General features: G+C 41.5%; 22 protein-coding genes across 39 annotated transcripts; 8 read left to right on the plus strand and 14 right to left on the minus strand.

Moving 5' to 3' along the window:
- The first annotated feature begins 909 nt into the window (after positions 1 to 909).
- LOC128260963 (putative uncharacterized protein DDB_G0287113) lies at positions 910 to 86421 on the plus strand. Of its 2 annotated transcripts, XM_052994343.1 has the most exons (5): positions 910 to 1233; positions 63143 to 63337; positions 73155 to 73275; positions 83800 to 83876; positions 84268 to 86421. In XM_052994343.1, exons 1-5 carry the CDS (start codon positions 1026 to 1028, stop codon positions 84846 to 84848), a joined length of 1182 nt encoding a protein of 393 aa, XP_052850303.1. In that variant the 5' UTR covers positions 910 to 1025; the 3' UTR covers positions 84849 to 86421. The 2 variants fall into 2 exon arrangements, with proteins under 2 accessions (XP_052850303.1, XP_052850304.1); XM_052994344.1 differs by lacking the exons at positions 910 to 1233; positions 63143 to 63337; positions 73155 to 73275 and adding an exon at positions 83082 to 83548.
- Positions 69595 to 71613, minus strand: LOC128260972 (ubiquitin-conjugating enzyme E2 2-like). The gene is made up of 2 exons (XM_052994355.1): positions 71114 to 71613; positions 69595 to 70172 (listed from the first exon to the last, which is right to left on the minus strand). Exons 1-2 carry the CDS (start codon positions 71372 to 71374, stop codon positions 69738 to 69740), a joined length of 696 nt encoding a protein of 231 aa, XP_052850315.1. The 5' UTR covers positions 71375 to 71613; the 3' UTR covers positions 69595 to 69737.
- Positions 86422 to 87314: 893 nt separating the features above from the next.
- Positions 87315 to 93606, plus strand: LOC128260958 (fibrillin-1). The gene is made up of 8 exons (XM_052994335.1): positions 87315 to 87442; positions 88355 to 88501; positions 88564 to 88702; positions 88766 to 88924; positions 91037 to 91228; positions 91293 to 91353; positions 92259 to 92389; positions 92443 to 93606. Exons 2-8 carry the CDS (start codon positions 88364 to 88366, stop codon positions 93354 to 93356), a joined length of 1734 nt encoding a protein of 577 aa, XP_052850295.1. The 5' UTR covers positions 87315 to 87442; positions 88355 to 88363; the 3' UTR covers positions 93357 to 93606.
- Positions 93607 to 93933: 327 nt separating this feature from the next.
- Positions 93934 to 130764, minus strand: LOC128260938 (unconventional myosin-XV). The gene is given in 8 exon segments (XM_052994299.1): positions 93934 to 94372; positions 94438 to 95580; positions 96791 to 97022; positions 97990 to 98567; positions 109817 to 116731; positions 116733 to 116879; positions 121665 to 121991; positions 130241 to 130764. Coding segments are annotated over 7 exon segments (9309 nt in total). The 5' UTR covers positions 121791 to 121991; positions 130241 to 130764; the 3' UTR covers positions 93934 to 94204.
- Positions 130765 to 131907: 1143 nt separating this feature from the next.
- Positions 131908 to 135077, minus strand: LOC128260956 (endoribonuclease CG2145). The gene is made up of 4 exons (XM_052994333.1): positions 134859 to 135077; positions 133651 to 134743; positions 132618 to 133047; positions 131908 to 132234 (listed from the first exon to the last, which is right to left on the minus strand). The coding sequence occupies exons 1-4, from the start codon at positions 134923 to 134925 to the stop codon at positions 132001 to 132003; spliced, it is 1824 nt and encodes a 607-aa protein (XP_052850293.1). The 5' UTR covers positions 134926 to 135077; the 3' UTR covers positions 131908 to 132000.
- Positions 135078 to 137229: 2152 nt separating this feature from the next.
- On the minus strand, positions 137230 to 140070 carry LOC128260964 (tryptophan 2,3-dioxygenase). Its single transcript, XM_052994345.1, has 6 exons — positions 139911 to 140070; positions 139683 to 139843; positions 139483 to 139616; positions 138226 to 138832; positions 137529 to 137622; positions 137230 to 137453 (listed from the first exon to the last, which is right to left on the minus strand). Exons 1-6 carry the CDS (start codon positions 139934 to 139936, stop codon positions 137336 to 137338), a joined length of 1140 nt encoding a protein of 379 aa, XP_052850305.1. The 5' UTR covers positions 139937 to 140070; the 3' UTR covers positions 137230 to 137335.
- Positions 140071 to 143818: 3748 nt separating this feature from the next.
- On the minus strand, positions 143819 to 162842 carry LOC128260939 (uncharacterized). The gene is given in 10 exon segments (XM_052994300.1): positions 143819 to 144414; positions 145047 to 146468; positions 146987 to 147356; positions 147926 to 148329; positions 148392 to 148586; positions 148588 to 148943; positions 149895 to 150071; positions 153670 to 154126; positions 159464 to 161475; positions 161478 to 162842. Coding segments are annotated over 10 exon segments (7035 nt in total). The 5' UTR covers positions 162676 to 162842; the 3' UTR covers positions 143819 to 143970.
- Positions 162843 to 168597: 5755 nt separating this feature from the next.
- On the minus strand, positions 168598 to 169993 carry LOC128260965 (RNA-binding protein 25). Its single transcript, XM_052994346.1, has 2 exons — positions 169823 to 169993; positions 168598 to 169754 (listed from the first exon to the last, which is right to left on the minus strand). The coding sequence occupies exon 2, from the start codon at positions 169743 to 169745 to the stop codon at positions 168783 to 168785; it is 963 nt and encodes a 320-aa protein (XP_052850306.1). The 5' UTR covers positions 169746 to 169754; positions 169823 to 169993; the 3' UTR covers positions 168598 to 168782.
- A 1022-nt stretch (positions 169994 to 171015) lies between these two features.
- On the plus strand, positions 171016 to 176456 carry LOC128260943 (putative ATP-dependent RNA helicase DHX57). The gene is made up of 6 exons (XM_052994303.1): positions 171016 to 171156; positions 171232 to 172031; positions 172471 to 173757; positions 173828 to 174789; positions 174856 to 175057; positions 175486 to 176456. The coding sequence occupies exons 1-6, from the start codon at positions 171089 to 171091 to the stop codon at positions 176049 to 176051; spliced, it is 3885 nt and encodes a 1294-aa protein (XP_052850263.1). The 5' UTR covers positions 171016 to 171088; the 3' UTR covers positions 176052 to 176456.
- Positions 176457 to 181241: 4785 nt separating this feature from the next.
- LOC128260946 (open rectifier potassium channel protein 1) lies at positions 181242 to 196956 on the plus strand. Of its 9 annotated transcripts, none has more exons than XM_052994308.1 (8): positions 181242 to 181542; positions 181615 to 182156; positions 187481 to 187640; positions 191728 to 192026; positions 192439 to 192690; positions 192757 to 192860; positions 194021 to 194093; positions 194401 to 196956. In XM_052994308.1, exons 2-8 carry the CDS (start codon positions 181851 to 181853, stop codon positions 196561 to 196563), a joined length of 3357 nt encoding a protein of 1118 aa, XP_052850268.1. In that variant the 5' UTR covers positions 181242 to 181542; positions 181615 to 181850; the 3' UTR covers positions 196564 to 196956. The 9 variants fall into 9 exon arrangements, with proteins under 9 accessions (XP_052850268.1, XP_052850269.1, XP_052850276.1 ...); XM_052994309.1 differs by lacking the exon at positions 194021 to 194093 and adding an exon at positions 193014 to 193161 and having other exon boundaries at positions 181243 to 181542; positions 187477 to 187640; XM_052994316.1 differs by lacking the exon at positions 194021 to 194093 and adding an exon at positions 193014 to 193161 and having other exon boundaries at positions 181243 to 181542; positions 187481 to 187644.
- A 253-nt stretch (positions 196957 to 197209) lies between these two features.
- Positions 197210 to 208283, plus strand: LOC128260960 (acid phosphatase type 7). 3 transcript variants are annotated; one of them, XM_052994336.1, is made up of 4 exons: positions 197210 to 197652; positions 199591 to 199784; positions 200562 to 200908; positions 200966 to 201756. In XM_052994336.1, the coding sequence occupies exons 1-4, from the start codon at positions 197529 to 197531 to the stop codon at positions 201660 to 201662; spliced, it is 1362 nt and encodes a 453-aa protein (XP_052850296.1). In that variant the 5' UTR covers positions 197210 to 197528; the 3' UTR covers positions 201663 to 201756. The 3 variants fall into 3 exon arrangements, with proteins under 3 accessions (XP_052850296.1, XP_052850297.1, XP_052850298.1); XM_052994337.1 differs by lacking the exons at positions 199591 to 199784; positions 200562 to 200908; positions 200966 to 201756 and adding exons at positions 202832 to 202995; positions 203428 to 203771; positions 204289 to 205210 and having other exon boundaries at positions 197275 to 197652; XM_052994338.1 differs by lacking the exons at positions 199591 to 199784; positions 200562 to 200908; positions 200966 to 201756 and adding exons at positions 205793 to 206303; positions 206882 to 207443; positions 208030 to 208283 and having other exon boundaries at positions 197282 to 197652.
- A 69-nt stretch (positions 208284 to 208352) lies between these two features.
- On the minus strand, positions 208353 to 209808 carry LOC128260971 (keratin-associated protein 6-2). 2 transcript variants are annotated; one of them, XM_052994354.1, is made up of 3 exons: positions 209680 to 209808; positions 208772 to 209138; positions 208353 to 208693 (listed from the first exon to the last, which is right to left on the minus strand). In XM_052994354.1, exons 1-3 carry the CDS (start codon positions 209689 to 209691, stop codon positions 208353 to 208355), a joined length of 720 nt encoding a protein of 239 aa, XP_052850314.1. In that variant the 5' UTR covers positions 209692 to 209808. The 2 variants fall into 2 exon arrangements, with proteins under 2 accessions (XP_052850314.1, XP_052850313.1); XM_052994353.1 differs by having other exon boundaries at positions 208766 to 209138.
- Positions 209809 to 216093: 6285 nt separating this feature from the next.
- Positions 216094 to 222566, minus strand: LOC128260945 (RNA-binding protein 33). 2 transcript variants are annotated; one of them, XR_008268193.1, is made up of 8 exons: positions 222299 to 222566; positions 221875 to 221966; positions 221002 to 221805; positions 220728 to 220928; positions 219124 to 220463; positions 218922 to 219050; positions 216883 to 218137; positions 216094 to 216796 (listed from the first exon to the last, which is right to left on the minus strand). XR_008268193.1 is itself a non-coding variant. In XM_052994306.1 (7 exons), the coding sequence occupies exons 1-7, from the start codon at positions 222310 to 222312 to the stop codon at positions 217085 to 217087; spliced, it is 3633 nt and encodes a 1210-aa protein (XP_052850266.1). In that variant the 5' UTR covers positions 222313 to 222566; the 3' UTR covers positions 216094 to 217084. The 2 variants fall into 2 exon arrangements, 1 of the variants encoding a protein (XP_052850266.1); XM_052994306.1 differs by having other exon boundaries at positions 216094 to 218137.
- Positions 222567 to 222848: 282 nt separating this feature from the next.
- LOC128260953 (uncharacterized) lies at positions 222849 to 225070 on the minus strand. The gene is given in 3 exon segments (XM_052994330.1): positions 222849 to 223249; positions 223305 to 223560; positions 223563 to 225070. Coding segments are annotated over 3 exon segments (2028 nt in total). The 5' UTR covers positions 225055 to 225070; the 3' UTR covers positions 222849 to 222969.
- Positions 225071 to 225909: 839 nt separating this feature from the next.
- Positions 225910 to 227868, minus strand: LOC128260957 (protein regulator of cytokinesis 1-like). Its single transcript, XM_052994334.1, has one exon. It carries the CDS (start codon positions 227818 to 227820, stop codon positions 226012 to 226014), a length of 1809 nt encoding a protein of 602 aa, XP_052850294.1. The 5' UTR covers positions 227821 to 227868; the 3' UTR covers positions 225910 to 226011.
- Positions 227869 to 228572: 704 nt separating this feature from the next.
- On the plus strand, positions 228573 to 230888 carry LOC128260951 (protein regulator of cytokinesis 1-like). The gene has a single exon (XM_052994324.1). It carries the CDS (start codon positions 228653 to 228655, stop codon positions 230744 to 230746), a length of 2094 nt encoding a protein of 697 aa, XP_052850284.1. The 5' UTR covers positions 228573 to 228652; the 3' UTR covers positions 230747 to 230888.
- A 273-nt stretch (positions 230889 to 231161) lies between these two features.
- On the minus strand, positions 231162 to 235531 carry LOC128260948 (zinc finger protein 420). The gene is given in 5 exon segments (XM_052994322.1): positions 231162 to 231635; positions 232264 to 232375; positions 232377 to 232872; positions 233331 to 234249; positions 234304 to 235531. Coding segments are annotated over 5 exon segments (2685 nt in total). The 5' UTR covers positions 235394 to 235531; the 3' UTR covers positions 231162 to 231567.
- Positions 235532 to 235897: 366 nt separating this feature from the next.
- On the minus strand, positions 235898 to 237037 carry LOC128260968 (probable 6-phosphogluconolactonase). The gene is made up of 3 exons (XM_052994348.1): positions 236834 to 237037; positions 236221 to 236711; positions 235898 to 236153 (listed from the first exon to the last, which is right to left on the minus strand). Exons 1-3 carry the CDS (start codon positions 237009 to 237011, stop codon positions 236040 to 236042), a joined length of 783 nt encoding a protein of 260 aa, XP_052850308.1. The 5' UTR covers positions 237012 to 237037; the 3' UTR covers positions 235898 to 236039.
- Positions 237038 to 237568: 531 nt separating this feature from the next.
- On the plus strand, positions 237569 to 255261 carry LOC128260952 (nuclear RNA export factor 1). Of its 4 annotated transcripts, none has more exons than XM_052994325.1 (10): positions 237569 to 238143; positions 238203 to 238363; positions 238436 to 238531; positions 249662 to 250183; positions 250438 to 250547; positions 252234 to 252270; positions 252834 to 253063; positions 253130 to 253304; positions 253793 to 254316; positions 254383 to 255261. In XM_052994325.1, the coding sequence occupies exons 1-10, from the start codon at positions 238017 to 238019 to the stop codon at positions 254480 to 254482; spliced, it is 2082 nt and encodes a 693-aa protein (XP_052850285.1). In that variant the 5' UTR covers positions 237569 to 238016; the 3' UTR covers positions 254483 to 255261. The 4 variants fall into 4 exon arrangements, with proteins under 4 accessions (XP_052850285.1, XP_052850286.1, XP_052850287.1 ...); XM_052994326.1 differs by having other exon boundaries at positions 253133 to 253304; XM_052994327.1 differs by having other exon boundaries at positions 238439 to 238531.
- LOC128260955 (putative sodium-dependent multivitamin transporter) lies at positions 239559 to 241584 on the plus strand. Its single transcript, XM_052994332.1, has one exon. It carries the CDS (start codon positions 239747 to 239749, stop codon positions 241577 to 241579), a length of 1833 nt encoding a protein of 610 aa, XP_052850292.1. The 5' UTR covers positions 239559 to 239746; the 3' UTR covers positions 241580 to 241584.
- LOC128260973 (uncharacterized) lies at positions 241897 to 242387 on the minus strand. The gene has a single exon (XM_052994356.1). The coding sequence runs from the start codon at positions 242345 to 242347 to the stop codon at positions 241928 to 241930; it is 420 nt and encodes a 139-aa protein (XP_052850316.1). The 5' UTR covers positions 242348 to 242387; the 3' UTR covers positions 241897 to 241927.
- On the minus strand, positions 245810 to 246775 carry LOC128260975 (uncharacterized). Of its 2 annotated transcripts, XM_052994360.1 has the most exons (3): positions 246680 to 246775; positions 246460 to 246543; positions 245810 to 246384 (listed from the first exon to the last, which is right to left on the minus strand). In XM_052994360.1, exons 2-3 carry the CDS (start codon positions 246526 to 246528, stop codon positions 246247 to 246249), a joined length of 207 nt encoding a protein of 68 aa, XP_052850320.1. In that variant the 5' UTR covers positions 246529 to 246543; positions 246680 to 246775; the 3' UTR covers positions 245810 to 246246. The 2 variants fall into 2 exon arrangements, with proteins under 2 accessions (XP_052850320.1, XP_052850318.1); XM_052994358.1 differs by lacking the exon at positions 246680 to 246775 and having other exon boundaries at positions 246460 to 246619.
- Positions 255262 to 268477: the final 13216 nt, after the last annotated feature.

Raw genomic sequence — 268477 nt, forward strand, 5'->3', positions numbered from 1 at the left:
GCGTGATACCCACTTCCCACTCCCCACTCCCCACTTCCCAATTAAAACGTCTCAAGACCAAGGACCATCTGGCATCGGAAGCTGCCATAAACACGGCCGTAGACAAAGCCGGATCCGGATCCGTCGGCAATGGAGACGCGATGCCCGGCAGACAATGACACCCAACACAACACTACACAGCACAACACAGCACAACACAACACAACACAACACAACACAACACAAAACAAAACACCGCCCGGCAATCATTTGATTTGCCTGTTGACTGACTGCTAAAGCGTTGGGAATGGGGATAACAGGAGGAGGTTTCGCAGGAGGATTCAAAGGAGGTCTTGGAGGCGGTCTGGCAGAAAGGATAGCTCAGCCACCACTCATGGAAAGGTGTGGCCAAGACCCCCCCCCCCAACAAAATTCAAGCTGTCTGACAAGTGAGTGGTAGTAAATGCCAGCCCATAGTAGGAGCAGACATGCTACACTGAGCAAAAATAAGATCAACAGTCCTGCTCTCTATAAGCCTTGCATAATATATCAACAAATTAAATGCATTTTTAGGACATATGTATTTACTGAATTTCAATTGCTGTTACGTTTCATTTAGATATCTTCAAACCCTACAAATTTTTAAAATTTTCCATTAAAAAAATTTTTTTATTACATTTCAAATAAATAATAAAATTATACTTCTTTTGCCCACTGTATTACAATTCCATGGAAGAACTGCAATATTATCTAATTCCAAACAACAGCCGTTATTTTCCGAATTGTCTCTATTTCGATTTCTACTTTTTTTTCATTTAGCATTTTTTGCATTAGTCTGCTCGCAATCCCTCGCTCTCTCTCTCCCTGTTTGCTTTGCATGATAAGCCTTTTTAATTTGCTCTCCTGGAATGGACACCACTGACGCGCTCTTTTCTATGTCTTCTTCTTTTTCGCTCGATCTGTTCACATCGCAGTTTCATTAAAAACGAGATTGAGGAAATTGATTGTTTTTTCTACAAAGAAATTGTTCAAAATGGAGATATTAAATGTGTTGGATTATCGCAGTGTTTGCATATGGGTTTGGTAAACGATACGGCGTTTTAATTGCCAAAATTCAATGTGCAGCCAAAATACTGGAAAGGGTGCTTCGCTGGAATGGGTGCTCCTTTGGGAAATTGTATAAAAAGTGGCCCACCCATACATACATCGTTTCTGTAAAGGAACCGAAGAAAAATAAAATAGAAAGATGGTGGGGTGAGTGAGAAAATAAAGTAAGCTTTACAAAAATATTTAAAGAATTTTATTTGTTTTTAGTAAGTCTCATATTATGGCTTTATGCATATCTACATTTGCTTGTTTTTAAAAACTTCTTTGATCAAATATTGTTTATTATATATGTGTTATTTATTGTAAATTAAGGAAAATTCAACAGTTTTTTAATACCAACTTTTGTGAAAGCTTTTAATACGCTTCGGCTTGCCGATGATTGCTTTCATTCTTGTTTTCTTTTAATTTTTATATAGTGTTTTTTAACGCATAATCGCTACTGAGGAATGTTTTGCAGCAAAGTAATATCAATTAACTGAAAATAATTTTGATAAAATACCTTAAAGCCCTTGCGAATGAACCCTAGAGGATATAATCGGCATATAAATAAATTGTCTTTAAACAGTCCTGGCCTTTTTAAGCGCTCCTTTAGACTTGCTCTTCATATTGGCCTTTGTTTTTGTGTTGGCCCCAGCCCACTACCCACTTCCCACAACCCACTTGCCTTTAGGTCTGCTTGGCTGGTTCGAGGATTAAAGTTGAACGTCTATAACTACCAATTAAGTTGGAAAATATATAGCCTTATAAACATGCGAAACACAGACAGCAGAGACTGAAACGAAGTGGGTTGGCAGATGGGCATGTGCAAAGTATAAGAATTGCGCATGAAGCGATAAATGTCAAGTTAAAAAAGGAAAACAGACAGACAGGACCAAAGGTTCCCGGGATACATGATGGGCCATGGTGCTCGGGTCATCCGTGAATAACCGTGCCCAGCTACATATGCTCCTCTTCGCTGGCGGCTCAATCAATCAAAGTCGTCTTTGTGTGGGAACAAATGAATGTAGCTTCGGCAGATAGCATTCCGGATCCGGATGCGTATATTGATTCGAATTCGGCAAGGACTAGTCCCATGTTATGGTAGCATGCAACAAATGGTCAACAAAACTGTCGACCAGCCATTCATTAGGGCGACGGCAGGCATAGGCAACTCATCAAACTCCCATAATTCACGCTAATTAGTTCGACGAGAGAAGGCAACAGGCGATGTGGTGGTGTCCTCGCTTCGTGTCCTGGTTGTCCTGGCTGTCCTGGTTGTCCTGGCTGTCCTGCATTCCAATAGAGTTTCTCTCCACGAGCCGCCCCTTTTTTATTTTCGTATTTCACGCGTAATTGATGACAGCCATTTGAATGTGTCTGACTGTCTCGGTTTGTGTGACCTTTTGCCCTGAGAAGCGGCTGAGGTCAGCGGCGGGGGTCCTCGTAAAAAAGTTGTAAAAACTGAAACAGGCAGTTCGGTTCGAATCAACAGTTTTGGCTCGCTGAGGCGGGTATGCTCTGTCCCTTTAAGAACGTTTAAGAAAACAAATGTACTATTCGTTATTGATTTGGGGATCAAACGATCTAGGATAAATGGAAAATTCATGATTAGCGATGACTGCCATTAATCTTATTTAAATCATATAATGTTAAATATATTAACGAAATAATTATCTGACAACCGTAAAAAATATCAACCTTTTGTTTAGCATAGCCATTAAACATTATATGAGTTAGTTACCTTACATTTCAATGCATTTTCTAAAAGACTATTGCATGGAGAAGGCAAACCTTAAACAATTCTTTATCAGTATTATGAAAACAGAAGAGCTTGACTTAATAATTTAATTGTAATTTGTCATTCATCAATGTTTGATTTCTAATAAAATCCTCAAATAGCTAGTATTTTGCTGGACACGTTTGGGATATGTGAATTAAGAAGTACTTCATCTTTATATTGAACTGAGCTCTTTCAATTCCAATTGATATTTATAGATATGCCAGACCTTTCGGGGACAGGTTGAATTGGCCAAGTCTCAGATTTCTTAAATGGTTCAGGGTTTGATTGGTCTCAACTTGTTCTTGACCGTTTTCTCGTCTTTTTCCTTTATGTTCACTGAGGCCAAGGCCAAAGGAAAACAGTTGAACAGCGTGAAACTAAGGTAAATGAAACACAATTGCGTGAGGACTTATCAAATCAAATAAATCAGCAGGAGAATAAAGGAACTGAGAGCACACAAAGGCCGAAAAGGAAAGGATAACTCTTCTCGTCGTTGAATTCAGGCAGGAATCCGGGCTTTTCATTTTCGGGTTGGGTTGGCAAAGCACTCAGCACTCAGCACTCAGCCCTCAGAGCTCAACAGCTCCTGTGGCGGTTTAGGGAGATCATCGTCTGAGCGATCAAAACTTTCGACAAGCCCATCGGCCGCTAAAAACCAAATTGACAGCCAGCGGTCCGTAATGAATGAAATGGCTTTCAAAAACGGATTTAAGTATTAATTATAGTATAATCAAACTGCCGACACACTCATGCGGCGGAGCTGACGACGTGCAAACAATGGGGTCTATTTGGGTTTTGGGCTGCTGGTCGGCTGGTCTGCTGGCTTGGGTCGACGCTTGTGTGCCGGCTTAGTGATAATATTGTAATTATGTATAATTGAAATGTTCCCAACTGCCAGGACGACATACACGCGGCAAGCGATAAGCGATGGCCTCGGCTTAGGCCCAACTAAATACTTACCCAACAAGTCCTTCGGCCCGGCAAACTTTGAGCAGCATATTAATTTCATTTAGCGTGGATTAATCGCGCTTGATGCCCTGGCCCATCAATTTATGGGCCATGTCAGTCATGCCGAAGTGCGTCGTTTGGGCTAATTGTAACTGCTTTTGGAGGCTCGTTTTCGCATGTTAATGTCGTAGTTAACAATCGCTTTGACATGCAGTTAACATAAATTTCAACTCCCGCGGGACATGTTTTTCGAGGCTATTGGAAAAGTTTCCCGATGTTATAGCTAAAGTTTAAACATTCTACTTAAATTAATTTTCTTTAGTCCTTGGCTATTCACAAAATTTGAATAGTTATTAAGGACATTGCCAGACTTATGTCTTGTGTTCTATTTATTAAGTGTTTGAAATTCTGTGTTCTAAGCACAACATAAAATGCAAGAGATTCTTATATTAACAACCAATTTTTGTTTTCTTAATAAGGGGTACATCATTATGTATTTCAAAATTTGCAATTATTTAAAATTTGTATCTGTGATTGTCAATCAATTGAAAAATTTATGACGAATTTAACGAGATCTGGCATTTCAACATTTGATTTTTATTTTCTTGGGTTTTGATGGTATACCCAAAGCTTTTATTTAATTTGTAAGATTTTTGCCAATAAAAAAACAAATTCTTACAAGCTTTCGATAAAATCTGTAAGTTTTGATGAATAATAGTTATACAATAAATATGAAAACATGGGATAAAAATATTAGATGAGCGAAAACAAAGAGCGCATTTATTTTAATGGTGTCCGGATCAAAGTTGTTCCCCACTTTCTTCTCAAGCTCGGGGGACTGTGGCACAGCATTCAATTTGGGGATATCTGATCCTTTGCCACCTCCCATAACTAATAACCTGAAACTATTGCGACAGTAATAGAGCGGTGACTGAGCACTTGTGATGGGGGGGTCGATGGATGGAGTACTGGCCCCGGGGGCTTATCCCCATTCGCAAGCCAGCGATGACTGGCGACTCTCCCACCTTTCCTACATTTTCCACCTTTCCTACCTTTCACCCCGCATGAACCCCCTTCATCTGTACCGGTTCGCTTACTCACCTTTTGCGTCTGTGTCAATGTTGATTTTTTGCTACTTGTGCTGCCGTCGTTTCCAACGACAGGCCAAAGTCAAACCCAATTTAACAAAAAATCAACGTGAATGTAAATTGAAACTCGGGCTGACTGCTCCACATTCAGTGCACGCAGGGATGTGGGGACAGAGGGACAAGGGAACACAAGGACAAACGGACAAATGGACAAACGGACATACGGACACGACACTTAAGCCGGCGAACTGCATCACTTCTTGTCCGATCCTTGGCCGCCCTTTTGACCCCTTCCCGCACTCCTCCGCCCCTGGGTGAGTGTGCGTTAAAAAGCAATTTCTTGGCTCGTGTGAGAGGATGATGGTGGTGCATTATTGCCACCCCCCATCCACATCCACATCCACCTCCACATCCAGTGGCACTTGCACAACCACTTCTCCTCCTTTTCCTTCGCAGCTCCTTTTTTGGCATAATAAATGATGTCAAATTAATTAAATCGGCGACAGTCGCTGACTGCAAAGGAAGTTGCATGTTTGTTTGATGGGGAACGATGGCATCCGAATGGATTGCCGGGCGGAGCTGGGGCATCCTGTTCCGACCTCATCCTGTTTGCCATGGGATTCAACAACAGGGACTGCGACTGCGACAGCGACAGTATCTCAATTGCACTTGAAATCGGATATGAGCGTGGCTCTGATGAAAAGCAAATTTTATATGGATTTAATTAAAGCGAAAAGGTTATCCAGCACACACAATCTAAGCGGTTGGTGGAAGGGGGAATGGGGGCTGTTGGGTGTTTGGTGCAGCGGGAGGACCTCGATAAGAGTTCTGCCCGACCACTTGGCCCCAAAAGGTATGCAACGCAATTTAGCTAGTTTCGGTGCTTCGACTGCATTGGCATATCGGCACTTTTCAAGATATTTCTTTGTTCCGTACTAGATTTCTTAGTTTAGAAAAACACATTCGCTTTGGAATTCGAGCTGTAAGCATTTCTTTTTCAATTATATTACTGCACCAATAGAAGTTCGCTAGATTCTTTTAGCTTCTGTACATAGGAAATTTTTAGTATTCATTTGATTTATATTGGTAAATTTAACAAATATTGATATTAAAAAGGCATTACTTCTTATTTTAAATAAGCCGGTTTCTCTCAATTTAATTTCGTTCTTAAGGAGATCTTAAATTACCATTCAAAAAGAAATGCCAAACTCCTGATAGTTAAAAACGTATTCCAAGTACAAGCAGCTCTTAGCCTATCAAATAAACAAAAGGCATATTAACGGAAATACAAATAAATTATTAAATATACTGATAATAATATTGGTTTATAGTGTGAATAGCCACCAAGTTAATTATTTTAAATACGAGACTTAGGACATTTTCGAGAAACGGTAATTTAAATTAAACCTTTATGAAATTTTAGGAAACTAAAGTAGTTTTTATATAGCAGAAAATAATGTATTCAATGATCTATTGTTTCTTAGAGAAAAATAAATCACGAATCTGATAAATTCAATTCAAAATGCCCAGAAAACTGGGTATCGATGGTTGGGGCCACCAGCCAATCCTTTTTCAAATTGTTTGGCTCGGCAGACGCTTAATTGGGAATTTTCCTTACCAAATGCTTTGACTAATGAGTTTTTGAGCAAGTGGGTAAGACAAAGGATATGGGAGGGCCGCAAGAGAAAGGGAGTGAGAGTGAGAGTGAAATAGAGATGGAGAGAAAATAAAAGCAATGACAATGGAAAGCACGGATTGAGCTGGCCCAAAGGAAAAGCGGAGCAGGGTTTTCCGACCTGGCGAAATAAAAGTCGGCCGGCAAATGCACAGCTACAAAAGAGCAGAGTAAACACATACACCTACGGCACTCACACACCCACAAACGACCTTGACTAAGCACTCACACAGACACACAAACACACAGTCACTCACGAATGTTGTTTATTGTTGTCCTTCTTTTTTTTTTTTGAGCCAACTTGCTTTACTCTGATTCCGGCATTGTTGCTGTAGCTGTAGTTGTAGTTGTACTTGTAATTAGTGCATGTTACATTTGAAAGGATATTAATTATTTTGATGGCGTGCAAGTCGCAGGTTTCCCTGTCCCTCCCTTTTTGACATTTGGCCCCACATGAAGCATCCCCACATCCTTACATCCCACCTCCATTTCTGCAGGACCTGTTTTGAGCATTATTTTCATTAGTTTCGTTTTCCCGACTTCCCCTTCTTACTTATTCTGTTATTCGGCCATTTCGGCTTTATTTCGTTTCCGTTTTGGCCCAGTCCCGTTGGCACTGGGCCAAGTTCCAAGGATCCGAGTACTCGAGAGCACGTTTTTCCGACACGGAACTGGGCCAAAGTTAATTAGGCAAAGCACCAGAGCCACATGTGCCCCCCAAAGCACTGACCAATATTGTATGTATGGGCTCCGAAGTAAAAGGAAATCGATTCAAAAATAAAGAAACTATTTCAGTTCTTTAGGGTTAAAGATTTCATTAGATATTTTCTACGGTACATGATCATGGGGAGAAAGTAATCATGATTTTGTACTTATTTTACTTAGATTATTATTCATAAAAACCGAAAGTTAAACTCTTTGTGCTCATGACCACAGAGTGTATAAAAATCTGCCAAATTAGCAGCTATAGCTCAAACCATTTTTGTTAGCTCTTAGTTTTAACTATAAGTTAAGCAAAAAAATATAAAAAAAAAGAATAAATAAAGCTCTATTTATTGTTCTTATTAAAACAAAAGTATAGTAATCCCAGTATCCATTTACGACTAAAATCTCACTAGCAAACTGCTTAGTTTAAGGATTAAATAGCATTTAGAATACCACTAATAATGAAAGATTTTGCAAGTTTTGTAAAACATCTATTGCCAATTTAGTTATCTTTCTTTTAATACTTATCGGGGAACACAAAAACTTCTTTGGTAAATATTTTATTAGCTACAATGACTCCTTTTTAAAAGGAAACTCTGCTTAAATAATTAAAACATTGAAATGAAGTATGTATAATCAAGTATTATTTATTAAACGTATCACACAGTGATATTGCACTTACGAAATTGAATTCAGATCTCTTTTTGTTAGCAATAGGCATACCTTCCGAAGCGGTACTCATTCAATTTTGTAATATTTCTTGAATCTTTAAAGCAAAGTTGACTTGCGTGCATACAATATTTTCAATCAGCGAACAAAATATTTATTGTGTGTTGTTTCGGGAAACTCGTTGCGCCAAGCAATCAGGCAGCCAGCCACTCTAGCTAATGGCCTTTTTCTGTTTCTGTTTCTGTTCTGTTCTGATCTACATATGAATGTGAATGTGAATGCGAGCGTGAGTGTAAGCGGCACTATATGGTACAGCTGGGTGGCGTTACTTATTTGCATCGCACTTGTCATAACATGCACAACCTACAAAATTAAAAATCCACACCGCAATGGCGAAAGCAAACAGAGCGGGATGAGTGCGGTTGAGTGGAGGAGTGGTGGAATGGGATGGCGGTATCGAATGCCAGTGAAAACACACGAATAATTGTTACTCAATCGCGAGTGGGCAAACAATAGGGCCCCCGGCAGCGGAAGCGCCACGATTCATTTGCACTCCCTGAAACAATTGGGCAAACACTCGATACTCGATTCGAGGCGAATGGAGCCACCATTTGTAGCATCATACCCCCTTTCCCCAGAGACGGAAGAAGGTAAACGCACTCAGAAAAGATATTAATTATAGTCATGTGCTCTGGTCAATACCATGCTGTCATAAAAACTTTGCAATTTTTGCATATCCAATGATATAATTTAGTTATTAAATTGTAAACGAGATTTATTTAAATAATAACAAATAAGGAGCTAGGAATAACAATTAATGGAGCTTGATCTACATAGTAACTATTTTTAAATTAGTTAACTTTTCTTAATACATTTTTTTTTAGTTTTTAGTAATATTTTAAGACATTTCTCCCTAAATAAAAATATCCTGCAAACACACAAATTTCTATACAAAAATTCGTAAAAACTTCAACATTTTTTTATATATATAAGACTTTTTATTACGAATCACTTCAGTATAATTTACATGGATTGCGATCTCGTTTTTCTTTACCGCCCAATGGTTTTCCTGACAGTTTTACGTTGGATTTCGAGGCCATTGTCGACCTAAAACCGCATTCCTTCTGGTGTCAGAAAATAACTATTCAGAGTTCTTTTCCCTGCACTTTTCCCTGCACTTTTCCCTGCACTTTTCACTTACTGCCCCATTCTAATGAGATGCAAGTGGCGTTATTCGCACTTTTTAGCCTGGCCTGCCATCAGCTTTGTCATCGGCACGTTTGAGTGCACAGGGAGCGGTCGAAATGCAGTGCTCCCTGTCTCTCTGTCTCTCTGTCTCTTTCTCCCCCGCTGTCTTCGTCTCTTTTTTCTTGCTGGGCAACCTAGTTCCGTCTCTTTCGGCTGCCGTGTCTTTGCCCTTTGGCACTGATTCCTGTTGTTCGAGACCAACGATGCGTGGCTGCTGTGATAAAAATAACCGAAAAGTGTCGCTCCAGACGCCGGAGAATGAAGGGATGCATCCTGGGCTTTCAGTGCTCGGTCTCGGTGTGGAATCCTGATTAGGAGGAGTGTTACAAGATGCAGCTCCAGCAACTGTGCTGATCTCATTAGGCGAAACGTTCGTATTTGGAGACGCAATCGTCTGGATAAATAATTGAAGTGCCTATTCCACGCTAGTTCCGAACACCAGTTACCTACCTCACTCTTCCTCCGGCCAACCGCTTTTCGATGGATAGCAATAAAGTTGCCGACTCGACGAAGTCGCATTAATCATTCGCATGTGTGGCACACTTTCTGCGGCAAGCGGGCAAACAAACTCGCACACGAGCCGGCAAATTGGGATGCGGCATTAAATTAATTGAAAACATGCTCGGATTATGTTTGCCCAACCTGCGAACAGCGGGCTCGACTCGGCTCGGCTCAGCCGATGATGGATGGGGATGGATCGGCGGGAGTGGAGGCCAAATAAATGACGGCAGCCTGTGGGAAACTGGCAAGGTGGCAAGTTGTCAAGGAGCAAAGGAGGCCAACAGGAGGCAAACAGGAGGCGCCAAAGACAAGCACAAGTACCAGGACGAGATCAAACGAGTCATCGTTGCCAACTGTCAACCGAAAGTTTGGAAGGTTATCCATCTTTGACTTGGCCTTTGCTCAAAAGTCGGGCTGCGTATTATAAATTCGTGTTAGTAAGGCCCTGCTCTTTCTAAATATCTTTTAATTTTTAATTTAAGAAGAGACAAAAAACCTTTCAAAAGATCAAATAATTGAGAAGCTCGCGAGTTAAATAAAAAGCAAGCCTCAGCATTTTATTAAAAACAACATTTCAGATTTCTAAATAACAGATAAATCTGGATTGATTTTTTTGTTTTATTCAGAAAGTGTGATTTTTTTTTGTCAATGTATGATTTTAAAAATATATATACCCTGATTTAAGTTATTAATAATAAAAAAGTTAGGAAATACTGATTTAAAAACAATGATTTTGAAAATGTATAGCTTTATAACAAAATATATATAAAAACTATATTTACTATGTCGTTGAATTAAGTTCAGTAGTTCGATAAATAATCCATACATTGCTTGCCAATTTCGTTAGCCCTAAGCCCACCAAAAGGATAAGCTTATGTGACACTTCCTAGAAATTTACAATTTCTGAAAGTGGTAAGTTTGCCATTTTATCAACAGAAATCAGCGAGCATGAGTCGTTAATGGAAAGGAGCTATAAATAAATAAGCAATTTCCCAGGATGCCGAATGAAAGGGTCTTTTGCTGATTAATCGGGAGGAGCATCTAAAGCGATATAAAGCTAATTCAGCAAAGTGACTGCCCAAAGTGAAAGGTTCGCAATTAGAGGCAGTACCTTGGAGTGTCCCCAAAGCCCTTTTGGCAATGAATCGGAATAAATTGTGCCCACCATGTGAGCCGATCTGCCGTCTGCCATCTACCATCTGCCATCTGCGTTGATTCTCGCACTTTTAATGGCCAATTCCACCGATGAGTTGTGGAAAATCACAGGAATATTGAAATGAGCCGTAGCCGGCAGGAAAAAATATGCCCAGTCAGCCATCTGATTCTCTGGCCCAACTGGCCAGCAATTTCTCGCCAGCTGCGTGACGTGGCTGGCCAAGATGACCCTCAGCCCCGGAGACACAGACATAGGGCATGTCCTTCTGCCAGCATTTTCCATATATTAATAACATCAAAATGCAAAATAACGTTAAGCGAGGAAACCCACGAGCGAGGCGATACAAAAAGTTGAACCGATAAACAAGAGGGCAACAAGAAAGACGCAGGCTACCCTGCAAATGTGTAAGGAAAGATATACCTGTTTGGATTTTCCTATCAAAACATTTTAATTTGCACTTGTTTTGTGAAGTTGAAGTAGTCAATATTACTATTTCTTATTTAAATTTATTTTATATATAATATAAATATTATTTTAAATCATACTTCCAACATTTTTTTATTTGCGGTAGCACAGAGCGAAGATAAACGCTTTTTTCTTATTAAATGTTGTTTATCAAATGTACGCTTTTAAAATGTAATTTAAAAGTACAAAATACCAAAATTGTTAACTGGCACATTTCAATTTATTTTACTTTAAACAAGAAGGAAAGCAAACTTCGGCAAGCCGAAGTTCATATACCCTTGCAGCTATTGCATTAATTAAATACTTTTGAAAACATTTAAATTATGATTTACTTGAGTATGTGCTAAAAAAAAACATTGAAACTATGATTATTTGCAGCTCAATTATTAGATAGTTATTTTATATATTTTTATTATTTCTATGGGAGCTATATGCTATAGACGTCCGATTTTGATAAAATTTATACCATAATTCTGAAATAATTAAACATTGCTATATGTCGAAGAACTAAACAAAAAATTAAAAAACAGAAAAGTTATAATTTTTTCATTTATTTTTCCGATTGTTCCTATGGGAGCTATATGCTATAGTCGTCCGATTTTGATGAAATTGAAACCGTAATTCTGAAATATTAAACCATTACTATATCTCGAAGAACTAAACAAAAAATTAAAAAACAGCAAAGTTATAATTTTTTTTCATTTATTTTTTCCGATTGTTCCTATGGGAGCTATATGCTATAGTCGTCCGATTTTGATGAAATTTAAACCGTAAATCGGAAATATTTTACCATTACTATATGTCGAAGAACTAAACAAAAAATTAAAAAACAGCAAAGTTATAATTTTTTTTCATTTATTTTTCCGATTGTTCCTATGGGAGCTATATGCTATAGTCGTCCGATCCGGCTCGTTCCGACTTATATACTACCTGCAATAGAAAGACAACTTTTGGGAAAGTTTCATGCAGATAGCTTTAAAACTGAGAGACTAGTTTGCATATAAACGGACGGACAGACGGACAGACGGACAGACGGACATGGCTAGATCGACTCTCCTAGTGATGCTGATCAAGAATATATATACTTTATAGGGTCGGAAACGTCTCCTTCACTGCGTTGCAAACTTCTGACTGAAATTATAATACCCTCTGCAAGGGTATAAAAAGCGAATACGTTTATATTAGCTATATTATACTTTGACATTTTAAAAAATTCCTTAAAGTATTTTCAGAAGATGTTGTTGCTAAAAATATTATGAAAGGACTTTTATATTATTTTCAAGATAATCTGAGAGCAAAGTCTTTGTTCCTGAAAATTCAATCTCTTCTGGCCTTTTGAAGAATATGCAATGCCTTAATCCTCTTGTGGAATACGATTTGACCACAACAAGAATTTTGGAGCCACAAAAAATCTAACCAAAAGCAAAGAAATGGCGACATCAAAAAAGCGTGACCTTTAGGTGGACGTTTATTTCATATATATATCCAATTAGCATACACATAATTCCAACTTTGGGGTTTCGAAGGCCAGCCACATGGCACAACCAACGGACACCGAGGGGAAGGGGTATGTGTGTGCGAATGGGTTCCTACATATTTATTGTGTGTTTACATAGCAACAAAAGGGAATAAACACCCGATATCCTCATATACACATTTACAACGTACATACATATATATACACACACGCTCCCAATACTGTACACCCATCCTTTTCCGCAGTTCCATTCTTGCATCTGCAACGGCATTTTTATGCAAAACAACTGTTTGCTGTCAGCAGCACAGCGGGCGTCGTCAGCAGTTGAAAGGGGGGTGTAAAAGGGGCTGCAAAGGGGCTCCAAAAAGGGGTGCAAAGGGTGGCCAAACAACTGAATTGGCCAACGTCGACAGCAATGCCAACTCTTGCCTTTAAAGTGACCAACTTAAAGCCCAGCATTTTGTTCGAAAAAGGGACTGAGAAATTCAATAAGAATTTTTCTGTCAGTTGCACTTCAGTTTCCATAGCAACTTAGTATCTTTTACCCACCCTCCAGCCAATTGATCTTAAATAATAATCGGAAATGGACAAATAGTCCAAAGATACAAATTAGCTTTAAATTGTTTATCTCTGGCATGTTCAATATTTGATTTCCACAAAGTAGTTTTATATTTCGTCGAAATAAATAGCAATAAATTTCGCTTTGCCAGCTTGGAAAATCTCTATCCTTGCGCGTAATTGCCAGAATCAGCCATCAATGTTTCCTTTTCATAATTTGCCCATTCGAAAGCGAGTTCATTGGGGCAAAAGCTGTCTTTCAACTGTAGTTTTGCAAATATTTAATTTCATTTTGGGGGGATTTGCAAAAAGCCTTTATCAGCCGAAATACGAGACCTGGCAGTCGCACATGCAACATCATTGTAATTAATTTGCCAATGTTGCCCTTTAACTTTAATTTGGCTTATTTGTTTGTCCCGCTTTTCCACGCCCCTGATTATCTGTTTGTCCGTTTTCCGTTTGTACGTTTGTCAGTTTGTCCATTCGCATGTCCGCATCCGTGTGTGTCCGTCTGTGCTGTTGGCCGTTCGTCAAATGCAAATATTATCGCATGTCGCATGAATGGACATTTGCATAATGTGCAATGCTTAGTTTAGTCAACATTCGAATTAAGTTATTCGGATTAACATTACTGTGTAGTATTGTTTGCACTTCGTCTCTCCCTGCATGTTCCCCGCCACTTTGTGTATTCTTCATTTGCAGTTCATCCGGGGCCTGCAAATATGTCATTAATTACTGCAGTTGTTCGGTTGTATCAGGACTTATCAGGTACATGGCCATCTACCAAATACCTACAAAAGAAACCACACAGACTGTAAAGTCATTCAAATGAAATGTCTTTTGGGACCAATTTATGCCGTTGTTTGAATTTCGGGTAGAAAGTGTAAACTCTCTTTTGGGTTAACCGCAAAAGCCCTACCCAGTAATCGTTTCGTATTGTCGAATGATATCTGGTGCCTTTGGCTTTCTTAATGCGTTAAAGCTCCCATAATTGGCTCAAATGTAAGCCAACTCACGCAGAGCCTCTCCTGCGAGTCGCTCAAGCCATTAATGGCGGAAGTAGAGAAGTTTGGGTACAGTACATTAAAGAGCTTATGCTAACAATTAAATTATTTTAAGCGCTGCAAAGCAAAGCACACAAAGCGCATAGAAACATAAAAACACGCGCAAACACACGCACATTTTTCCACACTGCTTGTTTGAAATAATGCGCATACGCAGCGTTGTACGGCGCTGGTAAAAACGCGGCCAACGTCAAAGGCAAATGGCTCAAGTGGCGGGCGTTTGACGAGAGTGGGTGGTGGTGGGTGGTGGCACCACCCGGTGCTTAGCCATTGGGTTCATGGCCAGAGAAAATGTTGTTCTTACCTACCCCCTGTAGCACGCCCCCCCCCCCCCCCCCCCCCCCCCCCCCTCCCCCTCACATGTGTAAGTCTAATCAATTTGCTTGGCTCGGAGTTTTTCTCGACATTTCCTTTTTTTTTTCGCTTTGTGTTCGGCTGGGGTGCTCGAAAAAGTATGCTACATCTTGTGACACAAGCAAACGAAGAACACCTTCTGACTTTTATCGTGGCCCTCCGCCCCACACATCCTACCCGGTGAGAACCACACGGTCTTAAGCTGATTTCCAGCGTTAATGATAAAAGTTTTCGGCGCTTTAAACTCGGGGTCGGGGAAGGAAATGCTGCAAAATCCGAGAGCAATTTTCATCTTCATTGTCACTAGCACACTGATACGCACAGAGAGCTCGCAGCTTTTGTTCCCAATTAATTGTTTACCCTTGTCAGTCGGTCGTCACTTGTCCTTCTCGTCACACCACCGCCGCCCCCTTGACTTTTCCGGCCACGCAACCCACGTCATGGGTTATGTGGGTGGGAGAATCGTATTTGTTTCAATGGTTTTCGCATTTTGTTTTCATTCGGTTTTGTAATGGTCATAAATGATTCTTGCCCTGCTCTTCGTATCGCAAAATCCGGCCACAAGGCCATCCATCACCAGATCGAAATTGAGACATCAGCTTATGCTGAGAGATTTTCTAAAAGTCCCTGGCCGGGGATGTGGTTGCAGATGGATGGCTTGGTAAGTTGCCACGAGATTGGGCAACTTTAAAGAGTGCCAGCGAAACGGAATGACCTGAGTATGAAATTACATTTATCTAAAGGGCAACTTAGCGAGCGAGTAGTAAAAATATTAGCTATTTTGTTAAAAGACAATATCTAGAATGGTGTAGAAAGAACGGAAAGACCGGTAACCGTTCACATTTAGCCCAATAGGTTTAAAATATATGTCAAGGCAGCCTCCTAATTGATGTACATTTCTAATTAATTAAATTTGTGTGCTGAACGAATTAATGTACGCCATTTCGCGTATTAGTTTAAACTAAAATAAAAAGTATATTGTAGTACATACAAAGAGTATTCGGACCATTTGTGATTAACTAAATAACAAGAACATTGTTCGCCGCAATAAATTGTTCCCGAGAATATTGTCAACTGTCTAAACTTGGTAGAATGAGAAATGTACCATCGGATGTGATTAATGCTAAAGTCAATTCAAATTGATCCAAGCTTAGATATCTAAACATAGCAAGTTAATCGAAGCTAAGGCCTTTGGCCATCTATGTTGGTAATACTGAAAAATTGGACCGAACTTGGGACAGAACTGTAATTGAATCCAGTTTAAAAACTAGACTTCTTGGTCACACTCAGCCATGCTTTTCACCCCATTAGTTTAGTTGGGCGTTAAAATAAGTTCAAGGGTTGCCTGCTTATGAGCTGCACTTCTCAATTTCTCCAGCATCCGGTTTCAATTTCAATTAGTGCCCGCATGGCCAGACTGAAATTCGAAAGCCGAAAGACCAAAATCTGCTGAATGGCAACGAGACGGCCACAAAGCTGCCAGCAATTGCGATAAACATCTGCACACATCCTGGGGCATCCTGCACCATCTTAGTATCTCTATCCCTATTTGTATTTGTATGTGTGAGTGTATCTGTGCTAGCAACTGAATCAGTGTATCTGTTTCTATGTACATCTGTATCTGAACGTGTATCTGTACAAGTATCTGTATCTGTGGTTGTGCAGCACTCTTCATTTGATTCCGTTTTGGTTTCGCTTTTGCGGTCTGTGGCCAAAACTTCCTTTTGCTTTTTAATTTCTCGTTTTTTTTTTCCGGGTTTATTTTTTTAGCAGAATTTACGGCGATGGGCGCCAGTAAACATGTGTAAATTTGACAGTTAAATAAACGGCAAAGTCCTTCGCCTCCATCCTGTGTGTCTGTTATAAATTTGCGGTGGAAAGATTAAGCTGTTTGATCGCAAAATCAACAGCCACATAAAACGGATTAAAAATAAAATGCACTTTTTATTGCGCAACCGACAAACATCTCTATAATTTGTGCACACCAACACACACACACACACACAGTCGTACATTGTGTGTACAGAGCTGACGGCGTATTGGTCATGTGCCAGGATATCGGAATCGCACTCTGATTGCTTTCTGTGGTGTCCATTTAATGTTCCGCCCGGAAAAGGCACGTGGATGTGGATGTGATGTGCGAAAATGGGTCGGGGAAAAGCAGCTGCTGATTGCCGGACAATGTGTCAAGCCGATAAGATATCGAAAGGAACCGGGTCTGTTCTGGTCTGGTCTGTCATTATCATCGAGGCGACTGAACTGCCAGCCACAACTCATTGACTTCTCCAGTCCTCGAGTGCCATTGAAATTCAGTTCGGAATGCAGACAATTTGTGGTTTAAAGTACCCAAATGACGAACGACGACTTTCTGGCTGCCAGAGATACGAGGAGAATCAACACGGCCTATTAACACCATATATTTTTGGGATGTTGCTGGGATGCGTTAAATAATAATAATACAATAATTAAACATGCTCTCTTTGGGTCAAGTAATTAAAGTCATTCTTTGTAACAGAATTTTACTTGAAATAAGAATATATGAATAACTACATCAATAATCTTATTTTTAAGGGATACTTTTCAATCACTACCATCACTACATAATAATTATGTTTTTTAACGTTCAATAATTGTGTCTTTGTTGCTTCACTTAACAATTTGCAAAAACAAGAAATCATATTTCTATTATTGGTATTTATTCGTTGACAGTATTCAGTGACATCCACTAAGGCTTAAGCTTACATCAACAACCTTGAGTTTTTAAGACTGGACTTTTTGCTGCCATCTCCAGTGACTCGGGGAAAATATGCATTTCAACCCGATCTACCCCAGCGAAGATTCACCTCCCGCCGGTTAATCCCTAATCCTTAATCCTCCCCGAGCAACTGGGATGAGAGATGGCTTAGCCAAACAGTCGGACGGAAAGTTGAATGCATAAATCATGATAAACTCTCAACCGATTCCTCTCCCCGGATGTTATCATCTGCGTTTCTGTTATCATTATATACAAATTTACATAATTTGTGTTTATATTTTTGCCATCTGCACTGGCAGTTTTTCCGGAGAAACCGAAACTCAAGTCAACGGGGCACGGGGCACGGGGCACAAGGCAGTTGATAAACATAATCAAAGCGCTCGAGAAAATAACAAGCTGGAATTTGATGCGAAAGTAAGGAACCGCTCCTGCAAAACTTTGGCCCGAATTAAAAACCAAAACAAAACGAACAGAGACGAGACACAAAAAGTTGGTGTAGTCAAAGTTGGGAGACATAAAACAAAGCCGGAGCAGGAAAAATATGTTTACTATTGCCGCCCCTCGGGCTGTTCAAAACTGCAACCAGGGGAGCCAAAAAAAAAAATAAAATAAAAAAAATAAAAAGAAAAACTAAACAAAAAATGCCGAGAAAATGGGGGGAATTATGGAAAACTTTGGACGTTTCGTTGTCAATTTGATTGCATTTCAGCGGGTTGTTTGCTAGTGGTTTTTGGCTTGCGGGATGCATATTAAAGATGCACAAAATTTTCTGAGGCTAATGAAAAGTGCTTTTATACGTGGCCGGGAATAACAAGGTGGAAAATCTTGTTTCAAAGACTGATTAGACTGAAACCCATGGTCTGAAATTGCTTGGTTAATTGAATTGACAGACTTTGTTGCCAGGCAACACTTATTGTAATTTTGTTTAGCATCCTCAGCTTAGTGCACTGAGAATTATGTAACTTAATCCTGAAGAAAATAACATGTATATTTAAACAAATTAATTTAGTGTAGAAATATACAAGCTACCCATCACTGATTAAGTTTAAACACAAACATTTGAATAACAATACAAATATTTAATTGACTTAAAATAATTTTAATATTCGCTTCCATCTTGATTCAATGAATTTTCGTTAAAAATGAAACCACATAGTATAACTCAAAATACATTCTTGTATTTTACTGTTCTTTCTGTATATTTGAATACACTTTTTAAGCACTTAATACATAGCTTAGCATGGCTAAATCTACTGTTTTTAAAGCACAGACATGATTGCACTCCCGGCTAACGGCTTGTCTTTTTCCCAGGCAAAACCAAATTCAACCCGTAAGTGAAAATTATGAATTTATCAAAAGCTGAACACGGCTGCCAGCTAAAAAAGTGGAAAAGGGAGGATAGAGTCGAATGCGCAGTAATGCTATACAACTATATACATAGTAAAGTACGTATTTATGCTCGCATGCTGAAAGGGACACAGAAAATCGTAATCCAAAGGCAACGAAAAATCCGCATAATAAAGGAGATCCGCATGTAGCCGCCAGTGGAATCGGTTGCCAGGATATCCACCTCCTCCTAAGCCTTGGTTTGTCACTGCCGGAATGTGTGTGGCATGGGGCATGGGGCATGGGGCATGGGACCTGAGTGGAAGCAAGCGAAAGACGAGGCAACCTCATGAATATTATTACGCATACGCCATGTGCGCCGATTCGTATGCGAGGGATTTGCAGCGAATTGAATGCGGATTCCACTTTAATGCATAGCTACAAAGCGCCCCATAAATGGCAACTATTTAACTAACTTGAACTTGCAAATCGAGGCGAAGAAGTCTGGGCCAAGAAACGGAAAAAAAGCGGAAACTTTTCACTGCCCATTGCCAAAACAAGTGTCAAGTGGTCAGACAAGGCGAAAAGGCTGTGGTGGCCGTGAGATGGGAGGGAAAATGAAACTATAAACTGTTTTTGAAAGAGCTTCATCAAAATTTATGTGTTTGCCGTCGGAGAGGAGACAAAGTTGAAATGAAATTTGTGCGCAGGGACAGCCATCCACAGATATGGAAACGGAGGCAGACTGCGAAGGGAAAGGGAACAAAACGGAAAGGATGTCGAACTGAAACTAGACAGAGGGACAGACGAGCGAACTGCATTGAAGGACAAGGTGTTGACGGCTCCTTTCCGCTCAGTCCCGGCTCATCGTCCATCGTGCGGTATAATTCATAGAGATATATTTACAATAAAGTGGCCGGAAGTCGGCATCGGGCGGCAATCCGATGGAATGGATGGTCCTGAATGGAATGGAATGGAATGGAATGGAATGGAATGGAATGGATGACGGGGACGTGCAACGCACAAACTGGCTTATTTATTGCACTCATCTCAATTGGCCACTCGTGGGGGAATGCATCCTGCAGATCCTGTCACAGAAGCTGCCAAAGTTTCTCCTGTAAACTGGAGAAATATTTGAGCTGCACTTTCGCACTACTTATCCCCATGGGAGAACAGATTGGTGATTTTTTATGCTTGCCAAGCACTTTCTAGCCTTAAATATTATTACGACCCTTGAGCATGAATTCGTTCAAATTTGTTTGCCGTGGGGATTAATTCCCTTAACGGTAAAACATGTAATTTACCATGTAAATTCTTAATATTATAAATATTTTATTAAAAGAATAAAAGTAAAAAAAAACCTTAATGGGAGTTGCGCCCGGAACCTCTCGCACCCGAAGCGAGAACCATACACGTAGACCAACGAGCTGTATGATTAAAGGATTTCCAGATTTGCCGAAAAAAAGGAAGAATGAACTCTCTTTTCTTTTTCAATTGAAGCAAGACTTGAGATAACCGAATGCCAAAATCAAAAACACGTTTTTATTGTTTTTATTATGACAAAAAAGGAAGCTAACTTTGGCAAGCCGAAATACCAGCTATTGCAAAATTGAATTTAGTTTTCAAAAACTATAATGCAGTGAAGCTAAGAAGATTTTCCGATGAATTATTCGATCGTTCTAATGGCAGCTATATGATATCGTTAATAAAATTAAAACCGTAGCCCTGAAACAATAAAACAAATCTATATATCGGAGTATTTTCAAATCAATTGAAAAACAGCGAAGCTATACTTTTTTTTTTAATATATTTTTCGATTGTTTCTAAGGAAGTTTTTAATAAAACTTCAGACCAATTTTTTCATATCGATATGTTTAACTTTTGCAAATTAATAAAATTACATTTGGGATGAAATTTCTCATTTTTCTTTAATGGCTTGATACATCATGATTTTAAGCGGCAATTTATCTAACATAAATTGTTCATCTGTGAATGCCAATCGATTGGAAATTTAATAGTTAATTCCTTTGATTATTGATTCCCACTGAAAAAGAAAACAATTGAAACAGAGTTTATAATTAAGGAAAAATATTTGGTTAGCTATATATATAGGTATTTCGAAAAGGTCAGTTTTAAGGGTTCCAAGCTGATTTAAGTTTGTTGATAGAAGACTCAATAGAGTTAAAGTTCCAAAAATTAACCGAAATGGGTTAATTAGGCAACATTCTGAGTAACTAATGAACTTTGTGGCATTTCCATGTGCTTGGAATGACATAATGTTTATTTTCGCTTAAACTCGTGGCTTACTGCTGCAATTCAAGTGCCAGTCGTATTCCGAGGAGGGATTTTCGAGGGAGAGCTGACAAATGCGCCCAAGGTAGTTGACAGTGCTCTTTCTTCACCCTTTATTTTGGCGTTCCCGACCAGCTGGCCCACTTCCACTTCCGTTCTGCATCCGTTTCCGCTGCTTTAGAAACAACGCTGTTCGTCGTCGCTGGTTTAAGTGTTTGAGTGGGTGGTGGTGTAGGGGTGCGGGGGTGCAGGGGTGCAGGGTGTGCCACCCGAAAACCCCTCCTTTACCCAGAGAGTGCCATAATCATCGCTCTGCCTGCGGCAGTTTATTGTGTCGCCTCACACTGACTTTTTATGATTATTGCGCCAATGTCTCATTCGGGGAGCTCCATCTTCCCATCTTCCCATCTGCCCATCTGCCCATCCAAATCCCCATCCAAGTGAAAACCCCGCTTTCATTTCCTTTGCAGGCGCACCTCAGTGCCGAGTTCTCCTCTGTAGTTTTATGTGCTTATGTTTTTGGACGTGTCTGCTTTGCGTTTGTGTCTTGTTTTCCTTGTAATGCTTCAGTGAAAAAGGGGGAAAAACTTTTCCTCTTTTATTTCAGTCTAGCAGTGTGCTGTGCGTATTTTGAATCACACTCTCTCAATTGTTCTTAATTGTCGAGGAAACCTGAAACATTTTGAGCTGCCAGCTTGCTGAAATATTTAAGAGCTCTTTCAAGACCAAAATCCTGCGTTCACAATCGTACAAAATCATGAAACTCTCACGCACAGTCAAATCGAATGGGAAAAATAACGAAAAGGCTTAACAACAACGTATTCACAAGCGTACAGAAAAAAGTGCCGAACATTTAAATTGAAATTCTGCTTAAGCCAAAAAGTCAATATCGAAATAAAAAAATACCAAAAACATACGCCAAAGAGAAATTCATAAAAAAGCATGTTCCGAATGCGGCGAACATTTTGCAAATATTCTTTGTCGGTACCACTGTCGAATGTGGCTCGAAAATAAATAAACAATGCAAAAAAGCAAACATAACATTTGAGTTCACGTCGGACAATGCGGGAAAACATTTAATTAAATTAAGTTTTGCATGCGCTTAAATAAAATATGTCAAAATTACGAGAAGCGCGAGTGCAGATACCCCAAACACGTTTATCCATATGAAGATTAGCAAGTTTGAGGTAAAAAAAAAGGACCATCTGCCCCCTCGTCTGTCAATCTAACTTAAATAATCCTCAATGATTAAGCCTTTACTTTTTCCATGTGGCATATATCGAGGGCTTCTTGTCTGCACATAAAAACGCTAGCTGTCTAAATTCCGTGCAATTTCATTTAAGTCTTGGCAAAAAAGCTTACAACGCTTTAAAATATTAAGTGTGACGGGAAGCTGTTGTAGATTCTACTATTAGGTAAAATTTTCTTCATATAAATATCAAACAAATTCGAGGCACAACAAAATTTAAATACTGGTGAAGTAATGAAATGAATCTTCCGAAGTCTAGGTAAATTTGAACATCAAAATTAAATTTGTAGAAACAGTGTGCTATCCATATATATAATATAAATAATATTATCTATTTGTATAACTAAATTAATTTAAAATCTCTAGTTGTACTTTCAAACTGTTTAAGTGAAATAGCAGTTTGGGAAGTTTGACTTTTACTGCATGCAATTTCTGCAAAGATTCTGTTTGCGGGACAGGAGCGCAAATAGCTTGAAGTTTTCTGCATTCATCTCCCTCTTCCTCACGAATTCCCTTCAATTTCCTTTGGCATTAGCCGCCTTTGTTGTGCGAGGTCTGAGTGTCCTTCTCGCATTGGCAAAGTTGAGTTTAAAATTTACAGCGCGTCAACGGGTAATTGTTACTTATTTACACTCGGAGGCATATCCACATATACAACCGAGGATATGGGATATATAGGACATGCATGCGGGCAGACAAATGTACATTAAGGCAGTCGTCCTTCAATGCCACTCAGCCAGGCCAGGACTTGCCAGTGCCAGTGCCAGGATTTGCAGTTGCCTTCGACGTGGCTGCTACTGCTCCTGCTACTGCTACTGCCACCTTTTGTATTTTATTTTATTTTTTATCGATTACACAATGCATGCAGTTCACCATTTATCAGGTACGTACGTAAGTATGTATGTATGTGTGCGGCCAACACGTTAGCTACCACAATTTATGCTGTAATCGAAAAAAAGGACATAAATGGCAGCGATAAATTGAGGTTAACGCGCCAAAGTCACGTTAGCGCCAGGAGAGCAAAGAAAAGGCCACACGAAAGTCGAAATGGCCAGGCCAACAGCACCTGCCATCGCTCTCCCCGTCTCTTTCCACTGCCCTAGCCCCGTCTCTTTCTGCCTTCTGCTGGGACCCTCTGCCCGTCTCTTTTTACCACCCCATAGCCCCCTCTGCCTCTCCCTCAGCGTTTTCGCCACGGTGTGAGTGTTTTTAAGTGAAATTATATTAAGTGTGCGGACGCTGAAATTTGCATGCGATATTCGTGTTGCCAGCCGCCCTATCTCCTACTCAGTCAGCCCTGATTTTCCCTTACCCTCGCACTCACACTCGCTGGCTATTTTTATTCCATTCCGTTGGCCGTTGGAATCCATGAAATTTACTTTCACCAATTGGTTTGAATTCGCCCCGCGCACATAGTTTTCAGTACAGTATTTTTATGCATGCATACATTTGTGGGCAACTGTAACTGTCCATCAACGAATTGACTTTTGACTGATCAATTTTGTGTATGTTTTTTCCGTTGTACTTTTGCATATGTTTCTGCCTTAAAGTCTGCTATTCGAATATATGTGGCATTTAAATTTGCCTCAATATTTATCTCACCGCTGTTTTGCGATCCAAGCAGATTAAAGCTGTGCAGATAAAGCCAACGTCTTGCAAACAAAAATGTTAAGTTTAATTTTACCCCTACAACGATAACAAATATATATATAATATTCGCATTTGTCTGTCTGACTTAAACTTAAAAACGCCTACAAGCAAATTAAAAATAATTAAATAAATATTAAAATTGAATTAAAACTTGTACTCTGAACATTCCAATAATTGAATGCAAGAAATTGAAATTGTTATTACTGTAATTGAAGCCACATTTTCTCATCAAATTTTTGCAAATAAATATAATATGTACAAATGGCGTTCTTTTTTCTTGCCAGAAATTAAATTAGTAAATAAAATTCTACCAATGGTATTTGGCAGCTGATGTTGAGGTATGTGTTAAATAAATAGCAATGAATAAATGCTGCCAACGACTGTGGTAAATATCGCATCAGGACTCATTGATATGAATAAATATAATTAATTAATCAGTTTATGGAGCCAATTAATTAATTCGAGTTTTTGGCATTGCAAAGTTTCACGGTTTAATCTTTGGCCCACTCACACTCAGTTAATTCGTCAACCACTCGAAACGTTCGATTAATAATCGAGGTGAGCGCGAGGAGTTCAAACGGATGCCTATTTGGCTTGCCATAGGGGGTGTGCACTGTACACGCTATAGGGGGGCGCTATTTGGGGGCTGCTCTTTGTTTGTTCGCCTGTCAGTCGCTGTTCGCCGACTTTTCATGCTGCTTCTATTTGTGTTTGCATTGGTTTTGTGCAGTGCAGCCCCCCCTTCTTTCCATTTTCCCATTTTCCATACCCCATTTTTCACTTCCCATTTTCCGCTCACATGTGTGCTGGCGCATTATTGAGTCGATTTTGCGGTTTTTGGGCAAAAGAAGCACTGCGAAATAAAATAAATAAGGCAAATGTGCAAAAAACAGACTTAAATATTTTATAGAGCTCGCGCCGGCGGTTGAAAATGGCAGGCGAACCGATTGAAAAATTATAAACTTTAGTACATGGCGCCAAAACTTTGTGGTTCGCCACTCAGAACAATGTGTGATTAATGGGCGTTACGGCTGAATGGAACCGAGTCGAGAGGTACTAATAACCGAGGTTTAAAGATATTTTAAGGGAATTCCGGAATATTCATTTAAATGAGCTATTAATTAAATTAAGATCTCTGCTACTTTTATTTTCAAATATGTTGCCAACATAAATTTCAAGTTGTTAAAAGATAGTGTTCTTTAAGAAACAAACGCCCACAAAATGTTCAAAATATTTAGACAAATGTATAAAAATCTAATAAAGAAAAATTTAAATTTGTTTTAATAAATGTAATTTGCTATTTTTAATTAATCATTTAATAAGGACATATTAAGTGCATACCTTAAATACCTAGCCATCTAACCAATCCAAGTATAACTTGTAGCCAGATAAGGATTTAATCCATTGGTTGAATGACTAAATAAATAAATGAACTTACAGTTTCCGTTATTATCCTTTCAAAGTTACTCAAAATATTTCCCCCATATGCTAACAACAAATAAGCTAAATCAATATTTCCCATCCCAGATATATTCAGTTAATATGAGTGCAGCTTGGTGAAAAATTGATTTATATATATTTTGATTTGCGTCTATGATTTTTCGCATCTTAGTTGCCAGATTATTGGCATTTGGCACCCCCTCTTTTGGAATTGAGTGTCCGTGCTTTTGTTTGGCCAACTGCAAATTTCATTACTCGACAACGATGGTGGGTGTGGGTTAAATGTGGGTGGGTGTGGGTTAAATGTGCGTTGTGATAGTACACAAACACACACGCAATCACGACGATGCTCTGACACTGCAAATGTCATAAGTGTAATTGGGTTTTCCGAGAAGCAAACTCTGGGGCGGAGGCAATTGTATACAAATGACGTATTATATTTAGGTTCGATGCTCGTTAATTTTCACATATTACGAGACCCCATACCCCCCGCAAACATATTTCATTCTGGCACTGTTGTTTGCTGCGGAAGTTTAAGCAGGAAGTCTTGGTTTGTGGTTAAGCTTGCATATTTGCAGCCATTACATTACATTAATGGCTCTTAATTGCTTCACCTTGAACACATCGATTACTTGCACGCACCACAATCTATGCGGAATCCACCCAAATCCGCCAATTCCAGCAACCACACACCTCATTCACTTTGACTTGACTTGGATAATTGCGTTTCGGAGGCTAATTGATTTATGACTGGCTATCGAACATTTAATTGGCCCTAAATTCCTGGGGTCATACACCGAAAAATTCCCCAGTCTCAAAAGTGGATGTCGAGTGCGCTGAGCGCCAAAAGATGAATACAAAATCAAAGTCGGGCAAATATGCCAGCTATATGAGGACGACAAAAGGCGAAGGCAAATGTAAGGACACTCAATTAAAGGCGCCATTCATGAAAACTGGCACACGGCTCGGCGTTTGAGCGTGTGTCTCTGTGTGTATCTGTGTGTATGTGTGTGTATGTGTGTGTATCTGTGTGTATGTGTGTGTGTGTGTGTGGGCAAAGGATTATGAATTACTAATAGGCAAACTGCTGGAATTTTCGCACGCCCAACACCTTATCCTTTTTGCCGCTCTTTCCTCGGCGGTGGGACGCTTGTTGACGCTTCTGTAATTATGTCTTGTGCTCTAGGGGAAATGAAAATCTCCCCAGCAACTTAAAGTTTAAGGCAGCTGACAAGTTGGGCGGAAAAATAGCTGGGAAAGTTGGTTAAAGTAATCACAGTTAAGTAGAGTTAAACTCATCGATATTAAATATCTGGCGGGGAAAGTTAGACGCTTCGCCTAGTGTTTCAATCAATGAAATTTTCGTTGAGATTAAGCCACGGAGTTAAATATATGATTAAAAGAGTTTTCAATCTGCATCGATGGTTATTCCTAGAACGAGTTTCCTTTTTAAGATATATATTATAAATATATATATATATATATATATATATATATATATATATATATATATATATATATATATATATATATGCTGTTAAATTTATAGATTAACTTTCAGTTAAATTCACTCAGAAAACTAAATTCCTTGAATTAAGGAAGAATTGTCTTAATTTTATGAATAATTGTCTTAAGTTTGTGTTTTCCATACTAAATTTAGGAAAGCATAACGTTAAACGAAGTTTAAGGTAATAATTGCCTTGGGTTTTGAGTAATTTTTGCCAATAATGAGTCTTAAAAATTTAAAATAACATGTGTACAAAATATCAAATAATTAAGTTATAAAAGTTTTCTCAGAAAAAATGTTGGAAATTTCGCTTTTTTCGGCTTTTTAACTGTATATATCCCCTTAAATGGTTTAGTTAGATTCATGGCAAATAATTAGGTTATTATTGTCTTGGTAAATAATGAATGCGCTTTACCGAATGACTATTTAATGTTTTCAATTCGATTAAATGATTTGTTAGCTCCTTTCAAATTTTACCTTTCGATCTTGTCATCAATATAACTTTCTATCATCCCCCCAAAACTGAAGCTTTTACAAAATTGTTACAAAGAAAGTATCTCTTTTGGGTGAGTGTGTAATCAGCCAATCAATCAAACCGGCAGCGGAGTCATTGCCATCCTGGGCCAAAGCCAATTGACTACTCATTGTCGAGCGACTCCCAGTTCGCCCACAGCCACGCCCACCAAATATCGAACACATATTGAATGGCCAATCGATCTCTGCGCCTTCGTTGGCCCTCAATATTTGGCCTCAACTTACCATCGTTGCTGTCGTCTGCTGAAATAGGCCTTCATTTATAAGCCAATTGTATTTCAATTGAATTTATTCCACTGTCTCTGTTTTCCTGGCTCTGCCCCCCAGCCACGCCCCCATTCACTTGGATTTTTGGGGCGGATGTGGGGAGGGGGGCGGGGGGCGGCATAAATCAAACAAGGCGCTGCCCGGAAGCGATGAATATACAAATTGTGCATTATTCCCGTCCGATTTCCGATCGCCAGCCGATGGATAGCCGAAAACGCTTGCCAATGGCCATTTCGCATTGGATTTGGCTCTAATCGTCGCTCCACTGTGCATTTTCCCTGCTTCTCGCAATCTTTTCGAAAGCAATTTTCAATGTGAACAGCTGAAAACATTCGACGTGCATTGTCCATTTTGTTTACCTTCCTTTTCCGCACTGAGAAAACGAATAGACTCCATTTTAATGTGCAAACATAAAACTTTTAAAATAATTTAATTCATTCGAAACTTTTTTTTATCGAATAAAATGAATCAATAGAATGAATAAAACTGGTTTAATTGAACTGCCTTTTTGTATGCACATAATTTAACATATTTCATTGAATTAAATTAAAAAGAGTGTGCGAAATAAATGTCTCCAAATGCCGAAGGCATACTTTCTATATGTGAATAACATTTTGTGAATGATCAGTGAAGCATCGCCAGAGGCTGGGAATACATCACTCTGCGCAAGTTAAATATTTGTCGAAACTGTCTCTCAATAGTTTTCCTCTTTTTATGTCCATTTTTGACAGAGGGCTCACTTTAAGCCCAATTCAGACGCCCTCACGTGAGACGGGAAAATCAATCTTTGACAGCTTCAAACTGTTTTTCCACCCTGTCTGGCCCTCCTGGGGATTTTGTCTCCGACGTTCTTTACTTTTGGTTTTTTATTTGGTGAGAGTGCGAGACTGACCGGCGAAGGCGAAGGCGAAGGAGTTGCCGTATTACGTATACGCACGTTACGTATACGTAAGGGCAAAGCCTTGTTTTGGGGTGGCAATTTGTCAGCAGCAATGCAGTTGTGATGGTTCCTAAAGGGTTTTGTTTAAAAGGCAGAAGGGAGACTGGCGAAAGGCTTGTCCTTGTCCTGGTTCCGGTTTTTGTTCTCGCTCCTCAGCTCTTCAGCTGCTCAGTTTACATTTTTAAAATGCAATAAATCATTCACAGCTCTTTCACTTACTTAACGAACTTTCGCCAAACTTTACGCTCGGCTGTGGGTTGTGCCCTGTTTTGCTTACGCTTCTTTGAGGGTTTTGATAAAACGCTTTTGCTTTTTTGGGGCGAGTGAGAGTAAGAAAGCGGATGCGGCTGAAAAAAAGTTTGCTATTAACCTTTTCCACGCAGCCTCGATTCGCTCCTTCGAGCGGCCATAAAACATGCCAAAAATAGCAATTGCCGTTCGGGCGTTTTAAATTTATTTTACGCACGTGAAATGCCAGCCAAACGAGGTTCGGTTTTCGGTTTTCGGCTTTCCGTTCATCCCGCCTCAATTTGGTTTCGCATCACCGAAGAGCTAAGCTCAAGGAAACCGGGAATTAGCATAAATAAAACGGCTTTCAATGTGAATTATGGCAGCAATTGGGTAATTGATAGTCGGGACATCTCGCATCTGGCATTGTGTGGGACCGACCATCACCTGTCGATAATTAATGATTTCGCCGGCGGCCGTCATAAGTCATTAGTCAGCGATAGCGACCGACGGGTCAGCCATGGGTCATCGTCATCGCCGTCGACACCGCCGTCGACATCGCCGACGTCATCGGGAAGCAGCTGAATCTGAGAGCCAGCGATAGCACACACAATTGGCAGCAGCTTAGCAAATAGTCCAAGCAAATAGAAAGCAAATAGAATAGGCGGAAAGAGGAGTCCTCCGAACAATAGCTCGTATGTATGGACAGCACGTTGCCCGGGTTCGAGCCAGAAATAGAATCAACAAAGACGCCAGAGATAGCGATTCGGGGTGGGATGGGCAGGATAAGCAGGATGGGCAGGATGGCCGCTGGGAACAGGAAGCTGGTGCTCATTAAAGCGTTTCAAGATCTCCAGGCCGGAGCAAGGAGCCAGAAGCCAGGAGCAGGGAGCCAGGAGCAGGGAGCCAGGAGCAAGGAGCCTTCAGACAGGAGCTGTGGCTGCACCACCTGCTGTGTGTGCCCAGTGGCACTGAAGCGTTTAAGTAGCTTCGTTTATTTCTTATTTCTTTCGCCCTCGCCCCATCTTATGTACTATACATATGTGTGATGGCCAATGTATCGATGGAATGCAAGCTTTAGCACCATGGATTTTTCACTTTTTCAAACTGTCAATCGTTCAATTTCCCTCGATGACTATTCATCAATGCTTATGTATTGCTAAATAATATTTTCTTGTTCACTTTATCATTTTTGTTGGGAAATGTGTTCCCTAAGCAAGTGGTTTTAATTGAATTGGCTTACATTTTGAACACATTTTGATGGCTCCGATTGATTCCACTGCTTGACATACCAAAGACGCCCAATAAATATGCGTTTGAAGAATACAATTTATAGCACTCTTAAATGCTTCCAAATTACGAGTTTCAAGAAGCAAACATTTGCTTGCATTTATACTTTAAAATTTTTCACATCTCTATTATAGTGTCCATACTGATAAAAATAATGGTATAGTAAAAATAAATACCTAGCTATTGATTTCAACATTTTTATTTCATATTTGAATTAATTATAAAATCATAATATTATATACAATGGAAATTAAGTGAAAATCAAAACATATTTAAGCTCAATAGAAAATATGTAATGGATAATTTATAAAATATCATAATAGCTTTATATCACTCGTAATAAAAGGTGTAAAATTGAATCTTCTTTTAACAACCTATAAGACGAGCGATGGCGCTTGTTTTAATCCCATACAGGCCAATCAGTTCATCTGTGCATTGGACAACATTTCAGTGCGCATTCTGCTCGGCTGTCAGCATTCATGCATTGACAGCTTATCCGTTCGTCGCTTTTTTCCCTCACTTTCCCTGTGTCATCTTTATTTTCGTCCTGAATCCGCTGTCCATTACGTATACGTACGAGTGCCACTGTCACAGGCGCCCTCGGCTGCGCTTTGTTTTGCTTCCAGTTGAAGGAACTCGCGTGGCAAGGCGGTTGGGAAACGTTGCAGGATTTTGGTGTCCTGTTGACTCGTTACTTCTCTGCTCCTTAATGAGTCGCATGCATGAGGAGCAAAACAAAAAGACGTACAAAAAAAGCAAAAAAAAAGACATGAGCAAAAAATCCAAAAACCAGAGAGTCAGACGCTGGGGTAAAAACAGCGGAAGCGAATTCCAGACATTTGTCACACATGCTACGCATTCCCAGCTGCAGTCGATGCTACACTGAGAGAAACGGTCATGGATACTGGGGTCAAGTGTTTGTCAAAAGGGGCTAACCCCGAGTTTAAATATTTAAGTAATTGTATAAATATTTTGGCAGAAAAAATATACCATTACGAATTTGTTTCGACTCTTGAAAGTGTATACATTTTTAACCATCTCCAGTTGTGTTAAGAAACTGGATCTCTGCAGTTGTGACATTTTGTTTGCCTTTTTCTCTCTGTGCAATGTCGCTCTGAAACATGGCGAATATTTGTGTCCAGCCAGAGTCGAGAAAAATTGCCTTGGTCCAATCCCATTTGTAGCCCCTCCCCATGTCATTTTTCGACTCCAGCCAGTTCGTCATTCAGTGGAGTTCAGTTCATTTGTTGAGGAGGAGGAGGAGCAGGAGTTGGAGCATGAGGTCTGGGGACATTGTCTAATAGATGACGGCACTTTGCTTAACAAGCAGCCGCATTAGTTTATTTACTGCCATCGCCCGCCAGTCGGTGCGGAATGTGCCCGGCATTTATATAAAGATATTTTGCCACTGCTCGCTCGTTGCGATGACACAAAATGCGTGTAAATTGTGTGATTATTGTAAGTGGACATTGTCCTGCTTTGGGGAGAGATCATCAGGCATTCATGGGGCGATGTTGTTCGCTTAAAGCAGTCAAGGCTTTAATTTGTAAGGACCATTAAAAAAGCCCCCAATCTCCCTACACCCTACACCCTACACACACGCACCACCCACTAAATAATAACGTAAATAAATTTTGGAGCGAATCTGCTTTTCAAATCTCAGAGGCGCAATTGTTGGCAAACATTAAATTCTCGTGTCGAGAACAATGGAGGAGTCACGCACACCAAACACAGCAAACACACACTCCCACACACACACATACACACACACACACAGGCCCAAGGACTCATTTTAAATGGCCCAGGCCAATCAAAGGACAGCCAACTGTAACAAATAACCGCCAACAGCACACCAAAGTGTGCTTTAAAAACCATATTTGGCCAGGCGAAAAACATTTGTAATAAAATCGAACAGAGACGGAAAATGTGAAATGCCCTTTTGAGAAGAAGCCGATGGCTCCAAATGGTTTATTAAGGCGATATGAAATTATATTAAATTATATATTTTATACACTTTGCTTGTGATATTTTTTACATCCTCTTTTATACTACAATATTTTTATTAAATTAAACTGAATTGCATAAACTTTTAGTTTTAATGGATCTTTATTGTTTCCTTTATTACTTAAGAATGTTTCTTTCAAATCAAATTTGTTTAAAAACAATGATTGGTAATACGAAACATAGTTGAATATATTAAGCACTTGATATAAGGTTGTGATGAACTCCAAAAGTTATATTTTATATGCTTCATTATGACGATCTGAAGCCAACTCTAGTTATTTTTTCTGGAGAACATTCTGGAGATCCAAAATAAAAAGAAAGGGCATCCAAGCATCTCAAACATTTATTGCTCTTCCGCCGGAATTAGTTTGATTCCAGTGCGTATATGACATTTTTTGTATAATAATTGTCCCAAAGCAGCAAAGTGATGAAGGACAGGGGGGACTTTGGAAATACGGATAAAAACCAGCCCCGGGTCCATCGGTAAGTGGCGTAAAAATGCTGAACCTTTCAAACGTTTGGCCAAAGGGACAGCGGTCGCATTTGCGATGCTTCACTGATTTTTAATGATTTTTAATGTCGCCCTTTCAGCTGCGTGAGTTCTCCGATGAACCAACCACCGCCAAAGCCCTCACCAAATTCGACTGAGGCCTAAACCTTGGGCAAGTCCTGCAAGGCCTGGTCCAAAAACTGTGATTATCCTTCAAAAGCCAAAACGGTCAATGCCTTTAAGAAGTTTAAAGGGTGAAAAATATGGAAGACTTTAATTCTTGATAGATATTGTGGTCAAGAAAATAAAGAACTTAGTCCAGAAAACCGTATCTAAATTGCAACCCAAAAAAAAGTGTAGGTCAACGGATTATTTTCTTAATTCGTAACCAAAAGGGCTGTCACAAATACGCTAAAAACACCTATATAAAGAAGGGCAAATACCCAAAGTAATTAGAGCTGCTGCGCGAATATCAAATTAATTAATACATAATGAATGAATATCCCCTAAGGACAAGGGTAACTGCTTTGTGTTTTAAAAGGGGCTAAAACAGTTCTGAAAATCGATAACTAAGTCGCCAACTTAAGTGTCAAATTAGTTATTAAAGTTTTACTTAAAATAGTGCGACAAAAATAGATACGTTATTTAAGAAATTTATTATTTTTCTTAAAAAATAAATAATTAAAATTATAATTTAGAGAATACATAACATCTTTAAGCTGTTAATGCAATTCGATAATAGATTTTATGAGGAAAATAATGATATTAAATTTTAAATCCCAATTAATAAGGTTTTTTCCCGTTTTCAAAGATTAAATGCAAATAAAATAGTTTTTTAAAAGTTTCTTTGTTGTTACTATGCCAAAATAAGACGCACAGCAAGAAATAGAAACTATCCACCCCTAGACCATCTTAGAACACTTATTTTATAACTATAATGCGCATTTTTGTTGACGGGTCAGCATAATTTTTTTGCAAAAACTTCAGCTGTGAATGCAACTTAATTGGAAATTTTATGACGAATTGAACGACGTATGTCATTCCAACTTTTGACAATTATATCCCTGGTTTTTTATAAAAAAACATATTTTGTTAAAAGTCTTAAGCGTTTTTTGATCATGATTTTCCAATTTAGCTGGCATTTAAAAGCAATCTCCGCTCATGTCTCGCCAATTTGTTTATGTAAGAAAATTTTCCACCACCACGCTCTTCCGCTCTTTGCTTGCAAAATATGAAAGTTATTATCTTTATATTGAGGAAGGAAAATGGTAGAGCAAATTGTAATAAGCCAATGCATGAAAGAAAACCATAGCCGAACTATTCAAATATATAGCAAAGTGTATGCACAACAACACGCACACTTTGTGTACGTTCGCTGCCAGACTGAAAGTGACACAACAAAGTTTTTGGGGCCAGAAGTTGGTAAATGGTAAATGGTAAGTGGCAAACGGTTCGGGAAACATGGAAATTTCTTCATACGGCATACAAAACAAAGCCGTTAGCTGAATGTCAGGCACTTTATTAGTGGTTACTACATAGAATCATCTCGGCACAAAAAAAGAGTATCTTCGTATCTTGAACAATTTACGGGTATGGAAAAACTTGTTGTGAATTAATTAGCTTAAAAGCATAACAAGTAGTAAAGATTTAATAATAGGTATTTCCACTACGTATACTAAGTAGTAGGTTATTCCCTTTTTTGTACTCCACATGCCACTGTAATGAACATAAAAAGCCCCTCTTTAGCTTTAACAACACCAAAATTGCTGCAGAAAATTAAATCACCAAACTCTGGCTGGCAAAGTGTATTTAAATCTGCGCTCAAAGAATATTGTGGGTGCTCGAAAGAGATTTCCCCTCTTTGTTTTGCTGGCTGTCGCAAAACAAGCAAAACAAGACAATAAACTGGCAAAAGCATAAGTTTTTAGCTTCGCCATGGCACACAGGGGTATTGGAGCAGAAAGAAGTGTTGGCAGGGCAAACTGCAAATAGTCAGACAAGCACTGAGATTATCCCGAAATCTGTTACCTCATGTGTTTTTAAGTTTCAGTATGACTTAGAGACGATAAAAAAAAATGCAAATTGATTTTTTCCAAGACCACAATATACATTGATTTTTTAAGTTAAGTGGAACTTAAAGAAAATATTAAAATGTTGTCCCCAGCACAATTAACATGCTGTTACATATTTAGGATGAAAAATTGATTTAGTATAATCAAAAATGGCGTAATCCGTTGTGTTTGTGCAGTTTGTTTAAATTAGTAGTTGAAAAAACTCTGTGGTTTTTGCAAGTGCAGCCCGACATTAGTCCCATTTTCGTGATTCTCATGCTGTGCATTTCACTCGTCTCAATTTTCCATTTTTTTTTCGACTTTAAAGGGAGCGGAGATTGAAGAATTCTGGTTGTCGAACGTGGAAGTGCCTAATTGAATTTGCCAGTGGAGCGGCTTACCGGCGCCCAAATGCCACTTTGTGGAAGGCCGATAATGCTAATGGACAAGTCAATCAGCGATCGCAATTATGGCAAATCAAACAAACTGTTGGTCCTCAAACGATGAGCGATATTTGCGTTTGCCAGCGAGTGGTAAAACTTTTGCGCTGCGCTGGCAAAACAAAAAAAAATAAACTCTCTCTCTGTGGCCCCAAACAAATAATCTGCAACTGATGTGGGAGGTGGGAAATATTGGCAATAACATTAGTAAATTTTACACTTGTTTGCCCTGGCCATTGTTTCCGTTCAGTTTGGCGCCCCAGGGGAAATGAAGTCGCCGCATTTTATATGGTAAAATGGAACGTTTTCGTTCTGACAGCCTGACTGGCAGTTGACTTTTCTTATTTGATGGGGAATTGCACTTTATTTGTATTTATTTGGCCCGGCGACATTTTTATTTTTGCCACATAGATTTTTGCATCCATCTCTGTCAAAGGTCCTCTATATAAAACCCCGCCAGCCATCTAGCCATCCAGCCATCAAGCTATCCAGCCATCAAGATATCCAACCATCTAGCATTGACAAATGAAGCCGCATTCTGGCATGGAATTTGAAGAGTCACATTCAGATTCAGAGTCGCAACGTCACAATGTCGCTGCGTCGAAGCTGCCACCGTGCAACAAACAAACCGCAAAAACCCATCAACCCAAGGAAACCGCATTTCGTAGACGGCAAAAGTGGGCGTGCCAAGTGGGTGGTGGTGCAAATTGGCAGGAGCCGGTGCCTGCACCGTGCGAAAATCTAGACAAGTTACAAGGATAAAAGCTAGAACTCCTTTTCAGTCAGAGCTGTACAAAAACAGGATACAACATTAGAGTGCTTTCGTAAATTATTTTCAGTATCACAATTTAATAATTAATTTTTCGGTCAAAACAAAATAATAGTTACCTTGTAAGGTATTAAATAATACTCAAAAAATAGTCATTGCATTGTGATATATTTTCTTCAATCATCTTAATTAATTTAGCTTTTATTCAAGCAAAGCAAATATTTAAAAATTCTACAAGAACTATAAATGTTATGCTGGCTTTTCAAAAAATAAATATTTCACTTATGATTTGTTGTTAGTTAAAAAAGAAAACCAAGTCAGAACACACTTTTAGCTTTACTGAAGTATTTTATATGTTTAAAGTGTTCCTTGAAAATGTTAGACAAATAATTTAGTCATTTCAAAAATAGTTGTTTGTAAAATCAAGTCTCAAAGTAGTTAGAAACGTACACAACTCCTTTTAGAATTTCCTGCAATATACATTTTCATCACCCTAAAAACCACTTACAATTCTTAAAAGTCAAATCGTATAACACAGTGTAGTATTTAGCATTTCTTTGGACATCTAAGGCACTGTTGTAAATTGGTTGGTTTTTCTCAGCATGTTGCGGTGCCGCTTACCTGTTTCAAAAGTAACTTCACTTTAGCTGTGCAGTCTTTTTGGCAAAATGAAAGCGAGTTGGTAGGGAGAAAGTGTGTGGGTGCGTGCGTGGGTGAAAGTGGGTGGGCGAGTGGGCGTTTTTGTGCGGAGCGTGGGTTTTGGCTCGCCACGAAACTGGCTGCGATTCATTTGGCAAATTGCGCGAGACTCGCGATGTCTTCATTAGATGAGCGCCCAGAGTGGTTAAGTTTCAGATTGCGAGTTGCGCCATTGATTGGTTATCGATTGCACAACTCATAACTACAGCTGCCAGCTAAGAACAAATTTAGACAGCTTAAGAAAATTTAAAAATGCAAAGACTAGCAAGAATTATGGCCCTTTGGCAATAGCAAGCTCTTTGGCAAATTGATTGCAAATCAAATTTTTATAAGTTCAGAGTAGTTGTTGAGTAGTTTGTGAGTACTTAAAGCTCATATATAATTTCTTTTGCAAATCTTTAGCTCAATTTAATTTGACTGATGGCAAATATAACATCATAAATTGAGTTTTGAATTGGTAAATTATTTGTAGTATGTATGTATGTTCAAAAAATAAGTAATTTAAATTAAACAGTTGTTAATATATTAGTAAAAATTTTATAAATGTTAAACTTAATATTCAAATAACTGTGCTGCTTTTGGTCCGACAAATATTTTGAGGGTCTGAAAACATAAAACGAATGTAAACTTTTATACATTTGAAAGCACCACCTTTTAAACAATCCCGAAATAAGAAGACTTCAACCAATTCTGACACCTGATTTGCCATCTTTACTTTCAGGTAAGCAAAACAAAGTGGATCAAGTGGAAAATGTGTTAAGCTTGTACCTAAAAATGCCTCGGAAACTACGGCCACTTCTGGGACAGGTTCTCTATTAATTTAATCAAAAGTATTGCATAGTTGAAGCTGCGGCAAAGTTAAACCAAAACCGTCTCAAGTTCATAATGCAAAAACTTTTTCGTGGCATGTTTGAGGGGCTGGGCTGGGGTCTTCTCCGGATAATCATCCATCCAGCCATCCTAATCATCGTTTTCATCGCGTGGCGATTATCATCCATCGCGCGGGCGCCTGCATATTTAATCTGCACTCAGAGGAGGCGCTAAAACTTTTTTGCACTTTATTAAAACGGAGCGGCACAATGGAATGGAGCTCAAGGGGCAGCAGTTGAAACTGAGAATAATTCTTGAAATTGCCAGCCAAGCAGATGGTCCGCCCCAAGCTGGGCGTGGCACTTTGGCGGCAAACAAACATTTCCCTTTCATTGGTGGTGAAATGGCTGCACTGAAATCTAAATTTGAATACTAGTCAATATTGTCGTTTACTTGAATTGATGTTTTTTTTTTTTTATTTAAACAAAAGTTATAGGGTCTTGCTATAATTTTTATAATTGTGTTGCAAGTATTCTTTAATGATTTAAATTCAGAATATTTGATTCACAGCTAGAACATTTTTTAAACAAATATTTATCCAAGTTAACATGAGTTACTTGTTTGTGCTAATTTTTAGCTTATAAATATGTTTGTTAGTAAATTCCTAATTATTCAAAGTACCTCCTTTAACATAACACATGTTCATTTCAAGCCAAATTAAATCGATGGCCAATTTGTTCAGTACTTTTTCCCGTGTAGAACTGTGGCTGTGAAGTTGAGTGGCCTAAACAGGCATTAAGCATGCCCTCAAGTGTTCTACACTTGGAGCCAAGTTTGTGGCCACCTGTCTGTCCACTCCACTGTCACTCCATCACTCCATTACCTGTGCCTCGACGACTGTGCCAAATGGCGTCAATTTCATTCTGTAATCAAGGGGCCCGCTTAATTAATTACCAACGCAGGTTTTCCCATGTGTGCATGAGTGCTTGTGAGCGAGTTTACGGCACATTGGCATGCCTTAATTATTGCATTTCATTTCAAACGTTTCCAGCCCTTGAACTCTGGGTATTTACATTTCAAAGTGGTAAGTAAAATTTATATGTGAATATAACTTTAAACTTATCACAGCTTAAAATGAAAAGCAAGTGCCTATTAAAGAAGAGTATTGTATTTAGGCATTAAGTTGAAAATGGATTAGGCAAGCAAATTTATGAAAGTAAAGCAGCACAAGATATAAAACTAGTTAACAAAATTATTATAAAATATTAAATTCCTAGGCTGATTTAAAATCTTTTAGACTATCAAATGCATTGAGTGAAATGTAGGTACCTATACAACTGATAACTACCATCAAGAATTTTGAATTGTCCTTTCTGGGCCCTTGTCTGTTATTTATTGCACCGCTCTTAATTTGCATAGTGGTATAAGGAGATGGCCCTAAGTACGGCTAAACTATGCGGCTTACTTGGGCATTAGCTGCTCGTTCGGTCATTTGTCGGGTGCCCAAGAAGTTCAAGAGGATTGGCATTAAGAGGCCGACTTGCTCTTGTGAGTCCTTGGGTCCTGGAATGCCGCAATTCTCGAGCTGGAGTCGCAGACAAGGGGAAATTGTGCAAATGCAGGGGTCAGTGGTTTGTTAACCAGAATAACAAATGGACGAGAAAATATAACAAACGGCAGCTTTTGATTAAAATCTATATTATAATTTTTGTTGGTCTAAAAGAGCTAATGTCCTTGGTCTCCTGTATTTTTTTTTTTAACTTTTAAATAGATAAATAAGTTGACCTGTAAATGCCTTTAAATCTCCATAAACTGTGGCTCTTTTATAGTTTTATATTATTTCCCAGATGCTTAATGAGCTAACCTCATGATCATTTGGCATTGATTAGATCCCAACTCGACTCCCCGATTTATTTCATCCGCCTCGGCTGTGTACTTATCCATTTATCCGTAGTTTCTGGCAAACGGCGGCTAATGTCCGACATTCGTCAGAAGCCAAAATTCGGGGAAAAACTTGCCCAAAACACGAGCGAGCTTATTCATCTATTTCCGTTTTTTCGCAGTACTTTGTTGGCCATTTAATGGCGCATCTCGTTGCTTTTGTTATTGTTGTTGGCTTGCTTTATCAGATTACAAAACATTAATTTAATTTACTTTACTTTTCGCTGAGCCGACGCTTTTGGTGGCGATTTTGGGGCCCAGACACGAAGCGCCGCAAAACGACGCGAAATTTAATTAAGATATAAAGTGAAATAATTTTTTAATGGCATAGAAAACGCACACAAAGTCGGTGCTGGGGCGAGCGGGCATTTTGAATTGATTTCCCAGTTGAATTGTAGCCTCACGTCCTGCCGCCCCCTTTTTATCCTCTTTCACAGGACTTTTGCAGCTTAATATCATAATAAGCGCGAGCGGAAACGGAAATGGGCAGCGCAAGTGAATCGCGATTACATTGCTCTTTCGCTCTCTTTTTCCCCGGGTCAGAGTCCCAATTGAAGCGCTCAGGGGCGGCGGAAAAAGGGGGTCCATCCGACTTCATTCGCAACTACAATTACAACTTGTTCCGTGCTCTGGTAAACCTCGAGCTTCTGCATTTGCGGTCTAACCCAGACACGATGGCTACATCACACACACACACACACCCACACATACCCACAAGGGGGAAAAAAGAAAGGCGGGCAGGTGACGATGGCCGCGGGAGAAAGGGGGCGTGGCCCACACATACTGGCGTTTAATTAAAATTAAGCAACGCCAGCGGCAACAGCCAAAAACATGAGAGTCTAATGCATTTGTTTATCAGGAATGATACGATTACACTGGCAGAAAACTCATTTAAATCAAAATTCCTCTGAAGCTTTCTATCATAATTAATTGAAATACTCAATAGAGTTGGAGGTAAACAAGTTGATTTAATTACACTTACAATGCTGATCAAGAACATATATTTTATTATACCATTATATATATCTTAAATGATCATACTATTTAAATGATATACATATGCATCGTGATTTATTGCAATTAACATTAATTAAAACTTCAAAACTTAACTATAAAAACCTAACGTATAAATTTTTAAATACGTTTTTAAAAGAGTATATAAAAAGTTTAATAAACGTGTTAGTTTATAATTTTCGCTTATTTTTATATAAATAAATTTTACAATTAAAATATATTTTCAAATTTATTTTAAATTTTATAATTTTGTATTTATTTTGACTGTAACTTGTTGCAACTAACAGTTGATTGTTAGTCACTTAAATATAGTATTTCACTGACTTTGTGAGGTAGACTTTTCAACATTCCTAAACAATACAGTTTGACAGTTCCCCTAATGAATTAGTGAATTCATTGAATGTTTACCAAAATCATCATTGAGTACCATTTGGAAGCGGAACAAAAACAGTTCCTGGAAATCTTTTTGATGTATCACTTGCGTTCGCCCCCGGCGCAAATTGACGCAAATCGATTTCAGGATATAGCGTTTTTTTTCATTCCGGTGGTGTGGAGTGGTCCTCCGCCACAAAAGTTACAGAAAGCGTTGGCTATTTGGTCGATGTCAATGCCCCAACGCTCATCTTGTGGTGCGGAAAAGTTTTCATCGTAATATACTGCCTATTAAAACATAATTTTGACAAGGGAACGGTAACCAGAGGTGACAGCATCGATAGCAACTATAGCGACAACAAAGTGCTTTTCTCATTTTGCGGATGCGATCCCCCATTTGATTAGTATTAAATATCGCATTATAAAGTGATAGAAATTCAGGACACAAATTAAAAGCGGATATATGTGTGTGTGTGTGTGTGTGTGCAATGAGAAGTCCCTTTTGGATGGCGCAGACAATGGGGCGTATGCGCAATGTCATTTAAGCAAAGTTTTTCGTTTAGTTTATGGCTGGTGCAAATTTTATTTGATATTCAGATACATGGAAAAAGGAGGGCGTTGAGTCACGCCTAGCTCCCAAAGCGCCGGAAAGTTCGTCCTGCCGTGCACAGTTCCTATTCTATACATATACTAGTGTATGTATGTGTATATGCATATATGTATATCCATCCATCGTATTCGTATTCGTACCCGTGTGAGCTTGTCGCACATATCCGTAACTAATTAGCAACATGACTCACCTGGGAGCCCAAACGCCAGTGTCTGTGTGTGCCGAGTTGATAACCCACGAACCGCTTTTGTCTCCGCTGCAAAAATGCTTGCTTTACTCAGGGCTGCAGCAAATGAATATGACAGCAGCACAAGCAGCAGCAGCAGCAGCAGCAGAAGCAGCAGCAAAAGCAGCAAAAGCAACAAAAGTCGGAAAAAAAAAAACCGCTAATTAGCTGAAAATAAATAATGAGCCAAATGCGGGCGCCAGAAGTGCGAGTGCGAGTGGGATGGCCGATGATGAAGGGGAAGAGGGACAGCAGGAGCGGAAACGGAAACGGAAGCGGAGGTGGCATGGAAGCGGAAATGGGAACGTCGCGTTTTTTTTTTTTGGTTTTTCTGTCACCCAAAACATGTTCGGCTTCAGTATCCAGTTCAAAATTTATCCTTCCCCGTTCCAACTAAAGTACAGTAGGTCAAACATATTGCAATGGCCTAAAAAATGAAATCAAACTAGAGGTTTTGTGATCTTCCATTTATTTCTTTAGACATATGAACACATTAAACCAAATTTCACAATTTGCTACATCCAAACAAAAAAATAGGTACATGAATTTAAAACTTTTGGATATCAAAAAATTCTCAATAATATGATTATTCAGTTCATACCATGAAAGTATCAAAATAAAACTTTAGTGGCGTAAATATAACCCTAAGACTAAATTTTAAGACTTTTCGGTATGGAAATGAAACTAAAAAGTATGGGAGTTATATTATTTAGTATTGAATTATTTATTTAATACTGTTCTTAGCTTTTTTTCAAGACACACTTAATAAATTATTCTTATTATTTGGGTGTTCCTATGCAGACTTTGTTTTATCTGTTACGTTAAGGCTTCCACATTGCAATCACTTCTCAAACTCGTTAATTTATTTATTTAATTTTAAAAGCAGACAAAGTGTATTAAGCTATATTAAATACAATTCCATGTAACGGCCATCGAAAGTTTATAACATGCATTTAAATCCCAGTTCACCGTGTTAGGTCATTTTTATGTGGCGCCGAAATTTGCGTTTCTCCAATTGAATTTGCATGAGCTGGTTCTGAATTAGGCCGGCTTATCTGCACGCGCTGAAATGACATATGCAGAACACAGAATAGAATACGGACGGAGATACAGATACAGCTACAGATACAGATACAAATACAGATACTTATTCTAACTCAGATTCAGATACAGCTGCCAAGTTGGTCGCTCGACTGCGATGCTGATGTCGGGTGGACAAAACTTTTATCGGGCGAAAAGTTTGTCTGTTGCTGCTGATTCGGATTAGAATTCGAATTCAGAAGCCGCCTCTGTTTTAGCTTATCCTACGATTTTTTGCGCCCTTTGTCTCTGGCCTTTACTCCACTTTTCTTTCTTTTTTCCCCCTTTTTTTTGTGCCCAGTTCACTACGTCTAAATGCATGCAGAGATGGCCATTTTATGCAAATCAAATCCGCTTTTAATCTCTTTAAGCAGCGCGATACGTGCCTGGGGCCAGAAATATGACACGAAAACGGAATGGACACGTAATTAAAACCGCACGTTAATGGACTTAGTGGCCCCGGGGCCAACAGCCGATAACCGAAACGTACCCCCTTTTCCCAAGCCCACGCCTATGCCCATGACCATCCCATGCCCATCCCATCCCATTCTAATCGAAGAAAACTATTCGCATTCGCCGTAGCGAGAAGGGAATCCTTTCGCGGACTTAATGTGCTAAATGGAGTCGTGCCACGCCCATTGGCTAAAAAAAAAAAAACAAAAAAAAAAAAGAAAAGGAAGCGGCCAATAGCCGTCTAAAACTATTTCAATATAAAATTCATTTCGTTTGCAGCGTCAGAGGCCAGCAAACAAACAGACCACACAGATCGAGTGGAAAAGCTAGGGAAAAAGGACTGGGAAAGTGCGAAATGAATGAAAACGAATGAAGCCGAAAAACCGCTCTAAAAGTTTTCTTGTTAAGACCCAAAACTGACGCTTTTAGACTGTCTGCACTGGGGGAAAAAACGCCTACCCCCAAAAATAAATATGCAAATGACTTAGAAAGAGATTAATTATTTAAAGGATATACGGAAGTTCCAAGTGCTTTCATTTTTTAATTCTCATTCCTTTAATAGCATGAATCAATAATGTGTATTTTGACAAATATCTTATCTTAAAAAATATCAAACTTATATTTATCTAGATAATTTTTAAAAACTAAATATATTTATTAATTATTATTAATTTGATAAGATCAGTAATTGCCATTACTGTTATTTGATAGGTTTTAAAATAGTCAGCATTTAAAATATTTGGGCGAGAATTAAATATTATGGTGAATAATCGTTAGTTGTACTTCACTCTTCTAGAATTTTATTATAAACTGATATATTGGTTACAAAAACAGAAACTCTCAGTAAAGTGTCAGTTGCTAAACTTTCTTATATACATATATTTAGATATATTAGATACTCTTTATTTTCCTAGTGAACTTTTGGGTGTCTTCTTCCCAGTTTTTGGGCAATTTTCATGCGGGCATGAGTTAAAAGAAGCCGCCGAAAACGGACACTTTCGCCGACACAACTTCCCCGGGCTGAAGGTGCAATTAGAGCTAAACATAAGACGGCTCTTCTGTGCGCCCGTGGCCATCATGTTCTATGCATATCTCATATTTCCTGTTTGCCGATTTAGAGTTGAGTGGAGAGTGAAGAGTGGAAAGTGGAAAGTTGGGGGAGTTGAGCCGAGTATTTTGCATTTGAATGCAGCTTGTTAGTGAAGGTATCATCGAGTTGTCTGAGTTTCTCCGATGCTGTTCAGTGGAGCGTAAGCAATGCCTTTGACTGATATGTGCTAAGAATTGCTCGATAAGTGGGCTTAGTTTGGAATGCAAATTTGCTATAGACAACTTTAGTACCAACTATAATCAACAAAAAAAGGCATGTAACATGGTGACCTTAGGTCGTGAAAAAATGTTGTTAAAATATAAAGAGTTCTGAAATTGGATATGTTTAAGACTGAAAGTAAACGCCTTTTCAGTCTCCACAAGTTCTGTTTCTTGCCATACGGCTTGTCCATAATTTAAAATTCGTTATATGCACTACTGCCAGTCCACTTTTCCTCAGCTCAATGTCTCGGGTCAGGGCATCCGTTCGGTCAGATTCCCTTGTTCTGTTCCCCGAAGGACCCTTTCCCGGCACCGCAGCTGGAAAATTTGTTTCTTATGCTCAGCAGCTACATAAAAATGAAAATTTTATTCGCTCCGTAGGCCGTTCCACCGATCGATGGCAGATATGCCTGTCACACTAAGTATATCAAGTGTAATCAAGTGCATATATGCTTATATGTACACGCATATGTGTATACATTTGCTTGTGGGGACATGACTTGGATGTTGGCTACATTTATTTAAATCCCAGTTACAGGCCATTTGTCGTATTAAATAAAACTTACACGGAGACATACGGGGTCGAACTGGAAGTGCGGCCGGAAAAAAGGGACACGAACGGACGGGATGGACAGCGGAAAATGGGGGGAAAAGGGCGGAAAAGCGGAGGGGAAAGGCGAGGAAGAAGGAGGTGAAAGGCAATGCAAAGACAAAGTGCCAGCAAAATGAAACGTGCAAAGCAAATAAACACATAAAAGTCTAAATTTAATGCTAAAAGCTATTGAGGCATGTTTTAGCCCATGGCCCAAAAAAAGAAGAGCATGACGGACGGGGAATGTCGGGCAGCACGGAAGCGGTAACGACGTGTGCTGAAATGTTCGGATCGAAGGACCTTCCAGACTTGACAACAACAAATCGGTCGCTTGTTGATGCTTCTTTTTAGCGTTTCAGGTCCTTTCTCCCCTGCTTTCTTTACACTCTCCGCTTTCCGTATTCCATAGGCGACACTTTTTATGGTCCCCATGGTGGGCCAGCATGCGTCCCCGTCCGATAAGCGAAATCAAATGTCAAAGCGAGAATGTAAACACTCTTAAATGTTTATGTGTGAGTATGCGTGTGTGTGTGTGTGTTAGCCGCATTGTGTGACTGATACCAGAAATGTAAGCGCCATAAACAACGTGTCCCTCGCACAATTGATAACGAAACACAGGGGCAAACGGGCATCTGTAGGTGATTTAAACACACTCAAAATATGTATAAAAAATCAGGATATTTTATCTTTCGAATAACAAGAAGGTTATAAGTAAACACTGATAGCCAATAAGAATATTTGATTTAAAAAGCAAGCAAGTTAAACACTTGAAGATTTCACCAGATTCTTTGAACTCACGTATAATAACATTTATTTAACTTTTAAATAATTGTCAGCATATTTTAGGCAATTGCACATATATATTTGTTGGAACATTTAAAATATTGCAATAGCTAATTGAATTTATTGTAATTTATTGTTTGTGTTTACCAATTTAGTAATTACTGAAACAAAATTATTATATTTATGTATTTTAAAATCAGTATTTGAATGTAGAATAGGTGAAAAAATCAAGCAAATAAACAATATTAATAATATTTGGTAAGTCTTAGCTATTGGCTGAATAGGAAAGGCCATCTAGAAAAGGTATTTTCCGAAATTGAAATGATTTACTGCCCATTTAACATCAAACTGGCATATAAAGTAGATCTAAGGGCCACAATAGAGCTCGACCATCTTTGATCAGAACCATTTGATTCACGCCCCCTGATTGCTTATCAACACTAGACCTATCTGGCGAGCCCCAGCCCCCTTGTTTTGGCCAACAACTGGCTGGCGGTGGAAAAGCAATTCCAACTAATTTTGAACAAATTTGCTTGCATAATGTAAAGCGACCATTTGAATGCCACCAACAAACACGCTACACAAACACATTGAGCTAGATAAACACACACACACACACGGGCACAAGAACACATGCACATGGACATTCCGGAAATTGGTTTCATTTGGGCTAAAGGTTTGTATTTGTTCGTTGGCCAGCCAGCAGCGAAAACAGACCAAAACAAACTAAAGCTCAAAAAATGGGGAAAAAGACAATTTGCCCAGCGACAACAACAGCAACAACCAAAAAAAAATACCTATAAGCAATAGCTAAAGGGCAAAAAAACAAAAACAAAAAAAAAAAAAAAAACATTAAAAACGCAATTTTACAAGCAATTAAAACTTGAATTGAAATTGAAATGTTTGCAGTCATTACAAGCGGTGGCAAACAAGCCAAAAAGAAAATCCCCCTTGGCTTTGTTCAATACTTAAGCTTGTTTAAGTCCACAAAAAATTGCAATTTTTTTGCAATACCTCAATTAGCAATATTAAAATTCGAATAGGCATGCAATAATGAAAATTGTAATTTAAAAAGGGGATAACTAAAGGTAAATTCAATCAATCTGTGACTAACCATCCCACATCGGCTCTAGGGAATTGAATATTATTTTCTGAAATTGATTCTTGGATTAAAGAGTTATTAAAAACATTTTAAAAAATTTTTTTCAAAAGCTTTTTACATGCTAGCTTTAACTTTAAACCCTTGTTAAGGACAACAGTAAGAACTTTTCAGTGCGCCCATTAAGCAATGCATTAGCAAACTGAACATAATTATTTAAGAAAATCAAAAATGATGTTTATGTAGCCCTGGCTCATAATTCCTTTTTAAGACAACGAATGATTACAACAAACTGCATATACAAGTAACAAGAAAAATTGTTACATCTATTTCCCTTGCGCTTCTGGCGATTTTATATCGATCAGCACTTGGTTCTGTGTATAGAAATTTCACAAATTGTGTGACTTTTTTCCCAGTAAACGTCCAATCGCGCGCATTTGCGGACATGTGGTTAGCTCAACGATCCAGTTTCAGCTGTCCGGCTCAAATGCTTTCAATTGGATTCCTCGTTATTGGTCTATGGCAACTGCTGACAATTATCCCCCCACGAACCCCGGGGTTTTCGGATTTCGGTGCGGTGGTGTGGATGTTTTGGTGGTTCGACATGGCCGCTAATCCCCTGGAAATGGCCAGCGCCAACTATTAGCGGATGGCACCGCTCGTTTGGGCCCGGTTAGTTAGCAGCGCTTTGGCTTTTGGCCACTGCCAGTTGCCCATTGCCCATTGCCCGTTGGTGTTTCATATAGCAAATAAAAGGAAGGGGGTCTTCTCTTTTTCGGATTAATTGCTTTATGAGCTGCAATAAAAGTCGCAGCGGCTGTGGGGCGGCATCCACCCCGTTGCCGTTGGTCAGTTGCCATTTTGTGAACTGCAATTAGCAGCAAATAAAATAATTTACGATTGTAATGACCAAAAGTGCCAGCACACACGGGTGTGCAAATGGGAAGCCAACTGGATTGCCAAAGGAAGGCAGTCGAAACAGCCGTTACCAAGTGGTAATAACAACAAATTGCCACCCGAAAAAAAGGCAGGGAACAACATTTCGTTGTGGACTTCTCTCAATCTCAACCTTTGGGCTTATTAGACTTATTAAACCACTGGATATTAATGTCTTGCACTAAAAGAGAAAGGCGGATTAATAATAGAGCAAGTCAGTAAAAACACAAAGTTTCTCATTTCGATTTATGTCGCAAGCAACATTTTTATTTATATATGAAGTGAAGAAACAATAAAGTTCACTAAAATATATTTTTTTATTAATTGAAATTAATTTGACGTCTGAAAAAGATTTAAAAATAAATTCCTTTGTAAATACATATATATTAAGTTTGTACATTTTTCACCCTGATTAGTATAAAAATATTAATATAATTTATCTAATGTAATTTATATAAATGCGAATTAGCTTTTAAACTTTTGTATAAAACATCACCCCCGAAATCCAACTAAATGGTTAAGCAAGACTTTGATCAAAAACTTCAAGAAAAAACTTTTTTATTTTGCCACAAAGTGAGGGCAAGAAGGATTGTGGCAGTTCAAAGTCCTCGCAGTTTTGTCAACTGGCCCCAAAGTGACTGCGAGAAGCGAGAAAAATGTTTACAGCAAATGAATATGAATGAGTTGCAAGCAAGCAAGTCGCAGCTAAGCCACACAACTTCTTGCCCCATTCAACCAACTGCACTTTCTATGCCGGCCAGTTGCTTGCTTGGTTTACCCACATAAAGTGTTGAAAAGTTTAATAAATCACAGCAGCCAAAGCAGCGTCCAAGGGATTTGACCTTTGGAAGCCTTTAATGGGGGGTCGACCAGCGGAATACCCACAACCAAAAAAAAAAAACTCAATGTTAAGTCTTATTAAGAGAGTCTTATTAATATAATTATTTATTTAATACTTAATAATATAACCCCTAAACTTTTTATATTCATTTCTATACCGAAGACGGCCCTTTTTCTTGTTGAGAAATGTTTCGACCCCAAAAGTTTAAAAATTTTTTTTCGGGTGCAGCAAGTACTGGAGTTTCCTGATTAATTGTTCGATTATTGCGATACATTAACCTCGAGTGTTCCGCTCGATCACTGTCGATATTTATCACCACCAATTGCGATTCGATTGGTTATCGACAATGGGTACAGTTGTGGCCACACAAATGGCATCGTTTTTGCGGAGAAAGGCAATCGGTTGTGGGCGCCGGAGCATGCATAAATAAAAATGTGGCATGTTGGGTCAGAAATAGCATGACATTTTGCCAGCCGGCCGACACAAAATGGCGGCAGTCACAGCAACGGCCAGCAGCAGCATAAAACGAAATGTTTAGCAAAGGGTTGATCCCACCAAGCCCTCGGGGAAATGTCCCCCAGGGGTGGGCTTGGGTGTTGGTACAAAGGGGGCGTGTGGTCGGTTGGCCGTAAGCCAAGTGAGCCATAAAAATCAATAAAGTCAACGCCGCCGTCCCTTTTACCCCGTCCCCCGCGCATTTGTGTTGGCTTTGTTGGTCACCTGGTTAAATCATCAATGGCCAGGTAAGTAGGCAAACCAGCTAAAAGCACTACCACCCACCACCCACTCAATCCCAAACTCCCACACCCACTGCGCATCCTTGGGCTTAGCAAATTTAAATTGCTCAACAATTTCCCAACTAACAAGCAACCAAAATTCATAATCAGCACTGCCGGAAAAAGGATAGTGAAGTGGCGAAAAGCTCCATAGAAAAGCATCCCCTATACACTGACAAAAACAAAACGAGTCTATGCTGCAAAAAAAATTAACAGGGGGATTTATTAAAATCCATAGCATCATATAATCTCATTAAAACTTTTAATTTTAATTTAATTTTTTTCAAATTTAATAATTGTTAAAAGAAGGGACTCTGCAAACTATTGATTATAATGACAGGACAACAAAATGGGACTTTGTAAAAGGTGCTGGCTTTTTTTGTACAGAAAGATGTTAGTATAGACTTATCTTAGCATATCTTAATTTTCGTTTCAAACGTCTGATATTTGTTATATCGTGGTATGAACAAATAACAACATTTAAAGTTTTAATATCGGACTTTGTGCTCGATTACTTATGTTTGCATTTAATTTTCCATTAATTTATTTAGAATGTCGGTTCATTTTACCTAAGTTTCTAATAACAGTATTATAATAGTCTGCATTTCAAACATAGTTTAGTTTGTAAAATGGTAAACATTTTTGTAAATTTAAATTGTAAATAATGAAAGAAAGCATCACTTTGCCTTTCCCACAGTGTCCTTCGATGTGAGGCCATCCTTTTGGCAAATATGTCAACGTTCCGTTCCACCAGCCCCTCATTCCGCACACTCCGCTCTCAATTGGCAATTGTACAAACATTTTTGTTCTTTCATAATGCGATGGTTGGTAGGGAGGTGGGGGGTGGGGTGATGCTTAGGCACATGTTGGGCTCTTCATTAGCAGAAAAATGATTCAACTGACATGCAAAGCCCTGCCTTTTCAGCCACCATAGCCCTTCTGCGGCTTGTTAGTGTCCATCGCACACAAAGAGCAACAATTTCCACCGACTGAGAGTGGATCCTTTTCTCCTTCGCCCCTTCACAGCCTTTTCTTTTTTGTTTTTTTTTTTTTTTTTTGCTGATTTTCCCTCTTTTTGTTTTTTGTTTTTGGTTTTTTGTCTTTTGTTTATGCCCCTTGACCGTCGACAATTTGTTGTGCTTTTTATTAGGACAATGTTGGGGTACCAATGGGTAAAATGGGTGGACGGAGGAGACTGCCCATCGAGTCCTGGCATAAATGTTTCATAACTGCGGGCTTAGGGGCGCAACGGCTGCTGGCCTGCGAAAAATTATTGGGGAACACTTGGCCTGCAGCCCAAAAAACAACACACACACACACACACACCCATTCGAAACTCTTATGCCCTACACAGCAAAATGTTTAGTTTTATACAAATTAGAACATAAAATTATACGTAATCATAATCAAGAGTAAGAATAATTCTGATTAATAGTTAAGGGGTGCGTTCCGTTTGGTCCAAGTTACAACCAAAAAAACAACCAAAAGTCAGTCCTAACCAAAATGCTTTAGGGATTTTTTTTGTTTTTCAAATTAAATAATAGCCCTTGGAAACAATAGTCTTGATTTCATTTCCCAATTTGCAATCGATTGGCGTTCAAAGCTGAACAATTTGTCAATTTTTCGGCAAAAAATACCATGTAACCCCTTTTATAATTAAAAATGCTTAAAAAAAACAAAAAACATAAATTTAAATTTCAAAATTTATTGTCTGCTTTTATAGGTTAATGATAAGCAGTCGACAGTTTTTCTGTTTTGTTTTCTTTATTCACTTATATTATTGTTTAAATGACCACCAATTTTGTTGAGTGCATGGTTCCTTCTGTGCAAATCGTTTGTCTTGCACCGCCTGTCAGCGTACGAAAAGGCAAACTCGGTGGCACAGTGGTTATTGACTTGGGCTGACCTGACCCTCCATTAACAATTCAGTGTCCGACCAAAAATGCAGTATGTTTATAACCGCTTTGAGGGCGGGATTTGAGTTTGCCGAAATATATACACAATCTCACGAAATATATACATATTTTCAACTATATGGTATTGATATGGGTTTCTCCCCAAAATCCAAAGCTTTTTATAGTATTTGGGACTAAAATTTTAAATCTTATAGATGATATGTTCCTCATTTGTTAATTAACAATAAACTGTACAAATTTAAACTTTATGGCCATAATGTTGATATTTAATAGCTTCTAAACTGTACAATCAAGTTGGTCATTAGTTAAACTTACCCAACTGAATCGGTGAGGGAAATAATTATAAAGTAACTTGCGCCCCAGCAAAAGAGATCCCCTGCCATCCACTAATTTTAAAACATTTTACAGTCAATTGATTGGCCGAGCAGCATGGTCCCTGTAGTTCTGCCAGTCCATTTGGCCAGTCGATTACTTTTGACTGCCACTGCCGCTGTCACAGTGGCGGCGCACAGTGGCCCGCAAAAGTGTGCTGCTGCGGACAGTTTTGAATATGGAGCGTGCTCGTTGAGAAATATGCTGGGGAAATACATAAATTGAGCGCATAAAAATCAATTTGCCGTAACCGCACCGAGGCGAATAAACTGGGCCCAGCTCAGCACGGCACATCACAGTGAAGGGCAGCGGAAAAGTGTCTCCCTTTTGGAGGAGGGTATACTCTACGTATACTGTATACTATACACATTTATCTGAGTATTCCAGATCACCCAACCCGCATGTTTCAGCATAAAGCATTAAGCATAAAGCGGACGATGGCAATCAGAACTCCGCTTATTTGCACACATTCGGCCTGCTTTGCATACTGGCTGCGAAAGTGTTTGTATTAATAACCCATTTATGACCGCAGCAGCAGCGTGGCTCAGTGCACCATGGCTTCAAATCCAAACTCAAATCCAAATCTGAAGTCCCTGCCAAAAAGGGCCCATTTGAACACCCAAAAGTCCGACGAAATTTATGCGAGCGCAGAGAGTGTAATCTGCCCCAAAATGATTTACACCCCAAGTACTATACTGGCTGCCCCTTTCGGCACTGGCAAAAAAAAAAAAATTACATAAATTAGGTAAATTAAGTTTGATTTTTATTGAAAACCTTTATTCCTATTGATAGGGGTCTTCAGAGATTCCAAAGCCATTTCGTTTCTGTACTTTAGTATACATATTAGAATACAGCTTTTGCTGGCATATGAATATTATTTCTGGTGATTTTTCCTCCGTGCATGCATAGCTCCAAAATAATTGGAAGCAGGAGCTGAGCCAACTTGTAATAGTCGTAATAATAGCAATAATAATTTGCACAACCCTTTCGGCTTTTGTCGATTTTACTGCTCAATTTGATGACCAGCCAGGGGGAAGAGCCATCGCACAGGAGTGAGTGCCACTCACATCCGGACATCCGCACATCCGCACATCCGCATTCGCATCCAGGGTCCAGAAGCAAGAATCCGGAACCCAGAACCCAGAACTCAGAGCAGGGCACATAAAGTCAATTGTCTGCAACAAATTGAACATTTTTGTAGCACAACTCCCACTCGGGTTCAATACATTAAGCTGCACTCGTCGGATGGAGTCTTTTGGAAGGAGGCGGATGGAAACTGGAGCTGACAGGGTGGGAAGGTGGGACAATTTTACATGCGAGTTTCACAAGAAGAACAGAACGGACAGAGGGTTCCGCTGACATTATTATGTCATGGCCAAGGGGGTCACTCTGTTGTTTCGATCAACTAAGGGTGATGAATCGAAAAAAAACTCTCAGGGATTCCAATTCATAATTGGTAGCAAGCTTGGACATGATTTTGATATTAATATGTTTTAATATTTACAATCCAATGGGTTTCTTTCAATGTTTTCAGTAAATTTGAAGTAGGCAAACAAGAAAAGATTTATAGACAGAGCAAAGATATGTTTTGTCAATCAACTAAGGGTGCTGAATCAAAATAACACTTGGAAATTTTACACTTATAACAAAAAATGGACGAGTAAATATAAATATGTGACTATTGATTTCAACATTTTATATCGAATATTTCAATTAAATGTTAAATCATAATATGTAATACAATGTATAACAAGTTGCATGATCTTATATAAAAGTATTTTATTTCCTATTTAATTTCAATTTATTGTATGTAGTTAAGTTAAATATGGTTTCAATTTAAATTAAATTTGTAGATAATAAAAGCAATTCTTAAAACAGCCTAATAGAAGTATTTAAAATGTTGATATATTTTCATATAAATTGAGTGTAAAATATTTGGATTAACTACGTTTAATTACCAGCAAAATCATAATAAATTATATGATTATATTTTAACATTTACAGCGAAAGAGAAAAGAATGCTACAAATTTTTTTTAGCAAATGTAAAGTATATAAAGGCAGTTTGGTTTTTTTATGGATAAACTAGTGCGCGGCTGTGTGATTCGATGCCGCTTCACAGAAGCCATGGCATATCGGAATTCTCTCAAGTTGATTTTCCCCCGATGTTGATCAAATTTTGCCTGTTAATGGATTGCAAACGGGTCGTGTCGTCAGGGGCAGGAATAAAACTCTTGCCGCAATGTGGCAGATTCGCATTTATTGGGGCGCGTTGGTCCGTTGCCGGCACCGTCGGGGGGTTAAGGGTGTGTGATTCGGACACCTTTGGGTTAACACATTCGGGGAGGGATTTTGAATTTTTCATGTTTGGTATCGAATTTGGTTCGTTTCGTTTCGTTTTGTTTCGGTTTGGTTTGGTCCGGCTCTGCTGGACCGAACTTGATTTAGTCTTTGATGCCGAAACTCATTGCAATGCACTCAACTGCGAACTGCGAATTTCGATTCCAATTTGAAATCGAGTCGGAGTCGTCCCAGCAATTTGTGCGAATACTGAGCTGGCCTGATCCCAGCTGAGCTCATCGAGGAGCAAAGTGCTCCAAGTACGCGGTTGTGTTGCGGCAATAGTTGGTCAAATTAGTTGCACACTCGGCCCAGTCATCGCCCTCGCCCTTGCACCGCAATGTGAAAGTTGTTCGGCTTTCGGACGGAGATGTGCCTTTGTGCGTGGCCAACAAGTCCATTGGCCAAATTGTAATTGCTGACCTAATCCAGAGATTTTCGTCCTGCCCGCAGAGACCAGATCCGCCCAGAGCAGCCCAGAGCCGCCCAGAGCCTTTAAATCGCCCCGAATATTGATGTTTGGCACATGTTTGTTTGCTCAGGTTTCAATATTGTGCAAATGCATTTGCCTGCTTTCCTGGCCTTGGATCTGGGTTGGTCAGAAGTTGTCCAAGCTGCATCTGCATCCCCATGAATTTGCCCTTGTTCTTGCACGGGTTTGCGATACAGTGAGGGCCAAAACTAGCGATCCAAGAACCAAAAGCCAACTTTAATTAAAATCATATTTTGAAGGCAATAAATTGGAGCTATTGAAATGCGTACTTTAGAGCTTAACCTTTAATATTTACGGGCATCAGTTGTGATCCGTGAATTCCTGTAGCTTAAATTGATTGTGCATGTTCAATTATAACAAAAAATGAGCCAAGTGATTTTATTTCACACGTGGTTGTGGTCAAACTAAGAACTTCCGGTTTTCATAACGTGACATATTTTATTTGTATAATTATGGTCAATGGGTTTTTATATAAGTTTCATTAAATCAAGTATTTTAGTTGCCATCCATCCCTGGTAGCTTTCCAATTGGAATTTAATGTTGACAGCATTAGCAACTTGCTTTGCTCTTTATTAGTTTAATATTATAATTATTAGCCTTACATCATTTAGGTCTGAAAGTGTGAATGATTTCACAATTGGTTACTCCCATTTTGGAAATCAAATCACTCTCTTTGCAGACTTTAGCTGAAAAGCTTCCGTCTGATTGGATATTTACCAAAATATATTATTTTCATTTGGAATTTCCTACATTTGCTCTCAATTACTTGAGTTCCATTAAGACTTAATTAGATTAATAGTTAGTTCCTGCATAAACGGCAAGTAGCGCCATTACCCAATAGGTGGCGTTATAGCTCATTAGCTCCAACATAATTTGTAATAATATTAAGATGCTCTTACTTATTCAGTATTTAAAGTCTAAAACATAACCCTTAGGCAATATGTTAATATACGAAAACAACCTTTCTTGGATCTACATTATGCGACGCATTGCACTGCAACCCATTTGCACAGCATAGCAAAATAATTTAAATTTAGCTTCCCCCCCCTCCCCCCCCCCTGGAAATTTCATTGCGAGAAGGTTGTGTCGAGGTCGTCTAGGTAATTGGACTGCCAGGACCGATCCCGCGAACCCCGCAACTGTGGCTAGCAAATTATAATTTGCATTTAGTGTTGGCAGGCACACTTCCCAGCCAAGGCTTAAAACAAACCCAAAAACAAGCCCAAACCCAAACCCAAACCATAATACGAATTCGGCGGAACAAACGCATACGCATTTGGTCCAGCCGTTACGTATCCGCCGTGTTGTCGTCGACGTCGTCGGCGGCGGCTTGCAACAGTGTTTTCAACCGACTTACACTCGCTTTTAGCACACCGCAGCCCCTGTTGCCACGCCCCCTTGGCCGCCGCCCCTGCAACTCTTTCTGCTGCAAAGGGCTATTATAACTTTGTCGTGCCAGAAGCCATGCCAAAGTAATATACTTTAGCACATGGAGTGTCCAGAAAACAAAGTTCACAGTTTTAAAAGGGGCCGAGGGGCGGGGGTCGGGGGCGGGGGGTGTGGCTGGTAGCATATCAAAGAGTTTTATTTTAGTTGCTTGTCAGGGATTTAATTAAGTGCAGCTATGCCATAAATATTAAGTGCAAGAAGAATGCAGCTGCAATTTCCACAAATTTCATTTCATATTTCTCCCCGCTACAATGCAGCATTTCAGGCATTGTTGGTTACTCACATGCGCACATACACATATCGCTCAGGTGGTCAGCCCTTCACTGAGCGAAAACAGGTGGGCCTTCAAAGGCGACACACTTAATTACATTTGTCAATTTGGAAAGACTTGGCCGGCAATGCATTTATTTGCAAATTATTATTTTGTATAAAGTTATTGAGTTATTTTTGTTATACTTTACTGATTGTAATAAATTTTTAAGCACAATCAGAAAGCTTAAATCGTTTTTGAGTATGCCGGGTTATTAAACTGTTTTGAAAATGTTATATGAGCATATCTATTTGAATTTAAAGGGGATATTTTGGACCTTATTCTAAAAATGGCTGAAAAACAAAGAAACTATTATCCGAAAGGTCATAAGTTATCATTATATATTTTATATGTTTCCATTTGGTTTTGCATATTTAGCTTATTGTGGATATGTTTATTTTTTGATTTGGAAAATGCCTTGTAACCTCTTTACAGGATGTGGCTTAAATATTGCAATTTCACTAATTACCTATCTTTAATTTCGTTTTATTTTGTAAGCCAGTGAAATAAAAAGGCAGTCGACTTTGCCTTTCCATGTCCCACATTTTTCCTTTTTTGGGGCCACGCCAATTGCTTAGCTGGCAAAGTGGCAATTCTTTGAGGTGGCACGCCAATATTTGCCACATTGTTAAAAACTGAACGGCACATAGGCAAATGAAATACGAGGGAAGCCATAAATGTGTACATATATTCCCATTTGTTGCGTGAATGGCTGGCACACGAGGCCAATTTTCGGCATATTGGCAAATGCCCAGCTCCGTCGCATATATTAATTGCAATATTTTTCGGACGCCACATCGTCCCCATATAATATAGTATACAAATACGTACTACATATATTGTATATAATGTGGATACTGTGTGTAACGGCCTGGCCAAATGTGTTCATGGGTGCGTATAATTGTAATCTTGAATGCCAAATCGCTGTGTGTGCCAGGACAGCAATTGTAATTCGTAATTGAATTTAGCTGCGTGAATTTATTGCATTGCAATTAAAAAACAATTTGACGGCCGATGAAGAATAGCCCATGGGCGGTAGCAAATATTTGGCTAAATATTTTTGGTCCTTCAGAAGTTTGGCAACGTGGCAACGTGACATTCTGAATTCTGAATTCTGAATGGGATGGAGAATGGAGAATGGGGTGGCAATGACAATCACTGGGAGCGTTCAAAGTGCTGCCGACGAACTTCACAAAGCCAAAGTGTTTGGAGCAACTTTCAGTTGTTGTTATGACAACACTCGGATGTTCCAGCGGCTGAAAACTTCCATTCAAGTGATGGGAAAGATACAAAATAGGTTTCTCCATGAAAACTTTGCTAATGTTTTCCAATAAATATTAACTTTCAAGTTCTCAGCACATTTTTATGACGTCTTGAATTGTATTTTAAATTTTACACAAATTTTTATATATATATTACAAAAAAAAATGTATTCTTAATTAAAAGAAAATTTCTTAAATCGGTTTCCAAAATATAATTTCTCACTAAAAACTTTGGATTTCTTATGTTTCTGACTTGAACAATTTGAAAATGTTGTAATGACTTATAAATACACAAGTATTGAGATGTGCAAAAACAATCTACTTTATTAAAAAATAAGCCTTTAATTGTATTTTTTATCTTTTGTGCTTCTTCTACTTCTAACTTCTACTTTTAAAAATATGCCTTCTTACCAAAGATCTTAAGTCTGTTCATAATTGATTATTTGAAAAAAGGTCGTTCCTTTTGGAAAACGTTGCATATGGGGGCTAGTTTTGGTATTGGAAACAAGCCTATGCAAATATTTATTCTATTAATATAATATCATGGCCGTTGTGCACCTCTGAGACAGTCAATTTTATGTTTTTGTTTTGGATTATACCTAGTACCCCATCTGGCTAAGCGAAAAGTTGGACTTTTCCCATCACTGGCAGCCCGTTTCGTTCGCTGGGAAGCTCCCATCTGAGTGCGGCATTGAAGGTAATATCGGTTATTGAAATATGCTAGCGGCAAACTTTTGCCTGCCACTGCAAACTGCCTGTCTTTTGGCCAGAAAACTTTGCCCAGCAACTGCTGCTGCTGCTGCTGCTGGCTGCTTTGTTCTCCGGGATTAGCTGTCAGGCGATGTACTGCGAATTGGCTCGACTTATGCAGAATTCCGGGCAATAACGATAATGCAGCGGATGCCGACTATCGGGGCACAAGGGCCAGAAGTGCGAAATGGTTGAGATCCTGCTGCTGCTGCCGCTTTGTTACGTAATTAGAGCCTGGCTGAATGCGATGTTCCAGCTGTTGCCGCATTTCAGTGTCCATTCTTTGCCTTATCTGCGCCCCTTGAGTTTGTCAAAAGCATTTGTTTGCCTTGACTCGACCGGGGCCACACTCCGGCACACTCCGGCACACTCCGGCACACTCGCACACACTCAGGCACACCCAAGCACACACGCAGCCGAGCACAATGGCCGACAGGGCCAAAAACTGGAACAATGAGTGCCAGCGCGACACCACACTTAAAAACTTATTTGGCTCTGAGTTAGATTCAAATTACCTTAAATTATGAAAGGAATTAAGCAGCAAAGTATTACGATTTGGTCACTCAATGCAGTTTAGATGCAAGCCAATATAAAATTGTGAGATTCTATTCTGAGGATAAAATATACGTTTAATAAAAATATAAGCTTTTAATTTCAAAATGCATTTCAAATGCTTTCAAATATTTATTTATTTGTGGACAGGTTTGAAAACTTCACACCGAAATTTAGTACATAAATCAGATTTTGTATGAAAGCCCTAATAAATATTTTTCCTTTGTAAAATTTTTGAATTTTTTCTGTTTTTGGCCAAAATTTTTGACGAAAAATCCATTAAAATTGTGTGTAATTAGCCAATATGTTTGTATACCTGTTAACCAACAATCTCAAAAAAAAAAGTATCGAAACGAATGTATTTATTGATTCTTGTCCTGATCTAACAAGCATGCCAATTTCGATTTAATTGAATTGTAAGATGTATGTTTTGCCCAATCTTGGCATCCCGTTGCAGGCATGTGATGGATAATTCTTCAAGTGCATTGGGTACCATGGTACCCGCATTTGACGCCATTTGTTTTACTTCGCTGACCACAAATAACCATGGCCCCTTGTTGTGCTGTTTTGGCCAGCTTGTTGGTCCATTTCGTGGGCCAAACATTTTCCAGTTGCCGCCATCGGGCCATCGGGGATCGGGAGTCGGGAATCGGGAGTGGTGTTGGCCCCTCCTGAGTTGCTGGTCAGTTAGAGTCCCCCCACATTGACTCCCACTTTTGCTCCCACAACTGCGACAGTGAGTTATGTTGTACATGTGAGCCCCAAGGAAGTGCGGACCCAGCAGCAATGCCTGCAGCACGGCAGCAACATCAGCTGCACAGCGGCAACATCAGCAGTCAGCAGTCAAGTAGTCAGCAGTAATGGCATCAGCGACAACACGGTGACAAGTGCTCAAGTCGAGTGCAGCTGCTGCGATTCTGGAATATTTGTGACTTTGCCGCAGAGTTTTCCCTGAGTCCCCACCGCTTAAATTCGACAATTCGCTTTAGCGAAAGCTTGGTCATAAAATGTTCAAATAGTTCCTAAATGAAGCTATAAAATCGGTTTCACTCAGCAATTTGGCCACTCCTTATGGTATATTTATACTCGAAAAATAAATCTTTAACGCTTGCGTTCGGTTTTGAGGGACACTAAAACATAAAGAATACCAACGAAAGCTAAATTACTTGTCATCTGAAATTGATTTCTGTAATGTTCGACTAAAACAAGGTTTTATGACCCAACAGTATTTATAACTTAGGTAAGAAACTTTTGTTTTTCAAAATATAAATACAACAAATTCAAGTTTCGTTTTAATAAAATAGCAAAAGGAAAAATTCCAATTTAATGTTAACTTACTACAATTATACATGTTTTTCCAAACCAATTGTACACTGTTGAGCTACAGATGTTAAGTTACCAAATATTAATTTGTATATTTCCCAGGGAAGGCAAATAGCTTTCGTAAACCTCCTTTAGTTTAAATCTCGCTGATCTTCCGCCAGAAAGTGTTGGCTATAATGACCGGTGGCAGTGAATCAAAGGCAATCAAAGTGTATGTCTATTAAGAGCAGCGGCTGCCTTCATCATTCGCACTCCCACTGTCATGGCCATATTCATTATAATTTTCAGCCCGGTCAGCGTAGCAGGCAAATTGCCGGGCGGCCAACAGCCAACTGCCAAGTGGCAAGTGGCAAATGGCAGGACAAAGGATGCAGTACCAAGGACCAAGGACGAGGGAGGCAGGTATTAAGCGCTAAGCAGCAGCTAACCGACGGCTGAAAGCAATGGACCTGCTGCAACGGCTGCTCCTGTTCCTGCTCCTGCTGGCCATCTAATTTTGAACTCCTTGTCGCTGCGCCACAACAATCAAGTGGCTTGATTGCTAAGCAGCATAATGCCATTTATTGGCACAACAAGCCCCAGAGTCGTTGCGGGTCAGTGCTGCCATCGATGTCCTGATTTTGGCAGGAGTGGCAGTAGTCCTTTTAATTTATACTTGCTGTTAAGCTTTTAATGGGCTTGGGTTAAAATATTGACAGGTCTTTTAGTTACATATATAATATCGATCACAATATATCCACTAACCATGTCCAATTGTCCGTTTGAGCTCTTGCATATTATCAGCTATATTTTAGCTCAGTATTTGAAATATAATAAATCAATATACATATATACATATATAAATTTGTTGCGTAAATATTACATACAAATTCATTTGATTAATCCAATGGACAACCTTAAAGATATATATCTCTTTTTGTATTTCTATTTTGAATAACGGACCTTTTAAAAATTAAATAGACATTAAAGCACATGGGTAATCCAAACAAAAATACTTAAATACATAAATATAACCCTATATAAAATGATACCACTTGGGACTTCAATAATTCAGTATTTCACATTTATTGGAGGAAAATATTACATATACATTAAGCATATATTATCTAGCCAAATAACATTATGGAAATCTATAAGTTTTCACAAAAAAAAAACATATTATAGGTAAAATCTTTTAAGAACTGGGTAGGTATTAAAGGCAGAATAAAAGCTGACCTGACTGCACTGGCTGAGCGTTCCAAACTCCATTTTCCTGGGTGAAACTTCGCCCGCATTCGCATTCATGGGCCCCGCACAATATGCTAAACGCCCGGTCATTGGGGAAAAGCGGGAAAAAGGCGGGAAAAAAGAGGACAATGTGAAGGAGCCGTTGCTGGAGCCAATGCAATCATAATTTTAACTACTTTAGTTTTATTCCACCCCCAGCTAGAAGCGGCAGCTCCTGCACTTAGTTCTATTATCCCGTCGCTATGTTCGCGCGAATGGCGCCTTCGTCCTTTTCTCGTCCTTCTTTTTCGTCCTTCTAATTTCGCGCGGCCACAATAAAAAGCCGGGAGTCGATGGTGAAAATGAAAATATAAATTGCCTTGGTGCACTGCGCGAAATCACCCCCTGGAAATGCCGCTGGGCCGGCGATCGCGTAAAGTAGTTGGCACCAAGGATAGCTTGGCATCGAAGGACGTTGTACGAGAAAGTATGAATAAATATTAAAGGTTGGGACAGAAAGCTTTGATAGTAACTAAAATAAGTCATAGCTGATTACTGAATAAGGTCTGTTATACATAAATAGCTATTAAGCTAGCCAGACATAACCATTTACCTAAACTCACGTTGATGCATTTTCTTTGCTTTGTCGATGCAATTGAACATTAAATATTCAAATGTTTGAACTATTAAAAGTAGCATAATTACATTTACGATCACTCATAAGATAATGTCAAATTCAAATGCCAATTGATTTTATTTTTTAATTTACAAGTGAAATTATAAATTAGTGTGTTTTCTGTGTGTTTTTTGGAATGCAAATGTTTCGACGCAGCTCTGCAAATGTATTTTGAGTTTTGTGCGGGTATAATTCGCCTGTTAAAATTCCCTCATAAATGCAATGTGAACAAAAGGGTATTCGAAATAGAACCTAAACTGTTCTAAATTATTAGCCATAACCAATTTTTCGCCCAATGCAACAGCTGAGCAAGCAGCCGAGGCGAATTTCAATTCGTTTGTGGAAAGCTTTTTGTGGCTTCATTAGCGCTTGCCGGCAACTCAGTGGGTCAGGGGTCGGGGGTCGGGGGCCGGGGGCCGGGGGTCAGAGGTCAGGGGTAGGGGATTGGGGTGCTTGATTAACACCAACAACTAGCTAGCCCCGAAGGCAAATGCAGGAGGCACAAAGCCAATGCTTTGGGCAGCCAGTAGCGCAATCAAGGCTTATGGATTTTAATTAATTTTCCCTGCTGCATCGTTTTTAATTAAAAAACTTGAGCTTGGCCGGCAAGTGCGTTTAGTGGCATGTCAATTGCAATTTGCCAGATTCTTTGTCTAAATTAGGCTTAGTTCCAGTTAAGATAAATGCCCCTTCGCCGTGTCCTTGAGTCTTGGCTGGAAATTCAGGACTTGCCCCCCTTCAATATATTACAAAAAAAAAAAAAACATTCATTACTTTCTAGTCAACTGTAACTTTGTTATTTTATTATTGATCTTTATGGGAAACTAAGGCTGTTATTTTTTCCTTGATTTGTAAATTTTCAGCTTAAGCCAGCACCAGTTGTTTTCACACTTTCTTAATAGTTTCTTTTCTTCTTCTTAAGCATCATCAAACTAAGCAAAACATCCTACTTTTTCGTCGATTTCAGTGCTGGACTGCCAGGTGGGCGACTTCGGGGCCTGGAGCGAGTGTGACAAGAGCTGCGGCACTGGGATGATGACCCGCAACCGCCAGATCTTGCAGGCGGCCCAAAACGGGGGCAAACACTGCCCCACTTTGCAGCAAAAACGCAGCTGCCAAGGATACCGCTGCCACGGACATCACGACAAAAAGATATTGCGCGGTAAGTGGCAAAGATTGATCCACAATCTCTTTTAGCCGCAAATATTTTAAAATAAAAACAACAATATTTATATGGAACAAATTTAAGGATAACTTTAGACTTATTCGCGTACCATCTAAGACCATACCTGATAAATATATTATATTAATATATAGTTTTTTTCTTTCTCAACTATCAATCAAACAAAAACATCTCTGAGCGAGGCAGAAAAGTCGTGACAATCGGACCTTCAACATACATAATAAGTGATATCAAATTTTGTGACGAAAAATGAATAAGCATTCGACTAAATAAATACACTATTTTAAATGTTTCCAATCGGACCGCTTCATCCAGGTATTTTGCCTAAACAGGCATTATTTATCTCAGCGTGCCGAAATATTTTTTATAATGTTTAGGAAAAAATTCTTGCCAGGGCAGCGTTATAACTCGCCATTTATAAATATTTAAAAGGCTTTTGTTAAAGCTGGCTAAAACCGCTAAGTTAGACATAAAATCCTTTTATTCTCGACCTAAATATTTTGTAAAAAAGTCTTTTAATAATTTATTAGGAGAAACCACAAAATTTGCTGAGCAACAATTGGGTTAAAATGGAACTAAGCTAGCTAGCTCCCTTCGCTTTTGAAAGCTTTAGACGTCATAAACACGCTGATTTGATCATCCCACAACCCTTGACCCGCTTCCTCGCTGTAGTTGCAGGATATCTTTTGTCCCTAGCAACGACGCGGCACGCAAAAAAGCTTTTGCATCTAAACCAGGCTACAGACGGCTGTCTAAGTTGACTGACAGCGGCATCAAAGACCTCTGATGCACTCCCGCCATCCATTGTTTTTGCGATGTTATGTGGGTGTTTTTGGTGCTGTCTTTCCGGAAAGTTAAAACCTTTTCGAATTGCCCTTTGCACACGCAGCATTAAAGTTTACCAATTACAATATTTCTGTACTCCATTTTTTTAAGCCTAGGAGTTGAGCAATTAATTACATTTGCCAATCAAACTTATTTGTTTCACGGCAACCGTGAGTTTGCGCTTAAGCAGTACCATTGGTGTTTTTTAATTAATTAATAATTGAATATTTAAATTTAAAAGAAGAAGCCAATGCCAAAATATTGAAACCAATTTCAACTTTACTTACTGTTATCAAAATACATTTTAATGCTTGAAATCATTAAATTTATGTTCTATGTTATCAATATATGTGATCCATATACAAACAGCCAAAAATTCAAGCCCAAAACATGAGTTAATAATAATTTCAAATATAATCTTAACATAAAAAGCGTAAAAATAAGTTTTGTTAAGGCGATTTGAAAATAGGTAAGAATGCTTGGTGATTAGTTTGTATGTACCATGTACCATTGATAAAATTTTCATGCTTAATAAATCATTACAAGTCATAGTAATTATAAACTAAATCCTAGCATTAAAGTACAATTTTAAGCATGTACTTTAAAAATTAGTTTTAACTTGCATTTGAAAGAGTTGCTTTGTGAAAGAGTCTTTTGAATTTAAAAATATATAAATAATTAAGAAAACTTGGTGATTATTTTTCGCCGTGCATTCCGCATCCGCACAGCCAAAAGCCAAAAGCCAAAGCAAAAACGGATCTGCCAAACTCCGAACAAGAAGGCCAGAGTACGTGAAAGAAAGCAGCAGAAGCATCTGCAGGAGCAAGGGCCTGAAAATCGGGAAACGGGTAGAAAAACTGGAGGCAGCAAAAAATGTCACAGAGCGAAAAACCCCACACCCTTCCCCCTTTCCCCGCCCCCCTCCAACATCACCCGATCCAAAGCAATTTTCTGCAAGTGGCTGACATAAAAGCCATATTATATTTGGCTAAGTGTCACCGCCGGCTTAAAAACACAGACAAAAGGCGAGAGCGGGGGAAAACTATTAAAATATCGCTGCGAAAGTTTTTGTTTATGTTTTGGGTCGCCTGCGCTCCATTAGCCTTGGACGTGCCCACCCACTCGCCCACTTTGCCACCCAGTTTTCCAGCCCACTCTGCCACCCACTCTTGTTTGGATTTAGTTTCAACCCTCTGGTTGCCTTTTTTTTGTTCTGCTCCTATGGCACATGTGTGCACCGCACAACTCTTTAAGCGTTTAATTAAAACTTTGATTGCCGCCATTAAAATATTATTTAACCGCATGCAGAAGCACAAGAATGGAGTTGCCAACTGCATAGATGAATGCGTCCGATTGGAGGACGGAACATGGGTAAAAAGCCATTATTAATTGGGGGGAAAGGCAACATTGTTAGTAGACACTGGGCAGAACATTTTCCCAGAGCCCAGCCACATCCTCTTAGGCACTTTAAAGTTGGCCGTCGGACACCTGGAAGGTGTTTCCTGTTTAATGGCAGGAAAGTATGGAGGGAAAAACAATTAAGTCCCTTCATTGCACTTAAAACTTAAACCGGCGAATTGCAGTAATTTTAAATTGCTTGGCAATTTAATAATATTTTGAATTATTAGCCCAAAACTAGATGATTTAGAATAAAATATATGTACCCAAAATTTATAGAATAAAACAACATTGAAAGTGTATTTATGTACATACTAATGTGACTCACTCCCTTGATAAATAATGTTGCAAAACAATTATTATGCATTCCGCCTATTGAATGCTGATTTCGGCCGACCCAACCGAAGCCCATATTTGCACATATACATTATTAAAATTATAATTAATTGTTAATATTTACATAACATGCAATCTGAAGGGATTTGATTAGCGCTCCCACAGTTTATTCCCCCAAATGATGTGTGTATTTGAAATATTTTGCTGAAAATATGACTAATGACTAGCCCAAAAAATATTATCAGCACTTTGGATTGGCACACTGAAGGGGAAGGGGCGAATTTACAGGAAAAAGCTGTTCGTTAAATTCGAAGTTGTTTTAAGGCTAAAATCGTTTTAATACAATTTGATATATAATTAAAATTAGGCATTTGATCCAAATTTGTGTGCAATAATAAGTAATATTTGCTGGCGAAAATATTCCAAACTAAATATAACGAAAATGATTAAAATAAATGAAAAATCATATCGTAGGTAAAATGAGGGGTTATCGTTTTTCTGATGATTTGAATTGAACGAGTTCCCGATTTAGGTCTCCATTTGGGATTTTAAACAAATATTTAAACATCTGAACATGCAATTCGAACTAAACACCACTCCGGATTGCTGATTTGTGTTGCTGGTGTTTCAATGTTTGCAATGTATAATTAAAATTGTATGAAATAGAGATTAATACGCCACAAATGAATGAGAAGTTGTAATTGCTGGTCTGTATTTAGTGCGAAACGCAAATCGGAACCGACAAGTTCACCCATCCCCATTACATTTCAACCTGTTTCATAATTGGACCGCAATTATGTATATCCTGGCACACAGATACATTTGTGCTGTCCGGGGTTTCTGGGCATCCTGCGAGGAAATCTTAATTAAGGCGTTTCCCCGCCTTCGTCTGAGTGTGTGTGTGTGTGTTTGTGTGTGTGTCTGTCCGGCTGTGGGCTTGTCCGTGGGTTTATGTGTCTGTGTGTGTGTTTAACGTTCATAATGCGCTTAAGCTGTTTATTGTTTTTAGCACTTGCCACTCCCCCACCCCCGCTCTCGTGTGTGTGTGGGTGTGTGTGGGTGCAAGGACGGTTGTGTTTATGCTGCAAATAGCCCACAGACAATCGCCGCAGGACTAGCGAAAGAGAAACAGATACGGATACGGATACGGATACAGATACATTTGTAGCTATACACATTAAAACCGTCGTTTAAAACACATGTTGAGGCAAAAATCAAGTGTTTGAATACCTTTACAAGCTCCTCCATTTGTGTCATATTTTTTTAGTTAAACTTTAAGCTTAAGAGATGCAACGACCACGATCAATAATTTGGAAATTTAAAAATACTTAAAGCTTCAAAACAAAACAGGCACAACAAAAATGTCGCAAAAACTACCAAAAAGGTCCATGGGTTTGCTATTAAAATGGTCTTAAATACATTTGGCTTAAATAATCAAAAAAAAAATCGTTACATTACCGAGGTTTTAGCTTTTTAATATCACTAAGAATGGCAAATGGTTTTGCATTTTTGGTTAAATCTTTTTAAATAATGCAAAACTAAACTTAAGAATAAAATACCATTTTCGAATAGCTTAAAAAACATTGCACATATGTTGAAGTTAATTGGTGTTTGGAATTGTCAAAACTGAATTACTTTCTGTGATAACCGACAAAAACTTGCGAAAGCGAGAGTTAATAACGTTCAGTTTACTATCAGTTTTTACTCAACTTCCTTGCGAGCACCTGCACATCCTTTTCACACATGCACATTGCTTTGTGTGTAACTCTAGCCAACCCAAATTCAATTTGTTGCCGGCTCACACAGGAAACGGAAACGGAATATGTCAGTGCGGTGCGCCCCTAAGTATGCTATTAAAATTTTCTAATTCCAACTTAATTGCTAACAAACAAGCTGCTCCGTGTGTGTGTGTGTGAGTGTGTGTGTGAGTGTGTGTGTGTCGTAGCTTCAGTAGAAGGAGGAAGGATACACGCACATGGGCAATAATTAAGGTAAACAAAGGCGCGGGGGAGTGGCCGGAAAGACAAACAGGTGAAAGGTAAAGACAGGTAAATGGCGGCAGAGCAACGACAAAAGTTATGGAGCCACTGCGCCAGAAATGGTGATGGAAAGTGGTGGATAGGAGTCCTCTCCCCTGAAACCATAATAAATGCAAGATCAGTCCCCCCTTTGGTGAAAAAAAAACTCTGCAGTAATTGCCATCTACATAATTCACAAACTCATGCTCAAGTTGCACACAATTTTCGGGAATTTTCGGCTGGCTGCTTGGATTTTTTTTTTTTTCGTTTTTTGGTTTTTCTTTGCATTTTTTCCGGTTTTGTCGTGCGACATTTGCCACACGTGCACGTACTTTTGGCCTTCGCGTTGGCCTTCTGAGCCCCCAAAACCAGAAAAGCCCAGACCGAAATTCGAGGACCCATCCGAACCCATTCCCATTCCCATTCCCACTCCCATCATCCACAATAATGCGCTGTGCTCATTAACGTTATAAAAATAATTGCTTTACACTCTCCCACACACACACACAACGCACACACTCATGTTGCCATGTACTGAATTCCAATTAACTGGCGGCTGTGAGTGTGTATGTCACCTCGACTACTTGGCCGCCAAGTTGGTAATCGTCCGCGATGAACGATGAAGTGCCACCGCCACGGTTTTGGCCAGGAGCTAATCAGGTGCAGACCCCAAAATACCCTGCCTATTTCAAGGAATACAATTTGAGCAAGGCAACATATATTTTATTAACAATCTCTACGTTTTGGTACTTCAATCATGCATCATATCATAGTACTATCACTAATGATAAAGTCAGACTGTTGAATAAAATATATTTATTTGGTAAAAATCATTTACCTTTGGCTATTTTCATTATATACATTGAATTGAATTGTTTAAAATAATATTTATTTAATATTTAATATTATTCAAATATATATTTTTGTTTATCTACTTCGTATGAAATATTTTGCTTTGGCTATTGATAAAGTCAGTCTCCAATTTTTTAAATATATTTACAATATGTAAGGCAATTTATCTAAGCAAATGAAATAAACATATTCATTTAATTATCATTTACCATTGAATCTGTATTAAATATAAAGCGATTTATCCAATGGTAATTTTGACAATTTAATCAAGTATATCTTTAATCTTTATTTATATATACAGTTTCCAATTTGCTCAAGATTACAGGCTAACCATACATATTTTAAAGAAATGGAATATGAAACAGATTTTCTGTTGACACCACTCGACTTGCCTAGATTTATGCATCGGTAATCGACTGGAACAGATTTTGGCTTAACTTAAAAAAACTATTGATCTGATCAAATGCAGCAGCACCTGGTGTTGAGCTTAGAAACTCAAAACTCGAAACTCTCGGTTACGTCGAAGCGCCCCAACTTTCAAGTCAGTTGGCAAAGTTTCACTTCGAGTGAATATGCCCAAGGCGAAATTTAAGCGGAAGGACCTTGGTGTGGAGGGGGTTGCCGTTCAACAATATGGCATTTGATTATGCAAATGGGTGTGGGTGAGGGGCCATAACCAGCACTGCCACACTCCCCCCTTAGCGCTTAGCACTTGGCTCGTTAAATTTGCATAAGTTCTGGCGGAGCCTAAAATTATGCAACGCATATGGACAGCCAGGCAGGCGTATTTTGAAGAGAGAGAGAGGACTCCGTCATTATGTTTATTTTAAAATTCTCATGTGCAACCTACAATCGAAGAAACCTTTTCCAAAACATTTCCGGCTTCATCTCCATCCATCTTCACGCCACTCGACCACATATCGACGATATGGAGAGCCACAAGCCACGCCTCAATCCCACGGCACGTGCATGGCATGCCGCTCGGTCCAGGAGCGGGCCAGCCGGTCGTACCGCTCGCGGTCCTTGAGGAACAGCCCGGCGGCCTCGGCATTGACGGCGGTCAGCGGATCGGGGTCATTCAGCAGCGCCGACAGCGACAGCAGCTGCTTGTCCACCGTGAGGCCGGGCGACCAGCACAACTTCTCATCGAGCATGTCCACGCAGATGTAGCCCTGGCCGTTCACGTTGCAGTGGTAGAGGGGCGTGGTGAAGCGCACCTTGGGCGCCTCGAACGGATAGGCCTCCGGGAAGCTCAGCGCCAACTCGAAAACGCCGCCCTCGTACGGACTGCCCTCCGGACCGCGGATCTTGGCCCGCCACTTGAGCAGGTTGCTCATCGACTTGGGCCGCGCCCACGTGTTCTCCGGCGGATCGGTCTCCATTACCTGGGGGGGATGGTGAAAAAAATAAAACATGTCTATATCACATAAACTTTAGCCAAGTTACATTGAAAAATCCTCTTTTTTTTTAAGTCAAATTCCAGTAAAATTTTGCTAGCAATTTGAACTAACTCTCTTGTACTCGTAATTTAATATCCAATCGAATGGCATTCACAAACAAATAGGTTTGTTATTTGTAAATTTTGGATAAAAAAGTCACGATTTATTTATTTATTTGTTCAAAATAGCTGCACATAGCTCCAAAGCTGCACAAAGGAATGTCCTACCGCGATGAGTTCGTTATACAATTTTCAATCAAGTGGCATTCACAACTAAACCATTTACTATAAGCCAGCCAAAAAAAATTTTGATTTTTTCAAAATGAAGCGGGGATTGATAGTTAAGGGCTCTTAATTGCTTAGTGCCTCTTGTTCCGGACAAAAATGTGATTTGTTGGACAAACCTCTTGAAAATTTTAAGTTCTCTGGATAAAAATGGTTTAAAAAAATAATAATCAATGACGATCGATGTTTACTCATAAGTTAACCAAATATTAAAAAAAAAATGACCAGCAACTCAATTTTGGTCCTACATTATACTTTAAATAGTGATTTGTGTATGTTAAATTGTTCCTATTAATATATTTTAAAAGCTATTTTAATATTTTAATTAAAAACGAAGCCTTTTTTAAATAAAAAAAACAACAAAATGTGTATAAATTAAAAACGAAACTTTTTAATAATTTAAAAACTAAGTTATTTACTAATTAAGTTTTTTAATAACTAACTAACTAAAAAACGAAGTGCTTTAATGGCTTAGTAAATGTATGATGATGGCCAATTAAAGTCGACCCATTTGAAAATCAAAGAGCTCGACTACACTGATATACTTTTCAGTGAAATTTCTATAAGCAATTTAATATAGCTATGATGGTATTTAATCCATACCTGGAGTTCCTTGACGAGTCGAAGGACCGCCGGAATGGGATTCTTGGACGCGGCTGCCTGTCGTCCGGACTTCTCGCCTCCGTCCGGAGGGCTGATCCTCTCGGAACTCCGCTGCCTGGTCCGCTCGCGGATCCGCTCCTGCTCGTGGATCCGTTGGCGCCTCTCCAGCCAACGCATGTGCCTTCTTGTGTTTCCGTCTCCGTTCACATGGTGGCCGTCGCCCCGTTCGCCGAACTCCACATACGGCAGATCGCCCAACATGACTCCCTCCGCTCCTCCGTGTAATTACTCTCGCGGATATCAATCAATACCTTGGCCGCTAATCGATCGCTAATCGATCACTAATCGTTGGTGGTTCGTCGGTGGTCGCTAAGGGCGTCAATCTGATGCAGGGGACACTTTCTCTACGCATTTGCCGAATACAACTACAATAATTTAGAATAGATGATTACCGATTTCTGAACTGAATGAGCACTCGTCCTATGACAGGCAAAGCAATGGATTTTCCGCCGCCGCCTCGATTCCTCGATTCGGTGGAAGACCTTTGAGTGTTCGAGGGCACCATGTCCCTGCACAAACAGCAAACAAATCGCACACGTAAATTATATCGGGTAAACACAGTGGCGAATCAAAGGAGAGCATAAAGAGCAGTGCACTGAGCGAAAATGGGTGCCCCAAAGGATTATGTTACCGAGGATTGATTCAAATCCTAAACATGCTCATTAATATATATTTTTTAAGAATTAATGATAATACGTTTAATTTTCAAATATTTTTGCTTACTTATGTAAAGTAATGGGCATTAATGGGCTACAAAAAACTCTTTTCTTATTTCGCTGAATAAGGTTCTTGTTGTTATTAATTTAAATAATTACAGAAACTTAGCAAGCATTCCTACAAATAATCGAATTCACTTATGTTAATAATCGATTAAATAATTTATTATTATAGGGTAAACCTAAGTTAATCATCTATTCAATAATTTATTTTAAAAATAGTATTTCACTCTTTAGCACTTTATTTTAATTTTAAATATAAATTAAACAACTTTTAAACTAAAGAAGTTGGAACTTGAAGCTTATTTGAATGTGGTTTTTGCCACAGGTGGAAAAATTCAACAGTTTGTCTGCATGTCCCTACGAAAAAAATGGAATTAACCTAAGTCGGTCATCGATCTACTAGTTTATTTCAAAAATAATATTTGAGCAATTAATTGTTAAATTAAATACATATAGACAGATTATTGCTGAAAGAAGTTGAAACTTGATTTTATATATTAAAACATGTTTTTTGCCTCAAGAGTAAAAACTGAAGAGTTAAGAAATTGTTTGTCAGTCTGCCCCCTTATGACTTGTCACTTTTTAGAGTGTATGGGGCATGTGGCATCGTTCTGCACCCGCGGCACGTCGGGTCATCCAAGGTGTTGTTGTTGTTGTTGGTGTTGGTGTTGGTGTTGGTGCTGGCGGTGCCTGACGTGTTGTCGCTGGCTTCGTGACAGCAGGAGGATGAGGATTGGGGGGCATGGCAGTGCGGTTCGCATTTCTATGCAATCTGCGGCTGGATGATGGGGGAACATAGGGGGACCTGTATCCAGCACATTCTGTTTGCTTGGCTTTTTTATTTGGTCGCCTGCTAATGGCATGTTTTGATTCCGAGCGGGAAGAAAAAAAAGAAGCGGGAAAATGGCAAAGGGAAAAGGGGAAAAGTGCCAGAAAAAAAAAGACAAAGGGAAAAGGGCTACCGACAGGGCAAACAACATGGTGAATGCGGAAAACGTAATCCTGCCCCTGGCGCTCCGGCACGCATGCACATAGTACATCCGCTTCCGCCGAGTGTATGTGTTTTGGGGGGTGCGAGTAGTGATTGAATTATGGCGGCTATGCGTGCTTTTTAAACGCACATACCAACGCAGAGACACACAAAAAGCAGCCACAAAGTATTGAGCTCTTGGAATTTCACACCACGAAATTGATTTCATGAGAATGAGTAAAGAATTCCCAAAAAATAACGCTGCATTTTCTTCTCTTCACTTTCTTTATAGAAATGGCCCTGCTCCTGCCAGCTGCACTTTCACACAATCGACATGTGAATGATAGTGGCGACAGCCGGCGAAATCTGCGCACGCGCTACCGCAACTCCTACAAGCACAGCCATGATCATGAGTAAGTATCCGCCCTGTTGCACTCAATTTAGTAGCTAGTAGTTAACCAAGCAATTTTGGAAAAATAAATTAAGTAAATAGTTTGCTGTTTTGAAAATATTTAATCTTTAAAAATCATTAAAAAAAACTAAAACAAATCAACAAATATAAATAAATAAAAAGTCACGATTTTTCTGCATTTAAAAGCGAAATGTCAAAAGTTGTTTGTCATATAATAATAAATAAATAAAACAAACAATGCATAAAAAATTTAAAATTCACTTTTTAGAGAAAATATCAAACACTATTATTCGATAATTTATAATGTTTCTGTTACAAGTTGAACAGCACTATACATATTCATTAAAAATAACATTGAAACTTTGTAAAATAAAAAACTGACCGTCAACAGCTAATATATGAATGTATGTATCTCCAACCAGAGCTCTATTTAATGGCTTTTTGAAAAGATCGCCGCTTTCCTTGAACCGAATATGGAAACTTAGCTCTGAAATCTCCTCATTTCGGTTACAGATGGCTCTGGCTTGGCTTTTCTTTTTATGGGAAAACTTATAGCCTTTCCCCCATGCCTTTGAGCCCGGACATTACGATGGGCGACTTGGAAGGTTTATCCCAAATTTGCTAGCCGTTGAGTTTTTATGGCGCGCGACATGCAAAATAATTTCACGTCCCGACGGAAAACATGGAAAAAAGGCGGAAAGGCGGGGGAAATGGATGGCAAACATAAACGAAGGCAATAAAAGTCCATCATAAAAGGGGGGCTGGCGTTGTGGCATTAAACTGTTCTAAGCTGGCCCTGATTTGACGCGTTGTTAATTCTTTCGACTTCGTCGTTATTTCTTGCCATTTTTTGTGCTGTTTGTTTGCCTTCCTTTGATTTTTATGATTTGCTTGGCCAGGTTGGCTGGCATTTCGGGGGAGGTGGGATTGTCTTTGGTCCAAGTGTCGGCGACATGTCCTTAAGTGTCCTTGATGTATCGTTCGTGGTGTGGCCAGGCGGTGCCAAACACGACGAGCCTAGAAGACAAACAAAGCGAGACAAAGGAGTGCTCTTCTCCTTCCGGCCTTTTAATGCCTTCTTTTTCTGGCTTTTTAATGCCGTCTTTTTCTGCCTTTTTGACGCCCTCTCTTTCTAGTTTTGTTTAGAACATTCCTCTTGTGGTTTCCTGCTCTCTTTTGTGTCTTTGTGGTCGTCAGTTTATGTCCGGGACATGACTTACGCACTTCCTAGTTAAGGAGACAAACAATTTGATATTGACAGCCCAATATACCCGAAGTTTTTTACGTTTGCAAGTGGTAGCAGAGAATCTGTCGAACATCATTCACTGGCCCATTATGTAGGCCACAATGGGCGGACATCAATCACGTGCGCCGAGTCTTGGCCCAAAAGCGTTTCCTTTAAGGACCTCCTGAGAGGTCAGGTTTTTTGATGTTCAAAAGCCGTTTATTATGATGCGATTCGCTTGCTTGTTTATGTTTTTTTCCCTCATCCCTCATCCCTCAGCCTGCCAGCAGACCCAAAAATAAAATTAAATTAAATCTACTTTTTATTATATTACGATTTTATTATTTTTTTTCTTTTTCTTTTTCCTGTTTTGGTTTCAGTTTTTATTTGGATTTTACCTATATCCCATCGAATTTTTTACATTTATAATCCCAGAAAGAAATACGTCAACATTTATATTGTTATTATTTACATTAAAAAAAATGTGTTAAAAAAAGCAATACGAAAATTAACAATCAAAAGACTAAAAAATTATTTTTCTAGAGATTTTAAATTTCTATCCATAAATATTAAAAACATAAGGCTTCTATAAATTTCTGCATCTTACGACCTAAACAGAATATTGAATATTGTGTTTTGTGAAATACACAAAAACTGGCTTTTCCAAGTTTCACCAATGTTTCTTAATGTTTTGGTGGAATATCCGACAGCTGAATTGACTTTTTCAGACTGTGGTAGTCTGTTAAGTTAAAGGATGAAATTTTAGGTTTCCTTCTTGTGGACAAGAACATCTGCATGTGTGCGCGTCCTGTCTTTAACCCAGGGCCTTAATTAACAGTCGAGCGGTTGACGTGCGGTCAGAGGCAAGGGCAAAACGAAGCCAGTTGGCAGCAGACACTAAGCCGCTGGCAGAAGAAGGGAAGTTTACTTAAACTGTTGCTGCTAATTGAAACGGATCGATGGCTGTTTCCATCAGTTCAGCAGAGTGGCAGCAAGGAGTACCCAGCTCTGGAGCTAAGCCAAATCTATCAGTATGTCGGTAAATATGGCAATATGACGATTGACTTGGCCAGCAGTAATGGTCCATTTAGGCACTGTTGACGTGTAACAGCGACTGCGAGGGCAAACTTTAGATTGGCTGGATGAATAGAGATTTTTTGTACCAAAAATTTCAATATTTTTATTGCCTACCTTTATTCCAACAATGTTTGTTTAACATATCTTACTGTTTATGGGTTCTGATTTAGCAAACTTAAATCAATGTTAAGTCAAAGGCTTTACCTTTACTTTACTTTGAAAATATATTTAATTATTAGTATTTTAAATTGGTTCTCAAAACACGAAGTCATGGAACATTTTAGAAACCAGACATTTTAAACTCGACAATAAATAAGAAATCTTTTTTAAAACTAAAAAATTTATAAGTTACATTTTTAATTTAATAAAGTAAGTTGCATTTCTACATATTTGAGTGCTCTGCTAAAATCTAAAATGCTCAGAAATCTCTTCAAATTGTTCTACACCGATGCAATAAGTTGTTGTTTTTCGGAAATTCAAAGGACGCTAGATATTAGCTAAATTTAATGGCTCCCACTCGCATTCAGAGGCCCTGATTAAGTCTCCGCCGAATGCCACCACCGCCCACCAGCAGGTGCCACGCCTCTGGGCCAGTTTCCCCGGTGATTTGTTAACTTGCTGGGAAAACTTTTATTGCTTTGTCAGCGATATGCGATATGAGAGAGGCGGCAACAGCAACTGAAACAGGAACAAAACCCCAAATTATGAATTATACACTCGAACGGCAAAAGCGGCGACAGCCAGCAGATGAAAGTGGGGGAGAAATAAATAAACATATACATAAATTACGGAAATGATGGGGGGGGGAAACAACAAAATAAAGAACGAAATTCAAGGCAAGGATGGGACAAAACCGAAAATAAGAATAAAACAATAATTCGCCACAATTTAATTTACATAATGACAGTGTCAAGCGGCGGCAGCAAGGTGAAGTGGGTGGTGGGTGGTGGGTGGTCGGTGGTGGGTTGTGGGTGGTGCTTGGATAAAGGACGATGAGTAGTGGAAAGCAGCTTAAGAGGGGACACAAAAGAAATTAAAAAGGCGATGTTGATGGGGAAATGACAAAGGAGAGGGACAGACAACGTTGTGTTGAAAATTCACACTTTTTTGTTTTAATACGATAAATTTACAAGGCAACTGGGAAATCTGCAGTCGACAGCCGTGTGTGCCACGCCCCCGCCGACAGTCACGCCCACTGTCTGCGCCTACGTCGTGGGGCAACAATAAAACGTTTTAAGCTCAAATCCCCACGAGGATTAGCCTGGACCGCATAAATTTGCCGGCAGACGCGAGCAAACAAAGCGTCCAAGAAAAGCGACAAACCAACCAGGGACGGACTTTTCCACCCGATTTTCCACTCTCCCTCCTAAAAAAAAAGAAAGGAAGAGTGTGCGGACACCAAGGATCGATATCTGCTCCTCCAATGCCAATGTCCAAAAACGCTATAATTCTAACAGATATTTTTATCTAAGCTTAGATATGGCCTAACAAAGAAAGAATAATTCGATTGTTGAACTTTTAAATGAAGTACATATCCGGTGGAATACAAATTAATTGATTTGTATTGTATTCTTGTAAATCTGAAAATTAAATGGGTTAATAATGAAACCCATAATTTGAGTTCAATTGATTTACTGAAAAACATAATTGAAAGCCTTGAAAATGCAGTTAATTGGCTGACAATCATTATTGAAAGCCATTGATATGCTGGCAATAAAATTGTATTTTTATGATAGCTTACCAAATCAATTGAAGACAAAAAATGTATTCAATATATTCATACATGATTTATCTAAAATTATACTAGTTTTGAGTCTTTATTAAAACCATTTTGTTAAATGACAAACATTAAAACTCATTAAGAAACTCAAATTGGCATTATTTATTTTTGCGACTGCCCAAATACCAAAAAAAAAAATAATAAAAATATATTGAAATTAATAAAGAGCGAAATTTAAATATTTTTTAGTTCAATCAGCAAGTATTGACCTATAATAAAGGTGTCAATAGATTTTGATAAAATAAATAAATACACGATTAAAGAGTCTATTAAATAATAGCATGATTTTTACCAAATAAGACCCATTAAATAGACCATTTGTTATGAGGTTTAATCAGGCTTCGTCCTTAAATGTAAGTACTTGCATGCACAAATATCTAATTTATTTTGAAATACCTGTGAGTGTGTTATAAAGCGGGCCCCCATCTGCCCGCAATACGCTCCCAAAGAGGTCGTCCGCTTGATTGCTAGCCCCCGAAAATTAAAGACAATGAGCCTGCGAATTGACGGATTTTACGATTTCAGGAGCCCCTTCTTCCCATTCTTCCACTTTGCAACCCCTCAACCTCATTTGCATAGAGCAGGTGCGTCGAGGTCGTCCTCATTCGCGAATCCTCCACCTAAATCCTTGCTTCACTGCTCGAAAACAGACCGTGCTGTTTTTGTTTTGCTTACCTTGGCTGCTGGCTGCTGCATGCGGTTGACAGTGGAATAAGAGCCATAAAAATGCGTTAAAGCTGCTACTTTATTTTCATTACAATACAGGCTCCTTTTGTGCAAGTATATGGTATATAGTGTATACACCCTCTTTATGCCCGTTGATCTATGCAGGCGGCTTTCCTTCAGAGCTTTCAGTGTTCCTGGATTTCTGCCTCTGTTTGTCCGTCTGCGACTGCTTTGCATACTTTTAGGGGCACTCAAAGTCGGCGGCTTTACAAATTGAATTATGCACTTAATGGCGGGCAGCTGCCGAGCGGCCAAATAAGCGGCCTGGGCTGAAGGTGGGTTAACCAAAGATCCCAGGACAAGGCTAAGCATCTCGAAAAGCGGCCAAATAAAATGGTTAAATGAAAAAATTCCCATTGAGAGAGCTATTTAAACGAGTTTCCTTGGCAAGGACAAGCCGTTCGCCCTTTTGAAGAGGCACCCAGCGATGGTGCTTGAACAAATTTAGACCAATAAAATGTTAATGTCGTTGAATGCTTTTTAAAAAGTAATCCTACAAAAATATACCTGCTAGCTTGGAAATGTCTTACAAAGGCAAACTTAAAAACAAGTCTTTAATAAATAAACAAATAATTTCCGATTGCAAGCTCAGAAATAGAAATTCATAAAACTAACTATTAAATAGACTTAAATCTACCTTGGATTTCATCATGGAATCAGGCACACCTTTTCCTTCGCAATTATGGCATATTTTCTATTTTTAGTCGGGAACACGAATGGCAAAGGAAATAATCACCTCGGCACCTCCGACACTTTCTTTCCATATCAATTATTTGGTCGAAAAGGGAAAAGCGAGGCGAAAAAGACGAGGAAACGAGAATGTTTCAGTCTAATCTGCATGCCGACAGCTTTATTTGCACAAAGCTTTTTGCCTCGCGCTGGCCAGCGATGCGAAACTGTCACAGTAATCCCCCCCACCCCCAGCCACGCATCCTAAGCCACAACCACCCACTAAACACCAACCACCGCCCAAATCAGCTTTTGCATTGACTAAGTATGCAACAAGGATTTCAGAGCTGCGGCCGCCACTGCCGCTCAATCATCATTAAAAAGCAAGAAAGACAGGGTGGCCAAGTGGGTGGTGTAGGTGGTGGGTGGTGGGGGTGTGTGGTGAGTGGTGGTGTGGATTATGGGGCGGCACGAAGATGGATAGGGCTGGAAGCAACGACAACAAACGTCCAGCGGAATCCCTTTAACATTTCCCTTTGGAGGCGACTCACTCAAGCGCCGCAAAGTGCTTCCTCTCTGGCCAAGACCAAGACCAAGCCCAAGCACAAGCCCAGGCCCAAAACCAAGTCCAGGACCAAGTCCAAGTCCAAGAAATCCCTCGCCTCCGGCTCCTGGTGCCTGTTGCTCGAGGAGTGCACGGCGATTAAAATCATAGCAAGATCTGATCCAAATATATGTTATTTTTCAAAATTAATTGAAAGAATTGCTCCAAGGACAGTCTATTTGTTTCTTATTTAAACAAAAGAAAATAAAATCTGTGTCGGTGTATATTTTTATAAAATCAAGGATTAAGGATTAAAACTTACAAAAATGCAAATAAAATGCTGAAAAGACTTAAGTGAGCCATTTAAGCTGTCTCAGAGATTAGAACATACTTAAATACAAAAGTATTTTGATAATAAGGTAAAAACAATTAAATTAAAATTAATAATTCACTGGTAAAATAGCCAAAAATGATAGAATTGCTTCTTTAAACTGTTACTCTGTTTACTCGCAAAAAGAAATATTTAAATTCCGATTAAGTATATTTATTTAAATTTATATTTTGCTTGGTAAAATAAAACTTGTAAATTTCAAGGCTGATATTTGGACTCAATTACATTGTTTTATATACATTATAAATTTTATAAATTAAAGAATATTATTCAAAACTTTGTGAATAACTGTACTAACTGTAAATTTTACAAATAAATATAAACAATAAATATAAATAACAAACTATAACACATATCAACTTATTTAATCAATAGCTATAGTGCCTTGCCAGCCATAGATTACTAATCAATAAAGAGGATCAAGGCGAAGTTGGTTTATTGTAAAAAATGTAGTTTTACATTATGTTTTGCATAGCTAAGATATTTTTAGAGGTAGCATTTTAGAGTAAACAATTTTTAAAATATGCTCCAATTTCTTAATTTTTTCTCAGTGTTGATCCAAGTCCAAATTGCAATGTCGTCGTCACCATCGTTTTCGTTTTCGTTTCCGGCATCGCCATCACCATCGTCATCGGCGGTAGGCAAATGGAAAAAGTTGGCACAATGGCAGGGGCGGTGGGCTGGGGGCGTGGCAGCGTCAAATCGTGTGGCCATCCAGCTGTGAGCCAACTTTGTCGAGCAATTATTTTTAGCGCAGCTGGAACGGCGCTCACTTCATCTCGTCTTTGCTTTTGTTTGCCTTTCATATAAGCGAGTGCAAATACTTTTTTAAGTGCCTGTATGCGCTGTTGTTGTTATTGCTGTTTTTGTGTTGTTCTTGTTGTTGTTGTTGTTGTTGTTGACAGTTGTCGGCTCGGCCTTTGAAGTGGCATAATATTTGACAAGAAAATGACTTTTCCGGGGGCAGAGGGTGACCAAAAATGGGGGGCCAATGGCCAATTGTCGTAGTGTGTATGTTAATGTTTTTGGCCACAATTTGCTGGCCGACAGAAGTTGATCCATTGTGGTCAGTGGCTGCCATTGCCGGTGACCTTAATTCGCTGGAAGTCGACTTTGAGTGCTGTCATTTCGAGAATGAAAAAAAAAAACAACTGGTGTCCTTTGTAGACTGAAAGGAAATTGAGCACTTCGTACCATGCCAATTTAAGTAATTCACATTTCTTCATCATTTCTATAATGCAATTAGCTAAACGCGTTTTGCCTTTTTATTTGCCGAAAAACAATTTTGAATTCTAGGAATTCATCAATATTTTGATATGTACTTAATTATTATTAATAACTGTAGCCACACGTTAAAGGAGAAAGACATTAGTAACACAAACTAGTGCAAACTTGCTTTCACAATATTTTTGTATAAAACGTAAACTATGATAAAACAATGCATTTTAACAGATTCGTGTTTGATATTTTTGCCATTCAATTTAATCACTTCATAAAAAGGAAAGACACAAGTTCACGCGATAATTTCCAAAAGTGATATTTTAATAATAATAAAATAATATTTCTTAGACAGAACTTGTTCTATTTTTTTGTTGTCTTTAAAGTTAAAAATAAATTTGTTGAACACAGTTTTTATGTTTTCTATATATTTTGATTCAGAGTAATTTCTGAAGCCCTTAGATTTACAATTTTTTCAAGGGGTTTAACTTCACAAAGAACATTCCTTGTTTTCGAGTTAGCTGTTTTTTCCTTAAACTTTAAGGAGAAGATTTCATTTAAATCATCACTGCAATTCGTGAAGTATTAAGTAACCGACAAACACATTTGCTTACAAAGGATAAGCTGAGCTTATCACTGCCTTTTAAAGCCCACTTTCCTCCCACTTTAGGTGCTTTCTAATTGGGTTCGGAAATTTGCTTGGTTTAACTTTAAAATAAATTCGTAGCTATATATGTTTATTCAAAGAGAAATGTGTTTATTGTGTTTTTGTTTGGCTTAGCTTGGAATTTGCGTGCAACCTTCTTCGGGGATTTTAATTTTCACACATACAAACTGAACATATTTATTTTGTTAATCCAGGGTGGATTTGCCTAGTCAAGCGAACATTCGTGTGCAAATATTAAGGCCCTAAGATTTTCTAAAAAAAAAAGGCATACACTTTGTGATTCTAATTAGCATGTAGTTCTACTTACGCCAGCAAACATTGGTAGTGGCCATGATTAACTAATAGTCATGAATTAGAAGCACTTGCGTTTAAGTGCGAAGTAACAAGTTTATGGTCCATAAAAAGAAAACTGCTTAATTGTGAATTTTGAACGAAATGCAACTGAGTGGAAAGTGAAAAACAGCGGTAAACTGTTGATGTGTCAGTAATAGTTGGCGTTCCAGTTAAAAGCCGACAGGACGAATGTAATTCATACTTCTCTGTATTCAGCTGATGGCCATTAATTCTCCATTATATATTCGCTTTGGTTCGGGACCTTAAATTGATTATACCATTTCAATTTATTTTAAATACACTTTTTTGTGGCTTAATAGATGTATATTTTTTTGATTTGTGTGAGATTTAAATCCGTAATCAGTTAATAAATTCGTTAAAAATTCCAGTCCCATTTCCCTTTCATTTTGCGATAAATCAGTGAGAGTTTTTTTCCCCCAGCAAGCTGCAGCTTGGACCTCCTTCTCGGAATTGGCCAAAAATGGAGGGGCTATTCCTCTGCTCACCGCAAGCCAAGCATAACAATTGCTTTTTATTTTATGATCGCTGGCCAAGGACTCGAGATGGTGCTTTGTGGGCGGGGAGAAATCCCCCCCGGAAAAGCCCGCACATTGCTTGTCTTTAATTATGTTTTGGTCCTCGAGTTTTGTGCATTGCCTTGTTTATTTTTATTACTCGGCGCGGCGTCTGCGCCTGTTTATTTACATTAATTTTTTCAATTTACCTTTATTGCCCGGGCGCAGAGGGTCCTTCGGTTCTTGGGCCGGGACTTAATTAAGCTGTCAGCTGTTCCCCGCAAATCTCAACTGGCGACTCCCCTTTAATAATAATTATTTTATTTATGTATTTGTATTTCGGTTTTTTGGTTTTTTTTCGTTTGTTTGTGTGGACTGAGTGCGACGCCAGTTTTCATTTCCGCTGCATCCTGGCATCCTGGCTAATTTGCCGTCATCATTGAATCCAGCATCTAATCCACGAATCTCCCCTCTTCCCTTTTTTTTATTTTTGCCTCGTCTCGTTTGGCTAAGTGGCTTGGCTTTCCGTCGGGGGTTAAAATCAAAAATGCCCCAAAATGTCAGGCACTTTTGAAATTTCCTACGCAATTTCCGTTGTCAACACCTTGACAGCTGTCAGACACACACACACACACACTCTCAAGTCGCACACACACCACACACACACACGTCAGTTCGGTTTGCTTTTGGTTTTGTTTTTTGTTTTTTCTTTTTTGCGCTTTTTTGCCTAACGGAAGCGGAAATTGTTAGGCTTAATAGACAATTCGCATTTCCTGCCCCTTTGAAGTGCTGAACTCAACCTCCTCCCTTCTCGTTCCTGCCCCTTTCCTTCAGTCCGCACAATTGCACAAATCAAGTTCTTCCCGTCGCCATCTCTTCAGTCGGTGGACCAAGCAGAATCACAATAATTATAATATTTAACATCTCAATGGCCAGGCGTCCTTTGCCACTCTAATGAGGCGTCGCCGAAGGACATGCATAATCAATGAACGACCAAACGGACGAATGAATCGCTGAATGAATGGGTGAACAACAACGAGCGAACGAGTCGCCAGCAGAGAATTGAATTTATGGGGATGGAAAATTAATTAAGGAAATATTTAGTTCTTCACAAATTCAGGCGAACAGGGTATTGCAAACTTAGCTTTAATGTCTGGCAGGTTTTTTGAAAATCTACTCAGGTCCTTTGATGACTGTACTAAGCTTTTATATATACAAAAAACTAGATAATTGCAATATTATTTTATAACCGAAAATAGACAACGCTTTTTGCAATTAATCAGACCAATTTAATATTTATTTTAATTTAATTTAGGTAGATTATATAGCAACTTTTAAACCCCTTTAACTAACACTATGCTTTTTCCATTTTACTTTCAGATACTGTGTGGAATTCGAAGTAATCAAAGCCTCCAAGGCCTGCCACAAGCTACCGCCATATAATTTGATGTTGGAAGGTAAGTGTTCCAAAAATCCACTTCCTAAAATATACAAAATATTTATGGAACTTTTGCAAATATGGAAAATGTATTTTGTTATTTTTATAATAACAATAATAACACCATAGAAATTTGTAGTTTTTTGACGCAAATTATTATGTTTTTGACATAAATTCCCCAAACCAATAATATACAATAAAGGGCGCCACTTAATTTAGCACTACAATTAAATAATTTTTAAATCCCTAGTATAATGTAATTAGAAACTAAAAAAAAACTAAAAACAATTTAGAAGGGAAATAATTAACAATATAAATCAAATTTAAGTATTTAAGAATCCAATTAAAGTGGACCATTAAATCAAGTTATTATGTTTAAATAAATTCATTTTGGTTCATCCTCCCCGCAGGCGATCGCATCACGGTGCGCTGTGACCTGGAGGCGTTGATCCAGGACTCCACCGGCGGCTCAACCACCGCCCGGACACCCCAAGGCCCCGCCGCGCCGCCCACAACCACCACATCCGTGTCCGGCCAGCGGGCAGCGAACGACCTTGAGGAGGAGCGACAGCAGCAACAGCAGCAGCATAAGGAGAACAGCAGTGGCAGCGAGGAGGAACTGGAGCCAGAGGCGGAGGCGGAAGAGGAGGAGGAGGAGCAGGAGCAGGAGCAAGAGGAGCAGGACGACCTGCAGAACGCCCTGGACACCATGGACAGCAATGAGAGTGCCGAGAGTTACCGCCACCAGCGGCAGTCGCAGTCGCAGTCGCAGATGCCCCATTATCGAAGAAGTGCGGGAAAGCGCAGCGTAGTGCCGGCCACGCCCCCACCCACGCTGGCGCCCACCTACCACTGCCGGGGGGAGGGGCTGGCCGGGCGTACGACACGCTGGAGCGCGCTGCCGGCGCCGTCGTGCCGCGGCAAGTGGCTCCGCCTGACCGTCGGACCGCCCAAGAAGTGCGGCGGCCACGCCCAGTTCACCTTTGTCTAAGGCGCTGCATCATCCGGAGATCGTTTTTTTTTTTCCGTGTAGGTTATGGTGTACGGCTACCCCGCCCCGCCCAGCCCCTCCCCCCTCCATCATATCATATCATATCACCCGCCACCACGCCCCCTCAACCGAACGCCCCCTTCACTTCCGGCCCAGACACAAGTACCCCATCGTATGTAAGCGTTTAAACATTAAGCCAGTGGATTAAGAAGATCATATAGCATATGTGTGTGAGGTCAGTGTTTTTTTTTTTTTTGTCTCTCTAGGGAAGCGATCCGGAAGATATAGTCGCACTGCCAGTGAGATATATACATGGAATATTGGGGATTGACATGCCAAAAGGCTAAGAACAGACCGCAATGAGATATGATATATGAGAATTACAAAAAATTTACAATTTATATAAGTTAAATCAAGTTTAATGTATTAATTGATTTTGATAAATTTGCACCAATGGTTTTTAAAAGCACAGCAAGGAAATATTAGAGGATAACCTCAATTCGCAGTAGAAAATATGGCGTGCATTTAAAAAAGAAAATTTAAGAGGTACCGGAAATTGGAAGGATAAACACAAGTTGCTGGAAGTCACAAACTATTTTCTTTAGATTTTAAAAACAATATTAAGGCAACAAAAACGGTACCGGAATACATAGGTGCATTTTAACCAACTTAAATGTTGTTTCAAAAACTCTTAACACTTCTGGATCACATTAAGCTTTTTAAACTTTTCCTTATATGTAACTTCCACTTTGTATTAAAATGGAGATTGTTTTATTTTTTTGGTGTTTTTTTGTTTAACGAAAATGGCTTTTTAAACTCATTTAAATATTTTTTGTAATTTTCAATAATTTATAACTTATTTGTCATTTTCAAAACTTAAGAATATATACGAATATCAAAGCAGTGAGTTGCAGCTTTGTAACGCATATATCCGCCAAATTTCCATATTATACACTTGAACCACGGCTGCTGTGGACTTTCTTCGGAGAGCTTTTCTCTAAGTAGTTTAGGAAACCCCCTCGTTTAAGCATTAGGGTCTCTGGCCCAACCAACAACTGGAAATACGCTGGGGGTCCATGAAGCGCTCATCTTGGATCGGATAATACTAGAAACTAGAGACTAAGTCATCAAATACCGCATAACATCGTCGTCAGCGAATACGGAGTCGGGCTGCGTAGTGACAGAACCTATATATATGGATGTGCATGAGTGTATCTAATCGTATCTAATCGTTGGTTTCCCGACTTGCCACTGCAAATTGCCACATAACTACACTCTGTGTGTAGTGCAAGTGGTTGAGGCCATGAAGTCAGATCCCCGACTGGCGGACAACCATCTGGAGTCGGAATTAACGTTTGGAACTTAGCATTAATCTGGACTTTAGGTACACACGAATGTCGAAAGTAATTAATAAAATTATATTTAAACAAATAATGAAATCATTCAATAAAGAACGAGTATAATTTTAAAGTAAACCATTCGACTTTTATGTTCCGGAGTTTTTACAATTTTCCAATCGTGGTTTTCCCACAACTAGTTTGGCGAGAGTTGCAGGCACATTGTGTTGAAAGAACTACAATAGTAGTGGAGCTCTCAATTTCTGAGATTCTTAGATATGGAAAAGCTGGCTACAAAATAGCAGCCCTAATATTGTGATGGGAAAACACAAAATTTGTTAATTAAACACAACCGAACTGTAGCAATAGTACACTGATAAAAAATTAAAAATAATTATCTGACTATTGAATTTTAAATTGAACATTAAATATTGAAATTATATATAAAATCATAAACAAATTACATTGATTTGAATGCATTTTAATTGAGTTAAATATAGTTTAAATTTAAATTATGTTTTCAGATATTTAAATCTGAAAACAGTTTAATTAAAATTTAACAATTTTTATATATTCATTTCTTATTTAAAATAATTAAAATCAGCAATGGATGAATATCAAAGGGAAAATATTAAAATACTACGTTTTTTTTACCAGTGTATGTATTAACAATCAAGTAAGTATTTTAATTATAATATTAAATAAATTTAGTAAATATGTAGTTAAATTATTTTTGAACATATATTTTTGTCTTGTTATTTTTAAAATTATATTTTTATCAAATAAATATTAATTTACAAGTACATATTTAATATTCGCTTTCTGCTTTAATTGTTTGTTTCTCAATTAAAGTTCGTTTATTTTTAAATCAATTTTTTTTAAGCATGAAAAGGTGAATGGCACCCACTGTGCTTGGCTCAAGTCTCAGCTGATTTGGCTCTACCGGTTGACCCAATTACCAGTTGTCAGGTGCCAAGCGCTCTTTCTCTCGAGTTGCCTCTCGGCGCCGAGTTCACGGTGAAGGCCAGGGGAAGAAGGCAGAGAAACCGAGAAGCCGGGGCTGGAGCACTGGAGAATTGGAGAAAGAGCCAGCTGGCCAGACGAGGCGGCTACTTGATTAGTCCCAAAGCGATCGCAGACCGATACGGACCGTTGTCGAGTAGAATTGAATTGAATTGAATTGATTGTTGAGTGTTGAGTGTGCACCTGTCCATCGGAGAAGCTGCAATCCAGGCGAACAGCTAACCGCCGCCAAGAGTAATTCTCTATTTGCATTCTTTCTTGGTTTCTTTTGGACCGATGATTCATCAGGTCCATCGAGTTCTTGGTTGTCGGTGTTGTTTCCCGTTCTTTTGGCCGCAAAGAAAGTTGTCTTCGAGCATGTTAATTGTGACGCGATTGTGCGAGGGGCCGTGGGCTTTTTTGTAGCAGTCGATTTCTTTTAACGGTCTAAGTTTGGCCAAACGAAAGCACTTTTTGTTTAAGTCGATAATCCAATACATCGACGCATTTGTCAAAACCCCACTAGTGTTTTCCGAACTCGGTCTTAAAGTTTAACTCTATTAAGTAGGCTTAAAGTCTATCCGTAAAATAACTCACTTTTTAAGACAGGTCGTCGGACTCAACATAAATTTTAAAAGTTGCTTTAAGAGTGTACTTAAAGTTCAGAGAATTAAACTCCATAATAAAGATTGTTATTAAATGCTACATTTGAACTAAACCATTTTGGTCTAACATACTTTTATTGTTAAATGTTTTAAGACATCAAACATTTAAAAATCGTTTCAAGATTATTGATCATTGAAATCAAGCTATGCCAGACTAGACTTTTGGAATGTATTTTAAAACTTAAGAACTGCCCGGCTGAAAGTGCATGTATCTCAAATAAATCTAGAAATAAATGTCAGCATTAAGCCATTAATTTCAAGACTTACTAATTTTTCCATTAAATCATTATTATCTAGATTTATTAGAGATAATAATGGACCTTCATGTTTCAATTATTTGTTTTAGCATAGGATTTACTCACTATGGTATTAAACCAAATCAAAGCGCAATATCTATTCAAATGCATATTAAAACTGTCGAAAGAAACATTAAGTTATTTCTGATTTAAAACAAATATAATTTGTTGTGTAATTATATACAATATATATTATTCTGAAAAAGCACGCAAATATGTGGCCAGATAAGCAGGCGGCACTACTGCTGGTAACCGCGATCACCGCTCTCAAATTGGAGGAAACCGACTCATTTAGGCGCAACTTTGATGCGCGCCAAAGCAGCAACTCAAATATTCCGCTGTGGAAGCAACGAGTAAATATAAATAAAACTATAAATATAAACTTAATCCCAAGGGTTTTCGTTGTCCACCGTAGGCCTGTGAGAAGTCGCAGAAACAGAAGCAAAATGCACATTACGTGTGCGATGAAAAGGGCGACTTCAAGTGTCTTCCGGGTTGGCAGGGTGATCTCTGCCAGGTGCCCATGTGCCGGCGGGGCTGCGACCCCATGAACGGTATGCTTAACTCCAACCCCGAAGGTGATACATTCGTGACCCCGCTCTGTGCCCATCCCACAGGTTACTGCCAGCGACCCGGCGAATGCAGGTGCCGCATCGGATACAGTGGCGAGATGTGCGACAAGTGCATTCCGCTGCCCGGCTGCCAACACGGCGGATGCACCAAGCCCTTCGAGTGCATCTGCCAGCACGGCTGGGCCGGACTCTTCTGCACGGAACGTAAGAAACGCAAGGCTTAACATATCTCCAGAAAACGTAAAAATATATTTAAAGAATCGGTTTGTGTATCAAAACCCTAGAAAATATGATCAATGGTAGGAATGTTGCACACCGTTGCGTTTGTCACAAAATACCCAATCGAATGGCATTCACAGCTTAAAATGTTTCATAACATAAATGTTAGAAAAACAGTTTTTAAAAATCGGTTTTAGAATCAAATCTTAATGGATCTTTCTAAATCGATCGATTTTAGTGTCAAAACCAAATTAATTGTTTTCAATCGATCGGGATGGATATTATAGGTTACCAGCTGTTCAAAGCAGCAGCTCTTATGACTATGGGTCATTTTTTAGCAAAGTTACAGCAAAAAGACTCTAAGGAAATATTTTTGTTTGAAATATCTGCAAAAACCCAAAATACACATTAAAAACTTGGGTTTTTGTCAAAACCTTCTGAAATAATGGTCAAAGGCTGGAATGCCATACACCGTTGAATTCGTCATAAAATTTCCTATCGAATGGCATTCACAGTTAAAATTTTTTCAGCTTTTCAAATTTTACAAAAAAGTGCAAAAATTAGACATATGCTAATTTTTCAAAATAACGCTTTTCAAAATTCGGTTTTTGTGTCAAAACAAAATTAATTGTTTTCAATCGATCGGGGATGGATAGTATAGGTTGCCAGCTGTTCAAAACAGCAACTCTTATGACTATGGGTCATTTGTGGGCAAAGTTACAACAAAAAGACTCTAAGGAAATAAGTTTGTTTGAAATATCAGCAAAAACCAAAAATACACATTAAAAACTTGGGTTTTTGTCAATTCCTTCTGAAATAATGGTCAAAGGCTGGAATGCCATACACCGTTGAATTCGTCATAAAATTTCCTATCGAATGGCATTCACAGTTAAAATTTTTTCAGCTTTTCAAATTTTCGCCAAAAATGATGATGTACCCCCTTACAAAAAAGTGCAAAAATTGGACATATGCTAATTTTTCAAAATAACGCTTTTCAAAATTCGGTTTTTGAGTCAAAACCAAATTAATTTTTTCAATCGATCGGGGATGGATAGTATAGGTTGCCAGCTGTTCAAAACAGCAACTCTTATGACTATGGGTCATTTGTGGGCAAAGTTACAACAAAAAGACTCTAAGGAAATAAGTTTGTTTGAAATATCTGCAAAAACCCAAAATACACATTAAAAACTTGGGTTTTTGTCAATTCCTTCTGAAATAATGTTCAAAGGCTGCAATGCCATACACCGTTGAATTCGTCATAAAATTTCCTATCGAATGGCATTCACAGTTAAAATTTTTTCAGCTTTTCAAATTTTCGCCAAAAATGATGATGTACCCCCTTACAAAAAAGTGCAAAAATTGGACATATGCTAATTTTTCAAAATAACGCTTTTCAAAATTCGGTTTTTGTGTCAAAACCAAATTAATTTTTTTCAATCGATCGGGGGTGGATAGTATAGGTTGCCAGCTGTTCAAAACAGCAACTCTTATGACTATGGGTCATTTGTGGGCAAAGTTACAACAAAAAGACTCTAAGGAAATAAGTTTGTTTGAAATATCAGCAAAAACCAAAAATACACATTAAAAACTTGGGTTTTTGTCAAAACCTTCTGAAATAATGGTTAAAGGCTGGAATGCCATACACCGTTGAATTCGTCATAAAATTTCCTATCGAATGGCATTCACAGTTAAAATTTTTTCAGCTTTTCAAATTTTCGCCAAAAATGATGATGTACCCCCTTACAAAAAAGTGCAAAAATTGGACATATGCTAATTTTTCAAAATAACGCTTTTCAAAATTCGGTTTTTGTGTCAAAACCAAATTAATTTTTTTCAATCGATCGGGGGTGGATAGTATAGGTTGCCAGCTGTTCAAAACAGCAACTCTTATGACTATGGGTCATTTTTGGGCAAAAATACAACAAAAAGACTGTTAAGAAATAATTTTGTCTGAAATATCTATCGATATTTAGAAAGGCATTCAGTCAAATAAACATGCATACGTTTTCAAACTTTCTTGAATGAAACTTCCAACCCATTTGAAGCAATCTGATTGCCAATGCGATTACTCACTTACCGGCTTCCTTTGACCCGCAGCCAGTTGCCGGAGCGGATGCCACAGCACCCGGGGATATTGCGAGGCGCCCGGCGAGTGCCGCTGCCGGATTGGCTACGCCGGACGCACCTGCTCCGAGTGCGCCACGATGCCGGGCTGCCAGCACGGCACCTGCAACAAGCCGCTCGAGTGCCTCTGCCTGCCCGGCTACACAGGATTGCTCTGCCAGACGCGTAAGTCCACCGATTGCTGCAGGGATTCCCCATCCAGTCTCCAACTAATTTCCTCCTCCGGCAGCTTTGTGCGACCCCGACTGCAGCAAACAGCATGGATATTGCCGCAAGCCTGGCGAATGCCGGTAAGTAGGGAGCCCCGTGTGCAGCGTTTCGTTCGCGAGGGAGGAAAAATAGGTCTAGGAAGTTGCCAAGAGTCTAAGGACTTTACTAACTAAAAGCATGCCAAGAAATACTTTCTAAATAACATATTTTTTTTTTGCTTTAAAGCCCATGCCACTTTTGCAGAAAACATTTAAATTTAATTTAAACATTAAACAACAATATTGATATAGATTTGGATTAAGATATTTAATTTAAAACTAGTTTTTAAATATTAAAGTCATCGTATTATAATTGCAGCAAACTCTACTAACTCAAGTTTTTTAAATAGCAAAGGTTGCAAATGGTTTTTTCCCGATTCATTAGAATTGATTATATTTTCTTTAACCCAAATTTTCATTTTTTGTCGACCAAACTCACATTTGCATATATGACAACTATAGTTGTGGTTGAAAATATGAAAAACAAAGGCCATAGCTTAAAGATAGAAATCAATACTAATTCGAGTATTTAAATACCGGATAAACAATTGTTCTTCTAAATTTAAAAAATATGTTGCAATACATTTCATTATATTTTCTTTAGTTACAAATTACAGGCATGTTTTTTTGCTTAACACATTTGTAAATACTGTATACTTTTTTGGGGACTCAATTTAATTCTAGGCTTTTACTAATTTAAAATTGTGTGCTAAATATAATATATTTGTGACAAATTTGTTTAAATGGTCATGGCAAAAAATCTCATATATATTCCGGCAAACATGTTCTCCTTAAAAAATGCTATAGCCATTTTAAGATAATTTTTTTACAAATACGAATCATGTTTATCTGAACTAAGCTTAAGTCACTTAAGACATATCAATTAAGTCACCCATATCGGAGTTCGGACTCTATTTTCCCCTGGCACCCCCAATTTTCTCCTCCAGCTGCAAGGTGGGCTGGACGGGCAGCCAGTGCGACAAGTGCTTTCCGTACCCGGGCTGTGCCAACGGCGACTGTGAGGCGCCGTGGGAGTGCAACTGCCATCCCGGCTGGGGCGGAATGCTCTGCGACGAGAGTGAGTATCGGTATCCCTCCGCCCTACATATATCTGACCACGCTGACCCACAGAACTCACCTACTGCGTGGAGCATCCGGACACGTGCGAGAACGAGGGCAAGTGCATGTCGCTGAGTCGCGAGGATGGGAGCTACCGCTGCCAATGCCGGCAGGGATTTCTGGGCAAGAACTGCGAGATACGGGATGACTTTCTGCTGACCTCGGTGGCGCCACCGCGCATCACGCCGCCCACGCCCTCTGAATTGGAACTGGACCAGGAACAGGACAATGAACAGGAGCAGGAGCAGGAGCAGGAAACAGGTGTAGCTATACCTTTACCCGATGACAGCACGCTGGGTAACGAGCCGAAGCGCCGGACAAATGACACCGCAGCTGTGCCAACCGCAGGAGCAGGAGCAGCAGGAGCAGCAGAAGGAGCAGGAGGCAACAAAAACACCATTGCCACAAGGACGAAAGTGGTGGCAACTGGAGCTGGCAGCCACAATGCGACTAATGAAGCGTTAAGCGCCATTACAACGAGGCGTGCCACCCCAGTGACACCAGCACCATCGCCATCGCCATCACCATCACCATCGCCATCACCATCGCTTATGCTAGTAGCAATATCCGGGGAAAAAAACGTTAAGGACGATGCAACAAGTGTGGCAGCAGTGACAGGACCTCTGCCACGCCCCACACAGCTCACTAGCCAGGAGCAAACAATAGCAACATTGGCGCCAGCTGCAACAGCAACACCACCAGCAACAGCAACAGCAGCAACAGCAACAGCAACGGCTACAGCAGCAACCACCTCCGCGAGCAGCCACAAGGACAAGCCGAATGTGGAGGTCGAGGAGGAGGAGGAGGATGATGACGAGGACGAGGACGACGAGGATGACGAGGATGGCGAGTACGACGAGGAGGAGGACGAGGACGAGGACGATGAGGAGGATGACAGCGATCAACTCATACCAAATATTATATAGCTAAGCAGCCGACAAATGGCTAGTAATTCTATTATTTATATCCGGTGCTCATGAAGGGATTTGTTAGCTGCCAATTGAAGCATTAGCTAATATTGAAGATATGATTCTACAAGAGGTTGAAATTAAATAATTAAAATAAAAAGTATAAAAATGATGCCACAATTATAATCCATTGAGTACCGAGTATCTCTCTGCTTACTTGTTTTTCCTTTTTTTTTTTTTAATCATATTTATTAATGGGCCACCCAATTGACAAGCCCAACTTTTGCGATAGATATACATACATATATAAATTGTATTTATTTATGATAATTGTAGGGATTAAGCTAAGCAATTTTCGATTTAACAAATGTCAAAAAAAAAAATGATAATAATAAAGTTTGCTAATCTTAAGTGCTACAAGAAATCGTTGAATCGAAATGAGTGGGTAGGGGGGGAGGGGTACCAGAAAGTGGAAGTTCAATTCCTGCACTCGGATTGCACTTGGTTTGCTTAAACTAAAGACAAGGGGGATCGATTGGGAGCGGGTTGAAGAAGGATCTATATATGGCCATCGTAGCGCCACCGATTTGGGGGATTTTGGTTATTTATTTTTTTTTTTTTGATGGGGCTGGGGGGTTGGGGTCACAGAAACCAGCACAACATAAACATCTAAACATACATATGGATCTTGCATATGGTCGTTAATAAATATATGTATCTGGTAAAAAGAGACTTATAAAACGTACAAAAAAATGTGTGTGTGTTTGTGTGTTTGTGAAATTATTGGGATAATAATTCAATACAATATCGATACGAATAATAATAATTATGGTTGTGGGTATGGTTGTGGGGGTTCAGATAGCTAACTAGTTGAGCTCCCTCTTGTCGCGCTGACTGATCTGGGCCATGGTGATGTACTGGCGCACCAGGCGCGAGATCTCGTGAGCCTGCTCCGTCTGGACGCGGATGACGCGCTGCTGCATCAAATTGCCCACCTTCATGTCCAGGAAGAGGGCCCCATCCTCCGAGCGAACCTGCATACAGACAACTCAATTGAGTACACAACTTTTGAGGAGATGACAATGGACAAAGTGCTTACCTTGCGCGTGGAGATCACCTCCATGAAGCTCCAGTGCTGCAGAGTTTCGTGGGTGTTGGGATCCAGGAAGAGGACGCCACGTCGGTTCAGCGCCAGTATGAGGTCCCGCCACATCGGACTGTGGTTGTCCTCCACATGCGGCCCCTCCTCCGCCCAGATGCGCTTCACGGCGAAGAAGCTGCTGCCGAAGAGCGGCCAGGTGGCCAGCACGTTGAGGAACTGGGCCTTCACCTGGCTGGGACTTAGGCTGGCCACCTGCGGCCAGGCCGACTGGACGAGGCCCACCCACTGGGCGGGTCGGATCTCGCGGATGCCCAGCGCCGGCTTGGGCAGCAAGAACTTGATCTCCTTCATGGCGGGCACATGACTCAAATCGGCGGCGCGATGCAGTAGCGCCGCAATTCGGGCCATGTCCCGGACCATTTCCGGCACCGGCACACCATTGCCGGGCAGCTCGAGCAGCAGACCCTCCAGATAGTCCGGTGCCACCTGGTTGAAGAGCACCTCCACGTAGAGGGGCATCGGAGCGGGCTCGCGCTTCAGTGCGAAATGCCAGACGGACCGGCAGAAGATCAGGTAGAAGGGCTGCCCGGACTTGAGCAGCTCCGTGGTCACATCCAGTATGTACTCGTCGGCGGCCAGCGGCATGGTGAAGGCATCGCCCTGCACGATGCAGTACAGCGAGAACTCCTGCTGCTCCGCCTCCGACTCCACGCCCAGCAGGGCGCACAGCTCGGCAATGACGTCGGCCACCACGGTGGAGCAGCGGGTGTTCACCACGCGCTCCGCACCGCCGGGCAGGCGGTAGATCTGGCGGCGGGCCGAACGGCCGGCGGACACGGCCGTCACCTCCTCCACACTGGGCACGTTCTTGCGGCCGCCACAGCGGGCCGTCTTGCGCAGATTGGTGAGGCAGACGGCGGCGGTGCCGTGGCAGGAGCGCCGCCGGTCGGAGGCCGCCGACGTGAGGTGCTCCATCAGGTAGGGACGCAGTGCGTCCGAGCAGCCAAAGTACGCCGCCAGGATGCTGAGCAGTCGCCAGGCGCGCTGCGAGCTATCCGGACACGGCGACCGGTTGGCCGTCGTCTGCTTCATCAGCTGGCAGTAGACCTCGTCGCGCAGCGCCAAGTATTTGTGACAGTGCTGCAAGATCGGAGGGGAATAGTTAGAGCTTTTGGGTAATTCAATTTCGGACATACTATTTCGGCAATGCATCACCCAAAAAGAAAGATTCACTTGGAAATTTATTGGCAGGGAATCAATGACTCATAATATCGTAACAATAAAAATAATGATCTTCTTTCTTTTAACAAAAAACCTAATTCAGAATTACCAATAAAAATTTCCCGTTTTCCCTAAAAATATCACTGCTTTGGTTAAAACAAAAAAAAATAATAGTCGAACTCGTTATACAATTCCAAATCGATCGAAATTTAAGCCTGCACATTCAATTTTACAAGCCACACGTTACTTAGCTTCTATAGCTCAACAAAAATATATGCCTGCACTTCGAGTTACACAATCAATGTTACTGGTTTTTTACGCTAACTTTTTTAAAAACTAATAAAACTTAAAGAGGATTCAAGTAATAAAAGTTTGTTTGCTAGTCAATTTGTTTTTATTTCAGGAAACTGATTTTTCTCTGTACACAAGTTGACTAGCAGCATTTGTTTATTAAAGACACAGCTTAAAATACTTCCGGTTGCCAAATCAAATCAAGTTTTGCTTAACTGGACTTGCTCATGTGGAAACTGAAATATTTTTCTTTCAATTTTACATTCGTTGTATAAAAAATACATAACATAAATATTTCTTTAGCCATTCATAAACATACACATATCTATATGTAGTCAATATGAAAGAAATACATAAACTTTGATTAAAAAAAATGAGTTTCTGGCACTATATACTGGTATAAGTTCTGCTCATGATTATCACTTGTATGTTTGAGAATTGCAAAACCGTCGTAGAACAACTTTTAAGCTGGCGTGTAATGAAAAGTTGTAAAACGCAGAAAGTTCTATAAGCCTTTCCCAACTACTGCTAACACACTACTCTCATGATCTCTAATCCACTTTCGGCACATAAAATTCCTACATACTTGCAAAACGATCTAGAATACGTTTCTCTTCCAGCTGGTTTACGATGTGTTTCGAGGTGTCCACAATCCATTTCCGGTTGAATTTCTAGGGCACCGAAACCTGTTGCAGAATGAGTACTTGCGGCACCCACCTTAATGTCACCGATTTGAACTGGTTATGGGTAACCCAGAATGGAGAGCCCAGTACCCAGAACCCAGAACCCAGAACCCAGAACCCATAGCCCAGTACCCAGAGCTCAGATGCACACTCACCATGAGCACGGTGTAGACGCACTTGACCTCGGTGAGGTCGGGATCCAGCGGGATGTCGCCGCAGTAGCGCAGGATGCAGTCGAAGCACTCGAGTGCCAGCGGCGCCAGGTCATTTGGGAGTCGGAGGAGCGGCAGGCGTATGGCGTGGCCCTGCCACTTGACCAGCTCCGCGTACGAGCGGTTCGCGGCGGACTGGTGCCGCTCGTGGTGCCGGTCAGCGTCCCTCAGTTGGCTGTGAAAATATATAATTTCCATTAAATTTAATTCAATCAATGAGAAAGCCATTGTATAAACGAAATTTGTTTGGACCACCTAATTTGCTTGTCAGCTTATTCATTTGTGGCCCTTCTAAATAAGTTGCAAATATTTTTAAATTTATTATAATACCTTTTACGAAATATAAATTAATTTTAAAGCTGCGATTTTCAATGTCCCAAAAGAAGACAATATTTTAATATTTTAAAAACTAAAGTGTAGAAAATCCCACCTTGATTGAAAGGAAAAACTACAATAAATTTAGGCTAATGGCAATTCTCTAAGTAAACTTTAATTTCTTCAAGTGCAAAAATATTCCTTTAACAAAATACATTTCAATAGCACAATAAAGTGAACAAGACTTTACTGATTACCCAATTTTATAAATTTTTAAACAAATCAAAAATCATAAAATAATTATTTTTTTCAAAAGGAAAATTGGATACGAAGCATCAAAAATGATTTTAGTGAGTCGATTGGTGAATAAACAAAGACAAAGTATTTTTTAAATTAATTTTAGAAAGGCTTGCAATTGTTAATACTGTTCTCTTTGTAAGCAGACCTATGTACTGTACACCGATATAAAAAAATGAATAAATATCTGACTTTTGAATTCAAAATGTTATATTAAATAGTTAAATTAAATATTAAATCATACTATCAAATACAATGCATATTAAATTGCATGATTTAATATTAAAATATTTTTAGTTATTTAAAATAGTTCCTATTTGATTTAAACGCATTTTACTTTAGATAAATATGGTTTAAATTTGAATTACATTTTCAGATTTAAAAATCCATTCCGAAAAATAGTCAAATGAAAAACTAACTAAAAACCGCAATTGAGGTTTTTTTTACCAGTGTATATTACACATAAGAAGTGGGTCGGTTTAGCCCAACTGCAACGAGTTAAAGTGTTCATTTTCCCCTGATCAACTTACTCGTTGCGGAAGTGCTGCATGGCAAACTGTAGCAGCGAGTACTTGGTGACCGAGGGCGGGGTGCCCCCGTTGGCCTCCTCCGCCAGATAGTTGGCGTCCAGGTCGTGGTGCGGCAGGGACTGCGACTGTTGCTGCTGCTGCTGCAGGATCTGCTCCTGCTGGTGCACCTGGCCGTTGGTCAGCGAGGACGGCTGCTGGCCAGCGTTCGACTTGCGGGCGGAGTGCAGGTAGCTCTGCTGCTTGAGGAAGCGCTGCTGCTGACCCTGACCCTGACCCTGACCCTGAATCTGACCCTGAATCTGACCCTGCTGCTGCTGCTGCTGGTGATCGGCGGCCATTTGCTGCTCCTCCAGGGCGTCCTCGAACTGCTGTTGCTGCTGCTGCTGGCTGTGGTGCTGCAGGTGGTGGTGCAGATCGGCCTGCTGCAGTGACTCGTTCTGGCGCGATCCGCCGCCATCCACGCCGTGCTCGTTGCGCTGGGCGTGCGCCTGGCGGGACTCCAGGCGCTCCAGCGGCACATTCAGCGTCTGGGCGGCGGCACGGGCTCCGGACGACAGGGTGGACGCCTTCGATTGTGACTGCAAGGGGGAGGAAGGAAAGATCTCAGTTATGGATACCATTATTAATGATTTTCATCTTAGGCCTACATAGTGACTACATATTTATTTCACTTGTGAATAAACATAAAATATGCTATCAAGTGCATTATTTAAAATAAGTTTGAATTATCTAACTATTATTATTTATATTATTAAATTTTATTGTCCTAGGCCTGCGAGGTAAAACTTATATCTATTGCTTTAATGACAACGTTTACTAAATATCAATGTATCACATTATTACTTAAATATTTTTTTTCTTGTTGTTTTATTTACATTTCTACGTTACGTTTCTAAATATTGTATTATTAGATCATCACTTTGTCGAAAGCCCGGATAACTAATTAGTTAACGTAATCGCCATGGCTTTGCAAAAAAGTTTTCCAAAAATATAGTATAGAGAAATTACTTTTAAGCCTAGTAGCAAGGCTGCATATGATACGACTTAATAGTACACTGATAAAAAAATATTTATGCAAAGTTTTTGCAGTTGTAAATTTTCGAAATGCCAAAAAAAATATATAAAAGAGTTTAAGGAAAAAAGTTTTAAATAAAAAGTTTTTTTTTTAATTTTTGAAGTTTTAAATTTTCTTAATTTACGTATTTTTATGCCCAGTGTATACCATATGTAAAGCGTATACCATATTCAAAAAATTTCCTGCAGTATTGATTGAAATTCTTTGAATTTATTTACCTAAAATTGTTTTTAAAATATATTTATAGGAAACCATTATTATTATTGTAATTTTTTTAATAAACTTTATTTAGAATGAGATTGCGTTATAATTTAAAAAAAAATATAATCGCTAGTAGTTAACGAGTTGAATGTGTAAGTCATAAATATTAAGACCATATCAACAACAATTTTAATGAAAGGATTGAATATCGGTTTCGAAAGTCGATTTCTGCATGGCGATAACAATTATTTTTACCGTGCACTGCAGCCGAGTGCAACCGAGAGGGGTCTGCAGTTTGTTAGTCGACTTGCAAGGCGCAACTCGCATATTTCGACGACCATGTCAATGGCATGTGAAAGTTGCTGGGCGCCTTTTTTGCCAGCTCGGAGCAACCAGTTGCCAGTTGCCATTGCCGCCCATTCGGCGGGACCGGTTGGAGGCGTGGCAGATGATTTATGCTCCCAAATTGACCGGTGACAGCTGGCGGGGATTGGAGGGGTGATTGGAGGGGGGGCGGAGGGACACTGCGTTTTTGGCAACGAAAGTGTTTGGCGTTGGCATTGGCGATTTTTCACTTTTATTGCTTGCATTCAATTATTTGGTGCAATTTGTTGCAATTGCTTTCTTTTCTTTTTCATTTTGTTTTTTTACTTTTTTTTTTTGGTTTTTGCACGCCCCCACAGACACGCAGCCATATATTTTGGATTTATAGATAGTCATACACTTCCTCCCGAACGCCGCCCCCCCTTCTTCCCAATGCATTCTGCACGCTCTTGCGAGAAGAGATTAGTAAAAGTTGTTGTTTATGAAAGCGGAAATCTTTCACCAATCAATCAACTTGCCATATGTGAAAAATTATGCGCATTGTTCAAATTTTGGCCAGCGACGTGAAAAACCACTGCAGGAAAATGGCAAATAGCAAATAGCAAACAAAGATAAACTCATTACACCCAACTGGTTGTTGTAAATAAAGATTGATTTTGGCATTGCTACAATTTGCTTTAATGACAACAGAAAATGCATCAAAGAGATAATTTCCAAAAGAGAGGAAAAGTGGATCGATATTTTTAATAGTGATTGATATTGCACTACATATCATTTTCCAAAACTAATTTAGCCTCGCGATTAGTAATTTGACATACATATATTTTTGTATCTCATTGATTGAATGCTTGGCTTAAGTTTTTTTTTTTTTTTATCAATATTTTACGCAAAACCAACAGAATGAAAATATAACAGAGGTTTTGGGTTTATAAATTATTCATGATTTTCGGTCGTTTTCCTGTTTTCATTTTCAGCTTGCTTTACTGCGGTTAAGAAAACCACTCAAAAAATAATGTATAAAATAACATGTTAAGTTATCAAAGTGATTTCGTAATTTTCATATTTCGAAATTTTCATGCTACTCTGCATTTTTTTTTAATGTGGTTAATTGCATCTGCAATTTTGCGAAAGAATTTTTTGTATTTTCATTATCTACAAAACCTCAAAAAATATTGCAAGTTCTTTTTTTTTATAAGTAAAAGGGTATTTGGTAACAAGTAAAGTTGGTTAAATAATACATAGTAAAGTAAAAAAAAAAGACAAGTAAATATAAATAAAATAAATATTATAAACAAACCGCAAAAAAAAAATTTATAAGCAAATTGAAAGATGGTTTGTGGGTAGGTCCTAAAATCAGACCTTCCCTTAAATCAACAGTATAAAATAACAAATAAATCAAATGAAAGGCAGGAGTTACACTTAAAACTTTATCTGCAGCAAGAAAAAATGTCTCAGTGTATAGCAAACAGTTCACCCCAACACTCCATAAATGGCGCGGGAGAAACAACAACAGGCTCAACAGCAATCAGTACAGTACAGTCGAAGACATCTGGATTGCCTTGCGACGAGGATCACCCAGATCCGAGTGCCTAATTCCAGCCAGAGGCTTTTGGGACTTGTCTTGTGGCTGCCTGGATGCGATTGAGAAGTCTGCGATAGGCGATATGCGATAGGCCTGTTTGCTGTCAGCCAAAATCGGGGCCAAATCTTGTGTTTAGCGGCTCATATGGGTATGGGTATATGAGACCTGGACTGGAACCTGGCTCCCAACTGGGTCAGATGGCCTGAATCGGACTCTAGATGCTCCAGTTTCTGGCACTCGTCGACTTGCAGCGATAATTCTCGCAAAGTCGCACACACACACACTCGCACTCGCACTCGCACTCACATGGAGCAAAAACAAGAGTTAAATTTGGAGTGTAATTTCTAAGTGACCGCTAAAACTTTCTTTTCGGCTGGCTTTGTGTTATTTCATATGTGCCTCTGCCGCTGCCGGTGCCTTTTGCCACTGCCTCACTTTTCTTTGTTTTGCCAGCTCGAGTTAATTAAAATTCGAAATTAATGCGCACCAGTCCGCTCGTTTGTCCATTCGGATGGATTTACGGCGAAGCAAACTGCAGCGGATGGTCGAAAGAAATAAAAGTAATTTACCATTGGGGGAAGCAAGCGGCGGCTGGCGCAATAAAGACGCACAATCCAAAACACACACGAAAAGTGTAATTAAATTATTGAAATCAAATTACAGTTAAATTACAATGTTTTTAATTTTTTTTTGGTTTTTATCGCTCGGTGAAAACGGCGCTTGCGTATAATAACCCATATTGTACTATCGCTGCCTGCATCTTTGTGGGTCAGCCATCCAAGCCAACCAAGCCATCCCATTCAGCAGTTCCTATTGTCTTTCATCTTCAGTTATTTATGGATCGCACACATCACACGAGTGGTCATCGAACCCGAACCAGGAACGTGATGGCATCTTCTTTGATCCAGCACGCCTCTTGTTTTCCGAGGCCAAGAAAGTTCGCCATGGAATTTAGAACGTGCAATACCCATCCTATTTCCCCGTGTCATCTTAATTCAACCTCTTGCAGTTGGACAAGATCGATTAAACACAATCTATGGATTCATTAAAACCAGTGGTCAGCAAAATGGAGAAGCATAAACATTTCCCATTGTTTACTTTAATAACTCAGTTCAAGACGTGACTTAATCTCGTATAATAATAATGGTCTTTTAGCATTTAAAGTTTGTAATTTTGTTCAATTACTCAGTGTATATTTGATATTCAAATTAATCTTTAATGTTTAAGTTTAACATTTAAAAGTTGTTGAATTTATCCTACAACTTTTCATGGACAATAACTAAATGCTTTTCTTTTCTTTGATTCGTAATGCTAAGCAAATTTCTATTAAAATTTCTTTTTGTTCAATTACTCAATGTTTACTATATTTTGAATTTAAGTTGATCTTTTAAGTTTAGATTTTAAAACCTTTAAAAAGCTATTTAAAAGTTGTTTATTTTTCTTTCATTTTTTAACATTTAACTTGATTCATAATGCTTGGCAAATCTCTTTTAATACAAATTTTAATTTAATTTTTTTCTGATTTTCAAAGCTTTTTTTAAAGGTTTCGATAAGGCAATACAAATAAAAAAGCAGGAGTTTTTTTTGTCTGAATGATAAATTCAATTAATATTTTTGAAATATATGTTATCAATTGCTCTGTATTGCTGATAACATATAACAAAAAAAAAACTTTATTGTATCTTATATATTATTTTAAAACCCTGTTATTTCATATCTAAATGGACCCCAAATTAAAAACAAAGATCATGCTTATATGTTGCGTTGGTATATTCAATAAATCCTTTCAAAGTAATCCAAAAACAAATGCGGTTCAGAGGTCGTTACTAACGATGATGACACAGAGGCTGGCTAACTGACTAACTGGCTGACTGGCGAAGATGCTGTCATGATGCGGGGACCATGGCTTATGGTATCACCCGCTGTTGTATAACCGTATAACCGAGACTGCCGACCGGAGATCGCCAGTTTACCCGCTAATTAGCCCACCAACCAGGCGGCCCAGCAATGAGGTTCGTGATGTAACACAAGAGGTGTACCACTGCGCTGACTGACTGCCCAGTGGCCTTTGTGGGCTCCGTCTGGCCACGCTAATAATGCGATTATGTGTCGACTTGATAGCACCGTTAGACCCCTGCCCCTGCCCCTGCCCCTGCCCCTGCCCCTGCACTACCAACATTCATCTCACTCCCCAAAATCCCCGCCAAACATACGCTATTATGATTTGTGGCCCAATCGTTGGACTGCTGAAAAGCACTCGTATTTGATTAACTTCTCGTTTGTTTTTACTTCCGAAATTTCGTGGCCAGATAGCATTAGCGGAAATTTAAAGGGAAAAGCGATTAAATATAGTCGATACAGTTTAAACGGCCCTTAACTGAAACGCATACAATTTATGGAAATGCAAAATAACAAACAAAAATTGATTAATCAAATTGTGACCACAGTTTCTAATCTAAAATTATTATTGTATATACAATTTTTGAAATCTGTACTAAGGTACCCGTTCAAATTAACAAAGAAAGTGCCTAAAGTTTTAAACCTTAACTTTTTATTTTTAGGCTTTTGTTTATGAATATGAAAACAATTGGTTTCAAAAACAATTCTAGAGTTGGTTTTTAATACTTCTTCTTCTTAATTTGATTGAAATAAAAAACCAAACCGAATTTCGTTGAAGTATTGTTAACACTAGTTATTAATTGAAGGAATAAGCAACATAAATTAGTGTAACAAAACTGCGCTTTCTGAAAAACAATGTTATTTTTGAACAAAATTTCGGCCTTAAATTGTTTATAAAAAAATATATACGTATCGGTGAGAAAAAAATCTTCGATTAATAACTACAAAATATATTTAAGAAGCTCGTGTTAAAATAAGAAAACTAATGTTTTTGAAATCACCATTCTGAGAAAAAAACGCGTTTAAAGTTTGTACACTAAGAAAATAAAATAAAAAAAGTAGTTAAAACGAGATTCTGGAAACATTATTTTTTCCTCACTCATCCAAAAATTGGTTTTTAACTATAATAAATTGCTATTTAAACTTTTGGTTGTAATTTAGATTCCTATTTTATCCTTACTGATCGAAAGATGGGTTTTTAGTATGATCAATTGTTTAGTTGATTTTAGATTGCAATTTTGATTGAAAGAGATCAAGACATCTTTAGATGCATCATTATAATGATGAGTGGGTTTACCTCATTGGAGTTCATGGTCTCGAACCGCGCCAGGATCTCCTTGACCGAGATCTTGGACTCCGTTGGCTCCTCGAGAATCGTCTCCATGCGACTGACCGACCCACTGCTGGCGTTGCTGACCCTCCGAGTCTTCGAGCTGCCCCCAATCAGCATGGCCGTGGATGCCAGTGGGTTACTCCCCGGAAACGGAGCACCCAGATTGGAGGCGGACACGGAAAAAGAAGTACTCGAAATGTTGGGATGTCCCTCCATCTGGGGGGTCAACTCCAGACCAGACCGCTCCATCTCCTCTTCCTCCTCCTGATCCTCCTCCTGCTCATGGTCCTCCTGCTCCTCCTCCTGCTCCTGCTCCTCGTTGTTGTTGTTGTCGTCTCTTTGGCTAAGCTGCATCTTGAAGCCGAGCTGTTGCTCCTCCAGGCAGCACTGTTCGCACAGACTGCCGGCGGAGGAGTTGGATCTCAGGGTGGCCGTGGTGCAGCACTTGTACACGATGTCCTCCTCGACGCTCCAGGCATTATCGTTGGCCAGTCCGAGATCCCCATCAGCCACGCCAGGATCTGTGCCCTCGTGCATCTGCATGGAGGCACAGCACTGCTCGTTGAGCTCCCGAATACTTTCGTTGGTCAGCTGGTCGAGATCACTGCGACGCATCTGCTGGTGGTGGATCGACTGGTGCCTCTGGGTGCCATGGTGCACCTGGGCCGCGGTGGTGCCCGTTATGTGGGCTATTTCCGCATCGTCCGAGTCCGTGTAGAGCATCTCGTGCTCCTCGTCCGTCAGATTGTTTAGCGAGTCCAGCGAGGCGCATTTGCACTCCTCATTCTCTTGATCCTTCTGCTGATGATCCTGATCCTGATTTTGTTTGTGATTGTGATTGTGACTCTGCTTATTCTGATGATTCTGATCATTGTGATGATTCGGATGATTCTGCTGATTCTGTTGAGCCTGCTGCTGCAGCAACTTAAAGTTGTTGACCTTGTCGTGGTGCATCTTGCTGATCAGCGATTCCACCTTGTTGACAATGCTGCTGAACTTGTGGGGCACACTCCCTCCGCCGGAGGTCAACTGCACCGCCTGGCAGGATTTGCTCGCCCGCACGCTCTGTGACATTTTGGCAGTCCCTGGACTTGGGTTCAGGATGGCACAGTCACGACCATTGCCATAAGACCTCCAAATCGCCGTCTCCGTTGCCGTCTCAGTGAAAGTTAGTGCATTGTGATGGATGGACGGCCGGCAGCAGGCTCAATTCCACCATGGTGATGGCTGCTCAATATATTGTTTGCACAGCGGTTCGAGGTTCGGCGAAAAACGTGCAGGCACACAAAAAAAAAATCAACAAAACAAGAAGAAAAACAAGGAAAATTCGTTTGGGAGGAAAAAATGAAAAACGAACCGCAGCGGACAGCGTTTCCCGCACAATGAGTGAGTGAAATGGATTCGGTGGTCGGACACACACATCAAGCCATACGTATACGCGATTTTTCTTGCCTCGCTTTGCTTGTAATTTGTTGTAATTTTTTTTTCCTTTTGATTTTGATGTGTGGAAATTGGCAATGCAGTTAAATGCGTGCCGTATTTGTTTCTTCTCTCGCTATGAGTTATTTATTTATTTGCTTTTTTTTTTCTTGGTATTTTTACGCTTTTCTGCCTTAATTTATTTTAATTTGCCACTTGCAGTTTGTCTTTCCACTTGATGGACTGGCGAAAATCCAGCGATCGTCGCCTGGGTTTTTATCTCTGCGAGAGCAGTTCGAAAATATGGCCATATGTTTGGAATTATTGCCGAGTTGCGAGTTAAAGCCAGCACGGATGGATGGTCAAATTGTTTGCCAATCTACGATACCGCACGATCGGAATGAAGTAACCAAAATAATAAAGCCTGGGATGGACAATGCCCGTGCATTTCAATCGAGTCATCCAATATGTTCGTATTACTCTACTTTTAAATTAATTTCAATTATTTAAATTAATTTCTTCATACGTTACGTTTTAAATCTTTAAAAGTAAATTGCATTTTTGAAAATAATATGTATCAGCAAAGGATATTTTATGGAATGAACAGAACGATTTAAAAAATTGTAAGTGAAATCTTAGTTTATTAAATACTGTAAGCCATATATTCCCAGAAATTTTACAGACAAAAAAATTTATTTAAATATGATGTATTAAAAATATATTCAAATGTTAGTTTTATTAAGAGAAGGCAGATAAATTAACACTTCAATTACTATTAATTTAAAGTAAACAGGGCTAGTTCACTGTCCAAATGAAGTCAATCATGAAATATAAACAATAAACTGCTTTTGTGAGATCTCCCGATTTCACTAATCTTTTAGCAATTGTTCGCTAACTATCCAAATCGTTTTGGAACGAACTGTTCGGGAATAACATTGCAATGGAAAGTATTTGTCCACAGTATTAACTTTTGACTAGTTTCGAACTGCTCCCACAAAGGTGCTGGTTGATATAGGGAATGCACTGGATTTATGTACGATTTACGATTTAGGATTTTTTTTTTTGGGTCAGTCCGGGCCGCTTTTGGGCTCAGCTTTGTTTTGTTTCGAGACACAAAAAAAACATTTTAGCACGACAGAGCACATTAAAAAACAAGAAGCTTAAGCTAAAGTTGGTCAAATCGAAGAGTCACGAAAAAAGAATTCGAGGCGAGAGCAGTGCGCTGCGTGATGCCGTTACCGCACATTCGTAACAACTAACGACTGGAAACTAAAGGCTAAAAACTGAAAACTGAAAACACAAAGCTGGCCGAAACGGACTGGCCAGCGTGGTCAAGACGAGAAAGAGCCATCCAACTGACTGGCCATTTCACTCGCAGCCGAGCAGAACAGAGAGGCCCACAGTTGCACAGTGGCAGAGTGGCAGAGTGGCAGAGCGGCTTTAAGCCAAGTTAAGACCAACTGAGCTGGAGCTGAGTGAAAACGCGGCTCTTGGCTCTTGGCTCTCAGCACTTGGCCAAGCCGAGCGGAAAGCCCCAGAGAAAGAGCGCGAAAGTCTTTCTCCCCATACTACCCTATACCCATACCAATTCCCATACCCATTCCAATACCCATTCCCATACCCATTCGCGATACCATTGCCCCGCTGTGATAACTGTTTCGACTGCTCTTTGGCTCCCGACTCCACATCCACATCCACATCTCAGACTGACCAGCTTTGGCGTTTAACGAGTTTTCACGCATAAAGTGAATTGAATTAAAAAACAACTTCAAAAAAAAACTGCCTGGGGACGGGGGGGAAAATGGAAAACATTTTGTTGATCAAACACAATCCGAAAGCCCGACGCGAAGCGGCATTACCCTAGAGAAGCATCATTAATGAAAGTTCTTAAACTTAAAGTTTTAAAACTTAACTAAACGGTTTTAACCAGATTTTATATGCATACTGAAACAAAAAATGGCAATGAGAAGTTTAATAAAGTCTAAATTTACTCACGCTTATAAAATTATTACATTAACTTATTTTTCTTCCATGCACAATTAAAAATGTTTTTTTTTTATAATTTTTAACAAGATTACCTCAATTAAATTTTATGGGTAATACGATATATACAAAAAAAAAAAAACAAAATATTGTCATTTGTTTTTAAAAGAGGATATTTTGCTTAAAACTAATAATATTTATTTTCAAACAATTTTTTAAAACAAATAATTTTCAATAAAATACTTCCATATTACAGTTGTACGTTATTCAATCAAAAATATTTAATCTCAAGGACATGCAAATTACCTATTTGAAATTGTAATTCTAAAATTTCTAAATTGGAAAGCAAATACAAATCAATTAACTCTTGTCTTTTTAAATTTAAAAACAAGTACAAATTCAAGTAGTCCTTGAAAATAGACAAATCACATTTATTTTCCGTTCCTACCTAATGTTGTTATAGTAAGTATTTGAGTACGTATTTTACAGTCGAAATAGCACTTTAAAGGAAAACTTTTTAGATTTGATTATAGCTTTCTTTGACTTGTGGAATTAATAGAAACTGTTTTGTCAAATATTTAAACAGTAAATGAGACAATCTTTACCAACATCTCCTGCAACTTTGATTGGCGAAAAGTGCATACCCGTTCGAAGTGTCAACTAAGAAGAGAAAATAAAAGTAAACACTGGACTCGAGCTCCACTCGAGTGATGGACGTGCGCCAACTATGAATATCAACCATGCGCGAATGGTGCTTATATGGCGCTGGAAACTGCTATGGCCGGAGCCACTGAGACCCACTGAGACCCACTGAGACCCACTGAGCTTCAAGGCGTGCACAAAGAAAACCAATCCAGTTGGCTAGACTAACGTCCATTCATTATTTTTAACAAAACTAATAGCCAAGAATAGGAAACACCTAAGCTTACGAATTTCTAGCAGATCCCGCAGGGTTATTTACATGATAAATTCACTCCCAACTTTAAGTGAAGAAAACTATATATACATATAGTGTCATGCGACACTGATCAGCAAAGTCAATCGCTTTATGCCAACACTTTTGCCTGCTCGATGTAAAAATAACACTTCGAAATTACCCAGCTGCCATGTTATTATCTTGAGGCCGTAAAAAACATTAGCAGTTTCATTAAGGCCACATTATTATAACCAATGTGTGCAATTATTCACGCAATTAATGCAATTATTTTTGTATTTACCTCAAGTAATTTGGCATAAGAAATAATTGGTACAAAAAATAATTGGTAAGCCAAAAATTTCAATTGGAACAAGATGATAATATTGTGACGAATAGCTCAATGTCAATTTTAATATATTTCTAAAAATTGATTCACCACTTTGGGGCCTGCTAACAAGTAACCAGGAGAAAAGCTACTTCAATTTATTAAACATTTAGCCACGTATTAATGTTATATTTGTTTGTTTAAATTTAAAGTAAATTTATATTTTTCAATATATATTTTTTAACCATCCAAATAAGTGGTTGTCACATCAAGTTCCAAATTCAACTTGAGAGCTTTGAATGTCTATGACTGCCAAATATTTCTTGCATACTTTTGGTCATGTTTAAAATCATTTTTTTTTAAATATTAAAGAAATTAGTATGTGCTCAACTTTAATAAATAAAATAATAAATTTACTAATTAATAAATTAAAAATAATATTTTTCTTACAAGAAAACTTTGACTGTCTCAAATCGTAGTTTGTAATTTTCATTATGACTTTTTGAAAATCTGATTCACGGTTTTTTGAGTTGTTAATACGTATTCACTTTTTGGTCCCTGGTAAATTTAAAACAATTAAATTTTTTTTTTTAATTTTAGAATGTTTTATAACATCATAACTTTTTGAGAAAATTATCCAAAAGTTGAGTACCTTGCTTTAAAGAGCACATACTTATAATTTACTTGTTTCCAGTTCAAATGCCATATGGCACTTGGTTAAAAATAGTAAATACTAGTAAATAGTAAATAGTAAAAAATGTGTAACTCACCTTGCGGAACTCGTGGACGAATCCGGTGACCATCGACTGGATGGCGGCGGCGCGAGCGGCATGGAGCGCCAGGTGCTTACCATTGCGCAGATTGAGCTGGAGGGCCGCCGGACGCGGCAGGGTGACGGCGCTCTGGATCTCGCCGAAGGAGATGGCCTGCACCACGATCAGGTAGTCGGCATCGCGGCGGGCCAAGTACAGGCCGCTGTGCGAGACGCCCATGATGCTGACGTCCGGATAGAGCGGTGCTCCCTGCACGGCGAAGAGTCGCGCGAAGTACAGCGGCCAGTCGCGGGCCATGTCCACCAGGTGGCGTTTCACCAGCGCCCTCACCTGCCCTCCAGTTCCTCCTCCTCCTGCTCCTCCTGCTCCTACTGCTCCTGCACCAGTGCCATTCCGATTGGAGAGCGTGTCCACACTCACGCCATGACCGTGCAGCATGTTGAGGGCGGAACTCTTCTCCTGCGGCGTGATCCGGAGGCAGGGCGTCACCCCGAAGACGTCGCCCAGCACCTGGGCGAAGAGCAGATCCAGGGCCACCGGCGGACCAATGGGTTCGTGCGGCTGGAAGACCTCCTTGCGCACGCGCAGCTTCCACGGCACCCGGTTGTAGGTCAGGCAGGCACTGCTGGCCCCAGCTCCACCCAGTCCCGGACTGGACTGGGACGTGATCGTGGGCGGCGGCACCGGTGCCGGCACTATCACGGGCGGCGGCGTGGTCATGTGCATCGAGTCCAGCTCCTCGCGCATCCCGGAGCTGGCCGAGCTCTTGCGCTTGCGCTCGTGCTCGTACTTCTGGGCCATGTGGGTGCGGAAGGTGGCCAGTCCGCCGCCGGCTCGATCCTCCCTGCGATGCCCGCCGGTGGTGTCCAAGCTCGCCTGGATCACCCTCGGCGGGGCCGGCTGGTAGACCTTGTGGCTCTCCCGCTCCCGCTCCACCTGACGGATCTCGTAGAGCCGCTCGCGTTCCCGCTCCCGCTTCTCGCGCTCCTTCTCGCTGCCACTGCCCGAGGCGGGGCCCTCCACCTCCGCCCGGTCCCACACCGACTCGGAGTAGTCCTCGCGATCGCGACTCCGGCTCCGGCTGCGCGATCGCTCCCGTTCCGCCTGATCCCAAGCAGCGGCCGCCGGCGACGAGGAGGAGGCCGAATGCTCCTCCAGGTGCAGGTGGTGATGGCTGCCGAGCAACTGATGCTGCTGGTGCTGCTGATGCTGGTGTTGCTGATGCTGACGCACTGCCCCGAAGGTGTCGCGCTCCTGCCGCTGAATGAAGGCGGGCACGTGCTCCTTGGCCGCCGCCGCCTGGCTGGCGGAGGTGCGGTAGTCGGGCTCCGGCTCGGGACTCCTGGCCGTCGGCGGACTCTGGGGCGCCGGCGGTGGGGCTGGCGGCGCCATGCTGGGCGGCCGGATGGGTGGCGGCGGTGCCGGGACACTGGGAGCCGGGGGCAACAGCACGCCCGGCCAGCCGCCCGAAGGTGGAGCCGGCGGCGGCGACAGCTTGCCCTCCATCCGCTCGATCTGTGTGCGCACTGTGGCATGGGAATCGATCCCGCCACCGCCTCCTCCGCCTCCTCCTGGGCCAGAGCCACCAGCACCACCGGTCACGCTGGCAAAGAGCCCACCCAGCTGCTGCTGCAGCATCAGCTTCCTGGTGTCCTCCAGTTTGGCCGGAGCACGCTGCTCCGACTTGGTGGACACAGTGGAGCGCACCGAATGGCCGGCTGTGACCTGCTCCAGGCGCTGTCGCATCTCGGAGCTGAGCTTCAGCTTGCCCACACTTCCTGGCGGCGGACGATCCGCCCCAATTTCGAAGCTCTTCTTGGCCAGCTTGGTGGTGAGCACACTCTGCATGGGCTGCTGTCCCGCATCCTGGCCATCCCTGCTGTCCCTGCTGTCCCTCACCGCCGAAGTGCTGGTCATGGTGGTGGTGGTCTCCAAACGGATGCTGCTCCGCATCAGCTGGCCACTCATGGGCGGCGGCGGGGTGGGACTCTCGATCTCGAACTCCTCCCACTCGATGGCCGTGGCCGAGGAGCCACGTGCTCCTGGAGCCGATGGCTCCAGGCCATTGCTGTTCCCACTCAGCTGATGATGCTGCGCCTGCGGCGTGGTCTTGCGCTGATGCTGACGCATCTTGAAGGCAAAGAAGTCCTCCTCGGTCTGAAACTGGGGCTCATCCTGCGGCGGTGGCCAGCGCCACTTGCCAATCCTCACGGTTTTAGCCCGGCCATAGGGATCGAGGAAGTGGCGCGTCTCCGACGGGTCCTTGCACTCCAGCGGCGGCGGCATTGGCGGCGGTGGCGGTGGTGGCGGCGGCTGCAGTGCCTCCATGACCACCAGACTGCTCCGCATGGTCTTCAGGCGCAGTGGCGATGCTGCCTGTTGCAGCGGCGGCGGCGGCGGCGATATGGACAGACTGCTCAGCACCGCTGGAGCGGCGGGTGGCGGCGAGGCGGCGGAACTATTGCTGGCCGCCGCCGCCGCCGCCGACGCCTGCTGACTGAGCAGCGTCTGAAGGGCCTGATTCTGGGCCAGCAGCTGCTGCTGGATCTGCAGATTCTGGGCCATGGCGGACTGGAGGAAGGCACGCTGCACCTGCTGCTGGTACAAGGCTGGTCCGGACTCCGGCTCCCCGGGAAGCTGCATCAGCTGGTGGAGCAGGGGATCACCTCCATTGCTGTCCGTGCTGCCGCCGCCACGAATGCTCAATGCTAGTTGCTCCTTGCTGACCAGTTTGTCCAGGCTTTGGGCCACTGGCATGGCCTCAAATAGCTCATCCATGTAGTCATCAAAGTCATTGCCACCTCCCTTGATGGCCACTGCCAGCTGATCCGTGCTGGCCAGCTGCTCCAGTTCGCCCACGAGGGCTATGGGTTGGAATACCTCGTTGATATAGTCATCCAAGTCCTCGATCTCCGATTCGGATTCGTTCTCCTGCTCCTGCTGCTGCTCCTGCTGCAATGGATAACAGCCACCTCCGCCACGAATGCTGGCCGCCAGGGATCGGGCATCGGACAGCTCGTCCAGGGAGCCATCCAGCACCGGACTGAAGAGGTCGTCCAGGAACTGGTCCACATCGGAGGCCTGCGAGGGCACCCGCACCCTGCGCACATGGGAGGCCAGCGAGGGAGCCTCACTGGTGTCCGACATGGCCGACGACCTGGTGGCATACTCCGCCTTGTCCGCATACTTGCTGGAGTGCGAGCCATGCGAGGCGGCATGGGAACGGCGGCCGGCATGCTGGGACTTCTGGTATCGGGGAGCCGACTCCTTGCCCATCGGAGCAAGTCGCTCCGCCGAGTGGTAGCGATCGTTGAGGCGACTCTCCGACAGGCCCAGTGTGTGCAGTGGCTCCTGGGAGTCGCAGTCCGGCGGCACCGGGACAATGTCCCCGGCCAGCAGGTCGTCCAGCGACTTGGAGCGCGACTTGGCCGCACTCGATCCCGGGCCCGAGCCCTGGCCCGATCCCTGACCCGCTCCCGCTCCCAAGCCCGATCCCGGACTGGGCTCGCGTTCGAAGTAGCGCTCGTTGAGCGCCGAGCTGCGCGAGAGCAGCTCCCGGCTGCTCCTCCGCTCCCGCGGCACCTCCTCCTTGGCCGGGCCACTGCCTGCCGCAGTGGGCGGGGCTGGGGGCGGCACCGCCGGACGCTTCACCGCCTCCGGCAGCGCGGTCCGGGCAAACTTGGCGCCCGAACGCAACAGATCGCTGCGCGGCGCTGGAAAGGCGGGACACAGTTCCTTCTCCGCAATCAGATCCATCACGTAGTCCAGGCCACAGCTGTCCGTGAGCTGCTGGCCATCGTCCAGGACCAGGGTCCAGCCACGGCTGGCCACGCCCAGCGAGGCGACGGCCAGGGCGGCGGCCTCCTCGCAACTGGTCCACGAGTCCACGGCCACCGTTTGGCTGGCCTCGTCCGGAAGGGTCAAAGGCAGAGCCATGTCGCAGCCCCGCGTCCAGGCACGCCACTCCAGCCAGGCGGGCACGAAGCTGCGACTGGCACCGCCACCGCCCACGGCAGCACCGCCCTGCTGGCGGAGCAACTGCCTCAGAAGCAGGGGTCGCAGCGAGGCCGGCGCCTCGTCGTCCACGAATCGCATCAGATACTTGCTGAAGGCGGCGCTGGGCTGGAAGCAGCACAGGCACTGGCCCAGGAGCTGCCACAATCGGGTGGCCTCCACCGAAGTGGGCGGCAGGCCGTGCACCTGGTTGCACAGCTGCACCAGGATCTCGTCACGCAATCCCCTCGAGCTGAGGGCCTTGTGCACAATGTAGTCGGCCAGCAGCTTCTCCTTGGCGCCCTCCAACGCCTTGTCATTGCTCCAGCGGAGTATCAGCTTGAACACGGCCAGGGCATCCTGGAAGTCCTGATCCCGCGAAGCGGCTCTCGTCAGAAGGGGCGCTGTGATGGGCTCCCGCCTGGGCTGCAGCCTAAGGCCGTTGCAGTAGACGCTGCTGAACTTGCCGAAGGAGAACTGGCCCAGATCCTCGGGCAGCTGGACGGCTGACGGCGGTGGACCGGGCACAGTGCCCAGTACCTTGACCAGGTGCCGATCGCCGTGCGGCGGCGACCAGCCCTGCAGCTTGGAGTAGATGAAGGCCAGCTCGGCGGGTATGTCCAGGTAGCTCAGTTGGCTCCTCTCCAGCACCGCCTGCTTGGCCTCGCGTGCCTCGCGAGCTCGCTGCGCCGCCTCTCGCGCCTCCTGCCTTCGCCGGTGATCGGAGCGCAGCTGGTGCACCCGCCTCCTGGCCTGACGTCCGCGCCACAAGCGCTGCGCGGTGAGGGCTCCGCGGCGCAGGCGGTCGAACCGTTGCTGTGCCCTCTGACCCCGCCAGCGGGCTTGCAGACGCGTGGCGGCTGCCTGCCGACGAGCCAACTGCCGGCGCACCAGCATGCCGCGCACATGCCGCTGCACACTGACCGCCGCCCGACGCAGTCGCTCCGTCCTGCCGCTTTCCAGCGCTCGATGCAGGGCCTCGCGGAGGAATACTCGCGTGGCGCCCAGCTGGTAGTCCGGTCCCTCCACTCCTGTGCGCGGCATGGCCTCCAGCAGAGCGCGGCAGAGCTCGCGATAGGGTGTGCCCCTGGCCAGCGGCGAGGCGAGCAGGTGCCTGTACCGCTCCACGAAGTGCTGGAAGCGCAGGCGCACCGGATAGCCGCGCTGCCGGATCTGAATGGTGTCCAGCATGCCCAGGTAGCGCAACTGCTGCAGCACACACGGCATGTCCATGCGCAGGGCGTGCTTCTCCTGGTTGGGTTTGATGCAGCGCACGAACCACGGATGGCATCTGCCCATCGACTGGAGCAGCTGCTGCAGTGAGTCCGCAAATCTGGCCGCCACCGTTGGTGTCCGTGGCTTCATGGTCACGAATCTGCCGTTGCTACCCTTGGGCAGGGTCTTGCCGGCATCCCGCTGGGCACGCAGCTGCTTGGTCAACTCACCCACCAGCGGCAGTCGACTGGAGGCCAGCAGCTCCAGCACATCCCCCCTCAGGGCATCCCGATTCTTGTCCAGAAACCCGTCCACACAGTACCACACCTGGCCGGCATAGTGGGTCACCCCGAACTCCTGGGCACCGATGCGCGGACGGGCGTAGAGCTCGCTCAGCGCATGATTGTAGTGGCACTTCTCCAAAAAACTCAGATCGGTGGCCCGCGGGAAATTGGACTCGTCGTCGAGGAGATGGCAAATGCCCACCGGCTTTTTGGCCAGCAGATGGATCACCGGCAGATTGTCGTCCCAGGCCAGCGGCGTCCACTCCAATCGCTCGCGGGCATACTCCGCCTGCTCCAGCTTGAAGACATGCTTGTTGAAGTACAGCTGCAGGTTCTCGTTGGCATAGTTGATGCACAGCTGCTCGAAGCTGTTCTCGGCCAGGTCCTCGAACCCGAAGATGTCCAGGATGCTGATGCGATGGGCGTCGTGGGTGCCGCCCTTCTGCACAATCGAGTTGATCCGCGACACCAGCCAATTGAAGAGGCCGGCATACAGGGCCTTGGCAAAGGCATCCCTCGCATCCAGGGCCTGATCAATGCCCAGCGGAGTGTGCAGTCGTTCCGCTCGAGCCTCCGTGGTGCGACTGGTCAACGCCCGGTGCAGTCCCTCGGCACTGATGTGGAGCAGGTGGGCGGCCCACTTGATCTCCGCATCGGAGCCCACCTCCACGCCCTCCTGGCCATGTCGCAGTTGCCGGCGATGGAAGTACACGTTGCCCAGATGCAACACGGCGGCCAGCACTCGCACGATGCCCTCGCGTTCGCCCTCGGAAACGCCCAGGACCTGCATGGCGCCCTGCAGCGACTCCCAGTCCACACGGCCGCTGGCACAGTCGGTGGCGCCCTGATTCAGATAGAAGTACTTGTCCGCCTCCAGCAGCCCGTACTTGGCGCGCTCCGTTTCGGACAGTCCGCCCAGGAGCTCGTAGAACACATGGTAGTTCCGCTCCCCCGGCGCCTGCGTCACAATGCGCGACTTCTCCAGCAGGTATTGCGTGATCTTGGCGCCCACGATGGCGCCACTCTTGAAGTACACCTCCAGATACTTGCCGAACCGGGAGCTGTTGTCGTTGCGGGCGGTGCGGGCATTGCCAAAGGCCTCCAGCAGCGGGGCCGCCTCCAGGATCTGTTCGGTGATGACGGCCGAGGCGGATCCGCCGCCGGGCACCACGGCCGCCAGATACTGCATCACCAGCTTGGTGGACTCCGTCTTGCCGGAGCCACTCTCCCCGGAGATGACAACCACCTGGGGCGAGGGCAGGGCCGCATGGGCCGCCGCCCCGATGGCGAACAGGTGGGGCGGCAGCGAGCCGAGCGGACGACCCGCGTACTGCTTGGCCACCTCCAGGCCGTAGGCGTCGGGGAACATCTTGTAGGGATTGACCGCGATCAGGATGCTGCCGGCGAACGTGTAGATCAGTACCCTTGTCGTAGCGCAGGCGCAGGTTCCACAGCAGCGAGGCCTCGTGCAGGTCGTCCAGCAGGGTCATGTCCTCCACTCCGCTGCTGCCCAGATCCTGGCGAGCGCGCAGGCTGCCCTCGCCCGGCTGCAGGGCGAACGTCTGTGGCTGCAATGGAAGGGAGATGGCATCAGCAGGGTTCCATATATCAGTAATAACCATTTGAGAGGTCAAATGAGAAGGGATTTATATACTCCAAATAGGAGGTAAAGTTAAAAGGGTTCCTTATTATGTTGTATCAGCTAATATATATATATATAATTGTACCATCAGTAACTAAAATGCGATAGATCAATTTAGAAGGGTTCAATATGTAATATGTACTATCTGGTAAAAACAATTCGATAGATCAAATTAAAAGGGTCTCATATAGTCATTAATATACTACCTTATAAATATAATTTGTAATAAAAGTCAACTCTGCGATTCAAGACTAACTTCAAGATTTACCTTAAATTGTAAGACTTATTTTCATCAAACTTTGAACGAGATTAATCTATAGAACAAGTAAAAGCTTTAAATAGGTTTTTCTGCTAGTGACCAAAACTATTTAAAAAATAATAAAACCCATTTTTTTAACTGGGACTTAAGTAATTTAGTATTTAGTTATCTGTTTTGCTTCAAATTATAATAAGTATTTTTTTATTTCAGACTAGCTCAATAAATAGTAGTAAAATCCCAAATTTCCAGATCGTATAGTTTTGAGGTGACTTATCGACTCGGCTGATGATGTTGATCATGAATATTTATAATTTATACTATCCATCTAACTTTAATATATATAAACACATGTGTATATTACTCAAAACTCTATTTGCAATAATATATCTTCTTATTTATACTGTAGATAGAAGAATATACACTAAAACTGTAGATTATATTGAATTTAGTTGTAATACCTATTAAAATGTATTTGTAAGTGGGGGTCTTAAGAAATGGGGCGCTATCTCATCGCTGCAGGGCATATTATACTCAAATTCACTCAGTTTAGACGATATATAGATGGTATAAATATTCTTAAGCAGTGCTGGATGGAGTTTATGGAGTTTTAAAGAAACTCTATGGAAAACATCGCTCACATGGCGCGCTATCACATCGCTGCAGAGGGTGGACAATCGCTTGACCACCTGCGGATATCGGCACTTGAGGCGTCGCAGGCGACTGGAGGGCAGGGCCGGATGTTTGGCCGAGAGATGGTGGGGCAGATCCTCCACAGACTCATCGAGACTGGCGGGGCGCTGGCGGCGCAGGACGTGCGGCGAGAGGAGGGCCAGCGACGGCGACTGGGCGGGACTGGGCGTAACCGATCCACCGCCGCCGCGTTGCCACGGCTCCAAATGGAACCGAACGATGCGCATCTATGGGATCCAGGTGATAGCGATTACGGAACCCGAAACCGAAACCGAACCCCAAACCGAACCCGAACCCACACCCAAAAGAAACCCGAAACCAAAACGAGATCAGTTCAAGAACTAGTATCTCAAAAGACGTTTTGTGGCCGAGGTCTCGAATGCAACTGAAAGGAATCGGAATCTGGTGGCGGCGGCACTGCCACAATTTCCCCAAACGTTTCTAAAACGGTTTTCGCTGCATCCAACATCCAAACACGTTCTATCAAAACGGCAAGAGATGGGATGGGGATAGTATAGTGGTCTGGTAGTAGTATGGTAGACCGGATCACTACGAACCCGGCCAGACCAGATGACACTCCTGTTAGCCACCACTTGGCCGCTACCAACTACTTAGTGTGGGCCACCAGAACGCACTCGCCACAGCCACAAAAAATTAAAAAGGAAAATAACATATAGAGAAAGAAAAAAAGAAAGAAATAAAGAAAGAAGGAAAGGAAAGGAAAGGAATAAAGAAAGAAAGAAGTCACCCGATCGCATTGATGCAGTCTTCGATCGCCATTCAATTAGGTGGCCAGTGTGTGGGACTTTCTCCGACAGGCCCAACCAGTTCAAGTTCGTCGGCTTGATGGCTTCATGGCTTCATGATGTGTTCTTTGACCCATCTTCAGTCTTCAGTCTCAAATCTTCAGTTTTCAGTACTCAGCTGCATCGTGTGGGGCTGGGGATTGTCACCTGATAGCTGGCCAAACAAAAGGCGTGAAATATCTTCTGTGGACCACTGAGAATGCATTCGCTTCGGCAACTTCCTCATTGGATATCAATGGTATTCGTATCAATGAAAGTACCAAATGAAGTGAGTCAATCGATCAAGGGATTCCCTCAAAATAGTATTCATTTGGAAGCTTTCAATAATTTGAAATCACATTAAGTATAACTTAAAGTATGTTTTGCAAAAAAAAACGTCTACTTTGCTTAAAACTTATGGACTCTAATAACATTGCAGCATACTTTCAGACTGCGATATAAATCTATTCAAGATGCAACCATAAGTGTCTTTATCAATCTTGTTGCAAATGTAAAACACATTGAATAACCAATTAATTCAACCATTATTCTTGGGGAAACCTGTTTTCCTAATTAAAATCATAAGTATGATGTCACCACATATTCAAAGTTTCAGAAAAGAGTTAATGAACCACAAGAAGATCTAGTTATAAAAGGTAACGGTGTCGCCATTACATAATACATAACTAAAAGCTTTGCAAAATATATGAAACACGTATACTCAAGAAATGAATAGGCCTTTAACTTATGTTACAACTCGATTAATAACAACCAATCAAACTGAAGAATGCCATGCAAGAATCTCAACTAATTTTGAGCTAGGCATAGCAAACCATTTGTCTACAACGCTGCATTAGCCAATAATTGATCTTGTTGAGCGATTACGCCTTGCAAAGCGACTTCCCATGGTCCGAATAGCAGATCCAATCCGAATCCGATCCCAAGGCAACACATGTGCTGCCAACAGGTTCTTGGGCACTGGCGTTGCAAACAGGATACGAATCACATGCGGCCGGTTTTCTGATTCTGATTCTGATTCTGACTCTGATTCTGGTACCGCTAGTTATAGCGTTACAGCTACTGCTGATTTAACGGAGCACAGCGCGAAAAAAATTTGGCATTTGGTTAAACAATAACAACCAAGACAAAAAGATTATTTGGCAAGTCGAGGTGCATGGTCCTTTAAAATATTGATAAGCCATAATACTCATTTTACCAATATTTTAACATACAGCAAAATTAAAAACTTATAGATCGACCAATTTGCTTTGTTTTAATGTCTATACCAATTATTTACACTGCACATTTCTTTATTAAATGCTTGGGGTAAAAAGGTTGATAATAAACCAGACTATGATTATGTATATTAATATCCCATTTTTTACATCAATTACTGCATTTTTAAAATTCTCTGCTATATGACAGAAAAATATGATAGCTTCCCTATTTTAAGAGCAATTTCTAAATGGCAATTTGCTTTCTTTTGCTCAATCTCAAAGGTACAAAATAAGTTTGTTTTTATGCAGTGAAATCTGCCATTTGCCAAATGTTTATTTACAAATAAAACGTGCTTGTAAATGTAGTTTATAAAGTTTTGGTTTTCACTTTTGATATAAGAGAACTTAAAAGTGAAGTTCGTCAACATGGGCACACGCACTGCTCAGTTTGCTACCTTTGCACTCGAATTTTGGCTTATATCAAATTAACTGAGTAATACACTAACACCTAACATAGCCTTTCAACGATTTAATATAAATATTGTTGTATGTGTATTTATCAAATTTGTAATGAAATTTTAGGCTCAATAAGAAATTATGCTGGCGGTATGTTGACATGACAAGCTTTCGGAACCAAGGCATAAGATTATGCGTCTGATTTACAAAACAAATTTGATCTTCAACCATGTTAAGCTACCATGTAATTCTGTAGTTTTTTCCTGTGCTAAAAGCCAATGTTGGCGCTGTCAGTCGACGACTTGCGACTGATTGCCGTGAGTTCTCAATCTTGATATCTGCAGCTCCACAGCTCCACAGCTCGGCACTCATAATTGCTGCCAGTCGCAGAAAGGAAAAAGGAAACGCTGGCCGCTGGCAGCTGCAATTAGGTTCACTGCACAGGTGGTACAGTCTGGTGGTACAGTAAACACGCGTGGCGATGACCAAAAAAAGAGATTCGCTGAAAATGCCTCACTTCATTGTTGGCCAACGCTTATGCTCCGTGGTTACGAGCAAATCGGTGCATAAGTCCAAACACAAGGCACATTCCATAAATTCCGAGATCCAGACCCATACCCCTCCAACCTGCTAAACACTCCAGGGCAGCACCACTCATGAAAACCGAAATAAATATAAACAGTCGAGCAAACAGTTTATGTCGGGTGAAAATAGTGAAAAGCATTCATGGGCCGCGGCGAAACCGAAAACAAATTGAAAATTCAAACAGTAAGCTACGAAACCAAACCAAACGGGGCGATGGTGCGAACTCGCACCTTCTGCAGAGGGTGCTAAATTGCACTTGAAGAAAAATTTCGGAACTAAGAGGGAAATTTGAAAATAAAAAATTTAAGTCAAAGTTTAAAAAAAAATTAGTCATTAAATTAGAGATCATTGGTATCTATAAATATGGCTATTGATTAAACTTTATACAAGCATCATCCTTGAAACAATTAATTATTAATTTAAACTATTTTGAATCAAATATTTATTAATATTTGATTGAAAAAAAAAACATAACCAAAGTTCTTGATTAGAAATGAGTGCTAAAGTTAACGGTTTATGGATGTACAAAATTTAAATTGACTTTTAATATTTAACATTTTTTAGTTTAGTTTAATTATTTTGATTAAAATAAATAGATATTTAGGATAAGACTTCTATGAATTTCTTGACTAAATAGCTTGCTAATTAAACATAAAAATTGATTGTAAATATTTAGAACTTTCCCAAAATTTATAAAAAAAAAAGTAAAGTGTACCCACCTTTCCTTTGATGAGCGCCTGGACGACGATCACCTGGGCAGCGCGATGCACCTCCTGGATCTCGCCGGGAATGGGATGTCCCATGCCTGGGTCGAACCAGACCAGATCACCTTCGGCCCAGTCCATGGCTCCGATGTGTTGGTTTATGCGGCTCTGGAATCACTATCCTCCGGTCAGGGTTAATGGGCCTAGAAACGATACTTTCCGAATCTCCTTCGCCTTGGCTTCCGCTATAGTGCTTGTGCTGACGATCTCTGGATCTCGGATTTGGTTGGTCTGTTGGGAGTGGTGAATTGTGGCGTGGTCTTCAAACCGGTTGATTCATTGCTGCAAGAAACATACAAAATGGGATTTGGTAAGTACATTTTTGGTTTTTCTCAAGGCAAATCCGAACAGAAAACACAACATTTTAAGGCATTCGGGAAAAAATTCGCGTAATTATGGCGCCTTTCTATAAAATACCTCGGTCTTTTGCATTATAAAATTGTTGCCCAGGCCAGGTGGCGGCTTATCAGACCGATCCCCACCCCTCGGCGTGATTTTGATGCGGATCGTGAGCGATTCAAGTCGACACGGTGACGGTGACGGTTCGAAGTCAATGACGCGAAGGCCGCTCTATGAATGAAAGTACAGATTTTTCGTTTCTTCGCATATCTACCTTACTTGTTTATTTTGTTTTGTCTCTGTGGAAATGTTTGCCAACCGAGACCGGGGTGCAATGAAATGCAACGCCAAAGAAAAAACAAAAAAAAAAAGCATCTAAATCGTGAAGCGGCAACAATGACAGTAGCAATCGTTCGCATCGTTGCAGAAGATCCGAGGGAATTAAAATGATTAAATTAGACACGTCAGAAATTCACGACTAACTTTGGAGAATCCAATATGCCAAAGGCTATGGTGAAGGGACACTTCGAATTGCAGTTTAAACTATTGCAAAGAAAAAATCACAGAGCTACCAAATACTGAATTTTAATTTGTTTTAGATTAATTGTAAGTATAATAAAAAAACGTAAGTTAAATATGAACCTAATAATTTGTTTTTTTAAATATATGTCAAGTTCTTTTTATTAATTATTTTGGCTTTATTCTTCATAAGATTCTAAAAAAAAGACGTGATATTTAGGTGAAGGCAAGGGCAGTCACTAAAATAAAATGCCCAGTGACTATTCACCTGCCAACTGTTAAAACATTTATTAATTGTATTATGTTGACAGTAAGAAGATAAATCATGCTTATTGTACAAATGGATTAAAATTGATTAATGTACTTTGTTTTTGACATTGCCAAAGCAATAAACTCGTTTGTATGTGGCTCAAACCTTAACAGAATCAGATCACTATTAATTAATTATTAAGCAAAATAAACAAAAATAATTGACAAGCAAAATGGGACAATCAAAGTAAAAGTCATCACCAATATTGTCGGCCTCAACAAGGCCCGATGAAAGCCAATTAATATGCCAAGAATGCGTTTAAAATTATGATCGGCCCACAAAAGGGAACGGCAAGGGAAAGAAGTCAAACATTCAAGTTCATTAAGAAATTTCCAAAAAGCAATATTATAAATATGAAATGCGAACGCCCAACAAACCCAGAATATATAGGTTGGCCAAAAGAATATTAAGCAGAAGCGGCAACATCGAAAAAAGATGTGGGGACCAAGACACGCTTCTGCTTATGCTGCTGTTGTTGTTTTGTCTTTGCCTTTTCTCAGGCAAAACTTTCACCTGTTTTGCGGCAAATGCCTTTTGCACACAGACATACATAAATATTTATGCCCAAAACAACAGAAACATCAAATGAAAATAAGACAACGGCGGGAAAGAGAGAGAGAGAAGTTGTCGCGATTTGAATTGATTCATGCAGTTTTGGCTTAAGTGAGTCAATCGGATTTGGATCTGTTGGCTGGAAGTGGATTTGAAGTTGGATTCGGATTCAGATTCGGATTGGAGTTCGAAGTTGGGCCCGGCCCAGTAACGAATCTGTAGTAATGATGCCAACTGGCCTGGCAAGTGCTCACGAATTAACAGAGACAATAGAGGAACTTGTTTTCGAGATGGCTGGGGGAAGGCTGACACTTCGTCAGACAATTTCATTCAGTTCGCCGCTTCATCAGGCCAACACGTACGCACTAGCCCTCTCTTTCCGTCGATCTTTTGGGGCTACATACCATGCACTGCGACAAAAGACTAAATAAACATTGAAAATTGTTAGTCAATTAAGAATGTGGTTTTAAAGGTGTTTAGGGTAATGATATCTTTTCTTTGATAAAATTATTCCATTTAAAAACTAAAGGTTTTATTTCAATATCGACTAACGCTCGACATTAATTTGTCATCGTTTCAAAACAATTTTCTACATGTTTTTCCATTTTTCTCTCTGTGTTATTAAAACAAAAACAATGGCTAAGGCGGCCAACAAAAATCTTGGCTAGCTACGGGTTCGACCGCATTCCAATGCTAAGACGTCGCTGCCTGCAGTCCATGTTTAATGCTAAGGTAGCAACAAAAACCAAAACGGCAGCAACGAAAATAGCAACAACAACAAAGTCGGCAATAACATCATGATTATGCGACAGTGTGTGTGTGTGTGTGTTCGTAATCAATGAGCAAATATCCAACGATGTGGAATAACAATCATAAGAATTTCATTTGCAGCTAACTGTTGGATCACTAACAGGCTAAGTAAAACCATGTTGGGTTGGGCAGCTCGACTAGTAACGGAAGTTACTCAATCGAAGATATTTGATTTAATATTCGTCTCTTCATTTTGAATGCTTAACACCATTTATTTTCAATTAGAACAAATTTTTGAATAGAAATTCTTTTTTGTTAAAATCTTACTTTTTAATCTAAGTCTTATTATATATTACATAAATAAATAAAGAAATATCATTTAAACTTTAATTTTTAAGCAGGTATTTAATTTTTAAAAACTATCAAAGTTTGTTGCCTAAGTCTTTAGTTTTGTGGTGTCAAATCCTAATATTTAAACAAGATAAAATCAAGTGTCCAAGTTCGTTGCCTAAGTCTTTTGTTGATTATTAACAACTACAAGTTCGTTTAACAACAAATAAAATGTATTTCCTATAGTCTGTATGGATTAGAACGATGCTGGACAACAAATTCCTCTCTCATTTCCATTTCGACATGGGAATGTTTTTATGACAACCCTGTTCCCATGACCGCATAAGACAAAATCGAATTCTACATATATGCGATGTGTTTCTTAGATTTCTAAAAATGATTTGTTATCAACTATGACACACACACACAAACAGGGGATGTAGACCGCACCTGTTTAAAAATGCTTAAATGTTAAGTTATGCATAAGCCGGAATCGGGTGTTGGTGTGTGAGTGTGTGAGTGTGGCTTGAAAAATGTGTTTCTTGTCGCTTGGCAGCTAGTTTCTCGTATCGAGTGTATTGATACATTCTTGGCATAGCTGAGAAGTCTGAATGGCCCTAGAAAACTGGATGGGAGAAGGGAGAGGTGTAGAAGGAGGTGCGGCTTTGCCTGCCACGAAGTGAAACTCGATAGCCCGTAGATTGTTTTTCTATCTGAACAACACCTCTCCACATCTCGCACACGCACAGGCCAAATACGATATTTAATTATGTTGCTTTGGTTGTTTAATTTAACGTTTTCGTTTACGATTTCGATTTTGTTTTAATTGAGTCAGTTTGACGAACTGCAATTTGCAATTCGAGCAGCAATTAATTTCGGTTTACTTTCAAGTTGCGTTTTTGTTACCCACTTAACACATTCGCTCTTTGCTCGCCGCAATTATGCATTATTTATTGTTTACTTTGTGTATTATTTTAAGTTTATTGCTATTCGATATGCAAGTTGGCTTTCGTTTTGGCTGCGTGTATGTTGCATAGATTGAACGATAATGATAAACAATCCTCACATTCAGAAATTAAATGGTTAATTTATTTTGTGTTGAGGCTTAGAAATGTTTATTGAATTACCTATTGTAAATAATAATCTTGTCATGTAGTTCTAAAATAAAATGTATCTTTAAAATGAAAGACCTGCCTTTAAGATTATAAGCGAACTTAACATAACTTATATCTTATCAGATGAACTAGCTAGCCTAATCTGAGAGCATTCATAAGCTTGAATGACCATATCCAATATAAAAACTGCCAAGACTTGTTTATTTTGAAATTAAACTGTATCCAACTAAAACTCAGTTACCGCCAAGATCCGCGATAATCTGCAACTCGTTGCCCTGTGGCTTCGAGAAATTCCAGGCTAATTCAATTTGGACTGCAGGCCAGGTCCAAAGAAATCTATTTTCCTCGAGCCGTGCCATTTCAATTAAACTCAACGGCGACGTCAACAACGTCTGGCTGCGACTGCCTGACTGACAGTTTGACTTATTGGCTAAAAGCTTTGGCCAAAAACAGTCAACAGCACGCACTCACCGCTCTTGGCTTGGCTTGGCTTGGCTTGGTTTGTCTAGGGAGTGACTAGTCATATATTATTCTGTGTTGTTGCAGTAAGCGGCTTAATTGCCCTGCTGCTGCTCTTGGCCTGGCATTTTTTCGTTTCTTCGTTTTTTTCGTTTTTTTTTTCGCTTTCGGGTTGGACAAATAGAAAATTTCATGTAGAAAGAAGAAATATTTAGCAAGAAGTTGAAGTCGGCGCACGATTTCACTAGCACCAGGGCCAAAACCAAAACCAAAACCAAAACCAGAGCCAAGCCAAATGGTATAAGCCAAGTTCGAGCAAAAATGGCGACAAACACACACACTTACGCGTGCAGAGAGTAAGCCAAAAGGCCAATAAACCTTTGGAAAAAAAAATAAAATAAAAAGCGCGCCATGTTGCCAGCTTGCTCATCGATCACAAACACAGAGACAGACAAGCCCACAATACAACTCGATTCGAAGCAGCGGATAACTTTATGCATGCAGAAACAAAAAAGGGAAATTTTCAAAAGTCTCTGCCGGAGACAATTGAAAGTGGCGGTGCATAAAGTATTCTAACAAACTGAAAAATCAACTGAAATCCGTTGGTGTTGGCCATAGGAGTGCCGCTTGATTTGCTTTTTGCAATCGTTTTGCGTCTATGCGTTGCTGCCGCACCCGCAACATTGGCTTCCATCCACAAGGGCCACCATTAATTTAACAACAACACCACAGAGGCGAATTGGAGGTGGAATCGGAGATGGAAATGGAAATGGGCGCCCACGAGCTGGGAAACAGCTGCGTCTTTGGGGGCGTTGTGGAATGTGGGGCAAGCCAGTTCGGGGCCAAAAAGGTATTGCAATATATTTTTAGCCGCAAATCTGTCGGAGGGGCCGCCGCCAAAGATGGTGCTATGTTTCCATGGACAGCATGTAGTTTTGTAGAGAAATCGATTTAGTACCCAATTAAAACTTCAGACTACATTTTAATGAACAAATAATAATAGCTCCATTAATTTCAAGCAGTGTTTATTTTATTAATGAAAGAGAGAAATTAAAGAAGTGAAGAAAGAAGTCTCGGTTGGTTATGCTTTATATGTTGCAGCCATATTTGGATTAGGTATGGAATTTTTTTATTTACACGCTAAAAATTTTTTTTAAGCACTAAATATCCTATTTTAAATGAGTTTCCTTAGTTGATCATAAAAAGGCAGGGTCATAAGAATCATAACTTTTTTACATTTTTATAATGTGTCTGTTAAACTCAAGCATAACCTTCTTTATTGATATATAACAAATAAAGCAAATTAAACATCCATTACGCGGCTTTCTTAAAACAATTTCAAAGTTTTGCCCAGAAATGTAATTCTCGTTTATCGATTAAATGAAATTATACCCCAGCTATCAAAAGTTCCCAAGCGAAATTGATTTTTGATGCCTCCAATTATCGCATTATCCAAATCGATTAAAACTTAATAACAGTGTTTAGGGTTTCGTTCAAAAAACGAAATCGATGACGACAACAACACAAGTCTTTGTCCGAGATGATGACGCCAAAGATGCCGAGATTCGCCACAAAAACCACACGAAAATAATTTAATAAAAAACGTAAATTAAAAATTTCACTCAATGGAGATCGGTTCGTTGTTGTTTGTGTGAGCTGTGACTATTTTGTTTAAATAAAGTAAAAGTCAATTAACATCTTTGTCGCATTAGCAGGAGTGTGAGTGATTGTGTGAGCTGGCATTGGTGGTGGTGTTTGCTTTGCCTTTTGTTATGCATTTTTAGCATTTGTGGCTCGGTTTTTTCTTTGCCAGCATGAAAATGAGCACGAAAGCGAAAAGCAAACAAAATTATCGATAGCACGATGGGAAACCTAACAGTGGGAATACTAGATACCCTCGTAAACTAATTGATTAATACAAGGATTAAATCGGTATTTCCTGAAGACATTTTAAAAACTATTTTTTTTTTGCCTACAAGTATGTATATAATCTAATAACTTCGATTGTTTTTAAATTAATCTTAAGCTTTCTTTTGCTCAAAACTGTCTAGTTGGAGGAAATTGATTTTGAAATCTTAGCTTATTTGACCAAAAACAAAAATATGTGTTCAAAAATTAAAATCTATTAATGGCATGAAAGAAAACAACATAAAAAATAAATTAAAAAATATTGGTTTACTTGGGAAGAAAATTACAGATTTTTAAAATGATAAAATTATTTTCTAACTTATTGAGCAGAGTGTCCACCGTATTTTTTAGGGCTCTATTTCTTGTTATACACCATCAACCTTTAAATTTTGGGAAAACGTTTTGGACTTGTAGACTTCGGAGAAATGTTATTTTTCAAAAATTTAAACCATTTTTAACTCTCAACAAAAGGGCATAAAACCGTTCTCCCATAAAATTCCCAAGGAATTGTTATTGGATTAAGAGCTTGTTATTATTCTTAACGCTGACCCCTGTGCGATGCAACGGTCTTGTCCCAATGAATTCACCCTCCGCCAGGGTATAAAATTATAGCAGCGATAAGAAAACACGGCAAAGAGCAGGGAAAACAAAAGACTCAGGCAACGAACGCGAACTCGGGAGAGAGGCCGACTAAGGATGGGGAGGGGGACAGGGCGTTGTTGTACGGAAGTGGCACGCATACATAGACACACACACACACATATACACACACATACAAACAAACTCAGACAGGCAGAGACATTCGGACCTGGCCAAGTGGCCGCTGCGGCATTCTTCGATGGCCGGAACCAGTTTTCTTTTGCGCCACCACCAATTTTTTGTTTTATAGCTTTTGCGTCAATTTTTTTTTTATTTTTCTGGCTTTTTGCACGCCTAACTGTTTGCCATCGTATACCGTTGGCAGCGCAGCGTTCTTGGCTTCTTTTGGCTTTGGCTTGGCATGATTTGCCAAAACGTCGCTGATCGAAAACGAAACGAAACAAAACGAAGCGAACCGAGGCGAGCCAAATCGAGGCATCCGATTGGTACGATCGTAGGGATGGGAAAATATATATAACCGAAATATAACATCTATAGAACCACTCGAGAACCGTTAGGACGAGCTTATGCAACTGCAACAGCGGATCGGGAACCGCGGAGGATAAGGATGAGGATGGGGGCCCAGGTGCCGTTACACAAATTGAAATCGATCGCATTGAGAGAACAGAACAGGTCTTGGCATCGCCATCTCTGCACGTTAGCATCTGGGCTTTTGACAAGCCCAAGCCCATAGAATCCAAAAGGTTCGATCCGAACACGTGCAAACGGTAAGAAATCGATTGCATCGCCGATGAGCTCACCGCAATACATAATCTTTACTACCTCTATAATTAGCTATGATGGGGGTGGCTCAGAGAGCTCATTGCTGGTATCGGCAATGGCATTGGGCAGCTTGATTAATTGATTGACTGATTGGTTGTGCATTTTTTTTGGGAATACATCTCGATGACCTCATTGGGGGGAGTGGTTTTTAACATTCTAAAACTCAAACATCCTTTCTTCAGGCTCTCTATTACCCAAACAGTTGTAAGACATTTTGATAACCATTAAGCTGTTTTCATCTGAATTATACAAAACGATTTATAAGGCAGCAATAATTGAATTATTCTCAGCATCATCATATGTCACTAAGACTGTAGTCTTTTATAAAAACTATTGGAAACACAATTAATAACTCTTTCGTATACTTAATTACGATATGTTACATATTATTATTTGCATATCACTCCTGCGCACAAGTGCGTCATACGGGCGAGATAAAAAAACATTAGGTTGCTTACCCGATTAAATTAAATGACTATAAATTTATAACTCTCCCTACGAATACAAAGAATTTTAGAGATAAGATGTCATAGTTTGCACCCACTGGAAAAATGCACACATCCTAAAAATGGCAGGCACCATATTTACACTAATTTCTTTCAATACAATTGGTTTGCCAGAACCAAGGCGATATTCTAAGCCCTCCAAATCGGAGCCACTTCCCCTGATAGACATTCAAACTTGTTCAATAAACACGCCTGGCAATCCTGGTTCTATTGGCACTCCACTCTTGTTATTGTTGTTTTAGATTCTGATTTGAATTCCAAGAGAGCAAGCGAAAGGTTACTGATATACTCTCTTTCGCTCCCTCGCTGGGCATAACTTACTTGTTTTGTTGTTGCCTTGCGTTTCAGTGAACAGTGAACCGTTCTGCCAGCGTGTGAGTTTGTGTTTTATGTTTTTTGAGCTCTTTCTTCTGACGTCTTTCTCCTTCTTCTCCGTCTTCTCTACTCTCTTCTCTCGGTTTCTTTTGGCGTCACTTCGTCACCGCACACAGAACATTAGAAGAGGAAGAATTCTGCTACATTTCATCCGCAGTGTCTTCTGCCGCTCTCTTCTCTTCGCCCCTCTTTCTCGCTGCTTCGTTGTTTGTGATTCTTTTCTTTTAAACGCTGATTTGGTTGGTTGTTGCACCGTTGTTTGTCAAAAAGTGTCGACGCTTTTCAATTTCGGCTAACCAAATTAGAACAAATAATTTCACGGCACTTGCGAGTTGGGTAACGAAAAAAAAACAAAACTTAATTTGGCCGCTGAGTATGTGTTTTTTTTAGTTGTGGTTGTAATCCGTGGCACGCCGCGCACCAAAAAAAAATTCACAACAAACTCCTCCGGCAGTCGAACAGCAACTGAAATGGCCGAAACCACTGAAAATCCACTGGAGCAACGGTCACGCAGATCACTTGTTGGGGAGAGAAAGAGCGAGAGCGCCCAAGTGACAGGGCTGTCGAGAGCGTGAAAATATCAGAGTTATATGAGTCGAAATTGTACACTTAACTATTGGATGTTTTACATTTGGTCAGACAAAACCAACAAACAAAAACTTATGGCAATTGCTAATTTTTTGTTTTTCAAATCCTTATACCAACTAGGTCAAAGCAATGGTAAAAGTTCAAGGTTTATGTTTCGTTGTTTGAGCTTTGAAGAAACTACGCTATACCCTAAAAGTATATAAAAAAATGTTGTGTACCAAAATATTTTCCTATTTATAATATCAAAATAACTTTAAGTTAAAAAGCCTAAACAATAAACTCAAAATTATAAATTCTCTAGTCTAAATATTGATTTACCTTACCCTAAACAATATATTTTCAAAACTGTTAATGCCGGCTAATCGATATTTCAAATATATTTGACAACCCTAAGCGAGAGAGAGAGCTCAAAGCCTGGCCCCAAGAGCCGCGTTTTGGGGCTGAAACTGGTTTCTCATCTCACGCGCGTTCATTTTGTAATTGCCGGGCAGTGTGACCAATTGGAAAGTTATTCCAAAAATATTTACAATTTTAATGCTTTTATTCATTTTTTTAGAGTTTCTGTTTGCTATTTTCTAATGTACTTAAGGTGTCAGTAACTGCAGGGCTGGGAAAAATTAAAAAATATATATATATAATTAAAATTTTGATGAAATGTACGCAAATGTACGTCAGATATTAAAACTAGTTAGCTATCAATTTGTGGAAACTTTTTCGTTATGACTTGTGAGGTAATGTCCTTATAAAACAGTTAGGCAAAAAAATACAAAGGATCTGAAGAAGTTCCTCAATTTCCGGTTTCAAGACGAACAATAACAAGCTAAATTATCTGAAACTCCAAAAAAGCGGTCGCGATAGCAATAACGATAACACATAAACGTGCTAAGCAGTGCGAAGAACTGCTTGACAAAGCCCGCGTATGTGAATTCGATTCAAAATCTTAAAATATGTTAAACAACCAAAGCGAGCATAAAAAATATAATTGGGCTTGAGTTAATCTTTAGTTAGTTTTTTGTTAAAGCCAGTTTAAATTTTCACACATTTACTTTATTTATTAAAGCGACTGAAAAAAAAAATGCTACGATGACTACGGCGAGGAGCTATTGCTGCCCACTGCCTCAAATCTCCGGATAGGCGCTGCCAATCAGGTTCTTTCCCCGGTACCGCCACGAGTAGGTGATGATGCCGAACTTGCTGTTTCCCAGGGACACCGGACAGGTGCGATCCGGCCGCAGCTGGAAACAGACCGTATACAGAGCGAGCTCCAATTCCGGAGAGGTGCCCACAAAGACCGTGTTCACTGGCTTGTTGAGTCCCTGGTGCGAGAAGCGGATCTTCAGGATCTTACCCTTCTGCAAAAAAAAGAAATAGTCACTTAATTAAAGGTTATGGAATATATATATGGCATCACAATTGATATCACAGCGGAAGGGATAACTTCTGAACAATGGACTTATATACTCAAATCTCTACTCTGATTTAAAAAAATGAATAGTTAAAACAAATAATTGGAGATTGAATTGAATTTCATATTTCGTTTTTTAACTAAATATTTCAGATTTGTTCCGAAAATAGTCAAATGAAACATTAAAACAATTTTATATATTTGTATTTACAATACGAAGGAAGATCAAAGCAAAATATATTTAAATTGAGCATGAAATACCTGGATTTACTGCCTGCTTTTTTTTTATACAACTTTTCATTACAGGATCCGTTCGAAGGACCAACTCACCGTGCCAATGTCCTGCTCCTTCATGTAGCCCTTGTAGTCGAAACGGCCGTCCTTCTCCTCGTCGCCAATGTAGACCCAGTTGTGGAACCCGATAATAGTGCCGTCCTTCACCTCGTGAACGAAGACGTGCTCGAACCCGGAGCTGCCGATCTTGCCCTGCCCGCGGGAGTACTGCGTGAACCAGAGCTCCTTGACCAGGTCGCGATGGGTCTTTGGGTCCGGACTGACCAGACCCTTCTGCTGCAGGAATTGCATGGCTTGGCGCATCACCGGTGTGGCCATCACCGCGTCCAGGAAGTCATTCTCCTCCTTGCGCTCGTTAGGAGTCACATGCTCATTGACCAGCGTATCCGTCTCGTAGTTGTTGAACAACAGCCGCAGTTTGGCGATTGTCGGGGATTCCAGGGCCTTGGCGTCGACATTTAAAAGTCTTTGGGGAAAGGAGTTTTTTTTTAATCTCTCTTAATTTATCAATTTAAAAAATATTAAAAGATATACCTAACCATCTGTGAAATTTTAAGATATTTGTCTATAATATTTTAGGATTGATGAATTTTTTAATGTTGCTTTAACTTTAAACTAAGAGGGATGTCCTCTAAAACAATAAATGTTGCTCATTTGTTAATTATTCCACAATATTCAAATTTTAATACACTGTTGTAAATAATTTTATAATAATTTAAGAAAAAAACGGTAATCTTATTTAACAAAATTATTCAAAAAAATGTATTAATGTTTTAATAAATTTAACTAATGTTTAATGCTGGTTTTTATATTTGCACAATTTAGTTTTCAGTATGAGCTTCACAAAAATATAAAAGAGTTTTAAAAGTGGCTTCCAAACTAGTTTCGATTGCTATTTTATAAGCTAAAAAACTACTATTATTTTGACCGCAGTTGCACAATTGGATATTACCATGAAATGGTATTCTAAGTAGAAGGATTACGAGCAGGATCGTTATAAGCTTTGAGATACAAATACATCATTTTCATGGTATGGTATGGTCTTCATTAGATTCTAGGGGTTACTTACGGATTGGGTGCCTCATCGGCGCTGTCTATGGATCGCGTGCGTCCCTGCAGGTTCACCTGGACGTTTCCGATCTGGCTGTTGGTCTCCTTGGTGTACAGCTGTTCCGTCAGCTGGCGGATCTCGTCGTCGGTGGCCACCGAGTTGCCCGACGTCTGGAATCCGGGACGCACTGTGGTTGTGGTGGCACCACCAATGCCACCGCCGCCGACCTTATGTGGTCCAAAGGACGAGTGTCCATGGGCCGGTGTGGGCGTGGGAGTGGGCGTGTTCCAGGAAGAGGGCGTGGGCGAGGGCGTGGGTGCTGGTGTGACCTTGGTGGGCGGATGCACCGGATGCTGGGGCGTTGGCAGCGGCGATTGCCAGGCCGACGGAGATCCTGGCGTGGGCGTGGGCGTGGGCGTGGGCGATCCAGGTGGAGTCTTGGCCGCTGGCAATGCCGGGAAATCCTCCTTTTGCGATGGTCTGCGAGGTCCTGGCAGTGCCGGGAAATCATCCTTCTGCTGCGGGGACTTACCTGCGGTGCTCGAAATGGGTTTCTGGGTAGTCGTCGTGGTGGTGGAGGTGCTGCTACTGGCCAATCCGAAACCAGGTCGTCCGGTTCCCGGTGCTGGACCACCGCCGTAGCTCAGATCGTAGCTATTCGGCTGGGGTTTCTGTGGGCGGTAGGGTGCAAAACCAGGTGGCAGAATGGGTGCTGCAGTGCCTCCCTGCTGCGGACGTCCCTGAATGGGCTGCTGAGCTGGCTGAGATGCGAATGGCGGCCTGGCACTGGTCGTTGGCCACTGGGGACCACTTGCCGGCGGCGAAGAGGCTCCAAAGGGCGAGGATGACGGGGTATCCGGCCGTGGACCCAACGGCACCAGCGGAGCATGCGAGATGGACAGTGGCGGTGGCTTCTTGGCCGCCGGGGGCGTCACTGCCGCCGATCGCGGACTGGTGGGGGGAGCAGTTGTTGTGGTTGTTGTGGTGCTGGTGGTACTTCCATCGCTGCCAAAGAACTTCTTGAAGCCGCCGAACCAACTCGATTTCTTGGTTGTCGTCTCCACAGCGTCAAGAGGATCTGGGGTTATCTGTACCTCGTTCTTGTAGGCAGCTGATGAGTCGGCATCGGCATAGGCATCGGGATTGGGATTGAGATTGCGATAGGGATTATAGAGTGTATAGATGCGACTACCTGTGACCCAAATGGGCTGTGTCTGTTGACCTACCTGCCAAATGAAAGTGCCCGGCAATGGCCAGGCACATGAAGAGCGCGCTCAATGCCAGGCAGCGCATTTTGCTCGATTTATTAGCACTTCTCGCCTTGGCTTATTACGATTTTCTTTGGATTTTGGTATAGTACAATTCGGAGGCAGCTCGACCAACTGAACGGAGACTCAGCAAGCGACTGACGAGAGACTCCAGCTCGACGACGTCCGTCAGATCTTAGCGATCGCAGCTGATGTTGCTGCTGTAGCTGTTGCTGCTGTTGCTGTTGCTGCTGTAGAATAAGCTGTTGTAGCTTTTGCTGCTGTTGCTGCTGTCGTCCGCGAACCGCGGTTGTTGTTGGTTTTATTAATGAGCTTACGCCGCCGCGATCGTCGTCGGCGTGGGTTTTGCCTCCGTTTAGGTACTCTACACCTTTTGCAGCCGGCTAGTTTAGTTTGGCAAATGTTGTATTTTAAAATTTTAAACAAAATCTCTCCCAAAACAAAAGGTTTCCAAATATAATGTTTTTAAATATCAAAATGAAATATCATTTTTATTTAAGGCGCCGTTTTGGTAACTGGAATTCTGTTCAATATTTAATACAAAATATCTATATATAAGAAAAAATAGTTTTAACAAAATATTGTTTCAAATAGAGTTTTAAGATTTTACAAAAAAAACCTTTATCTCAAAAATGGATGCCACAGATGTTTAATTCAGCTCGTTTTTGTATCCGTTTTTGTTGTTTCGCAAATATAATTATACAGAAAGTAAAAAACCATCCCTTTTATCAGTAATTTTGTAGCTTTTGAAAATGCAGGAACATTATTTTTGAATCTGTTAACAGCCGCAATAGCCGGACTATCCAAAATAGCGCTGAACTTGCCACTGGATTCTGGAGGGACCTGCTTCAAGGGTTGGTCGAGGGTTACGGTCCATAATTAACTGGGCAGAGCCTTAATTGCCAGACAAAAAACCCGACCCGAGCGGACAAAAATAGCCCCAAACCATCGGGTCAATGGGGGGTAGACCGAAATTGTATTTGCCCTCGGAAGTGGCTCACGTAAGCGATTCAAGCGAATTAAGCTTACATAATGCCTTCGAGCTCATCTCGCTGATTTCAGTATTGTTCTGATCCAATCCGATCCGATCCGTTTCCTCCCTTCGCAAGACGACTGGATCCCAATTCCGCTCCCCTACCATTTCAACACTAATTAATTGCACTCGGCAAGAGAAGAGCGGAGCGAACTAAGTCGGCATCTAAATCTAATAAATAATAATGAAACTGAAAACTCAGTGCTTTAATCTGGCGCTTATCGGCCGAGGAAAGGCCAATGGCAAAGGTTATGTTTTTGTGTGCTCTATTTGAGCAAACAGCGATGCGATAACCAGCATATACACGATCTGTTCAAATATCAAGTCATTATTATAATTTCGAAGTTATATTAATTGGGGATTTAAGGTAGGCGAGAAATAAACTGCTCCACCTTATAAGTATTAAAAAAATATACAAACGCCTTCTGCGTATAATTGCAAAGCAATACAATTTTTAACAATTACAAATTACAAAATAACAAATTAATTTCATCGATACACTTTTTCGCCCACAAGTTTTCTTTAATTGTTTTTTTTTTTTAGAATTTAGAATTGCTGTCAGTTGCTTGTATGAATTGTGAAGAGCTTTTCCCCTGACTATTCTTAATTAATTTATTGTTGCTTTGCCATTCTAAATTCAGCAATTAGGTAAACGTAGCTAACATTCATTCTAAAGCAGAGAACTACAGTTTTTGTTGTGAGTTTACATATTCTTTATGGGGACAATCAGACGAGTCGATAAGAAATTGCTTTCTCTATATATATGCCATTTAATTACTAACTTCATAGACTAGTTTGAAAATTTTAGCAGACATGGGAATAATTTCCCCAAATTGGTTCAATTTTGTTTCAAATAAAATAAAACGATTGCCTGGAACTATAGGCAGAAAATCGTACAAGTACTTAAGAATTTTGTTAGGTTTTTATATATTTTTGTTTGTAAAAGCTAATTTCCTATCTTGTTTTTCGTTTTGCGTGGATCTAATTTTATTGGGTTTCCATTAAGTAAAAAAGAGGAGAAGAAAAATGCAGGGTAACCATAATATTTATGGCATACTTTCAGGCATAAACCTTGACAAAAAAAAAGATTCCAAGAAACTTAAGTACAAATTTATAACAAGATATTTTATTATATCTTAAAGGGTTATACAGTATACTAGAGAAAATGCATGTAACATTGAGAAAAAACCATTCTCACCCCATATTGTTAACCAGAATCAACAGCTGTCTTGTTCAGCTTTCAGTAATGATAATTAAATAAATTAAATAGTCATCGAAGAGAAAACACAACATATATAATAACAAAGACTAAACAAGTTATTTTATTGCACAAACAATGAAACAGTAGGTGAGAATGGTATGTCATAGCCAAACACTGCTTGATAAGGACCCATGTTGGTTTTCAGACACTCTTGTTGATTAGCTTCTTGCGAATGGTCTCATCCAGCGGAGGAATCGCCTCGCGGGGAATCAGAAAAGTGGACAGGTTGAACAGATCCAGAAACACCTTGTACCGATCACTGTAACCAAATAGACAGAGGGTTAGAGGTTAGAGGTCACTGATCCCCCCGAGCAGACAGATTTGTGTTGATCACCTGAGAGTGGAGCGCAGATATTGATATCCGGACGATCCGCCAGTGCCGAGCTGCTGGGATCCAATCATGCGTTGCACCATGATCACGTGATTGTCTGTGGCGGCAATAGAAAGTTGTTAGTTGGGGAAAAAGACAAGACTAGTTTTAAATGCACAAAATAACAATTGCACCCTACTTAACTGCCATTTATAAACTATTGACAAGATTTTTCGCCCAAAACACATAACAAGAAAGATAAGTGTCCAATAATGAATTGTCATGCCTCGTTGAGTTTGTAATAAAATTTCAAATCGGGTTTCATTCAAATCTGGACATTTTCATTTTTGAAACATTTTCGCAAAAAAAAACGTGATGTTTCCCCTTTAACAAAATAAGAAAATTAGACAACAGAAAAAAGTTTGTTAAAGAGTGACGGAAATTGTTAGTTTAGGTAAACAGCAGCACAAAACCTTTGGTTTTTAGGGTGTGAGGCTTATTTTGGCCAAGTATTAACAAAAAACGCTCAAAAACTAGTTTATTTCTGGCCAAAAGCCCTAACTCTAATATGCTACCAAAAACTCAAAATTTGTTCATAAAAATATCAGTAATTTTTCCATAAGAATGAAATTAAGTTTCCAATATTGGAATAAAATTTTGAATAAAAAGACATATTAAAGAATTGAGAGAGAGGCAATAAATAAGGTAAGGTATTACTCACATCGCCACTTGGTGATCAGCGAATCGATGTCCATCAGCAGGGTGAGCAGTTGGTGTGGCTGGCTGAACCGCGGCTCGTCGCGGTAGAAGGTGATCATGATGGCGCCCTGGAGAGCCCGGTGGCTGAACCGGCGGTCGCCGCGCCGCACCAGGGCATCGTGGACCGCCGGATCGAAGATGGAGCGGTACACCTCGCGCCGCTTCTCGATGTCCATTAGCCGATAGTTCTTGGCCTTCTCCACCGGCTCCTGCATGGCGCTCTGGACCTGCGCCTCCAAGAATCGATCCACACTCTCCTGGAACTTGGCCCAGAAGTTGAAGCCACTCTCCTCGAGGCCGGGCGTCCGCTCCAGCCAGCGCTGCACCAGTTCCAGCAGCGAGGGGTCCTTCTCTGAGCTCTGGATCGCATTCCGCGCCCCATCATCGCTGAAGACGTCCGAGTACTTCTGGTTGTAGCGTACCCGCTGCTCCGTCAGCACGCCCAACTTGTTCTCGATCAGCCGGAACTGCAGCGACTGGAAACCGGATGCGGGCGCCAGGTACTTGCGGAAGTCCATGAAGTCCAGCGGCGTCATCGTCTCCAGAATGGGCACCTGGTCCACCAAAAGCTAATGGAGGATTGTTTAAACGGGGTCAGTCAATAACAAGCTTCTTTGTTTGCAGTTTCTAAGAGAAAACTAAATTGCCTTGATTTTAGGACAAAATTGCCTTAAAATTAGGAATAATTGCCTTCAAGTTGAGCCTTCCATACAAAACTTAGGAAAACCTGACCTAAATGAACTTTAAGGCAATCAATTCTTTCTTAAATTTAAATTTTATGAAAGGCTCATATTTAAGACAATTATTCTTAATTTTAAGGCCATTTTTCCTAAATTCAAGGAATTTAGTTTTCTGAGTGTAGGTTTTGCATATATTTTTAGAAACTCATTTGATTAGACTCCTTAAAAGAAATTTGTAAGTATCAAGGAGTTATTGACGACATATCCATAAATAAAATTTTTAAGTAATTAGAGCAATACGAGCAATTCTTTTTTATCTTATTAAATTCTTTAGTAAAATATTTCACTTAAGGAAAAGTAGTCCAACTCTCCTTGGTTTTCCGTATTTTTTAAATAACTCAAAACAATTATTTGCTTCTTTCGCTTTTTGATAGTTTCGTTAGGGAATCATAAGATTAAAAAATCACAGATCTTTAGTTGATTGTGTTCTATCTCACTGGAGGTACACTTTTAATCTCTATTCTGACAGAAGAACTCACCTTTAGAATGAGAACCACTCGGTTCAGTCGCTTGACAATCTCCAGGGTCTTGGTCTCGTCGATGACCTCAGCATCCAACATGTCCCGAATGGAGTCGAATTCAAAGATGATCTGCTTGAACCACAGCTCGTAGGCTTTTGGGAAAATGGATTATGAGTTCATCGAGGGATTCGAGTTTGTTTTACACCCAAAAAACTCACCCTGATGCGTGATGATGAACAGGTGTTCATCGTGAACAGGCCGCTTGTCCTCCTCGGAGAGCATACACTGGGCATCCAGGAGTTTGTCCAGCATCAGGTACTCCCCGTAGATTTTTCCCACCTCCGTGGTCAGTGGCACTGCGTTGTCATCATGATCGTTTCTAAGGTTATGATTAGGGATGAGATTCAATATATTCCTGTTCCTGGACAGCACGTGCTGATGCTCACCCGTTTCCAGCGTAGGGACAGCTCATTTTGGATCAGATCGTGAATCGTGAATCGTGGATCGTGGCTCGTCGAGCGGCGGACGCTGGCAAACTGAAGCGGAGATGAGACCCCAGCGAAGCGATAACGCCGAGGAGAGAGCTCCAGTTCCGACTGATTGCACAGTCGACGATCTGGGCAATCCGGGCGGGTAATGGGCACCAGCAGATAGACTGGCAATTATCAAGAGCTGGAGGTGAAAGTGCGGCGCCGCACACAAATAATTTGCTGCATAGGTCGGAGGAATACCAAAATCAAGTAGGGCGCAGACAAGAAAATGTCGGTATTACTTAATTAATATTCATTAATTAATTTATATTAATTATAAATATATACAAACAAGATTTAATAATGTAGAATTGATATACAATTGATATAAGGGGATAATGACATAGTCGAAATTCAAGTTTTGCTCTCGCATTCAAACAAAATTATATAAATTAGAAAATAACCAAGACCTTATTGATACGGGATTAGAGGATAACGAGTATAATTTCACACACATTATTTTTTTCTGTGTAAATATCTGTTAATTTCTTAAAACATATAAAGCCACTAAAGTATAATCTACAATTATTGTAAAAACTTTTGGAATATTAAATATATAGTTAGTAGTTGACACTTACTATAAATGTCCCATTAAATATGGTACATTTGTAACCTTTTTGATCAATTGTTTTCTGAGTGTAATGAAATTGAAGAAATAGACAATCATTCAACATAGGTCAAGGTCATAGCAAAAATAAAGCTTTAAAAGCGAAACTAAATTTGTTTACTTGAAAATTTATTTTATACACACAATTTGGTAAACAAACCGCACAGATTAGATAATCATATTCTATTATATGCCAAATCATGTACATTATATGACATTTTGAACACAAATTAATTAAATGACTGTTTAATAAATTTGGCCTTCGCCTCCCAAAACCCAATTAAAAAAGCGTTTTCTTTCATTTTGCTTATCATTTTTATATTTCTCATATATTTTTGGTTTTTCTTTTTGTTTAAAATGTATTTTTGAGTCGTTGGCTCAGTCATATACATACTTGTTGAAATTTGTTATATACTTGTGCCGTTCGCATCAATTCTTACTTCGATCCATCGCTTACATCATCTTGGTTGTTGTTGTTCTTTTATATTTTCTGGATTTGTTGTTGTTGCCCCACATACAAATAGCGAAATGTGGGGGCGTTAATATCGGAACTTATTAATTCTATTTCATACACATTTTTAGTTTTTTTTTCTTCCATTACCTTCTGCATATCCAAAATCGCAACTCAAGAACTCAAAGAATTCATTCGAATAGGATACTGTCGATGTAGGTCTAAATATATGTATATCGTTTTTCATTATATAATTTTCAACTACTTTTGCATAGAAAAAATTGAGTTACATCTGGAGTAAAACACAAAGAAGTTTTGGGGGGATTTTCATGCGACTTTGAATTGGGGGCTTTTGCAATGTGCTTGGAATGTCATTTATGTATTACATAAACATCTAGTATATATCCATGTATATATGTATGCCTGTATGTATATATATATATATATATACATATATTTATTTATAAATTATCGCTTTACTCTCGCTCGCTATCTGGCTCTAAATGTATTTATATAATATGCAAATCGCGCTGCGTTTTCTAGTCAATTCTAGTGTCGGAATCTCTCAGTGGAACCGCGAAAAAGAAACTAAAACCGAAGAACAAAAAATTGAATATCGAACACCTAAGACCACGCTTTAGTTATCGTTTATAGTTAATCGTTAATCGTTAATCGCTCTCTAAATGTAGTGTGTTTAAATCTATGACTAAATTGTTTCGTTACGCGCGCTATCTCTGTCATTCGTTCGTCCATCGGCTCTCTCTCTCTCTCTCTCTCTCTCTCTCTCTCTCTCTCTCTCTCTCTGTCACTATCTCTGTCTATCTGGCCGACTCGCTAACTATCTATCTCGCTTGCGCGCTCTCACTGATTTGCGTTGTCCTTTTCTTTTTCGCCGCTTCCGTTTCCGGTCAGCGGTACTTTCTCTTTAACAGTATTGCACTCTTAATTCGTGTTTGCGTTCAATAGTTTCAATATGTTCGTTATAGACATTAACACAATATCTGAATCGAAATACAATATTCATATTTTATATATGCATATGTCTGTATATCTTAATGCTTGTATGCGGGGTGTATGCATAAATGCACTTACATCTACGCGTATGTTTCTGTGTGTGTGTGTTAATTTATATTTCGAAGATATGACTCTTCGTGTATCTTCTAACATTTTGCTTATGATTGCACGATTTAAATGGTATTTTCTATAAACTAGGTGGAATGACTGGGAGGTATGGGATGATTGAGAGAGGTCTTGGATGCAAACTTTTGGCACTGATGCTCTCACTTTGGGAGAAAGGCGATTCGAGATGTTTTGAAAAAAACAAGAGATTTTAAAAGCCTGCCACTTACTGTCTAGAACAATGCAGTGAGATTGGTTAAATGACCCAAATTAACCACATATTTCTAGGCCCCTTTTACTATTGTCTTAAAATCTCTTCCAATTTCAGGAACAACTCGTAAGGTCTGGAATGTGGAAGATGTGAATTGCGATGCAGACTGATCGATCTACAAATGAAACCCAAACGAACTGTAGCATACAAAACATAGAATGTACATTCATTATGTTTCTACGTGGCGGTACATTTCTTAAGCGTAGAAAACCAAAATTGTCGACAATTTTAAATTTATTGTACATAAAGAACAAAAAAATAATTTAAATTAAATTTCATTAAAAATAAAACCTATGCCTAAAAATATTTCTATAATTTTGATACTCATAAAATATATATTTAGTATATATTTGTTTAAATATAATACTCTTTGATAAGAGAGCTTTTGGAGTAGCAACAAATTGCACTACATTGGAAATACTTTATAATATCAATTTAATTCAATATAATTTAATTATGTATAATTTATTTTAGCATTCGCATATGTAGATATATAATTATGTATGTGTTTATATAGATGCGTTTAAAATCAAATGCATTTTTCCATTGAGCAAAACTCGTTTTTCTTGACTAACAGCAAAAAAAAATGAATTAAAAAAATATTATTACATATCTTTGTTTTAGTTTTAACTTTGTTTAATAGAATTTGCATAGCTTAATTAACTTTTTCTTGGTTTTGTTGTATTTGTTGTGGTTTTTGTTGCATTACTAGCACCCAGCATGTATATGCTTGAAATAAATTCATGTGTTTTGGTTGTATTTTGGTTTAGATTTTCATCTTTCCTTCACTGCACTCGACTAAATATTAATAACTATGAAATAAAATCCTCGACACTAAGGCTTAATTTAACGTGTACTTTTTGGAGTAATGCATAACATTGAGCGATCCACTTTGGAGTGTTTTTAAGGCTGGTTGTAAACGTTGCAGCGGCAGTCTCAGTGCCCATGCTGCACATAATATCAAAAGCATTCGAATGAGAAAATGCCGCTGCACCGTTTACAACCAGCTTAAGGTATTAGTAACTCTGTCGGTTCTATTTAATCGTGGGGTGCCACATTAATCTCTAAGGGCTTAAAACCACTGAAATGATCTCCTTGTCATTTATCTATTGGCTTTTCGCACTTAAAGTCTTTTAGTGGGGTAAAGCCCTTAGAGATTTCCATACCACTCCCATTTAAGAGTATTTGCGACACAAGGATACAGACAACACGGATACGGATAAAGATAATGATACTGTTACTGGTGCGGAAACATATGCGGATACGGGTACGGGTACGGTTACGGATACAAATACACTTGCTGAACGGAAGATCGAACTGATTCAAAAACGCTCGCTAGGGTCAACTGAGGGGCAACTCAAATCAGCGGATGGGACTCATGGGAACTCGAGGTATCTAGCGGGGCTGGCGCTCATCTGCCGCCCATGCCGCCGCTCCCCAAATGCACTGAAGTCGCTGACATTTCGACTAGTTGACACTGGCGGCGCTCGACAATGACCGCCGCTGGCAGCGACTATTCGAGCGTGGGTCATACGTTCATCGCATAGTAAACGGATCCCTGTGCCTGGGCGCCCACGCCCACACCCACACCACCGGCAACCTGCTGTTGCTGCTGCTGCTGCTGTTGTTGCTGCTGCTGCTGTTGCTGTTGCTGCTGTACTGCTGCTGCCGCCGAGGTCGGCGATACCATGGCATTGCAATCGCTGTGCGAAACAGCCGCCGCTCCTTCGGGCACTCCACGCTCACTGAAACCGGGCATTCCGCCCTCCGGTCCAAACTGATAGTGTCCTTGCATCAGGCGCTGCTGTTGCTGCTGTTGTTGCTGCTGCTGTTGCTGAACCTGCTGTTGTTGTTGCTGGTGCTGCTGCTGGTGCTGTGCGTAGTGGGCGGCGTGGCCACGCCCACCGACCACATGCAACTGCATGCCAGGCAGGGCGTAGCCAATGGGCACACGAATCGTCTGCTGGGTAACCTAGTTTAAGTAAAAAAAAATGTAAATTCTTTAAAAGTGATTCAGGTCTTTGATTTTATTATTATCAAGTTATATCAAGTCTATAAACAACATGAAGAGAAGACCATAGACGAGTGGTTCAACTATGAGCAGAGTATTGTCTACCTAGTTTCTTTAAAAATTGCACTAATATCATCCAGTTATCTATGCTGTGTTCACATAACAAAACTTAATTTATTCATTGATTCAAGCCGCTAATGCTTTCTATAAAATATACAACAAATAAACTTAAGGCGCGAATTCTTAAGCACTCTTGGCAATGGACGATAACACATTAAAAAAAGGAATGAAAGAAGCATTGTGATAAATTGAAAGAAAAGTTACCTTAAGGGATGTTTTTCCCACAACTATTTTTTTTTTTTTGACCGCAACTGTGTCTATTTAATAAACTAAACAAAACCGCTAATTCTTGAGCATAAAGACAGTTCGTTTGGTTCTGACTGTTAGTTTTTTTTGGTTATAGATTTAATCTTTAATAAACAAAATTGAACAGCGAATTCTTGAGCACAAAGACAGGTCGTTTCGTTTAGATTTTTTGTGGCTATAAAAAGTGTAATGTTTAGAAATGTGGCTTCTTCACAGGCCCCACTCACCTGCTGGTATTCGAGGATATTCTGCCGCTGGATGTGGGCCAGCTTGGGATCGCCGCTGCTGCTGGTGGCGAACTGGGAGTAGGTCTCCGCGTTGTACGGGATGAGGACCATGGTCTGGTGGTAGTTGCGCAGCGGCGGCGGCGACTCGGGCCGCCGGGTGGGGCTGCGGGCGAAGTGGCTGCTGTAGCTGCTGTGCTTGCTCTGCTCGATGGCCGTGGCGGTGGCGGTGGCCGTTGCGGTTGCCGTGGCGGTGACGCTCTGGCAATTTTGGGCAGCCGCTGCGGCGGCGTACAACAGCGAGGCATCGTCGGCACCGCCGCCTGCCGCAGTGGCGCCCTGCTGGATCATCGTCTGCCGGAACATGGTGCCGGCGGGCAGGGTCTGATAGTAGGTCTGCTGGATAGCGGCCGCGTCCATGGGGAAGCGCTGCTGCTCCCCGGTCTCGCTGTAGAAACTCCACGTCCGTTGCTCGGTCTTCTGCAGAGCAGCGGCCATCTGTTGCTGCAACTGCTGCTGATGTTGCTGCTGATGTTGCTGCTGGTGTTGCTGTTGTTGCTGCTGCTGCTGTTGCACATTCTGTGGCACATTCTGCGGCGAGGGATTCTGCTTGAGCGTATTGGGCATGGCATAGCCCTTCACAGCATGCTGCACTGGCTGGCTATTGACCACCGTGGGTATCGCCGCACTCAGCTGCTCCTGCATTTGGGCCAATATCTCGTTGGTCGAGCTGAACTTGGGCTTGATGCCGCGCACCGAGGGCCGCTTGTTGAACCCATAGTCGTTCTGTTCGTCGTCATCGCTGCTGGCCTGCGATTGGCTGGGCTCCGACGAGCCCGCTCCCGTGTACCGCTTCTTGAGCTGCTCGGTCCGCTTGGCATCCGCCTGGGCGAAGGCGGCCAGTTCGTCCTGCTCCGGCCGACCGGCAATCTCCTGTCCCGGCGTTCCTGCAATCACATCGGGCGCCACCTTGCGGGGGTCCTCTCCTCCTCCGCCTCCTCCAGCTCCTCCTACTCCCCCACCTCCTCCTGCTGCAGCTAGTCCCTGGGCCAATCCCTGAGCCGCCATGGCAGCAGCATGCTGGGCAGCCGGATCTCCAGAGGCGGCGGCCGCTGCAGCCGCTCCCAAAAGCTGACCCATATTGAAGTCAGCCGCCGCAGCGGCGGCGGCATAGTGGGCGGCATGCGCATGCGTGTGGGCGTGCCCATGGGCATGTGGATGGGCGGCGGCAGCGGCGGCCAGTGTGTAGTACGAGGATAGGTCATCCTTGTTCCCAGCCACACAGGCGGTCAGGGGGGCCAGAGTGGAGGACAGGAACTGGCGCTTCGGCTCCGTCTGGCGCGGTGGAGTGCGATGGATCTGCGTGTGCACCACCGGCACCTGGATGCCCATGCCCAAGTCTGGAGCTGCCGGACAACGACACTCCTGCAACGAAGTAAAATTAGAATGAGCAAGATATATTTCAAGGGTATCCAAAATTCTCTTTTTCAAAGAAGTTAAAAGAGAACTATAACTCTGGAATAATGTTTTCTAAAATATTCAAGACAAAACTATAAAAACAATATCATTGCATTGCTTTTCTGTTGTTTGACTTCAATTGTAACTGTTTCAACCAAATCTGTCTCATTAGAACCTACACAGAGAAAAAAGAGCTCTAAAATTCCACGTTTTTGGTGCAAAACCAAAAATTTTACTGCACTAAATAAAATTAAAAATGTATAAAGCGTTTTACTATTTAAAATGTTTCAACACAGCTTTTGCGCCTTTTTTTTCTGTGTAGAATTCATAGAGAGAGCAAACAGAAACAGATTGTATTTTTTTATTTCAAAAGCTCCTAGCCTTGGAAATATATTGAATTTAACTATGACTATATGCCCATTAAAAATCAAGAATTTATCAAACTGAGAAATCGGGATGTAACTTAGGTTTTAAAGAAAACTCACCTGGGGTATAATGACAATGGGGTTTTCCTCCATCTCCATGATCTTCTCCTGCTTCTTGTCGCGATTGAAGATGTCGGCGATTTTCTTGTAGGCCGACGAACCGCTCGAGGAGCTCGATACCGAGCTGCTCGGCGAGAAGCTCTTCTCGCCGTTGACAAACTTGTGTGGTGGACCGGAGCCGGGCACCGGATTGGGATTCTCCTCGCCGGCGGGACTGTTGCGCTGGGCCAGCTCATCGGCCCGTTCGGCGGCAGCTTCGGCGTCCTCGTCCACAGCCCGCTGCAGTTCCTCGGCCAGATCCTCGTCGATGTCGCAGGTCAGCTGCTTGATGCGCTCCTCCAGCGATATGTCCGACTTTACAGCCTTTTTCCTGAATAAATGATAATGGGTTTAATAAGATTGCGCTTGGAATGGCATTATCATGTGCTTTTTAGAATGAATATAATTATAAACCAACTAAAAAAGAACCTGAAACACAGAGAAGTAAAAATTATGTTTTCTTTTTTGTTAGCATGTTGTGTTTGGCTGGCTTAAGGTCTGGTTTACTTATAAGTGCCTCTTTTTCTTTGGTTAAAAGACACGTTCTTCTTTTCTCTCCAATCTATTTAAAATCACATTTTTTTTAAAAGAAAATGTAAAACGTTCTTATCATTTTTTTCTGCGGTTTCTCAGTAAAGAATGAGAACAATTCTAAGCCAAGCATAATTTAAAAAACAATATGTAAATTATATTTTTTGATTTTGTTAATATTTGCTAATTTTAAATAGATATGGGAAATAAAAATGCCGTCATTTTAGAGCGCTTATCAATGAATGGTTGCGAATCTAGTGCATTATATACAAAATTAAGGTCAGTCCACCCTGGGGCGCCAAAAAAATGTCCAAACTTTTTATAAACTGAACTGACTTGCAACTATGGTACAGCCAGCTAAACGCTTACTTGATCAACGATCGGCGCAGGATATTCCGCTCCATGCTGCGGCGCAGGGTGTCGGAGTCGCCACAGCTCCCGGGCAGGTGGGTGACCAGGCAGCCGGCCCGCTTGGACTCATCGAAGGCCCGCAGTGCCTCCGAGGTGAGGACGGGCGCCTGATGGGCCGAGACGCTGGGGAAGAGCTGGCGCACTGCCGAATTGGGACGCAGGGCGTTGTTGAAAAGCGTCGAATGCTTCTTGATGGGGATCAGCTCGTTGATCTGGTTCTCGCTGTCGTCCAGATCGCCAGCCAAGGACTGGGCATCGCTGTCGGTGCCGGCATTCGCCTGATCCTCGGTAACAAAACGCACCGAACGCTTTGTGGCCCCACTCTCGTCCTCCGATGTGGTGTTGTTCTGGTCATCCGACTGCTGCTCAAAATTCAATTATAATTGTGTGAGCTAATTTCTCATTTATTTCAGAGTAAACTAACCTGAGAGATGGAGTCCTGCTTCCATAGCTTGCCACCCTTAAGAATTCCACTGATCTGCGTGGGCGAGGTCTCCTTGGGCGGTATGGGTGGTGGTTTCTGGGCCTCGGATTGCTGCTGCTCGGATGGGCTTGCTGCGGATGCTGATGCGACTGCTGCGGCGGCTGCTGCGGCGGCTGCTGCGGCGGCTGCTGCGGCGGCCGCCTGCTGCTGTGGCACTGGCCTTGGCCGGCAAGGCGGGCGGTTGCATATCCGCAGCAGCTGCTTCAACTGAGGAGGGGGCGGTGCCTGAAGCGGGGGCGGGGCCGGGAGCGGCACTACCCGGAGCGGTTGCCACATCTTCGTGCGCCTCCCGGATGATGCGGCGCTCGGTCACTGTGGTCATAGTAGTAATGGTTTCAACAACAAATCGTTTATTTTTCGAGGAGCTACTGATCGGGGCCGGGACTTGGCTTGTCGTCGATCCGTAGACGGAACTGGAGCCGGAGCTCGAGACGGATCCGGATCCGGAACTGGCCTTCCCACTGCCCGACTCCTTTCTAGCCTTGACCACCACTGCACGTACAAACAGACAGCCATACAAGCCATACGCAAAGACCAAAAATAGAGCATTTATTTGGCATTCCAAAAGATTTGGTATTGAAATCAAACCATGTCGAGCCATGAAGTCATATACTGAGATCGTGATTAACGAATACTTGGTATGTACAGTGCATATGCAGATGCTCACGATACTCAAATAGTTGGACAAGCGATTGATGGAGCGATTGGTTGGCATTCAAATGTCATAGGTATCTTGAAGGGTTCATTTTGGGTTCAAGTTTATGCTTTATCGAAAGCGTTTTCATAAAGGAATTATTTTCAATAGCATTTATTATTGTAATGATTAATACATAGAATTTTTATCGAAAGCAGCTGATACTAAAATGCTCTAATTTGGCATATAATTAAGATACGAAATTTAAATCTCCTTATATGAAATTATTTACAGAGTTGACAGCTTTTTAAGCCAAGACTTTGCTAATATTTTAAATATTTCTTAACCGCATTCCCAGATTTTACAGAATTTACAAGCTAACAACTTCTTGGAGCTATATATTGTGATAGCATAACGTTACACCTTTTGACAGTAACCTCTGGATAAGTACTATTACTATATGAAAATTTCAAGCATTTTAAAGATTTAAACACCAATCGAAACAATTGTTGCCTGTTTTATATATATTGTTTTGCGTATTAAATAAAAATTCAATGTCCAATGCTTAATGGCCAATGCTCGGAAGTAAAATTTCAATAGGAGCGAAAAATGCGACGACCTTGGTTGGATTACATCGCATCCTCGGAGGATCGAATATGAAATGTGCAATATGGCCATGGGTTGCGTTTGCTTGCTGTGCACAAATGCATGATAAAGTGATATTTGTGGTTTGACTTGGACTTGGATTTGGATTGGGTTAACGATTGGTGGGGAGGGGTCTCTGGGGGAACTGGGGGTCGATTTCGTACCTGCTGTGGGTGATGGCTTGTACTGCGACTGCAGGACGTACTTGGGCCGCTCCTCGCCAGCGATGATCTCCTTCTGGGTGATGCGGCGCTCCGGGGAACTGGTGTGCAGTGGCAGGATGGCCACGGCGGGAACCCCGAGCGGAGTCATCTCCTCCGGACACTGCGGTGAGCTGCATTCTGGGGGTAAAAAAAAAAAAAAAACAAAGAGTTAATGGCAGCAATGGCAAAGGTAAAAAAAATGTGGCAGTAAAACAACATGGTTTATTTTATACTCCGTGTAACTCCACTGATAAAAAAATGGAAAAATCAAAACAAATATCTGACTATTGAATTAAAATGTATTTTAAATTTACAATTAAATTTACAATGCATATTAAATTGCATGATTCAATATTAAAATTATTTAATTAATGTGGAAATATAAGGTTTAAAATAGTTCATTTATGATTAAAGGCATTTTAATCAAATTAAATATTATTTAATGATTTTTTAAAACGATTGTAGCCAATTTAAATTACTTACTATACTCAAAGAAGACCCAGCCACCAAAATTACCTACATTTTAGTAATGTCTATTAATAATGATTTTAAGATGTCGAATTAAACTAAATTCTTTGTAACCTTAAACCTATGCTAAGGTTTTTTTTTTCTGAAATGTAGAAAATTTTCAGACTACTTAGGTCACATTCCCTATTCGTAATTTATTTGGATACTATTTAGTTAATTTAGGTAGAGTATCCAACATTTTTGAAATTCGTCAAATTGGACATAATAGAAATAATAGTAAATTAATATAAATGTATCAAAAGCAGAAGCTTTTATATGAAGAATAAGAATAAATATTTAATTTAAAGTCTAAAGCAGCATTTTTTTTCATTCCCAGATCTCCCAAATTAATTTGAGCATTACCAATTTAATAAGCAGCTGATTTAAGTTAAATAAGAGTATCTAATGAAACTTAAGTTATTTTTTATTTGAACCAATAGGAATTACCCAAAAGTGGTGCCGATAGAGGCTTTCAAGTCAATTATAGCCAATGGATTGCATGAGACAGAAACGTATTGAAAATGTGGTATCACCAGGTAGGGGAAAAGTCAGTCAAATTATGGACTCCATGGATGGCCACCTTGATACTTCATAGCTGGCATATGAAAAGCCGATGATAAATCGTTGTCAAAGTTGGGGGACTTCCGCCTGTTGCTGGCAAAGCGGAAGCGCGCTTGAAGGATCGGTATGGGCATAGCTTTTGCTTTTTGCTTTTCGGTTTTTGGTTTTTGGTTTTTGGTTTTCAGTTTTCAGAGGCCATATGAACATAGATTTGGACATAGGTAGATATCTGGTGGACCTGGGCTTGTCTTTTCGCTGGGGGCTTGTCGCATTCGCGGTTCGTTAGGCGCAACAATTAATGAAGAGCACCCCTGTCCCGGGGAATCCCCCTACCATTCCCCTATTTAAGTTGCCTTTTTCTCCGTTTACTTGTCGTTCGCTTTGGCAGCCAATAAAGCGTGACCACCGACATTAATGCAAATGCCTGCCCTCCTGCAGACCATTTTCCCGTTTCCAATATCCTAAGGGACTCTATTCGTTTCGTTTCGATTCATTTCGAACCGAAGTCAAGTTGCCGTAAATCAATCAATACGATGAGCGCTTTTTGTGCGGGAATGCGGGCAACTTGGGCTAACAAACCCCAAAAAAAACTTCGAATTATTTATGGTTTGAGCCTGGCAGATAGCTGAAATTTTAGCGATTTCATTTCGTGCATTAAACGCGTTTGATTCGGCGTCACCATGGAGTTATTCGAATAGTTTTGGCACTTTCAAAGGATTTTAGTAAAGTGAAGTGCTCGCATAATGGCCAAATGCCGGTTGCCAACTATTGATTTGCAAAAGGTTATGGCAAAAGGTGCAATAAAATTATATACAATACAGTACAGCGATAGTTATTGGCCTTTTGATTTTTCTTGGTTATTTATTAACAATTAGGAATAGTATTCAAATAAAAAGTTCCAGCTTGGTAAAAGTAGGTACCAATTTACATAAGAACTATAAGTATAATTTTTGTATATTCCTGATATGAATAATATTTATGTATCTCCTATATAAATATTGTCGGATTTTTGTAAGTGTCTCAAGTTTTTTAATGCTACCGCAGAAATCATGTATTAAGGGACCATTTTTTATAATCATTACTCAAATGAATTATATAATCTTATATATGCCCCATATAAATGTTGTATGTTTTGCGGCAAGGGTTTTGCATAGCCTGATATCATCAAATTCAAGCCTTTGCGCGTGTGTATCTGTTGTGTACATTTTATTGACACTGCTTGTCCGGCAGTCTGAACGTCTGTGAACCCTGGCTGCCACCCTGGCTGCCACCCTGTCAGCCCTACTTTCCGAATTAAATTAACCAGAAAATTACAAGAGCAAGTGCAGCGAACTAGCGGCCAAACAGGAAGCATTAAAAATGGCGACCAATTTAAAGGACCCTGAGGCCGATGCTCGCAGGCCGAGCTGAATGAGCTGAACGAGCAGAATGTCAACGGGCGAGCGAATGTTTGCATAAATAATTCATAATTAGATTACACAAAGGCAAACGAAAGCGTTTGTGAATGAAAAGAACGCGCTCGCCCCCGCGGGATGCCCGCTAATTGCATTGCGGCATGGAGTCGAGTTCAGCTGAGACGAGATGAGATGATGTTGTGCTATGAGATGGATGGAGGCGGTGACACGCCCCCGATTTATGCACAGTGCATAAAACACAGCACCACAACAGCGCCGCCTTCATCATCCCCCTTGTTTCATGCCCCCCATACATCTAGCCAAATAAGAGGAACCAACAGCTGTCACATAACAATATCGACCATAAGAAATTTTGGTTCAAAAATAGTTGAATTCTCACTTGATCTAATGTAACTTAATACAAAATTAAAAAAAAAAACTAAACAATAATTATTTTTACCTATTTTCAGTATTATAACATAGGGACCGCAAAACTAAAACTTCTCAAAAAACTGTATATATTTTGACAAAATAGCCAGCAAAATAAAATACTCATCATTTTGTGATGCTTTAGAAGTAATTTTTTTTTGTTGAAAGTTGAATCGAACTCTTTTTTTCTAACCCTCTTTTACTTTTTTTTTTTAAGCAAAAATATAGAGTCTTAAATTGCATTGTTGAAAATTCAAAGTGAAGATATATTTCTAATGAACAAAATTAAAAAACTAAAAACCTGAAATTATTAAATTAAAAAATAAAAAATTGAAATATTACATAAGTAGCATAGTCCGGTATGAATTATTTATCTTCTACTATTTTAATATGGCTTATATGCTTCTGCTGTAGTTTATGCGGTGACTAAAATAGCAAGATAATATGGCTCTTTTACTTCGAATTTATATATCTAAATTTGTATGTACTGCATAATCCCTGTTTGATCTTAACCAAACTAACAATAAAACGAAATGATAAAATACCTCAATTATACTCTAAACGATTTTTGAAGTCCGTGCACATTTGAACACATTTTGTTAAATCACTGCATCTTCTAAATTATATAAATATTATTATATAATGTATACAACCAAATTTGTTTCCAGTCTTAGCTTAAGATCTCCTAACTAAATATAATTTTTAGTTTGTCTGTAAATTTTACATTGCAATCGAACAAACTTATTGCTCAGCCCAAGGCCTTTTTTGCTACGAATATGCTGCAGATTGTGGCTATATTTTTATTTGCGAAAGAGGTTGTATTTTCTTCCAGTGCAGCCTCTCACCTGCTTCCTGGAGCTGCTTGGCCGCACATTCGGCGCACTCGGCACACTCGGTGCAAACGCCCTGCAGGTCATCCTCCGATTGCTGCTGCTGCATTGCTCCATGATGAGGTTGCTGGTGTTGCTGTTGCTGCTGCTGCTGCTGTTGTGGTTGTTGTTGTTGTTGTTGCTGCTGCTGTAGTTGTTGTTGTTGTTGCTGCTGCTGCTGCTGGGCACTGCCGACGGGCGGGGGCGGAGGCGGTATCTGACCACCGCTTGTGGTATTTCGGGCGGCCAGCATCGCGGCACGCTGCTGTTGCAGGCGCTGAATGACCTGCAGCTGCTGCAGATGTTGCGCCCCGAAGATGTGGCCGCTCAAGGCGCCGCCGAGCGTGTTCTTCAGACTGCTGTCCTTGTAGCCATCGGGCGGACTGAGTGCCGCATCGTCCACGAACTCAATTGGCGGCTGGTATTTGGGACTCTGAAATACACGTGAAAAAAATGCATAAGAAACAATACTCGATTACATGAAATTCCATTTCAATTAGATAATCTTGATGCTCAACGTTTCACTTTGATATGTTCAAATAGAGAGAGATAAAGAGAGAAAAATTGTACATCATTCAATGAATTTTTCTCTGTGTAGTAAAAGGCATAACAAAAACAAAAAGGTGGAAAGTCAGGTGGATAAGCTAAGTGAATAATGCTCGTAAGCCGTTGCATCACCGCAAATTAAGCTAATTGAGTTGTATGCATTCTGGACCCTCTGTGAGCAGCCTCATGTCCCTAGATGTATGCAACTGGCTATGCCGACCAGGCATGATGGACTAGGCACCATAAATCAGCGTTAAGCCCGTCCATTCTAGCCTCCACCCATGTGAAATATATCCTGCCCCCAAATGGAATGGTTAGCTATCTGATGAATGTATTTCCACTGCTGACATGGGAGTGAATTAAATGTTACGATAGAGGTAGCAGTATCAACATTTATTTTTATAACTTTTGCACCCAGTTAAAAATTATCTTGCACTTACAATACAAAAAATATTTAAATAAGTTACTCATTTGACTGCGTATATAAGGTATTTGTAGAGTAAAAAATAAATAAATCCACTTGTTAGTTGGAGTTTTAGAATTTAGTTTCGGTCATTATCAGCAAAAAAAAAAACGATTAATGTCGCCCATTTATTAAAAATAAATATTCAAATTAATTTTATGGAAATAATTAAAAATGACTAAATTAGTGAAATTATGATAATGATATTTACATTTAAACAAAATATTTTACTATATAATGGAATACATCTCACAATGTTACAAATTGCCCTCGATAAGATGAAGAAAATAAAATCTAGACGATGCGTTATACCACATGTTTTGCCCCCAAATAGTGTTTCATTTTTGGTGACACCATAACGGAGTGCACACATATTTTCCGGTAAGCTGTAAGTTTTCATAAAAGGATTCAGGAAAAGTGGAATAACTTAAGTCACACAGACAACGGAAAAATGCATGGAAGTGCAAGACATGGTTTCGAACTTCATTCTGGCGGAATTCCCCCGGGAACTGCCAAAAAAATCAGGTTTATTTGTAACTGCAACGTCTAGACAAGGATCTCAGCCTTTGAATTTCTCGCCCAGTGGTTCCTTCCTCTGTTTATTCGGGTAGCCATATAGTGGCCACCAAAGTCCTGTCATAATACTGCCTTCTGAGATGCGAAAACTTTTGCATAAATACGGCGTATTCTTTCTCCGGATCTGAGGATGAGGATGCGGATATGGATGTGAATGTGAATGTGAATGTGAATGTGGATGTGGTTAGCTGTCTGTCTGAGTGTTATGCAACGAGCTCGGTAAACTTGTTACACACACTAAATGCATATTAAACTCTTCAGAGAGCCAACAGCCAGGACGACAGGACAGGACGATGAGGGGACATGCTCGAGCAGCGCCAAGTCAAGTGCATTGGTGCCTGCACTGTGGAAAAATCCGACAAGCTAATAAAGAAATGGATTGGGATTGGGAAGATTTACAAGCCATAAGAAAGTCCAAATAAAAAATCACAATTTTCAGCCCATTTGTACTCAAGTCATTGGTAGACTAATTGACGTAGCACCGTGCCTGCCCCATTTCAGCTTCAAAATCAATCTCTCATTTTAAAATTATTTAAATGGATTTTAAAATAGTAAGGAAGAAAAATGTGTGCAGGCAATTGCCATCAAATATTTTTAAGAGGTTTCTTTAATTTAAGAAAAGTCAACCAATTTGAACAAGTGACTTTAAAACATTGGTATTTATTTACTTTTACTTTAAAAAACATAAGTAAGTTATTTTAGTAAGTAAAAAAGTTTAAGTCTTTTAGTGATACACTAACATTTAAATTTACAATTTTTACAATTTTAAGCTTAACAAGTAGTGCTCAAAGAAACAGTTTCCAATATCTACTAAAAGTTTGGTTTAATATTGATTTCAACTCTCCATTATTGAAATATTTACATTACTGAAATACACAAATAAAAGTTATAACATAAAATCAGTTTAAAATATTTTTCAGCCACCAGTTATGGAAACTTTTAAGAATGCGCTGATTATTATTAAAAATGTATTTAAAATAGTTGGTATTCCTGGAACAACCAGACATATTCTTGTCTCAAAAACTTTTTTTTTTTTCATAATGAACTCGGTGTTTGGGGCCCGATGCTAGGTGCTGTGTGCTATGTGCTTGGCTGGGCTCTCAGACAGGAATTTGCCAGGACATTAGAGGAGGGCCGAGCAGATAAGCAAAAAGCGGCGCACACAAGTGTCGCTTATGTGGCAGCAAATTGAAATTTAAACGCAGCTCAAGGGCCGCTCAGGATCGATACGAGTGTAGTCGAGGTCGAGGTGAGTATGGTTCGGGTATGGTATGTGGGTGTTGATGATGGTTGAGGATGGTTGAGGATGGTTAGGATGGCATGGCGATGATTACGACAGTGATTATGGTTATGCGGGGGAAGACAAACTGGCCGGATGGAATCAAGGAAGGAAGAAAGGAAGGAAGGAATGTCCGAATACTGGCGGCAACTTTCCTGAATGTCCTTAACACATATAATGCGTTGTTCGTCATGAGCACACCCACACACACACACATCCACACACACCCACACACACCCACACACACCCACCCACACACACACACACACACATCACACAGCGAAGACAGTGAAGACGCAATTCATAAGACAATCTATCACAGGCAGAGAACACAGAGGCGTCGACAACAATGTCGCTGGCTGTTGCCACTACTGCAGTTTCGAGTTACTGGTTACTGGTGACTGGTTACTGGTTACTGGCACAAGAGAAGCATTTTGTATAAAAGTTCTTAAGTGATTTATACACACTTGCCAATAGAGAATGCGAGGACAAACGCGCAGCTATTATGTGTAACATGGATGTACGTACAGCCATCCATACAATGTGTTCGAGTGGGTGAGTGGGTGGTCGTCCTGCGGCTTGACTCCCACTTGACTGCCACTTGGGCGGGAGAAACGAGGACACTGTGCTTTTGTTTCTCCAATTGTACACACACTGATAACAAAAGTTGGACAGCGTTTGTCGTAATTAACATGAAAAGCGGCAACGCAGCGAAATGGGCCCATTTTCACCATGTCACACTGTTGGCAAACGAGATAACGAACAAATCGGCAAATTGAAAAGGAAAATAAACTTCGCACTCCTAATTGTGAATATTGTGCGGCAAGGAATTCTTAAGCGAGTTGGGCAAGTCACTCAAGTGATAAACCAGTTTGAGTTTAGGATAATTTCTTCTCAATTTCCAAGAACACGACCATGCTTAAAGTTTGGTAATATAGGAATGAGAAACCATAAGTTCATTAAAGTCAATTTAAAGTTAAGTAGTAGAATAGCAAGGTGATTTAAATTATTGGAAAAATACTGTTTGTGTTGGAAATTCCAAAATAAGCAACAATAATTTCCATACAAAAATGTTCTTCTATTTGTATATCTTATATATTGGCAAAACCATACAAAATGATATCATATTTAAAACTTACACAATATTATTAAAGCATTTTTAAGAGCAACTCACATTTGAAAAAAAAGTAAGTAAAAGTAAAAACTAAGCACATTTTTTGTTATGAATGTAGGAAATTCCTAGTACGAATTTAAACGATTTCCAAGTACCTTTTTGCCGCTTTTAATATAATAAGTCCAATTTAATAGGACTGCACTACCTCTAACGAGCTGTGCTGCAAGGAGAATACTAAGTAAATCTACAAATCAGCAATTTTCTAAGGTTCAAATTGACAAAAGCACGTCATCAGCGAGGCAAAAGCCCTCCCAGTTAACTGCACGAAGCGAAGTCAGTAATAAACCAATTTAAGTTGCGACCCCGGTGAAATGGGATAGTTAAAAGAGCGAGGTGCGTTTCAGGTGGCCCTCATTAGCCCAGGCAAAACGGTGTCCACATCGGAACCCGAACCCCGGAACACCAACCCCGGAACGCCAACCCCAACCCCGGACCCGGCAACTCGAACTCTACACAGACGGAGACAGCTAATCGGATTATACTCGAAATCGGAATGACTGGCTGGCAAGGAAATGCAATCGGCTTCTTCAAGGCACAGCGACAAAAATGCAACATTTTCGTAATAAAACAATGACAGTGCACACATCAGCTTGTTACATAAAGTGTGTGCCATGAACAAAAACCTTAGTGGGTTCCTTAAATGGTTAGAGCTTTTAAAACCCTAAGTTTTTTATCTAAAAAGTACCATCCCCGAGCCAGATACAAAAAACAGTCATTTTAAAAACAGCAGCACCTTAGTTTTATTCTCATCCGAAAAATATGATGGCGTGGGGATGTAAATTTCGCTAAAATATTCGGCTTTTCAAATTTGTTTGCTTTTTAAAAGTGTTATATAAAATATATATATAATAAATATATAGATTTAAAATTATATTAAATGTCTCCTTTTGGTTTTATAGCCATTTTTTAATTTTTTCTAATAAACACTGCCTTGCTCATTGAAATGAACATTTTAAGTCCAATAATCTAATTATAATATTTGTAAAACTTGGGTTTCGAAAAAGATAAATTAAAACTAATAATGAATTCTACAGAAAATTTTCGAAGAATTTATACTATACTATAATAAAGATGCAGGGATTTTTAACAATTATTTTCGAGTAACATAAGATAGTGTGATGTTCCCTTTTGTAAATATTATATTGTCTTTTCATAGTTGCCGGTATTTTGTGGCCAGTCGTTTGAAACTCAAATCTCATTCGGTTTCAGAGAAAAATAAAACAATATGTTAACCTCTGCAATTAATTAAATCTTTACATTCCGTTTTTATTAGCAACATTTTTTAGATCTCTGCAAATAGAATTGAAAATAAAACATTGCCTTGCTTACAAAAAATAAAATATATCATGGAAATATCGAAACTACAGAAACTATTGGAGGTAAAATTTGAAATACCCAACGTATACCAATATTATCAATCTATAATTTATATATTCCGTTTCATTTAAAAACTGGCCTTAAGTTCCTGAAAATTGCATTGAAATATGGATATAGCCTTGCAATATGGAAATAAACATAGAAACCACAGAAACCTTTGGAGGTAAAATTTGGAATACCTATAATAAGTGCATTCCGTTTTTATCAAAAACTGGTCTTAATTCCCTGCTAATTGCTATGAACAGTTGGGTATTGCTCTGTTGTAAATATCACTCTAATATGCAAAAGATTGCGAAACTGTGGGAATCCTTGGGGGGGGTAAATCGGGGGACTTGCATTGTCCTTGGACACTCACCTGTGGCGTCCTGCCCTCGCCCGCCTCGGCGGGATTGACGGCGTAGTTGCACTGGCATCCCTCCTCGCAGCAGAGGCGCACCAGCTCGTGCTCGCCGCAGGTGCAGGGCTCCTCGTCCTCCTCGTCGTATGCGCAATCCTCGCGGATCAGGATTATGTAGTCAGCCTCGAAGAACTCGTTGCGCGTCTCATCGAAGACCACGCGATTTTTGCGTGCCGGCGGCGGTCGATTTGGCTTCTTGAGCAGGCCGCGCAACTGACCATTGACCTCGCGCATTTTGTAGCCGTTAGTCAGGTGGGTGGGATGGTCTGGATTCGGGTCTAGATTTGGGGCTAGATTCGGGGCTAGATTCAAGGCTAAATAGGCTGGACTTGGGACTAGATTCGAGGCTAAATTAGGGCTGTTTGTGGCTCCGCCAACTGCGAAAGTGATGGCTCTGGTCTGCTGCTCCTGACTGGCTAGGCACTCATGGCACTGGCAGGCACTTTCGCTATCGTTATCGATGGCCAAATCGTTATCGCTATCGTTGTCGCTTTCGTTATCGCTCACTTCGTTGCTATCGCTTTCAAACTGCCCGTAATCCTGTTGCTGTTCGCTGACAAACTCGGCCAGCAATTCGTCGTAGCACTGGAAATCGCTAGTGCCCTGCTGATACTTTCGGTTATCCCCGCTATCCGGATTTGTGTGGCGCCACTGCAATTGGCGGGCGGCCTTCAGATATTCACCAAAACGCTGGACATCGAACTCACTGAGCGAGGCGGCAGCCGCAAAATCGCCGGCCTCCGTCGAGGCCCTCAACTGTCCGCTGGACAACAACTGGGCTGGCTGGACAAAGGCGCTCCTGCTCTTCGGTTCGGGTTCCTCCGCCTCACCGTCCGTTTCGATTTCAATCACCACTTGGCCGCTACTCTCGATCCTGCGCACTGGCAACAACTCGCTACGCGTATTCAGCAAATGTGGCTCCTGCTCCAGCTCCTCCTGGCGATTTTCAGCTGTTTGTCTGGCTGTTTCGCTTTCATTTGGCAATTGCTCGACATCCACATTTAATTGAATTGCACTTGAGTCCGCCGCTTCGTCCGTAACTGCTGCAATTGTCTTATTGTCTTCGCTCTGGCTGGACTGGGTTTGGCTGGGGACTTGAGTTTGGGTTTGGATTGGGGTTGGGGTTGGGGTTTGAGTTCGGTGCTGACTGTCTCCTTTTGGGGGTAGTTTCTTTGTTATGCTTATTGTTTGTTGCTGCTCTTCCTCCTGCTGCTGCTGCTGCTGCTGCTGCTGCTGCTGTTGTTGTTGTGGTCTCAAGGATGCCTTTACACAATCAATGTTACTACTAATGGCCACGCGTCCCTGAAAATTGCACTGCAGTCGCTTCAGGCGCTGGCTGGCCACAAAATCCTCGCCCAAATCGTGCTCAAAATCGATGAGATCCTGCTCGCTGCAGCTTGTTGCTACTGCAGTTGGTGTTGCTGCTGTTGCTGTTGCTACTTCTGTTACTTCTGATGATGTATTGCCCACCAAGGACTCACAATCGATGAGTTTCTCCTCAGATGTTGCATTTAAATCGCTGCATGTTGCTGCTGTTGCTGCTGTTGCTGCTGTTGCTGCTGGTCGCTGGTCGTGTTGCACTTGTTCAGCGATGCTTTTCACGTAATCCACGTAACCGCCAGCAACAACAAGGGGCGAGGTTTGTGGTGGGCGGACAGCAGCAATGCCAGCGACATTATCAACACCACAGAAAGCCAAGGATGAGTTGCTGGGGGGCTTGCAAGTGAATGGGTACGGGTATTGCTGGTAATATGGCAATGACAATGGCGCCTGCCCCGCCTCCTCCTTCGCCTCCTCCGCCTCCTCCTCCTCCTGCTGCTGCTCCTTTTTCGAGCTTAAGGTTGCTCCTGTCGCTGCTGCTTCTGCTGTTGCTGTTGCTGTTGCTGTTGCTATTGATATTGCTGGTGTTAGTAATGTTGCTGCTGCCGTAGCACTTTGCACATTTTCACTGGGATAAAAAAAGTATCTAGCCCGCGAGCAGACAACGCGCTTTGCCTGCTTTTTTGCACAATTTTTTCTGTACGTCGCGCCTCGTCGTCGTTTGCGTTTTCGTTTTCGTTTTCGTCGTGATTGCTGCTGCTGATGTCGTCGTCGACTTCGATTTGCCCAGTTTTCGCTATTTGCTTGTTCCCCCTTAACTGCTTTTCTGCGGCACGAGGACTGGGGCAATTGATTTCCACTGATTTTTCACTGGAATCAATTAATTTGCACAATTTTTGACCAGAATCCGTTGACTGATTGCTGCTGCTGCTGGTTGACTGTTGTAGCTGCTGCCTCTGCTGCTCAGCTGCGACGACTGCTGCTTGTGCTGCTGCCACAAGGTTGGCTTTGAAAAGCTCACTGCCAATTGTAGGTATTGAGCAGGCGCTGCTCCCCTTGTTGTTGCTCCCGTTACTGTTGTTGCTGCTGCTGTTGTTGCTGTTGCTGCTGGTGGTGCTGCTGCTGCTGATTGTCACATTGGGTGGTTGCAGGTATGCGCCTGCGCTCACGCTCTGCCTCTCACGCTCGAGTTGCGCGTACTCACATTTCGTGGCCACTTCCGTTGCTGTGTTGTCGCCAGAGTTGCTAATGTTGCTGCTAGTATTGCTGTTGTTGTTGCAGCTATTGTTGTTAATATTGCTGCTGTTGTAGCTGCAGTTGTTGCTGCTATTGTTGCTAATATTGCTGATGTTGTTGCTGATATTATTGCAGCAATTGTTTGTATTGTTGCTGTTATTGCTGCTGTTGTAGCTGTTATTGTTGCTCCTAGTGTTGCTGATATTGTTGCTGCTATTGTAGCTGTTGTTGTTGCTATTGCTGCTGTTGTTGCTGCTATTGTTGCTGTTGCCACTGCCCTTGTTGTTGCCAGTGTATTCAGCACGCGCACGCGCCTCCACACCGCCTATCGCTGAGTGGCATTGCTGACGCACCTCGCACTGCACGGCAGCAACATTGTCGCGTGAGTCGCGTGCCTCGCATGCCAAGTGGCCAGAAAGTGGCCCAAAGTTTTGGCCTACTCCACCGCCGGTCGTGTTGGCCATCACCATTGCTCCTGCTCCAGCTCCTGCTCCTTCTTGATTATCCCCATTAAAGCCATTATTGCTGCTGCCACTCTTGCCACTTGATCTCATTTTGCCGCCGCATATCGGCTCATTTGCCAGTGCCAGCGTCAACATGTCCACAATCAGCATGATCGCGGCTAGTGGGCCATGATCGGAAAGCGGGCCATAACGATAATGTCAGTTTACGGGCTGGGAGTCTCTCCTATTGGCAATTCCCACCAACGACGGGCTTTCCTTTCCCTTCGAAACAGCAACAAACACCAGTTGAGTTTTCCACTTTTCCGCGTTCGCTTTGCATAAATTATGTATGTATGTTACAAATGGAAAATTCACACAGCCGGCGATTAGGTTTTACTATTGTCCGTGGTGGCACTTGTCGTTGGCGCAGTGTTTGTTGGCGAACAGGTGCGCAGGGGCACTCGAGCGCATCCTGTGTGTCCCAGGACCAGATACCACTAGTACCCAGTACCCGGTTTCTGGGGGTTGGCTGTGTTACGCGCCACTGCAGCCAAACAAAAACGACAGCAAATTCACCACCACTGCCACCGACAAACACACAAAAAAAACAAAAACAAAGCACACAACAACAAAAAACGGAACACGGAACATAAACAAAATACGATGAAAAAAAAAATGATCGAGCTATTTGCTTAATTTTCTTCCCGGTTTTCGGTTTCTTGGTAAAATGGTTGGTTTTTTGTCTTTTTGGGTAGTTTGCTTGTTAACCGCGCGACGCACGTCCGAACGCGAATCGTGACGGAAGTCGACTGAGCAAACGCAGAGCCGCTCGACGGAAAACCAAACTGAAACTCAAACTCAAAGACCCTGTCTTCGTCGCGATCTCGGACTTTTTCTCTGCCCTCGTCGCACAGTGGGGCGTTTCGCCAAATTAGCTGGCAAAATTCAAAAAGACCATCTCATCTATATAAATTCCTGGCGATAATAATGTAAAGAAGACACAGAAATCGGTTTCGTTAATTCTAAAAACGAAATAAAAGCAAAATCTTTTACAAAATTTGTATACCCACAGAAAAATCATGGTAAATCCAAATTTTATCACTTTGAAATACATATTTTCGTTTCTGATTTACACTGTATTCTTCGTACCAAGTTTTGTTGTTTTTGTTGTATTTATTTGCATCAAGAAATTTTGAGTTCACCCAAAGATAATAAAAATGTCGGTGGGTTTTTATTTATCATTATAAATATCATAGCTTGTAAGAATCATATTTACGAATCATTATTTCACATATATTTAATTCTGCCTATGAATATTTTAAACTAACTCAAGTATAAAGAAACGGCTACAATACTTTAAATTATGATACTATTGTATTAATTACTATTTATGCTATCACTTAGTGTTATAATGGGTTTTGCTATAAACGAGTTAGTTGATTCATGTCGTTTATTAAGCTATTTATTTTTAGACAATGTCCATATGATCCCACTGTGACGACTTCGGTGTCTCGGGGGCGCATGCGCAAAAAACCGAGCAGAACGACGAAGAAAGGTAGCGGAAGAAGCAGAAACAGAAGCGGTGGTTGGTTGCTGCATGTAAGCCGAGCGAAGAAAGCAGGGGTCCGGTGATGCCAGCCCAGCTATTTTCCCGATCAATTACGAAAGCTCCTTTTTAAAGACAAAGTCATATATATAGAGAATAAAAATGGAATCTTACTTTAAATATGTCGTATTATAATCTGGAGAAAATCATCCTTATTTAAAAAAAATAATAATATTTAAGGTTATAACTGTTATTATTTTTTATAAAAACAAAACTAGAAAAGATTAAGTAAGATGTACATTTTACCTTTTATGGTACAAACTTAAGTGCGAACAATTAAAAATGTAAATCAATTATTTTTGGCATTTAAGCATTTGGCATATAGAAAGTTATACAACGGTAAGTTAAAGTATAAGTGTCGGAGATCAAATCAAGGGGTATATAGAGAAAATATTGATAATACTTATCAGCTAAATGATATGCATATTCAGCTGTTTTTTTCGGCTACCCATAGTTGACAGCACTGGTTATTCGTGGGTCGGGGGTTAGAGTGCGAATGGCAAAGGGGAGGCCCTAGGTTTTAATGACGGTTCGCGGGACAGATCGCATGTTCGTTGGCCGGGAGCGACCAGAAGGGAGCAACCATTACGGATTACGCACTGGGACCAAGCTTTTTATGGCCGCCAGTCGGACAACACTTTTCTTGGCGGCTATTTGCGAGTGGTCGGATCCAAAGCGAGCAGACGTGCTCATGTCATAAACTTCGGAAGTGGAGATTGGGATGATCGTGATCGTAATGAAAGTGATTAGACACTATTCGCGTCTGCACACTCGTGTGACGCTAATGATACGGACACACATAAATGTGTCACCGTGTGTGAGTACCGTGAGATAGACTCGTTTTCTTTGTGTTAACAGAACTCTGTCACGATAATGTGACATGATATGGGTTAATAAGCTTAACCGAATAGTGATCCAAGAAATCACTCAAGAACAACGGTGAAAATCATAGCATAATAAGACTTTAGAAAACACTAATAAAGATTTATCATTGAATCTTAAATAAAATCATAGACCAAGAACTTTAAACTATATAATTTAAGCTACAATTATTTCCATATTGAAATAACAAATCAGTTAATTGGGTAAAATCCAGGTAATTCAGGGAAAAGTGATAGTCTGATCTCAAATTTTTTTAAAATTACAAAACATTTTTTGTTGTCAACATACATAGTTTGCCATCCTCACTTTAAATGATGATGGATTATCTCATTGCCCATGTTAAAACGATTCCCACCAACTATCTATTAACTTTAGGCATTAGCTCATTTAAAGGTCTTATGTTTTATAGCTTCTGCAATGGCTCTCAGATTCCTAATTAAATTTCTACAGCTGACTCAGGGGGTACTTACATGGGGTACATGGGGTGTCAGCAAGACAATCGACCATCAAGTGATCCGATTTGGATCTTTTCTTGGGATCGCGTTGCAAGTACCCACAAGTATAAAGCACTGGCTGTACATGCAGAAGACGTGAGTATATAGGAAAGAGTTCCACGTACTTACTAACCCCATATAAAACAGACTCATTACCCCGGCGAAGAAGACGAAGCTTTGTACGTGTACATGATGACGATGATGGCAGCCAAGAGCAAGTGGGTTTTTGCTAAGGGGTATATAAGGGGGTATGGCTATGGCTACGGGTATGGGTAGATCGTGTGTTTTTATTCCGGGCAAAACTTATTACTAAGTAGGAGCAGATCGCGAGCAAACTGAATGAATGGAAAATTGTGGGAACAATGTGAAACGTTTGCCGAGCGTGAGAAATTGCCACCGCCACCGCTACCGCCAACGCGTCGGACGGTTCTTCTCCTCAGCGAAGGTGCTGGATTTGTGGTGCCTTAAGACCAGAGATCTCCCACTCCGGAGTCGGAAACTTCGAGGCTGTTTAGCACACAATGCCGCCATTAAAGGTCGCCGCCGGTACCCAAGTCTCCCAGGCCCAGAAACACTATACATACTACGTATATACACCATATAGTAGTAGTCCCCCAGTATTCGGGGTGGAAGTTGCGCAGATCTGACGCCAAATTGCCATCTTTAAGTTGACTAATTTTCATTTTGGGCCGCTGCATTTTCCACTTGCCATCTGACATTTTCCAAAGCCCACAAATATGCGCATAATTCGGAATGCGATATTTTTTTTTTAAGCGTATGTGCGAAAAGTGATTCCCCTCCAGCCAAAGTTTTTCATAATTTTCAAGGCAAACGATTTGATGAGACGCGGTTCAATGTCTCCGGGTCTTTATAATATAAGTATGTGCGTGACTCGACATTATAAGTGGGGGTCAACCGTCGGGAAAATCATGGCTTCGGCTGCGACTGAGTGGGCAATTATAGTTGCAATGCTCAAGACTTTTTGCCATTTAAAGTCTGGAAATTCAGCATAAAGCCGATGTCAATCAGGAAAAAAAAGGGAGTTTTTTTCTGGAACTCGCAGATATATATTTAATTATTATAACAGCTATCTAAGCTTTCTTTCCCATTAAAATTAGTGAACAAATATTACACAAAATTGTTCTTTTTTTTTCTCTATAAGATTACATATTCTTATATTTTTTAATTTCCTTAACAAGATTGAAGCCGGGTTTGTTGTGAAACTTAGGTTAATTTCATAGGTTTAATAGACGCGTCACAAAGATATTTAAAGTTTATATTTAGAAAAATATATCTGGATAAAATAAAAAAATTAAGGTTTAGTCCTTGATTGAAAAATAATGATATATTAAGTTTGAAATAACTATCCTATTTGTAAGGTAGTAATGGAAGTAGTTTAAAGTCCTTAGGTGCCTTAGTCTTTACACCATTTGTGACTGAATCATAATAATTGCTAATATATAATAGCCACAGGTACAAGAACCATTTCCGAAACATGGTTCACAAAATTCGCTGAACTCGCTCACTTTTGGCGCACTTCAAAGCGACTAAGTGAAAATAAAAGTCCGAGCGAAACGAGATCATTAAGTGAGTTCCCCTTAAATGGAGGCCATTAAAATGTTGCCGGCAAACGAAATAAATTTAGATGTAAGAATTGTCATTAGAGGGGAATCGCTTACAACGCCCGAACCCTCGACTGCTCGTCGCTAGCCCAACCCTCATAAAATCTTAGATTCAAGCAAACACCTCAAAAAATTATATGAAGTTTTGCACAAAATAATTCAAGTTGCTTTTAAATGTATAATATGTTAATAACAACTTATGCCAACAAAAATATAAAACGCATATTTGAAATAAGATATGGGATATCTCCATATTAAAACACCTTTGTAAAGTTTAAGCTTGTAATTTCCACCAGTATTTATTTATTTATTTGCTATAAAGTTATAGATTGTTTTTTTGAGTTAAAATTTTTAAGTCAAACGTGAATTAACCATTATTTTTTGTTTTTGTTTTGTTTTGTTTTTGTTATTGTTAATTATTTTTTTTTTAACAAAGTCTCTTATTTCTTTAATCAAATTGAATGTAATTTTTAATATTGCTTTATTTGCCAAACTTCTTTGTTTTTTGACTTGATTTCTTTCCTTTTTTTGTCTAAATCTATGATATTGAAAATTTAAAAAATTACTTTTCCCGTTTTCAAGTGTATAATTGTTTCTTTCAACGCTTCACCTTTTTAACGTTATAACGTCTTCTTTTTGGGCCGCCCCGCATCGAATTCACCTAACTGGCTTTTAATTGTTCGAGACGGAGGACAGAAGGCTGAGTGGTGTTTGTTTCGCTAACTTTTCCTGTGCTCACATGTCTCCTGGTGTCGGTGACAAACAACAATCAACAAACGACGAACAACGAACAACAAACAGCAAACAGACGAATCTCGGACCCAAGCAGAGTTGCCATTCGTATGCGGCATGTAACTCCATTTACGACTGCCAAGAGTCGAGTCGCCCTTTGTTGTAAACCGGAAAACTCGCGGTGTTTACCTGGTGGCCATATCTCTATCATGATCACGGCCTGAGATTTCCCGGTAGTTGCAAAACAAAACCCAACTGGCCAAAAGACGCCACGAGCTCGTCTTGCGACAGTGATTAACGAGACAAATGACAAGCTCATTCCAAGGATTTGCTAATGATCAGTTACTCGCGTGAATATTTTAATTACAACAAACACATTGAAATCATAATTACATAATTAACATGTAAATATTAAGATTCTTTATTCATTATTAATTGTGAATATTTTTTGGCATACTTAACTTTACTTTTGTTCTCAATTTAACTCCCATGCAAACTTTTGTAAGTTTCCCATGGGCTATTTAAAAAATATCCCCATGAGCTGTTTTTAAAACGAAATTTAGAAAATATACACAAAATACAAATATACAATATAATAAAAGTTTACTTTATGAATAGAAATTTGTTAAAATTTATTATTATCAAAAAGGTAAAAGTTATTTGTGTAGGTCAACACCAAAAAAGTGGCTTTCCTTACCATCAGAAATCCTTTATCAAATAAAATAAAATCGAAAACAATACAAAGACTATATTATAAAAAATATTGCGATTATTGTTTTAATTGTATTAAAATTTGAATGTACAAATTATTAGTGAGGGTCAAAAAAAATGAAAGTAGCATATGTCACCATTATTTTATATGGCTATATGCTGGCCTTTCAAGATTTTTCCCTTGAATGTAAACTAAATTTGTACATATTTAAATTAAAGTGGAACATTTCGTTAATTTGGATGAGACATTGTGCTCATTTGCTGGTGGATGGCATGGACGAGCGTCTTCAATGAGGATGCGTCCATTTCGCGGATGAGTAACAACGACGCGGACAGCAGATTGTCATTCATCGGTAGACGCCTCTGCGGCGCAGCACCGCCTCCGTTTCTGGGATGAAAGGAGTTGTCCACCATATCAAAATCATCGCTTCTGAATGGACTGGCCATGGCATCGCTGGCATCCTGGCGGACTGGTTGAACAAGACGTCTTGTTGTAGATAGCCTCTCCCGCTCCTCCATCAGTTCCCGCTCCCTCATCCGCTTCCGCTCCTCCTTTTGCTCCAGCTCCTTCAAACGCTGCCGTTCCTCCATCAGTTTCCGCTCCCTCTTCAGTTCAAGCTTCATCACCCGCTGGCGCTCCTCCTGCCGCTCCTCCTCCCTTTCCTTTTCCCGTTCGCGCTCCAGCCGCTCGCGACAGGGGTTCATCTTGGCGCCACTAGTTGAGGGCGCCGACTCCACCACCGGGGCACTGATCGCAATTTTCTGTTCCGGTTCGGGCTCGTGGCGGAGGGCGGCCTGCACCTCCTGCTCGCTGACTTCCACGTTGTCAAGTACTTTTAACTGGGGCAGCTTTCGCAGCACACGGGCCCTGTAGGTGCCACCAGCTTCCAGGACGCATGGATTGTCCTCCAACCAAAGCGAGGTCAGCGAACGGGCATTAGTCAGATAGTTGAGTTCCTCAAAACTTGCGATCTTATTTTTTCGGATGTACAGCTCCTTAAGACGATGGCAATTTTGGAGGCTGCTCAGCGTATTTATATTGTTCACGCTGAGCGCCAGAATCTCCAAGCGCGGCATTTCTAAGCATATCTTGATGTCATCCAAGTTGCTTCCCCAAACATTCAGCTTAACGACATTGCGATAGTCGGAGCATTTCGATTTGAACTCCACCAGCTGTTCCGAAAGTCGGTTCATTGTTTCGATCTATAACACATATAATAAAATTTGGAATTAAATTTATCTAGGTTGTACAAAAAAAAAAAAAAACACACACTTATCACAAGCCAGTACTTTTGTAAAAAAAAAAAAAAAAGGAAAAAACGCAGTTTCTTCAAAAATTTCGTACAAATCGGAATGAAAAAAGTTTCACAAAATAAAACGAACAATTTTTACGGAGACTCCGATGTGCTCGTTGTGAGTGTTTGAATATTACTAAGGAATAGGGCTTCCGCTTTGCTACAAGTCCTTTCCTAGTGCTGCAAAGCCTACTATTCAGTAAAAATTTGTTCATTTGTTAAGATTTGGGGTCCGATTCCGAATTTACAATCAATATTTAACTTTTCAACAGAACTACTTTGATGGAGTGATAAATTACTCCTAAATTTCTATACTTATTTTTAAAATGCCATGCACTTTTATGACGAATTCAATAATGTATGATACTCCAACTTTAATCCAGGGGTTTCAAACAAAAACCGATTTTTTAAAGTTTTTTTTTTTTTTGGTTTCTAAGAGATTTGTGAAAAAAGGTTAGTCGTAGAAGTCGTTTGGTTCTAGCTTGGCAAAAAATCAAATAAATTTATGATCCATTTTCCCATATTTTATAAGGGGGTACATCATTATTTTTCCCAATATTTGCAATAAGTCAACATTTTAAGCTGTGAATGCCATTCGATTCTGACGATTTCATCGATATTTAATATTCCAACTTTGACCATTATTTTCCAAAGTTTTTTATACAAAAACACGTTAAAATGTTACCTAAGTAACATAAGGTATCAAAAAATTGTACCTAGGTACAAGTATCTAGGTACACCCCAAAACTGAATACCATACAAAATCAAATAAACTAATTCTGACATTACATTCCTAGCCATTACTGTTATTTCGAACCTAACTGTCTTACCGATAACTTCTCACATATCCAAGTTCTACACCTCCCTTTGTAATCGATAAGCATATATATCGAGTGTATCGAGTAGCGAGCGAACTGTTTAGCATACAAAACTTTTATTGTTATCTATTTCTTGGTTGAAAACCGTCAGCTTTAATGTTCACGATTGCGAGCATAGTTCATATTTTAATTGCAGTTTAACTTGAGTGTAGTGCGCAAGAACTTGAGTGAGAAGTTAGCAATGGCAAGAAAATACCGTTAGAAACGGAAAGACATCAATAATCTCTGGCAAACATCGATAGGACCGATATTTTGAAAGCATCGATGAAATTGATGTTGGCATCAATGTCTTCCACCTCTAGTTGGCGTTTGTTGTGAAATTTGCCTTCCACCTGCTTTACGTTTGCCATTTCTCCCAGTGGCCATGGACGAATCCTCGCGACAGCAGATGGACGACTGCTTCCTGCGCAGCCCCAGCGACATCCGCACCACGTGAGTATGCCCTGGGTCACCCCACAATGGTCATCGTCACTTAATCTCCCAATCCCGATTTTGGCCAACAAATAGCAACGTGCAAGCGGTGCCCAAGTCACAGGCGTCGGACAACAAGTCGCGCAAAACGGAGCTGCATGTCCTCCGGCTAAATGATGAATCCCGCCAGATGACCATGGACACACTGCGCCAAATCCATGGTCCGGACTTCCAGCTGGACGACATCAGCAAGTACAAGGATCGCGGACGCGGTGGCCACGGCGTGAAGCACTCCTACTGGCAGGATCGTGGCACCCTGATGGTCCAGAGTGTCCAGGGCGTGAGGATCTCCTCGAGTGGCAACAGCGACAGCGATGCGGATCGCCTGCGCCGCTATGCCCTGGCCAAGCTGGAGAACTACGGCTTCCAGGCCGTCCACTGTCTGGAGGCCTATGAGCACTGCGCCGGCGACACGGAGGCTGCGCTTTTGCTGCTCTATCGCCGCTACATGAGGATCCCCGACGAGGGGGAGGAAGAGCAGCTGACCCTGGAGCCGCCCAGCGAACAGGAACTGCTGGACATGCGCGCGGAGGAGAAGGAAGCCCTGGAGTCCATCTACGATCAGGGCACGTATGAGGAGCGCGAGGCTAACCGCGTGTGGAACCTCAAGTTCCGCATCGACCACCTGCTGGCCCACAGTCCCTCGGAGGTGCGGAAGGCTAGGGAGGCGGTCCTCGCCGCTGCTGCCGCCGCCGCCCAAGCGGCGCTCGACAAGAAGAAGAAGGCTCCGCAGCGGTGCCGCAACTTCGACCGCGACGGCACCTGCAAGTTCGGCCCCAAGTGCCGCTTCGCCCACCTGCCACCGCTGCCCACGGAATCGGACACGCCCAAAAAGGGTGAGTTGTCTGGCTAGGATTACATTGGACTTTATAGGCTATGATACTGTTTCCTTCATTGACAGCTTTAACTAGTAAATTGATTCAAAACTGGGAATTCCTTTACAATATAAGGATTTTAATATATAAGGTATAAGCAATTATAAGCAATTGTTCAACATAATATAATATGGGGTTCCTATATTTAATAACATTAGTAACAACCTTTTGTTCCAAATTTAAGCTAACTAGATAATGATACACTATTGAGGATGTTTTTATTTAATACTTCATTAAGTAATATATTTATAGTATACAATAATGATAGTGTAAGTACTTACTATTCATTCTTCAAGATTAGAAAATTTCTCAACAATTTTTGGGCACCAACTAAAGATAGTGTGGGAATTAAAGAAAGAACTCAACTAATAACGCTACCCTGCTATCCAAACTCTTTCAGATACCGTTGACGAGAACGACAACGAGCTGTGGTTCCACGTGGAGGTGCGCTTTCCGCCGGGCAGTCGCTATCCGTATGAGGCGCCATTCATCTACCTGAAAACCACCTGCCACGACATTCCGCACGAGCTGCGCCTCCGCTACGCCCGCCATTTGTACAGGGAGGCCAGAGCGATCTGCCGCGATGGCATTCCCTGCGTGTACAGCATCTGCGATCTTCTGCAGTCGAACGAACAGCTGGCCGGTCGTCTGGACACCTCTGCCTTTCCCTCGCCCAAGCACTCCATCTTCCACGACGAGCCAGAGGGCGGTGGAGCGGATCGGGATGCGGAGCACCAGCAGGCACCCAAGCCGTCGCACTACGCCCGCGGGCAGACCGCCCGCAATGAGGGAGGTCGTCAGCGGAATGCGGAGGCCCAGGCCCGCGAGAATCGTCGCCTGCTGCAGCAGTTCGTGGAGCGGCGGAAGGAGGAGCGCTACCAGAAGGTCATCGATGGCCGGAAACAGCTGCCCGCCTTTGCCGAAATCGAGCGCATATTAGCGCTGATCGAAAAGTCGCCGGTGGTGGTGATATCGGGCGAAACGGGCTGCGGCAAGAGTACCCAGGTGCCGCAGTTCATCCTGGACAACTGGTTCTTCCGGGCCCTGCAACTGTCCGCCAAGGAGCAACTGCCCCACGTGGAGATCATCTGCACACAACCGCGACGTCTCTCGGCCATCGGAGTGGCGGAACGGGTGGCTGCCGAGCGTCTGGATCGCATTGGCCAGCTGGTGGGCTATCAGATCCGGCTGGAGAACAAGGTGTCGCAGAGCACGCGCCTCAGCTTCTGCACAACGGGCATCCTGCTGCGCCGACTGGCCTCCGATCCGCTGCTGGAAGGCGTAACCCATGTCATTGTCGACGAGGTGCACGAACGCTCCGAAGAGTCCGACTTCCTACTGCTCATCCTGAAGAATTTGCTGCGGGAACGCAAGGATCTCAAAGTCATCCTCATGTCGGCCACTTTGAATGCCACACTCTTTTCGGACTACTTTGGCGGTGCTCCCGTGCTGGATATTCCAGGACGTACCTACCCGGTTCAGCAGTTCTTCCTGGAGGACATCCTGGAGATGAGCGACTTTGTCATGGAGTACGACACCAAGTACTGCCGCAAGCTGAAGAAGCACGAGCAGGACGTACTGGAGCGCGAGCTGGAGTATGCCGACGTGCAGGCCTCCGGGCAGGCTCCCGGAAAGAAGATCAAGGATGAAAAGCTCACCCTCGCAGAGACTTATCAGCGTTACGCGGGTAAGTTCACTGTCCAACCCAGCAGCAAACCAATAGCTTACCTTGTTTATCTCTTTTTTAACCCCCTTAGAGTACAGCAAGCCCACGTGCAAGAGCATCTACCTGATGGAGCCGATGACCATAAACCCGGAACTGATCGAATCCGTGCTGAAGTACATCGTTGAGGGCTCCCACGATTGGCCGCGCGAGGGAACCATCCTCATCTTCCTGCCCGGCTTTGGGGAGATCCAAACCGTGCACGATTCCCTGCTGGATCATGCCCTATTCTCGCCACGCGCCGGCAAATTCGTTCTGGTGCCCCTGCACTCGGCCCTTTCTGGCGAGGATCAGGCTCTGGTCTTCAAGAAGGCGCCGCCCGGCAAGCGAAAGATCGTGCTGAGCACGAACATAGCCGAGACCTCGGTGACCATCGACGACTGTGTGTTCGTGGTGGACTGCGGCCTGATGAAGGAGAAGTGCTTCGACTCGAACCGCAACATGGAGTCGCTGGACCTGGTCTGGGTCTCTCGAGCCAATGCCAAGCAGCGCAAGGGTCGTGCCGGCCGTGTGATGCCGGGCGTGTGCATTCACCTGTACACGAGTCACCGCTACCATCAGCACATCCTGGCCCAACCGGTGCCAGAGATCCAGCGTGTGCCGCTCGAGCAGATTGTGCTGCGCATCAAGACGTTGCAGACGTTCGCCTCGCGCAACACGCTCTCGGTTCTCCTCGAAACGCTGGAGGCTCCCACGGAGGACAGTGTGCTGGGTGCGTTGACACGTCTACGGGATGTGGGTGCCCTCGATGCGGAGGATCAGCTCACCCCGCTGGGCCATCATCTGGCCGCCCTGCCCGTGGACGTGCGCATCGGCAAGCTGATGCTGTACGGAGCGATCTTCCAGTGCCTGGACAGCGTGCTGACCATCGCCGCCTGTCTGAGCAACAAGTCGCCGTTCGTCAGTCCGCTAAGCAAGCGCACGGAGGCGGACAAGTGCAAACGCATGTTTGCCCTGGGCAACAGCGATCATCTCACCGTCCTGAATGCTTATAGAGTGAGTAATCTAATATTCCCCATCAAAATTGACTTCTTAAATCTTAAAATTGTTAATCTCCCCAAGAAATGGCTGGATGTGGCGCGTAGGGGAAACTATGCAGCCAGCAGGAACTATGCCACTGAGCATTTTCTATCGCTGAACACACTCGAGACGATAGCCGACCTCAAGTACCAGTATCTGGAGCTACTCGTTTCCATCGGCTTTGTGCCCATCAATGTGCCGCGCAGGCGCAAAAATGCCTGCGACAATATTCTCACACTGACAGGTATGAAAAGTGGGAATGTGAACAACTTGCCTTCATATTATAATTCCATTTGTTGACTGTAATTGAGATGATTTAATACGCATTTAATTGAGTTTCTAATTTCATACTAATTTTATTGAGTTTTAAAATGATGATACTTAAAATATTTTAAATACCTCGTGCAATTCTGAAGGCTTAATTCATCACTTATAATATAGATTTGCTTTCTTTAATATACATGAATTTAAAATTAATTAAAACAATATTGCTTCAACTTAGGTCTTTCAATTGTTTATTAATCAACTATTATTTTAAAAATATTTCTGTCTACTCGCAGCATTAAATGATAACTCTTGTTCTTCAAAAATATTATATAAATTTAAGTTTGTGTTATGTAATTGCCCTTAAATTTTGAAAGATTAGTTATCATTGTGTTTGACTGATTGCAGGTGTGGATCAAAATCACAATGGCGACAACAACCGGCTGCTGACGTCGCTCCTCTGCGCCGCCCTCTATCCGAATATCGTGAAGATCATGACGCCGGAGCGGGTCTACGTCCAGACGGCAGGAGGAGCAGTGCCGCGCGAACCGAGCCACCAGGATCTGCGCTTCAAGACACGCGGCGATGGCTACGTGAAGATCCATCCGTCGTCGGTCAACTCGCATGTGGCCGTCTTCCAGGCGCCCTTCCTCGTCTACCAGGAGAAGGTGCGCACCAGTGCCATCTACATACGCGACTGCTCGATGCTGCCGCTCATCGCCATGGTCCTGTTTGCCGGCAGCGACTTTAAGGTGGAGCTGCACGACGGCGACTTCCTCTTCCTGCTGGAGAGCGGATGGATCATCCTGAAGGCCCACGACCTGGAGACCGCCGAGATGGTGCAGTGCCTGCGGGCGGAGATGATCAAGCTGCTGGAGGAGAAGATTCGCGACCCGTGCCTTAACCTGCTGCACCACAAAAACGGATGCCGCATGATTGCCAACATCGTGCACCTGATCAGCAAAAATAGCTGAGATGCTGCCCAATGAACAACTATTCAAATCACTTGTACATTTTGTGCAAAAGCTGTTGTAGCCGATTTTTAAAATACCTGTAATATACGCCAAACGAGACCAATAACGATTCACCAAATTGATGGCTTTAAAGCACACTCCATAGGGTTTATTCAATGGGATATAGAGGAATATTTATTGACACTTATTTAAGGATGAAATCATATGTTACTGCCTCATTATTATACCATTTCGTAAAACGCAACTATCATTACAGCAAATTAGTTTTGATTTTTCGTGTAGTAGAGAAACCCCAAATACTCTATGTAATAGATCAATATTATTTCTATGTAATTCCTCCCTCCCGCTGATATTGACTTATGAGTTTAAATAAACGATCGTTACTTATTTCCATACCTGGTTAAACCTTGATGTTATTTGTTATCAATCAAATTGGGACTCCTACGTTTGCAGCATGATAAGTTGATTGATTGATTGAATTATCATACATTAAATCAATATATTGACTAATATTTTCCAAACCATACCACCAAGTATGTATTTATGTGTTTTTATGAGCTGTTAAATTACTTGTAAAAGTTCCTGAAATGTGTTCTGAACTGGAAGTGTATTAATAGAAGTAAAGAAAACAAAGCATAAAATTAAAGTAAATTGTACAATAATAACAAAATGGAATAGTACAAATAAATATCTGACTACTGAATTTAAAATATTATATTAAATACTAAATGCATACTGAACTGCATTTTTTAATATTAAAATAGTTTAATTAATGTGGAAAATATTAGATTTAAAATAGTTCCTATATCATTTAAATGCATTTAATTTATGTTAAATATGGTTTTAATTTAAATAACAATTTCAGAAGGTTAAAAATCAAAGGAAAAATTAAAAAAAAAAATTTAAATAACTAAAAACAGCATGGAATGAATATCAAAGCGAAAAATGTTTTAATTGAGTTAAAAACATTTAAATATTCTACGTTTTTTTTACCAATATATCATAATAAAATAATCAAAAACTAAAGATTTCCATGGACAACTGAAAACTAGACCGAATCTAGGTACGAAAGGATTTTAAAGGCTTTAACAAAAAAAATTATAGAAATGCTCTTTATCTCCTTATTAAACCAAAATTGTTGAGTACACTACATTACGACGTTGTCCTTAAAGTATTCGTAGATCCAAATGGTAAAGTTAAGTAAGTTAAAAAGGGAGTGTGATTTTGTTTCCAACGCCTACCTGCAAAAGGTTTTTGCAATCAAGTTTTTGGGTAATAGGATAATTGCATTCCTTGAAGCAGTTTCGCCGGAATAGGCGCCCTTACAATCCATCAATCTTGTAGGTGATTGATGTACATTTTGTGTCAACCGGAAGGGCGGCTAAATCATCACCAAATGTCCAACCGCGCGGTAAATCGATCAATTCGGCGGCATCCAAGAAAGGCGCACGGTTTGATGAAATTTTCAGGGGCCTGGTGTCCCATCAATTACAATTCGTTTGAATTTATTTAAATACACTCGGATTTGGGACGGCCACTTTGCGATGACAGCCGAAACACCGTGGCGGTTCCATCGATACATCAAAGCTGCGTACTTGCAGCGTAATTAATTATGCTTATCAACATTGGCTAATGCACCTCAAATGTATGAAGTACGAGTATGTATGAATCAGGTGCCAATTTATAAAATTTAAATAGGGGTCTGGAACCTGGGTTTCCGACTCAAAATTTGGGGGGCCTTGAGCGGTTTCTCTCTTCTTTTTGCGCTCTGGCCCACTCTGGATTTATCTGAAACGAAAACTCGCACTTTTCGCAAAAGCTTTATCTTTCCAATTAAAGGCTCCAGTGATCGAGTACAAATGGGATCTTTTAGCACCTCGTTGAGTCGTATTTGCCCGCTCTGATTTGGGGGGCAAACGCAGCTGTTGAGGGGGTTATCTTCCATCGCAAGGGCAAGGGGAGTTGGTCAAATACGATCCATGACGTGGAAAATATATACGAGCACTCGCCCAACATTAATGTATATAATTTTGCGGGGAACTTTCATAAAGCACACTTGCTAAAAATCGAAAATTAAAGTACTCATTTTGTATTATTTAATTGTTAAATGAAAGCATCCAAAAGATATACGGAAACATAATCGAAGCAATTCATCTGTATTAAGTTTATATACTTCTATATACAATTACTCAACTGCTTAATAATGATGAAGTATGTGATCCATCATCACAATCCCAATTAAGTTGAAATTTTAAACTTCTGATATGTAAATTTAAAACTTAAGTTTAGACAATTTTGTTTGAGATTTAAAGTGATTAATGATTAATGTTTTATAAAAAATCATAGCGATTTATTAGGGTTAAATAAATTTGATCACTAAGGTTTCTAAATTTACCCTAAAACAGAAATTTAACTTTAAAATTTTTAATTTATTGAGTTACAATATTTATCTTCAGTGTAGTTTTTTGTCATACGTTTGTGTTGACAATAGTTGACCAATTATAGTCAATCTTATGCATTTCACCTCAGAAAATAAAATCCGAGGAGTCATTGTCAACACTGCTCCATATCTCACTTCGAAGACTAAATATCTTCGATGATCTATAGATCTCCAATGATCGTGAGTTGTGCTTTTTGTGCACAGTGGGCGAAATTGCTTATCTACCACAGAAATATACAAATAAATTAATAATGAAATCCAACAAAGTTTATGATTGTTTCATTGTTTAATGTAGGTATTAATAAATTATGATAAAAACAATTATTCTGTATATACATTCTAAATTTCATAACTGCTTTAATATATTTGTAGTGTTTTCGTCCAGTGTTTAGTCGACGTCGGAGAAGATTTGCCCACTCCTATCCAGTGAAAAGAACTTATTATTAACACTATCATTGTCCCCGGCAATCCGATGCCCCGAGCTAGGGCTCTGCTATCTCCATCTCCTCTCATCTGCTCTCTTGAGCTTTCTCCGTTCTCTCTTTCTTCGCAGCCGCAGTCGCAAAATCCAGATCGATCGGCGGAGAATCTTAAATGTGGAGCGTGAAATGGGAATGGGTAACGGAGGAAGAGAGCAAAAAGCGAGGCGATAACTCAACTCTGATCGTCAAGTGTCAGCGGTCTGAGTTGCACTTCCACTGCTCTCCCTCTCCACTTCCACCTTAGATTCCGATTCTATTCGATTCGATTCGATTCCGTGCCCTCGTCCGTTTCCAGGTATTCCACATGCACAGTGGGCCGGGAGGTCCTGCTCACTTTCCCCAAAAAAATATAATAATTTTGTACTCAAGATCATGAATAAAATCAGTAATCTATATTACAAATTTATTTAAATTTCAATTTAAAATATCATATTTATCATACAACATTTTAATTTTTAAAGAATTCTAAAATTCTTATTCTAAACAAAAAATTTCTATACCCACAAGGAATCAGCGACAAAATCAAGGATCAAAAAGCTGAACTGTATTTGAATTACTGATTAATTGATTATTTTAGTTCAAGCTCTGGATAGTATTGATTAATACAACATTTTTGGAAAAAAAATAAATTCAATTTATAAATTTGGTATATTTAATCCCAATCTTTGTGTGATAAGAAAAATGTATATGATTATAAAAAGTATTGGTTCACTTAAGTTAAATTTTAATACAATTGATAAATATTAATATAGAAAGGTGGGTATTACTAAAAAATAAGTAAACTATGAACCCTTCGGTGTAATAAGTCAAATGTTGCAATATAGTTACCAAACCTAATGAGGTTCCTGGTGTATTCACTTTGACCAGCCCATCGACTTTTTTTTGCCCATATTGACATTAGAATTGACAGTGAATACTATTTTCGATGAGCAGGATAAGGCGTCGTAAGCTCCCAAGATCAAGGTAGACATGATGAGGGGTAGCGTGCTACCAGGTGAATCGGAGTTCTGTGGATCAGTGGGTGTGGAGTGGGTGGTTCGTCTGCCGTTCAACGATTTAAGTTTGCGCTCGACTAGTGCCCGTCATAAAGCACTAAAAACCGTAGACAAATTATTTACGTTGGTTGTGACTGTGGTTGCTTTGGTTGTTTTTTTTTGACAACGCACTTTAGGTGTGTTTTTTGGGCTTAACGGTTGTCGGTGGGCGTGGCCGTGGCTGTGGCGGTGGCGCCGTGGGTTGGCTTTTGTGGGCCCACTTTGGGTTGGGGTTTTTTTCTGAAAAAGTCAGTGACCAAGATGACGATCTAACGGAAAACATAATAATACAGCACTGATAAGGGATACGAGTGATTTGTGATCTATAAATCAAAAAGATAATCGAAAGAAAAAAACTTAAAATTTTAATTAAAAATTGTTTTTAGTCTCTGAGCTTTTAACTTTTTTTTAAATTAAAAATTATGGTAGAAAAATATCTAAAAAACCATTCAGTTACGTTATTCTATAGTTTCGAAATTACAATTTTTTTAAAGCCGAATTTGTTTTATTGACAGTAAAATGTATTATTGCATATAGCAAGAATTACTGAATAAGTCCAACTCTGTTAAGACAGATAAAAATAGTTATGGGGCGATTTTTTGACGTAAGTGAAATGGGCATGTTGCGACGAAATTTTATAGTTTATCGAAAACATGTATTAAAATTGTTCAGGGTTTTTTTAATGGCTTGGAAATTTACTGAAATATTATGTGATTCATAAATTTGTTGATTAGATCAAGACTACTAGAAGCTTTTCGATTTGTATAATTAAAGTGGGATTGATTGGTTTTATAATAATTTCTTATCTTAATTTTTGGCGATTCTTTGACTTATTTATTCAAGATACATTTTAGACTTCTGTGAACCGAAGAGTCAGAACAATGCTCGACAGATACCAGTTAAAATTAAAAAATATATTTTAAGGAAAGATTAAAATAACGTAAAAGTAATTGTAAACTTATTTCTTACTAAGAACATTTTTGAATGGAGGTTTTTTTCGAAAAAAATAAATCGAAATACCGTTTTTTTTTTCTTTGCAAAACCAAGTTTAGATCTGAACTCTATGAAGAAGCTGGGGAACTCCATAAATATCAGTGTAACCTTCCTGATGGCGATTTGTTCCACTGTGCTGCCCCGTATTCCGTTGGTTACTACATAGTATCTCTCTTTTTTGCGACGATCGGAGGTGGGAGGTGGGGGTGTTATTGTTGGGGGGGCGTTGGTTGGGCTGAACTGTGCTGGCGAATTTCGTAGTTGCCGTTCGCCGTTCGTCGTTTCGACTTGATTTAGTTTAGTTTAGTTTATTTAGTGCAGGGATGCGAGGTGGAGCGCAAGGGGGCGGGGATCCCCCCACCCGCGCACAAGACCCACTCACATTCTCACATTTCTTGAGTGAGTTTGGCCTGTCTTATTTTTTTTGGAGCCCGTGAAGAGCGAAGAGCTCAAAGTAAGTGAGCACTGGATTACAGATCACACGTACTACACAGGTGTGTGTATACCACACAAATAAAACCATCGGTGGGCAGTTTAAGGAGGTGGGACAATTACTTAATACCGCGTTCGATAACCAAGCAGTTCTGGGCTTTAACGCTCCGGTTTTTTTTTAGGTTTTGATAAATTTGCATGTCATTCGCTTGGCAAAAGCGCTCCTTCCACTTTCTCTCACTCTTTCTCTGGGATAACGGTACTCATCTGGAAAATCGGGAAGAGAAGGAAGGCTTAAGCTCGGCCTTAAGCTGGAAATTGCCGAAAACGACGGGAAGGCGAAAAATAAACAGAAATAGCGGTTAGCGGGCAGCGACGTCGGCCGCGGCGCCGACGCCGGCAGAGACTGGAAACAGACATGAGCTTGGAGCGTAGCGATCCATTTAAATCAGAACGGTTACGGGAATCGCGAATCGAGAAGCGACGGAGCGACGTCACCGCCGCCGTCACCGTTAACAAAAAGTGTCAACCGACTGCTGGCAGCGCTTCAATTCAGCGTGCGCCGCTTAACGGTAACGGTCCTGCGACGCGATCGCACAGTCTTTCCTTCCAGTATTTCGCGATTTTTTTCTTTTCCACCTGTCCAACCGTCCAACAACAAACAAAGAACTTAACGAACGCTAAAAGTTCTCCTGAGTGTTTTTTTTTTCATCCATTTTTGATCGTGGGTATCCTGAGAGTGAACCAAAAACAAGAGAAAAGGATCGGAATAGTGAAACGAAACGAAACGAAAGGATCAAATCAGTGGAGCAGAACAAGAAGGATTTCGGTGGTGCAAAAATTTGTTTATTTGCGAAAAAAAAAAATGAATTTAAAATCAGTGCACTTGTCAACAACAGACGTGGATCACTGAAGTGCAGACATTATCGCCATCCCCTCCGATCCATGTTGTTGTCATTATTTTCTGGTGTTGTTTTCGTGGTCACCTTGTATTTGTACGGTGTTATCTGAGTGGGCCACGAAGAAAGTACGAGGGCGATTCGACGGCCGGACAGGGAATTGCACGCCCCGGAATCGAAACGATTACGTAGTGCACAGGTTAGAGTTCCTCTGGGTCCAATCTGGACGATCAGATTCAGATTCGCATGTGCGCTCCACTTCAGACGCGCTGTCTATATGGCTGAATACACTAGGGATAAAAGCTAACCTCCTAGGAGAAACAGAAGAAAATATTTTGAAACCCGAAAGGCTCCCAATTCATTCATAAACCCCCTACGATTTGAAAAATAAACTTGTAAAACCCTTGTACAAGTTTACCCATAGAGTCCTTTCCTCGACGCTTAATCACACAGGCATTGTTTTTGGCAAAAAAAAAAAAAAAATACAATAAACCACACAGTTTTTTTTCTTTTACAATTTCTTTTTATTAATATTTTCAAAGATTTTTTTTTTCGAGAAATAACCTTATGTTAAGTAAACAAAATTTAATGTATTCCTGAGTTTTAAAATATATTTAACCAAAATGTAAAGACAGATGGCAACTTCGATAGAGTTTTTTTTCGAGTGCTTGTGCATAATCCGGTAAATCAATTTGTGCCGCACCTTCTTACTGTATCTGTAGTATGAATGCATTTAATTAACGAAATTGTTTCACTGTGCAAGAGTGTTTGCTTAACTGTTGTTGCCATATGCAAAACGATCACTTACACACGCACCGAACATACCGTTAGCTAGTCAGCCTGTTATCGATCAGTTTATTGGCAGAGGGCTCAAGAAGTCTTGCGATTGCACTAGGCTTATTGGCCAACTTCATCCATCATTGGGCATTTGGTTATAAGCAAATATGGCCCAACAATTGATCCCCTCAGTTCGTCAATCACTAAGTTGGTAACTCAGTTAGCGGGTGGTGGATACCATCCAATCATCAATACATGTGACTGACAGACTTACAGTGGAACCTCCATTAATGCAGAGCGTTAAGGAACTCTGTGTTTATTTAAAGCCTATGTATGACAACACTACATCATGATTTTAAAAAAATAAGGTTGTTAAAATTTAAAATTTGAAATTATTATGTTAAAGGTACAACTTTACATAACTAAAGTCAAGTCATTTATCAGGTTTAAAGAGTTGGACTGCAAAAAATGCAACTATGTATGTTACAATTATAAAATATTATTTTACGGTCAACAGCATGTAATCTCAACACAGTTTTAAATATTCAACCATTAATGGTATTAAAGTTTCTTAAATTATTTGTGAAAAAGAAATGTTAAAAGGTGCTTGTGCATTAGTTTTGAATATTTTGAAACAAGCTTAAATCTTATTTCCTAAAATAGTTTTAGCCCGTTTTTTTTTTTTTTTGTAATTTAAGTTTAACTGTAGTCATTAATTGTCGTGTATAACTCTGGGCTCTGAGGTAGTCTTATCACAAGAAGGAAAACCAGAAGCAGCAACTAAAGCACAAGACGATGACGAGTCTGACGGAGGAAACGAGACATTGATAGATCGCAATTCAATTAATCATCTTGCCGCCCCGGCTTGTAAAACAATGTCATCATTAGCACCCAATAGCCTCATCAGTAAACCGTTGGCCCGCCTGGTATTTCCACCCAGATTTTTTAGATTCCGGCTCTTCGGGGCACAATGCCTGCTATTCTTGTTCCTTATTTTCCCCCCTGAGATTTTCGTCATCCATTTCGACCGCCTTCCGACGAATAAAAAAAAAAGCACGGCTTTTGACGCTTGACGACTTTTGCGATTATTTACTAAACGTGTTCATTTTGCAGTTGCTGCTATTTATTATTGATTATACGACTATTTAGCGTTGGTATATGTAAATATTTTGTTATTTATTAATTTTGTTCCACATAATATACATACATACGTACGTACGTACATATCTACGGCGAGTGTATAAGAGCCAAGTTTCCCCCCCCCCCCCCAATTCTGCACGTAACACGGATCTCTGGGGTCAGCTCCATTGGGATGCACGTGCAGATCAACTGATCGTGCCGATCGTGCTGATCATCCAGTGATCCCTCGGAGATTTTCCCAAACGCCCCCAATCTCCATGAACTGGAGCCGTTGGGTTATCAATTAGTAAACGCTTTTATTGCCATATTAAATGTTCTGTTGTCTACTCCACTTGACGTCAAACATTGACTTAATTCATTTACATGATCATCGAATGTTTATCGTTGTTGTAGTTATTGCTGTTGTTGTCATTTGTGATTTGGGTTCGACTTTGGGTTCGGCTTGATAAAGAGTGGGTCCATTTTATGGGTTTACGATGGGTGTGGGGCGTGGGTGGCCGCGAAATTTTCACAGATCTGTTAAAAGTTTAAGGAAACCACTTGGGTCTTGAGACTATTTTCTTTTCTCATCAAAATTAATATTGATCATTGAACGTTCGATCTGTGTGCTCCTATTTTTTATTGTAAACATACAATTATAAATCCTTAAATTCAAAACTTCCTAAATGACGATTCAACTTTACTGATTTTGCCAGCATTATTGCCCTGATAATTAGTAATTTCCGCAAACTTTTTTGGTAGAAATTTCCACTCGAAAAGAATTCCAGGGGGCAAGCCCAAAAAAAGCGTTAAAAAGATCGTTTGGCAACACACAGCGTCATCGAAATGTTTGTTCGGAATAAATAAATACATAAAAAAGGAAACACAATAAATGAAAAGACTTCCATTGAACGGCGTCATCGCCAGCCAGTCAGTGCTCGAGGAACGCGCCCACTAGACGATTTTTTTATTGTTAACAAATTATTGTAGTCGTTGTTGTGGTCGTATTAGTTGTTGTAGTTGCTATAGGGGCTATGCCCCCCCCCCCCCCCCCCCAAAAAAAAGTGCAAAATGGATGGAAAAAACAAGACTACTCCATAGATAATTTAATAGAAATTATACAGTAAGAACGATAATAATAATTAAAGCTGTTGCAGAACCAAAGCTCCGGAGAATCGTTATCAGCGATCACTTGACTTGAACAACGGGAATAAACAATTCGAATTGTCCCAATGTAATCAAGCGTGTAATGAGAAGACTTTACCGATACGATGCGATAGGAAAGTGGCGTTGAAAATAGAACCGTGCTGGTTCCGCAGCCAACTGAAGAGAATTAGTCGATTCACGTGAATTGGCGGGGGATTCCACGCGCGTAAAGTCCACACGAACTACCCCAACATGAACTCATTAGGGCGACCGACCATGCAGCCAACTTTATCTTTATGATATTGTAAGAACCACAAATCTGCAGGACCGATGACTTAAGCACCCCTAAACGTTTATCTTTATGATGATATTATAGGAACTTTCACCATCAATAGTCCATTAGCAACCAATCAGTTGACTGACTAATGCTTCATGATTTTGTAAGATCTTTAGCCATTGTACATGAATTTAATTTACTGCCTAAGCGATATATAATCAAGGGCTTTCATTATAGACATTAAGTATTACCAAGGGGTGACTAAAACTCCGCACAGTTTATCTTTATGGTGTGGCAAGAACTCTAATCATTAGCTAATGACTACATTTCTCGCCAAACGTTTGACACCTGATCAGAGTTTTGTTTTTGGAACTGGGGCTTGTCAACTTGTTGTGTTTTGCATTCGCGATCGCTAATTGGCAGCCAAGTGCGGTACATTGCGAGTCGGTTGACACCCACAGCAGCCCCCTTAACCCTGGCCCCCTGATCCCCAGACGGTCGCACACACACACACACTATATTTTGCAGATAAGAGTCCCAAGACGCGACCGGGAAATGGGGTAGGGGGTATACGTTTTTGGACTGCTGGGAGGGCAACGTCTGCGGTGGTCGCTAATCGTTAGCGGACTACTTTGCACCGCGAGAAATCGTGGAAAATTAGCGGTAATGCCCTGGTCCGCCCGGCGATATGATTAGAAGTGTCAATAGATGTAAGCCGGAGCGATGACGACGCCGTCGAAGCTTTGGCAAACTCCTCAGCGGACTACTCCAGCGATGACGATCGCCGGCGAAGGAGACCGCATTTGATTGAAGAGCGCGTGCTTTTTGCAAAGGAAATTCGCACAAGAATAAACCAAACACACCGAAAGGTGTGGTGCTCTTTACCCGATTGGGGATACGAGTAGGTTTACCAAAAATAGATTTTAAAATAACTCAAGTCAACAAAGTAAGAGTTAGGGAGTATTGTCAACAATATTGAACTTCCATTTATATTTTAAAATAACTCAAATCAACATTATGAAAAGATAGTTGGTATTGTCAACAATATTGAACTTCCTTTTAGACGAAACACTTTTGAATTAATAGAATGTTTGTAATTGTATATTTGGTTGAACAAGAATCAGTTAGAAAAGAATTAACCTTCTAAAATCAAAAGAGGGGATTGATCGGTAGGGGGTATGGTCATATGGGTCTTACTTTATTTTAGACATAAAAACCTCAACCGATAGATCGAAAAAGTCTAAAGCAACAGTAAGCCAAACAAAGGGGGTTTCTTCTAAATTCGCAAGAGACTATACAAAAAACCCTATAAAAAAATATTTTGTACAGATTTTATTAGAAAATGCACCTTCGATAACAAAAATATATGTAGGTACTTGCATTTCTTTAGCTATTACTTTCTTTAAAAAACATATTTACCAATAAAAGTCACTGTTAATTGAAAAATATGAGTTAGGGAATGCCTTAATATGCCTAATACCATGAATGAATGTTACCAAGAAACGCATAAGACCCGTAACTTAAGCGGAGGGCATGAGACCGTGTAGTCCGGTATCTGCTCTCCCCTATCGTGCACATATAGACAACAACTAGAGCGACTGGCCAGCACTTGAGCAATCGCAATCAAGCTTCGATTAGCAGCGATACAACCATAAATAACGACAGACAACAAGAGCGGAGCGATCCCACCGAATCCGAATCCCCAAAACACTGATCTGCCATCGATTTCGGTACTGAATGCGATTCCCAATCCCATTCCGATTCCTTCGTCCTAAACCGAACCAAATTTGCCGGGACTCTGGAAACTTTAGCTACTATTTTTTCAGGTAGTGCGACACCCCGACGAGCATGTCGCCAAATCGATGGATCCTGCTGCTCGTCTTCTACATATCCTACCTGATGTTCGGAGCTGCGATCTATTACCACATTGAGCACGGCGAGGAGAAGATATCGCGCACCGAGGTGCGCAAGGAGCAAATCGCAATCAACGGTGGGTGAGCTTCCAAAGAAAAATATTTTAAAAATTACCTTCGATAGTCATAATTAGTCGCGTGATCCGGATCGATCCACGGCGGGTCGGCATGTGATCCCGCCACGAACCCAACTAAATAGTCGCCCACGACTTCGCTAGAATGTCGAGACCCATGTCGGATCGGTTGATACGTTGACACCCACTTGTTGAGGTTCCTCAGCTCATGGCTCGCGGTCTCGGACATAAAATTTTAGTTAAAGTTAAGCTCTTGAATTCCATGAACTCAAAAGAAAACGCTTTCGTTAGAATGATGTTTGCAAAGATTTCTATATGAGAACTCGAATTTTGCAAACTTTAAATGCTCTTGAAGAAAATGGGATTTCTAGATGTTAATCAATTAAAAAAACTCATATAATTATTATACATATTGGAAACTGGGTATTTGCATAATTATAATTATATTTGAAAGTATTTTTGGAAACTCAGTTTCAGTATTTTCAAGCAGTACAATTTGAGCAAGCCAACTAGATAAAAAAAATAGGTTTAAAAATCCCCTTACCCAAAAGTTAACATATATAAAGCGGTTTTATATTTTTTGGCAAAACGTGCGTAAATGTAGGAGGAAAGTGTGAGGTTTACGACTCAACAGGGCTGTTTGCCTCATAGACAACGCGACCTCTATATTCAGCCACATATATCTCACAGTGTGAGAGCGATTATATCTACGCTAAATCGAGCCGCAGTCTCAGATGTATTTATTTTAATGCCTCTTCAATTGCAATAAATCCGAATTTAAATAGCACATAAAATGTGTTAATTATGCAAATAAATAACCCATAAACGCTCTAATTAGTAACCATCGACCCAAGACGTGTGTGGATCGTAACGGATTGAATCAGAGGCTTACCTGATACACGATTCACGATACACGATCACGGGCCGAGGAAAAAGCTTAATTTTAGATTGTAGGTCACTCGCATAAGTGTAACGCACAGTCGAGGGTTCGATCAGCAATCGCGCACTTGGAAGGATATGTGTTAGGCCCCATTGAGCCCTCAGCTAATGCCTCGAAATCCACGATTGGACACCGCACTTGTCATGTCAATATTTGTATGCATGTGTAAGCAGGCAAAGCCACTGGACAAAGTCACCTTAATCACTCCCGACTTCGGAAAACGTTAGAAAACAAAAGAAAACACTTCAATTGGTTAAAATAGTTGGACAATCGGCTATGACCACAACCAAATGCCGATGACTTTCAGGTGTCCACAAACATGGTGAGATTACGCTAGAGCTATTGACACCCGATAAGGTGACCGGGCCAAATGACAATGCCAAGAGGGATCTCCCATAAGAATTTGCAGCTAAGTGATTAGTCTGTGATCGGAAGTTTAGGGATTGTTACTTCGGTTTAAAAATCCCTGTTAAAACCTTTTCGAAGACAGGTTCTTCTTCTATTCTTAAATACAGTTCAAATAATACGCAAATTTGTGCATCTAGTGCAATCGGTCTCACAGTATAACAGCTCAAGTTCAAGTGAACTAAAGTAATTTACTAGCTGACAGCGATTACAAATTTAAGCTACGTGGATCTTTATTTTCGCAAAGACATGCCAAATGATATTTCAATCCCTGATCTATTTTTACTGCACGAGTAAACATCAGAACAGGACGTGAGAATTAGGGATTTCAAAAATATAGAATGGGATATTAACTAGAGGGTTTCGGAATGATTTATTATTTTACTCGTTAATGAAAAATGTATATAACTAGGTAGGTAATTTATACATGGGGTACGAAACATGTTACCTTAGGTCAAAGGGAACAAGGTCCCAAACGATCCTCGAAATGCCATGCATGACTGACCTCGACCTTGGATGGTTTGATGACTGGGCACTCCGATTGCACTGCCTGCTGATTTGCAGCCTCGCTGTCGGCTTTAATTAAATTAATTTATCAATTTGTTTGCCACAAACTTTTCCGGCCCGCACTCAATCACCGAGATAATCAGAGTAAACGCCCTGAAATCCACCGCTAGAGAGGCAGCGAGTCGAGAGGACTTACAAGAATTCGAGATAATGATCGACTTCTATGAACAAATTGCCGGCAATCAAGATCCCCAGTGGGACCAACAAAGGCGATTAAATTGTAACCGCTTGTGCCCGTCACTCGTCCCACTATATGGCTGATATATATAGTGCTATACGGTTGATGTTGTGGCTGTTAATCTCTGAATTGCCCCCAATTGCGTCCCGTTGTGATCAGAGATCAGACATCAGAGGGATGAGAAGAGATGACACCGGCGACTCAGCTTCACTGCAAGTCCCTTTGTTGGATTGAATGGGCATTTGCCGCCGGAGTCCGGACGCATTTATTGAATTATGCAATTCGTTAAAAGATTACCCAGGGGCCTCAAATTGGTTGGCATTTGCACAAGGCTCAGGGTTTATTAAATGATTGCCGAGCAGAGTTCTCGACTCGAGTCTAATGAACTTGGCCATAAAGGTTAGACAGCCGATAGTCATGAACATCTCAAACTGACGTAGCAGCCAAGTGTTTGTACTTGTTTTGGCTTTGATAAGAGAAAGCTGGAGGATCACCGGTGGCTAGAGAGCATTCGATCTGGTTAGAACAGTTCTATCCCCTCAGTTAATCGCTAGACACTCGAGTTGATGGATTAATCAATGAACCTAATAGCCATTCAATAGAATGGTCATACAACGGAATAGGCATTCGGGGATCGTCAATAACTAATAGATTACAACCAAACTTGATAATCCCTAGCTATTTTCAGATTGTGCAATCATTTCATCTATTATTAATTTTGTTATATCACAATCGATAGATAAGCTTGTACTTAAAAAAAAAAATGAAAATATATATAAATAGTTTCATAAGTCCTTATAGATTTCCTAAAGTTTCAAGCTGAGCAGAAAATCAGAATTTGAAGAACAGCCATTTTATGTTTATTCGTCTGTCAGTCTCAATGCGTTCAATTGATTGTGTAGGCTTCCCTAAGATTGAATTTCATTAATTTATTTCGAGAAGTCAATTCCCATCAAAGCTTTACATTTCTGACCTACAACAAGATCGTCTTAAGCGTTCTTTCCGGCCACGATCACAATTAATTTGCTTGATAAACATCTCACATTGTGAATGACGGGGTCGTTCATCCAGCGCATTTCAATTAACCGAAACAAGATCGTCTGGGTCAGGTCATGATCGTGATGGTGATTGTTTATTGCTATCAATTCACAGAGAAAAACGCAAATAGCTTTAGTCAGTTTGTGTTTTTTGACAATTTAAATTTAGTTTTTCAGTATTGTTCAAGTGTATTAAGACTCTTACAAGAGATATGTCAGATTACAGATAATGCATAATATATTGAACCAAAAGCGTGCCAATCTGGTAAGGAAATGTGAACTTAGTTCCAAGTGGAATTCAAAATTAAGGGCTCCTTGATAAGTCAGTTACGTTTTGAAATTCCATAATATTATATGAAACATTGGAATAAAACCAACTATTCGTTACCACCCTTGGAATGTCGTCTTCATGTATGCCGTCTTGAAATATAACTCATAATGGAACTGAAGAATATAGTGTTTACATTTTTCGGGGTACTAAAAAAAACGTTTAGATGATTGTCTAATAGTATCCGATAGAAATAACGATAAGAGGATTTTTTGTTATTTGAACTATAATTTTATAGTATTTTAATTTAAGCCTCTGATAATTTCTGTGTCACACCTGAAAACCATCGCATTATTTTTCTGTGTTTGCAAAATTGCTGAAATCGAATTGTTTATGTGTAAAATATAGCACGCCGGGGAAAATTGGGGTTTAAGCCAGTGACGATCAGTGATCTCTGAAAACGTAACGGTTTTCCCCGTTATGAAAGGAAATCCATTCGGATTCCGGCCTCTTTTATGCCCATTGTTCTGCAGCGGAAAACGGAAGGTTAGCAGGCGGTCGCACATTTGCATCCGGATCGGATTCGGTTGGACACGTGAACCACAATGGGGAGCAGTTAAAATTAATTTGATTTCACGCTCGATCGGGCATGAAAGTTCACTATGCTGATCCACTTCTCTTATTTATTTCTGCAGAATATCTTCTGGAGGAGCTGGGCGACAAGAACGCGAGCACTCAGAACGAGATTCTCGAGAGGATTTCGAATTATTGTGGAAAGCCCGTAACGAATCCGCCGGCTCATGATGATACCCCCTACACGTGGACCTTCTACCACGCCTTCTTTTTCGCCTTCACCGTCTGTTCGACGGTGGGCTATGGCAACATATCGCCAACCACCTTCGCCGGACGGATGATCATGATTGTGTACTCGGTGATTGGAATCCCCGTCAACGGAATCCTCTTTGCCGGCCTGGGCGAGTATTTCGGTCGTACGGTAAGTTGACTACTTAAAAAGCATCTTTTTACTTCTTTGACACAATTTTTAGGAAAAGCAATAGGAAAAGCATATCTCTTGTTTTTAAAAAGAAAAGCAGAAAACTTTGCAAATCTTTTGGCTTTCTAAGATCGACCATTAATATTTTAAATTTAAATTTTTTACTAGTTTGTATTAGTAATAAGTAATAATACACGGCTATGCTAAGTATAAGTGTTTTAACTTATAAGTTTTACCTGCATAAACTGAAATCGATAGAGAATTTAAATATTTGGAAATCATATAATATGATATATAAAATATATAATATATTTAAAGCCTATTCTTAAATTTTTATGTAAATAAGTTTTATTTTCAACGAGTTTTACCCCATACTTTTTGCACCTTAAAAATCGAAATTGTTCCTTTCCAGTTCGAAGCGATTTACAGGCGATACAAAAAGTACAAGATGTCGACGGATATGCACTATGTGCCACCTCAGCTGGGACTGATTACCACGGTGGTGATTGCCCTGATACCGGGCATAGCCCTGTTTCTGTTGCTGCCCTCGTGGGTGTTCACCTACTTTGAGGACTGGCCCTATTCCATCTCGCTGTACTACAGCTATGTGACCACGACCACGATAGGATTTGGTGACTTTGTGCCCACCTTTGGGCCCAATCAGGTGAGTTTTTAGAGTCCGTAGAACTAGTTATCCGGCCCATATCACTAAGCCGGGATTCCTTTGCAGCCTCGTGAGTTTGGCGGCTGGTTTGTGGTCTATCAGATCTTCGTGATCGTGTGGTTCATCTTCTCCCTGGGCTACCTGGTCATGATCATGACTTTTATAACCCGGTAAGTGAAGTGGGCTGCATCAAAAACCATCGCATGTCCTCGGCTGACTTTCGTTTTGTGTCCTTTTGCATGACCTAACCCAATTTGTCTTTCTCTGTATCTCTGGCTTCATATAAAAACACACATTTAACATTCGACATTCGGCATGAACAGGGGTCTGCAGAGCAAGAAGTTGGCGTATCTGGAGCAGCAGTTGTCCTCCAATCTGAAGGCCACTCAAAACCGCATCTGGACAGGTGTCACCAAGGATGTGGGCTACCTGAGGCGAATGCTCAACGAGCTCTACATCCTCAAAGTGAAGGTAAACGACTCTCATCATTCACGGAAAACTCACGAATGGGCTAGCACTCAATATTTACAAATCTCAAATCTGTTACAGATAGCACTATTTAATCTAAATTTAGTTAACTGTCTTGAACTTCATTAACCTGGGAATTTTTAAACAAGTCTTGATATAAATCAAACTAACATCAAGTTATCATTGTTACAAATAGCAATAAATTTAAAGAATTTGGAAAAACCCTTGGCGGTAAACAAAGCAAATATAGAATTTAAAAGGCAACTTTTAAGCAAAAACTGCAAATTTGAAAACTATCACTCCAGAATCGCTTTCGCGATTCTATGTTCTTTAGATAGGGCCACTATATTTACATACACATAAATTGATTTACTATCTAACTGGATTTTACTTATGCTAATATTTAAATCCAAGTTTTCCGCGTTAATAACACTAACATTTTTTAAAACTATCCCTTACGTTTTTTTCAACCAAAAGATTTTTTACTTGAAAAGCGAGGATAACAGTATTAAACGAAATTTAAAACTTGGGAAATTTACATAAAGTTATATTTATAAGATCTAACTGGGCTTATTCGAAAGTTGTTGTAATATTGAACATAAAAATCTATTATTGATGTAAATATGCACTTTTGTCTAGACGTGCACCATTAAAGGGCCAACTAACCTAAATGGGAACATCGTTTGTCCTAATGCATTTATTTTTCCGAGGTAATTCCCTTGGGAACACCATGTACCAATGTTTAATATTAGTCCTTGTACTTGTCTGACTAAGCGGTATCCACTTATTTACATTTGTTCCTATTAGCCAATATTATTAAACTTATACCAGAATCTGAAATAGCCGATGTTCTCTGTTTTAGTTTTGTGGAAAGAGAAATAGAAAGAGGTCGAAGAATAAGGCTAAGACTGAGCAGAAAAAGAAGAGCAGCAGAAGTAAGTAATTATTAGAGAACTATTGCAAACCGATTTCGATATTTTATATAGACAGTGTTAGCCCAGCTCAGATCGACAGACAGAAGAACCCACAAATAAATATATTAACACTAATGCAAACTATTTTCTTTTACATGTCCAACATCAAACACAACTCTACACTCCATTGACTTTGAATGCTTCTTGACAACTGGAAACTAAACTTTTAATTCAATTTTAAATAATTTCGACTATGATTATCGAACGATTTCTAAACTGACGACGAACTAATGCCGACATTGTGGAAATACCCTATTAACATATATAGCCCGTGTACACCGACCTAGATATTGCCTACACCCTGCCCCGTTCCGCCTCGTGTCCTGATCTGAGCATGTACCGGATGGAGCCGGCCCCCATTCCCAGCCGGAAGAGGGCCTTCTCCGTGTGCGCGGACCTGGCTGCCGCCCAAAGGGATGCCGGCATGATGGTGCACGCCAGCTCCGACACGGAGCTGAGCAAACTGGATCGCGAGAAGACGTTCGAGACGGCGGAGGCATACCGCCAGACCACCGATCTGCTGGCCAAGGTGGTCAGTGCTCTGGCCACGGTGAAGCCACCGCCGGCGGCGGAGCAAGAGGATGCGGCCCTGTACGGTGGCTATCATGGCTTCTCCGACTCCCAGATCCTGGCCAGCGAATGGTCGTTCTCGACGGTGAACGAGTTCACAACACCGCGACGACCTCGTGCCCGAGCCTGCTCCGATTTCAATCTGGGAGCTCCGCACTGGCAGAGCGAGCGACCACTGCGCTCCAGCCACAACGAATGGACGTGGAGCGGCGACAACCAGCAGATCCAGGAGGCCTTCAATCAGCGCTACATGCGGTCCAACGGCCAGGCCAACTCGACCATGGTCCATCTGGAGCCGGATGCGCTGGAGGAGCAGCTGAAGAAGCCATCGCCAGCGGGCGGTCGCGTCAAGAAGTTCTCCATGCCGGACGGCCTGCGCCGCCTGTTTCCGTTCCAGAGGAAGCGGCCGTCGCAGGATCTGGAGCGCAAGTTGTCGGTGGTGTCGGTGCCCGAGGGCGTCATTTCGCAGCAGGCCCGATCTCCGCTGGAATACTACAGCAACACGGTCACGGCGGCCTCCAGTCAGTTCTATCTGCGGAACGGTCGTGGTCCGCCACCACCTTTCGCATCCAATGGCAGTTTGGCCAGCGGCGGGCTGACCAATCTGGGCTTCCAGCTGGAGGATGGGGCCACGCCGCCATCGGGATTGGGCGGAGCTGGAGCTGGAGCAGGAGCAGGATCGGGAGGAGCCTATCAACGCAGGCTGGCGGCCGGAAAGCGACGACGCGAGAGCATCTACACCCAGAATCCGGCGCCATCCGCCCGCCGGGGTAGCATGTATCCGCCCACCGCCCAAGCTTTGGCCCAGATGCAGATGCGACGCGGCAGCCTGGCCACCAGTGGCTCCGGATCGGCGGCCATGGCGGCGGTGGCCGCGCGACGAGGCAGCCTCTTCCCGGCCACCGCCTCGCCATCCTCGTTGGTCTCCGCGTCCTCGGCCCCGCGTCGCAGCAGCATATTCTCGGTGACCTCCGACAAGGACATGAACGTGCTGGAGCAGACCACAATTGCGGATCTGATCCGTGCCCTAGAGGTGGTCCACACCCATGCCGTGCTGGACGAACAGCAACAGGCGGCGGCAGAGGGAGGAGCTGCCTCAAGGAAGGGTAGCCGGAAGCAGCGCAAGCTGGGCAATGCGGGATTGGATCCGCCGCAGCTGCCACCCATCCTGTCACTCTTTGCCGGCGATCAGACGAGAAGTTTGCAGGCGGCGGCTGCCAATCGGTTGTATGCCCGTCGCTCCACCATTGTGGGCATATCGCCTACGGGAGGAGCGGCTAGATCTCTTTTGGAGCCACCGCCCAGCTATACCGAAAGAGCAGGAAGTCAGGGTCACAGTCAGAGTCAGAGTCAGCCGAGTGCTGGAAATGCCGTTCCCGTTTCCGTTTCCGGTCCATCGAATGCCCCAAGTTCCGGGCAGAGCAAGTTCCGTCGTCGCTTCAGCGTTCGTCCGACGGCTCTGCAGATTCCACCTGGACAGGCGCCACCGCCAGGTGCCAACTTGTCGGAGCAGTCCTCGCTGCAGCGACGCCTCTCGCTCCGTCCATCGCCACTGGCCCGCGAACTGTCGCCCACTTCACCACCTGGTGCAATCGCCTCGACAGCGGGAAGCTGGTATCGAGGAGTCAGGTGGAGGAGGAGGAGGAGGAGGAGGAGGTGGAGCCGCAGGAGGCACATCCGCCCAACGGCTGCTGCCACTGCCCGCCGGCACAAGGCCCAGCACCAGCAGCACCCATTCGCCGCTCTCGAGGATCGTGCAGATATCGCAGGCGCAACGCAAAAGCAGCATGCCCAGCACAGCAGCGGGATCGGGTGGTGGCCCCACCGGATCCACTGGCGAGAAGTAGTTAGTAAGGCGTAATCCATATGCTGTATTGCCAACTCGTATATGTCCATGTCCAAGGGGGCAATGGTTTGTTACCCACTTAGTCGATAAGGCTGCCAAAAGTCCCTTAGTTGTTATAGCTAATATTATCCGTTATCTATTTACAAATATCCAGTTATCCTAGTGTTATGTATTTTTTAGAACTATCTCTCTCTATTGTTATCCTGTATCTGTATGCATATCCTAATCTATATGAAGAATATATATGTATTGCTCTATGTTTGTTGCTAAGAAGGAGCTTATATGAACAAAACAATTCACATGCTTTCAAGCATTCAATTGAGACCGACAAAGGATCTCGATTCGTATGTAACCTTTCCACCGATCATTTCACATGCTGTTATACAATAAAGATAATCTGCAAAAGTATTGACCGTCTTTTGAGTTGTTAGTAGATTTAAAAAAAAAATGTGACATGCTTGTTTAATAATAAAACTTACTAATAGCAATACAATTTCTAATATTTTGGATGAGGAATATAAATATTAAAACATTGTAAAATCATTTTTATAACCAGTCTCGGTTTTAACAAGTTGAAACCTATTCAAAATTTATTTTCAACATCTCCCGCTTTGTTATATGTTTCCGAAAAACCTAAATCCGTTGTAGAAAGATAACAAACGAGTTTGAAACGCGCGCTCAATTAGTGCCGCATATCGATAGTTGCGGCATTGCGAACAATCGATATTTCTGGTATTTGCAGTTTGCCGGCCAAGGTCACACTGTTCCCGGATTGTTTTTGTTGCTGCGCTCTATAAAGTACTGGATATTTCCATATTTTGCTCATTTTTGTTGTTCCCGCAAGCGAATTTGTCGAGTTTGCAGCTTTCCAAATCAATTCCCCATCGGTTTGTGAACGACATTGACAACGACGCAGTTGTGATTGGGCAATGTTATTGCTTTTGTGACCCATCGAGGAACAACAAAAACAATCAGCCAAAATGCAGCGCCTGCACTTTGCACTGCAACTGGCAGTTCTGGTCGCCCTGGGATTCGCACAGGTGTCCACCGAGGAGGTCAACATCGTCCACTATCAGCCGGAGCAAGTGCATCTGGCCTTCGGAGGTGAGTGCTTCGATTTTGGCGTTATGTAAAATACCTGTACAGTTGCATTCGTATGTTCCACACCGAAAGAAACACGGTAGTGGGTTCAATGTTTCTTTATAAATTATATTACACATTTCCATATAATAATAATGTTGAATCATTAGTTCTACATTTGTTCAGATAAGATGGTTAAAGCGTAGGGCTTCATGCAAGCCCAAGTTCAAATACCACTTACTTATAAAAATATAAAATTGACATTTTAAACATACATTTCTATTTGAAATGCTGCTATATAGTATATGAAAACCCCGTATATATCTGTGTAATACGACGATACGAGTGCGCAATTGCCGGGGCGTTTATCGTGTGATATCAGTAGTATTTGCCCCTCGATCCCACCCAGATTAACTGCCTGCATTAACAAGCTTTCGAGTCAGCTCATCTTTTCTTATGATTGCAAATGCATTTACAATTTATAATCCAAATGGTTATGTTATCATTTTCGATCGGAAACTTTCTTCTATAAACATAGTAATAACAAAAAATGGCTTAAAAATCGATACAATTTTACCAAAGCTGTACTTTTTATAGGCATTTCTAAATTCTATAAACATTTAACAAACTGAATTAATTCCCATTTATTGAATTTGAAGAATTTTATGATTATTATTTTATTTTTTTCATTAAGTTAATTATTTTGTTATCTTCGAAAATGCCAAAAAAGGAAGTAGAGCAGAGGAAGTAGAACATTATTCCCAAAACAAGTGCATTATCAGTTATAAAATTGCTCAGCATCTTCAGCTTTTCTAACATTTCCATATATCTATACAATTGTAAAACTCATTAATACTAGTTTCTGAGGACAACAATTTGTGTGGCTTGTTAAGAGCCAAGAATTTCCCAATAAAAGATTAGATGTTGGTTACATTAACAAAGATTAGTGTAGTAAATACATTTTTTAGATTTGTAATTGACTAAATTAAGAATTTTGAGATCAAAAGTATCAGATAAGTTTTGGTTAATGGCCAATTATCTGTGATCATTTGTAAATGATCATTATGAATAAATTCGACAAACCTGATAAAAAGGGAAAAAGATAAACAACGTTGTATATATTTTTTGTGTAATTTATTTACAAAAAAAGTTAAATTTTTAAATGCATATATGATTGAGTTAACCTTAAACTTGATCGTTATGTGATGTGATTGTCGAACAAATAAAGTCGTATTTTGGTGACTCCCCCAAAAATAGCTTTAATCCCCTTTATCTGGTGCAGCTATATTGTACGATAAGGTGGACATTGGCAAACGTATGTACATAGAAACCCTGAAATGCATTCGGAAGGCAAGCAAATTGAAATCCAGAACCGAGTCATAGACTTTGGCTCCCTGTGGGGCCCCATTACCGATAAGGGTGAAGATCGTCATGTGTGCTTTGTGTTCTAGTTTTTCTGGGGAGGCGATAAGAAACAAAAACAAAAGAGCTTCGCAGCAAAACAAATAATAAATAGAGTATTCTACAATAACATTTGGTCGTTAATGAATCCCCGACCCTGCTCCCTTTACAGAATAAAAACCAATTTAGGAGAAATGAAATAACACATTACATTTGTTTTTGTAAAAACAAATTCAACTAAATGAGTAAGATGAGAGTGCAAACTGCAGATCGTTTTCAGTTTGACTAATATTAATATTATTTATATTCGAAAAACTCACATAAAAATGTATTTAAGTATCTCCTTTGGATTGAAAATCTTTAAAAACATCACATTACAGATTGATCGGTGAAATCAATCAACATTTGTGCCAAGTTGACTAAAATTCTAATTGGAAACAGGGCGGTTGTTTGTTTTCCTTTTATTTGAATCGCATCACATCTTTGGCCCAACGAAATTGCTCAAGTTTGTTTTTCTTTTCCGCTCCCTCGTTCCCCGATATCCGCTCTGATCTGGACCAGAACGCACCGATAGCGAGATAGTCGTCACTTGGTCCACGCGCAGCCTGCCGCCGGATTCGGAAGTTAGTGCGGCCAGCGTGGTGGAGTACGGTCAGCTTGTGGCCGGACAGGCCAGGCTCACCCAACACGCCAGTGGCACGGCCACCAAGTTCGTGGACGGCGGCCGCAAGCAGGCCACGCAGTTCATCCACAGGGTATGACAGAAAACCTAACCGAAATCAGTGGGTCGATATAGTGTGGGATGGTGATTTCTTCAGGTCTTCAAACAGTATATCCGGCTCGAAGGACCCTTTTTTTTGTATGCGAAAGGGATGTAGACAAAGGTTTGGCTCAATATTTATTTTTGTCTATTAGGAAACTATGCTCCTCAAATTAAAACATAACTCTATAAACTTGATAGGTAGTTCTTACGTTTATTTATTTACCAAAGTTTTTTTTTTTTTTGTTATACAAAACATCAACAGATCAATTTCAGTTTGCCTGTAAATCTAAGCATTTTCTTTGCTTGTTTTAAATTAAATACGTTTAAGTTATTTAATCCAAAAAAGGTTAATTCTTAGCTAAATTGTAAGACAATAGTTAGTCTAAAGATAAAGTTATTGAGTTTACAAAATATAATGTTTTAATAATATTATTAAAATCTGCAATACAATTATGCTCAATAAATAGAGATAGAGGGAATAAAACATACTAAGTAGGTATGTCTGGCCGTTATCGTTTTTATATTTGTTTATTTGGCAAGCAAATCTAGAGGTTAATCAGTTTATTTCCTATAAAACAAAACTTAAATGGTTAATCGTTCATTGAACCTTAGATTGGACAGAGAATCGGAATAGTACATTAGTTTTGTGAGTTTAAACATACTCGTATAATGCTTAAAAACACCAAAAACCAACACAACATAATCGACCCACTTCGAAATCGGTTTAGGAAGATCCGAGAGAGAGAAACTCAAAGTTTACTTCGCTTAGGTGACGCTTAGCAATCTGGAGCCGAACGCCACGTATGCCTACCATTGCGGCAGTGCCTTTGGCTGGTCGGCGATCTTCCAGTTCCGCACGGTGCCCTCCGCCTCGGTCGACTGGTCTCCATCGCTGGCCATCTATGGGGATATGGGCAACGAGAATGCCCAATCCCTGGCCCGATTGCAGGAGGAGACGCAGCGCGGCATGTACGATGCCATCATCCATGTGGGTGACTTCGCCTACGACATGAACTCGAACAATGCACGCGTGGGGGATGAGTTTATGCGACAGATCGAGACGGTGGCCGCCTATCTGCCATATATGGTGGTGCCCGGCAATCATGAGGAAAAGTTGTGAGTAGGAGGAGGAGAGTAGTTCCCAGGAGCAGGCTCTAATCGTTCGTGTTGCAGCAACTTCTCGAACTATCGCGCCCGCTTCAGCATGCCAGGCGGCACGGAGAACTTGTTCTACAGCTTCGACCTGGGACCCGTTCACTTCGTGGGCATCAGCACGGAGGTCTACTACTTCCTCAACTATGGCCTAAAGCCGCTGGTCTTTCAGTTCGAATGGCTGCGCGAGGACCTGGCCAAGGCCAATCTGCCAGAGAATCGGAGCAAGCGTCCGTGGATCATCATCTACGGCCACCGGCCCATGTATTGCAGCAACGAGAACGACAACGACTGCACCCACTCGGAGACCCTCACCCGGGTGGGCTGGCCCTTTGTCCACATGTTCGGATTGGAGCCGCTGCTCTACGAGTTCGGCGTGGACGTGGCCATCTGGGCGCACGAGCACTCCTACGAGCGACTCTGGCCCATTTACGACTACGAGGTGCGCAATGGAACGCTGAAGGAATCGCCTTACGAGGATCCACGTGCCCCTGTGCACATTGTCACCGGATCAGCCGGCTGCAAGGAGGGACGGGAGCCCTTCAAGGGCAAGATACCCGAGTGGAGTGCGTTTCATAGCCAGGATTATGGTTACACGCGGCTCAGGGCCCACAATCGCACCCACCTGCACTTCGAACAGGTGTCGGACGATCAGGACGGGGCCATCATCGATGACTTTTGGTTGGTGAAATCCAAACACGGCAGCTATCAGAATTGAGGATTCGCCCGTCCAATCGAACTGAGATGATCTTACCCGAACCAATCCAATCCAAGCTAGAGGAGTCTTCAGGCATCACACGCAGCAATAGCAACTGGCAGTATTAGTAGCGCAAATTCGTCTCAACCTGATTCGATCACAAACTGTAGCAATAAGCGTGGCAGCACATTCCTTATCCAATAACATATATCAGCCCCAGCCCGGAACAAACTACACTTTTTACTTAGCCAATTTTACCATCTCAGCATTTACACATTAACCATGCGCTTTTAAGTGCATTTATCTTGAAGTTGCACACCTAGCTAGTGTACCTTGATTTTATACTTAGTCTCTTATCTGCTTTGTGTGTAACTTCGAGTTTTACAACTGGTACTCGGGTGTCAATATATGTCTAGATATATTGTCAATATCATCAGCCACTTGAGCAGTTTTAGGGCTTTTAAAAACAAACCTAGCCATTTTGTATAGTTACCTGGCTTTTTTGCCAAAAAAACAAGAAGTGTCTCACTTCTAAAAGTGAAAAATCATATATTTCACTAGAATTATTCTCATAAAAGCATAAATACACATAAAAGTACAATTTTAACATCTTGTCGACTACTGACTTAGCCATTTTATAATTTGCTATTTAAGCTCAGGTATATCGCCGGTAAAGCTCATTTTTTAATTTTTTCTTTTAAATATCTTATGTTTTGCTCGTATAACATAAATATTATTATTTGGTTTTTGGGAATATTTCTGTGAATGAAAATATCGCTTTTCCACCGCTCACTTTCCCAAAAACTACGTCAAATCCAAGTACCGGGTGTATTAATAGTCCAGGCAATCCGACTATTTACTCATTGTTGTTTATATACTTAGTATCTTCACAATAAAGGCTTGAACTATCAAATATTTTTGTTGAATGGTGTACGACAGATATAGTCAACTTTTTGGGGAACTTACAAGTAAACGTTGACTCTTTCAGTTTCAATGAAAAAGTGCTTCGATTACCAATTTTCGCAATACTTTGTTTATGTCGTCCCAGCAGTAATACATTTTTTAATTGCTGACGATATTTATTTTGGTTTATTGGATCGTTGTGGGCTCAGATTTTTTTTTTTTTGTCAAGAACTGAGTACGTGACATTCGAAGTGTTGAACCTCATGTTAATCAGTGTGCTCCTGCAGAAACCGTGCTCGATATTGTCGTCACCTGGAATACGCGCGACAACACCAACGAATCGATCTGCGAGTTCGGCATCGATGGACTGCAGCAAAGGGCAAAGGCGGCGCAGATGCCCACGAAATTCGTGGACGGCGGAGCCAAAAAGGCCACCCAATACATCCATCGTGTGAGTAAATCCCGCACTAAGAGTTCCGATCGAAACCCCTCAACCTATGACCACTAGCCTCAAGATGTTAGTCTGATGACTGTATTACAGTTGAATAATTTATTTTACTACTTTTACTGTTGTGTTTAAAACTAAATCAGACTAGTAATCCATAATTTCTTTGACTCTTGACGGATTCTAAATGTGTTACCTTTTTTTTGTAAATATTTCTATCAATTAAATATCAAGCATTGATAGTAATATGTATTTCAATGTTGCCATTTTTTATATGTCCAAACAAATAGTATCGCGAATTTATGTACTAAAATGAATCATCAATAAGGCAAACATATAGAAATATTAGAAAAAGGCGGTGGTAGAGACTCATAAGGAGGCTTTCCTTGGAACACAATCGACACGTTCAACATCCAACCTGACTTTATCCGATCGCAGGTGACGCTGTCGCACCTGAAGCCCAACACCACCTACCTGTACCACTGCGGCAGTGAGCTGGGCTGGTCCGCCACCTATTGGTTCCGGACGCGTTTCGACCACGGCGACTGGTCGCCCTCGCTGGCCATCTACGGGGACATGGGAGTGGTCAATGCGGCATCCCTTCCTGCGCTGCAGCGTGAAACGCAACGTGGCCTGTACGACGCCATCATCCATGTGGGAGACTTCGCCTACGACATGGACTCGCAGAACGGGGAGGTGGGCGATGAGTTCATGCGCCAGGTGGAGACCATAGCCGCCTACGTTCCCTATATGGTGTGCGTGGGCAATCACGAGGAGAAGTAGTAAGTGGCCGACCAAACGTTGGGCGCCATTTTATGGTATGGAACAATTATCCAGAAATTCGTCTTTTATTTGAAAATATTTCTGAAATCTTTTTGTTTAAAGTATTTTTTAGAATTCTTTTTAAGAAATCATTTCTAAAGCATGATTTTCTTATTCGTGACTTTTTGAATATTTATTGGGATTAACATAACCCATTTTACGGCAAGTCACTTATAATTTACTTGATTAATAATTTTTGCACTTGATCAGTTCTTTGCTTGAGACTTAAATCCAAACTTGACTTCGAGTTGGGAAAAAAATTCTAATCAAAACAAAATTTTTTCGTTAGGCCTTAAAACTTTTAATCTTTTTAAAATTAGTCATATAACCCATAAAATTATATTTGACGCTAAACATTAGATTTTCACTAATATTTGATAATGCAAAGACAATGTTCCAAATTTAAGAGAGAACTTCGGCGATTCTGCATGGTGACCAGCTAGTCTAATACTAGGACTTTCTCCTTCGATCCCACAGCAACTTCTCGCACTACATAAATCGGTTCAGCATGCCGGGTGGATCGGATAACATGTTCTATAGCTTTGACCTGGGTCCGGTGCACTTCATCGGTTTCAGCACGGAGGTCTACTACTTCACCCAGTTCGGGCTCAAGCAGATCGTGATGCAGTACGACTGGCTGGAGCGGGACTTGATTGAGGCCAACAAACCGGAGAACCGGCAGAAGCGCCCATGGATCATCACGTACGGCCATCGGCCCATGTACTGCAGCAATGACAACGGAGACGATTGTGCCAATCACGAGACCATTGTGCGCAAGGGACTGCCCATGCTGGACTTCTTCGGACTGGAGCCGCTCTTCTATCAGTACGGCGTGGACGTGGAACTGTGGGCCCACGAGCACTGCTACGAGCGCATGTGGCCCATGTACAACTATACGGTGCTAAACGGATCACTGGCCGAGCCGTATGTGAATCCGGGTGCCCCCATACACATCATTTCGGGGGCTGCCGGCAACCACGAGGGCAGGGAGCCGTTCTTCAAGCGCATGCCTCCGTGGAGCGCCTTTCACAGCCAGGACTTTGGCTATCTCCGGCTGAAGGCCCACAACCGCACGCATCTGTACTTCGAGCAGGTGTCCGATGACAAGAAGGGCGAGGTCATCGATCGCTTCTGGGTGATCAAGGACAAGCATGGCCCATACGATCCCATTCCCAGCTCGGATCTCAACTGAAATTTCAGTGTTATATATTCCTGCAGTATTTATTTATACTCAAATCGGGCACAACTACGTATGACGTCTCTCACATTTGCAGTAAGCGGACCAAAATAACACCGTCCTGTATTAAAAGTACTTAGCGGACGCCATATATCTTTTAAAATTACATATGACTATATTATACATACTCTTACCAAATGTAATCGCAATATACAAATAAACCACCGACGAGTGAGAATGATTATGACAATGTTGTGTTTTTTATTTCACAGGCGACTTACTTTTCAACTAAAATAGGGTTGCGACATTTGATAGAAAAATAATTTTAGTAGTCAAATTTAATTGAACTTTAACATAAACAAAAAGTATTGTTATGTTTTCATAAATTTTAAGGATCACGCAATAATAATAAAAACACTTATCGGTTGTTCATGTTGATTTTTGTGGTTTAAGGTATAAAAGCAATAAAAACTATTTCATTAGGAATTCAAGACTCGGAAGTTTGGGCACAGGATTCCTATAAATCGCTGGTCTTCTTTATTCAATATATTTCTCTTTTAGAGGAGTATCTATCGTGCCTTTTTTCTATTCCATTTTATAATATACATATATTTAATATGATATTTTTGGTCTTTAAACAATTCATTCTATATTTGTTTAAATAAATATGTGTTTGAAGTCTGTGTTATAAAACCACACATTCCAAAAATCTTTATATGTAAAAATGTAACCCTTTTTGATCCCTGCTATTTTAAGAATAAATTCGTTGTATGTTATAATCCCAGTTGGTAAATTTCGTTATAGACAACCTGCGTGACATTGTGGTGACCTGGTCGACGCGTGGCTCCCCGAATGCCTCGGTGGTTAACTTTGGCCGGAACTATCTCACCGACAAGCTGACCACGGTGAACGGCACCTGGCAGCGATTCGTGGACGGCGGAAAGAAGGCTCGCACCCAGTTCATCCACAATGTGGAGCTGAAGGATCTGGAGCCGGACACCCGGTACGAGTACAGCTGCGGCAGTCCGCTGGGCTGGTCGACGGTGTTCAGCTTCAAAACGCCACCGGCGGGCGAGAAGTGGTCACCATCGTTGGCCATTTTCGGGGACATGGGCAACGAGAATGCCCAGTCGATGGGTCGCCTTCAGCAGGACACGGAGCGCGGCATGTACGACGCCATCATCCATGTGGGTGACTTTGCCTACGACATGGACACCTCGAATGCGGCCGTGGGCGATGCCTTTATGCGCCAAATCGAGTCGGTGGCTGCCTATGTGCCCTACATGGTCTGTCCAGGCAATCACGAGGAGAAGTAGTGAGTAATAAATTCTTAAGGTATCACCTAAGGTATCCAGTTGCAGGGCAAAATTTTGGCTATTTTCGAGAATTTTTTTGTACGGAAACTTTTGGTATTTTTAATTTTTGAGAAACTAAGCTAAAAAAAGATGTGACTTTGTAAATTCCTTTTTCTAGTTCTCTTTATCGGTGATCAAAATTGTTGAGACACTGGATCATCGAAAAAAAAGGTCAATAGGTTTAGTGAAATAACCCCATAAACGTGTCTTTAATCGAAGAATTTATAAAAATATGAATTTTTAACATTATGTTTAACAATCAACATGTTTTTTTCCAATTTTTAACATAATTTTTTAAACAAAAAAAATCAAACAATTAATAGCTACATTTTAAGGTTTAAATAAGCCTATCAAATTTTAAAAAGAAAGTTTAAAAGTGTCACTCATTGATTTTTTTTCCTTCAATATCTTTATCAATTTTGTTTGAATGGACTTAAAATTTTAGCGACGTATAATTTAAATATTTATCTTAAAAAAAAAAAAAATGTTGTGTTATAAATTTGTAACTCTTTAAAATTTCTAACCTTTTGTCGCACAGCAACTTCTCCAACTATCGCGCCCGTTTCAACATGCCCGGCGATACGGACAGCCTGTGGTACAGCTTTAATTTGGGACCCGTGCACTTCGTCTCCTTCTCCACGGAGGTCTACTACTTCCTCGGCTATGGATTCAAGCTGCTGACCAAGCAGTTCGAGTGGCTGGAACGCGACCTGGCCGAGGCCAATCTGCCGGAGAATCGTGCCAAGCGACCGTGGATCATTACGTACGGCCATCGACCGATGTACTGCAGTGACGACAAGGAGTACGATTGCAATGCCGACTTGGAAACGTACATTCGCCAGGGTCTGCCCATGCTGAAGTGGTTCGGCCTGGAGGATCTGTTCTTCAAGCATGGCGTCGATGTGGAGATCTTTGCGCACGAGCATTTCTACACTCGCCTGTGGCCAATTTACAACTTCAAGGTGTACAATGGCAGTGCCGAAGCGCCGTACACGAATCCCAAGGCACCCATTCAGATCATCACCGGTTCCGCCGGCTGCAGTGAGGAGCGCGAACCCTTTTCACACGCTCTGCCCGCTTGGAACGCCTTCCACAGCAACGTAAGTCAATCAACTGTCACAAGCATGATAGCTTTGGCTACCCAGATTGGTGATTAGATAAACTATTAGTCACAGAAGTCATGTAATATTAAAACTAAATAAGTTTGTAGGACCATATGCAAGTGTTCGACCAGAGACTCTTATATAAATACAGATTTCTAAAGCATGACTTCTTGATATCAATAGGGCAATATCAATATCATTTAAACAAATAATTATCATTTCAAATGACCCAATATGGCCTTCACTTTCACAGTTACTATTCGATTATGATTCTAAAATAAGTCATATGTGAATCCGCGTATTCTTTAGTTTTAACTAGTGTTTGCTTCACAAATAACTAAGTTATAAACATAAATCGCCTAAGTATTTATACAATATTTTGGCTTTAACTAAACTACGTATATATTTCTTTTGCATTTTTTTTTAATATTTAATTGAAATTAATTATAATGTTTAAATTTAAGACAATCTTAGCAGATTTGCAGGCCGTTTTATTCCATCCTTAACCTTCAGTTGTCTAAGCTGGAATTTGTATAGCCTAATTGGGAGTTAGACGATATTAATTAGGTTCTTACTTCCACAGGACTATGGCTACACCCGCTTGAAGGCACACAATGGCACCCATCTTCACTTCGAGCAGGTGTCCGATGACCAAGACGGCGCCATCGTGGACTCCTTCTGGGTGATCAAGGACAAGCATGGCTCCTACCCGCCTCCATCCCAATGAGATTTTAATCCGTTCTACTTAAATGTGACTTAGGTTTTTTTTGTATGATTTTTTTTATAGCATCTTTTAATAAAAATAAAGTTAGAAAAAATATCGAAGGCAAAAAAAAAAAATAAATTCAACTAGCTTAGATCTTGAACGTTGGGTTGCGCCGGCTATCAGTCAGCGCCGTCCGCCGTCTAGTAGACGGTGCCCGAGATGCCGGAGCCGTAGTTGTAGCCGGATCCGATGGGCGGCACTCCGCCCAGGGCGCCCAAGCCGCCGCCCACCACGCTGTTGCCGTAGTTGCTCGTATAGTAGCTGGACGGATAGCCGCCGGCTCCGAACCGGGTGTTGTAGTACGGATAGCCAGTGCCTCCGGCTCCGGCGCCCAGCCTGCCATTGTAGTAGGACAGCGCATAGGGATTCGAGTTGTAGGAGCCAGCATAGCCACCCAGTCCCGATCCATAGCCACCCAGTGCGGATCCATAGCCACCCAGAGCGGATCCATAGCCACCGTATCCGGCCACTGCAGCGCCATCTGCGGAAATGAGGAAAGTGGATGTTATAAGGATGCCCTGGTTGCCGGAAGTCCCTTTCATCCCACGCTCACCCTCACCTAATCCACCCAGCGAGCGCGAGTTGTACGGATTGTAGTAGCTATCCACGCCAATGCCACTGCCGTAGGCTCCGCCGTAACCCGCTCCCAAGGCAGAGCCATAGCCGCCGTAGCCACCGCCATATCCGCCGCCGTAGCCTGCTCCGTAGCCGCCGCCGTATCCTGCCCCACCGTAGCCACCGTATCCACCAACATAGCGCTTCTCCTGCTTCTTATCCTGCAGCGGCGCATAGCTGCTGGCGGCGCCCACCTGATCCTCAACTGCCACCGCTGCCGGAGCCGATGCCGATGCCACCTGCTCGAGGTCAGTCTCCGCCGCGTCCTGGGCCCAGGCACTCAGCACCAGACTGGTCGCTATCAGGATCAACTACACGGAGATTCAATGCCACATGCCATATGGGGTTAGTTATAATAGAGTATTTCCAATTGGAAAATTCAAGATTTTATCTTTGGATTACCAACCAATGGCCACTAAAAATCAACATCATTTCCAAAATTTTTAAATTCATTTTTACCTCTACAAAATATGGTATTCATTAAAATATTTTTTGAAATTATATTTTTATAAAAACAAAATTTATGAATTTAAAAATTAGTTAATAAATATTCAAAAAAAATTTAATATAGTTTTTTTTTTTAATTCTTGCCCTGCTAGTAACCTAATCTAAATAACTTTAAAATTATTGTGTTTACTCAAAGGACACTTGTTCTATTAAAAAAAAAAAAAAACAAAAAACAATGGAAAACTTCAAACTGTTAAAACACACTTTATAAAAATTTGTTTCGAATACTTTTTCGATTCAAAACATTGGATCACTGTGTTAAAACTGCTTTCTATGATGTTGTTTTCATTAACAGCACAAGTCAGAGGATAGTAATCCAAGAGTGATCCTTCGGCGACTCCTTACAAAGCACTTCATGTTGTGGTTGCCTGTTTGTGGTGTTCACTGTATGCTGGTGGCTTGCTGCTCCTCTAAGACTCTGTTGCGCACGCGCCGATCGACACTTGTCTAATGATTTCAGTGCCGGCCCAACGCTGGCTTTTATACCCACCGATCCCAATCCCCATCATCCCAGCCAGAGAGAGACACCAGCGAAGTTGGAGCCCAGTGGCTTAGACCAGTGCTGCATCTCATCTCATAGTGTTATTTTGTTTTGTCATCAATGACGCATGCCACTAGCCACTGGTCAAAATATATGGTCAAGGGTCTTGGCTTAATCACCCAGCATATTGTTTTATTTTAAGCACATATTATGGATTTCAAAATTAAATTTTTCACATACATAAAAAGATAGATTTTATTTAGATAATAAATGCTTATATCTAAAACCTAACACTAAAACAATCATTTCATATATAGAGTTTTATGAAAGTAGCTTCCTTTTTGTTAAAAAAAAAAATAGTACAAAAAAATATTGTGAGCAAATGACACTATTTCAATTGAAATCAAATTTAGGCTTTTTGTTTTGTATCTTGATGTTAGTATGTGGAAACACAAATTACATAATCTACAATATTTCCTTCTTCTTCTTATTATAAAAAGGACCTCTCCTCATCTTTAAATTACCTAAGAGTTTGTAAACGATTTGAGTGACTAATTAACATTAAAAAAAAACCTAATAATAATGCTTTGTCTAAAAAGACAACAAAAAACTGGAACTCCCCTGCAGCCACTATTGCTCTATTGATCTGTATATTTGGCTAGAAGGGCGTGTGCGGCTGATCACACATCATTATAAATATTCCCACGATCTGTGGATCAATTATACCACACAGCTCAGGAGCAACAATAACAATAACAATGATGACAAATGCTAATTGAATCATTATCTTGACCCTGAAACGGGTAATTGGCCAACATAAAACACAAAATAGCAAACCCCACAGCACTAAGCACGAAAAACACCGATCATCCAAGTCCAGTGGAACGATTTAGTTAGATAAATATTGAGGCTAGTACGTGACTCATTTCGAGAGTGTCAAAACGCTGTTCAGTTAACTAAATCTCAGCTTGGTTTTCACTTTCCAGGCACTATTTTGGCCAACCAAAATTGAAGAGAAACCCAAAACGGATCTAAATGTTCGATTTTGGTCAACAAAGGTGACAATTGTCAATTGCTGGCGGTGACCACTTAGAGAGTTTTTGGCCAACAGCTTTGCACTCCATGTAAACAATATCCCCACGGTTGACACATTTCTAAAATCTAACGGACCAAAGTGACACTTTTTAATGGGTTGAATGACTGCCAGAGCATTACTTTGTCAAAATATAGAAAAATTAGCGGCATAGAATATAAAGAATAATTTAGAACAAATTTTTTTTTTTTTATTAGACACAATACATTTCTGTTTAATTTAATATATATTTTGATTAAAGTTTTGTTGGTTGCAAATAAATGTTTATAAATTAATTTGGATTTAAGACTCGAACTTTCTAAAAATCTGAAGCCAAAGTGACCATTTTAAAGTGGAAATTACAAAAGCCACAGTTTTAGTGTTTTGCTTGAATGAATTCTTCCTTATGTTTTATGAAAAGCTACTCAATTGAGGAGTACAATCGATTTTACCAAAGTAGCCCAGACCATTCAATCAGTTACAGATGCAGATATGTGCCAATAGTATGACGATACTCATCCATAGATATATAAAAAATATGTCAAAATTGTTGTCGATACTGAAGCCTGTGCTGTTGTTGTCGTTGTCGGTTGTCGGTTGTCGGCTGTCGGCTGTCGGTTGTCGGTGTCATGCCGCCCCCATATGAGTATAGATATTGGTTGTAGGTATATGAGTGGGGCCACATTGTTCGACCCGCCGGGCATGTGAAAAGTGTTAACTGACTGGAAGCTCTGAGGCAACGACTGCGATGACTTGACTTGGCCATGGGTGTACATTTGGCGATGGCCTGGGAGTTTTTACCCCACTGAGACAATGATTCTTTAATGCCGAGGCCTAAAAGCCTATTACACGGGCAGCCCGTGAATCTCTCGGTAAATGGTAGCCTCCAAAGCGAAAGCACCATATCTTTGGCACCGTCGCACATACCACGCGTAAGTAATTAAGAAAAAGCAGTACAAAATAGCACAACAACAAACTAATTTTAAAACATTTAGCTCTAATGTGATAAATTATAAATAAATAAAATAGTTGCTCGAAAGCTCTAAAGACATTTATATAAAATACGTTAAGTACTTTTTTCGTAACTATTATTGGTAGTGAAAAAAAATTATAAAAAAAAATGCACTTTAATTTAAACTTAAATATATTCTTTTCTAAACGAAATTCACTTAAATTTATTCTTAAATTCGGTTTATTATTTATTCTTAAAACCGATATGAAAAATTAAAAAAAAAAACTTATTCGTAAAATATGTTTTAAGCATTACTAAAAACACAAGAACACAAACAAAATATTAAAAGTACAAAGATATACAGATATACCTATTTGATTAAGATATAAATAACTTAGATATAATAGATAATGAAGATAAATTTAAAGATAATTCAATTATTTCGCAATAACTAAGTTAAATTTTCCCTATTTCTTGCTGTGCGTTCGAAGAGAAGAACCAATTCTAAGATTAGACAGCTAACATTTTCTTGGGGCGTTGCCATTATTGGTTGTTCTAATTTGCAAAAGCAAATCACGCTCAACAGCAATAGCAATCTTGCATCATTCATGACAGTCGCACGCCCACCAATTATATTTACAAACAGATTTAATTATAATTGAACAGCGGGCCGGTAAGCTGAAAACTAAAACGAACCAAATGAAACGAAAAACCGCAAGCAAGTTACACCGAGCAAATGAAGCTGAAAATTATGATTGTAATGGATGGGAACCGGGAGGAGTGGGTGCAAGTGGGTGGCTACTCCGCCACAGAGCCACAAATCTCAGCCAGGGAGACAATGGACGCGACAAACAAAGCAAAACAAAGCCAAACAAACCAAAACGAAACGAAACCATGGCCTTTTCCGTTGAACTTGCACTTTGCATAATTGCATATTACCATCAGCCAAGACCAAGAATACTTCACACGATTATCCATGTGCATTGTGCGAACCCCCAAAGCCAAAGCCAAACCAAATCCCTCCCCCAAAACGCCTACCACCACCCTCCTTTCCCATTCGACTGATCACTGGGCTCCGACCTTGGCATTAGTACCTGAATCTGAGAAACCATTAGAGATCATGACAATCTCGAAGAAAATTAAGGGAGTCGTGGCGAAGGATGAAATTTAGAATAAGAAATAAGAATAAGAACATGTTTTAGTTTCAGTAAAAAAAGTAAACATTATTTGTATTTTAAAATTTCTAATAACATCAGATAACCTAAATAAATTGTTTTGTGTTCTATTTAGTTAAGGAGTTTTGTTTCCTCAATAGTTTTATATAATCCTGAAGAATAAACTAATGTAAATTAAACTTAATTAATTTCAAGCCCATTTTTAATGTTTAGGACTTGGGCATAATATTATTATCCACATCCTAAGATTTAAGTTAACTATTGCCTACTTTCTAGAGCATGTAGCATGAGCATGATAGGGTCATTTTAAATGAGGATCGACTTACGAATTGAATCAGCTTCGTTTGATTATATGAGTCTTATGAATAACTAGATTCGACATCTCCACTGATGAGTTCCAGTTCTCATTCATTGCGATCGAAAGCGAAACAATGAATAAATGGAAGAGTCTGAGGAGGGGTGCTCAGATGCATGACATATCCATAAATCTCCAGTCAAGGCGTGGGCAAGGCATAAATCGTTTTGCCAGAGACAATGCCAAGGGCATTTGGGCACAAATATAATATGTATGTATGTAGCCCCTTGCGTCTGTCAGATCCCAACCAAATTGAAAGACAGTTTCGATTTGAATGCTGTAAAAAATATACATATACAAATATATACAGGACTGGGTCGCCATATATATCATGTATTCGTGTATATATATCAGTTTATTTAGTCTTCTGCAAAAGTTCTTTGGCGAGCTGCCCACGAAGCTTCCCTCTAGAAATGGCACCTCGCCTAATCTCTAACTATTTCTGTAATTTTTTGTTCATTTAAATCTTTTTTTCTTTTTTTCATTCTTTTCGTTTCATTTGATTACTTTTTTTGTACGTTTTCTCATCTTTTGTTTTTTGTTCTTTTTGTCATTTTTTTTTCTTTCGATTTGTACAAAGAATAGTGCTGAAAGAAAATTATGTATAGGTTTTATATATGATTTTACAATTAAGATAATATCTGCGACTCTGCTCTGTTTCAGCTCTCTGCCCTGCTCTAATGCATGTGCAAGTTGAGACAGAGCGATTGCGGCGGTAGAGCGCTTAGGAGAAAGAGATGGGTGATAGGGGGATAGTGGGAGAGACTGAGATTACGTGAGGGTTACAGATCCAGATGCAATAAGTTCCATTGGCATTTATGGGTTGATTTTAAATGGTAGGTAGACCGGTTAATGAGGGATGTAGGGATGGGATAAGGTCAGTTTGGCTGGGTGGGTGTGGGTGGTTGTGGATGTGGGTGTAAACAACAGAAAGCATTAGGGAAATAATAAGTTACAAACTATAACAAAATCAAACAATTTATCTAGGACTAATAAAACCAAAAAACTTTAGGCTTGTATGTGTAGAAACAGAGATATCGTCATATCAAAATGCTTAAAATTATAATAAATATTTACGGGTAGGTTCGTGCACACATAGAGAGTAAGTTTCTAGGTATACATAACTAACATCGAATAGTGTTTGCATTTCTGCTAGTCGTTCTTAACTATACACATACATAGGTAAAATGTATTGGCGAATTTAGAATTTAACTGAAAATGAAGCTGGGAAAATGCGAGGAATGTTAGGTGTTGTATTGTGTGGGCCCAGCATTGCGTCTAGTGCCGAAAAAATGTGTAGACTTATACATTAAGGGGCGTTGATCACAACAGTGCACCCACTCCATTCCATTCCCCCCGAGAACTTTACAGTACTTTATATCACACATAAGCGAATCCCACTTAATCTGACTGGGAATGGAGTGTTGGCCTGGTTGCAAACCGATTTTATCTAGCACTTATTTCTAATATTTGATTTTAGTTGTGGTCTTTGAGGTGTACAAAATAAGAAATTAAAAAAGGATTTTGTGGGCAAACAAATTATGTTAAAGGAGTGGGGTCATATTGGATAGTTGTTATATAGTAATATAGTTTATGCGTAATAATAATAATATAAAAATAATCACAGACTCGGATTTGCTGATTGGAATCATTTTTGTTTGTTATTAGTTTTTGCTATTTGTATATTCCACTACGAATGTTCAGTTTGTTGTTTGATCGGTTTGTTTCGACTTAGTTCTTAAAAAGCTAGAATCACTTGGAATAACTTTAGATGTTTATACAGTTATGCTGCCGCACGCTTGTATGTGTGCACGTAGTATAATTGTTTTTATTAGTCCATATATTATCATATTGTGTAGCATTACGATTACTAGAGTTATACGTACGTATACCTATGCATATACGACTTTTTATGCGCTTCCATTTAAATCTTATCATTTTCTAGCGTTACGACCCTCAACAAATACAGGTTTGGGGCAATGCAGGACCTTTGCCACATAAATAGTTATATTTATATATCTGTGTTATCACGTGAATAAAAGTTACAATTACTATGATGCAAAGTCAAGCTCAAGTATGAACTCGCTTGGACCAAATCTGATGCATGTGCATTGGGATTCGAATCGTTTCAATTAGATTATAATAGAGCGGTTTTAGTACATTTCATGTCATAAAGGTTTGCTATATTTCTCTGCCTGGCCTTTGCCTTTGCCTTTACTTTATCTATTAAGCTTACACTTTTGTTACAACACAAATGACTCATATTAACATATAAATGAGCTTATTAATACAATAGAACTTCTAGATATAATTATTCTTATCTGAAAAAAATTGCATAGTACAACGGTTGCTAAATATGTTGTTGCACAATTACATATATTCTTGCAGATCTTTCGAGGATTTAAGTATGTATCTTTTAGTAGGAGTGGTAATAATTTAACAATCTCATTACCCTAGGCGTTTTACATTATTTCAGATACAAATATTCTAAATGGACTTATGGCTGTTGTTCTAGATCGGATAGGTTCTCATCTATCAAAGGGTTCAATATGGTGTACATTTAGGGGAGTGTGGTACGTTTACATACATGTGGTTAAGCGAATATTGTGTGTGGTATGTACAGTAACTTAAAAGCTATCATATATTCAATGATCTATGCGGTACACCGTCCAAAAATTCATTCCGCTCATTACTCTTGAACTGGCCCGTGTGTGGTGTAGGGTATTTTTAATTTATATGCTATGCTTTTGTATGGTTTGATCATTCTGCATTCCCATTCATCGGTACCATTCTATGTGTCTGCGTTTTCTCAGGCCATAATGGTATTGCTTTTTGTGTACATATACGTAATATGCTACAGTATTTCAAGTTTATTAGTTAAACTAGTTCACAAGCAAACATAGTTTTGTATATGGTTAATATTAGTTATAAAGAAGAACACAATGGGACAGACAATCAATTTCATGTACAAACAACGGGACACAATTTAAAAAATAGTTCATAAAAATATCTGCGTTAGGGTCATAATTTAAATACAAGCTAAATTCCTCAGGAGCATTTGCGCTTAAAAATGTTTTTTTTTTTTTTTTTTTTTTTTTTTGTTCTTATCTGTCTTGCTTTCAACATAATCTTTAAGAACTGTCATCGAAAAAAAATAAGACGCTCAGCTCATTTACTTAAAACTAAGTTGAAGTATTTATAAATATATGTGTATATAATTGTGTAAATATATTTGAATTGATTACATAGGCTATATGCATGCACATTAAATTGCAGTTGGGTTCTGGGTTTGTTGCTATAGTTGTGGTATTTGTTTTGTTGTCCAGGTCAAGCTTTAAGCATCCCACTTAATTTAAATTTTAAATACAAATTGCGGTTAAGAAAACGAAGCACGTTTTAGTCATTGATAAGATTTATACACTTACAGCTAAATAAATATATATATATATGTATACCGGATAGAGTATGATGCAGACACCGGTACTCCTATTCACCAAATACATTCTCATACACATATATATATATATATATAAACCGCTATTTATATAGACGTTGGGTATACATGTCTACAGATCAACAAGTTGCAACTTTATAACTTAAAACTAAAGTTCTTCTTACTTTGCTACGCCCGCTCAACGTCAGTTATCGCTTATCCACAATATAGATAATCGATATAAAAAATTTTATGCTTAAACTAGATATATCCTTCTTCTTATCAATCATGCTTGAGTACGATGCGGGCGGGCGCCTTGGAGCGCTGCTTGTGGCTGCTCCCGCCGCCTCCAGCGCTGCTTCCACCCGAGGACGCCTGCCGCTTATCCAGCCGATCGAATATCCCTCCTCCAGTTCCCGCATTGCCGCTTCCACCTCCACCTCCTCCTCCTCCTCCTCCTCCACCTCCTGCGCCACCTTTCCGCTGCATTGCGTTCTCCTCCCGTTGCCTCCTTTCTCGCTGCCTGCCGCCATGCGATGAATGCTGGTGCTGCTGCTGCTGTTGCTGCTGATCTCCACCGCTGCTGCCATTGCTGGTGGGCTTCAGCACCACCCGCCGCTGGCTGGAGCTAAAGCTGTGCGCCGATGACGAGCTGCCACCGCCGCCGCCGCCGCCGCCGCGCATCACCTTGTGGTTCCGCTTGACTACCAACAACTCCGGCGTGGCCGACCGCTTGCTGCTCATCGCCTTTTGCGGCGGCGGCGATGGCGTGGCCAACAAACGATCCTCCTCGTCCAGCAGCAGGTCATCGTCATCATAATCCAGCTCCACCTCATCGTCACTGGGTGTGCCCAGGCGGAGCATATCGCGTGGCTTGGGCGGAGTGCCGCCAGCAGTCACCGCTCCTGCTCCGCCACCGTTTCCCCCCATATTTCTGCCCGGCATCGCCGTAATCGCCTGCTGATGATGCTGCTGCTGCTGCTGCTTGGCGGAGGGAGCCAGATGCTCGGTTATGCTGCGCTTGGCCTCCGGCGCTATCTTTGCCGCCGTTAGTTGCTTGCGCGCCGGCTGCTGTTGCTGCTGCTGCTGTTGGCCTGGGTTTGACTGAGCATTGGACTGCGACGAGTGGGACTGCGACGACGCTTGCCTGTTGCGCAGGTTGCCCACATCCTGGTCATCGCGTCGCTTCAACGAGATCACCTTTCGCTCGCCTGGCGCTGGCTGGGCAGGACGCTGCTTTTGCGCAGCGCCTCCTGCCGACACTGCAGATCCTTGTCCGGCAGCCGCCTCCTGGTCGTCGCGGGCTGGCGAATTGTGCTGCTCGGCGCGCTTTTCCTAAAAAGTTTAGTTGTTTTGTGGTTTTCTCTTGGTTTTTCGAATCGCTAGCTAGCTTAATTGTATCAAGGCTGGCTTCGGTGCCCGAAGTACGAAATGCCCTTGCATTAAAATAAAAGGGTTACAAAAATCTCCAGTCATATTTTTTTGAATTGTTTTATACTGTCGTAAGTAAATATTATATAAAACATTAAAAACAAAAAACATTTACCTTTCTATGACAGCTGTCTGAAACTTAGGATTTTGGATTTAATGATCTTGCAGAGGTCGACTCACTAAAACCGTATTAGTTTTAAAATTGTTCCTATATAAAAATGGTCTGACTTTTAAATTTTTGTTTATAGGTATCTAGACATATATTTGCAATATTAATATGTAACCTAATATTGTTTTGAACAAACTTAAATCTTAACAATTACTAAGATTTTTAGATCAAGTTAAAAAATTCGTTTTTTTTTTTTTTTTGTAAGTCCTCTGAAAATGGCAATTTACTTTTTCAAAATATATATATATATATATATAATAGATGGCCATTTTTTCAGGTCGATCGAATTAAAACCTTCGGAAATATAAGCTATGGAAGTTTTGCTTTTTAGGTCCATATGACATCTATAGATTAGACGAGAAGTTTTGCCCAAACACACACACTCATGACAGTAAATTAAACTTGACAACGAATATTCTAAGATCCCTGAATGTGAAATTCGATTTTGGTAAAACAATTACCCTTTTGCAAGGGCATCAAACAAATTTAAAAACAATAATTATATGTTTAAGGACTTACCTCGTGCAGTTTCTCCTCGGCCGCGCGCCGACGCTTTAGCTCCTTGTCGCGCATAATCTTCTCGCGCAGTTGCTTCTGCTTCTCGATCTCCAGACGGTAGTTTCGGGTCTCCTCGTCCTCGTCGCTTGGCTGCATCGTAAATAAGTAAAATGAGTAAGTAAATTCAAATCAAGTAAGTAATCAAATAAAGAGCATCACTTACCATGCTGCGGTTGCCTGTTTCCGAAGGTCGGCCACGGGGTTCGCCGGAAAATGGATTCCGGGCGGTGCCTGTTCCGGCCGAGCCGCTCCTCCGTCGCTTGGGAGGCGCTGCACCGCCGGATGCCACTCCACCCGCTCCTGGGGCACTGCCGACGCCCGCTCCGCCACGATTCTCGTCCCGATCCCGGCTAGACGCTCGTCGGAATCCCCGGTTTGCTGGCGCTCGATTAACACCATATCGTTCACGTTCTCGCTCTCGATCCCGCTCCCTTTCCCGATCCCGCTCGCGCTCCCGCTCCCGATCGCGTTCCCTATCCATCCGCTTCACCGGCGAGTAGCTGCGACCCCGCGAGCGACTGCGGCTGCGGGTACGCCTCCGCTCGCCTGCCTGTCCAGAGGAGACGGCTGCCGAACCTCCGGAACCTGCCGACGGGGGCGAGCGTTCCATGCGTCGCTTCTCAAAGTACTGCCTGTTCTTGTTGATGAACTCTTCCTGCTGGCGCAGCAGTTCGGCCTCGCTGTTGATGGCCGGCATAAAGTGGGTCTCCTTGATGAACTTATTGGTGGCCGCCTCGACTCCGCCCTTGAAATTTGGATTGATCAGCACCTTGCTGACCCGCGGCACCGATGACGAGCCCTGCTGCTGCTGCTGCTGCTGTTGGGGTGGTCCATTCGGCTGCGGCGGCTGCTGCTGCTGCTGGCCAGAATTGCCGGGCTGCTGTGAAGGATGTCCCGCTTGCTGTGGCGCTGCCTGTTGTTGTTGCTGCTGCTGCTGTTGCTGTGACTGTTGCTGTTGGGGCAACGGACCCCGCATGCCCATGCCATTGGCGTAGTTTGGCGGGGCGCCGGGCATCATGTGCAGCGGTAGGGTCTGCAATGGTGGCCGCTGCATGCGCGTATTGTCGCTCTGCGGTCGCCAGCCGTTGTGAGGCCGCATGAACTGCGGCGGATGCTGGGCCGGATGGCCCTGGTCGTAGCCGTACGAGGGCGGGGCGTTGCGGTAGAGCGGTGGACGCATGCCCGACTGCTGCTGGTGCGGCGACTGGTGTGGCTGATGTGGCCCTGGTCCTGGTCCCGGACCCAGGAGCGCTCCGTTCCGATAGCTGCCAGGATTGGGGGCATACGCCAGCGGCGGTGGCTGCAGCAGACCCACACGCACCTGCTCGTGCGGATGCGGCAGCAGGTGCGGCGGCACGCCTCCGTTCGGGTTGTGACTGTGGTGCATCATGTGCGAATGCGTGGGTGTGTGGAGGGGAGAGGCGGGAGCGCTGTGTGGCTGTTGTGTGTTGGGCGGTGCTTGTTGTGGTGACTGGTTGGGTGGCTGAGTTGGCGGGTACTGGCCTGGAATTGGAATGAATGTCGGATTGTTCAGTGTTTGCTGTTGCTGTTGCTGTTGTTGTTGATGGGCTTGATGGGCTTGATGGTTTGGATGGCTCGGATGGCTTGGATGGCTTGGATGGCTTGGATGGCTTGGATGGGCTTGTGGTATTGACAGGGTGAGCTGGGACACGGGAACGGTTAGTGGGAGGATACAGGCGGCGGTGGGCGCAGCACCCACTGGCGTGCTCATCAGAGCCAGGTGCTGCGGTGGTGGTGGAGCATTACCCGGCATGCCGTATCGCTGGGGCGGCGGCTGCATTCCGGCCATGCCCATGCGTTGCTGCTGTTGCTGGACGCCGAACATTGGCGAGGGATTGCGTAGCAGATGGTGGCGTGTTCCAATCCCGCGCGGCGGCTTTCCCATCTGATTCTGCTGCTGCTGCTGGCCATGCATAAAGCGTCCACCTCCGCCCACGCGAGGTTTGTCTGCAATATAGATACATGTTACAGATATAGGTTTAAAATTTATTGAAAAATGATTGGCTCGTGCCGATCGCACCTCCATGGCCTCCATGGTGTCGCCTCTGCTGGTGCTGGTAGGGCGACATGTGTGCGTGTTCCTGTTGCTGCCTCATATTATTCTCGGCCCGTTCGCTGGCCGTCTTGTAGTTGGTGCGCTCCTCGCGCTCTTCCTCGTCCTCGCGTGGATCGGGCAGCTCTGAGATCACGGAGGCGGAACTGGCACTGGGCAGGCTCTCCTGGGAGGAGGCCAGCAGTGAGCACAAGCCCAATCCCTGCTCGCCCTCGCTCTGGTTGCCCGAGTTCTCGGCTGCCTCCTCGCCTCCGTTGCCATTGTTCTGCGTAGCGGCTTCTTTGTCGGCACCATCAGCGGGCGGCGACGCCTCCTCTTTTGGCTGCTGGACCGGCAGATCCGAGTTCGAGGTGCCATGGGTGACTGGTGCCACCGGCTCGTCCACTACTGGCTGCTCCGCTGCGGCAGCTGGGGTTTCAATAGGTTTCTGTACCGTGGACTGAATGACTGCGGTGTTTGCAGCAGGAGGAAGAGGAGGAGCAGCAGCAGCAGCAGCAGCAGCAGCCGCTGGGACAGGGACAGAAGCTGGGCCCGGGGCCGGGGCCGGTGTGGACTCTGCTGGGCAAAGCTTTGAAGGAGGCACCACCTCAGCTGGGGCTGGCATAGCTGGAGCTGGAGCTGAAGCTGCCGCTGCAGTTGCAGCTGCTGATCCTTGTGCCTGCAACTGTTCCTTGTGCTTGCGCTCGTGCTGGCGAATCTGCTCCTGGGCCCACTCCTCGGCCTCGGCGCGCATTTGCTGCTTCACCTCGCTGGTGACATCCTTTTCGAGCTCTGTCAATTGGACCAAAAACACTGGTGATCAAAAGGGGATGGGGATCTATCGATTTGTGGAGGGCTCACCTTCGTCCGAGAGTAGCAACTCATCCTCGTCGGCGCCGAGCAAGGCCTGGTCATCGATGTCGTCGCCCAGCTCGTAGTTGAGCAGGTCATCGCTGCGGGAGAGTGAAAAAGGTGAGGAAAGTGGAAGAGATCCAAGGTGAGACTTTTCTCCTTCGGGGTTCCATTGAAAAAATCACCCATACTGGCGCACATTCGCAACCACACACACACACACACACAGCCGGGGGCATTCACTCACACGCACACCCACACAAACACAACCCGAAAATGTTATACACATGCAGATGCATGCCTCCCCCGCCACTGTTTTTTTTTGGGAGGTTCTTTGGCCCCCACGTCCACACCACCCCCCCCACCCGCTGCAACCGATCGCAGCAAGGTCCTTGTGGTCTTAGCAACCCACTTTTTATCTCCACCCACTTACTTAATGTCCGACATTTTTTGCCAGGGCAGCTGTTGACACTCGGCGGCGCGCGCGTGTGTGCGTGCCTCTGTGTGTGTTATTTAGAGCAGTGGAAGTAGAACGGCGATTTTTATAACATTTTGCCGATTTTAGGGTCACACTCAGTTCGGTAACGCGCGCTTTCCCACTCGAGTATTAACGCCCGAAAGGTACGAGGAAACTTTGTGTTTTTTCACACGCAGTTTTGCTGACAATTTTTTTAGAGGGATGCAATCAGTATTAGAGGTGGAGAAACATCGTAACGAACATCGATGCTTACAGAACATCGCTAATATCGTTGTTTGGCAGGGCATTATCGATGTTTTTCCATCTCTAACAAGTGTCTAACTCTGACAATGGTCACACCAAAATGAACAGCGCGTTTAACGCACAATTATTAACAGTTTTAATTTCTCATAGGAAAACTAAAAAAATTAAAAAATTAAAAAAACCCAATTTAGTTTATTAGTAACTAAACATTATTATAATTTAAAACAATGTTTTTAAACACTTAATACTATTATTATGACTTCAGATTTAACAATTATCTTTTAACAATTTTGTTGGAATGGAGCATTTATTGATAAGTATAGTTATGCTAATTATAGGTCCTTGGCTGAATCATAAGGTGAGCTTCTATATAACATCTTTCCCTAGATGAAGTTAAAGTCCACGCAGTCGAGGATCACCTCTCGCATGCGCCTTTTGAAATTCGCCTCATTTCCCGCGCCCAAAAATCCGGCGCCCTGGAGATCCGTGGTGGCTCCGGCCTCGATTCGCTCGCTGATCGCCTGGAGGTCGGGCACATCCTGGCCCTGCATCGTCACGATGGGCAGGACCATCATGGCGAGGAGCAGGCCCACAGAGGCTCTGGTGGCCACCTGCTCATCGAAGGCTGGGCGTGGCAGAAGTTGCTCCACTTGCTCGTCCAATCTATGGAAAGGAAGGCTTACAAGTGGTATGACCACTGGGGACAAGTTCCTCTTACCTTTTCAGCTGCTGCCCCAACTCCTTGTAGTAGTCATCTAGTACACTTTTGAGGTATTGCTGCCTGAATTCTCTCGAGGTGCAGGTGAAAAGGAAATAGGCCAAGTCGGTGACCGGGGAAGCATATCGCATCAGTTGCCAGTCGATCAGACGCACATCCTCCAGCTCGCCGCGCTCGGATCGCTTGTAAAGGATGTTGTTGTTCCAGCAATCGCCATGGCAGATGACAGCGAAGGGTTCGCAATTGGATCCGCTACCAGGGGGAGCAGCAGCTCAAAGTACGATCCCCTGGCGAAGTAGTCCTCCAGACGAGCGCGATAGGGATCGTCCCCAGGCGAAAGCAGCGACGAAAGGGCACTACCCTTCAGGTTCTCGAAGTAGACACCCAGGGCATGGTCCTCACGTCGCTGCTCAAAGATGTCCACCAGCTGCCGGAGTGGTTGCATCCTCTCGGCAAACTGACGCTTCCCAGCCAGAGATATGGCATGTAGTTTGGCATAGGATCGAATCACCTGGCGCACATGCTCAACGGGCAGGTCCGAAAAGCGATTGTGAAGAGAGAACCCGGCGCAGGTCAGATCCTCCAGCACGATGCACTCGTTGGGCTCATCCTGACGGCACCCAAAACAGCGGGCATGCTGCCGGAAGCGATCCTCCATGGGGATCTTGCACCTCTCTTGGATCATTTCAGCCAGCGGCAGGAAGACCTCGTAGGCGGCCGTTTCCCTCAGGAAGCATGGACGTGCGAAGAATTGCTTGCGACGCACCCGATTCTGTGGCGGAAGCTTCACCACCAGGCTACCAGGCTTCGATTTTGAATCAGAGCCCACCTGGAGGCGCCATACCACGCCCAAGTAGTTGTCACCCTTGGCACTGGCTCGGTTCAAACGGAGCTCGGGATTGGCTCCCAGTTCGGGCCACAGTTGAGTGACCAGGTGCTGGAGGAACTGGGTAACCTGCTCGTTGGGAAGGTCTTCTTCTGGGGCGGAAGCACTTTTTTCCTGTTCTTTAGGTGTTTTTTTTAGGATCTCCTTGTTCTGCTCGTTTTGGGTGTGATCACCATTTGGCTGCGGTAGTGAGTCTTGAGAGAATTCTCCTGCCGAATCTTCGTCTGTAGCTTTCTCCGCCAAATCTTCAAGTTTCTCTGTCAGCTGCTTCTTGTTCTCCGGAATTTCGAAAAGCTTTTCTATCACTTTTAAAGCCTCTTCTTTTTCCAGAACATCTGTGTTTGTCTGATCTTCTAGATGTGTCACCTTAGCATTTGTATTTTTTTCCTTAGACTTTTCTTCTTTTTCTAATACCTGATCTCCGAGCTTTTCTTTTAATTCTAGGGGGTCCTCATCGAACTTTTCTGTTTCCTTGAGTTCATCTTTATGTACAACGTTCTCCTCTAAGGTTTCTTCAACCAGTTTTGCTTTCATACCCTGATATTTTCCAATAAACTTCGCTTCAGCACTTTGCAGTCCATATTCCTCTTCCTCCAAATCTTCTAGTGCCTGATCTTCCTCTGAATCTTGATATCTTAGATTATCTGGAATATCTTTTATCTCTTCCGATTTCCCCTTTTCCTTTAGTATCTTTGAGATATCCTTTGTCGGTGGCTCCTTATCCTCTTCGCGTTCAAGTGACTTCGGATTTTCTTCTAGTTTTTTTTCTATATATTCTTCTATAGGTTCCTCCCTTTGGTGATCTTCCTGCTCCTGCTCCTTCTCCGCTTCCTCATCCTGCTGCTTTTCGCTGGGCTGTTCCATTGCATACTACATACACCGCCCGGAATGCGACCCGGTTTTATAGCCCAACCAAGCCCAACCGCTACGACCGCAAGTCGAATGATGCAGTTACTCAGGTTTCATCCAGTCATCTCCCCCCGATTGCAACAATTGCTGTTCACCAAATCCGGACGCCACAGGTATTCCGCCAAGTGCGAAGCAGCCAAGAAAAGTTGAGTTAAAAAGTTAAAACTATTGAAACTTTCAGGTACTTAAATTCATTCATAGAAATAAAAAAACAAATATTAAAAAATTAAATTAAAAGAAATAGCAAAATTAACAATATAAATTTATATTGAATTTTACCATTTAAATTTAAGTATTGTTAATAAGAATAACTTATTTCTAATTTATTATACGTGACTAGAGTAATAAATAAATATGAGTCTTGAACTTGAAGCGATCGAATAAAGAGCAATTTTTTTCGCTTTTTTAAATTCCTGGTTACATGAACAAACGGTTCTATGCCGATGTTTCGCGCAGTGTAAAACAAATATTTTTAAAACTTTCATATTAAAAAACCTTGCCGATCGGAGGACTATGTTGTATATCATTTAGTAAATTTATAAATTTGATTGTTGTCGAAAAATGTTGCCTATATCTTGTTTTTTTTTTTTTACTTGCATGGTACTTTTGTATCCATTCATAAAGATCCTAATTTCTATTACCATCAAGCTTGCTGCGGTCAAAATAATAGTAAGGGGACAGTGTAGTGTTTAAAAACAATGCCTACTTACCAATATATAAAACAAGGTTTAAAAAACGTTTAATTTTATTTTATTTTTTCCAGGAAAATTAAAACTGTTAATAATATTATTAAAACTGTTAATAGTACTAAAAGATTTTATCGTTATTGTTTTGCGATGTTTTTAAACAATTTTACTATAATTGCCCAATTTAGTTTAAAGTAATACATTTATTGCTTTGTGTGCTAGTATGTTAGTACGCCTCCAAGTCGCTTTCGTTCTCCTCGCTGGTCGGAGGCTGTACATGGACCCGGGGAATGGGAGGTTTTTTTCCTTTTGCTCGGTTCCGGCGCACCGAGTATTCCAGCACTCGCACCTTCTTCTGCGGCGACCTTAGCGGCTTCTGGCCATCCGGGACTGCCAGAGTGGCTGGCTGGCAATCCAGCGACGTGATAAGATTTCGCTTGGCCGCAGCCGCCGGCTTCTCGTTGTTGGAATGTCGCCTCTTCTGCAGATTCCCCGTGCTCTTGGCGGCAGCAGCAGCAGCAGCAGCACTCGAGTTCATCTTTGACGGGGTCTTCTTCAATGAGGATGAAGATCCGTGCGATCCTTTGACGTTGCTGTTGCAGTTGCCTTTCAGCGAAAACGTATTTGGCGTAAGAGGAGCCTTTGGCCGCTTCATTTTGCTGGCCGTCATGTGGGAGTCCTTCTTTTGGGCGGAGGGCTGCTTCTTAGACTGGCGATGGACCTCCCAGTCCGCCGACATGCTCTCCAGTATGTCCACGCCGTTCACCAGGAATGGCCTGCTCGTCTGGCTCGTGTAGGCCTTCACCAGCTCTGTGATCTGCTGATCGATCTTGGGCAGCTGGCATGACATGGCCTTGCGCTGCTTCTCCTCCTTGAGCAACTGGCCACCGCGATTGTTGAATCGATTGGGATCGTTGCTTTTGGCCTCCAGGGCCGCCATGCGTGACCAGAGCTCCGCACGATTGGCATATAGATCGAAGATCTTCCTATTGCTATTGTAGTAGCTCTTCAGTTCGTCCAACTCCATTTCGTGGGCTTCCAGAACATCTTCGCTCTGGTTATCACAGCTGTAGAAGACGAAGCGCTGGCACTCCTGCGAACTCTTCAGCGTGAGAGCCCACAGCTCCTTGATCTCGAGGCGCAGCTGCTCGATGAAGGTCTTAATGTTCTTGCGCCGCATTTGCTGGCAGCGATGCAGCTCCTCGCGCAGGACATCGTAGGTGCGCTGGTTATACGACGTGGCTTCCCGCACCGGACGCATGGCGAATTCGTCCGTGATCTTGAGTCGCTGCCAAAGCAGATCTATCTTGCCGCGCATCTCGTCGATCTGCATGTGCAGCTCCTTTACCTGGTCAGCGTACTCCGTGTGCAGGAGGCGCAGCCGCTCGAAGGAGGCGGGGCTTACGCATTGGTTTCCTCGGCTGAGCAGCCGACTTTCGGTGTCCGGCATGACATGGATGTCGAGTAGCTTCATGTTGTGCCTGATGCTCTGGCGCAGCTGGTGCATCTCCTCCAGTCGCTTCTCTCGCCGATGTCCGAGCTGTTGCACATGATCTCGAAAGGAGTCCATCTCTGTGGGCAGTGGCAGTGGATCAGCGAGCAGGGACTGTGGCAGTTCGCCCAGCTCCTCGCAGAGCTTATCCTGCTGCAGCTGAAGCTCGCGTATCTCCGCCTGGCGCCGGGCCAGCTCCTCGCGCAGATGCTCGATGCTCTTGTCCAGCTTCAGCTGCCAGACGACCAGCGGCATGTCGTCTGGTCGGGGGCCAATGTCCACGGGCTCGTGAAGCAGGCGCGTCAGGTCGGAGGCCTCCGCCCGCAGAGCTGCTATTTCCGCCAGGATTCCCTGCTGCTTCTCACGGGATTCGTTTAGTAGGTCCGTGAAGAAACTGTGTGTATGGTCTTTGAGCTTGTGGAGGAACTCGTCGCAGGTCTTGGGCTCGAACATCCTCGACCACATCGCGTGCAGCTCCTCCACATGCTCGCCCGTCATCTCCACGATCTGGGCCTTTATTGTGACTGTGTTTGAAGTGTTCATAATAACAATGACGCCAGTAATTTCGATAAATTCAAACTGAAATGGCGGCCAACTATGTTGCCAGACTGTTTCCAGCCGGTGCTGCCATGTGATTTCAGTTTAAAATACCAAAATGCTTCCACAATACTATGGCCAAGGCTATAGTCAATATATTTTAAGGGCACCTTCTCTTGGATTTAAAAAAAAATCAAATTTCGTTACACAAAAATATAATTATTTCGATGTGACACGTATTTTTGAAATGTACGTCAACAAGAGGTCTTGTTATAATGATATACTTAATATACAACCAGTTGCGATGCACTTCTGTCAAGCTAGAAGGAGTAATTATTAAGGGCTAGCGAATTTTGTTTTTGTTCTGAATAATAGTTAAATCGATACCTTTTGATCGCTATACTACTCTTTCCGATCAAACCGCCACAGCAGCGGATATATATTAGTAATTTCCTTCTCGCACTCTAAAAGTGATGTACTTTCGGTGAAACAGTAAACAGTTTTCCATTCAATCAATATCATACATTTGCTATAGTTGTGATAAAGAGTTGATACAATTTACATATAACATTTAAACTTCTGACCAATTTTATAAAACCCACAGCAAGGGTAATAAAAATAAATTGTGCCGATTTTCAAAGATTTTTGAATAATATTCGCTATAGTCGTCTCCATAGCAGTGTGGAAGCATTTTACGCTTCAGCCCTGGCTTAAGTATTTTAAGCTAAAAACATATGGCAGCACTAACTGGAAACAGTGTGGCAACATTTTCGGCCGCCATTTCAGTTTGAATTTACCGAAATTTCTGGCGTCATTGTCATTCATTCGGTACGAGATCATGAACACTCCAAATGCCGTCACGATGAAGGCCCAAATCGTGGAGATGACGGGCGAGCATGTGGAGGAGCTGCACGCGATGTGGTCGATGCTGTTCGAGCCCAAGACCTGCGACGAGTTCCTCCACAAGCTCAAGGACCATACGCACAGTTTCTTCACGGACCTTCTAAACGAATCCCGCGAGAAGCAGCAGGGAATCCTTGGGGAAATATCAGCTCTGCGGGCGGAAGCCTCCGACCTAACGCGCCTGCTGCACGAGCCCGTGGACATTGGCCCCCGACCAGACGACATGCCGCTGGTCGTCTGGCAGCTGAAACTGGACAAGAGCATCGAGCATCTGCGCGAGGAGCTGGCCCGGCGCCAGGCGGAAATATGCGAGCTCCTGCTGCAGCAGGAGCAGCTCTGCGAGGAGCTGGGCGAACTGCCACAGCCCCTGCTCGCTGATCCACTGCCCCTGCCGGAGCAAATGGACGCCTTCCGGGATCGCCTCGAGCAGCTGCGCGATCAGCGAGCGCTGCGCCTCAAGGAGATGGACCAGCTGCGCCAGAGCATCAAGCACGACATGAAGCTGCTGGGCTGCCTGCCCCAGACCGACTCCGAGGAGCGTCTGCTCAACCAGGTGGAGCAATGCCTCACGCCGGAGGCCTTCGAGCGGCTGCGCCACATGCAAAAGTCCTTCGCCGACCAGGTGAAGGAGCTGCGCGAGCGCATCGACGATATGCGCAGCAAGATCTCCGTGCTGTGGGAGCGGCTCCAGGAGACGGATGAGTACGCCATGCGGCGCGTGCGCGAATCAACGTCCTACAACCAGCGCACCTACGATGTGCTGCGCGAGGAACTACAGCGCTGCCAAGCGCTGCGACGACAGAACCTGAAGACCTTCATCGAGCAGCTGCGCCTCGAGATCAAGGAGTGGTGGGATCTCACGCTGAAGAGCCCGCAGGAGCGCAAGCGTTTCTCCAACTACTACAACGACTGGTACAACGAGGACCTAATGGAGCTGCATGAACTGGAGCTGGACGATCTGAAGACATTCTACAACAAGAACAAGGACATTTTCGAGCTGTACAAGAGTCGCGCCGAGCTGTGGGCGCGCATGGAGGCCCTGGAGGCCAAGGCCAGCGAGCCCAATCGCTTCAACAACCGCGGTGGCCAGCTGCTTAAGGAGGAGCGTGAGCGCAAGGCCATCACGTCCAAGTTGCCCAAGATCGAGCAGCAGATCACGGAACTGGTGCACGCCTACGAGGAGCGGGAGAACACCGCCTTTCTGGTGCACGGCGAGAACATTCTGGAGCTGATGGCCGCCGACTGGGAGCGCCAACGTCTGGCCAAGCAGCAAAACTCGGCTCGTAAGAAGGCGCCGCCGTCGTCGGCCAGCAAGATAATGCCACCACCCGCTCCGGGATCCACGGCTCCTCGCACGCCGCGCACACTGCGCAACATGTCCACATTCTCCAGCTCCACCATGTCGCTGCGGAAGACGCCCTCGCAGCAGCACCTGCGCCCACTGAACGTGACCAAGAGCACGGGCAACCTGCACAAGCGCCTGAATCCGTCCACCAACCTCCAGACAGGCGGCCCCAAGACGCCGAACGCCAAGCGCAGCTTGATGAACACCCTAAACTCCATGACGAAGGCATCGCCGGCAGCCCTGCGCCAGCAGCAAAGCCATCAGCCGCAGAAGGCCACCAAGTCGCCGCTGAAGCGAGTGCGAGTGCTGGACAACACACTGCGGCGCAGCGGCGGCATGGGCAGGCGCAGCATTGGTACGCGCTCCAGCAAGAAGCCGCGCACCAAGTCCACGGACCAGGACCCGTCGCCCATTGACACGGACGACTACACGACCACGGATGAGAATAGCGAGCACGAGCACGAGCATGAGCACGGCGGAGTAAGCTATGAGGAGTTCCGTCCAACCAATCGCTCCTCAATGTTGCCGCGCCAGCGCCACAATTTGTTGACCATTCCACGGACGCGCCATCGCCTCCAGCGTGCAGCCATGGGGCAGGAGGAGCAGCTGCTCCCGGAGGTCAACCCCAATCTGCCGGTTCCACGGGAGAGCCTGATGGTAATCCAGCCGCGAAGACATTTCTAGTTTCTAGTTACACTGGAGATAAACTGAAATTAACACGTACCTACTAATACTACCCTTCACAGTTGGCGTTTCTTATTTGTATTTCTTTTTGTTTTGTGTTTTACTTTTCATGAATAAAAATTAAGTGTAGGAACCACTAAAACATGTTCTGTTTGTCTTAGCAAAGGAATTAAATTGTTGTACTCTAAACTCCAAATTATATGGCAGTAAAGAGTATTATAGTTTTGGTCTGTAATAATTGAAATTATTATAGACTTTTGAGATAAGTCTATTATTACTGAACAATTAACCATTTTCCAATAAACTTCTTCATAATATCCCCTATTATAAATTGTAAATTAAACTACAATTTTCCATTTGGAGCAGTTTCCATACTAATTGCTATATTAGCAATTAAGAAAAACAACAAAATAACTACATGTTTCACTATGCTTTCAGGATTTATTTACTCAATCAATTAATCATGTTAGTGGGATGGGAGCGATTTTTATTTAAATATACATGCGCACTGATGTAAGCTTTATAAAACGTTCCTTCCAACCGCCTACATTGCGCATTAAGATGTAAGCAGTTCTTATTCGACTATTACATACATATTAACACATTAAAATAGCCAGCATGGGTGGTGCCGGCGCTTGTGATGTACCCTCCAATTGGCCAGATTCCTGCTCCTCTTCATTCCGACGGCTATGTACAGAGGAAAGCTTAAGACTACACTGGAATAGTTGTGTGTTGTGTGTGTTCGGGTTGAGGTGTCCGGGATGCAGGGTCCTCGGGAGCAGGAGGACGCAGTGCAGCATAGCATTTGGTCCAGGCGATGGCTATTTACCGGTGTCGCTGCCACTCTGGCTGTGCTGACTACTTCCTCCATGGTTGTACATGAGATGCGCTAAAACCGAAAGAGATGGAGATAGTTTAGACAAGGAGGGCGATATTCTCAATATATTCAAAATATTATTCCCAAATTTGATATCAGCATTGCCATTACATTATACCATAATTTAAATGTTTCAATGGAATTTAATTTGTTGAGAGAAGAGATGAGTTTTTCTTTAAAAAAATAGTCAACTTATTAGTGCATTCATAATAAAACTAAACTTTTTCGAAAGAGGTAAGCACTATAACAGGCTTGGTTTTCTTAAGCCATTCATTTCACTCCTTGTTTTTGTGTTTCTGTGGTATTTGTTTAATTAAGTTTAAATGTCATGTAATGTCATTTTAAAATAAAACTACTTAATGTTTTATGTTGTAATAATAATAAAAATAAACAAAGCATTTTAGATTGTAAGCAGGACTAATGCATACATTTGGAATACTTCTCTTCAACATATAGTTAAAACAAACATAATACCCTGATTTTGTGCCAATTGAAAATATTTTATACAAAAATAATTGAAATAATGAAACTTCAAATTTGAACATTCCCACTCTGTAGAGCATATTTATATATCATCGTTAACTAGAATTTTAGTTGCCAAAATCAGAACATTTATGATTGCCTTTGGAGCATTGCTTACCCATAACGACTGGCGGAAAATTGAAGGCGCCAAAAGGAGCCGCCGTATTCACTGCATTCACCGCCGTCGGAGCGAAGCTGGCGCCATCCAGAGTGGTGGCTGGAGCGGCGGACGCTGACTCCTGGAGCCAGGCCGGAGGATGTGGCATTGTATGTCCCTGGTGAGTGAATGACGGTGGTCGATGATGAGCTTTCGGCCCCGCCGGCAGCAGCAGCCGCCGCCATCAGGGGATCCATGCCGGGTTGGTACCGTGCCGGCGGCATTACCACGGTGGTCAGATGCGACTGCCCGCCGTCGTCCAGCAAGCCCGTACGCTGAAGGCGCCCCGTCTTCGTCTCGATGTGCTTGTTGTGGACGCTCAAGCAGTGGTTACGCATATTGTACAGCTGCAGGAAGTAGGCGTCGCAGTGCGGACACTTGTACCGCTCGCCCGTATGCCGCCGGATGTGCGCCTTGAGGTCGTTGCTCTGCGTGAAGCTCTTGGGGCACTGGTCGCACTTGTACGGCCGTTCGCCGGTGTGCGTCCGCATGTGGATGGTCAGGTTGTAGGCCCGATGGAAGCTCTTGCCACAGGTATTGCACAGATTCGGCTTGGTGCCCGTGTGGTACCTGTAACCAAGGGATATCGGTTAGGAAACATAATAAATATGGCTTAGATTAAAATCACAATGTATGATTCCGTCACAGTATGTTCAATTATTTATATAAATGGTTATAATTGATATAAAATAGCTAAATAATAGTAAGCAAAAAGGCAATAGTTCCATTTGAGCTGAATAAATCGCAGCAGTAAATAAATTGCGTATTGAATTTGTTTGTTTCTTTACAAAAAAAAATTTAAGAATTGATAATCTAAGCATGTACTACTATTGAAATTTAAGTCTATTAGGTTATTGAACTCGTACATCTTTGTGAATTACTCTTGAAATTCAAATACATCTAAAATATTTTATTTATTTAAAATTGAATAATCTAAATATACATTATGCTTCTGCAGTTTGAGGCTTATATTCTTATCATCTTAAGCAGAACCAAACCTTAAAACTATATATTTGGAAATCACTTACCGCTCGTGGACCTTGAGATCGGTGGCGCGGGGGAAGGCCTTGACACAGTAGCGGCACTTGTAGGGCTTCTCGCCGTTGTGGCGCCGCATGTGCACGCGGAGGTAGTCGTTGCGGGCGAAACTGTCGCCGCAAATGCAGCAGAGGAAGTTCCGCTGCCCGGTGTGGGTCTTTTCGTGCTCCCTCAGCTGCGCTCGCTCGCGGAATGTCTCCTCGCAGGTCTTGCAGGCGTACAGGAAGTCGGTGTGCAGCAGGGTGTGCTTGCGCAGGTAGGTCTTGCTGGAGAAGCGCTTGGAGCAGTACTCGCACGTGTGCTCCGCCAGCTGCAGCTTCAGCTCGCTGCCCGGCTCCAGGCCCTCGCCATTGTGCTTGCTGACCTTGTGGCGCTCCAAGGAGTCCAGACGCGAGAAGGCGGCCTCGCAGAGTTCGCACTTGTGCTCCTTGTTGCTGTGCAGGCTCTGCACATGCGCCTTGAGGTGGTCGCTGCGCGCAAACGCCTTGGGACAGTGCGGGCAGTTGTGGGGCTTCTTCTCCAGATGCGAGAGCTTGTGGCGCAGCAGGTGGCAGTGGCGCGAGAAGGTGCGCTGGCATACTTCACAACGGTTCTCGGGATTGGGCTCGCTCTGCTTGTTGCGTCGTCGACGCCTGCCGGATTTGGACTTCTTTAGCGGCTTCTCGCCATCCAGCGGCTCCTCTTTAAGCCGGAACTCTCCATCGTCGTCTTCCCCTCCGTCCTCGTCGTCGTCCTCATCGTCATCAAGGTCGCTTTCATCGTCGACGAACTCCCCCTCGCTGAGCGGCAGTTCTCCGCCCACATGCAGCTTCATGAAATCTTCCATTGCCATTGCCTCGTCCTCGCTGCCCACAAGATGGCTCTCCTCTTTAATGCTGAACTGGGTCTCGCTGATGGCAATGGGCTCATCTGAAAGACGTGCAAAAAGTTAAACAGAAACACGTTTAGCAGTAGGAAACTCACTTTTCACAGTCCGATCAATGGAGCCCTCGGCTGGAGCTTCCGCCTTTTCCCGCCGCCGACGCTTCTTCTCGAGCTTCAACTGCATGGCCAGGTCAACTTCCTCCGCCTCCAGGCAGGGCTCTGGCTTGATGTGCAGCCACAGCGTTTGATTGGCCACGTTGCCCTCTTCGTCCTCGTCTTCGTTGCTGGAAATGGGATTCGTATTGCACTTGAAGGCATCAAGCCCGTCCTCCTCGTCGTCCTCCTCGTTCAGCAGCACCTCGGCGGAGACGAGCTCATCCCCGCCATCGCTCTGCATGGTATTGTCATCCGCCGCCGGCCAGGTGCGCAGCAGGTCCTCCTCCACGTCCCGGTGCTGATTTCGCATGTGGCGCAGCAAATGATCCCGACGGCTGAAGGTGCGCTGGCAATGGGCGCACTGAAGGCGAGCGGTCTGCTCGTGACTCCGCGCCAAATGGCTGCGCAGCTGTCGGAGATGCGGGAAATGCTGCGGGCAAAACTTGCACTTGAATTCCTCGACCTGAGTGCCCTCCGTGCTGGGGCCGCCTGTGCCCGAGCCAGTGCCCTCCTTGGTCGTCCTATGCACCTGGTTGCGGTGCAGGCGCAACTCCAGGCTGTTAAGAAACTGGTCGTGGCACATCTCGCAGGGCAGCAGGGCCACCTGATCCGTCTGGCTGGCCGCCTCGGCACCGCGCGTCTTCAGCTGGGGCGAGCGGCCCAGCAGGGCCACCAGCGAGCAGTATGAGCGCTCTGCGTGCCGCTTGAAGCGGTAGGCGTGGCGTGCCGCCTCCACGCAGGAGCCGCACATGTGCGGGGGCATCCCGTCGTGCCGCTGGCACTGGTGCAGCGTGCACTCGTCCAGGATGCGGGCCAGATTGGCGCCCTCCTCGACGGGCGCGTCCTCGAATATGAAGTGCAACTCCTCGCCGTCCAGCGATGCTTCCCTGAGGCAAACGCGGCAGACGCGCTCCGCATCCATGGTGTGCAGGGCCAAATATTTACTCCCTGCCGGCTGACTTTGCGACTCCTCCTGACTCCGAGTGCCCGGCTCCTCCTGCTGCGGATGCAGGTGCGGCTCTTCCGTTGCCATGGCTGTTTCGCGTCCTGTTAGGTCCTTGCTATCGCATGTGGGGCGTCACTAATTAGCGCAACTGCTGCTGCTGCTGCATTTCCTTAATTTTCTTTTTTTTTTTACCAATACAAGAAGAGGCGTTTGTTGTGACCCCAGATCCGGTCATACTGGGTACGCCGTTTTCTGGATTACCGAGTACGGGCCCACTAAATATCGATAGCAGCGTGCCGATAATTTCAAGCCAAATCTGGCTTGAGTTTGCACTTCAACTCACAATCAAATAATTTGTATACTTTCTTTTGTTGCATTTATTAATAGTGATGAGATTAGTTATTGTTTCTTTTTGTTATTATTTAAAACAATTAAAAACAAAGAAACAACACAGAATAATGTTTTCAATTTTTAATTTATTTTTGTTTAAAATTTTTAAGTACTTTACAACTTATTTGTATTACAATTTTTACAAAATGGCAATACCGAAACTGTTAAAAAACATTGAAAACAAATTTTTAATTCAATATAAGCATTAATGTTGCCCGTAATAAAAATTTTATAGTAGTTAATATAGCTTAGAGCTAATTAATGTATTGTAAACGCGATTAAAATCACTACAACTGTATCAAAAATGTTATTATTTACAAGATTCATCATTATTATATATCATTTATAAGGCTGCAATTTCTTTTCCAGCTCCCGCGTCTACAATCAACGTCAACTGTCCTTGTGTCGGATTTACCCAGGCGGCGGGAAACTCCTTGTCCAGATCAACAAATACGCGCTGAAATGAAAGTAAAACAAGAAAAGAAGTTTATTTTAACGAAGATGATAAAAATTGTATTGTTTACCTTGACGACGCCGGCTTTCCCAGCGCCCGTAACCACGAAGGTGACATCCCGGGCGTTATTGATTAGCGGCAGGGTGAAGGTGATCCGCTCGGGCGGCGGCTTGGGCGAGTTCCGGATAGGGATGACCAGGCGCTGTGACTCCTGGAGAGTGGCTGGCTGCTCGGGAAACAAGGAGCAGGTGTGTCCGTCGGGTCCCATACCGAGGAGCAGAAGGTCGAACTGCGGCAGGCATCCGCAGCCCCCTTGACCCTTGACCTTTGCCTCGTAGTCTGCGGCACAGTCGTCCAGCGACTTGGTGACATCGGCCCGGATGAACTGCGAGTCCCGAATGCCCGGCAAATGGGTCAGCCACTCGGCTTTGTAGGCACCGTAAGTGGAATCACCATCATCCAGGGGCACATACCGCTCGTCGCAGAAGAAGAACAACCACTTGGCGGTGTTTAAGTCTCCAAGCTTCAGGGCTTTTGTTAGCAGCTGGATAAGGGAACCTCCTGCATGTGGAATTAGACACTTGACTTTGGGAGTGAAATTTCACAGATCGCACCTGGCAAGGTCACTTCAAGTTGGGCTTATCAGCACACAAGCACTTGACTTGCCTGACCCCGATCCTCACCTGAAAGTCCCACGCTAAACTTGTCCTGCCTGTCCAACGCCTCCTGGGAGCAGCGCTTCAGAAGATCGGCTAACACCTGCACCAGTTGATCCTCCGAATCGGCCGGTATTACCTTCAGCGGACTCTTTCGCTCCGACATATTGCTGATAATGAAACCCGACTCGACTTCGATTTCCATAAATTACCTTTCCTGCTGCCAACTATCGATTACCAACTTGATGAAATGGTAATAAAAATATTCAACAACATTTAAATTTTTAACACTTAGTGCTCAATAAAAGTTTTTTGAATATCAGATTCTTTTAAAATGCATTACTTTGTCTAGGACTTTAATTAATTTCAATAACATCTCATAAACGTATTCATTAACAAATTTAAATAAAGTATTGTCACATTAGGAACATTTAGGTTTTATTTCAATAAACAGCTAGAGTGACAAAATATAAAAAAATTAAAAAATGTTATGTTAAAATGCTTATATAATTTTGAAAAACATTAATATGGGTATCCTCCATAAATTAAAGTTAAACGTTTTAGTAGATTTCCTTATTCATTTAAGGGTGATAAAATACAATCCATATAATGTTGTTGTTTTCAGAATACGTAATATATTCTGAGTGCCGCTTTAAACAACGTAAGATACAAAAAAAACGCTAGAGTGCCATCACTAATCACGACCTTATCGATAGTTGAACCGCCATTATCGATAAATAATTCTGAGTAGCCGAAGGGAAAACAACACAAGGGCATTAAATCCTCGAAACACAGAATTGTACCTGTTTTTTTTTTCTTTCCTGTTTCTTTTCTGCCAAAAATATATACCTTTTTTTCGAGGAAAATATTAGAAGTCAGTAAATATTACGCCGACCCTGCAAAACATCGGCCTTGTCTATCGCACACAGATCGCTCGTCACTAGCTGCCAAAAAGATAATTTCATAAAATTGCGTTGTATATGGGCTGCTAAAATTCGCAAATCCCAAATAGCAATAAAGTTTTTGGTGCAAGGACTCTAGTGAAAGAACCACAAGAAGCTGCTTAAAGAGTTGGCTGCACTTTGTGCGGGCTGCAAAAAGTGCGCAAAAATACAAAGATTTTGCAACAACAAAACAGCGAAAAACGTGTGTGTGCGCGTGCTAAAGTAAGCATTTTTCTTAATTTCGGAGTAAAAACCGCCGGATCAGTATGCCTAAGCGTGGAGGCGGAGGAGGAGGTGGTGGCAGCGGCGGCGGCGGTGGCCAGCGGTACAACAACAACGTCGGCAATGGCGGCGGTGGCGGCGGACGTTTCTGCGCTCTGGATGATTATGATGGTCAGTAGACAATAACCACTTGTGGTACACATATTTTAACCATTTTATATGCCCAACAGAAGTGGAGGACCGCCAGCGGCGTAAGGATCGAAACAAACGACGCGTCAGCTTCAAGCCTTCCCAGTTTCCACACAACAAGAAGGATATTAAGCTGCGCCCCGAGGATTTGCGGCGCTGGGACGAGGATGACGATATGAGCGACATGACCACAACCGTCAAGGTGGATATCATTTCCTAATCTTTTGTATTCTCACCAACAATAATTCCTAACCTTGTGGTCTTTGAATTGCAGCAGGATCGGCCCAGCTCCCGCAGACGAGGATCCCCAATTCCGCGCGGCAAGTTCGGCAAGCTGATGCCCAACAGCTTTGGCTGGTACCAAGTCACGGTGAGTTCACTTGCTATGCCACAAAGGCCGATTCATATAGATACCATAAAACTATACCATACCATATATATGATAGTGGGCAAAGAACTATTACTGGCCTCCAAGAAAGTCATGTGAATCGCCTGATTTATTGAGTTATTTAAAACCCCCAGGGTTGATTCTTGCAAAAATAAAACGTTTCAGTTTAGCCTTAGAACTTAAATTAAATCCCCAGACTGGTCCATATGGATCCTATACCATAACATATGTATTTTTGATACTAGCCCTATAACTATAACTATAAACTCTTAGAAAGTCATGTGATTCTCCCGATTATTGGAATTGAGTTGAGTAATTCTTGCAAAAACAAAAGGTTTTAGTTTAGCCTTACAACTACAATCACCAGACTGGTCCATATAGATACCAAATTTATGATAGCAGATATAAAACTATTTTTGGTCACCAAGAAAATCATGTGGCTTGCTAGTCGTCTGTTATTTATTTTATAGCATCAGCTAAAAATCCGCATAAATTGCAACTCTCTTGTAAACACAAAATGTGTTCCATTGCTGCTCCATTGACTTCCCGCCTGGCCTCGCCGTTGTGTTTATTAATTAATTTCACTCGTAAAAATCGTAAAGCAAACAATCAAAAGAGGGGGAAGCTAGCTCTCGATACACAGCTAACGACAATCGCTACAACAATTACAATTGCAAGCAGGCAACGAGCGGGCAAATAAATATTTATGGATGGCTAAACTCTGTCGGCCATACAGTGCCAGCCACAAGTGGGTGTACCGATGATCTGAAAATGCACCGGAGCCGAGCCCTCAGTGGGATGACGCTGCCTGAAATGGATTCCAAGGGCCTTGGGTCGGTCTGCGGTTGTGTTGTCCTTCATCGCCCTGTCACCATACCGCTTTCCAGCCACACGTGGTGCAACACAACGGGCCGCTATCTCTCGACGGGGTCATAAACGCCGTAAATGCCCAATGATGGCGATGGCTCACCAAAACACAGAGCTTGTGTGGTTCCATTTGGGCCTTTAATTCATCGACGGCCGGCAGACGGTGAAGACGTGTGTGTTCCGACGCCCAAAAGCAGCACATTCGCTGAATCTCAAGAGGCCCGATTAGGGCAACTTATCAGTCTCAGCCGGAGCGATTAGATGTGCGATAAGGGATTGCCGGCGAAACTAGCCTAGCACCTAAACCACCACCTTCACCTGTCATTCGCAATGGCCACCTTGGGCGCCTGGGACTACACCATCCTGGCGGTGGTGCTGGTCATCTCTGTGGCCATTGGCATATATTACCGCTTCGTGGGTGGCAGGCAGAGCACCACTACCGAATACCTGCTGGCGGATCGCTCCATGGGCGTAACTCCGGTGGCCTTCAGCCTGATGGCCAGCTTCATGTCGGCCATCACCATACTGGGCGTATCCATGGAGAACTACCAGTACGGCACCATGTTCGTGGTGATCAACCTGTCGTATGTGTTGTCCACGCCAGTGGCCGCCTATCTCATCATTCCGGTCTTCTACCGCCTGAAGACGGCCAGCGTGTACGAGTATCTGGAGCTGCGCTTCGGCTATGCCACCCGACTGGCCGCCTCGCTCAGTTTCACGCTGCAGATGGTCCTCTACATGGGCATTGTGGTCTACGCCCCGGCCTTGGCCCTGGAGGCTGTGACCGGACTGAACCAGGTCTTCTCCATTGTAATCGTTGGCGTCGTGTGCACCTTCTATGCAACGCTCGGCGGGATGAAGGCCGTACTCATCACGGATATCTACCAGTCGCTACTCATGTTCGCCTCTGTATTCTGCGTGATCATCTGCGCCTGGGTGAAGGCCGGCAGCTTGGAGGAGATATGGCGTGTGGCACAGGAGAACGGCCGCATCGATTTCAGCAACTTCAGTGTGGATCCCACGGAGCGACACACGTGGTTCACCCAGATCCTGGGCGGAAGTGCCACCTACCTGGCCATCTATGGGGTGAACCAAGCGCAAGTTCAGCGCCTGATGTCGGTGCGAAGTTTGAGTGCTGCTCGAGCGGCCCTGTGGTGGTGCCTGCCCATCCTGTGCCTGCTGAGCGTGAGCACCTGCTTCTCGGGGCTGTGCATCTACTGGTACTACCGCGACTGCGATCCGGTTCTGGAGGGACGGGTCAACTCACGCGACCAGGTGATGCCGCTCTTTGTCGTGGACACGATGTCACAGTACACCGGCCTCGCCGGGCTCTTTGTGTCGGGGATCTTCTGCGCCAGTCTCTCCACGATTAGCTCGATAATTAGCTCATTGGCGGCCGTCACTTTGGAGGATTACCTCAAGCCTTTGGTTAGCTGCTGCGCCAAACGGACGCTCACCGATCGCCAGACGTTGTGGTATTCCAAGTTGCTGTCGCTATTCTTCGGTGCCCTGTGCATCGGCATGGCCTTCATGGCGGGATCCATTGGAGGACTTCTGCAGGCGGCACTCTCAATTTTCGGCATCATCGGCGGCCCGCTGCTGGGACTCTTCACGCTGGGCATGTACGTGACCAGGGCCAACGAAAAGGGAGCCATCGGAGGGCTGCTCATCTCGCTGGCGTTCTGCCTGTGGATCGGTTTTGGGCAGCCAAAACCTCCGCTAGTTAGCTTGGACATGTCCACGGCCCACTGTCCCGTGAATAGAAGCTATAACGGGGATATTTTCGTAAAAGCTGCGAATGCCGAGGAGCCTAAGGATGGAGGCGATCATTTCTTTTATTTGTACAGGATCAGCTACATGTGGTACGCTGCCCTGGGCTTTCTGATTGCCTTCTTCGGCGGATGGCTATTGTCCTGGCTGTTTGCCCTCCTTAACTGGGATAACAATCATCGCATCTACCAGGATGCAGACTGTAAGCTTATTAAGCACGATCTCTTTGTGCCGCCGCTGGCCAAACGTCTGCAACGGCGACAGATGCCACTGCTGGTGGTCACCGGCACCAGCTCGGAGATTGGGGGCATCCCGGCGGAGACGGTGGAGACAGCACCACCGCCGACGCGTCTGGACGAGATCGAGTGGGAGAAACACAAGGCTGTGGCGTAGCTCAACAAACATTTAGTTGCAGAGTTAGTTTTATATTGGGACACCACATCAAATAGCTGACTTAAGAATAAGAACAAATCACAAATCAAATAGGAACAAACTTGGCTGTTTTTTTTTTTTTTTTTTTTTAAATGGTTAAGTTTAATAGCAGCACATTATCATTGCAGATGTTTTACAAACTAATTGTCATACAAAAAAAATTGAACAAAGCATGTTATATAGATGCCGTTTGCGAGGGTTATCCAATCTTCTCCTGCCAAAGAGTGTACTAGCCTTTTTCTCTTGTCACATTTAATTAACCGACCTTTGGCTTTAATAAACGGGCTACTACGCTAACGCATTAAGCGATTAAACTGAATGAGCATCGATGGCTTGATCGGGCTGCTTGTCCGGTCCGTTGGCCTCGTAGACATTGCGATTCTGGTTCAGATGCCAGAGGGCCAGGAGTCTGAGTAGTTCGTTATAGCTGAGTATGTGCAACGGCCGGTCATCGGTTGACTTCACTCCGGCCTCCTCCAATTCCTCCAAGAGTGCGATAGCGTGTTCCGGATCCTCCTCGACACTGTGCTCACCATTTGGCGCAATTCTACCCACGAATTCCGACTCGACCTCGCTCTTCGCCATGCGCGGCTGTTGGTGACCCATTTGATGACCCAGTTGATGGTCCAGCTCCCTTAGCTCATTTTCGGGGGTCATGGGCAGGGAGTGGGACGGGCAAACGAGGCCGAGGATCACCAGAAACAGGACGTTACCCGGAATGAGATTCATGTTGTGCGACCGACTGCGAGTAGCTTTGCTTTGGCACTGCCGCCTCGTCAGTCGTCTGCCGTCGATCGTGGCCTGGACTTGGGGTGCGCTCCAATTTCTATCCGCCTTCCAACCCGCTCGCTCCCTCGGTTCCCTATCGCTCGTTCGAACGCCCCGTGTGGCAGTGCTGCCGGATGAGCCATTCTTTTTCGAAAATTCTAACTTTTTATAAAATTAATTAATGAAAATTTTAAAGAACTCATAACCAAAGTTATGCAATTAAGGGCCTGTTTCTTCGTAAAATAAATACTCAATTTTTAATCGAAACTTGATCTCTAGTTGGAACTTACACTTGCTGCAAATATAAAAGTTTTTATTTGTAAATTTTCGGTATTTAAATTTTAAAGAATTTTAAACCATTACAGCTTATAATACAAGATAAGTTCTAGGTGAAACGTAAAATATATGGTTAATTTTAAATAAAAAATTTCACAAATTGTATTTAAAATATACATTTTAAAAAATTTAATTAATTTTTCTAAAAATCCAATAACTACTGCTTAAATATTAGATTACCATTAAACAAAAAATAAAATATAAAAAATTACGAGAGATCTCTTAGAATGGTCTTTAATGTTCGGATATAAAATACAAAAAATTGTGTTGTATGTTAAAAATATTCAAAAACAATTTTGTTTTTTAAAAAGATATTTCGCAAAGATTTTAGAATAATATTTTTTTTGTAATTGGTAAATAATTATAACACCTACCTAAACTTTAAAAATTGAAAAATTTATTTTTTTAAGCAAAAATTCGTTTCCAAAAGAGTTGTTTTTTAATTACATTTTTAGTGTAATGGTAATTTATTAATTACATGTTATGTTAAATATTATTTGGTGTTGTTTAAGATTATTTGCTTAAACAATAGATGTCTGAAGGCAGATTGATTCAATTTTGTATCTACAATTTTGTTCGCTAGAAATGACAATTTTTATCAAAGGCGCAACACTGTCATTGGGGCTTGCTTTTGATTGAAAAGTCAGTGTAGGGTCGGTTAAATTATTTTATCTGCATATATGGCGCATACATCGACCCCTCGTTCAGTCTTGTACATATGTTCTTTAATTGCCATTGCCTGTGCCTTCGTTTGATTTCGCTTTGTATTTTGTGTTGCGTTTTTGTCCGCCTCCAATTCAATTTATCTGCGCAGTTTGTGCTACGCGCTGTCTTCTATTTTCTGCATATATATAACAATTATCTATTGTTATTCGCTCTCACTCACTGGCCAACAAGACAACCAATTGAACGAGCCGTTGTAATCGTGAATAACTTTCAATAATTGCAGTAGATATAGGTTAACCATTCCATTTGCTTAATAGAATGACGCCCCCGCGTAAATCAGTCAGTTTAATCGGTCAAAATATTGGAAATTAAGTGATCGTTAACTTATACTTATTAGCAATAGCTCTTGTGTTTTTTTCATGTTTTAGTTTTATACCAAAGTCACATTGAGAGTCATAGGTAGATGGATAGGTTGCAAACGTCGTATTCCAAAAAATGTACTATACAAATATACTATTGCTTGTATATTAATATATAGAGTGTTTATAAAAAACTCCAAAACTTTTTTCATTATCAAATTTATACATACATATCTCTAAAGAAAATTAAGTCATTCAACTTATAAACGTGATAATCGCAAAAAAAATTAATAAAACGGTTTGACAGTAATTTAATAAGGCGTAATAAAAAACGTTGTACCATTTTAAAAACAATAAAATATAGAGACATTTACTCATTAGTTATATACATATATGTACATTAGGGCGGATTAAATTTATGTGAACATTTGAAGGTCCTATTCATACTCGCGCATTACTTACTTACTGTTGCCTTTAATATAAACAAACAGTGTATTTGTATAACAAATTATTAAAATTAAAATTACAATTATTTGCCTCCGAACTCATAAGGTACAAATGGGTTAATACTGTATTTTAAATTGATATCAACAACGCTTTCGTTTAATTACTTTTCGCAGCGTTTATTTTGCCTGCCTTCAGGCGTTGAGAAAAAGCTTTTTCACATAAGTTTTTGCAAAGCTTTACTTGGTTTTTTTTATTGTTGTGTACTGCACGCCGCATCAATGTCAACAAATATTTTGTTTTTTTTTTTTATTATTATTATTAAATTGCGCTATTATGTATTATTTGTACGATTTGACAAATACACCCAACAACGTTCTTGAGTGACAACAGAACAACTCGAGATTGCCGAGTGGCATGTAACGACCTGGCCAACCTGGCCAACTATTGATAATTGCAAATTGAGTATCGCAATTGTCAGTCTTATTTGCATTTGCTATTGCTTAATGGATTCACAGCTGGCATGCGACCACTTTGGATCGAGCAGAATATGCTGTATTAGAACTACGAGTACGTGTGAATGGAATGGCTGAAAACATTCCAAGACATGCATGGATAGAATGACTGATCGTTGTTATTTTTTTTTATTAGTGGCTTGCTGACGGCAAACACGTGCCCAGCCGGTTACTCATTCTGGCCGAGAACAAAAACAGAACCTCTGATAACCATGGTTGTGGGCCAACGAGAACTTACTACTGACTCACTGAATTGGCCAGGCTATGGGGGGTAAAAACACCAAATTACCGACGATACCCAAATCCAACACACCACTTTTGGCTTCGTTGTGTATTGTGTATTGTGGGTTGTGGGTTGTGTGTTGTGTGTTGTGCATCGCCTGATGTCATCGGCCAGTAATGCGTTGGATCGTTTCTCTTATCTCGTCAATTGAACTGGCAGATTCCCCGGTTCCGCCCCACCCCCGAAGTCTCACCTCCCCAATCTGTTATCCCACATGTGTACAGTAGATACCGCTTAAGTGAATATTCCCGAGTGCCGCTAAAAAGTTATTTGTTCAGAACTCCTATTAATCCCTTTTTTAAGTTGTTATTTATAACTACTTTTAGTAAATCAATATAATATTTACCAAGTTTAAATAAAAAAAAAATGAGATGATATGAAGTTAATTATTATTTTGATTTAGCTTATCGTTAACAACAACATATCATAATAATTACTCAAAATAGTTTGTTTTACGTTAAAAATATAAAAACATTGGTGGGACAGCAGTGGGATTTGAACATAGACTTGCACTAACAGCATAACTATAATATATATATATATATACAAACATTGTAGCCATTAAAAAAACAATTGTTAAAAAAACAATTTAACTTTTTTTTTTTTTATAAAAAATCACACATAGGGAACTCAAACTACATATCCAATTAAAATTAAAAACGAAAGCAAAACTCTCTAAATTTCACACTAACACGAAATTAGTAAAGTTTATTTAATGAATCACAAAACATCCACTCAGCTCACGAAAAGAAAAAATAAAAAAGTCAATAGAAAATAAAAACCTAAGAAACTGCGTTCTTAAAGTACATTTTTCTTGTGGTTTTATATGTATACAGTTTGTAAATTTCCGCTGGTTATATGTATTTCAATAAACATTAGTCAGTAGAAAAGAATAATAGATGATGTTCTGCATCGAAACCACTTTATAATGACATTGACTGCACTTGATTTGCTTGAGAACCCCTAGTTTTTTTTTTTTTTGCCGGCACCGTGAAGCTGTTTTCAATATTTAGCCATTCAACAATTTATTACGAAATTGGAATTCAGGCGCATAACAATTAATAATTACTCGTTAACAGCTTAACTTGATTTATATTCATATTCACATTGTCCGTATGTACATTGCTGTATATATATATAAATATATATATATATTTATATTCACACACTCTCACTCACACACATGGCATTGAAAACGTTTCAACAAAAGTGTAAAAAAAAATGGATTTTATATATTAAATAATGGTGGAACGGTGGCTAATCCTCCTGTTCGGCGTTGGTGGTGGTCACCGTCTTCTCCTGCCGCGTGGTGCTGGTTGTGGTGCGGGTTAACGTGAAGACACCGGTGCTACCCACCTCATCCAGCGGCTGGGCAATGATGGTCGATGTGGTGCTCTAAAAATCGCCAATTTAATTACATTACTCTCTTTTGGGCCATTAAAACGGATCCAGTTTGTGTGCAGATCTTACGCCATTTTTGGTCTCGTCGGGACTCCAGGAGCGCTTATCGTCCAAATCCTTTGAGCAACAGCCTCCCATGTTTAATTTTTGCCTCTGGAAATATTTATTGTATTTAACTTGGGGGGGGGGGGGGGGTCGTATGCCTCCTTTTTTCGAATGCCTCTCGTGGCTATATATATATATATATATATATATATATATTTATATATATCTCTGTACAGGCAGGGACCTCTTATTTGTTGCTGCTTCAACGTCGCTCGTCTGTCAGCGAATGCCGCTCCGTTCGCCGGTGCTCACTTGTTAGCCAACCAACAACCCAGCCCAGCCCAACCCAACCCAAACCAAACCAACCCAGCACAATCCAAGCTGCACCGCCAGCTGCGACTGCGACGCCGGAGTTGTCATAGCTCCATATCAATTCTAGAAATATGTCTCAGCGTGCTCGTATTTTGTATTGTGTGTGAATACAATAAATAAAAGTGTACCTACAACACATATCCCCGCACACCACACACCACACACCACACACACTCATCACTCTCGTTTATATTCTGTGAGCTGTATAAACAATCCACTCACATTCCACCTGCCACCCACCCACCTACCCGCCATACACACCATTCTCCCAGTTTCGGGCGGAATTGTCAGTTGCCGAGAATCCGAATCCGAATCCGAATCCGAATCCGATCCCCCAAATACACAGTCATCATCTTTATTTTTGAAAGCGAGCCTGACCTCGTCGGCTCAACAGCCATTTTCATTTGCCTATCGATCAGGTGCGTTGTCTTGGATTTCAGGGCTGCCATTGTTGTCTGAGGTCGATTCGGGGGCATTCCGAAGTCATTCCGAAGGCACAAAGGATGGCCAAACATTGCCAATAGATTTGAAAAAATAGGGATATAATATAAATACATTGATTATTATTACCGCTGTGCGTTAAATATAAACGTTCCTGTTAATACAATACAATTAAATACGTTGTTAGGCCAAAAAGTATCTTATTTGTGGGCTTATGAATGTATTAAATTCACATCTATAAATTAAGATTTTGTATCATATTAAGGTATAATTAAAGGTTTATGTAAAAATAATTTCAACAAGATTTCATTGAAATAAAATTACCAAACGAACAGTTCTGTTGCCTATTGATGTACTAACCTACGTATTGACTTGAGAAAATACCTAAAAAGCTTAAGAATTGCCACGTTAAAATAACTAGAGATTGTTCAAAATATTATAACAATATTTTCCAGTATTTAATGTGAAAATAAGAAATTAATCAAATGGCGTCATTAATAAACCATTAGTTTGGTCTTCTAATTAAGGATTTTGGACAGAATCCCAGACTAATCCAGAAAAAGTACACAGATTATGGTTATAACCCTAGACTGTATTTATTTATGGAATATATGACGAAGAAGTTGTAAAGAAAAGTGGTGGTAAATTGATAAAACACTACAATTTGTCATTTTTAAATTCGATATCAAGGGGGCTTAAGTTTTATTGACAATAGTTAAGGAAAAAAACAAACAAAAACCAAAGGGGGGTGATGGTGGAGACAAGGGAGACAAAAATATATTATAATAATAACAGCTAATGCGCGTAATAAATAAATTTATCGCATTAATGCGCAATGAATGAGTGTGCTAGATGTGCGGCTGTTCGCAGACTTATCTGGCTGTGATACCGATGATATGAATAGGGTCGAGTGGCGAATGGAGGAATGGAGGGGAATGGGAGCTGTAAGCACGGCGATCATTCACACGATCATTATTCGCCTGCGTCGGTGAATATGGCCCCCATCTTTGTGCCCGACTGTACCCGAAGTGATCCCATAAATTGAATTACCACTGATTCCACTGATTCTTTGTATACACTTAACTGCTCTGCTATATGTGGTATGCTGAATGTAGTATACTACATACGTCTGCCTGCAGTCCGATTAGATACCATTGGCCAGTAATAATAGCCAAGTGACCGATATTGGTATCAGCTTTCCCGATGTTTGACCTTCGCATTGGCAGCGGCGGAAGTGGCAAAGGGAGTTGGAGTTTTTGGTTCCAGCAGCTCTGCTTTGTTGTTTGCCTTTCACCACTCACCATATCCGGATAAGTGCTCGTAATTAAATCACTGACAGTTTGTGTGATAAGACTGCTTCGCCCGAAAATGTAATTAGGTGACGACGAGTCCCAGTTTCACAGACTCGGATATGAATGGCATGCAAATCGGCGAGCGTTCCACTAATTCTCATATCGTAATTAGGTGCTATGTGATGAGTGAACAGAACGAATTAACGATGGTCATAATTATCGAATGACGTTGGTTATTAAAGTCATGTTTTTCCAAACAGGTTTATTATTATTCGAGATGGTTATCGAAAAGACGCAAGACTTACTTGCCAATAAAATTTGATCGATGATAATTGTTGATAAATTACCGCAAACCTTTCTTGTTTATAAAAATTTATCGATAGCCAATTATTGATACATTAATGCCTAATTACTATCGTATGATATAAATCTTATTAGTCTGAATCCCTGTGTTTAATTTAGGTGGCAATTAACGATGGTCATAGTTATCGAATGACGTTGGTTATTAAAGTCATGTTTTTTTTTCAAATAGGTTTATTATGATTTGAGATGGGTATCAAAAATACGTTAGACTTACTTGCCAATACAATTTATCGTTAAATAATTATTGCACGCCTTACTTGTTAATACAATTTTATCGATAGCCAATTACTGATAAATTATTGCCCTATATGTAGTATCGTATGATAAAAAATTGTCTTATAAACTTAATCTCTAGGTTCAATTGAAAAAAAAAAAAACAATCATTGAAGTAAGATAAAGCATTATATAATATATGGCTTACAAAAGTTCAGAAGATTTCTACTGAGTTGTTTGGGGAAAGTTTGATACCATTTCATATTTGTACAGAGTTGTACGTGCTTTTCTATGATTAGACTATGATTACAGCTATCTCTGTTTCTAACACTCCCCTTCGATGGATCATACAGAAAAAACAACACGAAATGTAGAGCAATGCTGGCAAATAGAACAGCGCCCATTCTGGGTCTGGTCATGAGCTGGCAAATGAGATAATTTAAGCCGCTGCTATCGGTGCTCTATATAATGCTAATTGCCAGACGTCTAATGACTCCCCTTTCCCTTGGCTTTTTCTTCTTTTTTTTTTTTTCTACTTTTTGCAGTTGCAAAATGCACAGATATACGAAAAGGAAACACTGCTGCGGGCCCTATTGGCAGCGATGTCGCCACATGTCTTCATACCGCAATATTGGCGGGCGGAGAGGAACTGCGTGGTCTTCTTCACCGACGATTACGAGGTGGCCGAGCGCATCCAACATCTGGGCAGGCATGCCCAGCTGCCCGATGGATACAGGCTGATGCCACGCGTGCGCAGCGGCATACCACTGGTGGCCATCGACGATGCCTTCAAGGAGAAGATGAAGGTGACCATGGCCAAGCGGTTCAACGTGCAGACCAAGGCACTGGATCTCTCCCGATTCCATGCCGATCCCGATCTCAAACAGATCTTCTGCCCGCTCTTCCGGCAAAACGTGATGAGCGCCGCCATCGATATTATCTGCGAGAATATACCCGATCTGGAGGCCATCAACCTGAATGACAACAGCATGACCAGCATGGAGGCGTTCAAGGGCGTGGAGAAGCGTATCCCGAATCTCAAGATTCTCTATTTGGGGGATAACAAGGTTTGTATTTTATAGTTTCGAAAGTTATTGATCTCTACGTTTTTTTCTAAAAAAAAAAAAACTAAGAATAAATTATGAGAACAAAACTACATAGCTACACAATTTTTATAAACTTAAAGATAAATAAATAATTTCAAAATTTAATTTATTTTATAGTAGTTTTACATAAGTACATATATAAGCATTGTTCGGTAGAGTGTTGGACATAGAATTTTTGTATCAAACATACTGAAGCCCATTTACGTATATTTTAGATACCATCATTGGCCCACCTGGTGGTGTTTCGCAACCTGTCCATCCTGGAGCTGGTTTTGAAGAACAATCCGTGCCGTTCTCGCTACAAGGATTCGCAGCACTTTATCAGGTATACTATGGTGTGATTGGCTCTCTTTTAACCGTTCTAGAGGATGCTGCCACATAGTCGACGTGGGATTTGCCGCGTCGGGAGTCACAGAGGAATTAGGATTAGCAATTTTTCCATTGTTCTGTTGTCTCCATTCCTTTTTTCAAGCGTATGCGCTGCAGAATTGTGGCCCAAAACCAGGTGGTTCTCTATACCTTGCTACAATAACGTTTGAAAGGCCTTTTGCCCGGTTAGAAAATGCGGTTGAGAAGGCAAAAGCATTTAAGAGGAAACAGTTTCGAAATAGCTGCCTAAAAGCAAGGGCAGGTCGCAAGCAGAGAAATGCAATTTGGGCAGGGCAGTACAAAAAAATGTATCTAAAACTACAAAAAAAAAAGAAAAAAAAGAAAAAAAAAGAAAAAAAAGAAAAAGAAATAAAGTAAAAAAAATAAAAAAACAGTGGAACCCAAGCAATTTGCCGCTAAGCAAAGCTGAACTAATGACGCAACTGAATATACAAAACAAACATATACTCGCAACGTTTGCACTTCCAATTTGAGCAGGCGGACATGCAGCAGTCCCAAAAGCACAGCAGCAACTTTAACAACGTTGGCAAAACACCAATAGTAAAATCACAAAAATCGAAAAATTGTATAACACAAAATAGATCCACCAACCCACCCACCGCGCACCCCGCTACAACACACACGGGCACACGCATGTAACCACTCCACGCCAGCGCACGCACGCGTATGCGCATGCGCACTTGCGCTTGCGCGCAAGTCCCTTCCAGCTGCGTGCCCTGTGCGCGCTGTTGTGTTGCGTTGCTGTGTCGCTGCTTGTTGGTTATGCGGCGGTTGCCAAGAAGAGGAGGCGGAGGAGAAGGAGGAGTGGGCCACATGGACCCCCTCCCGTTTTGGGTGCGCAGCGTTCAGCAGCACCGATATTAAGACGGATACCAAACGGACTAGGGACAAAAAACACAAAACACAAAAACACCCGGACAATCAACTTACTGCTGGCGCCAGCGGCCGCTGCGTTGTGTTGTGCCAGTCGTTTACACTCGTTTTGTACGGCTTTATTGGGCGTATGATCCGCCTGCGGATGCTACGTGTGTTAACGAGACGGGACAAGAACGGACATGTCGAACGCATTTGGACTGAAGCTTTTGCGCGCGGCCATTGAAGCCATCTTTTGCTCGGAACCACACTGTTCGAAAAAAAAATATCGAGCTAAAAACAAAAACAAAAAAAAAAAAAAAAAAAAAAGAATAAAAAAAAAACGAAATATATAAATAAAGATATATACAAAAGATGCCCAGAGGCACGATGCACTGCTCAATTATACTTTTCCGCTGCACTCAAAAAGTAGCATCAATCAAATAATGGCACAACAATGGCCATACACCTAGTGCCTCTGCCTCTTCAGCTGATCAAAGCTCCGCGAACTTTTGTGAGCCTGTCGAGTAATGATAAAGCCTCATATGTGTATGTAGATCACCAAACTATATATGTATATATCTTCATGCAGGGAAGTCACCATCTGGTTTTGGCTTGACTGCAACTCCTGCAGAGCATACAAGCCACGAAAAAAAAAAAAACCCATTTAATTATTATTTCTCGCTATTTAACCCGCATATATCTACCATCGCCTCCCTGCTAATGCCAACAAAAATACGGCCGAATATCCACTTCGAACTATTTACAGCGAAGTACGTCGCAAGTTTCCCAAACTGTTGAAGTTGGTAAGTGCACAGTCCCCACAAAATCTATTCGAATTTCCCCCTTAGTTGGCAACGTGATGGGAATTCCCTAACTGATTCCGGTAATACCAGATCTCTCATCCAACATCATATGTTTTATTTTTCGAAATAGTCTAAATCAACCTTAATTAGGGTATGAAAATTATGGGATAACATAGTATTTTCATAGATAAAATTAAATTTTCTTACAAATTACAAAGTCTAAGGAGTCGAACTGAAAACTCAGATGTAAAATCAGACAATCTACCCATTGAAGAATTCATTTCTAATCGATCCCTTAAACTCAAAAATAAAACTATGTTGAAGACTCAACATTAAAAGGTTGTTTCCTATTTAACAGGTTTAGGAAATTTTATTTATAGTTATCTTAAATATTAAAAGAACACGATTAGAAGTGAAGTCATGGCATAAATTGTAATTTCAAGTAGGGTATGGAATGTGGAATGATTATATTTGTAGATTCGATTTTATCAATTCCCATCACTGTTAGTTACTCGCATTTAAGACAGACCCCCCACAAACCACAACTCAATTGCACCATTTAGGATGGAGAGACCCTGGCGCCCCAGGTCACCTTTGATCTGAACGAGTCTGGACGGATTCTCGACACGAAGGCCTCCTTCCTGTGCGACAACGCTGGCGCCGATGTGGTGCGCCAGTTCCTGGACCAGTACTTCCGCATATTTGACTCGGACAACCGGCAATCCCTGCTAGATGCCTACCACGAAAACTCAATGCTGTCCATAACGATGCCATCGGCCAGTCAGGCGGGCAGGTAAGCCTACCATTCTCGAGATCACCATAGATCATAGCTTAATCGTATCCTTCTGTTTGCGGCCAGCAGGTTGAATAGCTTCTGGAAGTTCAATCGCAACCTGAGACGATTGGTGAACAGCGATGACCAACGCACCCGGCACTTGAAGTACGGCCGCCTGGCATGCGTCTCCACCCTGGACGAATGGCCACGTACGCTGCACGAGCGTCGCACCTTTACCGTCGACCTGACCATTTTTAATGTGAGCAAAATGATCATAAATATAACACCCCGCATATTATGAAAACGATTTGTCCACCCCCCAAAAAAAAAAAAAAACCAAAATGGTCAATTGAAATCCAATTGCAAAATAGCATATTGGTCATTTTCTGCTTATCAAGATCATATCCGTGTGTTTAATTTATTTAATTAAAAAAAAAACTGAATTGAAATTTATGTTAATTAGCATATGGGACATATCCTGCTTATCAAGATTATAACCTTTAGTATTGAAAGCCGAATTTTATATTTATTTAAACAATAATGCATTGAAGTCCATGTAAATTGGCATATTGAATATATACCGATGTTTAAAGCTGAATTTAATATTAATTTAAAACAAATAATGAATTTAAATTTACAATTATTAGCATATGCTAATTAAGATTGTCCCGTGTGTAAATGAGGCCAAGTTTATCATTAGGCTTTAAAAATAGAAAAACTAATCATGTTTTTGCTTTCCAACTTCAGACTTCAATGATGGTGTTTACGGTGACGGGATTGTTCAAGGAGCTGAGCGGCGAGGTCAGCACTCCCGCCTCCATGCAGTCGTATGAACTGCGCCACTTTGCCCGCACCTTCGTGGTGGTGCCGCAGAACACCGGCTATTGCATCCGCAACGAGACCATCTTCATCACGAACGCCTCGCAGGAGCAGGTGCGTGAGTTCAAGCGATCGCAGCACCAGCCGGCTCCGGGAGCCATGGCCTCGACTTCGACCAGTGCCACGGCCACTAGCACACAGCCGGGACCGGGTGTGCAGGGTGTGCAGGGGCTGCAGGGTCGCCTCAATCCGGGCGGCATTGGAGCAGCACCTGTGGCGGTGGCCATTCTGCCAGGACCCTCGCTGGCCACCACCTCACCGGTGAGCAGCGGCAGTGCCGCCGTTCCAGTGGCACCTGGCGGACCACCGGGCATGCAAGATGAGAACACCAAAATGCAGATGATCCAGGCCATGAGTGCGCAGAGCCAAATGAATGTGCTTTGGAGCCGAAAGTAAGTACCATATTATAGCCCACAGATAAACCAGATTAACTAACGTAAAACTCTCATCAAAAACAGATGCCTGGAGGAAACGAATTGGGACTATAACCATGCCGCCTTTGTGTTCGAGCAACTGTTCAAGGAAAACAAAATACCGCCCGAGGCTTTTGTCAAATAAATCTCAGACAGATGACGCTCCATAAAGAAGAGAGCACAATGCCACGAACACACAAAATCAAATCGTTTGTTTATTTGTTTTTGTTTTGTAATTATTTTATAAATACTTTTTTTTTGGAGTCACCACCTCTACTAGTTGTAAGTTGTGCGCACTGTTGCGGGCAGTAGCGATTGTTGGCCCAGCTCTGCGGGCATTGTGCCACAACGATCACAGCCCTTTGATAGGAATACATTTTAAACTCGCTTTAAGTACCGTCCGCAGACCCTCTGGAGAACATTAAAAAAAAAAACCTTGAGTGCCAGAACGAGTCTGCGATCGGTTCCCCCCTTAAAAATTAGAATTGTTTTTAGAATAGTAGGACTCGCATACATACAAAATAATTTATACAACAATGTTATCAAAACAAAAGAAAAACAAATTTTAATTTTAATTTTATAACCTGGCAAACGCAATGTATGGAGTGCATCTCGCGTTCTTGTATCCAATTAATCCTGTTTGTCCCGCTTCTCCAGCCTTAAGATTTGTATACAAAGACCATCGAACGAAAACAAACATTTTGTTATATTAATAGAGAACTTGGACAAGCAATTACAATGACCATTTTAACGAATCAGAAGCCAACATTTCCTTTCTTTCCTTAATAGCAAAAATAATACCATATACAGTTCATGCTTAGTCGTAAGTCCAGTTGAAATTAAGTGTGCGGTATATAGGAATTATATACATTAATATTTAAGTGTAGGATCGTAAATAAATTTATCACAATCGAATGACAACAATCCATTTTGTTTTATTTGTATGAAATGTACATTTTTGACTTAAAGTGAGTATAATTGCAGAAACCAATAACAAAATTTTAAGAAACCTGAAAAAAAACGTTTTTCTGTAGAGCCGTCCACTTATATTTTGCTCTATGTTCTATTATTTTATAATTTAAAAATAAAAAATGAATCTATGCTTATTAAATATTTGTTTATTTAATTAGACAAGTTTTTGTTATCATTAAAACTTTTAATGAAGCGTATTTATTAGCATTGTTTGTGTTAATAAAAATAATGAAAGTTTTTTCTTTAGCATTAAAGTTTCCAAAAGTAATTAATTAATTTTTTAAAAAGTAATGATGTGTTCTTTCATTAGCATTACTTTTGTCAAAAGAAAAAAAAATTGATTTTCAATTAGCAAGTATCATTGGCTAGAATACTAAGCCTTATTTTTCTTTTTATTTATATTAAGCCAATAACTCCTATACCAACCTAACAATTTTTAAAACATTTTCTTTAGTAATCTTTTAATCGCGGACTAAAAATCCATTGTTTTTTTTGCAATCCTTACAGTTGAAGTATACGATGTAATCGATGCACATAAAATTATTTATTTATTTATTTACAATATAAACAAATAATATATATATACCTTATAAATAATAATTTTTTTCAATGTTTAGAAAGTTAAATATGATTTATTTTCATTATAAAAAATTAAATAACTATGTTAAAGTAATAAAATTTGGTAAGTAAATATAATTCTGTTGCGTCTCTGTAGCATGAACATAAATGTTAAGCGATAACAGTGTATTTACATAAATCTGCCGCCCAATTGCACGCAACGTATTTCTTTTTGCAATTAAAAAAAAAAACTCAACTGCCGAAAAGTATGCAATTCTATAGTTCTAATAAATACCATGTTGTATTATATTATTATAAGATAGCGACTTGACAAAAGATATATTGTCACAATATTAGGGGATATATTCCTTGGGGTATTTGGGTTATGTTCATGGAAATCGCTTTGATCATGTATTTAGCTAAGTAATATTTTTTCTATCATTTAAAAATTCTAAAATACTATTCTTACTGTTAAAAACGATTATCAACACAAAAAACATGTAAATATTTTTGAAAAGGGAAACAACAGATCCAATCAGTTTTATGATGTTAGTTTTTTTTAATTTTAATAATGATTTAATTAATGATCGTTGCATAAAAATATATTTAAAAAAAAAGTATTATTCATGAGATTTATCTGCATTTTTGCATTTACAAAACTTACAATAATATTTTGTTGTGCAAAAGATAAACATTTTTCAGTTGTTGGAAACTAAACAAACAAATCACGTGCACTTAAAAACTAATTAATCCAGAGTAACAAATATATATGTAAGATACATTAAGAAAAGGAAATATACATTTTCAAAATAAATTTTTTTTAAATAAGTAAGTGCAAAATTATTAATAAAAAATTGTTTGTATAATCATAACTTGTAAACACTAAAGTAATCACTGTCGCCTTCTGCGAATGGGAAATTTTAAAAATTGAAATAAAATTCAATTCAAATTGTCTTAGGCTCAAAGAAAACTTAAATTTGTAGCTAAATTTATGACAACCCGTTTGAAGTGCCTTGGATAAACTCTTTTCCGGCATTGTCATTGTTCCCGCTGAGTTGAGACAGCGCCCAAATGTCGAAAGTGTCTGGGACTTGAGTGCTGGGACTACTGGGTTCTAGGACCCTAGACCTAGGCCCATTGTGCCTATCCTTTTCGGAGGACAACAAAGGAGTCGTATAACAAAAAGCTTTTCTAGTTTCACAGCTTTCGGCAGCCGGATTTGGGCTTTGTTTTGCGGTGTCGGCTCCTCGGTTTTTGGGCCACAGCTGTCCGGCCATCGGGTGGGATTCAAGATTCAACAATTGGTCAGCAACTGGTAGCAAACAGTGACCAGTGGGCAGCGTGAGAAGCGGGCGGCGTCCAGCATCCCAAGTCTAAATCCCAAGGCCCAGCTGGCCCACTCTTTTGTTATTCAAAATTAGCCAGAGAAAAAGGCGGCAACTGGACTAAGAAACTGGCCAGGATGCGCGGCATCTGTCGAGGATCTCGAATGGCATCCTAAAATGGTCAATCAAGTTCAGCTTGTTCTAGTTTTAACGGCTGACTGATGTCCAGCTGCTTCCGAGAAAATTTTCTCAGAGCTTAATAAAGAATTGTCCTTGGTTTTCATTACATTTTATTTCAAGGGGAGATTTCAAAATTGTATATTATCTGTAAAAATGATTAAGAATGTTATACAGAAATCTGGCCAACCGGTAAAAGCATAGGCAACTGAGTAACTCAGGCAATACAACTTTGACCACAAAAAAAATGTAAAATTCTTAAACTATTCTGGCTATCCAATCGAAAATCTAAGATTTCTTATAAATATATAATAAACAAAAACCCATGGCAGAAATCCCAATAAATCGCAAATACTTTTTCAAAACGAAGAAAATTTGTGTGGTGTATGTTTCAAGTTTTTACTAACCTGAGTTCCTTATTTTATTTATAAAGCGTAATTTAAAACTTAACTTATATATACTATGAAAAATAGATTAGATTTTTGGATTTTTGTACATGAAAATCAGTTTCTTATGTTGTTTACTACCAATTATTTTGATTATCATCATAACAATCGGACAATGAATATTTTTCTTATGAAATTAAAGCTTGTATTATGCAATCTTTACCTGTATTGGGTATTCACCAATTTCAAACACAAGTTCTGCCTAAACTGTATTTATTTTATACCTTATTAGGTTCACTATCAATTAATTTTATTATTATAATAATAATAAGGCTTTGCATTCTTCAGGTTAAAATATAGGTTTTCTAAATCTGTAAGACTTAAGCCAAATAATTTTCGCGTTTTTTTTTTTTGTAAAATGGTAAATATTCGTTACTTAGGATTTTATGGAAACAAAGAAGTCAAGTCAGGACCCAGTCTATAAATACATACATACTAAATACACCTTATATTTGTTGCCTGACAAAAGTCAATGATCGCACGGTTGTTGAAACAGTTGAAATTGTTGAAAAATGAGAGGAACGTGAAATCGCAATCAAGCGCGAGGGATCGAAATGGGGGAGGGGTTCCAGGGAGGGGGTCGCCTAATCCGGCTGACGCAGGATCAGGACACGCAGGCGCGTCAGGACAGCACAGTGCAGTGTACAGTATGGGTTAGGGTGTGTGTGTGGGCACGGGCCCACGAGGATTCGCTCGTTCACTTGGAACATTTTCGGCAATTACCGAAAAATAAAGAAGCGAATTAATGCATGCAGCGTGCGTCTTTGTGTGTGCTTAAGGATCAAGGGGTAAGGACACTCTCGGGACACTCGGCCCGAAAAACACACACGCACACACACACACACACACTCTTTCAGCCGAAAAATAAAAACCAAAAAAAAACAAAAAAAGAGTTTGCACCTGTCCCAAAACGCAGGACGAGGGGGCACAGGACGACAGCCGGGCCATGCTGGCGAAATTAAGGATAAGCAGTGCAGCGGCATCGAGGATCGCAGGGATCGCGAGGATCGACGGCTCGTGCCACTCAAAATTCCAGCTTAATTTCGCCGCCACCGCCGTCGCCATCGTCATCGTCGTCGTCGTTGTTGTTCGTTACTCAGCTTTTGTTGGTGCAACCCTGTTTGCTATATGTGGGTGCCAGTCCCGAACCGCGATACGCGATCCCCGATCCTCGATCCGCGATCGTTAATCCTTGATCCCCTGACCCAAACCGAAGCGAACCGAACCGATGCGATCCTAACGTTTGCCGTTAAAGCTTCGCGTGCGGCACTCATTGTTATGCATTTTAAATATGAATTTTTATGGCCGCCAGACATGCAAGGACCCCTTTATATCCTGGCCCCGGACTAAAGCCAACCGAACACCTCCCCCTTTGTGGACACTGGTGGTCACCACTTCGTTGTTGTTCGTTGTTCGTTCGCCTTTCGAGCATTTTGTGCATTTTGTGCATTTTGTGCATTTTGTGCATTTTGTTCGCTGCCTAAATGCCCGTTAATTCGCGGCGTTAATGAGGCCAAGCGTCGCCAACAAGGATGCCAGTGCCAGGAGATTGTCCCATGTGTCCTGGGCCCTTGTGCCCCATATTCCGACTACCATGGGTGGCCGTGGCCTGTGCAGATGCACACGGCCAAAGATATTCAATTTTCGACTGCTTATTATCGTTATTACGCGGCCTTTTTTTTTTTGTTTTTTTTTTTTTTCATTTCATATACGATAAGAGCCAGCTTAATTGCCAGGTCAGGAAATGCAATCTGCCGGTGACACCTTCCATCTCCCGGATAAGTCGATCCTGCTTACCAACGATATACGTTGATTGATTGTTTCAGATAATAGGGATAAGATAACAATAATTAATTAATTTTCAGCTTTAAATGCTAAAACAAGGTGATTTCTTATGAGCAAAGGATCAGACGATCGACTGAATAAGCATCAACAAACGTTTTTTTATCTATTCTAAGAAATGTTCATTTTTTGGTACCTAACTAAGAAGTTTACAAAATTAACAAATTTACAAAATCTCTCTGTTACGGTTTTGTGAATTACTTTTTATGTGAAAGTATTATTTAACAATGAACATTGATTACTTTTTGCGATTATAATGATTTTAATCAGAGTTTTTCCCACTTTTAAACTGAACAAAATAATTTTAGTTGCCATCAATATATGTTTTTGCTTGTAATAAATACACAAAGTTATTGTTAACGATATGTGAGTTGGGTAGAGAACATTGTATATACAAACATGTTAACTTTAACTTTACCAGGTGGCAATGCATCCAGCATAAAATTATTATTGCTTACATTTTAAAAGAAACGTTTTTGGATTTTTGACTACAACTTCCGAAAAATGGGGGAATTAATTATCGCAAGTCGGGGATAAGCATCCGCTCTTAATTTGTGTGGTGCACATGGGCACACTGGAGGACCCCAAGTTCCTGCATTCGTACATTAATTGGGACATTATCAGCTCCGTTGTGGCCGGTGCCTCATTTCCCTTACGCTTTGTTGGTTTTAGCTTATTTTAGTTCCAGCTTGCAACTTAAGTTTCGAGTCCAGAGCCGAGCATTATCGCCCAACGGGATGCCCGAGGTATCGGTATCGGTATCGCCTCCCGGCCAAGCCCCATGTTTATGTTTTTTGTGTTGGGTCCATTCCACTTATTGGCAATTTAATACGTCTTGGACCTGGGCCAATATTTACTTATGCTCTGTCCCGCTGTATACTGAAATTTTATGTTTTAATTTCACTTTGGCACTGTTTTTTTTCGCTGCTGATGCGTTGTACCATTGTAGCCATTCGATAGCTTGTAATTGAGCTGACAACATTATCGAAGTACGCCCTCTTAGCCCTTTTAGCCCTCTTAGCCCTTACTCGGCTCCCTACCCTACTGCCTACCTGTGCACCAATCCTCAACTGCAGTCTCAGCCCTTTCTTTCTTTTCACAAAAAAAGCGCGTGCATAATTGCTTGATTTTGGGGGCAAGTCCTGGTTCGGTTCTCAGGTGGCAAGGCAGCTGAGGCAGCCAGCGACGCGTGCCCTTTTTCGCTTCGCCATCACACAGCACACAGCATACAGCACACAGCACACAGCACACAACATACAACACACAACACACAACACAACAGGTATAAATGGGACAGCCAGGACAGCAGATGCTGCCCTCCACTCGATTACGCAATCACAACACATTAAGCACTGATTAAGACACTTGGGAGCCACTCGTATGCAAAAAAGGAGAGTCTGCGACTCTGGGAGACACCGACACAGATCGGATTGCAAAAGAGATTCTACATAAAAGGTCAGAGATACACGCGCACAAAAAGTTCTTACTAAACTTAAGAAAATTATCTTACTCAGGCCGTAAAATTATACAGAAAATTATTCGATTATGAAATACTTAGAAAATATATGTTTGAGTAACAAAGTCAACCTTCCTTTGTAGTTGTTAAGTTGCAGTTATTTCAGTCACTTTCCTACTTACAAAATGGCACTTAAAGGCTATAACAGATAGAAGTATATGTTTTAGTTATTTTTCAGGAACAAATTAAGGCTTATGGCGTTAGCCATAATCTTAGCAATAAACCGTTTGCCATAAAAGTACACTGTTCATCAAGTTCTTCAGCTTAGAAAAGGGCAAGGTATCGCAGTTACAACAACAAAAAAAAACCTTTATATTTTTGTTTTTGGTGCCAAAAGTCTGAAAATATCAAATCAATTTTTAGTTTTTCTATCAAAAAACCGGGAAAAAATTTTGGGATGTCTTACTTCGTTGAGTTCGTCATAAATTTGCCAATCGATTGGCATGTACAGCTGAAAACATATACTTTTGGTAAATTTTTGCAGAATATAATGATGTAACCCTTTATAAAAAATGAGAAATTGGTGATAAATCGATTAAAATCGATGGTATAGGGTGGTAGCTGCACGAAACTTACAGTTTTGTGGCTTGTTACTTGTGTGTTTTTTTTCGGCAACTTTCCAAAAATCCAAAAAATAAAATTTTAAAAAAAAGGATTTTTTATATAAAAAGCCCGAAAAGTAATGGTAAAATGCTGGAATGTCAAACATCTTTGAACTCGTTATAAAATTTCCAATCGATTGGCAATCATAACTGTTAAATTTAATTTTTGGCCAATTTTCGCAAATTATGATGATGTAACCCCCTTATTAAAAATTCAAAATTCGTCAGCAAATAAATTTTTTTCAAATCCAGCGGTGATTGAAAGCTTAGGTTGTAAGCTGCCCAAAACATTTTGTTTTTTCCGAGTTACAACAAAAAATGGTATTTAAGTGAAGAAAAGTTAAAAAAAAATAAAATAAAGTTTTTTATTATTAATTATCAAAAGTTGGAATTTGAATTTTTACCAAATGGTGCCATATATTTTACTGCAATATTGGCTATGGTAATTTCGTTCAGTGCAATGCGAGGAAATCGGGACTTGGGACGATGACGATGACGATGCACGAGGACACGTTGATGAAGGCGAGATGTGGAGGCTGCAACGTGGAAGGAGTGAGGGTTGTGCCACGCGACTGCACTTCCCCGCATCCTTCGCCAGTGGAATGCAATCCTTTGGGCTTGATGCCCTCGCTCGTTTACATGCTGTTCGTTTGCCTGATATGATAGTTATGAGAGTCAAGATGGTAAGGATCGTATTGCAAATGGGGGTCGTCGGGTCGGGTCGGGTCGTGGCCAGCTTCCGTGGTATACAACCTCGCCCAGGTGCAATACCGTTAACAGGGAATGGCAATGGTGAACCGTTAGTCGTGTAGGGCCAACAAGCGACTGAGAAATGAGCAGCCGAAAAAGCGGACCAAAGTGGTGAGGTGAGGGCGCAGTGCAAAACCAACAAAAACCAACAAAAAAACCAACAAAAAACCAACAAACACCAGCGATGTCCTGCAGGTGCAGCTGGCGACGAGATCAAGGATCACCGATCGCCGATTGCCGATTGCCGATTGCCGATGATAGGGTCCTGCCAACCGATCTTGCATTGCCATTGCCATTGCCATTGCCAGACCCCCGAACCGAAGAGTGTGTACATGTCCTGGATCCTGGATTCGGGATCCGGGATCGTGTATCCCCAAGGGAGAGTGTGCCATCGAGGACGGACGACAGGCACTTTCGCTCGCTTTCGATCGCAGGATGCACATTGCATGCCGCACGCGCTTTCTTCGCCAAAAAATAGGGGGCGAAGGTCCTGCCGTGAGATTGCCATCATCCAATCAGCCGAGTCCACAGTCTTAAGTCCCAAGTCCCAGGTCCCGAATTCAAGCCTTAGTGTCAGGCAGAACTTATTAAAAACGCATTGAGGTCATCGCACCAGCAGAAGAATAAGGTACACGAGTAACAGTAACAGTAACAGAAGAAGGAGAAGTAGAAGAATTCAGGCGAAGAAAGCTTAATTTAGGGGCACACAGGAAAAAGAGTGACTCCCGGGTATACCTATACACACATTAATTATATCTGAATGTAATTTTTATAATAAGTAGTCGGTACAAATTGCATATGTAAAAAATGTTTTATAATAATCAGTCGGTTAACATTAACTGGTCAAAACAGAGTGTCTCTCAGTTGAAAACACCATTTACGATTTAAGCTCCCAGTTAGATTTGATGGTTATTTTACAATTCAAATCACTGAATAAGTTTTTTATAGTGCCCATAATAAAATTGTATATCATCCTAGACTGTATCTTATAATGATCAAAACTTTCAGATAAAAATATGCATCTGAAACAAATAATGTATATTATGGCACATTGTTTATAAAATATTATTTGATGAGTTTGAATATTTACGATTTATTATTTACCACTCTAAAAAAACCATATATTTGAGATTAAATTAAATTAGGAATATGGGAAGTATAATGCTACGGAAGAAGAAGCTTTAACTGCAAGATTGAAAAATTATAAAGGGTCATATCCGAAGAGTGGGGCCAAACATAAAGGAGGAAAGATTATGGAGCCAGGACGAAGAATAGAAGAACTTGCATCAGTGAGTGAGTTAACCAACTCAAGTTCAATCGCGATGACGTCAGTGCCAGCCAAAATCCGCAATGGACGCAATAAACAACAAACGTCCCGTCAAGATTTCGCAAGTACGCACTCGCCATCCCAACGCCACCCCCTCTCGAATGTCCTTGTTCCGAAACAGGACGATTACAGCAACAACTGGCGATGGTGAAGGTTAGGGAGTGGGGCTGGAGATGCCAGAATAGAGACACACGCGAGGGTTGCAATCTAATGAAATAATAATAATAAAAAAGTAAATAAAGCAAGGGGCGAAGCCACGAAGAGAGGGGGTGGGGTGCTACGGAACGGGACGAAACGAAACGGGTCGGAACGGAGCGGAGTGGAGCGGTCCAGGTCCCGTTTATCATTCGCAGCCGCTTTTGATCCTCGACGGTAATTGCCGAGAGCAAGGGTGCAACAGAGATGGCAAGTATGACAAGCGCGTAACGGGACACCACCACCCGAAAGCAGGAACGCAGCGGAATGGATCGTCCAATGTGCGTTCCAGCGTTCCCCCCATCCCATTCCATCCCGTACCGCCCCTTTACATCCCACTATAGCTCATTCAAGTTCACACAAAAAAAAACATTGTATATGATATATTAAACATTTTATATTATCACAACTCTTTTTAGGCCAGCTAGCAAGTTGTATAAAATTTATCCACCAGATTCCTTCAAATATAAGAAGAGGATACAAAAATTAATATATATGTAAGTAAGTTCTTTAAAAAGATAAAGAATATAAAGTCGTCTTTCGGCATTAATCCATTAAACTATGGAATTTAGATATTCGAAGAAAACTTGAATCCTTTATATGTCCGTGATCCATATCTGCAACAAAACGTTTATGCTCTATTATTTCATAACGTTCCTATATCAAATATCTATTTAATAAATAAAACGTGATCAAAATCGGTATTTATGTCATATAATGGAGTAGGGATACGTTCGTAAGGGTTTTCAATCCTTGATAGTGGCTGGTTTTTTTTTTTTTCACTGTGCAATCCAGGCCATCCCATCCGATCCCAAACATCCCAAATCGAAATGGAAATCGCAGCATGGCAGCGCACAGGACGCACACACAAAAATGCGTCGCAGTTGCCTCAGGGGTGGGTGGTGGCTTTCCCTTGCCATTAACGTGAATGTTAACCCCTACCCGTGCCCTCGTCCATTGTGCGTTGTGCGTTGTGCGTTGTGCGTTGTGCGTTGTGCGGGGCGGCAACTTGGCCAGAGCTAGAGCCAGCGCCCAGACTTAGTCCAACTCCCCAAATTCAGCCGGCTGTAAACATTCCTGGCAGACGCAGGAACGCATCTCAACCACAGCCAGCGGTGGTGGCAAACAAATTGAGGCGATTCCTGGGGGCTTAACAGCCTCTCAATAAGTCCGAAAATTTCGATATTCCGTCAACTCATTAACAACATTTAATGAATTTGTGTGTCTCACTTTTAAAGCTACATATATGTATGTATAAATTATGTCTGTTAAAAATGGTTTGCAGATATGTATTTTAAACATTGTATTGTCAAATCTTTGATTTGTAAGACGAATATTACACTCTATATAGCACCTTAATTTAAAACAATGTTTTCGATTTCGTTTTAAACCTTTCAAAAACCTTTATTGAAAACATAAGGCCAAACTTGTATAAATATTAATACCTAAATAACTATAGATACCTTTAAATCCAGTCTCTATAAGATCAAGACGTTTTAATGGCAATAGAAAAGAACTCAAACTCATCTCGAATATCATTACTTATTAGACAACATATTGTACTTCGAGTTTTATAAGTTTAAATGTTTATTTATTTATATAAACATTATTTATTCTGACACAACAAAGACTAATGTGTTTTTGTTTCACATTTAATGTGTTTTATGTCTTTAGCAAAAACATAAACTCAAATGACCAAGATGACCATATAAGCTTAGAATTGAAGTTCAATGGCAGTGTCGTATTAAATGTTGCAAACAGATTTAAGTTGGTTGGCCACTTTCATTTGGCACCCATTTAACCCTGTCCAAAGTCGTAGGGCCACATCCTCGACCTTGTCCTTGTCCCGCATTTTGGGGTTGAAAAACTACGCAAGTTTCGCTTCAAAAATTCGTAAACGGGACGCAAACAGTTTGTGTGTGCGTATGTCTCTGTGTGTGTGTGTGTGCGTGTGTCTGTGTGTGTCTGTGTGTGTGCATTTCAGTGTGTGAGTTGTGGGCTGAGCTGGGTTGGTAACAGTCGGATATTTGGGTATCGGGTATATGTGTGTATCTTAGTTTGTTGTTGTTGCTCCGGGGTGCGCATCGGATTTAACTGAAAGGGGAAGCAGCGACAAAGAAGAACGGGAAAATGAAAATGTAGGAGAGCAGGAAGTAGAAATTTCGATGCCAGGCAAGGTCAGCGATAGAGGGAGATGGCAGCAGAGAGAGAGAGAGAGAGAGAGAGAAAGAGAGAGAGAGAGAAAGAGAGAGACACAGATCGATTCCTAGATCAAAAGGCTATGGTAAGTTGCCTAGTTTGCCAAAAACCCAATATCTTTATCATCTTATCTGCTTCGGATCAATCAGCCAATCTAGTTGGAGAATAATGTGGTTTTGGTCTACACAGTGCAACATATCTAGCCCAAACTCTTATAGCTATTCGCTTATCAGAGTTCTTTAGTAACCTAAAATTTTTTAATTTTAATTTTAACCAACTGAAATCTTAGATTCCCCAGACAAATTTCAGACTCAGATAGATATCTAATATCTAGCTCTGACTGTTAGAGAACAGCGATTAAAAGCACTATAGTCGAGGGTCGTAGAATCGTAAGTTAAAACAAATTCATTGCATACTTTCTGAAGTCGGACGGTGGGAAAATTTAAAATATAAACTAAACTATCTATTGTGAGCGTAATATTTATCTTATCTTTATAAAATTTGCGGGCATTTAGTATCTGGGTAGGGACTAACAAAGCACAGATGCTTTACGTTTTAAATTTCTATCATACATATCTATCTATTTTTAAAAATCATTGCACTCTTTTTGGCGTTTGACTGCGGTGCGTGTAAATAAGAACGCGTAATACAGCAGTGCGTATCGGATAAATAATGGTCATGGCACTATAGGACTATAGAATTCCCTCTTGTTTCGAATTAAATTAATACCTATGGCCATGTTTAATTCCAGATGCAAACAACTTGCCTCAAGTGGCAATCGTTGGTGGAATGGAATGCACAATTATTTCCCACCTCGTGTTTTTCTCATATCTCACAAATTTAAGTCTGGCCTTTGTAAAGCAGCGGTGGCAGTTTGAATTTTCCTGACATTTTCACGAGCCAGCAGACAAAACAGACGGTGCGAGAGGAGAATAAGGGAACGAACAGGAAAAAGAGAAAAAAGAGAAAAGAGAAACGGGAAATGGGAGGGAGAAAAGGAGAGGGAAAAACGTCAGCGACGCTACTTTGGGCCACCCTTGTTTTTAGAGTTTTTCCCCGAGTTTTCCGCTTGGTACAATGAATTTTCGCTTTTCACATTTCACACTCACCCCCGGTGTTAGCTACGTCGACGTCGACGTCGACGTTGACGGTGACGGTGACGGTGACGTCGACGCCGCTGTCAGCAGCAAGTCGGGGCAAACCAATCAGATGGAAAATATTCGTTTATCCGTTGCGTTTTTCGATGATTTTCCTTTCGGTCGGGAAACCGTCTGATATAGCAGTGCAAAGTACAGGTCCAAGCAGCTAGCACACTGATCAGCAGAAGCACTTTATTTTAAGCCTAGGCTTAAATCTCGGACAGAAGTGCTACATACACCCAGAAAACCAAATTCCATGATTTTATTAAAAAAAATTCTAAGCTTAAGCAATCATAGACTAAACTAAATCTTAAAAAAAAAACAGTATCTGAAATTGCATTACATATTTGTTATAAAATAAAATATATAAATAATTAAAAATTTGTTTTTATATTTTTTCAATTTTAATATATAAGGTTAATATAAGAGTAAGGTTTTATATTATTGTATCCGGTATGCTATCCAGAATAAATTTTAAAGATATTACCATATCCCTTTATTTGGCATTACTAAAATCTCTGCTACCAGCTGCATTTGCAAAATACAAAAAAGCTGTCGGTTTCAACCCAGCCTTCGCAAAAATTGTTGTTTAAAGAAATCTTAAAATGTGTGCCAAGTTCATTTGGGGCTAAGATCAATTTTTAGTGGTCACTGACTTTTTGTAGTGGGTGTGGTGTAAGCTGGTTGCTGCTCTTTAAAGCGGATAAAGCGGATAGACGCTCACACGTACGCATCACACACACACACACACACACCAACACACACATACACACACACGAACATTGACAGAGAGACGCCAAGGAGCTGGGTCAGCCATTTTGGTTTACAACTTTCACTGCTTGGGATGATGGGTGGAAAAACGCGACGCCAACGCCGCTGCTACTGCGCTGCGGCAGAGGGCTGAGAGGAGAGAGCAGAGAATAGAGTTTTCCTCGCATTTTCATCGGGCATCGAGCAGACACCTTGGAATTGGGATCCGTATATCCGGCAGGCAGTTCACTCGTCGCCGTTGCGTCAGTTCGTTCGACTCTCAGCTCACACAGTTCGCAGTTCGCAGTTCACAGTTCACAGTTCACAGTTCACAGTTCACAG

The sequence above is a fragment of the Drosophila gunungcola genome (assembly GCF_025200985.1).
Source record: "Drosophila gunungcola strain Sukarami chromosome X unlocalized genomic scaffold, Dgunungcola_SK_2 000046F, whole genome shotgun sequence".
Classification (NCBI taxonomy): Eukaryota; Metazoa; Arthropoda; class Insecta; order Diptera; family Drosophilidae; genus Drosophila; species Drosophila gunungcola.

What these genes read in the sequence shown, in the direction of transcription:
- LOC128260963 (XM_052994343.1), top strand. Translation starts at nt 1,026, where the DNA reads ATGTGTTGGATTATCGCAGTGTTTGCATATGGGTTTGGTAAACGATAC. An exon ending in TAAAATAGAAAGATGGTGGG is followed by an intron (nt 1,234 to 63,142) that starts GTGAGTGAGAAA and finishes CGTCGATTTCAG; the next exon opens with TGCTGGACTGCCAGGTGGGC. An exon ending in ATATAATTTGATGTTGGAAG is followed by an intron (nt 83,877 to 84,267) that starts GTAAGTGTTCCA and finishes TCCTCCCCGCAG; the next exon opens with GCGATCGCATCACGGTGCGC.
- LOC128260972 (XM_052994355.1), bottom strand. Translation starts at nt 71,374, where the DNA reads ATGTTGGGCGATCTGCCGTATGTGGAGTTCGGCGAACGGGGCGACGGC. An exon ending in GACTCGTCAAGGAACTCCAG is followed by an intron (nt 70,173 to 71,113) that starts GTATGGATTAAA and finishes CATCCCCCCCAG; the next exon opens with GTAATGGAGACCGATCCGCC.
- LOC128260958 (XM_052994335.1), top strand. Translation starts at nt 88,364, where the DNA reads ATGTGGCCAGATAAGCAGGCGGCACTACTGCTGGTAACCGCGATCACC. An exon ending in AGGATTGCTCTGCCAGACGC is followed by an intron (nt 91,229 to 91,292) that starts GTAAGTCCACCG and finishes CTCCTCCGGCAG; the next exon opens with CTTTGTGCGACCCCGACTGC. An exon ending in CGCAAGCCTGGCGAATGCCG is followed by an intron (nt 91,354 to 92,258) that starts GTAAGTAGGGAG and finishes TTTCTCCTCCAG; the next exon opens with CTGCAAGGTGGGCTGGACGG.
- LOC128260956 (XM_052994333.1), bottom strand. Translation starts at nt 134,925, where the DNA reads ATGCGCTGCCTGGCATTGAGCGCGCTCTTCATGTGCCTGGCCATTGCC. An exon ending in GCCGATGAGGCACCCAATCC is followed by an intron (nt 133,048 to 133,650) that starts GTAAGTAACCCC and finishes CTTTCCCCAAAG; the next exon opens with ACTTTTAAATGTCGACGCCA. An exon ending in AGGAGCAGGACATTGGCACG is followed by an intron (nt 132,235 to 132,617) that starts GTGAGTTGGTCC and finishes TTTTTTTTGCAG; the next exon opens with AAGGGTAAGATCCTGAAGAT.
- LOC128260964 (XM_052994345.1), bottom strand. Translation starts at nt 139,936, where the DNA reads ATGAGCTGTCCCTACGCTGGAAACGG. An exon ending in GCTGATCACCAAGTGGCGAT is followed by an intron (nt 137,623 to 138,225) that starts GTGAGTAATACC and finishes TTGCCGCCACAG; the next exon opens with ACAATCACGTGATCATGGTG. An exon ending in TATCTGCGCTCCACTCTCAG is followed by an intron (nt 137,454 to 137,528) that starts GTGATCAACACA and finishes ATTTGGTTACAG; the next exon opens with TGATCGGTACAAGGTGTTTC.
- LOC128260965 (XM_052994346.1), bottom strand. Translation starts at nt 169,745, where the DNA reads ATGAACCGACTTTCGGAACAGCTGGTGGAGTTCAAATCGAAATGCTCC.
- LOC128260943 (XM_052994303.1), top strand. Translation starts at nt 171,089, where the DNA reads ATGGACGAATCCTCGCGACAGCAGATGGACGACTGCTTCCTGCGCAGC. An exon ending in GACTTATCAGCGTTACGCGG is followed by an intron (nt 173,758 to 173,827) that starts GTAAGTTCACTG and finishes TAACCCCCTTAG; the next exon opens with AGTACAGCAAGCCCACGTGC. An exon ending in CCGTCCTGAATGCTTATAGA is followed by an intron (nt 174,790 to 174,855) that starts GTGAGTAATCTA and finishes AATCTCCCCAAG; the next exon opens with AAATGGCTGGATGTGGCGCG.
- LOC128260946 (XM_052994307.1), top strand. Translation starts at nt 181,851, where the DNA reads ATGAGCTTGGAGCGTAGCGATCCATTTAAATCAGAACGGTTACGGGAA. An exon ending in TTTTTCATCCATTTTTGATC is followed by an intron (nt 182,157 to 187,480) that starts GTGGGTATCCTG and finishes TTTTTCAGGTAG; the next exon opens with TGCGACACCCCGACGAGCAT. An exon ending in GCGAGTATTTCGGTCGTACG is followed by an intron (nt 192,027 to 192,438) that starts GTAAGTTGACTA and finishes GTTCCTTTCCAG; the next exon opens with TTCGAAGCGATTTACAGGCG.
- LOC128260960 (XM_052994336.1), top strand. Translation starts at nt 197,529, where the DNA reads ATGCAGCGCCTGCACTTTGCACTGCAACTGGCAGTTCTGGTCGCCCTG. An exon ending in CCACGCAGTTCATCCACAGG is followed by an intron (nt 199,785 to 200,561) that starts GTATGACAGAAA and finishes TACTTCGCTTAG; the next exon opens with GTGACGCTTAGCAATCTGGA. An exon ending in GGCAATCATGAGGAAAAGTT is followed by an intron (nt 200,909 to 200,965) that starts GTGAGTAGGAGG and finishes TTCGTGTTGCAG; the next exon opens with CAACTTCTCGAACTATCGCG.
- LOC128260971 (XM_052994353.1), bottom strand. An exon ending in GCTGGGTGGATTAGGTGAGG is followed by an intron (nt 208,694 to 208,765) that starts GTGAGCGTGGGA and finishes TCATTTCCGCAG; the next exon opens with ATGGCGCTGCAGTGGCCGGA.
- LOC128260945 (XM_052994306.1), bottom strand. An exon ending in ACACCATGGAGGCCATGGAG is followed by an intron (nt 220,929 to 221,001) that starts GTGCGATCGGCA and finishes TCTATATTGCAG; the next exon opens with ACAAACCTCGCGTGGGCGGA. An exon ending in AAACAGGCAACCGCAGCATG is followed by an intron (nt 219,051 to 219,123) that starts GTAAGTGATGCT and finishes TTTACGATGCAG; the next exon opens with CCAAGCGACGAGGACGAGGA.
- LOC128260957 (XM_052994334.1), bottom strand. Translation starts at nt 227,820, where the DNA reads ATGAACACTTCAAACACAGTCACAATAAAGGCCCAGATCGTGGAGATG.
- LOC128260951 (XM_052994324.1), top strand. Translation starts at nt 228,653, where the DNA reads ATGAACACTCCAAATGCCGTCACGATGAAGGCCCAAATCGTGGAGATG.
- LOC128260968 (XM_052994348.1), bottom strand. Translation starts at nt 237,011, where the DNA reads ATGGAAATCGAAGTCGAGTCGGGTTTCATTATCAGCAATATGTCGGAG. An exon ending in GTTTAGCGTGGGACTTTCAG is followed by an intron (nt 236,712 to 236,833) that starts GTGAGGATCGGG and finishes TTCCACATGCAG; the next exon opens with GAGGTTCCCTTATCCAGCTG. An exon ending in GGAAAGCCGGCGTCGTCAAG is followed by an intron (nt 236,154 to 236,220) that starts GTAAACAATACA and finishes CTTTCATTTCAG; the next exon opens with CGCGTATTTGTTGATCTGGA.
- LOC128260952 (XM_052994325.1), top strand. Translation starts at nt 238,017, where the DNA reads ATGCCTAAGCGTGGAGGCGGAGGAGGAGGTGGTGGCAGCGGCGGCGGC. An exon ending in ACATGACCACAACCGTCAAG is followed by an intron (nt 238,364 to 238,435) that starts GTGGATATCATT and finishes TTTGAATTGCAG; the next exon opens with CAGGATCGGCCCAGCTCCCG. An exon ending in TTGGCTGGTACCAAGTCACG is followed by an intron (nt 238,532 to 249,661) that starts GTGAGTTCACTT and finishes TACTTTTTGCAG; the next exon opens with TTGCAAAATGCACAGATATA.
- LOC128260955 (XM_052994332.1), top strand. Translation starts at nt 239,747, where the DNA reads ATGGCCACCTTGGGCGCCTGGGACTACACCATCCTGGCGGTGGTGCTG.
- LOC128260973 (XM_052994356.1), bottom strand. Translation starts at nt 242,347, where the DNA reads ATGAATCTCATTCCGGGTAACGTCCTGTTTCTGGTGATCCTCGGCCTC.
- LOC128260975 (XM_052994360.1), bottom strand. Translation starts at nt 246,528, where the DNA reads ATGGGAGGCTGTTGCTCAAAGGATTTGGACGATAAGCGCTCCTGGAGT. An exon ending in CCGACGAGACCAAAAATGGC is followed by an intron (nt 246,385 to 246,459) that starts GTAAGATCTGCA and finishes GGCGATTTTTAG; the next exon opens with AGCACCACATCGACCATCAT.